The 288,358-nt window shown below is 41.4% G+C and overlaps 15 protein-coding genes and 1 long non-coding RNA gene across 21 annotated transcripts; 6 read left to right on the top strand and 10 right to left on the bottom strand.

Moving 5' to 3' along the window:
- Positions 1-7,297: 7,297 nt before the first annotated feature.
- On the bottom strand, positions 7,298-20,804 carry LOC308104078 (G-protein coupled receptor 26-like; the record flags this gene model as incomplete). Its single annotated transcript, XM_080454358.1, has 3 exons — positions 19,928-20,804; positions 16,045-16,158; positions 7,298-7,526 (listed from the first exon to the last, which is right to left on the bottom strand). Exons 1-3 carry the CDS (start codon positions 20,599-20,601, stop codon positions 7,298-7,300), a joined length of 1,017 nt encoding a protein of 338 aa, XP_080310484.1. The 5' UTR covers positions 20,602-20,804.
- Positions 20,805-45,447: 24,643 nt separating this feature from the next.
- LOC308105119 (uncharacterized protein) lies at positions 45,448-47,190 on the bottom strand (the record flags this gene model as incomplete). Its single annotated transcript, XM_080455751.1, has 1 exon — positions 45,448-47,190. The coding sequence occupies one exon, from the start codon at positions 47,188-47,190 to the stop codon at positions 45,448-45,450; it is 1,743 nt and encodes a 580-aa protein (XP_080311877.1).
- A 9,751-nt stretch (positions 47,191-56,941) lies between these two features.
- Positions 56,942-83,036, top strand: LOC308104079 (uncharacterized protein). 2 transcript variants are annotated; one of them, XM_080454359.1, is made up of 7 exons: positions 56,942-57,124; positions 58,370-58,503; positions 58,620-58,720; positions 59,255-59,400; positions 60,431-60,659; positions 61,656-61,876; positions 80,659-83,036. In XM_080454359.1, the coding sequence occupies exons 2-7, from the start codon at positions 58,376-58,378 to the stop codon at positions 80,824-80,826; spliced, it is 993 nt and encodes a 330-aa protein (XP_080310485.1). In that variant the 5' UTR covers positions 56,942-57,124; positions 58,370-58,375; the 3' UTR covers positions 80,827-83,036. The 2 variants fall into 2 exon arrangements, with proteins under 2 accessions (XP_080310485.1, XP_080310486.1); XM_080454360.1 differs by lacking the exon at positions 58,370-58,503.
- A 13,713-nt stretch (positions 83,037-96,749) lies between these two features.
- Positions 96,750-103,740, bottom strand: bub3 (BUB3 mitotic checkpoint protein). 2 transcript variants are annotated; one of them, XM_080454362.1, is made up of 7 exons: positions 103,599-103,740; positions 101,772-101,966; positions 101,432-101,501; positions 101,079-101,230; positions 100,011-100,169; positions 99,049-99,226; positions 96,750-98,454 (listed from the first exon to the last, which is right to left on the bottom strand). In XM_080454362.1, exons 2-7 carry the CDS (start codon positions 101,964-101,966, stop codon positions 98,234-98,236), a joined length of 975 nt encoding a protein of 324 aa, XP_080310488.1. In that variant the 5' UTR covers positions 103,599-103,740; the 3' UTR covers positions 96,750-98,233. The 2 variants fall into 2 exon arrangements, with proteins under 2 accessions (XP_080310488.1, XP_080310487.1); XM_080454361.1 differs by having other exon boundaries at positions 103,558-103,734.
- A 4,558-nt stretch (positions 103,741-108,298) lies between these two features.
- Positions 108,299-110,385, bottom strand: LOC308104081 (homeobox protein HMX3-B-like; the record flags this gene model as incomplete). Its single annotated transcript, XM_080454363.1, has 2 exons — positions 108,299-108,933; positions 110,088-110,385. The coding sequence occupies 2 exons, from the start codon at positions 110,383-110,385 to the stop codon at positions 108,299-108,301; spliced, it is 933 nt and encodes a 310-aa protein (XP_080310489.1).
- A 4,462-nt stretch (positions 110,386-114,847) lies between these two features.
- Positions 114,848-121,811, bottom strand: acadsb (acyl-CoA dehydrogenase short/branched chain). Its single transcript, XM_080454352.1, has 11 exons — positions 121,738-121,811; positions 120,869-121,037; positions 120,398-120,498; positions 120,067-120,273; positions 118,769-118,939; positions 117,956-118,081; positions 117,768-117,860; positions 117,551-117,640; positions 117,315-117,452; positions 117,109-117,208; positions 114,848-116,559 (listed from the first exon to the last, which is right to left on the bottom strand). Exons 1-11 carry the CDS (start codon positions 121,768-121,770, stop codon positions 116,483-116,485), a joined length of 1,305 nt encoding a protein of 434 aa, XP_080310478.1. The 5' UTR covers positions 121,771-121,811; the 3' UTR covers positions 114,848-116,482.
- Positions 121,812-123,081: 1,270 nt separating this feature from the next.
- LOC308104086 lies at positions 123,082-124,816 on the top strand. Its single transcript, XR_013934787.1, has 4 exons — positions 123,082-123,228; positions 123,447-123,536; positions 124,051-124,215; positions 124,639-124,816. It is a non-coding gene; the product is annotated as an uncharacterized lncRNA (long non-coding RNA).
- A 2,194-nt stretch (positions 124,817-127,010) lies between these two features.
- Positions 127,011-130,766, top strand: LOC308104075 (zinc finger protein Pegasus-like). Of its 2 annotated transcripts, none has more exons than XM_080454354.1 (4): positions 127,011-127,099; positions 127,791-127,950; positions 128,068-128,259; positions 128,364-130,766. In XM_080454354.1, the coding sequence occupies exons 2-4, from the start codon at positions 127,818-127,820 to the stop codon at positions 129,311-129,313; spliced, it is 1,275 nt and encodes a 424-aa protein (XP_080310480.1). In that variant the 5' UTR covers positions 127,011-127,099; positions 127,791-127,817; the 3' UTR covers positions 129,314-130,766. The 2 variants fall into 2 exon arrangements, with proteins under 2 accessions (XP_080310480.1, XP_080310479.1); XM_080454353.1 differs by having other exon boundaries at positions 128,065-128,259.
- An 832-nt stretch (positions 130,767-131,598) lies between these two features.
- Positions 131,599-135,617, bottom strand: pstk (phosphoseryl-tRNA kinase). Of its 2 annotated transcripts, none has more exons than XM_080454355.1 (6): positions 135,303-135,617; positions 134,135-134,396; positions 132,860-133,061; positions 132,609-132,684; positions 132,400-132,493; positions 131,599-131,996 (listed from the first exon to the last, which is right to left on the bottom strand). In XM_080454355.1, exons 1-6 carry the CDS (start codon positions 135,510-135,512, stop codon positions 131,788-131,790), a joined length of 1,053 nt encoding a protein of 350 aa, XP_080310481.1. In that variant the 5' UTR covers positions 135,513-135,617; the 3' UTR covers positions 131,599-131,787. The 2 variants fall into 2 exon arrangements, with proteins under 2 accessions (XP_080310481.1, XP_080310482.1); XM_080454356.1 differs by having other exon boundaries at positions 134,135-134,393.
- Positions 135,618-136,124: 507 nt separating this feature from the next.
- On the bottom strand, positions 136,125-148,134 carry adam9b (ADAM metallopeptidase domain 9b). The gene is made up of 22 exons (XM_080454343.1): positions 147,993-148,134; positions 146,870-146,967; positions 146,679-146,755; positions 146,498-146,576; positions 146,251-146,327; positions 145,008-145,200; positions 144,805-144,867; positions 144,402-144,473; positions 144,097-144,266; positions 143,798-143,888; positions 142,827-142,960; positions 142,001-142,172; positions 141,443-141,547; positions 141,084-141,279; positions 139,974-140,082; positions 139,272-139,452; positions 138,446-138,532; positions 138,236-138,341; positions 137,709-137,841; positions 137,484-137,571; positions 136,805-136,839; positions 136,125-136,667 (listed from the first exon to the last, which is right to left on the bottom strand). Exons 1-22 carry the CDS (start codon positions 148,060-148,062, stop codon positions 136,496-136,498), a joined length of 2,508 nt encoding a protein of 835 aa, XP_080310469.1. The 5' UTR covers positions 148,063-148,134; the 3' UTR covers positions 136,125-136,495.
- Positions 148,135-149,310: 1,176 nt separating this feature from the next.
- On the top strand, positions 149,311-189,077 carry LOC308104069 (poly(ADP-ribose) glycohydrolase). 2 transcript variants are annotated; one of them, XM_080454344.1, is made up of 18 exons: positions 149,311-149,745; positions 150,182-150,270; positions 150,467-150,780; positions 151,177-151,638; positions 152,470-152,592; positions 153,443-153,529; positions 153,869-153,943; positions 161,064-161,156; positions 162,752-162,906; positions 166,486-166,577; positions 166,724-166,784; positions 166,868-166,943; positions 169,366-169,513; positions 176,490-176,568; positions 176,853-176,961; positions 182,644-182,749; positions 185,065-185,193; positions 187,999-189,077. In XM_080454344.1, the coding sequence occupies exons 1-18, from the start codon at positions 149,642-149,644 to the stop codon at positions 188,154-188,156; spliced, it is 2,460 nt and encodes an 819-aa protein (XP_080310470.1). In that variant the 5' UTR covers positions 149,311-149,641; the 3' UTR covers positions 188,157-189,077. The 2 variants fall into 2 exon arrangements, with proteins under 2 accessions (XP_080310470.1, XP_080310471.1); XM_080454345.1 differs by having other exon boundaries at positions 149,727-149,745; positions 150,462-150,780.
- A 23,106-nt stretch (positions 189,078-212,183) lies between these two features.
- Positions 212,184-241,374, bottom strand: chatb (choline O-acetyltransferase b; the record flags this gene model as incomplete). The annotated part of the gene is made up of 14 exons (XM_080454349.1): positions 212,184-212,462; positions 213,771-213,908; positions 224,191-224,253; positions 224,975-225,116; positions 225,451-225,573; positions 226,173-226,301; positions 227,617-227,717; positions 228,498-228,667; positions 230,415-230,592; positions 232,591-232,768; positions 233,485-233,538; positions 236,487-236,605; positions 238,932-239,123; positions 241,330-241,374. The coding sequence occupies 14 exons, from the start codon at positions 241,372-241,374 to the stop codon at positions 212,184-212,186; spliced, it is 1,911 nt and encodes a 636-aa protein (XP_080310475.1).
- A 3,032-nt stretch (positions 241,375-244,406) lies between these two features.
- slc18a3b (solute carrier family 18 member 3b) lies at positions 244,407-245,990 on the bottom strand (the record flags this gene model as incomplete). The annotated part of the gene is made up of 1 exon (XM_080454539.1): positions 244,407-245,990. The coding sequence occupies one exon, from the start codon at positions 245,988-245,990 to the stop codon at positions 244,407-244,409; it is 1,584 nt and encodes a 527-aa protein (XP_080310665.1).
- Positions 245,991-252,620: 6,630 nt separating this feature from the next.
- rgrb (retinal G protein coupled receptor b) lies at positions 252,621-257,995 on the bottom strand (the record flags this gene model as incomplete). The annotated part of the gene is made up of 7 exons (XM_080455750.1): positions 252,621-252,764; positions 252,889-253,002; positions 254,373-254,490; positions 254,689-254,842; positions 255,161-255,282; positions 255,611-255,767; positions 257,929-257,995. 7 exons carry the CDS (start codon positions 257,993-257,995, stop codon positions 252,621-252,623), a joined length of 876 nt encoding a protein of 291 aa, XP_080311876.1.
- Positions 254,810-268,649, top strand: lrit1b (leucine-rich repeat, immunoglobulin-like and transmembrane domains 1b; the record flags this gene model as incomplete). Its single annotated transcript, XM_080455234.1, has 6 exons — positions 254,810-254,874; positions 264,311-264,395; positions 265,134-265,193; positions 266,013-266,473; positions 266,846-267,151; positions 267,649-268,649. Exons 2-6 carry the CDS (start codon positions 264,322-264,324, stop codon positions 268,647-268,649), a joined length of 1,902 nt encoding a protein of 633 aa, XP_080311360.1. The 5' UTR covers positions 254,810-254,874; positions 264,311-264,321.
- A 4,297-nt stretch (positions 268,650-272,946) lies between these two features.
- LOC308105117 (leucine-rich repeat, immunoglobulin-like domain and transmembrane domain-containing protein 2) lies at positions 272,947-275,233 on the top strand (the record flags this gene model as incomplete). The annotated part of the gene is made up of 3 exons (XM_080455749.1): positions 272,947-272,996; positions 273,187-273,968; positions 274,431-275,233. Exons 2-3 carry the CDS (start codon positions 273,200-273,202, stop codon positions 275,231-275,233), a joined length of 1,572 nt encoding a protein of 523 aa, XP_080311875.1. The 5' UTR covers positions 272,947-272,996; positions 273,187-273,199.
- Between the last annotated feature and the right edge of the window lie 13,125 nt (positions 275,234-288,358).

Here is a 288,358-nt window from a genome sequence, read left to right as displayed (position 1 = left end):
ACACACACACACACACACACACACACACACACACACACAGTCACACACACAGTCACACAGTGATTTTCCAAAACTATCGGACCCAAGTCTCATCATGGTACCTGTCGGCAGCAGGGATCTCATATGCTCCAGTTTGAGCTCCTCCAGCCCATATCTCCCATATGGGTTGCATAAGATTCCTGGAAGGAGGTGGGGCGTGCCGTGGAGGATGCTGGTGGCGGAGGATGAGTGCTGAAACCCCTGTCTGCTGGTATAGCTGTGCAAAAAAAGACACTGCAGGGAACAGCTGACCCCTGCGCCTGCATGCAGTTCAAAGGCCAGCACTTCCTTCAGAAGTCTGTCCAACCTTTGAAGTGTGTGCATGGTTGGTCTGTCTGGATATCACAGGAGCGGAGTGGCAAGAAACAGCGTTCAACCAGCTCTTAACCTCCCTCTCAACCAGCGCTGCTGAGCTGCTAAAGCAGATTAGGCTCATGGTGGGCTCGAGCAGACTTGAAGGACATCAAAGGGGACAGATCAACAAACAGAGGGAGGACGCTCTTGGGGAAAACGTTGTGTAATTATATCCTACATGGCATATTGCAAGCGTAATAATCCATATTATGTGCATGCTGCGTGCGTGCTGGCTTTTAGGCCCAAAGGAGTATTGTATTAATGTAAAAAGTAACAATGTCTGCATGTATAATAAACTTGGTCTCCTTTGCTGAAAATAGCCGATCTAGAAGCTCACAACGTGTCGTGTGCAAGTTTGTAAATCTATTTTGTCCAAATTTTTGCCTATTATCACTGAATGTGTCACATTATGACATGTCCAAAATATGGATGTTAGGGTTTATGTGGTTAACATGTTCTTTGAATGACAGCAGTGATGATATATAACTAATGAAGCACTGCCATTTGTGTGAGTAGCCTACAATGTGCATTTAAGGATACTTCTGGGCAACTTGAGGACAACATGATGAACCATGCAGGTCCACACAGCAACCACTACAATCATTCTGATTGCTTGACCATTGCTTGACCAAGCAATCAGAGAGACGGAAAACTCTGCTGAGGGGAAGAGGGAATGTTTGGTGATCAGTATGCTACTGTGGTCTGTTAATGGTGGCTGGAGAGTCATTATGCATTTACTTTCAAAGTTCTTCTTTGAAAAGTACTTTTACTTTGAAAGTGCTTGTGAAAGGTGCGCATCACGTCTTATATGGACTCAAGGACATGGAAACACGGACATAACTTTGTTAAAGGGATAGTTCTCCTCCAAAATAACTTTTTTCCCCTATCGATTAGTCACCCCATGGAGACTTGAATTCATGGATATGTTTTTGTTTTTTGTCGCATTCCTAAGCCAATATATTTGATGACCGGTAGGCAGCAGTTCCGGTATAGGAGACACAAAGAGTCTCTTTTGTGTCTCCTACCGGAACCGCTGCCTACCGGTCCGCTGGTCATCAAATCCTTGGCTTAGGAATCCGACAAAAAACAAAAAAATATCCATGAATTCAAGTCTCCATGGGGTGACTAATCGATAGAGAAAAAAAAGGCATTTTGGGGGTGAACTATCCCTTTAAGTGTGTTCTGTGCTGGAACGGCTCAAAATTGGAATCTCAAAGAGCCATAAAATATGGAATTGTCCATGTCATTTAAATGCATGAGTTGTTGGAGCTTTGTCAAGCCCTGAAGATATTTGTTGGGAGATGCTGAGGGAGAATTCACATTAACATTTCGAAAACATGTTTATCTGAGCAAAACAGTTTGTTACAGTTTGTCTCTGTGGGCAGTTCAATTTGTTGTTTTTGCTGAATGCCAACTGCCAAAAGTAGAACTTTTCTCCATCGAATGTATCCCCCATTGTTGTATGTGTCTGCTTATTTCATACTTAATAGTTTCTATATAAGCCTTTCCATGTGTCTCAAAAGAATTGTATTCTTAAACTATGGCGCATGAAATGAAAGTGTGAACCAAATCATTTGGCCATGACTTTCCTACAGGGAGTATGTGTCTCATCTTGCAATGGAAAATAGATCTGTTTAACCACTTTCATCCTGGCGTCCCTGTTTGGGCATATCAACTCATTATAGGCATTTTTCAATCTTTTCTTTCCTTTTTTTTTTTATTAAAAGAAAGACAAACAAAATCAAAGATTTTTTGAAGAATCTTTAAACGTTTTTTCAAAAATAGCAGGTTTACAAGTTCACAATGCATTACAACGTGATGCGACGTGAGCTTGTAGATCTGATATGTTTGCTATTCGTTATACGACAAAGTGGTTAAGACTTAAAGGACGACTTCACCCATTTTCAACCTATCTTCATATAATTGGTCCTCACCAATGCTTATGATAAAATGTTTTAAAAGAAACTACTCTGTCTGTGTCTCATAGGAGGGCAGTGGACACTTCAGAAACCCGCCTACCAGTGACATCATCATTTGGCTTTATTTTATTTTTCAAAAAAGATTAGAAAATATATGTTTTGATTTTTATTAACGCAAGACCAATGGCTTCCATTATAGCATGCTAACTTTCCAGAAATAGAAAGCCTGCCGTTTCTATTAGCTTGGATTCCCTATCGATGATGTCACTGGTAGACGGGTTTCTGAAATGTCCACAGCCCTCCTCTGAGACACAGACCGAGTAGACAAAAATGGTACCATTTTATCATGAGCATTAGCGAGGACCAATTATATGAAGATAGGTTGAAAATGGGTGAAGTTGTCTGTCCATTAAGTATAAAGAAATAATGAAAAGCACTCATCGTTTCTAAGAACGTGGACTTTTGTTTTGAATTCCATTCAATTCGTTGCTCCTAGTCACAAAGGGTTTATTTTTAGGGAGACTGTGACATTTGCTTTCCTCTCTGAGGTGTAGTTGTTTCACACCTGAGGGGCCGGGGTCAGTCGGCCCTGCAGGTTGAAAAACAACAACTGCTCCAGCCACACAGGTAGCATCTACAGTAAGTGATGATTAAGCCATTCGATCCGGGAACGCATCTGTGTAACTTTAGATTTTCTTTGGCTATTCAAAAATAACAGATCTACAAGCTCATAGCGCGGCACTGAGTGCCGGGTGCCGCGCTATGAGCTTGTAGATCTGCAAAAGAAAATTTAAATCATGGAAAATGTGTGCAAATCTTTGACTATATATATATATGTTTTAAAGCGAACATTTTTAACTCTGATCTGTGCTTCTGGGGGGGGGGGGGGTCCCTGGAACAACATATTTTGAGATGGGGGTCCGCGGCCAAATACATATCATTTTGGGTGTCCTTGACATTGAAAAGTTGGAGCACCACTGATATAGTAACATACTCTTAGGATTTAGAAAACATTTTAGATTATGTATTTGGCCGTGGACCCCCATCTCAAAATGCTTTGTTCCAGGGACCCCCAAAAGCAAAGATTTGAGTTACAAATTGTTCGCTTTAAAGAATATATTCAAAGAGTTGCACACAATTTTTGAGATTTTTCAAAAATAGCAGATCTACAAGCTCATAGCGTGGCACTCGGTGCCGCGCTATGAGCTTGTATATCTGCTATTTTTGAATAGCCAAAGAAACCTAAAAATGACAGAGATGTGTATCCCGTGTTGAATGGGTTAAGCCATGTCTTGTGGCCAGTGGCCCCTGAAGGGGGAATCTCCAGCCTCGGTGGTGAGAATCCGTGTTAAAAAATCACAGTCATTTGCAGCCAAGCCTTCCTAAGCCAGCCGCTGTCACAGGTTTCATTACCACCTGCATTGTGGTGTGAACCGGGGGGGAGGGAGAAAGAAATAAAGAAAAAGCTTTTCCTTTGCACAAAGCATGTCTAGAAAATACCACCTGAATGGCTGTGAAAGGCCGAAGCTCTCATTTCTCCCACCCACACTCTTCCACTTTCCATTCCACATATATTCCCTGAAACCTGAAAGGGGAAAAAGAATGGAGGTAAAAGACGTAATTATGCTTTCTCCTGTGCGTCACCATGGATACACTGCAGAGGTGAATTCTGGGCTATCAAACATAACAAACAAAATGTTTTAGGGGCTTTTATTACAGAGAGTAATAAGAAGCAGCTTTGAATGTTAAGTATTTACATATGTAGTAAAGACAACATTGGACTACTCAGATAAAAGCACAAAAACGGTCTATTTTAATCATCATCATCACCTTTCCTCCTTCATAATAATCACTCTTACAATCACCATGAGAATTACCCTCTCCATTGCTTCATCGTACCATCAGTGGGATTATGATTATCATCATTATCATCATCCTTATAATTGCCATTGTCACCCCAACTCAGTTGGAACACCATAGTCCTCATCATCGTAGCAGCATCGGCAGCAGTATCAAGCCAACCAGGTAGAATAAATAAATAATTAAACCAAAATGAAAATAAATAAATAAATCAACCTCTGTGAAGCATAAAGTCAACATCTGTAATAAAATGAGGTATATACCACTCAACAATAATCAAAGTGTAATACTGTAATGCATTAGAAGCAGCACATTCTTTAACACCTTAACAAATACAGTATTGTCATAAATTACATGTATATCAAAAGACACAAAAATACTTTAATCACATATTTGACCTAAATCTGTCTCCATTTGTGTTTTTTTTGTGTGTGTGTGTTTGTTTTAGTTTTCATATATTGTATTTGTATTCACCAACTATTGACACATTAGTAACCATATTTATCATTAATGAGAAAAATAACTCTATTCTATATCAGTGCAAAACATCAGCAAGAAATTGCCATGGTAAAGCAGAATGGGAAAAGAGAAAACAGATTCTGTTCGATGCTAATGAAGGGAAATTAATAAGGCAATGACAGGCTCTATCTACTGTAATCTCTCAACTCAATGTCTGTAAGGATTTTAATATAGATTTCTCCTCCATTTCTCCCCATTTCTATTCATCTCTGAATGAAAATGGTACAGCTATATATAACATAATTTAAGGCATTTTCTTTGTCTTGGATGGTTATACTGTACAAGTAGTACTGTGGAACTCATCCCTATAACTATAGTACAATTACATATGGGCCATGAGGATAAAAACTAATGTAAGACAGATACCATTATGTGGATTTATTATCAAGTAATGTGAATTTCAGTTTTTCGAGCACTGTGGAAATCATTATGATGCCACATTCCATGATATATAGCCTGTATTGTAGCTACTGATCCTTGCCTCACTGGGCATTAGGGTTGTGTAAATTACTTTGGCACGTTGCATGTTAAAGTAGCTCTATAAAAAATAATTGACTGCCTTGACCATTTGAATGCATTCTGTATTACCATACTATTATCCCAATGCCACTCAAGTGTGTCTAAACTGAAAACCAGGTAGGTGAGAAATGAAAATATTGGCAGATATATTCTGCATATTGATTTCTCAAGGCTTAAAAGGCTGTGAATATTCTAAACACCCACTCTATTTAAATCAACTCTTTAACAATCAAAGCCCAATCACAAAGCCCTTTGATACGGAGACACTCTCCTCTGGCACGGAAAAATGAAAGAGTAATAAAACAGAAGTGGCATGATGGCGGGTAGGATTAAACCTTGTCAATCATCAGATGCCTAGGACTTAGCTGTCTCCGAGGAATGTTTGTAAAGTACTGTACAACTAATTGAGCTAAATAAATATGTACAAAGTCTGCGTTCATTATGAGAATTAGAGTTGAGAGGCGGCATCGGAGGCTACGTCTAATTAAAAGCTGCATAATGATCAGATTATGCATAAAACTAATAACGCTACAGTAATGATAGCAAACATGTTTAGTTTTGATTGAAGTTTCCGTTGCGGGGAGCCACCTGGCTCCATTAAGCCTGATTTATAATTCATCGCACGGTGGTGGTGCGCAAGACCGCGATTCCTAATCAATGCTCCATCGTATGTAAGGTGGCACCCGCCGAAAATAGCCGATTCACAAGCTCACAACACGTCGCATCCGACACAGTCGTAAGACGAAGTATAAATCAGGCTTCATACGACAAAGTATTTAATATTAAGCATTTGTGTACATGTGGTTGCCCATGGAGGCAAAGAAGACCGCGAATGAGAACAAAATGTACATTTTTCTTTTAAAGTCAGTGTAGCCAAGATGGCGAGAAATAGAAGAGTCGTTCTTCTCGATCTGTCCTCCCTGTGGAGCAGAAGCACAAGGCGAGTGCCGTCAATTAAACTCCACTTGACCAAACAACCTGAGGGGCACACGTCACGTCAGTCAAGACAGCATGGCAGAGCTGGTTTGATGGACCATTTTTCCCATTAAAAGTGCACTGGACCAATAAGACCTTCAGCTGGACATTGAGAGCGCACACGCACACACGCACACGCACACACACACACACACACACACACACACACACACACACACACACACACACACACACACACACACACACGGCTCGTTGACGAAAGACTTTGTTCGCAAAGAATCACTTCCATGCTCCACGGTAGGCCTTGTGTAAAATAGTTGACATACCATATGAAACCGACGATAAAGTTCTGAGGCATGCTCTTCAGCAGCGAGCCTCAAATACCAGATTCTGAATTATATAATTAATGGACTGACTTCAAGTTTATATCAAGTTGGAGTTGTATGCTACTTTTCAATGCTACTTTTTCAATACATCACACTTAAACTATTTATCCGCCTTCATGAACAGTGCTCTGCGATAAAACAGCACCTGTTCCTTTTCAGATGTAGTAAGAACACACGTCGGTGCATTAAAATAACTATAGAGGTAACCACAACATAAACAGACTGCTACAAACCTGAAGAGCTACCCTAATTACAATAATGAGCTCACAAGTTTGTTGTTCTTCTATGGGTAACACCATCTGTCTCTCCAAGTGGGAGGTGAAACATAGCAGGTTTCCTGTATAACCACCTCACAACGAGTTCACTTGCACCGATCTGTTCTGCGCACGCGCCACAGACAAGCACAGTTAATATTCCTTCATGTAGGAGTCGAACAGTGCTGTCCAAATCTAGTATGAGAGTGACGACACTAGCATAGACTCCCATTGTAAGAATGGAATGCGGAAATGCTCCGTCTATCTCAATGAGGAAGTTCCAATGTTTGGAACTACAGCCCATAGCAGCCCGCTTTGCGGCGAGATCAAAGCGTGACGGAACTCTCTCTGTCTATGGGTCTGGTCCAAACAAGGTTGTCGTGGGCTTTTGTGTTGGAACAGCTCATATTTATCCCCTCCTTCGCCGGAGATACATCAGTCACACGCCCCCGTCATCATGACAGCTGCCATGTTCAACCCTCAGACCATATCCCAACCGCTGAGCGCTCTGTCACTCCACTGCCTGTATGCTGTTCCCTGGGTTCTCGTGGCCTCGTCCGGAGGCGTTCAAGGAGCTACGCTTCAGTACCCTGTTGATGATGTCGCTGCACGTCTTCCTGTACTGGTGTCGGAGCAGGGAGTACACGAAGGGGTCACACGCTGCCTTGCTGTAGGCCAAACACTTGGAGACGATTCCCCAGTGAGGGTTGATAGGCACGGACGGAAATAACTCCACGATCCTGCAGGCAAAGCAGAAAGCAGAGAGACAAAATGAAAATGCATGTAAAAGACAAGAATGCCCTGACAGTGGACATAATGTGAGAATAGGAATACTAATGCAAGTAGACTAAAAAGTTAACTAATGATCTATAGCGTTGATTTATCTTTCAAGTTAAAGGAGTAGTTCATCCAAAAAATTAATTATTTTCTATCAATTACACACCCCATGAAGCATTGAATTCATAGAGATGGTTTTGTTTTTGTCGCATTCCTAATAATGCCAATAATTTGATGACCGGCTAAAAGATGCTAATGTATGTGGTAGGAGACTCAAAGAGTGTCTTTTGAGTCTCCTAACGGAGAGACAGCCGGTCATAAAATTATTGAGAATGCGGGAAAAAAGACTATTAATTCAATGCTTCATGGGGTGTGTAATTGATAGGAAATAAGTACTTTTTTGGGTGAACTACTCCTTTAACACGTGTGATTGTTGCACCTCTTTACTTCCTTATTCCTTCACTCTTGTTTTAATTAAAGATGTCTAAGTCTATCCTCAGAGGCAAAAGTTATCAACTGGCCCCTGAAGGCATCTCAATATCTGGCCCTACAAAAATTTCTCTAGAAACAATTGACTGTGTGCTAAACATGACACTCCAAAAGCTCTCTCTCTCCACCAAAAGGCCCCGGGCTGGGGGAACCAAGAAGAGGGCTCACACAAGAATGAAAGAGCGTCTGGCGGCCGACCTCCGCTGTCAGGCACGCTTCTTCTCTCATTTTAATGGCGCAGTTCAATGTTCTGCTTCTTTGTCTGGTATTTTAATTTAAGTTCTTCCAGGGGGCAATTCATTTCTTCAACCCTTTTGTTTGCAATGATGTGTTTAATGGGCTGCTTTTGCAATTTAACTACGAATGCAGCGTGAATGTTTTAAGTGTATGCTTGAATGAATGACACTTGCATTTGTATTGCGCTTTTCCCCTTCGGTACCCTAAGCATGCACGATGTCTGAAGTGTTTTATCACCCACTCCGCTGTGTAGCAATGAAAGATAATTATTTTCTGTTTCCAGGGCTTAAAGCCACAATCCATATGTTTTATTTCCATTGTCTCCTCTCCCAACGGATAGAGGTAATTGCAACGACGTCCGAACTGCGATAAAGATGGTAGTGCGTCTGCTCCGGCGAGCTGTGTGTTTCAAATAACTTTATCGACATTGTCAACCAGTAGGCGTACTACAAGACACTACACTCTAAAAATCAAAATTTCTCAATGGGCAGGGAAGCCACTTCCAACCACTACAGATGTTCCAGTCATATTTTAATAACGTACTCTAGCATACAGATTTATGTTAAAATAAGATTTTATTCATTGAAATAAATCCTGGATTGTAGGCTATATTCAGTACATTTCACAATGTGTCCATATAGAACAACAAGTTGTATTACAATAGAATAGCAGAAGCCTTGAGATCAGCCTTGAATATGGGTAAGTAATGTGAAAAGGACATTTATTGTGTGCTGGCTGTTTTCTCAGTTTCACGATATTGTTGAGCCGTGCACCTTGAGAGTTTTGTTTAGTCTGAGTGTTGCGGGCGTTCTGCTTTGCAGCGCTTTCTCTCAATCAGTCTTGAATATAAATATGACTTGAAACCATACAATCATAAAATAGTCTTCTAATAACTTTTAATGGCACAAGAACAATCACTTTATTTTACAGGAGGTCGTTGTTATCATTATTCCATGGCAATCTAATGACGCCTATGCACTTGATACGACTTACATCTTGTTGTTGTCCTAATACGTCATGTTCATTATTGATACGAGATGCAGCTGTCTACAGTAAGGTCAACCTTATTCTTATCCTATGACGTTCTGTTCTTTCTATATCTCATAGCTTCTGGTCACGTCATGTGTCCAGCCCTATATATGCATTTCCTTGTGTGTAATAAACTTGTGAACCTGTCGCGTGATACTGCCTATCTTGTTCTCCACCGTGGAGAACAAACAGTTTAATTATACATGTTGACTACAAATGCGTGCATTCACTACAAATGCATTCAAAACAACTTTACATCAGGGGTGTAAATGCTGTGCAAACGTTGAATTTATTAACTTTTCCTTTACTAACGCAGTTCTGGCCTCAATGCTGTATGAGTTAATCATCTGAGCAATTACCTAATCGTATGAATGGAAATCAAAGTCATCATGTCACAATATTGCAATGTCAAAGTCCTGCTCAGATTATAACACATAGTTGAGAGAGCAAGCATGTTTCAATGAACCCAAGCTAAAAAAGACTGGCTTGTGAATGTATGGAAGTATAAAACAACTCATGTCTGCAGTGATGTTTGTTTAGCAACTTGAACAAACAAAAATTAAGAAAGTTGAAGGCATAAACAAAACCAGTCTGCCTTGCAGAGGACAAAGTGCTTCAACAGCTATGACAGACGGTGTGGAAACTTGAAGAGGGAAAAACAACAACATAACTGACAATAACAATTAAGCAATTCATTTGTCAGAGAACATGCAGGGTGCATCGTGCACATATTAAGGATTTTGTGTTCACCCATTGCAAGTCAATTAGAGTAGGGTTGCTGTTTTCAAACTTCTATGATTTGTTTAATCCAGCTCCAAAAACATTTTGTTTCGACTGTTACCCACTCATTTTCTGTTTCGAGATACCTTGTTTATTTGCTTCAGAACATGCCTATATGACCTGTGAGTAAGTAAAAAAACTAAATTCAATAAAAAGAACGTTAAAAAATATATATATATATATATATCTGTGTTTCGACGAGGCACCATGATTCGATTGAAAACCAGGTGTGTTTCACAGAAAATAAAAATCTAATCAAGTGGACTTCATATGGCCGGCACAACTACTGGAGGTACTTCTGTATAAATTTGGCACTGATCCAGAGGTTTGCAAGATTAGCTCCAGACACACACACACACACACACACACACACACACACACACACACACACACACACACACACACACACACACACACACACACACACACACACACACACACACACACACACACACACACACACACACACACAGACACACAGACACACAGAGAGAGAAACAGCGACCCTCTCATACACGGCTAGCCTCTTTCTTGCTGAGCCACACCGTAAAAAAAGATGCTCTGCCATGCACCTGACAATTCAATTGTTGTGAACTTCTGGCCTATTGATATCATGCTCATTCAAAAGAGTAAGTGACACCGTTAGCGGTCACTTGGCCACCGTGGAAACTGGTAAAGGCAGTTAAAAGACATCAAGTAAATGTCTTGGCCAGCTGATAAGCTCTATAAGCTCACAACGCATTGCATCATCATGACACATTATGAGCGTGTAGATATGCTATTTTCTGTGCGCAACACTGGCACACAACTTAGTATGAATACTCTTTATCCCTAATACTATGACAGGACCCCGTCTACTACTATTTATTTAAGAATATTACCATTTGTAACGTTACTATAATTCTTCTTGGAAATGGCAAGATAACACCACTTACTTTGTCTTTAGTTTACCCTCTAACTGTGAAAAATGTCCTTAGTGACTCAGCTGGAGGGCTAAAAGATAAAGATAAAGATAAAGATAAAGAATAATTACTGGTCACTCACAGACTTTTACTTTTGTCCAGGATCATTTACTATAATTTTCATAGCTGTAATACATTATAATGCATCATTGTGTGATTATAAGTCACTATAAGTGTTCATCACTTTAATTTAAGTGAAACAATAGCAAAAAATCTATGCAAGAACAAAAAATATTTCTGCCTAAGAATGTCATTACTTAAAGCACCCAATGACAACGTTATTTATAATCACACTATATTGCACCAAGCTGAGACTACCAGAGCTGCGTCCTGTCTACCCTGGTTTATGGTTCTGAATGTTGGAGAACAACAGAAAATGATCTCCACAAACTGTCAACCTTACACACCAAAAGCCTACGGAAAATACAGCGAATATTCTGGCCCAAAACCATCTCCAATCAACACCTTCTTAGCCTGTGTACCCAGGAAAACATAGCTGCCATCCTTATGAGAAGGCGGTGGAAATGGATTGGACATGTAATCCGTAGTGAGCAGGGCCACATCACTCAAACTGCCCTTCACTGGACACCAGACTGTAAACATAAGAGAGGCCGACCCAAGAACACCTGGCGTTAGGACAGTGGAGAGAGAGCTGAAGACCCTGCATCACACCTGGGGTTCTATAAAGACGCTGGCCCAGAACAGACAGGAGTGGAGATCCTTTGTTGCTGCCCTACATGTCAGCCGGCATAAAGGGCAGTAAGTAAGTAAGTAGTATATTGCAACACTGAAAATAATACATTTATATCATTATTATAAATACATTACAACTAAAGAAATTATAATACACCATGATCATTGCCCAAATGTCTGTGAGTGTCCAGCAATTTTGAAGTATTTCAATACTTGACCTTATAAGTCATTATAAAATGTTTATAATAAGCATGAGTATTTATGAGCGTTATAATCTGATCATAATGCACAGAGCTTCATAGGAAGTGTTACGTGGATATTCTACAGTGCTATTCTCAGTGTAAGTGGGTTGATTCATTGCTTAATCCAAGTTTTAGTTTGTGGTGATGAGGTTGGTCAGAAGGGCCATATGGGACTTTCTGTATCCCCCCAGTCCCCAGTCCCTATAGAATCAGTTCTGTCCTTCCTCATTTAATATCCTGAAAAGACTATCCCTTTAAACCACTGGAGCTTTAGGTTGCATCAATCCCCTTTGGACAGAAGGTAGGCAGCTGTCCACAGTGGGCACTGTCTCCTCCCTGTCTGATGTATACATTTTTTTGGCTTATGAGGCTGTTCTTCATCTGCACTGAAGCTCCCCTGCTCCCATTTCTCCGGTTGCAGCCATTTCTGCCGCAGCAGAACTTTTTCTGTCAGAAAAGAACGAGTCAGTCCCACCGGGAGAACTAGAACAAACACATCTAAGCAGTGGAGGGTGTCTAGAAAGCAACCAATTATCATTTAACACAGTACGTGACTCAGGAATAAAAGCCATATCCTTTCAGATGAAGACAATGAGGCCAACAACGAGACATACATTTATTCATGATGTGCCCAACAGTGACAAAAATTACTTGCTACATTCATCTGACTTTTATCTGCTTACTGTCTAATCAAATTAAATAAGACGCCTTCAGCGCCTTTCACACACACTCGCAGTAGACTCTAAAGTGTGAAACTAGTTGTAGTCTTGATCAACAAGACACAGTTAAAAAATCTTTATGATTATTGCAAATGAATAATGCCACCAATTACATTCCCTCCTACTTCCCTATTATAAGCCTCATTAACATAGCACTACTAGTCCTGATGTGGTGTCATGGAAGCGGTAAAATCTGTCCATTACCTTTCCTCTATCCACTCTGTGTGATTACACTGACTGCAATCAAGCTGTGTCAGCATGAAGGTCGGCTATACGCAGCCCCAGCAGCAGCCGTCACCCTCGGCTGAACGCGCATACAGTAGCCTCATACACACTCACTCACACACACAGCGCCAGAGGTTAATAAGTCAGCTCCTTCGCCACGCAGTGGAGCTTTTACTATACATGACCACACACTGTGACTCTGAAAACAGGCCAGCCAACTGGAGAGAGGCCCTACGGGGAGAGCTTTTAGTGTATTACAGTAAATCCAGTAAGAAACTGGCAAACTGCCTCCCTATTAGTGCATTGGTCAAAATGCATAACGAGTAGGATTTGTCACTTGTGGTTTGCATAAACGCCACATACAAGGTTGGACCCTCCTTCCCGGCTCAATCACAACTACTGCCCACAGGTTGATGCCAAATGAAACGCACCGATCAAAGTCGGATACGAAAATAAGGGTATAGAAGGAAGGGTCTCAGCAGATACAGACACATACACTTTCTAGTGGGTCATAAGTAATGGAAATTCTCACTCCCAACACGGCACATACTGATGCTTGGTCAGGACCCCCTTGCGTCACGGATCAACGCACTGGGTAACTCCTTAAGTGTCACTTTTAAACGTTTAGAGTAGCCTGCGTCACGTGACACATAATGCGGACCATGACACTCATCGTTGAAAACACCATCAAAGGCCTGGACCGCAGGCGTAGCGGTCCAGTCACCTAGGCTCAGTGTAGCCTGACAGCATGTCGCGGGTTCGAGGTCCGATCCCGACAGCCTTTGCTGCATGTCACTCACCACATCTCTCTCTCTTCCCATTTCCTGTCAGCCTACTGTCCTGTCAATAAAAGCCCAAAAATAAATCTTAAAAAAAAGAAAAGAAAACACCATCAATACATTGAAAACAAACACCAAATCGAATCTTAAAACAAGTCAGGGTCGCTTGGCTTGGCTTGCACTTGCTTGGCTGGCGCCTCTCTTGGGGCATGCCTCAAAGGGCTCGAGGCAGCCTTCTGCCGACACAGCGCCGTTTGAGTTGCATACCGATATATAGGCAGAGGATATTAAACGATCGCATCTGGGAATGCGAAAAGTATGTTGACCAAGCATCAATGTTATGATGACTTGTGAGTGAGAATGCTTTGGATTGAGAGGGCTTACTGTTGAGTTGTTTTTCAGGAAATTAACCTACTGGTTATAGGTTGCCTGTAATGTGTGGCATTGCTATGTGGAGTTGAATTTTTAATTCCGTGAAAAAAGAAAAAAAAACCTACTAATGACAATAGGAATGAGGCATGAGACCAAAACAAATCAAATTGTTGATATTGAATTTAAGAACGTTTTTTGTTTTATTCTTGCTGTAGAACATATATGGGCACACATGTGGCCCCCACCTTCACTTATTAGAATACTGATATTATTGATTTCAGCTGTTCCAATTCCAAATATGCAAACATGACCCGCTTTAATGACTTCAGTCTATATTAGTAGTGTAATGACTAGTATTAAAATGATATTGTCTGTGATATTTGTCCAATGTATTTGTATTTAAGTTCATTAAGTGAACGTGTAACTAAATGCATTTGAAATTAAATAAAATGGTTACTTCTAGGATTCCAATTCAAAAATAGCAAAAACGAATTCAAGATTCCATTCAAAAGTAACCTCAATTCAAAACGTGTCGCGATGCGACACATTTTGAGCTTGCAGATCTGCTATTTTTGCTACTTTTGTGTGACATACTGTACTAGAATGACTAAGTAGGGTATTAATTTACGAAAAATGTGAAAATATGGAGATAAGAGGTTTCTGCCCGACAGTATGCAACACTATGCAATGTGGCCCCCTGGAATGTATATAGTGGCCCTCTCCATCATCAAAGCTGCCCCTGCTGTAGTAATATCACTTGTGTGGCAGCTTTGGACAGTCGTCTCTCTCAGCTCAGAGATAGATTGATGGGAGGTGAGGAGCGCCAACTGACTGATTTACTCTAGATTGCGTGATTCCGATGTCGCACACCAAAACTATAGCCGATCTACAAGCTCACAACACGTCCGCATCGCGTGCGCTCGTGGATCAGCTATTTTCGGTGCGTGACAACATGCAGCGTGCGACTGAGTATGAATCAGGCTTTAACAGTGGTGCGTCTCTCGGACCAGAGGGGGGCAAAAGTGCTAATGCAGCAGCAACAGCACAGTGGCGGCATATTACTTATCACAAGGTCAGCCAATCTCATCTCTCCTCCACTCTGTACCGTGTGGAGCGAGCAAAGGGGAGGCAGAGGGGTTATGGGGTTCTAGTGTGTGTGTGTGTGTGTGTGTGTGTGTGTGTGTGTGTGTGTGTGTGTGTGTGTGTGTGTGTGTGTGTGTGTGTGTAGTGGTGGAAAAAGTACTCACATTTTAAAGTAAAAGTTAAAGTAAAAGTATCAATACTGCAATGTAGAAATACTCTGACTGTTACCCTCTCTGTTAAGTAAAAGTCAGAAATTCAGAATTTACTTGAATAAAAGTACAAAAGTATTGGTATAAAAATGTACTTGAAGTACCAAAGTAGTAAGTACTCATTATGTAGAATGTCCCATTTCACAATTTTCTGTACTTTTACTTCTACTCCACATCTCAGAGGCAAATATTATACTTTTACTCCACTACAATTATTTGAGAACTTTAGTTAGTAGTTACTTTGTAGATTTTGATTATTATTACAAAACATACATTACCCACTTCAGCCCTATATACATTTCGGCCATTTGAAAATAGCCGAGCTTGTAGATCTGCTATTTTCAAAAGCTTTTTATACATTGTATACATTTGAAAACTTGTGAAAAATACCTCAAAATTGTACTTAAGTACAGTACTTGAGTAAATGCACTTAGTTACTTAACACCACTGCGAGTGTGTGCGTGTGACGTGCGTGTGTGTGTGTGTGTGTGTTGGGGGGAGGGTTGGGGATACCAGCAACAAAAGGACTTGCCGCAGTGTGCCACTGAGGTCTCTCTTTCTCTCTCTCTCTCTCTCCCTCTCCCCCTCTCTCCCTCTCCCCCTCCCTTTCTTTCTTCCTCTCTTCCTCCCCAGAGGGCCGAGCTCTTCTCTTCTCCACTCACCTCGTGATCACGTACGGAGCAAAGCAGAGCATGAAGGTCCCAATGAAGGTACTGATCTTCCTCGTCGCCCTCTGCCGTCTCCTCTTCTGTTCCTCCAAGCAGCGCTGTCGAACACTGACAAGGCACAGCAGAAAGTACAGTACAGTACAGTACAGTACAGTACAGTGCAGTACAGTACAGTACTGTAGTGCAGTGCAGTGGTTCTCAAACTTTTTCATGTCAAGGACCCCCAAAATGATATGTATTTGGCCGCGGACCCACATCTCAAAATGTTTTGTTCCAGGGACCCCCAGAACCAAAGATTTGAGTTACAAATGTTTGCTTAAAAAATATGATATTCAAAGATTTGCACAAATATTCACGATTTTTCAGAAATAGCAGATAAGCTCATAGCGCGGCACTCGGTGCTATAAAAGGTTAAAATGATTGTGATGCTATATTAACACATTTTGCTGGGGACCCCCTGGAACCCCCTCAAGTACCCCTGGGGGTCCCCGGACCCCACTTTGAGAACCAATGCAGTACAGTACAGTACAGTACAGTACAGTACAGTACAGTACAGTACAGTACAGTACAGTACAGTAGTGGTTCACAACCTTTTCAGGTCATGACACCCAAAATAATCGTATTTGAACTGGGGACCCCCCATTTTATTTGACTCCGTTCCACAGATAAATATTGTGGCAGATCTACAAGCACAACGCCTTGCATTGCGAGGCGTTATGAGCTTGTATTATTTGACAATTTGGCTAATGTTTTATAGTAGTTTTTTGATGACTTTTGTTGCTGTAATGGTCTTTTTATTTTCGTTCTTTCTTTTTAGGTATTAAAAGGTCTTAAAAGTCCTTAAATTGTCACTTCACTGGTGGGGTCCCCACCCAGAGGTTGAGAACCACTGCAGTACAGTACAGTACAGTACAGTACAGTACAGTACAGTACAGTACAGTACAGTACAGTACAGTACAGTACAGTACAGTACAGTACAGTACAGCAGCCCTGCTGTCTTTGTGATGGGCTGGTTTTGACAGCCACAAAGATCACAGGAGACTCTGCACTCACTGTGTGTGTGTGTGTGTGTGTGTGTGTGTGTGTGTGTGTGTGTGTGTGTGTGTGTGTGTGTGTGTGTGTGTGTGTGTGTGTGTGTGTGTGTGTGTGTGTGTGTGTGTGTGTGTGTGTGTGTGTGTGTGTGTGTGTGTGTGTGTGTGTGTGTGTGTGTGGTGTGTGGGTGTTTATGTGAAAGGCTATGTGTGCTGCTGGGGGTAAATTAGGAAGGACCTGGTACAGTAGGAGCTGATTTCTGAGGTCTATACAGAACTATATTATGCTGGGTAGAATTAATGAATGCCAAATACTTTGATCTGATGAAAGCTGCCACCCACCTTCCAGGAGTACAACTTAAACCCTGCGTGTGTGTGTGTGTGTGTGTGTGTGTGTGTGTGTGTGTGTGTGTGTGTGTGTGTGTGTGTGTGTGTGTGTGTGTGTGTGTGTGTGTGTGTGTGTGTGTGTGTGTGTGTGTGTGTGTGTGTGTGCGTGAGCGAGAGAAGATGTGCATGCGTCTATCATTATTTGTGCCTGTGTATTATGTGTGCATCTGTGCATGCATACATTTGTGTGCGTGCATGCGTGCGCGTGTGTTTCTGTGAGGGAGAGAAAGAGAAGATGCGCATTCGTCTATCAATATTTGTGTCTTAGAACGTGTGTACACGCATACATTTGTGTGTGTGTGTGTGTGTGTGTGTGTGTGTGTGTGTGTGTGTGTGTGTGTGTGTGTGTGTGTGTGTGTGTGTGTGTGTGTGTGTGTGTGTGTGTGTGTGTGTGTGTGTGTGTGTGTGCATGCGTGCATGCATGCGTACATGCATGCGTGCGTGCGCGCGTGCGTACGTGTGTGCATCCATTTCAGTGTGAAAACGGTTAACCACTTAAACCCCAGCCGAAAATAGCCGATCAACAAGCTCACAACGCGACGCCACGCATCGCGTTGTGAGCTTGTCGATCTGCTATTTTCAGCAAAAGCTTTCCCCACAATAACAGAAAACAGAAAATACACTAGTAGGCCCTGAGGGACTCCACTCAACCATATGGGTTTAAGTGGTTAAAATGTCATGTCTGTATTGACTAAGTAACGTGTCACTTCATATATGTTGTGGTACGAAATTGATGGTCGACAGTTTGAGATTGAAGTATAGCTTACTTTACCAAAATGTAGAGACAAATATTGCAATGGCTTTGTTCTGTTTATATTAGAGTATAAACTCGCCAAATCCCAAATGCTTCCCAATGTAAGACATTTGCAAAATGCAAACCAACACATATTATTTTTCTCAGCAATGTTAATCTTGGTCTTTATTGAATTAGGTGTAATGTGGTAATCAGGAAGCTTTTACTGCGTGGCACAGCAGCATTTCAACAGAATCAGATTCAGGAATCCCTTTGCGAATACTGAGCATGAGTGCTATTCAAATGTCAAACATGGCACTGCATTCTGAACTGCTCAGCTGGATCCTAGAGCATTGGTTCTCAAAGTGGGGTTCGGGGACCCCCAGGGGTCCTTGGGGGGGTACCAGGGGGTCCCCAGCTAAATTAGTTAACACAGTGTCACAATAATTTTTAACCCTTTTATCCATATTTTATACTTTGGCTATTAAAAAATAGCAGATATACAAGTTCATAGCGTGGCACCGAGTGCCACTGCTATGAGCTTGTAGATCTGCTATTTTAGAAAATTGGTGAAAATATTTGAATATATATTTTTTTAAGCGAACATTTGTAACTCAAATCTTCTGCGGCCAATATCATTTTGGGGATCCTTCATCCTTGACATGAAAAAGCCTCTTTGATATTCAGAATCAGATTCAGGAATCCCTTGCGAATACTGAGCATGAGTGCTATTCAAATGTCTACACATGGTACTGCATTCTGAACTGCTCAGATGGATCCTATGGAGAGAGGGAGCAGGGGCAAAGCCTCTTTGATATTCCTAGTGAATGTTCAGGGTGATGGCATTCAATAGACTAAATGTTTGTGGTCGTTTCCTGTGAATATATTTGCCTATTGATCCGTTTTTGAGGTTTGTTGTTTACATGATTATCCATTCTGTGGTTTTATGAAGGTCTGTGGCACAGTATGCTAATTAGAACCAAACTGTAGCAGCCAGGTGTATACTTTTATTTTAGGTTATATTAACTGTATATTGTAGTTTATTGTAGAACAGAACTGTGCATGTGACATGTAATGTAGTGATGGATAGATGGATAGATGGATAGATAGATAGATAGATAGATAGATAGATAGATAGATAGATAGATAGATAGATAGATAGATAGATAGATAGATAGATAGATAGATAGATAGATAGATAGATAGATAGATAGATAGATAGATAGATCAGTGCATGGTTCTCAAAGTGAGGTCCAGGGACTATCTGGGTTCCTTGAGGATTCCAAATGGACCCTTACAGCATTGGTTCTCAAAGTGGGGTCCGGGGACTCCCTGGGGTCCTTGGGGGGGTTACCAGCAGGGGGTTCCCAGCAAAATGTGTTAATATAGCGTCACAATCATTTTAACCATATTTTATACTTTGACTATTCAAAAATAGCAGATATATAAGCTCATAGCACAGCACCAAGTGTTGCACTATGAGCTTGTAGATCTGCTATCTTTGAAAAATCCCTGGCACAAAATATTTTTGAGATGGGGGTCCGCAGCCAAATACATATCATTTTGGGGGTCCTTGACATGAAAAAGTTTGAGAACCACTGCCTTACAGGTTACGGGGGTCCTTGAACCACTGAGACGGACAGACAGACAGACAGACAGACAGACAGACAGACAGACAGACAGACAGACAATGCATTAAGAGTACTGTACATGTCAATGAGCTCACCTCGGGTGAATATCCACCAGCAGCACTAAGGTCTGCATGGTGATCACGTCTATCCTCTTACAGTGGAACCTCGCCACTTTGAGCACTTTGAGGTACGTGACGCACAGCACCACGAAAGACAGGAGAAACGTGAGGGAGTGGAAAAAGACGGTGAAGATCACGAACTGAGTCCGGCTGGTGGTTGGTTTAACGTTGGCCAGGGTGCAGGACGCGTACAGCCGGTGATAGCCGACCCAGGACAGGGCCGTGGCCACCGCGGAGAAGGACACGGAGTGCGCCCACGTGTAGCCCAGCACGAACGCCGCGTCGCGGTGGCGCATCTTGGAGTGGTAGCGCAGCGGGAACACCACGGCGATCCACCGGTCGATGCTCAGCGCCGCCATGCTCAGCATGGAGTTGGTGGACAGGAAAGTCTCCAGGAAGCCCACCACCTGGCAGAAGCCGTCCCCTCCGGGGGGCTGGCCCCGGCCCACGAGTCCCACCAGAGTCAGGGGCATGTTGGAGACGGTCAGCAACAGGTTGCAGAAGGTGAGGTTGAGGGTGAAGAGACCCGGCACCTGCCGCCTGATCTCCGCGTTGTAGAGGAAGCAGATCAGCACCAGCACGTTGGACAGCAGCGACACCACGATGATCACGACCACCAGCACGCAGAGCATCACCTCCGCAGTGTCCATCGTGTGTCCCACACACTCCCCCCCACCACCAAAAAAACTCAGTTATTCCCACTTTCCGTGCCTATACAGGCTATATCCAGTCTCTTTTTTTGCAGTTGCAAAAATGACATTATTTTAGCCGTCACATGTCGCCCGGCGTCACCATTATGTCCACGCATGATCCCCCCACGAAGATGCGCTGAAGCTGCGTGCATCCGCGCTCCTCCTCGATCTCCTCCGCCAAAGCAGCAGCCAACATGAATAATGATGTTCTGTGAGAGTTATACAACGATTCCCATGATAAGAAAGAAGTATCGGGGTGCGTGGGAGAGAGATCAGAAAGAAGTCACCTCTCTAGCCCCCCCTCAAAGTGCGCGACAAACCCCCCTCTCCTCTCCTCTGCTCTGCTATCCCGACGCTGCGTCTTGCTGTGAGATGTAAAGCCTTTGTGATGCGCTCTCTCCTCTCCACTCTGTGGGGCTGATGCTTGCTTTGTCCCGCTCCTTGTGAGAAATGTGAAGAGCATATTAATAGGAGTTAAGAAGATGGGCTTTCATTGGATTTAATAGTTGACCAGGGTGTTAAAAGACCTGCGCGCTGGACGGGGTCCCCCCCACCCCCACCCCCGAGTTTACCTATCACATTATCCGGCTGTGGCTGCTTGAAGTCCACGCTTTCATCAGAGCAAATTGGTGTCAATTACTGATGTAATGTAACACAATGCTACATTTTGAAACGAGCCTATTTCTCCAAACATTCAATTTCAACTCACCACTTAACCATGGTTATAAGACTACACTTATGGCCTATATAGGCTAGTTCAGTGGTTCTAAACCTGTGGGTCGGTACCCCCAGGGGGGTCCCCACATGATTTTTTTTTTGGGGGGGGGGTCCCCAGATGACATAGTGAAGTGACAATTTAAGGACTTTTAAGACCTTTTTAATACCTATTAAAAGAAAAGAAAAAGACCGGGTCAAAAGTCATCCACACAGAAAAACTGGTCAAACATTGGCCAAATTGTCAAATAATATAAGAAAGAGGCAAAAATTGTGAAAATAGCTGATCCACAAGGTCACAACGCCGTAGATCAGCTATTTTCACAATATTTATGTGTAGAACAGAGTCGAACTAAATGTAGCCTAATGCCTCAACTCAAATATGATTATTTTGGGGGCCCCCCAGTTCAAATATGATTATTTTGGGGGGTCCCCGTTCAAATATTATTATTGTTGGGGCCCTGAAAAGGTCTGAAAATGTTGAGAACCAATTGGCTAGTTTATAAAGTGATGACAGATGATGGAAATAATGCCACTGCTTGCATTATTTGCAAATTTACTTTTGTTTTTCTGATTGCCTGCTGGTGCTCATATACTGTCAAACTACATTTAACTGAGTGATGCTTCCTGTTCTTACTTCAAACTGTAGACAGAAGTGCTTTTCTCTTTTTCATGCAATGATGCTTGACTTGGATGTTTGCATTAGGCAGTGGTGGAAAGCAACTAATGTACTCAAGTACTGTGGGAGGTATATTTTTTACTTTACTGGAGTATTTCCAATTTTCTGTACTTTTACTTCTATTCCACTACATCTCAGAGGCAAATATTGTACTTTTACTAAACTACAATTATTTGTAAAGTTATTAGTTACTTTGTAGATTTTGATTATTATTACGAAACATACATTTGAAAGTCAATCTACAAGCCCGTTGTGAGCTTGTAGATCTGCTATTTTCAAAGCATCTATATACAATTGGAGACTGCGCGCATGCGCGACGCTACGGTGGTGTACGGTGTACAGTGTATGGTGTACTGGTCTCCGGGGTGTTGCCACATCCGTGAAACACAAGCGGACCGACCGGTGTTGCCACATCCGTGAAGAACAAGCGGACCATCATGGGCTCCGGTATTGCCAAATCACACACACATGCACACACACACACACACACACGCGCACACACGCACACGCACACGCGCACACGCACACACACACAGAGGTAGAGAGAGAGGTAGAGGTAGAGAGAGAGAGGGGTAGAGAGAGAGAGAGAGAGAGAGAGAGAGAGAGAGGGGGGGGGGGAGAATAAAGCCCAATAGAATATATTAGAATAGAGGGAGACACCAGTGTGTATACGTGCAGGTATGTGTGTGCCACCTTTTACACTGCGTCATACCACGGTGTTGCTCGCCAAAACGAACAGACCTACAAGCTTCTGGGGGGCAAGCGACACCCTTTAAATGAAGCTTAACGTACATGAATGTAAATAGCCCAAGGGACAAGGACTGACAGACACACAGACCCATATCTGTCACATCGGCAGTGGCACGTAGGTGTGGAACTCTAGAGGTTTCTAGTTTTTATACATTTGGGAACTTGTGAAATGGGACATTCTGCAAAATTAGTACTTTTACTTTCAGTACTTACGTATATTTTAATGCGAATACGTTTGTAATTTTACTTCATAATTGTCTTCATAATTGTAGTGGAGTAAAAGTACAATATTTGCCTCTGAGATGTATAGTGGAGTAGAAGTAAAAGTATTGGAAATTGGAAATACTCAAGTAAAGTACAAATACCTCAGAATTGTACTTATAAGTACAGTACTTGAGTAAATGTACTTAGTTACCTTCCACCACTGTGTGCAAGTCGGATTCTCCCCGAGTCCCCGTACGTGTCACACAGCGTCTTCTTCTGACACCGGGCATCGATCTTAATGTGTCGCTGTATGTGTGTCAGGTGATGACAGGGAGGGGGCGGTATAGCCTGATTCACTGTGAAATGCTCAGTGTTCATTTAACTGCGAGAGTTAAATGAACGCCCAGGATTTTTACTGTGTAGGGTATGATGGATGGTGGAAGTAGTGTGTGTGTGTGTAGTGTGTGTAGTGTGTGTGTGTGTGTGTGTGTGTGTGTGTGTGTGTGTGTGTGTGTGTGTGTGTGTGTGTGTGTGTGTGTGTGTGTGTGTGTGTGTGTGTGTGTGTGTGTGTGTGTGTGTGTGTGTGTGTGGGGGGCGGGTGACCGGGGGGAGTGAGTGTGTGTGGGAGGGTGACTGTGACATGAGCCATTGTTTCTGGTAACTCACATGCAGAGCTGTAGTGTAGGCTATAATTCATATTTCCTCAGTTTTAGTGCTTTTACTCAAGTAACTTTTACTTGTAACAGAGTATTTCTACATTGTGGTATTGCTACTTTTACTTATAAGTAATAGATCTGAGTACTTCTTCCACCACTGATCAGAAGAGTAGAAATTATACAATGACAAACGGAGGGCTCAACTTTTCCCCCAGGACGTAAAGGGAATCTTATACAATCTTCTTGCTTGTGTCTTCTTGCAACGTAATGTCTCTGCAGACAGTTACGACGATAAATCAAATACATTACACCAGCTCATGGGGCACATATTGTACCACACAACAATATTTGTAGTCAGGGCCAGGGGTCACCAACTGAGTATTCAAGTCAGACCCACACAATACAGTATAGCACCGGCCCATGGTCAAACACAAAGTCTGTATGGGGCACCTCTGTTTTAGTCCAAAACTACCCCCAGGTCCCCGTCAGCAAGATTTGACAACAATAGAAATATATTCATGAAAAACGTGCACTCAATATTAAAATGTGTTAATGATATATATTACGTAATCACAGTCTGACTCAGAAGGTTTTATTTGTCACTACTCATACAGTAGAAGAAATGCAGTTTTACAAAAGTGTGAGTTATTAAAAACATAGAATGCATCACAGACAGTATTAAAATTGCAACATCTATCACACTATTGAAAAAGTAAATAATATCTGGGAGGAGCGAAATATGCTACATTTCATACGGTTGTGTGTACTTATTAGATTAACTGATTGGCAAAAATAAATAGATGAATACAAAATAAAAAAAATATTCTCTTGAAGGGAGGGAGCCCAGAACTGATTGTGGGGCCTTAAACAAATGTTTACTTCATTTTCTGGATTGGGCCGAATCATTTCTGCTCAAACACAGACCCACACAATGCTGTACAAGAACCAAAGACACTATCAACATGTCAAAGACAAAGAGGTAGGCAGATGTGAGGCTACAGTACCATACAACATCTAGGCCTGTGCCTGACTAACATTAAAGGCCACCAATAATCTAAATTTGTCAGCTGTGTTCTTAAAATAGTCTAAAAGAAACAATAATAATGCAGACAGTCTTGCCTGAATATGGAGGGATGGCGTTTGGCAGGTTTGAGATTATAGATTCACAAAATATGAAAAAATGTTCACAATTAACACTAAATAATATGCATAAATGTGAAAAATATCTCGGGATTTACTTACATACATCATCTCATTCAACATTCCAAATTGTAGATCCTGTACTGGTCCAAATACCAGACTGAATGGATTAGACTCAGTCCGTAGGATAAAAAGCCTAGAGTAACTCTTATCTTTCCTATGGAAAAGATCCCATAGAACATGGATGTACTGACTGTGTGTGTGTGTATGTGTGTGTGTGTGCGTGTGCTTGTGCGTGTGCGTGTGCGCGTGTGCGCACACGTGCGTGTGTGCATGCATGTGTGAAATGTCAGCTTCTCACCCAGTTTGCTGGCGTTTATTAGTTGTAATTGGCTGGTATGTTCCTTTAAAGAAGGCACCAGGACAGCTGCAGTGGTTTTGGACAGTGGTAAGACACGAGGCGAGTAGACAGAGATGATGGTACCATCTTATAATGAGCATCAGTGCGGACCAATTATATGAAGACTAGATGTTCGGGCTTCTACGCGGGCCCTCACGAGTCCTCACACCTACATCGCACTGCCGATTCGACCAATATGTCTGAGTCATAGTGTTGGGGTCTGAGTCATAGTGTTGGGGTCTTTGTCAGAACCCGTTGTACGAACCCATTTGTCTGTGCCCATATATGGAGGTATCTGTATCTGTCAGTCCTTGTCCCTTTTATGCCCATATACGGAGATCCCTGATGTCATCAGTATATCCCCATATGTTGGAATGCCCATATATGGGCATATTGGTTCTGGACAACTGGATATCCAAACTACTCGACGGCGGGCACCGCACTGAGTTTGACATCGGTCGGTCCCATATGGGCATAGCGGTCGGATCTGTGGCATTGGACAACCGTGTCTATGTATCTGTCTGTCCTTGTCCCTTTTATGCCAATATATTATGCTGATATCATCAGTATATGCCCATATATGGAGCTGACTGATTTGTTTGCGGCTGATGCCAAGACGACACATTTAGGTTAGACAACACACTCCATATTTGGGCGTAGCTGCATTGGGAACTCCTTATGGTTCTGGTGACGACAGAGGTCCGCCCGCCCGCCGGTCCGCCCGCCCTCCCATGCCAATTTTAATATACAGTAGGATAGGATAAGGTTGAAAATGGATGTCTCTTTTAAGAGACCTTGTGGTCCATTTTAGGGATGTCAGAAATAGTATTACAAGATTCTTCCAGGCATGAATACAGGAATTATAATGTAATATTTAAAATCACAAGTAGGAAGGATATATATATATATATATATATATATATATATATATATATATATATATATATATATATGTTCTGACCACCCCCTAACATGTTGTTTTTTACCTATTTTCCCCCCCAAATCTTAAACAGAGGGGTCAGACTCCCCCCAAACCTAATCCCCCTGTAATTCGAACCACGGGCATCAGGGCTGATAGTTATTCTATTGGGTCCAGTTTTTAAACTCATTTAACACTGAGGATTTTATTGTGTACTTACTTACCGAAGCAACGAGAGGCTGCTGGACACAGACAGGCGGCCATGCCAGCTGCTGGCTATTAGTTCCAAGTGGACAGGCAGCTCTACCCTGGGCCTGGGTGAGGCTTTATCAGGGCTGGGCTATGGTCGTCGCATCTCCCACACATTATAGTGTTTCACATGAGGAAGCAATCGCCCTGCGGATAAAAGGCACACCGGAGCTACAGCTCTTCCAGTGGTGGAAAATCATTATTTGATGTAGTGTGTGTGTGTGTGTGTGCGTGCGTGTGTGTGTCTAAGCCAAAATGTTCCCATCAACTGTGAGCCTATACAACAAAGCGATCCCGATTAAGGATCATGGTGCTTTACACAGATGTGCATGGAATAATTATGCATGCTGACTTCAAAAGCAAAGAAAACATATTAACTTTATCTTAGCCTGAGCATTATGTTCATGTTAATTAATGTGAATTAGGATTGAATTTTGGTGTATAATGTGTATTATTAGGTTGAGTTCTGCACAATTGATGTCTTTCAATCCTGTCTGTACTATAACCTAGGATGTACAGAATGGTTATTCTGTCTGTTGAGTTAGTTACTGCTCATGACCACCTGCTCCCAAATGCAAAGTCAGGCAAAAGTCACTCTGGATAAGAGCGTCTGCTAAATGCCTAAATTGTGAATTATAAACCATATGTTATGCATTGGTGCACGCGTGTGTGTGTGTGTGTGAGTGTGAGTGTGAGTGTGAGTGTGAGTGTGAGTGTGAGTGTGTGTGTGTGTGTGTGTGTGTGTGTGTGTGTGCTGTATGCGTGCGTGCGTGCGTGCCGTGCGTGTGCATGTGGAGAAAGTTTAAAATATTTTCACAGGCAAAATATTTCGTATTTTAATTTATGCAATAGTCGTTATTGTCCGTTACTTTTATTCTTTTTGTTGGCTATTTCTGCTCTCAGACAGGAAACTAAGGTCATGGAGAAGAGAGCCATATGAGACATGAAATTAATTAATTTAGACCTGACATTAATCCATGGGGGAAATTCAGTTTTCAACTTCACCAAGCTGTTTTCAAACTTCCGTATAAGCTGTGTGTTGCCAAAGCGGTCAGACTTGAGCCTGGGGGGGAGGGTAGTTAGGGATTGGGTGTCCTGCTCAGGGACACCTCTACACATTGCCGGGGCTGGGAATCAAACCTGATGTTTTATAATGTTATAATTTATATCTGCAAGGTAACTAGTAACTAAAGTTTTCAAATAATTGTAGTGGAGTAAAAGTACAATATTTGCCTCTGAGATGTAGTGGAGTAGAAGTAAAAGTATAGACAATTGGAAATACTCCAGTAAAAGTACCTCAAAATTGTACTTAAGTACAGTACTTGAGTAAATTTACTCAGTTACTTTACACCACTGCCCAGAAGTATGAGGTCAGGCAAACCCCTTGGCTAAGAGTCCCCCTCCCAGATCCTCACCTTGACCTTAAAAAATCACACCCAGTGTGAAGTGGGCGGTGTGGTCATCACAGTGGTCATCATAGTGATGGAAGCTCACTTCGAAAAAAAATGGATTTTTCGAAGTGCATAATCCTATTTATAGGTTATTAATGTCATCATGTGTCTCGCTAGCCAATCACAGTGCTGAATAGAGTCAGCCAATAGAGTCAGCCAATCACAGTACAGCTAGGGGTGTACTAATGAGCCAATCACAATACAGCTAATGAGGTGTCCCAACCCCACTTATAGGGGCGGCTACACCGCCCAAAAATAAACCTATTCTACACCTAACCTAACCTTACCTTACCTAAATTAACTAGCTCTAACCTAGTGCTGGCACAGCACTATTATGCTGTGTTAGCTGACAGCTAGCATGTCATTTCCATTAGTCTCTCACTGTTTGGCGGCCAATTTAAGAGGCCTTCACACATTCACAGTCACACTCTATGCTGACGTGTGTAATGAAACTGCAGCAGTTGCTGCTACTGATGTTTGCACAAACTCCTCCACCCTATAGTCTCCACCTGCTTTGGTTCTGCTCTGCATGAATGGGTTTCAGTTGTAAATTAATCCCTATGGGGGTTAGCTAATGGCTATGCAGTGCTCCAATCGTGCATGTTTTATCATGTGCTGTGTATTTCATGGTAGCATGGAGCATCCCCAATAGTAAAACCATACTGCCAAGTCAAAATATACTAGTACTACCATAAGCAAACAATTACGCACGCACGCACTCGCGCACACACACACACACACACATACATACATACACATACACCTACACCTACACCTACACACACACACACACACACACACACACACACACACAGGTAGGCAAAAACTACCATCACTTCTTGTCATTGCTCCCGATAATGGGCTAAACACAACAATTTTTTACCTGGGACCAGTTGTCAATTTGTATGTCCAACACTTTGGTCCCAAACAACATATCTACTGGCAAGCCAGAGAGGTTTCTGTGCACCTTCATGAAATTATTCAAAGAGGATGGGCCCTACATATTTTGGTGACACCGCATGGCCTTTCATCAAGCACCACCCTTAGGCCAGAATTTCCACTTGCACAAAAGTTATCTCATAATGTCATTGGCGGATTGCCATGAAAGTTGCTAAGCGCATTCATGCTCACTGGACAATGAACCCTACTGATGTGATACTTGGTGACCAAACTACTGAGGCTAGAAGGTACTTCATAGCTTATTCTTCTTTTTATCATGGTATTCATTTTATTTTATTTTAAAGCTTTTGCTATTGTTGAAATGTGTTGATCCTTCATTGAATATACAGTATATTCAAGGAAGTGCGTCATGGTTCTAATGTCTCACAAGGTACTGTAGGTAAAACAAAGTCAAATCAGCAAAGAGAAGTCCAGCGCGCTTCAGCAAGTAGAAGGGCTTGTCGGTGCTCAACAGGGACAACTTGCATCGTGGAAAATAATAATACCTGATATGTTCGGGATGACACCATGGTACCATTTTATCATGAGCATCAGTGAGGACCAATTATATGAAGACAAGAAGATAGGTGAAGTTGTCTTGTAAGTTGTCGTTCTTGACTTGCATCGTTCCAGAGTAGGCCAGTGAACCGGTCTAGTGTTTTGAAATATCTTTTCATTATGAGAATGGCGAGCCGAAATTAGAATTCACCTAAAGGCTTTCTGCCCATGGCGTAGGTGTAGAGGTGCATGCCTTTGGTGAAACATTAATCTGTATCATTGTCGTCGTAGATTTTTCATGGCTGTTTCATCTGCAGGCAGGCACTGTGATAATCTAAAATCTGACTGCTTTGAGGAATGTTCTGTTTACTATCTGTGAGACAAGATCTTAAGACTTCAGATCTCCACTTTGAAGATAACATCTCTTGTCAGCAGATTTAACCACTACATGACTATACTGGTGGCAGTGAGAGAGAGAGAGCCAGAAGCATCCCCCCCTTTTTTCTCTCTTTTTTGTTTGTTGCTGTGACAGTGTGGGTTAGAATTTTCTGCCAGTTCTAATTCCACACTTGACTTCCCTTAGATTGGCGGGCTAGAGTCAGATTTTGAGCACAGATTTCCTGTACGTTGCTTTGGTCTCCGAATTTGACTCATTTGCCAGAGGCGTCAATTATTAAGAATATCTAAATCAGTGTGTATTTTTTCTTAATTACAGTGAAACAGAATAAGCAAAATGTGCTAAAAGTATCAGTGGTAATCTATATTAAAAAAAAGGCTGATGAGACAATTTATTGGTGGTATGGGAAGTCTGTTACACTTGTAACAACATGACTTAAAGGGATAGTTCACCCCCAAAATAAACGATTAGTCACCCCATGGACACTTGAATTCATGGATATTCTTTAGTTTTTGTCGCATTCCTAAGCCAATAATTTGATGACCGGCAGCGGGGTAGGAGACGGAACCGCTGCCTACCAGTCCGCTGGTCATCACATTATTGGCTTAGGAATGCGACAAAAACTAAAAAATATCCATGAATTCAAGTCTCCATGGGGTCACTAGTCGATAGAAAAACAAGGTTCTGTTGGGGGGAACTATCCCTTTAAATTAAGGTTTGAAAGTGGCAGGAGACTCACTCCAAAGAGGATTTTATAGGTAGAACATTTTACACTTATACAATTAGATATCTTGGGAACTGGGAACCAAATATGTTCTGACATCATCATTATAAGGTTATAATGATGATGTCAGAACATATTTGGCACTGTTGTTTGAGGCGTCCATGGTGTCATGTTCGTGTTTCCAGAGACTGAAGAATATGCAAATAGTTCAGCTGTATGGTCTTGTGGGAGATATGCCCCCCCCCCCTCAACTTGTCTTGACTAGACTGCAAGTTGTTCTTGCGTGAATACGCACAGTCCAGATAATCCAATATATCCAATCCAATATAATTATGAGAGATGCGATTACTGTATATTCACATTTAATTTTGTTGCGAGTAACCAATCCAACATTAATGTAGTGCTGTAACACTTTACGTTACGTACACCACATTAAATAAACCATGAATAAATAAATAATACGGCTCATCCAGGCTAGAGATTCATCAGCCTGTGAGGGGATAAACAGCTGTGAGGAGCTCTGGGGAGGTAGAAAGGTCTCGGAACCGGGGAACAGCGTGTTGTTGTTAAAACACGGACATCCATGCTGGCTAATGAAGATTTAACCAAAAAGCATGATATAAGCGAAATGAAACCAATAGCCTTCCATGTTTTTGTGAGAAGGAATGTTCTGAGTTCCGTTCGGAAACGCCAACAGATGTCCAAAAGCCAAAATAAATTGTATTCAGGCCAGCCCTAGGGAACACATGACCCCATGCATGCATGATTCAACAATGGGGAGTCATGCAGATGCGTGCATCATTTAAACAATGGCCTCCCAGTAAGCGACAGTGACTCGTACTGGGTGGCCCTCAGCTCTGGCAATAAATATTGGTACCCGTTGACCAAGGTCAGGGTCCAGATCTCCAGCTGGGGGTCACTGTTGTGCATAGAGCGAATTTAGAAGAGAGAATGACCAGGGTGTCTTCATCCTGAAGAATGCATGGGTTTTATCTCCTGCTTTACACAAATATATCTTTTAGCATTTCTACCATGAAATAACCATCAAAATGAAAGCTCTTTAACGTTTTTTTCCAGAACAGTGCCTTGGACTTTTTCCCACAATAAAAATAAAAACATACAGTAGTTATGTTTTCTCTATTGGGCTGGCCCTGTGGCCTATTCGGGGCCCATTAGTCTTACAGGTAAGAAGTGATCAGAAATATTAATGTAGAGAAGGAGAAGGTCTCCTGACGAAGGCGGCAGAGGCCGAAACGTTGTGTTTCGACCGCTTTACTAAATAAATAATTGTGGGAGCAATAAGACGGTGTGCAGACCTTCTCCTTCTCTACAGTGTTACCTATTTGATCCAGCACCCGTCGAAATAGCCTACTGGATGTGCGTGCACCTCTTGGACTGTTAAGCAGTGGTGGAAAAATGGTTTACTTAAGTACTGTAGAAGTATCAATACTGCAATGTAGAAATACTCTGTTACAAGTAAAAGTCCGGAATTCAACATTTACTTCAGTAAAAGTACAAAAGTATTGGTATCAAAATGTACTTAAAGGGATTGTAGGCGATTCAGAGATAAACAAAGAAAAAAAATCCAGCAGTTCGTTTCCCCGACCACCAGGGGGTGACGCACGGAGGACTTCCATAGAGTAAGGAGACTTCTAAACCGTCCATGCCGAATATAGGTTACTTTATTCGGATACAATTCGCGGAACTGCCCGCCCCTGCCGGTTCTCTGAATTTTTATTTTTAAATAGGCTCTTTCATGACAAATTGACCACATATATGAAGTTAAACAACTAAATTCTATCCAAACGCTTTTTGAAAAGTAAATTATGTGCCTCCAAAACGAAGTTTGAGAGCATTTTAAAACCGAAAGTAAAAAGTTCACACGGACACGGACGCGCACGGATGCGCACATGCGTGCGTTAATTTACGGACCGGATACCCGGATGTGTAACCTAAATAGTAGGGAAAATACGGATTTCAGAAAGAGGAGTGTTTTTCAATGCAGGAAAACACCCCAGCATCATTATATAGTGGCTGATAGAGGGGGAAAAATGCAAAATATATATATAGAGGTATTTTTCAAATTTAGGCTTAATGTTGCCTACAATCCCTTTAAAGTACCAAAAGTAGAAAGTACTCATTATGCAGAATGTCCCATTTCACAAGTTTGCAAATGTATGAAATGTATAAAAAACCTTTGAAAATAGCGGATTTACAAGCTCACAATGCATCGCCACGCATTGTGAGCTTGTAGATCGGCTATTTTCAAATGGCCGAAATGTATATAGAGCTGAGGTGGTTAATGTATGTTTTGTAATAATAATCTAAATCTACAAAGAAACTAGTAACTAAAGTTTTCAAATAATTGTAGTGGAGTAAAAGTATAATATTTGCATCTGAGGTGTAGTGGAGTAGAAGTAAAAGTACTGAATATTGGAAATACTCCAGTAAAGTACACACACACACACACACACACACACACACACACACACTAGCGCCACTAGGAGGCAGATTTTGTCCAAACCTCACGCAATTCGGTACACCTTATATCTGTAGTCACGTGATCTGACGTATCTGTCAGATTTCTCATATTTCATTCCATTTGGCTGTGATTGCCTTACAAACTTTGCACGAGTGGCTCGTTTTGCACAAAATGCCATAAATCATGAACGCAGCAATCCGGCCTGGCGGGCTGTGCTCCGAGGAGTACACTTTTATAGTCTAGCTGGCAACTTGTTTTATATATTGGCGGCCATGGCGGGTGGCTGATACATGCATATTTTCACGGTTGTATTTACTGCATATGGCATATAAAAACAAACGTAGTTTTCAACAACTGATCGAGCTGATTTTAAATGAAATTACTTCCGGTATGGATCCAGCTGTCACCTCCAGCAGATTTGAATGCTGATGGAAAAAAGGAGCACATCATGTCTGATTGCTGGCTCTTGTTAGCCCAGTTCAACATAACCGTTAATCACCGTCATAATCAAGCCTCATAAAGGTATGTGTGACAACCCTTACAGTTCCAGATACCTGTGTTTACTGGACAGTGTGACAGGTCTATAATTAGTGGTGGTGCAGTTGATGACAGACCATGTTTACGAGTGTCAGTGTGGCGCCTTGATAGAAACAAATTAAAGATGATAGCCGACACAGCTCACTGGTCAAATTACTCTTTGTCATCAATCACAGCAATTTGTCCTTTCAGTTGAAAAAGCTTTTGAGAGTACTCACCTGTTGTGTATCTTGTTTGATAAAACACTGATAAAATACCATCCATAAAGAGGTGTTGTTTTGGTCTATGAAGATATACCTTTATTGATTTCATTTGCCCAGAGGCAGCACAGCAGTTAAGAGTTACAGAGTTACAAAGTAAGGAAAGTACTGTTGTATACAGCAATACAAAGGCAAGAAAAACGATAAGAAGCCCAGTCAATACAGAACAACATTATACAATTATAGTCAACACATACTCACAGGCAGTGGTGTAAAGTAACTAAGTACATTTACTCAAGTACTGTACTTAAGTACAACTTTGTAGGCTACTTTACTGAAGTATTTCCTAATTTCAGTACTTTTACTCCACCACATCTCGGAGGCAAATATTGTACTTTTACTCCACTACAATTATTTGAAAACTTTAGTTACTAGTTACTTTGCAGATATAAATTATTACATTTTAAAACACACATTAACCACTTTCGCCCTATTTTATACCTAGGCCGATCTACAAGCTCACAACGCGACGCGTTGTGAGCTTGTAGATCGGCTATTTTCAAACATTTTAGTACTTTAAGTACATTTTGATACCAATACTTTTGTTCTTTTACTCAAGTACATTTTTAATTCCGGACTTTTACTTGTAACAGAGTACTTCTACATTGCAGTATTGATACTTTTACTTATGTAAAACATTTAAGTACTTTTTCCACCACTGCCCACTTTTGGGGTTTATTATGTTTCTAACGGAGCCTTGGTGATAAGGGATGTCTGCTCCCTAGCCAACTCTGCCTGGCCGGGCAGCCATCCACCCAAACACTGATGAACAATCTGATAGCCTGTCTTTCCACATTAGTTCTGTCGAGGTCAGGGAAACCCAGCGCAGAGCCCAAGATAGCTCACAGCAATTTGTAATCAGGCACATTGTTAATACAGACACGGCACAATGGAGTAGACCTTATATAGAGCTTTTTCATTATGGACCCAGCAGGATTTGGTATTCAAAATGATGTAATTGTTCTAATACTCCCTACTACTCCATATTCATACAAGATTCGCCTGATGGCATATGGTTCGTTGTCGGTTGTGGGCGGAGAGCAGGGTGTGGTACTCCAATTTTAGACTTGGTCACGTCCGTTTTTCCCTCTACACCTGACCTCTTCTCAGAAAATAGCCGATTTGTCAGTATCATGGTCGGTATCATGGTCAGTATCATGTCAGTATCATGGTCAGTATCATGTCAGAATCATGGTCAGTATCATGTCAGTATCATGGTCAGTATCTTGTCAGTATCATGTCAGTATCATGGGCAGTATCATGTTAGTATCATGGTCATTATCATGTCAGTATCATGGTCAGTATCATGGTCATTATCATGTCAGTATCATGTCAGTATCATGGTCGGTATCATGTCAGTATCAAAACTTTTATTTAATTTTTCATTCATGCGAGAACAATGGCTTCTATTACAGCATGCTAACTTTCCAATAATTTATTTATTTGGATTTCACTTCGATGATGTCACTGGTAGGCGGGTTTCTGAACTGTCCACAGCCCTCCTCTGAGACACAGACCGAGTATAGACACAAATCTAATGTTACCATATTAATGAGCATTAGTGAGGACCATTTATATGAAGATATGTTGAAAATGGCTGAAGTTGTGCTTTAAGTACTACAGTATCAGTTCTATGATGTTGGATATATATTGCCTGCTGACAGTTGATCCTGATAGCATGTTCATTAATATTCAGATTAGTTGAAGCTAACTGGTTGAGATCCTTATCTTAAGGCTGGGCACGATTCTGCTAATATTTGCTGTTCTTTATTATGTATATGACTCTGAAAAGGCCAGCGGCCATTACGGTTGTGCTCAAATTCATAGCAGATAAGTGATTAAAATCTGTTGAACTCTTGGTGGTATGTATGTTTCAGTGTAAGAAACAAACGACAAAAGAAAAGACAGCTGTTGTTGTGCGTATACCTTTGAAGGTGACCATCTAAATCAAACTCTGCTAACTCAAATATTTGGCTATGTGTCTTTCATCTCTTTATCTCACAGATGATTTCACAATGCTGACAGCAGATGCTCTTTGAAGTCAGCCCTACATCAAACAGTGAAACCACACACAATTTGCAATGTATTGATCTTTTTTTTTTGCTTTCACTCTGGCAAACCACATACACTTTGGAGGCTGACAGAAGGTCTTGACCCCACATCTCCATTCACCTTGTTTTTCAGCACGATGTGAATTTGAATCCCCAGCTTAATAATTTACACTTGATATCTTGCCCACCTTTGGAGTTAATGTACATCATGGCAAGTTAACTACGCAACCCAAACCTCTACTAAAGTGTCCATGCCCTTTATCATGAACTAAACTGTGTGGCAATGTCACCATTAAAGCTGACATTTTGCATATACATATTCATTGTACTCATGAGACAACAATAAAGCTGTAGTTCAGCTTACCTACACTAAGTTAGTAAACATGATTTTTTCCTCTATGGGCATCCGTAGAAAATGAATAAAATGAAGAGTGAGAGCATCTTAATACAGTATAATCCACTGCACTCTGGGAGACAGGATGACTTACCTTTCTGAGATTAACTCTCTCAGTGCCACGCCCCGAGATATCCCGAGTTTTTCCCGAGTACCCTCCGTGCCAGCACGAGAAATCCCGAGTTTTTACTTTTGACTGTGGTCGCGCTATACTGTTTATTTTTCATGATCACTTTCGCTTCCTGACTCCTTCAGACTCATTGGGTTCCGGTTTCATGACGCAGATTCCGTTTCCGGTTCTAATTTTTTTCCCGCGATCATTTTCGGCCAGAATAGGGAAAGTCACGGTTTTTCACACGGTATAAAAAGCGAACGGAGAGGTCCACGTCTACTCTCTTTGGTCTGGGTGACGATCAGTCATCGTAGTCGTGTATCGCATCGTAATTTAGCCCGATCAACGATTGTCGAAAATGTCAACATCCGGTTATGACCGGATATGACGTGAGCCTGTTTGGGAGGGGGCGAGTGAGCCAGCGAGGTCAGCAATGTGTCGATTTGTTGCTCTCTACTGGTAGAACTGTATTATGGGTTTAAAACCCCAATCAGATCATTTATTTGAATGAAAAATTACAAAATTACAAAATAAAAAAAAACGCAAATTGCTGGCACTGGGGGAGTACTTTATGAAAATACTCTTGGCACTGAAAGAGTTAAAAAAAGTATTTGAAATGTAATTTATCGATGTCACATTTTAGACGTGCACAGTTACACTCGCATTCAGTATCAACCATAGACTGTAAAAATGAATGGACAAAGTGACGCCATTGGCTTCTACAGGCCGTAAATGAAGCCGATCGTTCAGGAATTTCAAATCCGCCATCTTTCTATATCGCGTCATATCGCGTCATATCCTGCACAACCGGAAAGAATGCTATTGGTTGGGTAGCTTGTCGATCAAGAGCGGGGGCGGGGATTGAATGCTATGGGTTGTGTAGCTTGTCAATCAAATCATCCCGCCCCTCCTACAGCATACCCTACTTTATCATCAATTTTAAAATAAATGGGACCATCATTTACCAAAACGCATATGGTGATTGAAAGTAGACTTTAAACTAGCGACTGGAAGCATAGTATTTATGACAATGTTTATTAAGGTAAGAAAATCAAGTCTAAAGTTCGTCAAAAACCCACCCACTTGAATGGAGAAAAATGAACTCAAATTCATATTAACTTTTACTTCCTATATAGACTAAATTTCAAAGCAGGAAGCTGGGCTCTTGGTATCAACACACAAGGTTGAGGATGTTCATTCTTCATCGTCAGCCACACACGCAGCGCCCATTACCCAGTGCTGTCCTCTAAATCCCCAGCTCTTTGTTGAAAAGAGAATTTTCTTATCCACTGATCTATTTCAGTTGGAAGGATTAATTCTCTCTGTTTAATGTGATTTCAGGGTGATTTAATAAATCCCAAAACTACCATCAGTGAGTCCCATTCACCTGTGAGTGGCATGTTAATTAGAAACCCGTAAAGTGTAAAGAATCTGTGTGTGTGTGCGTGTGCCTGTGCAGACGCGCGTGTGTGTGTGTGGCGCGTGTGTGTGGCGCTCATGCGTGCGTGCATGCGTGCATGTGTGTGTGTGTGTGTGTGTGTGTTCTGCTCTAGGCTAATACTCAACATGGACATCGTGACTCAGTGACAAGAAGGCACTTTGGCTTCTAAAAATTAATTGAATATCAATGTGATTAAATGATAAAGTGTTTGGGGTTGTCTTTCCCCTGTTTGTGTGAAATCGTCCTGTCTGGCGGCTGCCACAGACAGCAATTAACCTCTAGTGTACCCCCTCCACGTCCAATTCTCTCTCAGTGTGAGGATATGATGCAGAAAACATATTGAGGCATTGAACAATGCATAATTGATTAGAACTGTGCATAACTGATTAGATGCTAACAGTGGTGGGAAAAGTAATTTTTTTTAAATATATTGTAATTATCAATTTATCAATTATCAATATTGCAAGTAATAGTCCGGAATTCAAAATGTACTTGAGTAAAAGTACAAAGGTATTGGTATCAAAATGTACTTAAAGTACCCAAAAGTAGAAAGTACTCATTATGCAGTCCCATTTCAAATGTATAGGCCCTACAAGGCATACAAATCTTTTGAAAATAGCAGATCTACAAGCTCACAATGCGTCGCATTGCGACGCATTGTGAGCTTGTAGATAACTAGTAACTAATAACTGAAGTTTTCAAATAATTGTAGTGCAGTAAAAGTATAATAAATAGTAAACAGTTACTTTACGCCACTGGATGTTAATGAATGCTATGCCACCTTTTTCAACATTTACCTGGGATTTTTCCCCACAGCAACCTGTCTAATGTGTGTTGACTAAAAGGAGATGTGAATTATAGTAATGTAGCAACTGTTGTGTGATGATTTTAAGAGTGAATACTCTCATCTGGGTTCAGGCAGTTGGCTCATAAAGTATGGCATCTCGAAAGTGATTACAGGATTGTGCACTTGGCGCCATCTAGTGCAATGTTACAAAAATGATAAAAGGCTCAAACGTCTTTGTGCCATATTTGTGATTCTCCATAAATGATCAACGGGCTTCTTAAAAATGTATTCAATGGTTCCTCCTTGAGGCAAAGCAAGAAGTCACACTGAGACCCACAACCACATAAAAAACAGTGAAAAAGAAGAAGAAAATTAAAGAAAAACTAATATGATATATGTGCAGTCACAAAAAAAGAGTGACCTCTTTAGAAAATGACAGTATTTAGAGTGGGAAGAAAAGTGCATTTCAAAATGATGCCTTATTCGTGATTATAGAAAATCAAGCAATGTCAAGCAAAGGTGAGTGCATTGTTATCAGCCATTTAAATACCAAAGAGGTTAGAGTGAAGTGCCCAAAGACAGAACTCCATTAATCTCTGTAACATAGGGGGAACATTGAGAATGCACCTGGGCTTGAGCCACTTTACTCCTCGTTGAGATTAATGGCTGGCACACACTGGGGGCCATTAGTGTTGAACAGCCAATGGCCCAATCTCCTCCCCACCACCGCCCCCCATGGTACCCATGCAGGGAGCCAGGGGCTCTATAACGGCTCCTCTCTCTGAATTAATGGTTTAGTTAGCACATGACAAAGGACGATTTTAATTATGAATGAGAGGAAGGCCTTTTAAACAACATTTGGTGTTAATTTAACTCGGAAAGTGGAAGAACTGACCCACAAATGTCCATTTTGACACCTTCACAGAGTCAAATTAACATTCCAGATGTTACTGCGAGCATCTCTCGAGACTGCGCCGCACAGTTAATTGTAGCTTTCCTACGACCCCACACTGGAGTAGATGGAGTGTGCCGCTGGTGTGTTATAGAATGCAGATAACAGTCCCTAGAAAGGTGTGCACACAGTAGAACGCAAATCTCTGCCTGGAGGCATGCCCTGCCTCAGGGGTTTTCAAACTTTCCTTTGCTCAAGCCACGAGCAGAAGTGCAAAGGGCTAACCCATTGTTTGCCTTTTGAAAAGGGTGAGAGGAGCCACAGCTAGCCTCCATTATTAGATTTTTTTAACAAAAAAGATTTTTAGGCTAATCGAGCCCACACAATGTAATACAGGCGTAGTAGTATAGACAGGCTATAGGAGAGAAAGCTTTGGACAGTGGACACATCGACTGGTAGTATGGCATGTTTGTTGTCATCATTAGGACAAACATGACAAGAACAATGTTGATGTGACTATTTACAGAAGAAAATGCTGTATTTGTAACAACTTTTGTGCCCCATTGACTAGTTCTGGTCCATAGCCTGGCGGGACGTGTATCCCATAGTCATAGTCTGAGGGACAATTGTTCTGTGATTATTAATTTACAAAAGTAACTGGTTGTCGTTGACCAATTTGAGCTATAGGCTCCAGCTGGCAGCGTGCACAAGAAAAGTGATGCTGATACCCTAAGTAGCTTGCGAGACTAATTGCAGGCAGGCAGACAGGCAGACAGGCAGACAGGCAGACAGACAGACAGACAGACAGACAGACAGACAGACAGACAGACAGACAGACAGACAGACAGACAGACAGACAGACGAAAACGCAATAACATCGCCTGCCTGCCGGAGCTCTTCTTCTTTCTGCTATTTCCCATAAGGGGCCGCGGATCATGTGTTTCCATACGTTCCTGTCCATTGCATCTTTGCCCGGCAGCATCTTCAGCATCCTTCTTACCCATCATTGCTCCTCCGCACTTCCAAACCATCTCAACCTCACCTCTCTGACTTTATCCCCAAACCTTCCAACCTGGGCTGTCCCTCTACAAAGTGGTCACTGCTGATCTTATCAATTTTTTAATCAGAGCCACTATTTCCAAACCGTACAGCTAGTCTCTCTAGTGTCTTACACACCTTCCCTTTCACTCTTGCTGGTACCCTTCTGTTACAAATCACTGCTGACATTAATCTCCATCTATTCCACCCTGCCTACACTGTCTTCTTCACCTCTCTTCTTGACAGTTGACCCCAATTTAAACTCCTTCAACTTCACAACCTCTACTCCCTGCATAGTAAGTGTTCCACTGTCCTCACTCTCATTCACACTCACAGTCTTACTCCTGCTGACTTTTATTCCTCTACTCTCCAGTGCATACCTCCACCTTTCCAGACTCTCTTCAACCTGGTTCCCTCCTCTCACTACATGTCACAATGTCATCCGTGAACATCATAGTCCACGGTGACTAATGGATGATCTCACCTGTCAACCTGTCCATTACCAATACGATCAAGAGAAGGGTTCACCTCCACCGTGAACCCATCCATAACCCCTATACTGCACACCTCACGCCTGTCACACTGCACATACATACATATCCTGCACTACTCTGACATACCTTTCTGCCACTCCTGACGTCCTCATTATAGATCAAATACAAAACACGCTGGAACCCGGCGCCGCAAGGCAGGAGGATTCCACCTGGAGAAGAAACACAGAGCAGGAGATGAAGGCGCAAGGGCTGTCATGGCAACAACTGGAGCGGAGGGCACAAGACCAAAGAGGAGTTTCATCGATGGCCTATGTTCCTCAGGGAATTTAAAGGCCTAAGTAAGTAAGTGACGTCCTCATGCAATACCTTCTGCCCTTCTCTATACTTCTCCATCAACACTCTCAGGGAGAACAGTGCATCTGTAGTATTCTTTCTTATATAAATCCATCCTGCTGCTCACTAACTGTCACCTGTCCTCCTAATAATAGACCATAAGATAATGACACCATTTTAAGAAAGTTGCAGAGTGGGGAGTTAAAAGCATTTAATTGCCTTTGATTGTTGTTATCTTTCTTAAGCCATTTTAAAACAGTGACATTTGTAGCTTTTGTGGCACCTTTGTGGGTGTTAGTGAAATCACTTTTGGCTCTGCGTTGTTTAGAGGCCCCTCAATATGTGATTTGGGCCAGATCGGACACTGGGTTCAGGATTTGGGCCATTTTTGATCACTTTGATCACATGACTCCAGGGAGAATGTGAACCGATTTGTGTGAGTTTTGAACAAAACCTGCTTGGCAAAATCTTCATCATCAAAAAAGAAAGTCAGAATCAAAAATCAAAAAAAGTCAGAATCAATTCACAAAAACAAGGCTTGGCAAATGGCTTCATAGCTTGGCATGAAACAAGACGATCGGGGAAAGGCTTGCTTAGGACTGGCTTGATTCCGCAGGTGATTGTTTGCAGGTGGTCTCTGGCAGACTCATACTAAAGAACTAGGTAAGGCTGTGACAACTGGACGGTGCATCAACAGGGAGAAGGCTGAGCGGGTTGCCGGCTTCAAGTTCCTGGGGGTCCAACATGACCTAGACTAGAGCCTGAACACCTCCCATCTGGTCAAGAGGGCTCAGCATCGCCTCTTCTTTCTGAGGGCCCTGAGGTGGAACCAACTTGACGTATACTTGACTTAATCCTTTTTACCCCGTCGAGGGGCATAGGCCGCGTTCACCAGAGCACTCCATCTCACTCTCTTCTAGGCTTTAGCTTCCTGCCAGCTCACTAGCTCCGATGTTCTTCAGGTCTTGGAGTGTGGAACGTCTCCAGGTGTTTCTCGGCCTACCCTGTTTCCAGGGCCTGTCTCGTGATGTTATTTGTGTCCTAAGGGTGTGGAACCAACATCCCTCCAAAAACTGTTGATCAACGGTTTTCCTGGTGCTGTACAAGACTGGTAGCCTACTCTAGTTACACTGCAGGAAAGGCCTGCAGCACAAAACAGTGCTCAGTGGCTTGTCGGCTTCCCACTCTCAAACCTGAGTGACATCCACTCTCCACAAACAGGGCTCTAACATCTCAAGACACCCCCAATAGACCCTAGTACACTCCCTTTTCACCACCGTCCCCTCAGACAGGCTTAGAACTATATGCGCACGGAAAACAGGCTGAGAAACAACTTTTTTCTCAGAGCTGTGGACAAAATGCTGAACCTATAACCCCCTCACCATCACCACCTGCACCAAAATAAAAACTAAACTAGCAAACCCGCTTTAAAAATGAATTAAAACTAATTGCAATTGATGAAGATAAACTAATGGAAAATTCAAAACTATAATAACCTTAGTCCAAATGTAATATAAAACAAGAAAAAATAAAAGTTATGACCAGAAAGACATAACAAAATCCAGGGTAGGTTTGAAAAGTGCAAAAGGCCATTCATTCAATGGGCTAGATTCACCAGCGTGTTGTCGGCTTGCCCCTTCTTCAGGGTGTGACACGCGTTGATGTATTTTAATGAATCTAGCCCATTGAATTAAAGGCCTTTTGTACTTACTAGTGCCTGGACCTGGATTTTAATGTCTTTCTTGTCATAACCTTTTCTTGAATATTATTACCTTCCATAAGCACTGGTGGTTTGAGAGAATTACTGTAGGTATTTTACTGTAAATTTTCAAGGTGTTTTATTTTATTTGACTAAATGATTTATTGGAAAGAAATGAAAAGAGTGGGGGATACAAGCTATGGCTTATTATTATTAATAGTCGTAGTAGTGGTAGTATTAACATATTTGTACATATCTTTCAAAAGGATAAGCTCGAGAGCTTATTTCCGTTGTGGTCCTTTGAGAGTGTGGCGTGTGTGGGGGGGGGGGGGGGGTATCACAATTTACAATGTAAAAGACAACTAAAATAACAAAAACAACATGGGTACCTGCTAAAACTAAACTAGGATTATATGGAGGACTTAAAGTTAACAATAGAACTAATTGACATGAGGCTTGTAGTAGGTTGGCTAATTGTAATAGTAGTAGCAGCAGTTTGTTTATTTTATTTTATTTCATTTCATTTTATTTTTGTGTAGTTTAGGTGATTAGTTTAGATTAGATTAGATTATTTGCCCAATATAAAAGCAAGTACTGTATAAAATTAAGAAACCATAATTACAGTGCAGAAAAGGAAGGAAGCTGCGTAGGCTTGTTCAGAGTGCTTTCCTCGTTGAAATTCAATAAAAATATATCCAGAAACAAAACAATCTTTTGCGAGAACAAAATAAGCATCGACACAGAACAACATGAAAATAAAAGAAAAATAACAGCAGTAGCAGTCGTACTACAGTAACATTATTTAAATATTATCATTAAATACAGGATAAATGTAACCCACAAGGCAGCAGGAAGAGAGGAAGACCCTAGAACCATCTGACGAAGCACAGAGCAGATGAAGGTAGAAGGGGCTGTCGTATCAACAAGTGGACGAGATGGCATAAGCCCAGAGAGGATGGAGTTTCATCAGGGACTTACAGGCCTCAGTAAGTACAGGATAGATTCAATCAGATCACTGAGTCTGTTTGTCAACATCGGATCTGGGGATGACTGGGCAAGACCTGGCCGGTTGAGTGTCTAAAGACCTAGCCGGTTTCCCCGGAAAAGATCGCTCTTCTCTTTGCAGATGAGTAAGGCTGGAAACGAGGCTAGGATGACCAAGGGTACAAATGTATCCTTATTGGGTATCTTATATTAACACTGAGGATTCTACAGTGTATACTGGGGTCCCAGAGATAAACGATCGTATCAAATTGGGGGTCTGCGGCCTAATGCATTTCAAACTGGAGGTCCTTGAAATTAAAAAGGTTGAGAATAACCGATTCAAATACAGTTTACGCATGTAATGTCAATATTGTAATTTACTGTAATAACTGTGACTAGGGTTGTGTACGTAGTAAGAGCTCGGAGTTCCTCTGTTAGGAAACAATAAAATAAAAGTAAAAAAATGTGGACGTGTTAAATAAAACTAGATAGGTACTGTGTTCCTGGTGTGTGGGTGGCAGATGTAGAATCATTCATGACCCGGGTGTATTGGCCTAAAATAAAATGATGTCTTAAGAGTTAAATATTTCAAGAAGTATAAAATATTCCAATGAAATTCAAAAAGTCCCAAAAGGACACAAACATGTTTGAAGTTTGAACAAAGCTTCTAGGTGAGAGTATGGCAGGGCTAGCGCGTGCCAAAGTTTTGAGGACTAAATTAGAAAACGTAAAAAATAAATAAATAATGAAAATGGATTGATTGGTTAGTTGGATGATTGGTTGGATTGGTTGATTGATTGTTTTTATTGACAAAAATGCATATACATGACCATATATTTGAACATATCTGTCAAAGGATAAAACACAAAGCTAATTTCCATTGCGGTCCTTTGAGTGCAAATGAAATGCATGTGTAAACTGAGTGTTGGGGTAGCAGAGACATACATAAAAATAAAATCAAAATAATTTCAACATGCTAGACAAGTAAAATAGCAAAGAGCAACATGGGTACTGGGAATGGAACCTGATACAACTCAACTCATTGATAGTTTGGTCCAGTTGCTATTCTGACTTGAAGTCAGTTTACAATTTACAAGTTACACCTAAGGCATTTAACAGACGTTCTTATCCAGAACGACTTACGAATCAGATTAAATAGCATGAACCCTAGTGAACAAATGACAGGTTGAATAGTCACATAGGTAGAGTGCAAATAAACAATATAGTCCTTCAAAGAACCTAGGATGCCAGTTAAACATCAAACCTAGCATCTGTCTAAAATAACATGCATCTAAATAATTCCTAAAAATTCCTAAATAACATAACTGAGCTCTCTCAAAAGATCAAGCCCATTAATAAAATAAAACAAGGAAGGACTAAATAAAAACCTAATACATTATAAAACCCTATAAAAAGAGTCAATTTAAAATACACAGGGGTGTGTTTCGCCAAGCTGGCGTATAGTGGCAATCCTGGCTGTTGTCAGCGGGAGGCACAGGGACGAGGGGCTTTTTCAGTCTGCATCTCTGAATCCTCAGAGGCTCTTCCTTGCTGGAGCTTGTGCTGGACGACGAGTCCAGTTAGATGGTCCATCGGCGGGTGTCTCCGGCCAAGACCCCCAAGGGCTCCTTTTCCATCATGACTGGCTGGAGCTGGCCGACGGCGTGGGCCTGCATCCAGGCGTGCTCGTAGATCTGCTCCAGCGTGGGCCGGTCCGAAGGCCGCAGGGACAGGCACCACTTGATCAACTGCTCGCACTCGGGGGAAAGCCTCTTTCTGAAGTAGAGGCGTCCCGTGAGGATCTCCTTTTCCTGTTCGAAAGGGATCGCCCCGCACACCATGGCGTACAGCAGCAAACCTAGCGACCACACCGTCGCTGAGCGGCCATGGTATCTATGGGAGCGGATCCACTCGGGAGGGCTGTACAACGGTGGACCACCGTTGACATCGGTGTAGACCGTGTCTTTGAGAAAGGACCCTGAACCAAAGTCGATCAGCTTGAGCTCCCCAGTGCGGAGGTCTAGCAGGAGATTCTCGTCCTTGATGTCTCTGTGCAGCACGCCACAGGCGTAGCAGTGCCGGACCGCCTCCAGCACCTGGCGGAAGAAGTTCCGGGCCATCTCCTCTTCCAGGGAGCCCTTCTCGATGATGAAGTCTAACAGGTTCTTGGCTAGCTCTGGGCGCTCCATGACGATAAGCCAGCCGTCTGCCTGCTGGTAGTAGTCCAGCAGGCGGATGACCGAGCAGTATGCTCCACTGCTCACTTTTTTCAGGAGCACGATTTCCAGAGGCACCATGGAGCCGTTGATCGTGCCCCAGCTCTCCACACATTGCTTGGTGATGTGTTTCACTGCAACAAGCGCACAGTCAGCTATCCTGCTGCCTGCATATACCATGCTGAATCGCCCGATGCCAATCACAGAGCCCACCTGGTAAACCTTCTCGAATGGCTCCTTCTCCACCATGACTGGCTGCTGGCCAACGACGAGGGCCCGCATCCAGGCGTGTTCGAATATCTGCTCCAGCGTGGGCCGGTCCGATGGCCGCGGAGACAGGCACCACTTGACCAACTGCTGGCACTCGGGAGAAATCCTCTTTCTGAAGAAGAGGTTTCCTGCCAGGATGTCCTCGTCCTGTTCGAAAGGGATTTCCCCACACACCATGGAGTACAGCAGCACGCCTAGTGACCATATCGTCGCTGAGCGACCGTGGTATCTACGGAAGCGGATCCACTCGGGCGGGCTGTACAATCGTGTACCGCTGACGTCAGTGTAGACCGTGTTCTTGAGAATCGATCCCGAACCAAAGTCGATCAGCTTGAGCTCCCCAGTGCGGAGGTCTAGTAGCAGGTTTGCGTCCTTGATGTCTCTGTGCAGCACGCCACAGGCGTAGCAGTGCCGGATCGCCTCCAGCACCTGGCGGAAGAAGTTCCGTGCCATCTCCTCTTCCAGGGAGCCCTTCTCGATGATGAAATCTAACAGGTTCTTGGCTAGCTCTGGGCGCTCCATGATGATAAGCCAACCATCCGGCTGCTCATAATAGTCCAGCAGTCGGATGACCCCACTGAACGACGTTCCGCCCATTTTCTTCAGAAGCAGGATCTCCAGAGGCACCATGGAGCCCTTGATTGTTCCCCAATTTTCCACCCTTTCCATGGCAATGTGTTTCACCGCGACCAGTGCACTGTCAGCTATCCTGCTGCCTGCATATATGGTGCCGAAGCGTCCGCAGCCGATCACCGAGCCCACCTGGTAAACCTTCTCAAATGGCTCCTTTTCCGCCATGACTGGCTGGAGCGCAAGGTTCACCGGTAATTGGGCCATAATTTCAGAGTCTCTCACTCTGTTCCGTTGCTGTATATCTCCCTGTATCTCGCTTGTAAGTCTGGTCTGACTCTGGCATGTTGGGTCAGGCGGGCATACAGCGGTTTTAAGAATGGCTGAGTGAGCTATGGACTGACGTCCATTCACAACGCAAACCGTTGCCGCACCACGCCCATTTGCGCCGGTGTGTGAATTTTCCACTGTATTGCCCACGGCTTGCTGGTATCACTGTGGGGAGAATGAATGATCTCAGACATACAAAACAACCTTAAATTTAAAAAACCACAACACAGGTTCCCTCCAGCTGAGAACGACTAAGCAAAACAAAACCAATCAATTGTGCAGCCTCTTGGGCCAGAAATGGACTGGTCATGAGGTGGACAACACCCATGTGGGTCAAGGCTACTGGGCTACTACGTACCATGTTTTGGGGGTCTACCGCATCGTATTATTGCACAATAAATCAGCAAGTGTTCACTTTTTGAGCTGCTAAACGGACTAATACAAGCTGAAAATATGGACTTGTTCACCAAGATTTACAACTGAACAATTTGATGTCAGTCAAGACACACACACACACACACACACACACACACACACACACACACACACACACACACACACACACACACACACACACACACACACACACACACACACACACACACACACACACACACACACACACACACACACACACACACACACACACACACACACACACACACACACACACACACACACACAGATTATTAGGTAGCCTGTATTTCTAGATATTCTCCTTTTGTATGTTGTCTTGTGGTCACCTGACAGTCTGAGCCTGCACGTGACAGTGTTACTGCTGCTTGACCACTGCCTGTACACGAAAGGTCAAATGTAAATAATGGCTCGCTGACTGACCATACCTATAGCTTTACAGCCTTAGATCCATCTGTCCATCTGCCAATTCTGTAACAATATCCAAGTGGGGATCAACACCTGCATGCAACAGACCTCCTCTGATTTGTCCTATAGTTACAGGTGGCAGCAGAAGGATTAGTGGCAAACAATGTCCCAGTTAACGAGCAAGATACAAACCTGTCACTATTATTGCAGGAATTAATAGGCCTCGAGTCTAAATTGAACTCTGAGAGTGTACAAATGTCCATTATTTATCACTCGCATGTACTGTAAAGGGCTTTCTTTCAATACAATATATGTGTGAAACAACAAGACAGAGAAAGCTCAAATAACCATTTTCACCACCTTGTTGCCCGTATACTGTAGCTTTTCATTGATTCCGTTATGTGCAAAACTGCACTGTGTCGTCATTATTCAGGTGCAGCCGAATCTTGATGCAGCTTTTAAGCTGAGCCTGCTTTCAAAGTGAGCTTGAATATTTCTCATTCCTGTGGCTGTAATGAGTGACGCAGCTTGACAGACACACAAAGCAGCAACAAGTGCTCACCTTGGATTTGAACTGACCTGTCTTTTGGCACAGGCCATTAGGCAGAGCCAGAGCCTTAAACCAAAACCCTACAGTATATCATGGGGCCCTCTGTTTCGGTCATTAACTACCCCCAAGCTCTGGCGAGGATGATTTGACACCAATAGGAATCTATTACGATTTACGAAAAGGTAGCATGCAATATTAAAATGTAGCACAATATTAAAATGGTAGAACAGACAGACACAGTATTACAACTTTATATGTGACACAACCACTTAAACCCTAGTATGTACTGTACAGTAGGCTACTTAGTTGGCCAGTGTCCCCCAGAGCTCTATAGGCTACTACTGTAGGTCTGTTCCTTTTTTCTGTAATACTAATAACCACCGAAAATAGCAGATCTAGCCGATTGGCTGTTTTTGTCTGGCCAGGCCCTACCGTTAAATCACATATCTTCATGTCTTTCAGGTTACAGCAGGCGTGTGAGCAGGGCAGACTACTTCCAGGAACATCCATGTCTGCCATAATGTCAACGCAATGACTGTCAGAACAGTCAGTTGCTCATTATGTCCAGCAGAGGGCAGGAGAGACAGTTAGGCCATTGAGCATCACCTGAAACCCAAGGAGCACCTCTTAAAGAGAGTCACTTGCAATCAGAAAGCCTCCATTTAATTACAACACACAGGAAATTACCGGGTGAATGGGTCAGGTGCTGATAAGAGGCTGAGTCCTGGGGATGACAGCTCCTGAAACCCGAGCTAGGCCCGTCTCCAAAGCGGACTTATCACAAAAGGCCCCCGTCTGGAAGCCCGACAATCTGATTGTACTGTCAACCAGATTCATAATTAATATATTTATCAAATTAATCACTGAAAAAGGCCCTTTGCCTGCTGAACAGTGGGCAGATTCATTGGCCACGGGCTCTGCTTACCCCTAATAACAGTGCTGTCAATGTAATAAGCCCCAAAGCGGAGCTGATGCCCCACAGCCCATGACAGACAAATTGCTCCTCTGTGTAGAAATGATATGGGGAATTTAGAGAGGGAAAGAAAGAAAAAATGTCAGTGTTTGGTGACAACCACAATTGTACCCTTGTCTCAAATTGTGCGTATGGAGTTGGACAAACATGAAAGGGTCATTTTTTGTTTTTACACGGCACCCATGAAAGGGTTAAGATTCTTCCTTTTTATGTATTTCTTTTTTTTTTGTATTATTTCAATCTGCAGTGTTTCTATGTTGTTGAACTGAGAACAATATTGTAATGTAGAACAGAATGTAGATGTTTTCTCAACTACACAATGGAATAATTATATTTTTTAGCCAAATCAGCACAAATAATAGTCAAAGTTACTAATAGTTGCCAAACAGTAGCCTTATTACAGTCAACGTAATAAATGTTTTAAAGCAATCCACATTTTCGCTGAATATTTCTCCTATTATGTCATGGAATAGGGATGCTAGGGTTCATGTGGTTAAAAGGTATATAACCTAGGCCTGGACCGCTGGCGTAGCAGTCCAGGCACCTAGGCTCAATGTAGCCTGACAGCGCATCGTGAGTTCGACTCCCGAATCCCGACGGCCTTTGCTGCATGTCACTCCCCTTCTCTCTCCCCATTTCCTGTCAGCCTACTTTCCTGTCAAATGAAGGCTTAAAAGCCCAAATAAAAACAAAAAAAGGTGTAGCCTACTGTGTTGAACATACCACTAAAGAGCTACACTGCACCTTTCCACAGTGCCCTTTGAGACCAGCCTAGTTCAAACACACACAAGGGCAGGCTATATCATGCATCCCTAAAGCAGCTATAGGCCACCTCTCTCAGGCCCCTAAAATAGAAGGGGTGGGGGGGGAGGTGGGGAACTCTGCACTGCCTACCTGTTGGAGCGTTTGACAAGGTGCCCATTCATAGACTATACCCCCACCTCTTGCAGCTGAACTGTTCCTTCTCCCTCGGGCACAGAATGAGCAATTCTTTAATCTGAGAGAATGTACAACAAGGCCCCCCCCGCCTGAGCTACCCAGCCGGTCTGTAAAGCTCCATGGGGGTCTAACATGACCCGGAGGAACAAAAACACAGCCTGAACTCGACCCTGCTCAAGTCGAGTGCATTTCCTGCTTTTGGCTGTTTCGCTATACAAAGACCAGCTGGAACAGGCCGTTTCGTTTTCTCTGTCGATTGGGAGTCGGTGGCTATTTATGTCCACCAAAGCAGCAAGGTTCCGTGTATAGGCCTAGTTCAAGGGGCCCCCTGTACCTCATTTTCTTACCTTTTATTGGCTTTTGACATTGAGCATGTCCTATTCTTCCCAGTGTGTGCCTCCAATTCTCCTAAGGGGCATGGTCTACTACTCTATGACTTGTCTGTTACTTGGGGTACAAAACATGAATTATACACTGTGGTCCATTTAGACCGCACCTGTTCATCATTTGTCCCCTATTCTCCCCCCATGGCATTCTCTGGGTCACTTTCATGTCATACAGACACCCCCTGACCAGTGGTGACTTCTCTAGACTCCATGAATGCATGTAAGTTAACGTTTATCGGATTTGATACTGACTTTTGACTGGCTTAACATTTGGTCAAACTACTGCATTCAATCAAATCTGGATAATAAAATATTCTGGATTATACATGTCCTTTAATGATAGAAATACTATGCATTTCCAGGTCGAAACTCGGCCTCTGTCAGTCCTTTATGAATGTAGATGTTTATGGAAATTCATAATGTATTTTAGTATTTGGGTCTCGAGCTGAAAAGGTTTGGGAACCCCTGTCCTATAGAGCAATGTTTTAATGAAAGGATTCACAATTTACAAAAAGGTACATGGTTCAGACAACATGAAATCCAAAATGTTACAATATCAGCACCTCCATATGTCTGTTTCAGGTTTTCAAGAGGGTGGTCCATCATTCAATTAATGACATTTCACCCCTCGTGCAATGAAGCTAATTAGACACTGGACACATATGGTTCAATTTGTGACACTAATGAGGATCTTTGAAAAGCTGCCATGCTGAAGGAAAGGGGACCCTCCTTTTGTCTACTAGATCACCATCTGGGCCCTCGAGAGGCGTAAAATGGACCATAATCATTGGTCATCATCCCAGGTCATCAGAAACGGATTCTGGAGCTGTAATTGCATGATAAATATCTTTATTACACATATACCACCTCTCCCTGCAGTGCCTAGGTGATGGGAGATAATAGATAGAGAAAATGGCCATGCAAGAGGGTTTTAATCCAATCCTGTGTTCCCTAAAAATATATATAGCATATGCCTGTCAAAGTGTATAAGGCATTAAAGGCAAGGGGATCTACAAGCTCACAAGTCACAACACGATGAGTTGAACCGTCTATACTTTTGCTAAAGAGATTTGGTGTAGAGGGAATTAAGGAGCGAATCAAGTATAGACCCATGGAGTTCCTTGGGCTTGATGTATGATTGATATCATGCATGCTTTCTGCCTGAAAGGAGATGCTATTTGTCTTTTTAGTACTGGATATCACAATAAAATGTTTTGGCTGATATGGGCCTCTAGGTGGCAACATCTCCTTTGCATGTTTACAATTCTAATTTATTCAACTTCTTGTAGTCATGAAATAAAATATAACAAGGCAATAAAAAAAACGTCTTGGATGTTGTTGTTTTTTGTATTCAATATAAGATACTCATGACATTTGTTTTTACATTTTTTTTGTGGTAGTTGCTCAATGCCAGCAGTTTCTGTAAGCACAAATAAGGATAATTCTGAACAACTTAAAAACAGCACTAACTTCTTATTTTGTCATACTAGTGACAAAAGTCAAGTCATTCATATAATATTGCCCATTTACATCAAGAATCCCATAATTCAACTAGGGAAAAACAGACTGCTCATCTGGTTTTGTGGCATATCTGAGGTTTATTGGAACTTAAATAGGCTAGTAGTACATTGAGAAAAGAGCTTCCACACTCTCAGATCTGTGCAAAGGTAATTGTAAGCTTTTGGTCAGAGCATTCCTGCAAGGTTTTATGCCTGAAAGCTTATAATAACCCATTTAGACTTGAGGCCGATTATAAAAGCGCCTTCTAAATCCTGACCTAAGTTTAAAAAAAAAGAAATCTGAGTGAGAGAATAATCGCAGAATTACCACCACAGGCAATGTAGGTTACCTAGTCCCAACTTTATGCTCTCTGTCAGTATAGTTTTTATACTTTCAGTAGTAGTGACGACTGGATAGAAACGAATAAGATGCTATAAGAATATCCCAAAACATGGTTTACATGAATGCAAACAAAGTACTGGATCAGCCTGAATCATATGGCATGTTATATATAGCCTGAGAACGGTAAGGGAATTATTTTTGCATTAAGATGATGTATAGGGAATACTCTTGAATAACTTAAATCCTTCTTCATTCTTCAACATGTACCGTACATCTGATTGTTTATAATATAATGTCATTTCAATCCCCAGTTGACACATAGTAAAATCCTCAGTGTTCATGAATCCAACTGTAACTCTGAGAGTGTACAAATGGAACCAAATGGGTCCAGTTGGTTCAATTAGAAGTGCATTCTCAGAATTAAATCAACGCTGAGGATTTTGCAGCCTGGTTCACACATGCAGCACTGAGTGCGCCAGTCCACATCAAACAACTTAGTACAAGGGCTCTCTCTGTAATTGTCAACTATTACAGATGGGCTCAGTACTATTCTCACACATAATGAAACGCCACCAAGGCCTCTCACTCATGGTCAGTTATAATTGAACAATTAAACTTTAGCATACAAATTACCTCTTCATATGGCATAACTAATTAATGAGGCAGGGCCAGTCACAATTAGCCACTTAAGCCCCATTTTAAAAAATTGCTAAAATATCCGATCTACTGGCTGTGTGGCACTTGTACAGTAGATCTTTGTGAGCTTATAGAGCTTGTAGAAGAATATTCTAACGTAAAATAACCTTTCTTTTGTGTTAGATTTGTTGCCCAAAATAGGGGACACCAGTTGAAAGTGGTAGGCCCTTCAGCTTCAGTGCCTGATACCAAAACTGCTTTCCACACACTTTCACAGTAAATATTTAAGCCTGCAGGGTTTAATATCAGAAAGCTGATAGTGTTCTGTTTTGAGAATCATTTAGAATTCAGCATGTTTACATGCATGGTGTTGTGTCACATTATTTGGTACAGTGATTTGATTTGTTTCTGCTTCTGTCTGCAGTCTCTTGTGGTAACAAAGCCTTTTTTTCAGGTGAAATTGTGCTAATTATACAGAGGATTGAGACCCAGGATGGAAGACCATTTATTTCAGGTCAGCCAGCTGCAACCCCATTTCAAACAGATTGGACATGATTTAAATCACGCCCGTTTGATTGGGGCAGTTAAGCTCTTTATGCCCTTCACTGTAAAATGGATAATTCTTTCTGATATGAATAGATAGACGATGATCTCCAGAGAGCATATGGCGAATGTCTCACATCAATAATTCAAAGGAAACGAGCAAAAATTTGTGAGCACAACATCAGTGATGTCGTGAGGTCATTACTTCTGCAAATGAGAATCGTGATTTGAGGGATTGAAGATATAAATATAAATGTAAAAAAAAAAAGAGAAGCTTTTCTGTGTAATTGTGGACAGCAGGGAAAAGAAGTGCGAGTCAAATCTGCAACTGAGCCAATCAAATGGCTATGGGAAACTGACCCGGAACAGGAAATGTTTACACCACCTTCTGGAAAAGTGAACTACAGTGGACCTTTATGCAGAGTATAGATGGGTTTCCGCGCGACGTCATCACAGAGCAGAGTGTGCAATCTGCGCATGCGGGAGGTAGAACGACCCGGAAGTGCCATTCACTCTATTGTTATTTTCGGGATTTAGATAGGCATAATGCTGCTATTATAGGCATAATAGGCATAATGCTGCTATTATATACAGACAGATCCAACTTCCGACAAATCATTTTTATTGAGTAAAGAAGATATTACAAACTGCATCATTTAATCTACTTTCATTAAACCCGGTGAAGACCATTTATTTTATCAATGTACAATGGCCAGAGCTGCTGCGGGTAATAGCGCCCTCTACAGGCTCTTCCCTCCACTGCGCGCGCATCATCCTCTCATGTTTACAAACGGGAAACCCATCTATATCAGCAGCCACACACACACACACACACAAAAATGTGTGTGGGGAGAAATTAATTGGCATAATGACATGAATTGGGGCAAAAAAAGTTTCTAAAAAAGCATCAACAAAAAACTTTGCATCAGAAGTTCAGAACCAAACAACTATATACTGAGTTTGCAGCCAAACTCTTCCACCAATACCCACTAAGCCCCCCCCCCCCCCCCACCACCAAACTAATGCAATTAAAGCCATGGAAAGGACAGTCATAGAAATCTTTGATATTAAAGTCCACTGAAAAGGCCAAACTAGGAGCAAGGATCAAATTTCATATAAACGCGGCTCTGTTCTAATGCGAGTCATTTGCAAGTTCCAATACAAGATGATTTCATGTGTTGATATGTCGAGCCAAGAGATGAAAACGATTGCAGCTGTATCACGGGGTGATTGTAGACCATATTACATTTCACAAAGAAGCTTTCGTTCACGAGTTCCTGTGGCAGTTCAGCCAATATCGCCGCGGCTTTAATTTGATATCTATTTATTTGACTCCATTGTTGGGGTTTTATTGAGGTTGTGCCTGCTTTTATCTGTCCCATCTAAACCAGAAGTGAAGGTCAGAAGCACCAGAGTGTCTCTGTTTATTGGCTTTCATTGAGCCCGCGTGCGCTGATTTGACTATCTGCTCATGATATTAAGCTCTTTCATAGCATTTTGTGTTATCCGGATATTGTTTATCGCTACATTGAGATATTCACTGTGTATTTACTGTGGAATTAAATATTCTTCATACACTTTTCTAATATCCTCCCTGCAGGCCCAGAGCGAGGTGCATGTTATCCTGTTGGTTGCACAGGCAAATTATACAGACTATCTGCAAACAGAGAAACATACACAACAAATACACTACATTTTTCATTAGAGCTTTCCCTAGCAAATGCAAGGAAAGGCACTATTCAATCATTTTGTGTCTCCCATAGGGGGAAAAGGCCTTTCATCTTTATTATTGTGGTTTAGAAATAGGACACTTCATGTTTTAAGGGCCAATATAAATTATTTAATGGGAATCAGGAAGATTATTCATTGCTACATGCTATATTGAATTTAACAGTATAGCTCAGCATTCAAACCCTGTAGTCCTGATCTACAGTACAGTGTTACAGAATGTACTGTAGATTGATTATCACAAAATCATTATTTCCTTGCCATTTACTACTGTGAGAAGACTGGGAAGATTATCCTGCTGCAGCTTTGTCTGTGATGACATTTATTGTTATGATACATTTGCTGATAGACTTGCATCCTGCCACAGTGATTGTTATGCCTGCCTGTACTTACATAATACATTTAGACAACTTTTTAACCCTGCCTGTTTCAGTGCCAGCCAGCAACGTGAATTAAATGATGTTTGTTCCCACTTAATAGAACCTTATGTCCTGCCAAATTACGGGGGATAATGAGTTTAGCTCGGAGATCAGTCATGTGGAATTGGGCTAATAATATCTGGAAGCGAAAGATAATATGACTGCTTGCATCATGGTAGATGCGCTAGGACTACAGTACAGCACATGATCAGACAGACCACCTGTAAATAACATTAAATGCAGTGGTGTAAAGTACATTTACTCAAGTACTGTAAGTACATTTGTTAGGTATTTTTTACTTTAATGGAGTATTTCCAATTTTCAGTACTTTTAGTTCTACTCCACTACATCTCAGAGGCAAATATTTTATTTCTACAATTATTTGAAAACTTTAGTTACTAGTTACTTTGTAGATTTTGATTATTATTACAAAACATACATTAACCACTTCAGTCCTATAAGTCAGCTTGTAGATCTGCTATTTTAAAAAGATATTTTTTACATTTTATACATTTGAAAACTTGTGACATTCTGCATAATGAGTACTTTCTACTTTTGGTACATTAAGTACATTTTGGTACCAATACTTTTGTACTTCTAGCCAAGTAATTTTTTTATTCCGAACTTATACTGTAACAGAGTGTTTCTACATTGCAGCATTCATACTTTTTACTTAATTACTTAAGTAAAACATGTGAGTACTTTTTTCCCACCACTGATATATTTGCCAAATAGATTCAGCTGGTACTTACTGGCACGGTGACGTCACGTGACGTCACTTTTCCGTGGGAGAAATCTGATGCTCCACGTGGTCTGTTGTTTACTTCTTCCAGGAGGGGGAGGGGCACAAGCTGACCCGAAAATAGTGGAATTGTGAAACAGCGTTCCTGGTTAGAGTTACAGTACACATTAAGCTCATCATCCTGGAAAATAACAATAATATAATCTCTAAGAACCGCATCTGGGCGACAGGGACCATGTCAAAGTGCTGATCACCTCTCGTCTCGTCTCGTTTTTACAAGAAGAACTCGATGTATGTATAATGTTTTCTTTGTTCTAAAAGCCTGTTTTTTACCCCGTTGTACGGCGGTGTCGCTTGCCGAAAAGTGCAGATCTTTAGAGTTAACAACATGTCGAGCTTGTAGATCTTTAGTTTTCGGCCAGTGACAGCATTGTTTGTGAGATGGAGGATATATGAAACACGAAAGCTTTAATACTGCGAGTTTGACACGCAGCGACGCAGGGTTGATGTTGTTGTTGCGCCCTCTCTGCTGGGATGGTATATAAGTACTCAAATGTTTTTACTTAAATAAAAATATCAATACTGCAATGTAGAAATACCCTGTTACAAGTCCGGAATTCAAAATGTACTCGAGTAAAGTACAAAAGTATGTACTTAAAGTACCAAAAGTATTAAGTACTCATTATGCAGAATGTCTAATTTCACAGGTTTTCACATTTATAAAGTGTATACAAATCTTTAGAAAATATTTTCAAATTGCCAAAATGTATACAGAGCTGAAGTGGTTAATGTATGTTTTGTAATAATAATCAAAATCTATAAAGTAACTAGTAACTGAAGTTGTCAAACAATTGTAGTGGCTTAAAAGTATAATATTTGCCTCTGAGGTGTAGTGGAGTAGAAGTAAAAGTACTGACATTTGGAAATACTCCAGTAAAGTAAAAGTACCTCAACATTGTACTTAAGTACAGTACTTGAGTAAATGTACATAGTTACTTTACACCACTAGGTCAGCAGCTTCATGTAGCAGCCTGTCTTCAAAACACATAGTCAACCAAAGCAACTTCACACTAACAAAAGAAGCAAACAACACAATGCCATTGACCTATGACCATGCTTGATACTGCATTGTCTCGTGGGTGTAGCTTTGATTGATTGATATATAGATTTACTGATAACTGATTGAAGTTTTTTATACAAAAATGCAAACATGAACATATATTTGTACATAGCTGTCAAAAGGATAAAACAAAAAAAAGCTGAATAGCTTATTGTGGTCCAGAGTATCTGTGTGTAAACATGTCTGTGTGCCACATGTTATTGGGAGAGCGGTAGCAGAAAAATAAACTCAACAATAATAATAAATACATTCAATTCATACCAATTTCCAACGCACTGGCATATCCTTTGAGGTAACTGACTTGTGGACTTTTTGACTTAATTGACACTTAATGTAACTCAGAATCAAGCCTTTAACAAACATGTTTGCCATCACCTTGCCCCTTACTACTTTGTTTCTTGTTGCTCCAAATATAGCCTAGAATGCTCGAACAGCTTGGAAGCCGGCTTGCCCAGTTTCATTCAGGCTCAGGGGCCCAGCAAATATCCCAAGGACAAAGCCCGCAGCCTGCACAAACACTAGGCCTACATGACTTTATGAAATATGTCAGGTATGTCGGCAGAAGAGGGGGGTCTGTTGTGAATAAAGACAACCTTCGTTCTAACCCTGTTTCAGAACTTTTGTTTGGTGTTTTTTTTTCATGTGTTGCTTGTATGTACATTCAAGGCAATTCACCGGGGTGAAAAAGGAAAATGTTTTCCGCAGCCTGCGCATTCCCAACCAGCTTCAACCAGCCAAAGATGACATCTGTGTCGTTATCCTCACAGGTTGGTGTCAGAAAATGACATGGACATACTTCAGGTCAATAACCTTGACTATTATTAACACCTATGGTTCAGGGTGTCCTGACTACATACAGTGTACCTCCTCTTTTCTGTCTTTCTCCACTATGCTGTCCAATAAATCTGAAATCCATTAATCACTTAAAGGGATAGTTTACCCCCAAAATGACTTATTTTCTATTGATTACTCATCCCATGGAGACTTGAATTCATGGATGGAGTTTTTGTCGCATTCCTAAGCCAATAATTTGATGACCAGAGGACTGGTAGGCAGCGGTGCCGGTAGGAGACACAAAGGAGACTCTTTGTGTCTCCTACCGGAACCGCTGCCCTTTAAGCCCTGTATACTTACAAATAGCAAAAAGCTGTTTTACAAGCTCATAATGCATCACGATGCGACACATTGTGAGCTTGTAGATCATGACATGTTAAACGTTATCTTCACGGTAAAACTGAGGGCACAGACATGGAACAGTTTGGATTCCTCCATAACCTGTCTGTCTGTCTATTTTCCCGAAGGCCAGGGTGTGTTCTGCATAGACGCCAAGCCCTGGCAAGGCAGAGTGTCTGCACAAGGACACAGCTGGCATGTGGAGCACAGAGAACAGGACCAAACCTTCAACACTTCCATCGAGCAGGTGGAGGACCCTCTCAAAGCCATCACGGTAAAAATGACACATTTTGCTCAAAGTTTAAGAAACGGCATTCGAAAAACCCCTCGAAAACAAACTGTTTGTTTCCAAGGTTGTTGCAAAGTGCAGTCAGTGGTTTTTCATCAGATTTGCATCTGGCCGTGCTAAAGATGTCGAGTTGCGCCGAGTATTTTGTATGGAAATAACATTAAACAAACACGGCAGTGAGGCTCGCCAGCCTTTCCAAAATGGGGCCTCTTGAATTAAACAGCTATTATTATGTTAACACAGTCAGAAAGTAAAGTAGGCAGGTGCCTAAACGCAGCTGTTAACCGTATGTGCCCCGAGTCTGTTAGGAGTCACACATTTCCATCACTATAGATCATGAATTTAGCACAAGGCCAGCAGTTTGGCAGAATTGACTGATAGAAAGGCTCAGCTCCATTCTATTATGATTGACATTATTCTGAGTACAGATAATGTCTGTATAACTTGAGAACGGAGTAAATGGACACCTTGACCTGACCTGTACCAAGGTACAGGTCAGGCCAGAGAAATCAGCCAAATACTGAGGAGAATACACCACACATTCTAGCATCCATCCATCCATCCATCTATCTTTATCGGGAGTCGGGTTGGAGGAGGTAGCCGTTCCAGCGCATATGCTTATCTAATCATTTAAAGATAAGGCCAATGTTTCAACAAAAAGCTGCCTTCATCTTATTATTTACATTATTCATCCACCTCTCATCCACCTGAACCTATCGCAGCTGATTTTGAAATCTGATTTGAAAAGTAAACTGCTTTTTGGTCCTCATCCCACTGACAGGTTTACACTGAATAACACATAGTTTGACTAGAACAAGTGGAACATTGTCTTTGAAACCTTTGTTGTTCATGAAAAAAGAATACATATCAGTTAAGTTCTACGGCTCACACAACCTTTAAGTGTTTTGTCTGATTTATACTTAGGTTGCACACCGCTGTGAGCTTGTAGATTGGCTTTTTTCGGTGTGCGACACCGGCATGCAACAAAGTACGAATCACCTGTCTCCCCCTCCAGACCAAGACGGCTGACCTGTGTCAGCATCTGAAGAGGAATGGCGTGGCGGTACGCCAGAACCTCTTCTTCCCCAGGGTCATCTTCCTCTCGCCAGAGTGTGAGCTCGACGACGAGCTGAAGAAGAGGAGGGAGCTGGTCTCCCACGGCCAGATAGACGCTTTCCTCGCCTCTTTCAGGGAAGGCTACGTAGCCTGGATGTCGGATGCAGTCACGCCTTCCTGGCTGTCTGGTGAGTGGATTCACCTTTTATGTGTTTTCAGGAATGTTGTAATATTATCTAGATCTGCAGTAATGTTAAAAGGACCATACCAGCATGAATACATGTCATTGTCTATTCACAGCTTCAACCATATACTGTATCGTACATATACAGTAGACCATTTTCCCATGAATTGCTTTATTTTTAGATTGTGTGTTTCTTCACCTCAAACTTGCCTGAATAATTGCGTCAGTTAGACATCATTGCACATTTAATAAGTGAAATGACCTTTCAAATCAATCTGCACTTTATTGACACGAATGCATGCGTGAACATTTGTACATAATCTGTCCAAAGGATAAAACACAAATGAACAGAATTCCTCACATCAATCAAAGCACAATAAGTGGGTCTCAAAGTGGGGGTCTGGGGTCCTTGGGGCGGTTCCAGGGGGTCCCCAACGAGAGAATGTATAAGAATGACTGTTCAGATCATAGGTTTCATTCTCTCCACAGTTGAAGAAGTCTGTACTAAATCTAATCTATAATAAAAAAAAATCTTATGAGGGTCCCTGGTGCAAAATCATTTCAAATGAGCGGCCATGACCTGATAAGTATAAATGTGGATGAAAATGTTTGAGAACCACTGCTTTAAAAAGACAGTAGTAAACCGTGAGTCGCGACTCGTGGTCAGACCACCGGTATGGTCTTTTAACCCATTAAGACCTGAGGCCGATTCCACAAATGCCTCCTAAATCAGTAGTTCTCAAAAATAAATCATAAATAGCAGATGTACAAGCTCGCAGCTTGTAGATCTGCTATTTTTGAAAAGCCAACGCTAAAATCTAAAATGACACATGATGCTTTCCCGGTACAAGAAGATCTTCATCTTGTGGATAAAGTGAAGATGATGTACAGTTACAGTCCAACATAATCTATGATCGGTCCATATAATGTCACGATCAGCGTATAACGTGTGATGCATGGGAATACTTAGTGTGCCCTGATGGATATCGTCCCATGGCAGGTCATCTGTCGTACAGGCAGATGGAGGCGGTGCGGGACCTCCTGAGGAGGGTGGGGACGTGGGATCTGGTGAAGCTGCATGGCGGGGAGCAGCTGAAGGGAGACTACCAAAGCTGCCAGTTCGTCGCTCTCAACCGCCAGGAGACGGACACGCTGGAGTTCTCCAGGGTCAAGGCCCTGTCCTCCGACACGCTGTGGGCCCTGCTGGGCCACGCCCCTCAGGTTAGTTCACGTGACGTGAAGAGCTAAATCAGGCTGATCATGTATGTTGTACATCGATCGATGGTGACCAACACACTGGCACCCGGGATGCGTTCTAACTTGACACGTGAACTTAACCCATTGAAACCGGGAAACCGTCCGTGTCGTTTTAGATTTTAAACAGCTTAGCTGTTGTTTTATACTTTGGCTATTCAAAAATAGCAGATTTACAAGCTCATAGCTCACTTCGTGCCGCGCTATGAGCTTGTAGATCTGCTATTTTTGAAAAATCGTGAAAATGTGTGCAAATCTTTTGATTATATATTATTTTAAAGCGAATTTTTTTTAACAAGAATCTTTGCTTCTGGGGGTCCCTGGAACAAAGTATTTTGAGATAGGGGTCCACGGCCAGATACAAATACGTTTGGGGGTCCTTGACAGGAAAAGGTTTGAGCACCACTGATATAGCAACATAAGTCTTTCAGAAAACTGTTAGGATTTAGAAGACATTTTTAGAATCGGGTCCTCATGTCTTAATGGGTTAAGCCAAAATATAACAAAAATGGCCAATCAGCAAGCTCACAGCGTTTTGTGTCGATAACGATATGCCCAAAACAGGGACAAGAGGTTAAGGGGTAGCATGTGGCAATAATTGTTGTATTGCAGCATCACTGGAGGAACAAAAAAAGCCTGATTTACATTTCCTCTGAACACCAGCAGGTGGCAGTAGTGCTGTAAGTTTTGGGAAATTCACTTCCATGAAATGGAATTTGAGTCCCACTGAATTTAGTGCCATCATTTACCACCCTTGTTACAGGCATCGACCCATCCCCAAATCATTCACAGTTTATTGTTAGACGAGTGTTGTCTTCTTTACCTCTCCGGATTTTCCTGATGCATTAATACTGACTTTTACTACAAGGTCTTCAGTTGTGTAACTGTGTGTTCAAATCAAGTATAAATACTCGAGATCTAGAACGTGGTACTGTACATGAGGAGTGGTAGCTCAGTGAGGAAATAACGTCTGACACCAAGTCTAACCAAATACAAGACTTAGTGATATGAAGTTTAATTTATTTCATCTGGTAAATCTTTGGTCAAATATTTGTGATCATGGATGATCAAATTTTAGATTTTTGTGTTGGCTATTCAAAAATAGCAGATGTACAAGCTCACAGCGCATCACTTTGTGCCGCGCTGCGAGCTTGTACATCTGCTATTTTTGAACATTTTGGAAAAATCTTGAAAGTGTGAGAACTACTGATTTAGAAGGAATTTGTAGAATCGGCCTCACTTCTTAATGGGTTACTATCACAGAGAAGCAGAATGAGACTCCGTTGGCCTCGCAGTGCCTGCTTCAGATCACTTCCATTAATATTTGCACGCTGAGCATGAATTGCTCCCTTGGCCCTCCAAGCCGCCAGTTTCTTATTGAGGTAAGTATTCCAATGCGGTCGCAAGACGCTCGTTATCTGCATTCATCGGGCCGATTGAATGAATTGAATGGGCAGGTAATTGCACATAAGCGCTGTCTAAAAGCAGCATTTGCACCCATTCACTTTTTTATTTATTTAATTGGCCCGTGTTTGGGATTTAGAGTGGGCTGTTTTTAGTGCAAGGTAATTAATTGGCGAACAAGATGGTGCTGGATGTTTCCTCTCCAGGTGCCAGTAGACCAAATCTGATTTGACACTGTGTGGCGGTGATTATCAGCGGTTTTATTGATGCACCTGAAAATGAAGCACTAATTATTACGTGTATGGACAATAACGCTTGCCCCAATGCTCAGTTTTTGTGAAAATGTGTCAAGAAGCATTCAAATGTGACGAGGAAAACAAGACCGTCACTTCGTGTCGTGCTATGAGCTTGTAGATTTACAATTTTTGAAAAATCTTGAACATTTTGTGCAAATCTTTGAATATATATTTTTAGAAGCGAACATTTTTTACTCAAATCATTGCTTCTGGGGGTCCCTGGAACAACACATTTTGAGATGGGGGTCCGCGGCCAAACACATAATCATTTTGTGGGTCCATGACATGAAAAAGTTTGAGCACCACTGATATAGAAACATGCGTTTTTCAGAAAACTGTCAGGATTTAGAAAACATGTTTAGAATCGCCCTCAGGTCTTAATGGGTTAAACTAGTAGACTAACCACTAGTCAGGGGTGTGAGATAACAGGCTTTTTCTCAGCTTCTTGATTTGAGGTTTAACAACATTCCAACCTTCTACTTAACTCAGATTTCAATGTATATCTGCACTTATATAATCTGTAAAAAAAAGAAATCTGGAAAATGACCGTGCCATACTTGCAGCACATTCTATCAGACAATGTCCCAAATGTGTTGGCGCGTTGTTTCCCCTGCTGCTTTACGGTGCAGATTCGGATTGACTGCCGCTCACATTTGTCTTCTTCTTGCAAAAAACGAAGGTAGACGTAGACAGAGGTCAGACTCCTTAACGCCGCAGTGGGAATTACCCAACCACAGCATCCATTACAGATGAACACCCAGGCACCCACCCTCAGAGCCTCCTCACCTAAACGTTAAGCCTAGCTGGTGCTCCCCTTGCATACTCCACACAGGCTCCAGTGCACCCATCCACCCACCCACCCACCCGCCTGCCTGCCTGGCCCCCCGACACTCCACTGTCGTCGTCCCCTCCAGCTGCCCGTATATTCGATCCGTGACCCCAACATCATTAAGTCATTAAGACAGTCTCCAAGCGGGGCCCTGGACTTGGCCCAAGGGGACACGTTGGGGCTTCAACCAAATATATTATTCTCAAAGAAATATGTTTGTAAATGGAGGCAGTGTAGCCTTCTAACGTGGAGCGAGAAACGCTTCTCCTCATATTTCACAGATAAATGAAATTGAACTCATGGCGCAATTTCATTTCTCTGTGTAACTGTTCCATGAATTCAATGTTTTGTACCTCTCAGCTCATCTCCACTAGCGATGCGTTGTGAGCTTGGGACACTGTAGGTTTAAAGGAGTAGTTATTTTCTATCAATTACACACCCGATGAAGCATTGAATTCATGGAGATTTTTTTGTTTTTGTTGCATTCCTAAGTCAATCATTTGATGACCGGCGGTCTCCCTGGTAGGAGACTCCCAAGAGTCTCCATTGAGTCTCCTACCGGTCTCAATGCTTCATGGGGTGTGTAATTGATAGAAAATTTGGAGTTTTTTTGGGTGAACTATCCCTTTAAAGTTGTTAAACCGTTGTGGAGATTGATAATTAGCAGGAAAGAATGAAGGAAGCACTTAATTTCCATTAGGCTATTGGATTTGTAATAACCAACAATTTGTATATATTTTTTTACATCCCTTAAGACTCGTCTAGTCGTTCCGTCTTGGTAAAAGAATAGCTCTTAGCCAGTGTGTATAGCAGCTGCTTGGGGAAAGCGTGATGGTGTGAGAGGAAACCTGATCGCTCCCCAGGCACATTTTCAGAGCCTAGAAATAAGGCATGCCTTTGATTTGTTGAGTTGTAAACACACAGTGCAAGAAGAGCTGTGATATGACCTACAGTTTTCACTCGGGGGCATCTGTTTGGATGCAAGGAATGGGCACCACCAACCAGATTGTGTGCACAAAGCCCACCACCACGCAGGCCATAAAGTGTGTTTTTCTGTGGGCTTTTCGTTCAATTACTCTGTGGAGAGAGTGGGAGGTCTGGTCGTGTCCCCAAAGTGGAGAATGATTGAGTAGAGTGGCTGTAATTTATTAATTATGGGACTATATTCTTAGACCGCGGTGCCCGGCTTCATTCAATTTGTATGGATCGAGAGAGGGAGGGAGAGGGAGGGGTGAAGAACGGAAAGGGAGTTCATTTCACTTATGTTGCTTATCTAAATTTCCCCCGTTAGTAACCTCTTTCACAGAACCATAGGGCTGGGCAATATATATCGATATTATATCGATGTTGTAATATGAGATCAGATATTATCTGGGATTTTGGATATCATAATATTGTGATATGGCATGAGTGTTAATCACCTATTTTATACTTTCTGAATCTTTCCAAATTGTTCAGAAATAATAGAGGAAATGGGTGATTACAAGCTCACAACGTGTCGCATCTCAGACACTTTCCTTTTCTTTCAATTTGTATGATTCCTGTCCCGTCTAAATGTGGGGGTGGTGGTGATGCTGAAACAGAACCCTGTAATAAAACAGTCTTCTGAATCACAGTCGACCCAGCGGGTGTTCCTAATTGCATATTTGAGAAGCAGCAGTTTGAGTTCCTTTGGCCGTAAGCTGACCATACCGCTCAGCTGATTCATGGAGGCAAAGCCACCAGTCGGGGGGCGGGGGGGGGGAGGCTAATAATTCATCTACAAGATCTCTCTAAGGAATAGATAACAGGTATTGGTACAAATAATCACACCCTTGTTGCCAGAGAACTTTTTGTCTCGATCGGAAATTTCTATTTGAAAAACGTTGATTCGATTAAAGTATTTGAGATCATTTAACTTACAAACAAGTAACTTTTTGAGAGATTTTTTTATTAAAGCTGCCCTATGTAACGTTCCTCTTCTACCCCGGATTTGAACCCTGTTTCCTGCGCAAGTGCTGACATTTTTACCATTGAGCTAATGCTTGCTCAGGGGATAAATTGAATCTTGACTATCAGGTCAAAATTCGTGTCAGATCCTGTGTCTAGGTGAGACGTGACCTTTGACACGATCTAAATGTCTCAGTAGAAGAGAGCAGGGAGACAAAAGACAACCACCCCAATTGTATAAGTAATATTGTATTAACATACTCTACCATTCAGATTGGACAAAATCACATTTTATTGATAAAAAAATAGTTTTTAGTGCCGCTTTAAGTAAACTTCATTCAAAGAACCTTTAACTTTAATTTTACAAGGCACAAGCAAATATGTAAATATTGTCGTGTAATCGGGTCCTGTTATGAAATATGAAGTCTAAATTACTAATACCATTCATTATAATCCCTTGAAGGATTGTCAGGTGAGACTGCATGGCAGAGGGCCAAAAGGTTGAAGACAAAAGTCACTAAACTGGGTTGATAGGCTTGGCTGATTGTTCCTGCCAGCTGCAATTGATGTAATCAGTAAAATACACACATGAACTGAACATCACTTTATTTAACCACTTAAGCCCTATTACAAAATGTTCAAAACTACACATCGACCGCATAATTGTTGATTACGGATGTTGTCAAAAAGTCAAACTATGGCAGAATCTATCGGCCAGACCGATTATAATATGGCAGTGGTTCTCAACCAGTGGTCCGGGGACCCAGGGGCGTAGCACCAAATTCTGGGCCCTGGGGACAAAGATTCACTGTGGGCCCCCATATGATTTTTTTCTTTAAAAAAGAACAAAAAAATACTTTTTTTTTCTTTTTTTTTCTTTTTCTGGGGGGGCCCTAGTAACTCAGTCCCACTTACACCCCCCCTGTGACGCCCCTGCGGGGACCCCAGCTAAATGATCGAGAGTTGGTAACCAAATGGACCATTATAGATCTTTAACTCTTGAGAGTGTAAAATGAAACCAGTGTGAGAGGCTAAATCTCATCAAATGGTGGTCCGTGGCTCAAATGCCGAATAAATAATGGACCTTGATATGAAAAGGAACCACTGTAATATGGTATATTTACCTTGTTGCCAGGGATGCATCAAAGTCTCTGTGACCGACTGGGCAACAGGTTCCACACAGATTTAGCTAATTGAACTCTTCTTTTCGCTGACATTCCTCACCGTACTGCTTGGCTCTCTCCCAGGACGCATGTGTCAGAGGCCCCGTAATGGACAGGGTGGTGCGCGCCGCGCGCTCGGTGCTTAGAGCGCTGAAAAGGCACAGAGGAGCCACATCAAGCGCTTTGTGCTGTTAATGAATGGAGGCACACAAAAGGACAGGAGCTGGCTATTTGCAGAGCCTCTGAAGCCTGCTGTCTAAATGGATAATATTGGCAGCCGGTGTGGCTTGTGTTGGTTACTGTGTGTGTGTGTGCGTGTGCGCGTGCGCGTGCACGTGCACGTGCACGTGCACGTGCGCGCGCACGTGTGTGTGTGTGCGATGCGTGCATGTGTGTGTGTGGGGGGGTAGCCATTTTGAGAAATATCTTGAGTAATACCCATGACTTCTTCAATATGAATGAGTGATTGCTGATGAAAAATAAATGATATATAGACTTATAAATCCATCATAGTGATCAGTATAAAAAAAGTGGAAAAAACAACAATCAGGCTTTTGTTTTGTTCTCATCATGTTTTTTATGAATTGAATGTCCCAGCCAAAAGACGGCGTATAGAGATTAATGTCCCTTCAATTCACTGAACGTCTGTGGACTTGCTTGAGTTTACTTTGGAAACAGTAACACACATCTCTGGTGACGTGATGGGTGATCAACAGCTAAATATTTATGTTACAGATTCAGACTGCAACTCCTGAGTGTCAATTTAACTATAAATGTTTGTAAGGACACACCGGGGGGGGGGCGTTTGTGTGCGATTAATTCGCCTGAAAATATCGTTGCTGTCGTGTGGAAAGAAACCTTATACTGTATGTCCAAAACTGTTCTTTTTCAGGAAATGGAAAAAGGAACCCGTGTTCAATATTTATAAAGATCCACAGACAGACGTAACCACTTTCACTTTCAACAATAGCAGATATGGCAGATCTACAAGCGCACACCCGTTGTGAGCTTGTGGATCGGTTATTTTTGCTACTTTTGTATTACACTGTAGTATGACGAAGTAGGGCATTCATTTGCGGGAAAAAAAACAACTGTTGAAATATGGATTTAGAAGGTTTCTGCAACAATATGTTCATGAGTGTTCATGAGTATATTCACGCAGAAACTGAACTATTAATGTGGCGATAAAGCAACATAGTTTTTTATTAGGAACAAGGTTTATTTTTCTGAACTTCCGTACCGCGAATAAAGGCCTGTATGAATATTTGCCGGTGAATATTTCTCATCAAACTAATAATTTGGTGATGCCTCATTCATACAGGTTGATGCTTTTATTCGGGTGAAAAAATGATTTTGATAATAAATTCACTTTATTCATCACACAATAATTCACGTTCTGTGTAGATGTACTCATGACACAAACAGCAGTTTAAATTAATGTGAATTAAGCGCACTAAATAAACGCTCTTGGTGTGTGTAAGGACCTCTGGAGTGTAAGAACCGATCCATATGGTTCCATTTCTACACTCTCACTTAGATTAACACTCATTTATAGTGTACATTTAATTGTTTTCACTCAGCGCTTGTCGCTCTATACCTGTTTTGTGGGGGAAAGTTTTGTTTTGTACAATTCCCATGAACAAAGGAGAGTTGCAGGCATTTCTCAACAGATGAGAAAAGTGTGACGAAATTACCACTCTTTTCAGATTTCTGTAATTGCAATATAGCTCTTGAAGGGAAACTGGTATTGGAAATAATTTGCACCAGAGTGTGTGTAGGAAGCTACAGGGAAAAGCTAGCAATGCAATTACACAGCAGATGAGTGCTGCAGGACCACAAGTGTCTGTAATGAACTAGTTAAGACACCGGCGTACAAGCACTTGTACAGTGGCATGCATTGATGAAAGCAGCCTTGTAATATGTGTAATAGGTGTGATTAAACTTAGCAAATCTAATTTTTTCCACTCGCACGCTAAGCCACTGTGAAGTGTCCCACAAAGAGTTTCTGCGTTGGACGATTTGAAGATGACTCAATGTATTTTCTCGAAATTCACCCACCGGATCGCCATGCCTGGCATTCTAGAGGGTTTTTCAAGCACTCTTTTGTTAATTTAGTTAAACATCAACACATAGAGGTCATGTTTTACGCATTCATATTTAATACAAAGGGCGGGAATGAGCATATTGGCATTTGTAATGGAGACTGAGTTTCAATAAATTTGAATACATGTTTAAAAATGCTGTCAAACATTAATTCACATTATGAAACGTCTGTCAGAATGTGGTAAATCCATAGTGCGTTTAGACACTTCTTTTAATAGTTAATTATATGAAAGGCTATTCGATTCTGACAGTTATTCAGATATGCACACGAGCACATTTATTGCGGTACTTAATGCACTGCACTCGTACTAGGTAAAGAACTAGTACACTAGTACGCTAGGCACATGCATACTGTATGCTGTGGCATACTTTGTGTGAAGCTTATGGCACAGTATGTATGTGCATCATTTGTGTGGTTGTCCTTATTCAGCGTATCCTTGTTAGAGCACAGGCTTTTCTCACATAATTTATATGGTCCCAATTGTGAAGCAATTAACCCATTAAGACCTGAGGCTGATTCTACAACTGCCCTCTGAATCAGTAGCTCTCACGCTTTCAAGATTTTTCAAAAATGTTCAAAAATAGCAGATGTACAAGCTTCGTGCCACGCAGTGAGCTTGTATATCTGCTTTTTTTTAATAGCCAGTGCTAAAATCTAGAAGGACACAGTTGCTTTCCCGGTTTTAATGGGTTAAAATGTGTTAAATTGATTTAGTTACAATAAAAGTTAGCCTGTGATACCTGGCATAATTTCTAGTTTATGGTCATCAAACCTAATGAAGTGGTACTGTAGTAGTCTAACTGTTATCTGGCCTTGATATTTTTTTGGTTTCTGGTATAGATAAAATGTTTACATGGTTAAAGTAAACGCTGTCTCTTAAAAATATAATATCTAATAATTTGAATACACTACTAAGTACCATTAAGTATTAGATGTAGCCTAATTTATTGATTTTAGTTTTTGGTTTATCGTCCAGAACATTAATTACTCATATATAAATTAAAGCTTTCTTTCTAAGATAATGACTATTTGCTCTGGGCGCTTCAGGATATTACAGTGAAAACCATATCTGTATGTTGTAAGATATGATCAATTGGGAAGGCATGAATACTGGAGAGCAGTGAGTGGAGCAGAGCCTCTTAATTACCGTTTCAAAAGCTATTCTGCTTAATTGAGGAGACCAGAGCTGCATGGGGAAGCGGACAGAACAGTATGGTGGTCGGTCATATGCATTATGCAGATGCAGTCAAATCCTGAGTGTTCATTTAACTCTGAGAATATCCAAATGTAAGCAAATGTGCTTACATTTGTATCCTCTGAGTAAACTCTAAGAGTTAAATGAATGAATGATTGATTTCACAGTGTAGTCACTGACCACCTGGTCATTTGTGCATGACAAGTTCTCAGTTCCTAAACTAATCTCATTACACAGTGCAATTTATTGATATACTATGTGTACAGTATGTATGTCTGTGCGATATTTATCCAATTATTTACTCAATTATTATTCTAATTGAGTTGGTGGGTATTGTGTCCATATGCACGCCTATATGAGCAAAAAGAAAGCACTAGAATGTATCGCTGTGTGGCTCTGTTCAAGCCACCAGGGTTAACCCATTCAATCCGGGAACGCGTCCGTGTCACTTTAGATTTCTTTGGCTATTCGAAAATAGCAGATATACAAGCTCATAGTGTGGCACCAAGTGCCGCACTATGAGCTTGTAGATCTGCTATTTTTGAGAATTTGTGAAAATGTGTGCACATCTTTGTGTATATATATATATTTTACTTTAACTCAAATCTTTGCTTCTGGGGGGTCCCTGGAACAAATGATTTAGAGATGGGGGTCCGTGGCCAAATACATATCATTTTGGGTGGTCCTTGACATGAAAACGTTTGAGAACCACTGATATTATAGCAACATACGTTTCTTTTTTTAATTTTTTTATAGGATTTAGAAGACATTTGTAGAATCCCCAGAAGCAAAGATTTGAGTTACAAATGTTCGCTTTTAAAAAAAAAATATATATATATATATATAGTCAAACTAAAGATTTGTGCACATGTTCACGATTTCCCCCCCAAAATAGCAAAATAAATCTAAAAATAACACACAGATGCGTTCCCGGTCTTAATGGGTTAACGCACAGCACACTGCATATCCCGACAGCGGGCTGCTGTCATGTGTATACAGTCAGTATGTAGCAGGTACAGTGCAGTATATATAATTGACGGCCCTGCCATCTGTTACAGTTATGTGAAATTACAGATAAACTAGTTAGCAGACACTTTGGCCCATTGTCCGTTGTTTTGATAATCACCCTTAATAACGGGCGGCATCAATATGGTCTTTTAAACCTGATTTGGGAGCTAATGGAGTCAGATGGGGGCAGTCAGTGTATGCTCTGGGGGTAATGTCATTAGACATGTTTGTGAAGGGCAAATTAAATCAGTCATAGATCGTGGCCCCTCAAGTCAGCCAGACGACCAGACCTATTGAAGAGAAAAAGCGGGGGATTCATATTTTAACCTCTCACAGAAAATGCACTTATGTGGCTGGAAATAAAGTCAGATGCTGGGTGAATGGATGTAAATGGCTATTGCTGGGACTCTAATGGCTTCCTGTTAGCTGAGGCAGGTTGTAAGCAACAGGCAGAGCTATTCAGAAGTTAACCAGCCAGTTCTTTCTTCGTTTTTTTTTTCTGGTCGTAGCTTTGAGCAAATGTGGTTACCGAGCTAGACCGTGATGTCACCGACTAAATATTAACTTTGTCATCTCACCGGATGACCAGTGCGTAGACTCATAGAATGCGTTGTAATGGGTGATTCTTGAATTGACACTCTCTGAATTAACCACTTTCAACCTTGCGTCCCTATTTTGGCCATTATAGGCAAAATTATAGGTAAATTAAATCTCTCCATTTGAGACCCCACAGGTAGAAAGGATGAGGACACCACCGGTCCCCTTTATGGAGTAAAGATTGCCATCAGCCATTTGTACACTCTATTTTTCTTTAAGGGGAGTGAGCTGTCATCTAGCCCTAACCCTGATCATTTAGGGTTTAAATGGTGAAAGGGATAGTTCACCCAAAAATGTACTTTTATTCTATCGATTATCATCAAATTATTGGCTTCGACAATTCGACAAAAACTAAAAAATATCCATGAATTCAAGTCTCCATGGGGTGACTAATGGATAGAAAAAAGGTCATTTTGGGGGTGAACTATCCCTTTAATACCAAAATGAAGATATTATACACTTTGCTGTGTTGCAGGTTAATATTTATCCGCTGTGCCAAAACCGCACAACATCTACCCAATTATCATTATACATCGAGATGACATGACACAAATTCATGTCTTTCTTTTTCTTTTCTTTTTTTCACAACCAACCGCTTCTGGTCCCGTTATGCGCTCGACTTGTCGGCAACGGTGTGCTGTGCCGTGCTGCGCTACCGGAGGCATGTTATTCAGGTGTTCCTTCCTTCTGCATCTGTGTCTTGATGAGACACGGCGAGGGGGGGGGGGGAACAAAGAGCTCGCCGTCTTTCTTGAGGCCGGTGTGGCGTTACGCTCACTCCGAGTTCACCTGAAATACTGCACCCATGGCTCCAGGTAACAGCCCCCAATGACTGATACCCCTGCTCGTGTTCTTTAAGTTTATCAGCAGAAAGAATCTGAACTTTGTGAATGGCAACACACACAGGCGGTGACACGTCCTAATACGCAGTTAAACTGAACTTATGCTTAGCTGTGCGCCGGTGTCGCGCACCAGAATTAGCCGATCTACAAGCCCACAACCACATTGCGACGCGACATGTTATGAGCTTATAAGTAGGCTATTTTCCGGTGCGCAACACCGGCGGCGTATATCAACAAGTTACAACGTTCCAGACATTATTCACGGCTCGTCAGACCTGTCAGACATTTTAATTAGTCAGTCCTATAAATAATCGGAGAGGACTAATTTCTGTTTAGAGATAAACATAAAAGCGGATACACCGATACAATCTAAAATGCATGTCACAGGGTAACTGATATACCTTGTGATGTTTTATGAGAATCCTTGTGTTAACCCTTTTAGACCGAGAATGCATCTGTTTAATTTTTAGATTTCTTTGGCTATTCAAAAATAGCAGATATACAAGCTCATAGCGCGGCACCGAGTGTCACACTACGAGCTTGTACTGTATGTAGATCTCCTATTTCTTCTTTTCAAGCGAACATTTTTTACTCAAATTGAACCACTGATGCCTATAGAAACATATGTTCTTTAAAAAAAAAACTGTTAGGATTTAGAAGACATTTGTAGAATCCCCAAAAGCAAAGATTTGAGTACAAATATTCATATATTCAAAGATTTGCAAAAATGAGCTTGTATATCTGCTATTTTTGAATAGCCCAAAGTATAAAATAATGGTTAAAGTGGTTAAAATCTAAAATGACAGCTGCTTTTCCCGGTCTTAATGGGTTAATGTGTCTCTTCAGATATGAATGCGGCGATATCAAACTGGGGGGTTTGTGATGGTGAATTTCTGCCATTCGAGACTCTGCAGGTAGAAAAGACGAGAGTGCACTGGTCCCCCATTTGTGGGGTGTAAAGATTGCCAGCAGCCATTTGTAAGAGGTGTTTCTCTTTTTCTTTTCTTTTTTTGTCTTTTTAAATGGGAGTGAGCTGTCATCTTTGGTTAAAATAGGTCAAAAGGTGAAGAGTGAACCAGCAGCAGGATTTATGACTATTAGCAGACGGTAAATAAGAGGAAAGAGCTCGGTGTTCTTGTGAAATGTGAGGAGTGATGTCATTCAGACAGCTCCCCTGACACAGAAAGTGAGAACAGGGGGAACAGGGGTAGACATGGTTAGGTGAGCTCTGAGGCCTTTGTCTGACTCCCACCCTTAGCCCAAGGGTCCTGTCCTCCCCCCAAACACACATAATATATACATGTACATGCACACTTAGTTACCAGGATCTGTCTGTGCTTGAACAGATGATTTTGAGACCTGCGGACAATACTCATAGACATTGTTTCGGTTAAATGTAGGGCTACGTCTTATCTGCCTGGTAGGCAGCTGATTGCACTTGAGATTAAGTTAACAATAAGGTGCCTGAACTTCATATAAAAGTTCCTGTGTCATTTAACTCTGAGAGTGAACAAATGTTACATTTGTACACTAACTCAGAGAGTATACAAATGGATAAAATAACAGGATTTTACTGTGTATAACATAATCAACTATTACTTTTAAGAAGTATGCAGAATGAGAACAAAAGTGCGAAAGTGAAAAAAGTGCTGGAAACACATCAAACAGCATCTCAGATGTACACGATGAAAAGTATGTGCTTTCTCCTGATGCCTTTTTAGTTAGACTGCAGCCAAAGACAATTCCCCACATTAGGTAGAAAGTGCTACTCATGTTATCTCAGGCTTGTCCCGTTGTTCAGCTATACATTTTACAGGATGTAGCAGGCAATCCTCTCCCAATAAAGGCCTTTACACAGCAGGGGGGTGGGGGCAAATAAATGATACAAAACTGCAAAACTATTGATGCCTCATTCATACAGGTTGATGCCTTTATTTGCATTGCGGAAGCTCAGAAAAATCGCTAAAGGTAATCGTGAACCCTGATCTTTGTTTCTGCGCTATAAGTGACTGGGGCTGGGGCGGCACCTGTCAGCCGGGAGTGTTGAACAGGAGGAGTAGGACGGAGGCACTATGTGCTCCCGGTGGGGGCTCCTCACTGGCCGGTGAGCCAGTAGGGCACAATAGCAGTGGCAACCCAGAAATGTGTGGGGAGGGTTAATTGGCATAACGACGTCAAAACGGCTCCTCTAAATCAGTGGTTCTCAAACTGTTTTAAGTCAAGGACCCCCAAATTGATGTGTATTTGGCCGCGGACCCCCATCTGAAAAGATTTTGTTCCATACAAGATTTGTGGTGGTAAAAATTTATAAAAATATTCAAACATTTTCAAAAACTGACAAGATTTTTTTTTAAATAGCTTATGTATAGGCCTATAGAAACCTGGGGGTCCCGGCACCCCACTTTGAGAACCCCTGTATTAGACCACGGACCACCATAACTCTGAGAGAGTACAAATGGATCAAATGGACCCGTAAGGGTCCATTTGGTTCCATTTGTACACTCTCAGAGTTACAGCCACATAAGGGTCCATTTGGTTCCTAACTATCCATCATTTATCTGGGGACCCCCTGGAACCCCCTCAAGGACCCCTGGGGGTTCCCGGACCCCACTTTGAGAAGCACTGCTCTAAATCAAATAATAAAATAAAAAAATCACACCCAGTGTGAAGTGGGCGGTGTCTTGCTAGCTAATCACAATACTGAATGGAGTCAACCAATCATGTACAAAAAATAAATACATTTATTGAAACACTCTTTATGATGGAAGAAACCATAACTTTAAAAAAACAAATGTATGTTTTTTTTAAAGTTATGGTTTCTTATATAGGGCTATGCACATGTGTCATGTGACACTGGCCAATCACAGTCCTGAATAGACTGTGATTGGCCAATCACGGTGCAGGGTTAGGCGGGGTACATTTTTGGCCAATCACAGCGCAGGATTTGTTGTACAAATATCCAAACCTCACTTATAGGGGCGGTTTCACCGCCCAAAAATCGGGGGGATTAATGGACCTCTACATGCATCACAGTGTACTGTATGTTCCAGAAGCACATATCCTATGATCATGATGTATGCCTGTAACTGCTTTACTTCACCTTGCTGCTCGGTTGTAGATTGGATACAGATCACCCCCCCCACCCATCCTCATACACGAGTTAATCCCTCAGACACTTGAGACAAGTGTCTAGGATTTACATGCAGTGACATCTCCCATTAGCTGACACACTGTCTCCTTGGTCCTCTGTGAGGAAGAGCTGGCAGGCAGCAGGTAGACTGGACCACACGGGAATTGCCCTGCAGCCCCGCTTTGATTTGATGCCAAAGACACAGACACGCACCCTTCCTGTGTGTGTGTGTGTGTGTGTACTCAGGCCTTTTGGAGGGGAGGAGGGTCTGATGTAATGGTATAGCAGAAAAACCCTCACCTCTTACTGTAAAATCACACTACATTGTTATGGTTTTCTTGTCGTGCATTATCTCTGGATTCTGAAGTTGGAACTCTTCTGTATTACCTTCAATCTTGTCGGAGGTATTTTGAGCAGAAATATTGCTCTGGCCATTCCAACAACAAACTGATGATTGAATTGTCTAGAATTACTCCAGTTTTGACAGTTTTTTGAGTATTATTCAAGATCCGCCAAAATACATTTTAGTCGACTACATCAACTGTAGATTTAGTCAACTAAAATCAGATATTTAGTAGACTAAAACTAGACAAAAACTAAAACATTTCAGATGAAAACATGACTAAAACTAAATGGAATTTTATTCGAAAGACTATGACTAAAACTAAATCAAAATTTGCTGTCAAAATCAACACTGCTAGCAATAGGTTGTGTTTATGAATGGTCATTAGAGAGAGATTTCAGAGGCGTTTGTACCGCCTGGAAGTTGGCTCTTCCCAATCTATTTCTGCTTTTCACTCGCATCACTGCTGACAGAATTAACTTGAACCTGGGCTGAATGCGGAACGTCTGAGCAACGTCTGACCAATCACAGTAGCCGAACGGTAGTTCGGAGGCACCGAACACCCAAAATCAGTTCTGAGACCGCCCACCCCAACCTCTGAATGATGTCATATAGAAGTCTGTAGCCAACAGAACAGATCTCTTCTGTTGGGCTGTAGAGGAAAAAAAAAGTTTAGCCAAACCGATATATCAGTCGGGCCGATATATCCGCCATTATGTGACTTTTTTTTTTTACAGTATCTGCAATTATGCAGCTAATGTGTCCCGATTATTATCCAATTTCAATCTGGTGTCCCTATTTTGGGCATGTCATTATAGGTGAAATGTGTGAGCTTTTAGATCGACTATTTTTTGACTAGGGCTTAAAGGAGTAGTTCACCCAAAAATGACTTAACTTCTATCAATTACACACCCCATGAAGCCTTGAATTCATGGAGATTTTTTGGGGTTTTGTCACATCAAGCCAATCATTTGATGACGGGGTGGCTGGTCAGTAGGAGACTCTTGGAGACGCTTTGGTCATCAAATTATTGGCTCAGGAATGTGCCAAAAACAAAAAAATCTCCATGAATTCAAGGCTTCATGGGGTGTGTAATTTATAGAAAATAAGTCATTTTTGGGGTGAACTATTCCTTTTAAGTGGTTAAATAAAGTTCAGTTTGTTTATTTTGTATCTATCAAAAATATATTTTTGTTTATTTTTATTTATTTCCTTTTGCTTATGAAGTTAAATGTTTTCAAACTGATATAAAGATTTTGCACTTTTTGATTAACGATTGGTCAAAACATCGGTAATCTGTGGTTTAGGACTCTCCGAAATCAGGATCGGACCAAAAAATCTGGCACACGCCCCATGACTGAGTAAATATAGTGACACCCCACGACTGAATAAATATTAAATTAACCTTTTTGCAGCTGTGAGCTTTTTAATTCTTCTAGAATCTCGAATAGACCACCGTTAATTATTTCATGTAAGGTTGTCACAGACGTAACGCACTTTAACACTCCATCAAAATGGCCCATTATGTCTGAGCCTGACGGGGGGAAACCTTAACTACATTTAGACACGCCGGTAATTGAACCACATGCTTTTAAAAAAAAAGAATGGCTCACTGCGTCTCTTGTTTGGCTGCATTTACAGGGCATAACGGAATATCACGGCGCCTTTTCAGCCGTTCCCATTTTCTTTCACTTCAGCATTAGGCAATTTTTCAATTATCATTTTTTCTTTCATCTCTGGCTCTCCGTAACGCCTGGGCCTTTTAGTTAATGGCAGCGACAGTTGGAGCCCCAGTGTATCGGCCCCTGTCCATTTTGTGGGTCATTGTGGATGCCCAATAGGCCTTTTATTACTGCAACATCAAAAGGCAGATAAGCATCAGGAGTTGGGGGAGAGGGGGGGGGGGCACCCTATGCTAGATTCATTCCCTCTTCCCTTTGTCTGCTATTGAACATGATCATTTTAATAGTGAAGAGGTTGGTGGGCTCCGGGGGGCTGATGGGAAGTGCTAACACCCCCAGAGGTCCTATGAATATGAGCCAAGTTGATAACACAACTCCAACACGCCGCGGTGTGCCCTCAGCACCTGCACACACTCACTGTTCACCTAATTATCTAACCAACAAAGGCCCGCCGCAATTTCAGACACGCATCCGCGTGTCATTTACTTTAGATATTACGCTGCTTTAAAAAACGGGCAGATCGAAGAAGAAGACAAACTCAAACACACACAATTGTGGCTTACAGTATACAGTAAGTTGGCTGAAAGCCATGTGGCTTGTGTTACAATAGTGTCAGACACTTCAGAGTGAATTAGTGTCTATTAATTTGGGGCTTGCATAAAGAAATACATTTTTGACACAGTGGCAGACAGGCAGGTACTGTGGGATGAAAATGAGCCCAAAACAGCCCCCAACAGCCCCCAAAACTGCTGTTAAATCAGCCGATTAAATGAAATAAAATAGAATAAAAGATTCAATCACTAAGGTAGTAGGCACAGGATAATGGCGTCATAATGGCTGATTTTACACTTGGTTGCATGCTGAAAATAGCCGATCTACAAGCTCACAACGCGTTGCGCCGCGACGCGTTGTGAGCTTGTAAATCTGCTATTTTCAGAGCTCAACACTCGAGCGCAACCAAACATAAAATGACTTGTCTTTTAGTTCTCTTCTCCACTAGTCCCTCCCTAACATTTTAGTCTAGTTTTTATTTGTTGACAAAATTGTCAATATATTTGGTCTGTTTTAGTCATCATAGCTTAGTTTTTATTTCGTTTTTATTTTGTTTTCGTCAGTGAAAAAAGTTAGTCGCCAAAACAGATTCGCCATAGTTTTAGTCGACTAAATCAACCCTGATTGCTAGAAAGGGCAAACCATCTGTTGTTCATCAGACAGCAGTGCTGGCTGTAGCGTACACTGACTGAAGCTACTTGAGCGCGTCGCTACAAACAGCACGAGCCGTGGTGGGCGCCTGGGCGGGGTCTTCGTTCCAGAATACAGAAATGTTCTGTGGCGGTATGAATTCACATTTGCCTGTCAGACGTCAGTTCGGTTCGGGGAGCCTGTTCGGAAGTGCTGTTCGGAATGTTCACAGACAGACAGACATACACACACACACACAGACAGACGGACAGGGTGCAAAACATAGTCTTTCAGAAACATCCCAGGTGTCACATATTTAAAAAAAAACGGAATTGCTTGGCACTAATGTACGACGCCTCAGTACATTGTACATACACACATGTTTTTAATGTTAGTTCAACCATACAAGAGCACAATAGCCAGGTCCAAATCGGTACAGTGTGTGTGGTACATTCAGTGAAAGAGAACCAGTGGTGGAAAGTAATTAAGTACATTTACTAGAGTATTGTACTTTATACTTTCACTTTAGTTGAGTATTTACATCTCAGAGACAAATATTTTCCTTTTAGTATTTGACAGCTTTATTAACTTTTTACGTTGCAGATTTAGATTACTATAAAAACATAATATTAACTGATATATTATAGCAACACTTTTTACCTGAGTGAAAATACAGGATATTTACTTGTAAACAGAGTATTTCTACATTGTGGTATTGCTACTTTTACTTCCGTAAAGAAAATCAGTATAGAACTAATTTAGTGCCCTCACAACCATTGTGCTCAGGTACTCTCATCTAAAGAGCCGGAGAAGACGTGACAGCTTGTAAACGTAGAGGTGAAAGGTGAAGGCCACGAGTGTCTGCCGAGGTCTAGACGGAGGTCAGAAGGTCTCAGTCAGGGTCAGGACCCTAGCGAACCCTGGTGAACCTCACCTTACCCGGGGAATCCAAGCTGAGATGACCCTGTAAAACCGGGGTGTAGGGGGGCGTTGAGGTGGTCATTCATTGTCTGTTCTTCTCCTTCTTCCCATCTCCCATCTGCAGGTAACGGTAAAGATGTTCAAGCGTGGAGCTCAGGGCTGGTTGAGCAAACCCCTGAACGCCACCACCACCATCCCGTCCAACACCCAGGTGATTTTCAGGATCTGTGGCGAGGACGCCGATGCCAAAATACCAGCCAGCAACATCCACAGCATCACGCTCAGCATATGACCCCCTGCAACAATGGTGAAGGGAGGGTATGGCCCCACTTGCGATGCATATAGTATAATCCTCAGTGTACAAGCGTACAAATGGAACTAAATGGAACCATAAGGGTCCATTTGGTTCCATTTGTATCCTTTCTGTGTTAATATAACTCTTGAGTTAAATTAATCTATTAAGGATTTATTAACTCCAAGTTGTCTATTAACTCTGAGTTAAATTAACACACAGATTTTACTGTGTAAGGTATGGAATTGTTGTTGATTACAGGCTCACAAGTGCGTCTTGTCAAAATCATACAACAAGCCAAATTCCTTATTCGGTTTATTATTGATACTTAAAATGCAATTACATTTTATTACGAGTGCCTTTTACACTGTGTCGTGTTTGTTTATTGTTTATCATACATTATGCAATTCTGCAATTTTAGGGAAAATAAACATCCCTTAATTCACCTACCGGCCGGTCACACTCTGACAATATTATGTTAATGAGGATTGGCTCAGACAATTAGCCTGATTAGCTTTCTCTTGTTTTGAATTGCTAGGGCTGGCCCACACTTTACCCCAGACATTAATTATCCATTACGTCGGCTGATTGTGTCAAAGTGGTTCACGTTTGAAGTGCATAATGTGTTAATAGTGGCAGTTAAAAACGGGCGGCCTCTCGCGCAATGAGGGCTATGCAACGTATCACCTCTATTGGTTTAATGGGGAGTAATTTAGAATCTGTTTAGACGGTGCAACTGTGTAAGGTGCTTTATTAATATACTCTACCCCAGAGAGGGGATGATAACATATTCAAGAGTTCCCACCCAGCCTCAGCCACGAGCAGCATTCATTTCTGTGGCTGTGAGTTCCCATTGATTTATACTTAAGCCATTGTCATGCACCGGAAATAACCGCTCTACAAGCTCACAACGCGTCACAGCGCGACACGCTGTGAGCTTGTAGGTCGCTATGTTTGGTGCACGACACGATCCGCAAACCAAGTATAAATCACCCTTTACTTCCCATCAGTTACCCAACCCGTAGCGCTGCGCTAACAGCTAGCAATTCTATTTACTGTGCCTGGTAGTGGCCAAAATGAAGTTATTTTCCATCAAGATATCAGTGCCTTTGGCTAATTTGATAGAAAAGGGCAAGCTCGCTCTGTTTGGACGGTATCTTGTGTGCATGGCATCTCTCTACCTGAAACAGCATTACACAGTACTCAAAGCTCTTCACTTCTTAAAAAAAAAATGACTGCTTTATGATTAGCCTCAGGGTGCAAATCTTTGACAGTTGTAAAAACAGCACTGCCCACCTTTTTTTTCTTTTTTGCATTTGTAGGTTTAATATTATTTTAGTGTGACTGGTTGTTCTGAGAGGGTTCATGCTCTCGCTATACTTCTCTTTTTAAGTACTTGGGATTGTTTTTGTTTGTTTGTTTTTTACCACTTTCAACCTAGAGCCCCTGTTTTGGGCATGTCATTATAGACAGATTTCACACATTTTCTTCTGACACATTTGCTAAAATGTTCACATTTATTCACAAATGTTCACACATTTTTTTAAATAGCAGAGCTTGTAGATCAGCAATTTCTGACACTCGTACAATGAAGTATAAAATAGGGTTAAGTGGTTAAACCTATTTTAGGGTGAATGGGGTGCATTTGGGCTTCTTTGTATGACCTATGCAACTGTTATATCATGTGTGTCTACTCTATAACTGTATCATTTCATAAATAATCCTGAGTTTTAATTTTACTCTGCGAGTTAAATTAACACTGTGTAGTGATGAGTTCTCCCCACTCAGAACTGAATTGTTCTCAGGAAATAAAGCCAGATTTATACTTAGTTGTGTGCCGGTGTAGAGCACCGAAAATAGCATAGGCTACCCAAGCTTACAACGTGTCGCACTGCGATGCATTGAAAGCTTGTACATTATGCTATTTTCAATGTCTGACACCCGCACACAACTATATACCGTAACTCAAGCTTTAGAGCCCTGTGCTCAACATCATTTTGATAAACTGACAATACTAGCATCCTATATTATAAGATGGTCCAGGATTCATTTATATAGAACTCTTCAGGGAAACTTTTCTTAAAGCAATGGATGCATGCTGGTTTTTATTCTAATACTGTAACATTATTCATTGGTTGATGTGTCAAATGTTTAAAAGCACTTTCAATATAAACTTAAGAAGCATGATTGACACATTTGACGTTACGTTTTTAAAGTGTATAATGTAACCAAATATTTATCTGTTTACATCTATTTGTACTTGGTGATAGAAGAAATAAAATTAATTTAGTGAAACATTGTGTTGTTTTATTATTATTTGAGTATGGCACTGTGCAGTTTTGTAGACTGTCAATCCCCATGTATTTATTTTTTTAAGTTTTACACTACAGTTGTCCTCAGTGTTAAAGTTTTACACTACACAGTTGTCCTCAGTGTTAAAGCTGCAATCCGTAGGTTTCATGTCCTACACAGGATTCAAACCACCCAGGTCTCCCATGTGGATGCCCAGACTCCTACTGTTCATCCAAGAGGAAGGTCCTGCTTTCCAAGGGGATATATTGCACTTGTGAGTTTCAATTTGTCAACCAGATATCCAGGGTCTGACTAGCCAGCTCCAACCACCCTTATGTGCTAGTTACAGTACATTTCATTTACATATTCGACCATACAGATTGGTTAAGATAACATTTAATTCATTAAAGCTTTAATGTAACTCTACAGAACGTACAAATGCATACCAAATGGACGGCTCTTATTTGGTTACATTTGTACACTCTACGAGTTAAATTAACACTGGCTTCGACTGTGTACGTCACTTATCTCCACTCCACATTATGTGACTATAGGTCTCCATGGCCAAGATGAGCTGTTAACAGTGAACCACTTCCACGACAACAGGGCTTCTTCAAAGCCTCGGCCAGGAGATGGTGCACGTCCATCAGCGGCTCACCGTGGCTCTTTGAAAAGCACGCAAGCATGATGTTTCAAGAATGGTCAAGGAGCTGGGATTAGGGACGGATGGCTGGCCACGGGGACAAAGGGGACTCTTGTCAGGTAGGGTGGCCGGCCCCGCTCTTGGGAGGGGATGCCAGGAGGGCGGAAATCAACATGGAGATCAGACCAGAACACAGTGCGACAAGCTAACAAGGTAAACCGATCTGACTCGGAATTCCTGAGGAAGCTGGATCAATGAGGGTTCTGTTGAAAGGGAAATCCTAGCGGATATTGGGTCTCTCTGTGAACCCTTTAGTCGAATACACGGCTATCACTTAGAGACGCGTAGTTGTCTATTGCAGTGGTTCTCACATTTTCCATGTCGAGGACCCCCAAATTGATACGTATTTGGCCGCAGACCCCCTTCTGAAAAGATTTTGCCTGCGGGGACCCCCTATAAGAGAGCTTACGACACGTCGCAAGCTTGTAGATTGGCAATTTTTTAATAGCTGAAAAATAAAATAGGGTGTAATTGTTTAAAGTGGAAACCCTGGAACCACCTCAAGGACCCCTGGGGGTTCCCAGACCCCACTTTGAGAGCCAGTGGTCTTTGGTAATAAATACAGTACGTATGTATGCATGTGATGATAATACACTTCTAATAAACTATAGTGAAACCTATCAACGATGGATGATTCACTTCAAGGCAGTTTTGAGGTCAGCTGTCAATACTTTAATACGGATGAACATGAGGAAGGCAGACTTGGTGACCTATTTGTTCAGTAAGTTGGAAAAACCAAAGGTCTTGACCCTGTGGTAAGAACAGGTGTCCGTCCCTGACCTCTGGCCACGGAGATGGTCATTGAGCACTCGTCCCTAGGGGGTTTCTGTCCAGGTGAATGGTTTGACCTTTCCTTTGGAACGGACACTTGAACTGCAGGGTAAAAACGGACAGAAAGACCCCTCTAATATGACACACGGAACAAGCTGCTCTGTAGGTCACACAGATAATAGTATAGAACTACTGTTGAAGCCCCCCACCCCCCCGCCCCCTTCACTGTAGTGCTCAACCACTTTCAAACTGGCGTCCGTATTTTGGGCATGTCATTATAGGTGCAAACATTTTAGCAGATCGACAAGCTTGCGACGCATTGTGAGCTTTGTTGATTGGCTATTTTCGTCATGTGAAACTGTCATATGATACGACAAAGTATAAAATATGCTACATTTACCTCACTATGACTCACCTTATACTTGACGTCACATTACTACTGGCAATTTTCCTGCTCATTGTCTCCGCCAGGCCGAAAGGCATGGCGAGAGAGTATGTTTTACCCCCTGTCCGTCCGTCCGTGTGTGTGTGTGTCCGTCCGTCTGTGAACAGCTAATCTCCGGCACCGTTGGCTTGATCGCAGCGAAACTGTGCACACACACTCCTGGATGCCAATTCAGAACCTCTGCCCCAAATTTTTCACATGGGCCTGTTATAGCGCCACCAGGAGGCCGCTTTTTGCAAAACCCATTTTTTGACAGTACTCCTACAGATTTGTCCAAACGTCACGCAAATCGGTACACAGTATCTCTATAGTCATTAAACAAAACCGTTTTTTCAGATTTTTCATATTCCATCCTGATTGGCTCAAAATGGCTTCCAAAGTTTGCAGTTCTCTGTGTTGAACAAAATGCCTCAAATCATGAACACAGCATGCAATTTCCGTGAAATTTTGCACGTATATTCCCATTAGGCCGAGGAAGAAATGCCACTTCAAAATTTTCAAATCAGCCTCATGGTGGCGCTATAACAGGCCAATTCGTGTTTTTACCCGTAACTGCACCCATCTGTTTACAACTTTGTATGCGCACTCCCAACAGGTCAAGGAAAAAACTTTGCCCTGCTTTTTCCACATCTGCATTTTATAGCGCCACCAGGAGGCCGACTTATGTAAAACACATTTTTGGATATTACTCCTTCAGATTGTATCCAAATTTAACATACATCGTTACACATGATCTCTATAGTCATGAGATCAACACTGATCTGTTTGATTGTCCGATTGCCGTGAAACTTTGCGCGCACATTCACACTACGTTGAGGAACAGATGCCACCCTTTCAACATTGCCCTATTATAGCGCCACCAGGAGGCCGATTTTTACAAAACTTGATTCATCACGCAAACCGGTACACATTATCTCTATAGTCAAGTGATCAAGACGGATCCGTCCGATTTTTCACATTCCATCCTGATTGGCAAATTCAGAACATGCTGGTCCACACTCACCTACCTGACCTGGCGGAGACCTGTGCTCCGAGGAGCACTTTTTCTAGTTTCATATGGTATGAAGTTCAGCTTGCTGAGACTTTAAATGACTACCGTCAGTAATTCAACACTATGAACTTTATTGCATGGCTATTTTTTGTCAGTTATGTTGTCGTTGTGCTTTAATGTATTTTAAAACACTGATGTCTAGCCAAAGACTATTGATCTATGAACATTCAAACGCTTGTGACTTAATATAACTGCACAGTGATCTTTAGACAACATTTACTCAATAATTCGGGTAATTTCAGTAACGTTTCACTGACTTTGGAGAAAATGTAAACAAACTCAAAAGTCTAAAAATGAAGGCATTAAAATGAAAATATCTGTTCATGTATGATATATAGCTGAAGCTATATGAATAGACAATGACCAGTAGGGTCCTTTATGTGTTGGTATAAACCAGATTATGGGGTGAGGATGTGACACAATGTGAATCCCAATCTTCTGTAGTTGTTTTACCATCGTCAGTAAAGGTTGTGACCAGTCAACATGCTGAAGTAAACCTGTTCCACCTGAAGGACCCTAGACATTAAATTGTGTTGTTCTGAGTGTCCAATGGCAACAACCCTACATTATATGATGTGTTCAAGTGGGGAAACATAATGTGCACTGGAGGAGTTGAGGAAAGACTTCTGCTGTGATTGTGTCGCCACATAAACACAACGTGACCCCTGGAGTTACCAAAACACTCTGTCACTACAGTATACTCATTTCCGGTACTCAGCTCTGCTGGAAAGTGGAGATTGCTTTGCATCCAATATAGTCTCAATGGGCCTGTCTCGATAGGCCTGTTTATTGTTCACATGACCTGTAAAGTATTTTCAGAACCTCTTCTGGAAAGAAGAGCTTGCCCTGTAATTAAAATGAATATTCTATACTGTAAGCACTAGGGCAAAATCAAATATCAATATTTTTGACCAAATACCTCTATCAATATTGTTTATTGTTTTGTGATCTTTTTTTAAATGTCAGAAATAGCAAAAATAGCAGATTTACAAGCTCACAACCTTGTGAGCTGGAAGATTGGCTATTTTCACTGTTTCTGAAAATGTGTGTAAGTTTAAAATAGGAAGTGAGTAAATGGTGAAATAGGGTTTCTATACGCAGTACGCACTATATTCTGTAATTATATAAACGTTACGGTGCAAATTATATTGTTTGGTACATTTAACAAAACTGAGGGAAGGTACTGTCTGAAGTTTCACATCAAATTAAAAGTAACTTCCGCTCATTTGGCACACCAGACCGTTGTGCACTGCCCTAATTCGGGAACGATGCAAGTCGGGAACAAAAATGACAGTTGTCTTTGACTGATTAGAAAAATATTTGTCAGTGTGCACAAGGAATATGACACTGATTAGCCTAGTAGTCTGCAAGCTTAGCTGCAGACAGACGCACAGGGCCGAATGCGTCATCTTGTGGAGATATTAAATATGCAAAGTATTGGAACATGGAAGTGTGCCCACTTTAATGCAGCGCTTAGCTATCATATGCTATTTATTTATTTTTCTTACTTGACTACATTTTGAGACATTGGTGGCATCTTTTAAGAAAAACGATTGTAATATTTAAAAATCTTGAGAACACATTCAATGGGTGCAGGTTTCACAGTAATAGTTTAGTGTGCTGTGCAGACGCAGAATGAACTCTTTAACCTTGATGGTGAAACACACGCGAGGGTCTGTAAAGAATGGCCGGCTCTTCCACCTCCTTCTCTAAAGCACCATACTGTACTTGTGAAAAATCTGCGGGACAACAAAAGACAGTAAGTGAATGAAGCAAAGCTTGGTAGCCAATTACTGTAGACACCCTTGGTGTGTGTGTGTGTGTGTGTGTGTGTGTGTGTGTGTGTGTGTGTGTGTGTGTGTGTGTGTGTGTGTGTGTGTGTGTGTGTGTGTGTGTGTGTGTGTGTGTGTGTGTGTGTGTGTGTGTGTGTGTGTGTGTGCGCACGCACGCTTCACACAAACAGCCTTTTCTCTCTTTGTCCCTTACTGTTGAGAGAGACATTAGCCAGGATGGAGAGGAGGAGAGTGTTCACCGTTCACTTTCTGCCTCTTGTTGGAGACCTCTCTTATGGCTTCTCTCACAATGCTCTGGAAGAAAAAAATTGATTTCTATAACGTCATTCTCTATCTTATTTCTAACGCTGTACAGGCTACAGAGGATGTCCTTTATTACGTGTGTGTGTGTGTGTGTGTGTGTGTGTGTGTGTGTGTGTGTGTGTGTGTGTGTGTGTGTGTGTGTGTGTGTGTGTGTGTGTGTGTGTGTGTGTGTGTGTGTGTGTGTGTGTGTGTGTGTGTTTACATTATGTATGTGTGCAATTTGCAAACAGGTGATAAACTATTCCATCCACCACAGAGTGGTGGCGTACTTGTTGACGTGCTCGGCTGCTCGCCAAGGGCACTCGCTCACCTATGGGCTCGTTCAAGGCCTCGCTGTCGGCACGCCTGTCTTGTAGTCAAGTGATGAAAAGTCTTGACTACAAGTGCCTTCGACTTGAGTGACCACGACTGTCTTCCTTGGCCTATTGCACAAAAGGTATGGCGCGGATAGTTTAGCAGTTTGCAAGATTAGCTGCATGTGGACTCATGCACTCACAGACTCACACACACAAGGACAGGGGGGGAAATGTACTCTCCGCCCGCAGCCTTCACGGCATGCAGATAATTATGAAAGTACACATCTCACAATTAAACTATTTTTTGCCAAAATATGATGCCGATGAATAGTGAGATTCTGAAAATTCTAGTGGTGCTAACTAAAAGAAGGATGTTCTGATCATAACCAGGGTCAAAATGACTTCTATCTATTATCAGATAGAAAGGAAATTGTTCGCATGGCCTCTTGTCTGAGCAGCCATTGGATGCTTCATCAAGTCTCAACCTAGCTGTTTATCCGTTTCTGTGTTGTTTGTGGCCAAACCAATTTCAAATCTGTGATTTATATTCCAGAAGCAACCTGCCACAACGTGCTGTGTTTTCCTCACTGGCCATGCTTATTTATCTCAGTAGTTCTACTGAGAGAACTGGGGTTCCCCGCCAACAGAGTACTGTATATATGGGTAAATGTGTTGCCTCTCTGACAGCTATTTGCAAGGTTAATGCGTCGGATAACAACATCCATCTTTCAAACAGTTTCATTAGCCCTGTCCTCTGACCCATTACACATAATGTTGTCAAATGTGACAGGCGTCAGATTATTGGGAGGTATGATGATCAATAGATAAACAAGAGTGCTCCTGGCGCAGCTGTAGCATAAACCTCCATCCAGCATTCTGCTGCCTGTCACAAATCTGAAAACGAATGGACCGGCCTGAGGCAAGAGTCATCAATAATAATAGAGAGTGTGGATGATGATGAATTAGAGGCGGGCTTCGGTGGAGGCTGTGTGGAGTGTCGGTGCATTGCCATGCCGCACACAGAACCACCGCTAGATTCATATACATTGATCGCTGTTTTCACATTAGTTTACTTAATCTGCATTTGAATCAATGGGACAACACTCCCGTTCCACACCATTGAATTCAGAAATGTTAATAGTATCCAATAATCAAAATCTGTTTATGAAATGTATGTCTCTTTGTGTCATTGATTTTTGTTCTGTCCTGGCCGGTAATGTATGTTAGTTCAGTCACTAATCACTCAGACAAAAAGCTGTTAGACAAATGTGTTTTAGAATCAATAACATAGATTTTATGCTTCTTAACCACAGTTTTAAGTTTAAATGCGCGTGAAAATAAGTCCAGTTATTAACCTTACCTTAAAGAATTATCATTGAGCTATTGCTTGTTATTTTAAAGGTGAAGTGGTTTGCCAACAAAATGATAAATGGTTCAATGAAACATTATGCTGGTAATAGGTTGTTGCTTTGTTATTGCACAAACAAAGCAACAAATAACATTAAGTTCTCTCCAGTATCATTTTACTCATTCAGTTAAGGGAGAGATTCCCTTGCACCCTACTGAAACTACTACACCCTACTGAAACTAAATTGTTGTCATGGTTCTCAAACAAAATGATCATTAAACCATGCTGGTGATAGGTTATTGCTTTGTTATTAAACAATAACAGCCATAAATAACGCTTAATTCTTCCTGGTGTCCTTTTACTCATGCAGTTTATAGTGAGAGATTCCCCCTGCACATTCAGGAGTCACACAATCCACCATGAAACCTACATTTTTGCCATAGTTCTCAAACAATGTGGTGCACCTCTGTGATCATCCGTTTGTTCAATCTGTGTAATATTACACAACACTGGGAAAGCTAATCGCGGTGAACAGCTTCAAGCTGCTTCACTTGTGTCACAAATGTCACTTAAGACCCATGAGATCACCTCGGCCCATAACCCGTCCCACAATGGTGTCGGTGTAAGTCTTCCTTTACCATCATGGGATAACGGTGTCTTGACCTAAATGTCGGCATGAGCAAGCCGGAGATACCCAGAAAAGATTGACGAAATGGACCGTGTGAATCAAGAAATGAGCAGACGGATGTCGGGAAAACGGCAGGGATCGCGATCTGTGACGCACCAACGCTCTTGTGCCGTCTTAACCCCCCGGCCGTAAATCTGCAAGGATATTGCGCACGTTTATCGTTCACACATGCAACAATGGGACACCAACTCTTTAATAGCCAGAGAATAGTTTGCTTTAAATGTTATACTTCAGGGGATTTTGCCAATAATTACTTATAAAGCTGTTTGAAACGGATACGAGTCGGTTAAAACTCGCCCGCGGTCACACGGAGGCGCGCAAGGTAACTTGAGCCTCAAAGATGTGGCGCATTAGTTCTGCTAAGCTAACCGTGAATGCTAATTGCAGGAAGGATAAACTGTAACCCTTGCCCTGTGGCCATGAACCCATTAAATAACAGAGCGTTTCATAGGCATGGAAGGCACACAAAGAGGCTCCCCTGAAAAGACCTGCAATCCGATTTCGGTTTAAACGGGGATAACAAGTAACTGTTTTCTGCCGTCCCCCATGGGACCCAACCCCCCCACCCATTTCTGACATTGGATGACAGTATATAGAAACTGGCTGTCACTCTGAAGTTGACCGCAGATTGCTCATACAATGCAACAGGTTCTGTTTTCCAATGGAATTTGTTGTCTGGGGCGTGGGCCTGGCCCTCTGTTCTCACAGAGAGCCTTGACAGGTGTCTCTCTATAGAACGTGTATCAGTTATAGTTTAAGTACTTGTGGTTTCACCCCTTGAGGAAGTATAATGACCCAGTCAGTTTGAAATGACATGCTATTCATGGGAATGCTGTTTCTGATGAGTGTAGCCAGTGGCGCTTATAGCCTACCGTGCAAAAACGATTAACTCTTAAAAAGTGGTGTAAAGTAACTCAGTGCATTTACTCAAGTACTGTACTTAAGTTAAATTTTTAGGTACTTTTACTTTATTCGAGTATTTCCAATTGTCTATACTTTTACTCCACTACATCTCAAAGGCAAACATTATACTTTTACTCCACTGCATTTGAAAACTTTAGTTACTAGTTACTTTGAAGATTTTGATTATTATTACACATTACAAAACATACATTACCCACTTCAGACCTATATACTGTACATTGATACTTGCTACTCTGCTATTGCAGATCTGCTATTGATACTTTTACTTGAGTAAAACACTTTTTCCACCACTGCTCTTAAAACACTTCAAACTGATCTGCAGTTTGCCTGTCAAAGAGTATGCTTAAATAACAATCAGACGTAATAAGGCTGAATAAAGCTTGTCTCTGTGACTGGACTCATTTCTTATCTGGCTGAACAAAATGACATCCATGAGAGTTACATTTACATTTAGCCCCCTTTCATTCTGTTCATGTAGCAGCTTTTATTCAATTCATGTTGCCTCTAGTTATAAAAAACATCCTAAAATTTGGCACCAATGCACTGACTGCCCCTGTCCATTCATTAGTGTGACAGATGACATGAAGAGTAATTGGAAAGCCACAACTTTCATTCAAACACTGTTTCAATGTACTTCTGAACTCAAATATTTGCAGAAATGAGCAATGCTCAAAATCATTTTAGTGGTTTTAAGGCAAACTAAATAAATGTATTAACCACTGCTCTGCTCGGTCTATCTTAGCAATACTAGGCGATTGCAATGATCTAGAAGGAAACTTTGCAATGCCTTTCCTATTCCCAGTCAAGATCAGTCATTTGCACATCTGATCCAAGTACCATCCATGTACTATGTAATATCATGAAGATATTAATCATCATTCTCAATCCATAATATAAGCATATTGTGGTGAATTTGCTTTGATCTCACTATGTTTTTTTGCAAGCCTCATTCTGGCAGCGCATATTACAGGACCTAATTGTTAATACCCCCACTCACCCACCCCCCTCCACCTGCACCCCAGAGGAGCTAATGTGTAGGACCTCCAGCCCAAACTCAGTGACCCCCCCTGTCAGATGCCGTTGATGCTGTGATTTACTACCACAGGTCCCAGGTGTACTTGCCCTTGGACTCGAGCTCCATGTGCTGCCTGCCTGCGAGGAGATGGATGGCTGGATGAATGTGTGAAACCTAACAGTGGCTTGTATGGCCCTGAGCCCTGCCGTCTAATTAAGCTGTAATGTAACTACAATGCTCTTGAGGAGATGTTGTCTCACCCACCAAATGTTTTTAAAAGCAGCCCCGGGGCTGGGGCGGCTTTAGAGTGAGTTACTGTGGCCGGGCCCAGGCCACAGCCAGGGCCGATGGGGGGAGGCTCAGGTTACCCTCCCTAGCCGGGGTGTGCAGGCTGCAGGACGCCAAGACTTCATCCTATCTGTACGCATTTCCGTCTTTGTCCCAATAGTGGCTGTCCTGAAATAGCCCTGTTTTTAGGGGGGGGCGGGGGTGTCACTAGATATATTTAAATAAAATCTGTCCGCAGTCAGTAAAAATGTTAAAATGTTGAAAGTGCCTATTTGACATAGCTACTACTTATTTCCATTCCCTAGCTGATGGTTATTATAAATTATATCAAATAACACAGTTGGAAATGACCTCATGATTATTACTAAGGATGGCAATGTCAGTTGCTTGGTCCATCTAACACGTTGGTCCCAAACAAGATATCTCAAAGACTACTGGCTGGATTGCCATGGAATTTGCTGTGCACCTTAAAATTGCATAGCATGTTATAACTATTAATTGTATAACATGTAACAAAGGCAAACATGAACATTTAGGTGAAGTTGTCAATACAGTAGAACATTTTTCACATTAGTCACATTTTTGCTTGAAACGTCACTAAACCGATTGTTTATAATCATTTAAACGGATACATTTTCTGTCAATGGATTAATCTTGTCACTCTAGTCTACTGTATGAGCTGTGAGGTACCCTCTGCGCCCTTTGTGGGTATTACTGTTAGGACCTGTCCTGACTTCTGTCCACATATAAATCTATACAATGCTTTTGTATTGTGGAATTATTTGATTGCATCCTTTGTAATTAGGACTGTGACTGTTAAAGCAAACTAACTTTAAATCATACATAAAAGAAAAATCACACCCAGTGTGAAGTGGGCGGTGTGGTCATCACAGTGGTCATCATAGTGATGGAAGCTCACTTCCCCAAAAAATTGATTTTTGGAAGTGCATAATCCTATTTATAGGTTATTAATGTCATCATGTGTCTCGCTAGCCAATCACAGTGCTGAATAGAGTCAGCCAATAGAGTCAGCCAATCACAGTACAGCTAACTGGGCCAGCTGGGCCAATCACAGTGCAGGAAACTAATACTAATGAGGTGTCCCAACCAAGCCCCCAGAACCCAGTGGTTTCACTGAAGCCAATTGAACATGCTGGCCATTCATGGTAGTGCAGGCGCGTGCAGGCCTGGGGCTTCAACACATGAACGAGGAAACGGTTTCGACCAATGGGCTCGACTCACGAGCATGCGCACGAGCTTGCGCACGGGGCTGCGCGCTTCTGTGACGCAAAACGCGTCACTGTGACGCAAAACGCGTCACAGAAGTGACGCGTTTGGAGCCCCAAATAGGCCTCGCCCACCAAATTTCCAACCCGGAAGAAGGGTTCAAACAGGCCCATGCGCTGGGTGAGCAACTCAATGCAAGTGGATGGGAGGAGAATTCGGGTGCCCTCTCTATTATTTTTAACTCTATGGTCCCAACCCCACTTATAGGGGCGGCTACACCGCCCAAAAACCTACCTCCTCTATTCCCTACAATAGAGATGAGATCATTTCACAAAGAGATGATTGGAAGGGGGAGCACAGCACCATGTACAATATCTTAACATGAATCGAAAGGCTTTTGTTGTGTTTTGGTGCCATGGTAAAACAGTCATTGTATATTTTGTTTTGTATTATAGAATGTCTCATTTATTATAACCTCCTCATTCTAAATGATAGAAATAGCAATTCACTGCAACAGAACAAAGGTGTTGCCGCAATTGGCTCCCTACAGCCAACGTGGCACTGAAACAGAAGCGAGGCTACAATATAGAAACGTTGTCAATATTTACTGATGGATCATGTGATTTCCCCATTTCCACGTGGCCCATGCGAGATAGTATCATTGGCCTGATATAATATTAGAAAGCAAGTCTTGAGAGATAAGGTGTCTGTTGAAGGTCATGCGTCCCCCTCCTGAGTGATCATAAGAGCCTTTTGTGGTTGGGTTAAATGTACATGACAGGCTGTTGGGAGCACAATCGCCCCTTTTTAATTGTCATGTAATGGTTTCATGTAGAGCCAAACTGTCTGCAACACTTCAGTGGTTTGGAAACCAGAGCCCGGCCACACGACCACCAGATGTGGTTAACTGCAAAAAGGCTAAAAGGAAAGAAGACAAGTGGGAGAACAAGCCGTGGTGTGCTGGGAGGATGCACACTGATGGCTGATGCTCAATTTATGGTGTCGCTCGCTGAAAATAGCCGATCTACAAGCTCACAACGTGCCACGATGCGACACGTCGTTAGCTTCTAGATCGGCTAAATTCGGCGAGCAACTCCGAATCAGGCTTGAGTGGTTTTGTCTGTAGCACTGCACTCAACTACAAGCCTCCGTTCCTTAGAAAACCTGAATGAAGAACTTTTTCCAATAGTTTTATTACAAATGTGTTCACTAGTCAACTATTGCCATTCGTTTTGGCTGCGTTGAAAAGGAAACTGCCAATGTTCTAATCATCAAAATGTATTGCATCTTACAAATTGGGCCGCAAGATTACGTGTACTGCAAAACAGCTACACAGTCCCAGGGATGAAAACCTTAACGGTTCTAATGCTCACTCAGGGAAGTCAATTTTCCAATTTAGTGGAAGCCAAAGATGACAGGAAACAAGGTAATTTACTGTGGCCTCCACAACAAACCCTGGCCTTACTCTGGCGCATGAGCAGTAATTGCCTTCCAAAACTGAATGCCATTTCATATTAAGCTGCAGTCAGAATCCCAATGACAAAGACTGACTCATTATCAGCAATCATGGGAATTAGTTGCATCATTTAACCAAGCGAACAAATCATTTCCAGGATACTGCTGGAGGCAGATAGACCTATTAGGAAAAATTGTAGTTCTTAAATAGAATAATTGACGTCTCCATCTTCTCCTGCTTTTGCTGAAGGGCATTATAAATTGCATTTGCTGCCATAGAAAATGTGAACTGAGAAAAAAAAGCACTACTTAAGTCCTCTGCAAGGCACTGCTCCGTTTCATTCATGCAGCGCAGGGCTGAAATAAAAGGGTCTGCTTTTTGTCAACTCTGTCACCAAGGTAACAACAAATCACTGGACACTGGATGTGGTAAATTCACTCAGAATATTGCACCTGATCCTAAGGCTGCTTGAAGTGAACTTAAACCTTGTATACTTTGTTGATTAACGTACCCCAGGTGTCTAGAATTGGTCCTCTCCATTTTTCTCTCTACACCACATTTTTTGAGCCAAAAATAGCCCATCTACAAGCTCACAATGCAACATGCTGTAAGCTGGTAGAAAGGCTATTTTCGCCAAATGTTCGCCTATACAGTATTATGACATGGCATACTGTAGTATACATCTGCTGCTATGCTCACGTCTCACGCACCATTATATCTCACCTCAGGTACTGTGTAAATATGTAGATAATTTGTTTTTCTTTGATTGATCTCTCTCCCCCCCCCCCTTTTCTCTATGGAAATAACAAAAACGATAGAACTTGCACAAAAACGAATTTCGCGAAAACGAATTTCTTACTTCTGTAAACCTGTGATGTGACAATAATGCTGATTCTGATTCATGGCAAGAAAACGGAAAATTCAGCGCTAAGTCCGGATCTCCCGCACAGTGTGGTCAGGTGGGTCATTCAGTTTAGTGCTTTTATGGTTTTGCTCCTGGCACTATAGCAGAAGTTACTTAAGGCTGTAGCCCTGTGATGTCTATCAACACAGGAGGTCACTGTCTGGGGGCAAGTGGAGCCCTCGGCAAGACCATTAGATCATCACTTTCCCTCAACACCTCATCAGAGAGAAGAACCTCGCTCGTCTCAACACATTCCTCAAATCTCACAGCTTTTGGGGAGCAATTGTGTGAGTGTGTGCACCTAACAAATTATGGTCTTAGAAAGGAGTTCATGCAGTACATTGGACTTGTCAATGTCACTTTTATGTCAATGTCAAGTAAAAAACTAAATACAAAAACAAAATACAAATGAATAAAACTTGTCACATCCAACCATATTTTATTATATCAACAAGCATCTTAATAAAAGTCAAAGTAAAATGGCTGCAGCAATATACAATCGGCAACAATCCATGTCTGCCAAGTATTTTCCAAACCACAGTGATAGAAAAAGAAAACGGACAAATATATTTCACAGAGCAGGATTGAACAGAGGTGAACAGAAGTGAAAAAGTCAAATATTAATTACAAAACAGTAGAAAAACACATACTGTTTAATAGGAAAAGATGAAAATGTCAAAGAAACAATTGGTTAACAGTACACTGGATGCCAGCAGATATTTTAAGTGTTATAAACTTCAATATGCCACATTTTATGAGGGCATACGCAGAGGAAACCATTCCAAGGTAGACTTGGGTTGACCTGTGGACGAGAAACACGAGAATCGAGTTCCAAATCAACCCATGGATGTAGCTGAACCAATGTGGTGGAGACAAGTGATACTCCATTAACGGCCAAGGGTTTCATTGTGATATTTCTTTCTGAGGTCAAATGAAAGCTGAGGGAAACCACCCATCATGATAAAAATCAATAAAGCTGGGTGAAACAGACCAATATGGACCCAATAGCCCTTGACTGGCCATTGCCCACGGATGGAAAACAGAACAGATTACAGTCAGAGAATATGGCTTGTGGGCTCAATTTTGATGTTTACTCTATGAATGAAGGACTTGAAACTTGGTTAAGCCTAGTAAAAATCCAAGCGGGTTCAGGGAGCTGTCTATTATGTTTTTACAATTGCTTTGGAAAACTGTCTTAAGTGATGTCAGGGCTTCTGGGAGAGTCCTAGACTATCTACCAAAGATCTTTACCAGTATGCCTGCGAAACACAGGATAATTGTGTCTTGAGGACTGTTGCTTTAAACCACTTAAATCCTATATACATCGTTAACCGGGGTCCCCCATGGGTCTGTACTTGGGCCCCCCTCCTCTTTTCCCTCTAAAACAGATCTCTTCACCGAAAAGAGCACATCTACAAGCTCACAACAGACGTTGTGAGCTTGTAGAACTGCTATTTTTGCCAATGCCCAGAACAGGGTTGCTAGGGTTCAAGTGGTTTAAGAAACAAAGAATAAAGAAAATCAAAATCAAAGACTACAATTAAGTGAGTGCTGGCCATTATCATTAATTTGGTTTATTAGTACAATTGTGGGGATACAAATACTGTATTCTGGCATATTGAAGTTCAATATTAAACATTTCTAGTCACCAATTTGTAACATGGGTTTCTGATTCACCATGGATTTACCACAACCCCATCGATATACAAACTGATAATACTGGGATTTACTCAACCTCTCATCTGTCTGTCAACTGTCGGATATTGAAAAAGTGGAAAAGAGAGATATGGATCAGCACGAGCCGCAGCTGTGCATGCTCCATGTAACCACGCCTGCTCGCAAATTCAGCAGCGACCCACGGTGCTGTCTGTGTGGCGCAGGGGGGACCGCGGACTCAGAGGACTCACTTGGGCTTGGTCTCGGCATCCGTGACCTGGCGAATGAAGATGGCGTCCTCCGGGTGGCTGATGTCTCCCTCCTCGTGCATGTAGGAGGCGGCGATGGCGAGCATGGTGCCGTCGTTGCTGAACGCCAGCGAGGCGATGCTCGTCGGGTAGCGGTGGAACTGACACAGGCGCTTCTTGTTGAACGGGTCCCAGATGTTGACGAAGCCATCCGAGCCACCTGGTGGAAGGAGAGGCTTCAAGGTCAACTTCAAATGCTATTTTCCCCGTGTGCGTTCTTTCAGATTAGAATCTATAATAATAACAGAGTGCTCCTCACAAAACCTTGGTAGTTATAATCCCGTCAAGTCACGGGACAGTAAACAATAAATAGGTTCAGACAGGAAAGGTTCTCAGCCAAACAATTTTACATTACGACTATAACCCGACCGATATATCGGTTTTCGCCAAATCTTTGGTGACATCGGTATCGGATTATGCAGCCGATGTCTCCCGGTTTTTCAAAAATAGCAGATCTACAAGCTCACATGTGTTGCAATGTGACATTGTGTGCTTGTAATGATGAATAGGACTTAAGTGGTTAAATAAAATAAAGATAATTTTTTTATTATATTGAATCAAGATTTTGTACTTATAAAAGGTCAAAATTCAAAAAACATTGATAATAGGGTGGTCTAGGACACTCCAAAATCAGGATCAGACCCAAAAATCTGGAATCGGTCAGCCTCTAATTATGATAGAGAATTTTTAATTGATTTTTTTTCCCCAGGAAGAGCCTGAATCATAAAGTGTTGCTGAGATGAGAAAGGCGTACCTGTGGCAAACGTGTTATGAACGCTGTGGAATGAGATGGCATTAACGGGGTAGACTTGCTCGATTCCGTTCTCCTTCAGCCTGTGGCATTTAAAGGCGTACTTCTTCTTCTGCACCTCCTGGCTCGGGTCCAGGTACTCCACAGCCACGCGGCCTTCGATTGAACTCAAGACGTATCCCTGGAGCAAAGACACAGAGTCTGATGTTGCAATTTGACCTTTTCACTGGTACTGGATTTTGTACCGTCAACTTGATATCCTGTAATTTGTTCATTATTTGCCGTTTTAACCCATTCAATCCGGGAACACATCTGTGTCACTTTAGATTTCTTTGGCTATTCAAAAATAGCCGATATACAAGCTTGTCGATATTGTAGATACATTGACTGCCAAAGCTGCCAATTTTGAAAAATCTTGAAAATGTGTGCAAATCTTTGAATATATATATTTTTAACGCATACATGTGTAACTAAAATCTTTGCTTCAGGGGGGTCCCTGGAACAAAATATTTTTAGATGGGGGGTCCGCGGCCTAATACATATCGAAAAATGTCTAAATCCTGAAAGTTTGTTGATCAGTGGTGCTCCAACTTTTCCATGTCAAGGACCCCCAAAATGATATGTATTTGGCCACGAATACGCATCTCAAAATATGTTGTCAGGGACCCCCAGAAGATCAGAGTTAAAAATGTTCGCTTTAAAACATATATATTCAAAGATTTGCACAAATCTTCCACGATTTAAAAAAAATATCTACAAAAAATAATCTACAAGCTCATAGTGCGGCACTCGGTGCCATGCTATGAGCTTGTATATCTGCTATTTTTGAACAGCCAAAGAAATCATAAAATGACAGATGCGTTCTGGGTTAAGACCAAGAGCAATCCGTTTCATGCGCTAGATGTTTATTCAGGTCTTAACATGTGAATTTGGTCAACTGAGCTGATCCGGAGCAAACGGTTTACCTGTTTGTTGGGGAAGGCTCTGATGCAGCGCGTCTGATATTTCAGACTGGACTCTCTTCTTTGCTGTACGTAACCCATGTTCCTCAGGTCCCAGACCAGGACTCTCCTGCCAGCCGTGCCAACGATCAGCCTGTCTCCAGCCACGGCGAGTGTATACACCTTTCACACAGACAGAACAGAAATGCGTGAAGGAAAGTCAAAAGATGAAGGAAAGGGTTTCTTGGTTTACCGCTTGAAGAATTACCCTGGCATCCCTATTCCCGGGGCTAACGTTCTGTGAAAATAGCAGATCTACAAGCTCACAACGTGATACGTTGTGAGCTTATAGATATGCTAGTTTCAGCAAAGATTTTTTACTATGCAGCGAAACAGGAGGAATCCTTGGGAACTAAATATAGGTTTTAAGTGGTTAAAAAAAACAAAGCAATGTACAAAATATCTTAATCTAAACATTGAGCGCTTAAACTCTTAGGGAGGAACCCTATAGCACACTCCAGTTAGATTATTTTACGTGTTGTTCTAGTAGTTTTTAAAACGAAATAGTACAACACGTTTTTGTTAGCTTTGCACATGGACAATGCGCCAACAGATCTGAGTTCAGTATCTTAACAAACTAAGTCTGCAACTAAGAACAATTCTGACACTAAAATTAATTTGGCAGTCAATGTATTTGTTGTTGTTGTTTTTTTACCGTTATCTATTGGCTTATACATGTTGCATTGAATTGTTTACACCTCACTGTCCATGTTTTCCCTCAACATTTAATGTTTTCTCTGTTCAATTTGTAATCCCCTCCCAAGAGGTACATTTCCTCTTGCCAGGCAATCGTGAATCATAACTGGCTCTTCTGGTTAAACAAAATCAAATCACATCGTGACAAACCCGATCTGTGATAGATTCTTGTAACTACAAAAATAATCACTACTTAAAATATATTTAACCAGTTATTATTTCTCAAAAAATAATCACTACTTAAAATATATTTACCCAGTTATTATTTCTCAAAAATGTAGTTTCTTGTCATACGTGGTCAGCAAAAGATATATCCCCGGATAAGATGTACACTACCTTTTCAGGCTGTGAAAATGTGCCAGCATTGCAGGGCGTCCTTGGATCCCACATCCGAACTGACCTGTCCCAACTCCCAGTTACCATGACATTGACCTCGGGGCAGTACTCCACACAGCGAATCGGGGCGTCGTGTGTTCCAACTACTGTATCTATTTGGTGAAAATATGAAACAAGTCACATACAACGAAGTCAGGCCTTTAGCTAGTAGACTCACATCATTACTGGTTATTTGTTCAATGACACTAAATGTGTCTGGAGAAAGAAAGGGCTTGCTAACAGAGTTAGGTACATGCCTTTTATTTTATTCCAATCTACATGAACCTTGACCCAGGTTGATGTGGCAGACTTACCTTGATCCGTGTTCAAATCATGCATTTTTAACTGTGAATCTAAACCACCGCTCCAAGCATGTGACGGATCCTGCAAACAGAAAGTGATATTTACATGAACTTAAAGGGATAGTTCACCAAAAAAAATCGATTAGTCACCCCATGGTGACTTGAATTCATGGATATTTTTTAGTTTTTGTCACATTCCTAAGCCAATAATTTTATAACCAGCGGACCGGTAGGCAGTGGTTCCGCTAGGAGACACAAAGGAGACTCTTTGTATCCCTTTAACTACATCAACATGCATCGATATTATGCTCTAAAACAGTATCTTATCGCATAGTGCTGTTTTGCAGCTTACATAAAAAGCACAGTCGAGGACGGGGGCGGTGTGCTGGTACTTCATCCTCATCGTGTTGCTGCCAACATCGAAAAGACGGACGGTGGAATCCCAGGAGGAAACCAGTAGGAACTGGGCTGTGCTGGGGCTGAACTTAACCGCTGAGATGCCATCCTCCGGGCTTTGGTTCAGCTTGTACTCGTTTGAGCCCGTCATCTGCAGAAGTTCAGATAACACAAAGGACTGAGATTATGACCAGACATGATTCATGCAGTTGCACTCCATTGAAGGTCGTTTTACTAGACACAACTACGGCGTTGTTGTGGCAGACAACACAGATTTAACTTTCACATATATCTGAAATCAGTTACAAAAATAGAAACACACACTGCGCTATGTAACAATTTTTCATGAATAAAATTTAATTTAGTCCAATCTGTATGGTAAGAGTCAATACAATATAACTTATACAATTGAGGTTGTATTTTGTCTCCCTGCTCTTCTATTGAAACATTTCGATTGTGTCAAAGATCATGTCTCACCGACACAGGATCTGACATGAATTTTGACCTGATGGTCAAGATTAAATGTATCCCCTGAGCAAGCAGGCAGGCTTAGGGGTCATCAATATGTCCGTGTGTCCGTGGCAAAGACTTGCCTTGTCCGTCGCTAATTTTGGATTTTCTGTTTTACACACCATTATAATGTTCTTATTTTGATCATAAGACCCAATTACTGAACGTCAGACTCCAGGTTTTCTTCAGAACATGTATGACACTGATTTACTATGACAATATGTATGACACATTAGGAGTCTGCCCGTACAGTGGTTCTCAAACTTTTTATTATCAAGAACCCCCATAACTCTGAGAGTGTACAAATGGGCCAGTATGGGTCCATTTGGTTCCATTTGTACACTCTCAGAGTGACAGACCTATTATGGTCATTCAAGGCTATCTCTTTATGTGTTTCTGGTAATATTATTGTCTGCTCATTTTGTATGTCTGTGGCAAAAGTGTAATTTTTACAAAAATGCCCACCACAAGCCAACATGGAGATGGCCCCTGGGCAGGCTCTATTAGCTCAATGGTTCAAATCCGGGGTAGAAGAGGAAAGTTACATAGTGCAGCTTTAATGAAACAAACGCAGCTTCTCTTACATTAACTACCTTAACAAGTTTCATGATTGAATGAGTAACAATGACAATGACACAGTAATGAAAGACAGTTCCTTTGTTACTTGAGCATGATGAAGCATCATCTCAGCAGATTACTTCACAGTAACAGTACATGTGAGGCATTTGCCCTTCTTAATCCATCGACCTGATATTATAATTACACAGTAATATCAGATTGGTTTTGGTTATATTGGTATAACCAAATGGACCCTTATGGATCCCTCTGGGTCCATTTGTACATCCTATGTACACATGTTTATATTATGTTATTAATGAATAGAATACATAGGACCTAAATGGAATGTTAGTCCACTAGGACTTGTTTGTGTAAATCCTTTTAGACCAAGTGTACGATTGTACTCGTGCTGTTTGCATTTCTGTCTGATAGATTATTCAATCAATACAAAAGCAACAAACACACTGTCTTGTTTCGGTTACACTCAGCACATAGACACTGTGTTGTTTCGGTTACACTCAGCACATAGACACTGTGTTGTTTCGGTTACACTCAGCACATAGACACTGTGTTGTTTCGGTTACACTCAGCACATAGACGGAGCCACACGCTCCCGCCGTCGCTTTGCTAACGTTAGCTTGTTACTGATGAATGGATGAGAGACTGTTACTTACGTTACTACTCATTATCCTGACCTTTGACCAGTTATACTGACCGTTTTATGTTCGTGTCCTACCGACTCAACTCTCCGGTGTGTGATAACAGAGGCTATTGCGGTTATATTTCATATAAAAGTGATATTAGCCCCTGGCTAAGCTAACTGCTAGCACACACACACAACCACCAACCACTGCAATGTGTTAACGCCAGTGTTGCCAGGTTTCGCGAGAGAAACAAGCAACCGGGTCTAGGAAAACAAGCCTTGACATGCAAATGTTTGAGAACCGCTGGTTTAAAGAACATTTAGGAAACAAGCCCAAATAAGCAACTACACTTTAGAAACAATCCCCAAAAACTGCTACTGCCAATATTTACAAGCCACTTTACAGGAAAAAAACAAGCCCGTGGTCGCTTATAATATGCGAACCTGGCAACCCCGGTTGCGGCCGGTGCTCAGGTAGCTTCTGATTGGTTCAAACGAATTCATCGAGAGCCCGCTGGATGCTTCGATTGGCTGGACTTTCATGACGTCAACACACTTCCGGCCATAGTAGATCACGTGTTAAGGGCTTTCGTCACCTCACGCACGCGCGTGCACACACGCGCGCGCGCGCGCACACACACACACACACACACACACACACACACACACACACACACACACACACACACACACACACACACACACGTCTCTCACACACACACACACACACACACACACACACACACACACACACACACACACACACACACACACACACACACACACGCTTACTGAGCTATCAATATGGATACAGGATAGGTGGGCACTAGAGACATCTGGGCACCTCAATGTAAAATTGGCTATTTTGTCCAAAATATTAAAACATTTAATATTTGAAAAATGGTGTTAAAGGGTAAGACCACTTTGGTAGAGGTTTGGGTTGTGTAGTTACCTTGCCATGATGTAACTCCAAAGGTGGGCAAGAAATAAAAAATAATTGCTCCATTGATTAGAAATTGATAATTCAAAATATGCTCCATTGACTTACATTGTACGGTAAAACAGCTCTCAAAGTCACTCTTTTAGCACATAAATGAACCCAAACATAGCTGATTCAGACAATATATAACATCACCAAACCCAGTACTGTTTGTTTTTTTTATAAAAATGTCAACTTCCTGTTGATTTTACTATTTGAAGATCTGGATCCGGATCCGCGGATCCAGTCCAGGTTTTCTACTTATTAAAAATGGCAAAATCTACAGGAAGTTGACATTTTTATAAAAAAAAAAAACAGTACTGGGTTTGGTGATGTTATATATTGTCTGAATCAGCTATGTTTGGGTTCATTTATGTGCTAAAAGAGTGACTTTGAGAGCTGTTTTACCGTACAATGTAAGTCAATGAGGAGCATATTTTGAATGATCAATTTCTAATCAATGGAGCAATTATTTTTGATTTCTTGCCCACCTTTGGAGTTACATAATGGCAAGGTAACTACACAACCCAAACCTCTACCAAAGTGGTCTTGCCCTTTAAGTAATGTAAAGTAGGCTATACATGATGTGAACATGCAGGTACCTTCAGACTTAAATGTATCCTTCAACTTCTTGTTTTGTAACTATTTGTAACAATTGTAGAAATATTAGACCTTAATTGTCGAATGTTTAAGCATGTTCTAATCATGTATACTTTACTTTACTTAAAAACATTTTCCAAATCTTTTATTTTTTACCATTTTGGACAAAATTGCCAATTTTACATTGAGGTGCCCAGATGTCCCTAGTGCCCACCTATCCTGTCAATATTATTAGATTTTCCTTCCGTGTGTTTTTCTGATATTTTCATATAGGCTATTAGGCCACAGATTACACATTGCCTATAATGTTCATAGTGTATGGGTGGATACAAATCTCTGGAACTCTGCTGGAGGGATCATGGAACACCTAAAATATTCCCTCATTTGTCATTTCCCTCACTCACCATGGTGGTGGTGGGGAGCGCTCTAAAATCTCCATTCAGTTGGGTTGAGATCTGTTCTGATGACTATAGCATATGACTCACATCATTGTCATATATACTCATCAAACCCTTCAGTGACCCTGCCCTGTGGATGGGGGCATTGTCAACCTGGAAGAGACATGACTAAAAATGTTTAATCACTGGTGATTATTCAGAATAAGTTGGTGTTGATTTGCAGTGACCCATCCGTTTAAAGGTATTGGACCCAAACCATGCCATGCAGGATCACAGCATTTCAGAGTACTGGACCCCCTCACCGAAGGGGTCAATAATTCAGGCCTGTATACTGTTCTCTTGGTGTACATGCACTCGTATGTTTTTTTGTTTTGTTCTTTTTTGCACTGCAACCAACATCCATAGTTGTTTACATTGGTTATCAAAGTGGGGTCCAGGTACCACCAGGGGTCCTTGGAGGGGTTCTAGGACTATTCGCTGCGAGCTTGTACATCTGCTATTTTTGACATTTTTAAAGAAACTGGCACAGTCTGATCATGTACTGTACTACATTGACATTCACCTGAGGAGAATTGTTCTTCAGTTTTACCTTAACCTTGGTGATTGAATGTATAGCTAGGCTTGCAATCACAATTTCTAGCCCTATTTATGTATTTCCCATATAGATATAAATGCACATTTAGTCACTGTTCCTTGACCTTGAGACACTTGCTAGTTCAGCAGTCTTTCTTGACTGAAGCTCCATGTCCCAGTAATGAACCCTTTTTCCATTCTTATAAAAATGTGATCAATTAATCTAACCCTAATTGCTTAATTGTTTAATGCGTGCACCTGCTGGATGCATTGATTTGTTTCTCCTTTAATGTGCGTGTGTGTGTGTGTGTGTGTGTGTGTGTGTGTGTGTGTGTGTGTGTGTGTGTGTGTGTGTGTGTGTGTGTGTGTGTGTGTGTGTGTGTGTGTGTGTGTGTGTGTGTGTGTGTGTGTGTGCGCGCGTCTGTCTGTCTGTCTGTCTTTCAGGAAAACCTCACATATTACATTTTTTGAAGACTATTCTTAATAATGTTATGAAATGCTTTTGAAGCTAACTTATTTTACGTCTAAAACCCCATAGTAATGTATGTAATGCTATGGCTAGTTATTTATGGAATATTATGTTTATTTTTCATTAATTTCAAAAGTCATCACAATTACAAGGAATGCTGCTATAGCCTTCCCCCTGAGACAGTGACAGTATAAAATGGAACCACTTTAAAGTAGAACATGATACACCTTACCATAGGCCTACAAGGTCCACAGTCTATTCTTCCAAATGCTTCAAATGAATTGTAGGGGATCATCTTTCAAAAAAATATGCCCAGTGTTAACAAGCGATAATTTATTAATCGAGTCAATTAGGCTATTAAAGTCGGTTATAATCTATAAATTAGGCTATTAAAGTCGGTTGTAATCTATAACTCGCAGCATGATTTAGTAGGCCTAAAAATATCGGCAAATTTAGACCTATTAAGAGTTCCTTTCCAAACGCAATCCGAGCCAAAAATGCCTACTCAAAATGTCTAATCAATATTTAAAAATAGTGATAATTCCAATCCCCCAAAATGGTTATAGCAAATGTCTTTGATAGTACATTTTACAAATTAGTTTAATTCCAGGCAATTCTTTAAATAATATTTTCACATATAGGCTATCCCTTCAAGAAATGTTTTTTTGTTGTTTATTCTTGGTGAGTGACCAGATTTCACGATTTACAGACTTGCTTTAACAATTATAATAATAAAAATAAATGACATAATAGTAATACAAATTAAAATACAACAATGCAGGCTGTTATTTGGCTTTTATGGCTTGAAAATTACGTGAGCAAAAACGAAGTGAAAGGGCTTAACCTTTTCAGGGATTTGAAAGAGTACGATTGTCTTCTGTTATATAGCAAATAAGGACTATATGTTCTTGGTGAGGAGTGGACAATGGTCGACAAACTCTTACTGTGAAGCGAACAGTAGCTATTGCACAATATTGTAAAATATCAAAATATTAAATCCCACATTAAAATTGCAAACACATACACAGTATCTGTAAAATATACATTGACAGTAGCCTAAAAACCCTGTTCAGAACAAATCGATTGGCCTATGTTTCTGTTTAAAAACATAAAGGCCCATATTTAAGTGGCATGTTTTCACCATGAAATAATAATAATAATAATAATAATAATAATAATAATAATAATAATAATAATAATAATAATAATAATAATCCAAATGTGTTATTTAATTAGGCTATACGAAACTTGCCAATGCAAATCGCTCTCCTCTCAATTAAAAACAACAAATATATGGTGAATAATTAAAACGACAGTCTTTTAAACGGATACAGGATAGGTGGGCACTATAGGGACATCTGGGCACCTCGATGTAAAATTGGCTATTTTGTCCAAAATGTTAAAAAATAAAAGTAAAGTATACATGATGTGAACATGCACGTTAGGCCTACATCATAATAATAATAGTAATGTAAAGGTACATCATTATCAGACTTAAAGTTATCCTTCAACGTCTTGTTTATGCCCCAAAATGACGGATATACCGTTTTTGTAGCAATTTGTAGAAATTATAGAAATATTAGACCTTAATTGTCGAATGTTAAGCATAAAGCATGTTCTAATCGTGTATACTTTACTTAAGACCATTTTTTAAATATTTAATTTTTTAACATTTTGGACAAAATAGCCAATTTTACATCAAGGTGCCCAGATGTCCTAGTGCCCACCTATCCTGTTACCGGTGGGCACTATACTAGGGTCTCAGCAACGGGACCGACGTTACAAGGGGGTGATGGTGAGAATAGTACATGTGGTGTGGGAACGACAAGAGGGACTGTCCGGCGGGCGAGCTCCCCGTGGAGCCTCCAGTGTCTCCATGGCTCTCGTGGTACAGTATGGGGACGCGCACTATCCTCTGCGCCGCGGCGTGGCTCAGGTTGGCCGCCTCCAGCTCGGCGGCCAGCTGCCTCTTCCACTTGTTCCTGCGGTTCTGGAACCAGATCTTCACCTGAGTCTCCGTCAGGTGCAGAGAGGCCGCCAGGCCGGCCCTCTCCGAGCTGCTCAGGTAGCGCTTCATGTCGAACGTGGACTCCAGCTGGAACACCTGGCTCCGGGAGAACACGGTGCGCGTCTTCTTTTTCCGACACGACGCGGCTTTCTTGCTGTCCGAGCTCTCCGAGTCCATTTTTCTCCAGTCGTCTCCTCCTCCGGACGACTTCGGCTCCCCGTCCGCGTCGCTCTCCTCCAGCACGATGTCGTCGATGCTTTTGCTGTCATCGTCCTCCTTCTCGTCCTGGTGGCTGTTGTTGCCCTTAATTGGGAAGTCTGGTGATTGTCTCTCTGTGAGCGGTGATGTAATGTCTCTCAAGCTGATGGCCTTCTCAGACACTACAAGAAACACAGAGTTGCAAATAGGCCTACGATTTATTTTTAAATCTATACAGTGTAGCCTATAGGCCAGACATCTTTATTTTTCATAAAAGACAAATTGCAGGAGCAAAGCAAATGACATGTCAAACAACATGCAGTATCACAATACGATGGACATTCTCCTATTATAGCCTAATTTCATAATAGACTACATTTTACATTTTAATTTAGTCTAGGTAATTAATGATCATGTGCAGTGAAATACTTTCAAGTATCAACAGAAAACAAAAGGGTATAGAATGTCAGTAGGCTAAAACTAAAAGCAATATGTTTTCTTTTTTATCATTGTTCACAAATCGTGTTATTATCATCATTACAGAACTGAAGAATCAAAGCTAGCCTGCAGTCCACACCTGCTTTCAAAGTGATTTTAATTAATAAGATTTAGAAGGAAAAAAAACTTTGTTTTCATTAAGTTAAAGAAAACAAGTCTCTGAACACTTGCTCGAGTTTGAATATTTTTATAAATAATTTACCGTGACATTTAGAATAGCGGAACAACTGACCCATATAGATGGGAACAAACAACTTCCCCAACGGGGTTGGTTGTTCCAGTGCGTTCACCATTTTTAAAGTGAAATTATGGCTTTTTATGGTTGAGATTTAATTAAAGAAACACGACCAGCAGTTCACAGACAGATCCAAGTTATTACCTTTACGTTTTTGTCATAATTGAGCAAGTGTTTATTTAGTAATCGATTAAAAAAGCTAAAAGGGTCACAACCTACCCCACCCTCCCCTAAAAGTATACGCTACAGTAGCCCATTGGTTCTCAAAGTGGGGTCCGGGGACCCCCAGGGGACCAAAATAATAAAGCGTCAGAATCATTTAAACCCGTTTATCCATATTTCATACTTTGGCTATTCAAAAATAGAAGATCTACAAGCGCATAGCGCAGCACCATGCTATGAGCTTGTAGATCATGCTATTTTTGAAAAATCTTGAAAATGTGTGCAAATCTTTAAATCCCTTTTAAAAGGAGAACATTTTTAACACAAATCTTTGCTTCTGGGGGTCCCTGGCACAACTTATTTTCAGGTAAGGGTCCGCGGCCAAATACATATCAATTTGGGGGTCCTTATAATTGGCACTGCAAAGTTTGAGAACCATACCTGCAGTCCTCAGCTGTCCCGCAGTGCCCAACGTGTAGGGATACCACCAGGTAGACGCTCGCTCCAAATACTGCGCCGATAGTCCAACTCTCTGGGACGGGAACTCGAACCGAGGGAAAGAGAGGTCACCCAGCCGAGAGAAGAAGCCCCCTTCAAACACCCCTCTGGACGAGGAGAGGAAGGCTTTAGGCTTGATGCTCGGCTTGTTGTCAAAGTTCAGCAGGTTCTTGATGGAGAACGGTGAGTCTTTCGCAGGCGGCTGACAGGTCTCCTCTTGCGCATCGCTAGAGTCTGCCATCACCGTTATAGCCGTTTAATGTCCAGTATGAATCACCATGAAAAAACAATACACTTTTGCAACCTTTAAAAAAATGTATCTGAAAAAAATCAAAACAAAAATCAAAAATTTCCAAAGAAAATCCCCCCCAAAAATCCACTTTCTTCCAAAAAATCGGATCTTTCTTGATAAGTTATTGCCTCGCTTTATACTGCGTTTGTTTGGAAAACGACCGACCGTTAGGGCAGAAAAAGATCATCAAACCCCCCCGTGATGCTGCATCCAGATATAGTGAGCTCGCAGTGAAAACACGAAGCTCATCAATGCGCCAAACTTGCGCTGCAGGACAGTAATGATGAGATAAAAATGTCATCCAAGTTAAATGCGCCCAGTCTCTGCGATTGGACAGATATACAATGATGGCAAATGGGATCTGAGATGAAACAGGGAGCGGACCAGAAGAAGGGAGGGGACAGGACGAGAATAGACTCCAAAGCAGTGGTGTAAAGTAACTAAGTACATTTACTCGAGTACTGTACTTATAAGTACGATTTTGAGGTACTTTTACTTTACTGGGGTATTTCCGATTTTCTGTATTTTTACTTCTACTCCACTACATCTCAGAGGCAAATATTGTAGCCTACTTTTATTTTACAACTTTATTAGTTTCTTTATTTGATTATTATTGCAAAATATACATTAACTATAGGCTACTTCAGCGCTATACATGTCGGCCAATTTGAATTCCGGACTTTTTACTTGTAACAGAGTAGCCTATTCTACATGATTGCAGTATTGATACTTTTACTTAAGTAAAACATGTGAGTACTTTTTCCACCACTGCTCCAAAGAAAAAGAGTCCACCCAGGCTCCATCCATCATCCAATTAGATTAAAGAAGCAAATGGCCCAATGTTTTAGCCATGAATGCTTACCATCACCTGTCATTTAAGTGACTAAATGCTCTATTTAGATCTGAGAACACCTCGATATGTGCATGCATGGCGCACACTACGCAAATTGCACGCACGTTTTACGCACGCACGTCTACTAAGCTATTTAGGAACACAGGTGCACGCGCGCACACCAACAGACGCACTATTAGGCAAATTCCATATAGTGGGGTTTGCTCATTCAAACAGCATTTTTATATCATGTTCTTGTATTGTATTTTCTTGTAACTTTCAGGATTTGGTCAGAATTACAGAAATGCTGTAATTTTAGGATAGATGAGAAATCAATAATTGACTCTCTCCTTGTCCATCATTGTGACCTGCAGAGGATCAACCCGTCATTAAAGTAGTCATTCTCACAGTTTATTTCAGTTAGGATAAGATAAGATAAACCATTATTGATCCCCGGAGGGAAATTCAGGTGTCAGAGCAGCAACAGTATATGAAACACAGGTAGCCTCAGAGGTGGAAAAAGTACTCAAATGTTTTACTTACTAAGTAAAAGTATCAATACTGCAATTTAGAATACTCTGTTACAAGTAAAAGTCGGGAGTTAAAAATGTACTTGAGTAAAAGTACAAAAGTATTGGAATAAAAATGTACTTAAAATACCAAAAGTAGAAAGTACTCATTATGCAGAATGTCCCATTTGACAAGTTTTAAAAAAAATCTTTGGAAAATAGCAGACCTACAAGTACACAATGCGTCAATGTACCTATAGTTACTTTCCACCACTGGGTATAGCCTACAGGTATTAAGAGCAAAAACAAAACAAAGAATGATAGTGTAATGAATGATAAAATAACATAAAATAATGAGCTGTCTTGAGTTCCAACTTTGTCACTTCATCCAAGAAAGATGTGCAATAATGCATTGTATAGCCTACATTTCACTTGCACTATGGCACTCATTCACTTGAATGTGTACTATATAGGCCTATAATGTGATTATTATGGAAGTGCCACAGGCAGACATCAAATTGATTGCTTGTCATTGTCATAAATATACTGTATGAGTTTGTGATTGTGATAAAGGTCCGTCAAATCAGCTTCAAACAAAAGCCTACAAAACCTACACATGCAGGCAACATTCCCATCATCCAATGAGGTTGCTGCTTGCCTTGTATAATGATCTGTAAAAAAATCAAACAATATTGTATTTGTAGGCTACACAATAGATTACATTAATGTCTTTTTTATGTGGGGTCAGATACTTCCAAGTCGACCATCCACCCATGGCCCAAAATTGCATTGTAAAATGCCAAACACCAGAGGATTTTTTTTTACATTCTAAAATGTGAGGTATAAGGTGGTTACATCATGCAAGGTGTCATATTCACCAGCTCAAACACAAGCATGCAGAGAGGTAAATATCAAATGATATAAGAGGAGAGTATACAGTACACTGGATTTGTGAATTGTCCCATACGCACAGTGCATGTGTTGAGTGGGCCATGACGGATGTCTGGCTGACAGTCATCAATACAGTCACATTAGCGTCTGTCATCAGCATGGGTCAGTGATAAAGAGGCACCCCCCTCGACCTTATTTTTCACTCCATGTTTCTCTCTGGGGTATATGAACATGTCATATTTAATTAAAAAAAGAAAAATAAGGTTTGTCTTGGGTCAAAATGAACATACAAAGCACAAAACGGTGCTCTCTAAATCAGTGGTTCTCAAACATTTTTAATTTCAAGGACCCCCATAACTCCGAGAGTGTACAAATGGACCCTTACGGGTCCATTTGGCTCCATTTGCACACTCTCAGAGTTACAGACCTGTATACAGGAACCATTTGGAACCCCCTCAAGGAACCATGGCAGTCCCTGGACCCCACTTTGAGAACCGCACTGCTCTAAATGCCATCTGTTTTAGGGAAAGAGACAGAGAGAACCCTGTTATTTAATTAGACGACCCAGACATATGCATACAGCTAATCAAACAAATTGGATTTGCTCAAACTAAACACGGATGCAATCTGTCCTTTGAGCTCGCTCCGATCTCAAGGACAACACTCTGTTTTTGTGAAAAGCTACTTGAATCCCTGCGTAATTAGAGGTCTCATTGCCTGTGTTAAAGATGGGGGCGGTGAAGGGGGCTGGTTGAGCTGTGTTTGCGGATGTAAAGTGTAATCCAGATAATAACACTTCCATCAAAGGCTGAAATGACGTTCATTAGACCCAAAAAAAATGCAAAGTGGAACAGTAACAACGCAAGGTCAGTGACTCAGACGGGGGAAAATTTGCATAGCCTTTCTGTTTTGGTGTAACATGGTTCACATAAGTCAATATATGTTATATCGTTGGATCACGAGTATACACGTGTGGCATGATGAGATCTTAAAGTTGTTATCGTGTTTACGGTGTATTACCTGAGGCCTTATACATCTGAACTACTGATATCTTAACCTAACACCCGGTACGTACATTATAGCTGGAGGGTGCTGATGAGACTGTAATTCATCACAAGGCTGACTTCAGAGCAGCTCTGTACCTCATAATAGGCCACCGTTCTTCTCTTGTACTTGGGAGCCAGGAGCTATACTGAGACAGAAACCCATCATGTTAAATTTTTGGTTCTGCAGATGTGACATCTGTCCCTCTCAGGTGGTACCGTGACCCCGGATCCATCAACCAGAGTGGTCCGGAGCGGGAGGGCAGGACAGCACCTAGCACAGTTTAGGGGGGGAAGCATTTTCCTCTTTTCAACCTGGTGTCCCTATGGCATACCATTATAGCAAACATTCTCAAAATTCTGAAAAACGAACAATTTTCACTATAATGTAAAAGCTTAAGATTGAATTTTCAAGCCAATAAGATTTACTTTGTCTCCCATAGGAGAAATGTGTCATGGAGTCAAAGACTAACATGCCCAAGATAGGGATGCCGGTGTTAAAGTGTTTAATCTAACTATTGTCACACGTGTATTTTTACTGTTGTGTATATACACAGAATCATGGGTTGGAATGGGCCACTTCACCATTATTTGTCACCTGTTCATCCCACTGTCAGTCTGTTTGCCGTCCCAGCTACTTGAGGTTCCCATGTTTCCATCCCCATTATTTTGTTATGAAGTACTGTCAGTGATTAATGGCTTTCTAGTTGTTGAACAGGTACCCTTACAATACAAGTTTTTAACAAGAGTGATAGCTGATACAGGCCCCTGTGTAGTTAGTCACTGTCAATGTCTGGTGCAGAACAATAGACCTGGTTTTAGATAGACAACACATATAGGCAATGGAAATCTAATTAGCCTTATCTCACTGACAAATTGCCACTTGGATAATTAATTATTTAAAGGCAGGTCGCTCCCATATTAGAGACGGGCATAATTAAACTGATATAAAATAACATTAGCAGTGACAGGCTATTAGAAGATGTGGTAATTTACTACTCTTTAAAACAGGAGCTGTCATAACCTTCACCTCTTGGGCTGTCCATCAAGAGCATGCTGCCACCTAGTGGTGGAACATAAAAACACCAGCCGTTATGTAGGTGATGAATTGTGAAAGGAAGAAAATACTGCATGAATATATTATATCAGACATTTATTATTATTATTTCCAAGGTTCTCTTTAGGTAATTCTAAAGATTATTTTAATCCTAATCCAAAAATGATTGACATAAAAGGTTCTTAACAGATTAATACTGTTCACAGAAATCACTAAGTGCCATTTTGAAATGAGACATCAGACAGAAAGCAAACGTGTTACAAAGGAAACATACACACAATTAGATTAGATTAGTATCAGCTGATAAAAGTCTTGAGGAATTCAAAGCATAAAACTTAACTATGTTGAGACACTGCAAAGGCACTGACATAATATAGCAAAAATCCCAATCAATACAGTATATCTGAAAACATCATTCCCATACCGAAATATGTGTGGATCTGTAAAAACAAAACAAACAGTAACAGTAACATTGGAGTTCTAATTGGAGAAGAGGTTTCTGGGAAAGACACTAAGCATTAAAGCTACAATCCGGGATGAAACATTATTGGTTATTATGTTTCACTGCAAATGCAATGGACATAAAACGTAGGGACTGTAGCTTTAAAGGGCAGCACCGTTAGTATTGGTATACATCTGAAATACTCTGAATGTGTGTTATTAGCTGGTAAATGTAACATAAGAACTACACACTGAATAACAACCCAATATTTAACAGATGAGATTCTGACCCCATGTGTCTAATCAGCAGTCCAAATGACTGAAGAAAGGCTCATTCATACTGTGTCGCACAACAAAAATAACGTTTTTTTTTTCAGTTGAAAATATGTCTGGATACGGCCGTTTCTAGAATCTAAGGCCTCTAGCTTCAAGGCGGTAAACTGCCACATGCGGCCAATAACAACCCAGTTATCTCAGAGTCCCGTACAGGTGGCAATAGAATCTGCAGAGATTCCAAAGTAATGTGACACACTGACGGGCGACCTATACCAGGCTTTTCAAAGCGTGCGTATGCGTGGAATTTACTGCGTGCGTACAGCGCGTTTGGAAAGATTCAATTGATAGCAATGATACCGGCTACACCAGGCGAGCGGGTAAGCGAGCCCAGCATACGCAGGCTTTAAAATAGGACTGGATTTATAAGTGCGTGTGTGCGTATGCGGGGCTCGCGTGCGTCACGCGCACATTCTCTGGTGTGTGCCGGCCGTAAACCGTGGACGTGGAGGAGGCGTTCCTGACAGCAATATTCAATATTCCGTTGACAAGTTTGACAAATAACAGCCAAATATAACCGTCAAACAATTACCAATATTACGTCCCTCTTCCCTTTTATTTGGAGAACCATAGACTGGATAGGGTGCACAGACCAAAAATAAAAGATGAACATTAACCACTTCAAAAAACAATACAACAATACACTTAAAATGTGTTAAAATAGCCGATCTACAAGTAATCTACAACTTCCAGGTCTGCTATTTTTTCAACATTTCCCCCCGATATTGACATGCCCAAAATAGGGACGCCAGGTTGAAAGTGGTTAACGCCCTCAAACTAGAGGCCAATATCGTGTTGTACAACAGTCATTCACCAAAAGAAAGGACGTCTACAGCAATGCATGTCACACAATATACTCCCCACTAAAGTCCCCAGGTAAAATAAACGGAGTGTCACACGGAGAGGAGTGCAAACCCATGAGGATCCAGCCAAGCTGTGTTCAGTAGTCATACTCCTTATCAATGAACTTGGCCATGGTGGATAGCTGGACGTTTGTTGTGCCTTCATAAATGGTGCCTGAAAAGAACAAAGACATGGAAACAAAAATAAGCATTGGGATCACATCCGTGGTATGATAAAAGACAGATTCCAAGGGCACATTCAAATTCCACAGGGAAATACACGGATATGTCACTTTCAATATGGGGACAAAGGGGCACAACTATCTTATTATGTAAGTCAATCTGCCAGTTAGGCAGCAGGAAGAATGAAGAGCGAAAGTGGAATTGACGAAAGGAAAAGTGTCATTCTGTCTGTAGTGCTACTTTGGGTCTGTGGTGGTAAATGACTCTCTCGCTCTCCCTCCCTCTCTCTCTTTCTTTCTTTTAGCACGTCAAGGTCAGACAAGGGAATTCCTGACGGATCAGATTACTTGGCCTCCTGGGCAGCACCGCCACTGTTATCGCCCCTTCTCTCTGCTCCGCGCTAACAATTGTAGTTTGACCTTCCTCCTCCCCACATGAAATATGCACTGTTCATGTTGCCAGGTCTAATACTTAAGCTTTAGCTGCGGCCAGGTAAGCCACCCTTAATATAACAAACAGACAGAGGTAATGAGCCACTCACCGATTTTACAGTCTCTGTAGTATTTCTCTATGGGGTAGTCTTTGGTGAAGCCCACCCCACCCATCCACTCGATGCATTTTGATGTGGTTAGAGTTGCAACCTGAATAAAAATGGAACAGTAGATATTGAAAGTATACACGCACAAAATCAAATGCACAAGACAAACCCTGATTAAGTCACCTTTGCATTGAACTGCACCAGCTCACCTCTGCGGAGAAGTATTTAGCCATGCAGGCCTCCTTGATGAAAGGTCTACCGGCCTCCTTCAGACGCGCAGCATTGTAGGTCAGCAACCTAGCGGCTTCAATCTGGGTTGCCACGTGGGCTATCTGGTGCTGCATGCCCTGAAATACACAGCAAACAAATTACGAAATTAAGTCGTGCTGAAAGATATTAGCAAAACTATGGAATCATATGAGTCATGTGACTTTTGAGGCTGTACCTGAAAGTCAAAGATCCGCTTGCCAAACTGCACCCTCTGTCTGGTGTAAGGAATCGTGTTGTCAAAACAGCCTTGTGCCAAGCCCACCATCTGTGACAATTTGACAGAAATGTTAGTGGAGCTTAAATATATTCTCTACGTTCACGTCACATCGCAATCCTTTTTACTAGTTCTATTTGCCAAATGTGAAAAGAGAGGAGTTTGGGGGGGGGTTTACCTGAGCCGCAATTCCAATCCTTCCTTCATTCAACATTCCGATGGCATACTTATATCCCTGGCCAATCTTGCCCAAGATGTTCTTCTCAGGGACCTACAACAAGAGAACAAGTTAGAAATAAGAACATGATGCCATTCCCTCACAGGGGACAAGTCCAAAGAAGACGGATGTACTGTATTTGACTTCACCTTGACATTGTCCAAGTTGAGAGGGCAGGTGGAAGAGGCACGCAAACCCAACTTGTTCTCCTTCTTGCCGATCTCAAGGCCCTCTGTTTCTCTGTCTACAACGAAACAGGTGATTCCTCTATATCCCTGTCAAACAGAAAAGTTAGTTAGTCTGTATGTCATTATCATAGGACCAGACATTTGCTGCTAGGAATTTCCTCACAGCATAACGAAAAGGAGTTTGTAATAAACATGGTGATCAGATCAAAAGAGAAAAAATAATAACACTACCTCATTCTGGAGTGAAATTATTATTGTATGTGAGTGAGTGAGTGAATTTCATTTGTCTCATTTTGTATTATGCCAATTAACCCCATATAGTCATTGTCACTGTCAACTCCTACTGTTGGTCACGTGGGAGAGCGTAGACAAACATAATGTCTCTTCTGAAACACATAGAGTTGCCAGCTTTAACTTTTCACCTGACATTGAGGAGTTTCACCGGGAGAGCGTTGCACATGCAGAGGAACATGTCGTCCTTCCCAGCTGAAAAGGTGCCCCGACTAAGAGTTGCTAGTGCAGTGACAAAGAATGCCCTGCCCTGTCGGCTTTCCATCTGCAGACAGAGCCAATTGTGTTTGGCCAAGCCAGAGGCACCGCAGAGGAATGAAACCCTAGTCTTCACGGTGGTGGGCAGGCACTTTACATCTGTATCACCCAGACGTATCCCCATCATTGTGCATTGTTATCTAAATACATTTGTACACCACGGCTAGATCTGCAACGCTTTGTACAGTAGTAGAACACAGGGTATGGTGAGAGAATGTAACTCACTGCGGAGGGGTCTACATTGGCCATCACAAGGAACAATCCAGCATGTTCTGCATTACTTATCCACATCTTAGTTCCATTGATGACGTAATAGTCCTTGTGTTTTTCTGCACGTGTTTTCAAAGCAAAGGCATCGCTCCCCGACTCGGCCTCTGACAGGCAGAAGCTACCAACCTGTGGGACATGAAAACAATATGAATTATGCACAGTTTTATCAATTTATAAATATATTATTATCAATATCAATCACTGACTAATCACATTATAATGCAGCTTATTCATTGACCATCCATTACATTTTTAAATTAGAGCTAAATATCTTCTCTAGTTTCCTAAACTAAACATATTTACTGGTTTTAGTAAAAAAATCACACCCAGTGTGAAGAGAGTGGTGCCTTTCATGAGTTCATTTCATTAGTTACTTTTTACAGACTTTGATGACTTCAATGTATTTTTACTCATTTTAAGTACTTTAAAATGTTTGTACAGATTTGTACATGTTTTTACTCATTTTAACATCTTTTAAGTATTTTTATGCATTTTAAGTATTTTTACTCATTTAAAGTATTTTTACTCAGTTTAGGAACTTTAAAGTATCTTTACTAATATTTAAGTATTTTTACTAATTTTAAGTATTTTTACTCATTTTAAGTATTTTACTCAAAAGTGTGTGTGTGTGTGTGTACTGTACTGTACTGTACGGTCTGTACTGTACTGTACCTGTACTGTACTGTACCTCTAACTGTACTGTACTGTACTGTACTGTACTGTACTGTACAGTACTGTACTGTACTGTACAGTACAGTACTGTACTGTACTGTCTGTACTGTACTGTACTGTACTGTACGGTCTGTACTGTACTGTACTGTACGGTCTGTACTGTACTGTACGGTCTGTACTGTACTGTACTGTACTGTACCTCTACCTGTACCTGTACTGTACTGTACTGTACTGTACTGTACTGTTCGTACTGTACTGTACTGTAAGTACTGTACTGTACGGTCTGTACTGTACTGTACCTGTACGGTCTGTACTGTACTGTACCTGTACCGTACGGTACTGTACTGTACTGTACCTGTACCTGTGTGGTTGCATCTTTGTGTTGCAATCAGCCGCAGCTGTTGAGGCTGTGCTCAAACATACAGAGAGGCCGTGCTCATACGGACACACAGACGGACGGACACACAGACGGACGGACACACAGACGGACACACAGACACGGTCAAATGTAGGAGTGGTTGGCACCACTCAAAAAAAAATTACATTCAGGCCAGTGAAAGGCATCACATAAAATGACTCACCGTGTCAGTGGACAGACGGGTGAGGTACTCTTCTTTCTGTGCTGGGGTCCCGAGGTTGGCTACCAGTGTGTTGATCAGAGTGTTCTGGATGTCACACAGAACAGCCACAGAGGCGTCCACCTTTGCCAGTTCCTCAATGACCAGGATGGACGAAAAGAACGTAGAGCCAGTGCCACCATATTCCGGGTCAATCTCGATGCCCATGAGCTGGGAAAGGTTTAAATAAATACAACATGAGAATCACTGATACTAGAAAAAACAATCAGACTGGTGTTTTAGAATGACGTCTGCTTTCACAAATGCACAAAAATTAAATAAAGAAATCACGTACGCCCTGTTCAAAAAGGGATTTGATCACTTCATCGTCCATGTGTGAGGCCTCGTCCATCCTTGACACAAATGGGGCAATGCGCTCTTGAGCATACTTCTTCACTGTAAAAAAGAAAGATATCTATCAAGTTTAATGGATGTATTTTCAGAACTACTAAATGGTCTGGCAAATGATCTGCTTTTCCATAGCAACTTCATCCAAAGTACCTTGGAATATGCCTTACAGAATAAATCATTGATTTATTCTTTCATTCACACAATGGCAAAGGCAACCATGCCAGGCTAAAACCTGCTCATTGGGAGCAGGTTAGTGTAAAGTATTGTAGAGAAATGTCTTGCTCTAGATTCTAGAAGATACTTTGACATGAAGCCAAGAGGAGCCGGTGATGAAACCGGGAACCTTCCGGGTTCCAAGACGGAAGCCCCACAGGAACCTCCTGAGTCCTGGTCCACTGCTGCCCATATATCTCACCTGCATCCCTCATCATGGCTTCCTCCTCAGAATAGGTCTGCAGCGGAGGGAAGGGCAACCCAAACCCAGCAGCATCTGGATCCGTTGACACATCTGGGGCAGATGCTGAAGACCTGCTCCGTAGACCAACCTGACATGACCCCCATGGTCGAGAGATCTGTCTACCAACCTAAAATAATATTAATGACAGATATTAGTTGTAATGCTAGACTTAAGTACTGGACTCAGTGAACAGTACCAGCTCAACTACCATTTGAATCAATTACGGGACCACTTCACCCATTTTCATCTTCATATAATTGGTCCTCACTAATGCTCATTATAATGTGGTACTATTTTTTATCTACTCTGTCTAAAGTCTCAGAGGAGGGCTCTGGACAGTTCAGTAACCTCAAACCTGCCTACCAGTCTGACATCATCATGGAAAATCGAAGCTATAATAGCTTATAATGAGCACCAGTTATTAGTGAGGACCAATTATACGAAGATAGGTTGAAAATGGGTAAAGTGGTCCTTTAAGTACTTAAAAGTACTGCCTATTTTCATCCATATTTTTCAGTATCTAGAATGACTAATTGGAAATGCAAATAATGTATTATAAGTGCATATAAGTGTATCATTTTGATCTAATCTGTAGCCTTGATACAACACCGTCTAAGGTTAATCTAATGCATTAAGTAATAACGTTACGTGATAGCACCAGACAGGTTGCGTAACTGTTACAAAAGTGAAGGCGTTGTTTAGACACTGTGCCAAGACTCTATTATTACTGCAGGGAGAACACGATGTTATAGCTTTAAATTGGCTAGTATGCATTAAAAAGACTGTCCAACTATCATGTCGCTTCACGATATATTTTTTCCTCTCACCTTCGAGAAAACCCTGGTCAACGGGGCAGCCATGATTCCCAATGTTTACATACGGGTCACAACAACGGTGTGTGTGTGTGCACCGTTTAAACGGAACCGGGTGCAACAAGGTGGGGGGCAAATAAAACGGTGTTGCATCACAAATGGTGACCTGTCGAATACTGCACACTGCACACGATACACTGAATACCTGTAGGAGGCGCTGTTTTGCAATTTCGTAAATTGTCTCGTCTCCACCAATCTGGGAACCCATCGTCAAATAAAACGGAAAAACAGCGCCCTCTGCTGTGCTCTGTTCCTGCCTAACCAGATGACCAAAGAAGAAGCAATAACGCCTTGCTAGGGGGTCATGACCTTGGATGGGCAACATGTCATCATAATAGACATTGTAGGAGCCAAATGAGGATTGTATTTGTGCACTGGATAGGATTATTGATGTGATTGACAAAGGCACCGCATTGGCACATTGTTGATGGGTGTGTCTCTGTGGGTGGGCCTCAGCAACTATAAATAGTGGCTCTCACCTGCTCACCTTCATGAGTTGGTTTGCCCATTGGAGGCAGGGTGAGCTGGGAGAGCTATATTTTTGTTGACCGCATCTGTATTATTGGTTACTGCTCACTGTTTAATTTATTCGATTTCTTGGCACATATTTATTACATTTATTTATTGTAACTTGTAATGATTGGTGCACTGAACTTCAAAGTAAAACATTTTAAACTTGAGCATTCGTTTGGAATTGAATCTTTTAATGCGCGTCATACAGTTTTAAATCTCCCAGGCTTAGCCTGCTGGCTGATCATTTATAGGGAATGTTATCAACCGCAACAGACATAATAGTGTCTGGAGCAGGGAAGGTACAAAGCACTGATGAAAGCCTGGAACAGAAGACATGCAGTTGTGAACCAGTGCAGTGCAGACCATGTCCCACCTGCTAGAATGTACTGATGCTGCCAGAAATAAACACCCAGTGAGAACCTTTGGAGCTGAGAAAAGTTCTCACGTGGTCTCCTCAAGTCTGCTGTGGAGACTGATGAGTCAAGATAGAAAGGTTACAATAGCACAGCACAGCATAGTCATTGTAGTTCCTCATGACAGATAAAGGAGATTGAGAAATATTTTCACTTGTGACTACTTATACCTTGTGACAAGAAATGAAACTTCCTTAAGTTCCATTTTTTGACGTACATCAAGACGTCGTGACGTACATCAAGACCCAGACTCATAGTTCAATTATTAGACAAAAAGCAAGGGCAGGACAGCATACAGTCAATCTGCGTGGACAAAAACGGAGAGATTTGCAGTGTTTTTTTTTCATACACATAGAAAACATGGCAGAGGAAATAGGCCTATATCATAACTTGAATGAGGTCAGAGGAGATCATTTTAGTTTCATTAAAGCTAAATCTAACTATGAAGATGACATAGTATATGCCAACCTGGAAGATACTGAACTTGAAACGAGGGGCAAAGTTGAGCACGATTTTTCAGGTAGGTAAAACTACACACCAATTATAGATTACTGTGGCACCTTGCTCTTCTGCAGGTGTTAAAATGGAATGGTCTATCAAAGAGAAGAGAAACCAAGCAACACCTCCTGTTTTCTTTTTAAACATCTTGCATTCTTGGTGATTATGCGTTCATATTTTGTCACCAGACCATTTTCTAGTCCAAATATGTGAATCGTCCCTTATGATAATGTGATTCAGGTTGTGGCCAGAGGTCTAGAACTGCTGCAGTGTGTCTGGGGGTGCTATGCTTTCTCCTGTTGGCTGTCATCGTAGGTCTACAAGTGCACTGTGAGTATTGTACAGACACATTGACACACAAACACTAATAGTTTCTATGAGAAATGAGCGGTATATTACCAGAAACACACATAAACACAAGACCTAGACTTCATACTAGGGACTGCCATAGTGTCAATGTGCTACACAGTAAAACACATAAACTAATAATAATAATAATATTTCTGCACTGATTAAATATGTGTCCTACCTATCATGAAGAATATCTGGGGACTGGCAAGTCAGCTGACTCAGGCATCATTGTGTCATGGTCCTAGTCAATTCTGTGTTTGCGATTGCAATAATTGGGTCTTATCAGTACAGTCAGTGCTTTTATCGCACATTACATGAATAAGAACATTATAATGAAAAAACAAAACCAAATACTTCATAATTTCCCATAAACACATTTTGTCTGTGTATGGGACGATGACTCCTAGTGGTCATCCATAAGATTTAAGACGAGGTCCAAATCAAATAGGGACAGTTTGCTCCACATATTAATTCTGATATTTCCCTTTTCCAGACAGCATACTTACCGGTCATTATGATTCTGAAATACAAGGTTTGAAAACCCAAAACAACCAGTTACAAATCAGTCATGACAACCTGACGGAACAGTTCGATACCATGTATAAAAACCTGACTGCAGATAAAGAGTTGTTTGACAAGCTACGTCTCAAAGCCCCAGGTAAGAGAACACTATCTCTACACAGGCATACAAGCTACCACTATTCCTGTTTGTCTGTCTTATACATACAGTATAAATCATACATCATCAACATGTCTTTCCATCCCTTCAAAGGAGCAATACACCCATTTTCAATCTTATCTTCATATAATTGGTTCACCATTTCCGTCCATTCCCTCTGCCTCTCAGAGGTCGGTTGTGGACAGTTCAGACACTGACATTATCGCTAATGGAAACTACAGTGTTTCTCTTCCTGGGAAGTTTGCTGAAATAGAAGCCATCGTACTTGCATCAGTTAAGAAACATTTGAGTGTGAAATGAAAATAAGTTTGAAAATGGGTGAAGCGCTCCTTTAAGTTTGGACTCATTTCGTATTTTGTATCAAGCAAACCATGAATTAAATAAACAATTTACAATTTCTAGTCAACCACAATGGCTGGACGTTGTTCGGCTACAAATGGTACTTCATCAGCGCTGAGACGGAAGGCAACAGAATGAAAAGCTGGGACGACAGCAGACGCCACTGTCAGAGTCTAGGAGCTCACCTGGTGAGCATAACCAGCAGGGAGGAAAATGATTTTCTCAAAACCAATCAGATACAGAGGGCGGCCATAGCTGAGTGGTTAGTGAGCCCGCCTAGGGAACCAGCTGGCCCTGGTTGCCCCAGGTTCGATTCCAGGCTATCCCAGCATATGTGCCGATGATATGAAATTTGTCCCTGAGCAAGACTCTTAACCCCAATTGCTCACAGGTTCTCATTGGAAACAAGACCGCAAGGACTTTCATGAACGACCTGTTAAAAGGAATTATCCTATTATCCTAGCCTGGATTGGCCTGTCTGACCGACTATCTGAGGGCACATGGCGGTGGGTGGACGGGACGACCCTGCAGGGTGAAGGTTTCTGGATGACAGGGGAGCCTAACGACAGTGGCAAAGAAGACTGTGTGGAGCTCTTGGACGGAACCTGGAACGACCTGCCTTGCTCTCGGGAGCTTAACTGGATTTGTGAGATGTAGGGTTAATTAGCAGTGGTTCCCCAAACTGGGTGTCGGGATAGGGAATTATTTTGGGGGGTCCCCAGATGATTAGCATAATGTGCAACATTGATTTCTCACTCAACAGTAAACAAACCAACATACAGTATAAGTGTATTAGGGTATCTAAAGTTACAATTTAATGACTTTTAAGACCTTTTTAATACCAAATGGTCAAATATTATGTAAGAAAGAGGCAAACGTAAAAATATCCGATCTACAAGCTCACAACGCCTCACAGTGCGAGGCATTCACAATATTTATCTGTGGAACCGAGTCAAACTAAATGTTTGGGGGGTCGCGGCCTGAAAAGTTTGGGAACCCTTACATTAGTGCAAGAGGGTAGCCTACATGTTTGCATGTGCTAGAAAGGAAACTTAAACCACTGATTTTAAACCAGGTTTGGTAACAACTATATAGTTTATATATATTATTTTGCCTGTTTGCTGGTCAACTGCCCTGATTCGATTTGTGAAAAATATGTTTATGTGTTGTGCTCACTAGGACAATATATAGTCTTCAAATATCTTATCTGAAGTTATATTTTTTGTGTTATTGATTAGCACATATTATTTCATTCATAAATTCTTTTCATTCATAAACTTTTTTTTAAGTGCCTTTTTGAAAGGACCTTTAATGACCTTTACATTATTCAACTCTTTTACTCTATTCAACTAGAATAGTCTAGGGTGCAGAGGTTAGGGATTCAACTCTAGACGAGGCCTGGAGGGATGTTGGCCACTCAGCTTGTGTTAGTCAATATTTTTTTATTTAAATTGTATAATACAGGTGCATGTTGATATGTGTTGGATTTGTGTAATAATGTTTCTCATGCTCAAGCCAGTGGCAGCTATAACAGGTATACAATTTTATTGGTTTTGTTGTACCTGTGTGGCCCCTTTCTTTTCTCCTGTAAAATTAAATAAAAAGTGGTCACAAACAAATTACGTTATAATTCATACAATAATTAAACAGACAGATCATTGAAAATAACCAACCTTGATATAGGCTAATTTGCATAACAACTGTGCCAGTTTACCTGAGATTTGTGATTGGATGCCATGCTAAAAAATTACACTATAAATCAATCAGTCGTTTTCGTCCATAAAAGACGTACAGTATAAATCAGGGGTCTTCAACAGGGGGTCCTCAGAGATACTGGAGGGGGGCCGCCAAATAGCCTTTTTGTACATTAACCACTTGACCCTATAGCATCCCTATTCTGAGGGTAACATTAGCCGAAAATAGCAGATCTACAACTTAAGCTCACAACGGCTTGCGCTGCGAGCTTGTAGATCTGCTATTTTCAGCAAAGAGTTTTGGTGTAGGGGGAAAAAACATACACTGATGACAGTGCTGTCAAACAAGTCTATGAAGCCATCTATGAAATCTATGAAAAAAAATAATCAATATGCAGTGGGGGGCGGTCCCTGCTTCATCTCTCTCTCAGCTAGGGGGTCCTTGGGCTGAAAAACCTTGAAGACCCCTGGTATAAACTAAATTGTTTGATTAAAAGGAGAAACTAGGAAAACAGGAAAACAGTGGGCTCTGGAGTCACAAAAGTCGATAGGTCACCAATGGTAGTGTAACATGCAACAGGTCAGCGTTGCCATGTCCGCTTATTATAAGCGACTTTGAGCCTATATATTTACAGGGGGAAGGGCTCGCTTCTTTTGGGCATGTTTTCCTAGACCCATTTGCTTGTTTCTCTCTCAAAATCCGGCAACACTGATGTTGGTGTAACGGTTTAAACGGTCGGTAGTTAACCGGTTGCTAACGGTAATGCTAGACACTCATTTAGCCAACAGGAACAATTCTACCCTCCGTGTTTCGTGGATCCATCCTGCAGGTAAAACATGATTCTCATAAGATGGTATACATGTTATTTAAGATCTGATGTTCATAAAATAACCAATAACATTCACGCCAGCTAGCTTATAGTTCATTGTAGCTTACTGTGAGCTCTCTCTTTCAGTTGTCATCATCGCCACATCAGTAGCTAACATAACATCCTGGTCATTCTCACTGTCTCATTTATTCCAGGGGTCTTCAACGTTTTTCAGGCCACGGACCCCTTAGCTGAGAGAGATGAAGCAGGGACCCTTCTACATATTGTATAGAATTGTGTTGCAGATTAAACCTTTTCATAGATTCCATAGATGGACTTGTTTGACAGCACTATCATCACTGTTGTACAATTTTTTTTTTAAAACACATTTTATCAGACATTTAACCACTTAAAGCCTCAATACTAAACTTGACCATTGGTTCTGTACTTGGTCAGCTTTTTTCCCTCTACACACCAAACCTCTTTGCCAAAAATAGCAGATGTACAAGCTCACAAGGCGTTGTGAGCTTGTAGATTGGCCAATGTTCCCCTCAGAACCCTATCACACAAAGATTTGGAGAACCCCCTAGGGGTACCCGAACCCTTGTTGAAGACCCCGGCTTTATTCCATGCAAAGATTCTCATATTTTATTATGATAATAAGGCATTGGCTAACAAACTTCTTCACTTTGGCTTTTTTACGACCTTACAGGCAAGATTCCGCACCGAAGATTAGAAAATGGAAGATATTAAGACCGAACCTGTGGATTTTGTGAAAGAATTCCAAGAATATCTGACACAGCAAACCCAGCATGTCAACATGATCTCTGGTTCTGTCTGCGGAGAAAAAGACACAGAACCATTTCAACCAGGTGAGATATCGCATAAAACTTTAATCAGTCAATACATTTTTTTATTGTAATTTGATTGAAGTGTATTATGCATAGGCATATCTTAACACTCAGGTTTATGTGTATATTGGTTAGTAGGCAGCACCACAAAGAGTGACCAGAATGGTCTCGGCCCCCCGTCTGTTGAGGTGAGCCTGTCCCTGGAAGAAGGATCAGAGATACACATGGATGGCTTGGAAAGGACTTACGATGGAAAATATAAGTGTAGTTATTGTAATTATGCCAACAAAGGGATGGCTCGACTGATAGAGCACATCCGCATCCACACAGGTAATGTGATCCAAGCACACCTTTCTCATCTGATTCATTTTAAAATCGTATTATTGCTTCATGTGTTGCTTTCTCCTCACTAACCCCGCTTTCACACACCGTAGGAGAAAAACCCCACCGCTGCCAGTTGTGCCCGTTCGCCTCCGCTTATGAGCGCCACCTGGAAGCACACATGCGCTCGCACACCGGAGAGAAACCCTACAAGTGCGACCTGTGCGCCTTCCGCTGCAGCGACCGCAGCAATCTCTCTCACCACCGCCGGCGCCGCCACAAGCTCCTGCCGACGAGAGGGGTGCGCTCTGCGTTCTCCAACAAGAGGATGCTGAGCGTTCTGCAGAAGAGGACCACGTCCCTGGGCTTCGGCAGACGGCTCCTCCTCAACTTCAGCCCTCCCCCAATGGCGGTGCCAAAGACAGATTACCTGAACGACATCTCTCATGAGCTGCACCACCATTTGAATAACAATGAGTATAAGAGCATGGCCAAGGCCCATGACGGTGGCGGAAGTGGCAACAATGTCATCGTCAATGGCGTTGCGATCGATAACCCGCTGGACCAGCTGTCTACGATCGCCGGCCAAATGGCCGACTTGCCTCCCGAGTCTCAAACCCCTGTGTCCCCAGACAGGGTCTCCTGCAAGGAGGACGTGAAGCCCATCATCATACACCACCAGATCTCAGGCGTGCCGGTCCTTCTGTCAACAAACGGGGTGCAGACGTCGCCTCTGACTGACGAGTCCTGTCACTCAGAGCACAGGAAGTACAGCCCTGGGGCAGGGCTCGGCTTTGAACACAACACACACGCTCTCACTTCGAGTGTTTGCAACAGCCAGCCTGGCACGCCCCCCGCCTCTGCCGGCGGCAACACACCAGACCAACACCAACTGCAAAAATGCCACCACTGTGATATCCACTTCTCTGATAACATCCTCTATACCATTCACATGGGCTGCCATGGCTATGAACACGCGTTCCAGTGCAACATCTGTGGTTGCATATGCAGAGACAAGTACGACTTTGCATGCCACTTTGCTCGTGGACAACATAAAAAGTGACTCCCCACACATGGCATAGAGAGTTTTAGCTTTTCCTTAAGGGCCGTCCACACTAGCTATGATAACTATAAGGATAAATATAACGATAATGATGTGAGCATCCACACTGATGAACAATAATGTTCCATAAACATGTTGATCATGAGGCCTTGTAAATTCAGATGCATTTTGATTGCGTATCTGTGTTTCTATCGTTCATCAAATCGCTCTGAAAGTGATTGATTGAATACTTTACTTTATTAACAGTTTTCTGAGAGTAGGTGGAACAATTATACAATGATGCTAAAAGGATAACACAAAAACCCTTGTGGGCTTGTTTCCATTGTTCCTATCATGTATTCAATTCATCAAGGTCTCAATGATATTGTTCACCACTGTCGTCATTATAAATTATTTGTGGTGTGGACTCTGCCTTAAACTCGAGTTGGAAAGAGTTTTTAAATGATATATTGAGTTATATTCATAGTTGTTATTATTCTTGGTGTGGATGACCCTTTACTCTATTAGATGATTCCTTTGGTATGACATTTCAGTTTTACACTGATGACTGTAAACGTTTACAAATGTGACAGATGTGTTACGTTGCCTTATTGCAGTTCTACTTTAAGATTTTATGTTTTGATTAGGTTGGAACTTCACACTTTTTCTTTCATATCTTGAACTCCATATTGTTGTCAGGATATATTTTAATGCTTTTATTTAGGCAGGAAAAAAAATGTAGAGGCAGAAAGGTGAGGTCAGAGAGAGGGGGAAAGACATGCAACAAAGGTTTCCAGCTGGAATCAAACCAGGGACGATGACATGGGTTCGTATGCTATCCGGTCAGCTACTGGTATGTCTCAGGATATCTGATGACAAATAACATGATTTCCAAGCCAGTCTTCCAGCTTTGTTTGGGGAAGCCTAATGTGGGCCCTATCTCATCAAAATATGTGGTGTCCACTAGAGATGTACCGATACCGATACCCATTACTTGTTTATCGGTCCAAGTACCGATCCGATAACGGTGTCATAAAGAAATTAATCCAGGACAGTGGTTGTCAAAGTGGGGTCCAGGGACTCTCTGGGTTCCTTGAGCGGGTTCCAAATGGACCCTGACAGGTCTGTAAGTTATGGGGGTCCTTGAAATGTAAAGTTTTGAGAACCACTGCTCTAGGAATAAATGCAAAAAAAAAAAAAACAGTAGTGCAACATCAACTGAAGCGTTCAAAATAATTGATTACTGTAAATGACATATGTGACACAAATTAGGTGGTATGGGATTGGCATAGACTGGCATACTCACCGATACCAGCATTTTAGGCAGTATTGGCAGCTTTTCCGATACTGGAATCGGTATCGTTCGTAACAACTCTAGTTTTCACGATTAGCCTTAGTCATGCTTGCTTGCTTCTCTCTTAGTACACAGTCAAATCCTGAGTGTTAATGCAGTGGTTCTCAACCGGAGGGTTGGGACCCCACATGATTGGGGGGGGGGGGGGAGGTGCCCAGATGACAGTGAAGTGACAATTTAAGGACTTTTAAAGACCTTTTTAATACCTCAGAAAATAAAAAAGACAAAAGACCACCAACGCGAGGCGTTGTGAGCTTGTAGATCGGCCATTTTCACTATCTGTGGAACCGATTCCAACTAAATGTAATGCCTCAACTCCTACATTCCAAGTGCTCGTTAGGGTGGGGGGTCCCCAGTTCAAGTAGGAATATTTTGGGGGGGGGTCGCAGCCTGAAAAAGTTGAGAACCACTGCTTTAACAGAATGTGCAAATGGAACCAAAATGTGCCCTTGTGGGTCCATTTGTACACTCAGTTAAATGAACACTTAAGATTTTACAGTGTACATACCTCACAGGACCATGACTGGAGATGGCATGAGCCAAATAATTTATTAATACTTTGGATAATATACATTAAAAATTGTTGTCGTAAAGTGTTACCTTTCAAGTGTTTTCGAAGGATATTTAAAATATCCCCTTTATAAGCCTTGTAGCATTCATTATATTGTGGTGCCTATTTTTAAATATGAACTTATTCATAATTTGTATTTGTAGCAGATTCAGAATAAGGTAAACAATTGTCCTTTGATGAAGATGTCTTGTCTGGTGTTGTGAGTTTTAAATTACAAGTTAACATTTAGTTCTAAATTAAAAACCCTAATCAAGTGATTTTGTTGTATGCGATGATTTTGTGTACCATTGATGCCAAGAATAATTAGCATTTGATTATAATTGACATTAACCAAGCCAAGTCACAACAACCATATATTTTGTTTTTAATTGATGAAATCAATCAAACTTTATTGATGAGTCAAAAGACACAATTCCAAGTTTCAGTCAAGTGGACTGTAAGAAAACAAATATATACATCTATAATATATTATTTATGTAGTATTTGATTGGTGCAAAAGAAAGATAATATTCAGTCATCAAAAAATGTAATAAACAAAATTACTTAAATGTTACTTGAACGGCAATTCAGTCATTTTTGAAGAAATCTGTACAATATTTCATTTTTATCATGGTCAAAAACTTGAACCGCTCTTTTCACCACATGGTCAACATCAATCTCTTCTTGGGTGGCAGCTAGGTCTTCGAGGAATTGCTTCCTCATGGTGTGAAGAAATCTTGTCTTGGATTCATTCAGCTCTGTTGCCAAAGACCTCAAGCTCTCAGGTGGCACTTTATTGTCTAGAACCAGAGCAGCAAGAACAGAAGAACAGAATTTTTAAATTTCCATGCTCATCTTGAAATAAATTAAAGATAGATTATACAGTGGCCTCTACTGTTAACTGTGAAATTAAAAGTATATTGATAATATACTGTACGTATCCTTGTATTAGTTTAAAAGGAGCTTGGACGAGTTAACCAGGGTGGACTTCTTCCAGACATAAAACATTGTTTACTTGATGTTTTCTTAAATGTTGGAGACGGGGTGGATTGAGTTGTTAAAATACTCATTTTGAAAATGTACAGTACTGTATATAACATGTATTGCTTATGAGAATGCCAAATAGGTACACTGAATTTCCAGTGCTTAAAAAGATCTATTGCCCTGTCTTGAACTAAACCGAAAAGTGAAGACTGGACAGACCTCTGGCACTCTTCATGGCTTCAGAGACCAGGCGTCGACAGGCCTGGTCAGCTTGGTGAATCACACTGGTGGCACATTTCAAGCGGTCAGCCTCCTGCAAAGAAACAGAACAATGGAATGATATATTGAATCAACGCTTCTATAGTTTTAGTATTCATATTCTGCAATCACTTTCTGCATGTCTGAGGCAGGAAGTAATATACACATGCCTTTTGCTCCGTGTGGTCCTCTACTGGACTCAGTGGGTTGTTCAGCGCAAACGAGATGAACTCCATCAACTTCTGGCTGAAGGCATGTCACATACATACATGCAAATAGACAGGGAGGCAATAATTATATATCTCAAAGTTGTTCGATTTCATTTTAAAAATGCACCACAAAGCATTTCATGTTTTTGAAAGTTTTCGCCTACAGTATAATGACGACAAGCCCAAAATACCAGGATTTTGGGATGACTTACATGTCTCCTTTGGTCAAACTATCTGTGGTGTTGAGGACAATGCTGTTCTTCTCCCAATAATTCTTCTGTGGATTTGGTGACACCATACGTTCCTCCATCTCTAATATCACCTCCCTAGGTAATGGAGTGGAGCGGCTCTGGTTTCTGCTGATGCATGTCTCCACAGGACAGTGAAGATACACCTGGCAGAATCCCAGCGAATCTGCATTAAACATCCATCAAAACATCAATTTCACCCTATAGGGGAACACCATCTTATTAAAATCAGATAAAATGTGACACATCAGAGAACTTACCAGTGGTGGAAAGTAACTAAGTACATTTACTTTACTTAGGCTATTCAAAAATATTAGATCTACGACGCTTTGTGAGCTTCTGGATTGACCATAAAAAATAAAAAAAGTGGACGATTTTGAAAACTAGGAGGAAAAATTCTGGGATGAAATTCTGCATGAGTACTATTACTTTTGGTACTTTATATTTTCATGACAATAAATGTTTACTTTTACTTAAAGCTGCACAATGTAACTTTCCTCCTTGGGCTCCTGAATCTTGACCTTCAGGTCAAAATGTGTGTCAAACCAGAAACAGGATCACACACAGGATCTAAATGTCTCAACAGAAGAGCAGGGAGACAAAATACAACCACTCCAATTGTATACGTTATAGTGTATTAACATACTCTACCATACAGATTGGACAACAATACAATTTAGTCATTAAACCAAGTTACATAGTGCCGCTTTAAGTAAGATGTTGAATAGAGGAGGTCTTTTACTTGTAACACTTTTTCAAAAAAAAATATATATTTTTTTTTCTGCCTTTATTTATAATTGTAAGTGGAGATGGACAGGAAACAGGGAGAGAGAGATGGGGAGAGACAAGCAGTAAAGACTCGAGCCTGTGATGCACTGTCAGGCTACATTAGAGCCTAGGTGCCCGGACTGCCAGGCCAGCGGTCTGGGCCAACAGAGTATTTCTATATCATGGTATCGCTAGTGCTACTTTAACTTAAAGGGATACTTCACTCTCGGGCCGGGGACACATTTAAAAAAAATATTAAAAATAAATGAAAAAAGTTATGGAAAATTCATGGCCCCCTCACGCATTAGTAGGACACTCTAATGCGTGAGGGGGCCATGAATTTTCCATAACTTTTTTCATTTATTTTTAATATTTTTTTTAAATGTGTCCCCGGCCCTAAAGTGAAGTATCCCTTTAAGTTAAAAAAGAAAGAAAAGTATTCTGAACACTTCTTCCACCACTGGAACTTACGCTTTCTTGCGAGTTGGTACACTTCATATCTCATGCTTGGATAGTAGAAGTTGTCATCCAGGAGGAGAACCAGTGGTGATGGCTCGGTCTGAGAGGTGCCCACGCTGGTGCCCGTCGATGCCAGCGCAGTTTGGACGCATCGCCTCCACGCATCACGGTTTAGCGGACAAGAGGCAGGTGGCTCTGCTAACACTTGTGGGTTCTCCAAGAACTGCTCAATGCACCGAAGCACTGCCTGTCTGTACATCTTCCATTCAGTCTGCTGAAAGGAAAATGGAAAATGAGTTACTTAGGGTTGGGATCCTTTAGGATCTTAACGATTCCGCCTGTGGCCGATTCTAAAAACTCCTTCTAAATCCTACCTACGTTCTCTGAAAAACTTCTATACTGCTATACTGTATATCGTCTCTGTCTCTAAAACAACTGTAATGGTCCAATTCCTTAACGGTTCCCTTTAACGATTCCTATGTATTCCTATATAAATATACACCTCACTGGTTCTTAAAGTGAGGTCCAGGGACCCTCTGGGTTACTTGAGGGGGTTCCTTAATGGTCTGTAACTCTGAGTGTACAAATGGAACCAAATGGACCCATGGATGGGTCCATTTGGTTCCATTTGTACACTCTCAGAGTTATGGTGGCTATTGCATAGCAGACGGGAAGTCCACATGCCAATGCGTCGCGATGCGATGCATTGTGAGCTTGTAGATCTGCTATTTTCAAAATATTTTAAAACTTGTGAAATGGGACATTCTGCATAAAAGTACTTTCGGTACTTTAAGTACATTTTGATACCAATACTTTTGTACTTTTACTGAAGAAAATGTTTAATTCCAGACTTTTACTTGTAACAAGAGTATTTCTTACATTGCAGTATGATACTTTAACTAAATAAAAACTCATCTCAGCATCTCAGTCTCTGCTCAACAAAGTGTGATAATAATAATAATTAATAAACACATAAATAATGATAATAAATTATGAATAAATACATAAATAAAGGTACTGTGGTGCGGCATATCAGATATCACCATGGTTATCCTCCTCCTCCAGGACTCTAAAAGCATGCTCTGGGATCAGGTCATCTTAATGGACCACAGAGCAGCTCAGTCTCTGCTGCTCTGCACCACAGTGTGATAATAATAATAATAATAATAATCATCATCACCATATCACCATGGTTACCGTCCTCCAGGACTCTAAAAGCCTCCTGTGGGATGAGGTCATCATAATGGAGCACAGAGCAGCTCAGTCTCTGCTGCTCTGCACCACACAGTGTGCTGACCTGTGCAGCTACACTGGACTTCCCAGCAGCAGGTAAACCACACAGGACACACAGACACACCCGTGACCTCGCAATGTCTTCTTCTAAATCCATGCGGTTTCATTTATGTGTTTGAAAATGTCCGTATAGACTGACCATAGCGATATTATAAACTCTACGGACCACAGACCATAATGTTCAGTTTGTTGTCATGCTTGTTGTTTACTGGTGACTCCATATCCGCATTGCCAGCTTTGCCAGGTTTTGCGAGAGAAACAAGGAACCATGTCTATGAAAACAAGCGCAGCTTGTAGTTCTGCAACTTTACAGAAAAACAAGCCCCAAATCGCTTATAATAAGCGGACATGGCAACACTAATTCTTCCCTTTTTGGACGTTGGTTTGGATAGATTGTTGCGCATTACTGCCCCATGCAGCAGCGGATGCAGTACTACAGGGACATAGAGACCAATTTACAGTATGCACCTTCAACCTGGCGTCCTTATTTTGGGCGTGTTTTATTATGGTCTCTTTTCTTTTAAATATCCAAAAATATAAGATTTTCTTCTCCTTCAAAAATAGCCAATTTTCTTCCTTTTTCAAAAACAGCCAATCTACAAGCTCAGATACAACATGCTGTGAGCTTGAAGATTGGCTATCACACTTTTATAGTATACACAATTATTTTATAGTATAAAATAGGGCTTAATAGATAGTTCAAATTAGATCCTTAATTAATACTGTTTTATTACAATTCACAAAGTCAACAATCAAGACTTAAAATATTTTAGAAATATACAATAGCATAAAATGTACAATAGCATGTAACAATTCTCCTTAACATATAAAACATTAAATTCATGACCGGTACTGCATATTCCAGGAACAAGGATAAGCCTGCCGGCTTCACCTACTACCACCATGTTGCTACACCTTATAAAGGTACTGGCAAGAGGTTATATCACAGTGTAAAAATGCATCTCATTCAATAGACAATGTTGAGTAATACATTTCAAAAGTTCACCATGAAATTGCAACAACAACAAAAAAGAGAGGTTAAAAGAAAATGCAGCAATGTCGTCAGACGAGCACACAACATTATGGTATGTCTTTGGATGGGATGGCTCTGGGGACTCCAGGGCCCTGCGGGGGTTGAGGTGAGTGTGTACGTCTGGGGGGGACGCCAGGGCGCTGCGGAGGTTGAGGTTGGTGTGTCGTCGCAGCAGCGTTGCCTTCCACATTCCAGTAATCCAGTTCTCCATACCTTAAACTGACAGGTTGCGTGGAAATTCAGCCAAATAAAACAGTTGTGCTTGTGCACAGCAAGTATATGATTTTGTTGCGATAGCACAAGAGCAGTTACAGGTAACATCAAATAAAAAATGTAAATGATCCATCAGTTCCTACCCTGGATGTTGAGCTGAATCTAGTGGAATGTCAGGCTGAAGTCAGCAATTAAATAAAAAAAGAAAACAAAAACATAACATTTTCCGTGTTAGAAAACATATATACAATTATCACTAAGAAAAGTAGCTTATATACTACTCATGACAAAATCATTCACCTACTCCTTTACACTTGGTGTAAACTTGTGATGTGACTATAACATTTCAATGATCTATTCTAAAAGGTTAAACATATGTTTGGCTCATTAAAGTTCCTGGTTCCATTTTCCATTACATCAACCCATGAAGGAAACTCCTTCATGGGAAAAACCCCTGGCTTGTATGTTGCTGGCAAAAGACATTGTTGTTGTTGTTGCCAGTGGATCGGGACCCATCTTTGGGTCGTGGACCAAATTTTATGGGTCGCGAATAAATATAAACATTTTCTTTGTTTCCTACATTTAAAAATATATGCATATATTATTTCAAAAGTTTAAAGAAAATAAATCACAACTTTTCATCAACAACAATTCCAACATTTTTCAAAAGTATTTCATTAATACAATAAAATAATTTCCATAAATAAAATAGTAGTGAAAATAGAAAATCTGCTATTTTCACTAGTTTGGGTGCCAGGCAAATGTCTAATTTATCTTTTGGGCCTTGAGCTAAAAAGGTTGAGAACCACTGGTTTACGGTACCTTAGCAGGAGGAACTTGTATTGGTGGCTGTGTCATCGGACTGGCCTGGACATTTCCATTTGCTTGACCATTTCCGGTGTTACTTGACCTACATAAAAACAATGTACAAGATAGTTTGATATGCATACAATGATTAGATACAGTAAATACATGCTGCTAAAACAACCAAATGTGTAACAACATATTTTTTATGTTTAAAGTTGCATAATGGAGATCAAAGTTCACCTGTGACGCCTGGATTTAAGGCAAGGGTTCAGAGAATCTCTCCTGAAGACATACAGTAGTATCAATATGATGAGAACCAGGACGGGGACAATCAACAGAAAGAAGATCAGCAGGCCATTCCTAAGAGAGTGATCTGGAGTACAAAAGGTTGAAGAAGTTAAAGAAGTTAAAGAAGTAAACATTATAGTATGCCTTGCCTTACACTGTGGAGCTGCTCTAACACAAATTTCACTGCCTGCAATGTTGGTAAGCAAGACTTTTGCACACCTACATAAAACAGGTGCATCAAAGGAGACCAAATAAGGCCGATAGACGTGGAAGAAAAAGCTCCTGGGCCGCACACTATCTTTAAATGCAAAATAATCAAGGTTTGTTTTCTTCTTCCACTGCCTGCAATGTTGGCACAGCTGTATTTTAAGTGCTGTGATTATTACGCGACTAACATCTCAATAAATCAGTGATATACACCAACCAACATTAATTAATGAAGCTGGAAAATCAAATGGAAGAAAGTGATCAAAACACACCTATTTGAGCTGGACCACTGTCTATACTGCCACCTCTTCCTTGAATGTCACAGCTGGGTGGCGCCCATCCGTCATCACAGTGGCAGTGACCCTGGTCGTTACACACCTAAGGACAACACACAACCACCATGTGAGATTTGAACATTACAGAAATGTATCACTATCTGCAATTGACCTCAGGATGTGCTTGTAAAGACATATCTGCCGTACCCCCCGGCCATGGCAGGTACTCCCGGCATCACAGGGCAAGTCGGACCGCAGTAAAGAGGCATTCACGCAACTAAAGTCCATGCAAGTCTGAAAGAAAGAAAAAAAAATCTTGGTGATGCAATGGAACGCTTTGAAGACTGTCACAGAGGAGGTCATTAAAATAATTTCCCAGCCGGAACTTTACTTTAAAAAAAACAGTCACACCCTGGAACTTCTCAGGTGACATTTGTTCTTCTGCATACCAATTGTTCTTGTATGAAAACAGTTCCTCAAACCTTTAAACCACTCACTCATCATTGAGGAACTTAAATCACTTATACTGAAACAATATCCAGCACTAGTTGTTCTGATACCTATACCAGTATCGGAAAAGCTGCTTAAAATGCTGGTATCAGAGAGTATTGCCAGTCTGTGCTAATCCGATACCAAGTAATTTATCACATGATATTTCATTTACAGTCATATTTTGAATGCCGTTTTTAAAAACGTACTGTACTATTTACATTATTATTTTACTAACTTGTAGCTGCACTTTAACAATTCCATTTGTACACTCTCAGAGTTACAGACCTGTAAGGGTCAATTTGGAACCCCAAGAAACCCAGATGGTACCTGGACCCCACTTTGAGAACCAACGTCCTAGATTTGTTTAAATTACACACTTGTATCGGATCGGTACTGGGTATCGCAAGTTATGTGTATCGGTACTTCTCCATCCAGCACAGTGTTGAAAAGTATGAGTAGGGGGGCCCTGGACCACTGCAACGCTTGCACCCAGGCCCCTCACTTACTGCACATGTATGCCACAGGGTGATCTACCACCTACCTTTCCCTTAGCACAGGGGCTGCCAGGATTAACGTAGGCAGGATCCAGAGTATCAGAGCCAAGGTTGAAGTCTGCGTTCACACATTTCTCGCCGTTGATAATTGTGTTGCTGACACTGGCACCAGGAGGCGGTTCGTTGACATCCACATTAGTACACTGGATCTTCCCACACATGGCATCTCTGCGAGGAGAATAAATAACTTTGTTTCCCCACAGACAGTATTGGAATATAATGCAACAATCACAATAAAGCCTAAAAAAGGCCATTTATGCTATCCATTTGCTCACACATTCTAAATTAGTGTTCAGTCTGAAATGGATTGGCCTGGGTACAGTTAATGACAAATGAATGCATCAAAATAATGCCCTGTCAATGTGGAATTGTCAACTGCAACTGGAAGGCAGAAATGCAATAATGCTGTCTGCAACAGAGGAATGAACTGCCACCAAACTCAGCTAAAAGGCTGGCTAGTTACCTAAACATTTTAATAAACAGAATTTGTGAGGACGTGGCTTTAACAAGATGCAAAGTGATCTAGTGAGCAAGATCCTGTCCAGTTTATGCTGGACATGCCGTTAGTAATATCCCCACACAAACATATTTTCCTTTGGCCACCATAGACAATAATATCTGGTTTACATAGTAACCCCCCCCCACACACACACCGACAAAAAGCAACAACAAACGAGCAGAATACTTACTCTCCAGTGCATTTTATATATGTTCCTCGACCATCCATTCCACAGTTTCCAAACTTGTCTCCGATTAAATTTGCACGCTGGAAACAAATATCTGCTGCCTTTGTCGCACCTGCCCAAAACAGTAATATAATGTTAAGTAAAATATGGTAAAAAGGAGAAAAGAATGATCAAAATGCCATTGTACTTCCTGTAGACTTGGGGCTGACGCATACTCCAGGAGTTTGAAAACATTAACCACAGTTAGGCTGTCCAACAAACATTTGGGGGGGGGGCAAGCCCTTTAGAACAGGGTTTGTCTTAGGTCTCCATGTACCCATGTAATATGTCCGAATGTTGCACATGGATGACATTTGGTTCATTAAAATGAGGGATGAAGGAAAAATATGTATCTGGACACTAGACAACCATACTTTGAACAGAGAAAGCCAAAGCTCTTTCATAGAGCAGGAGCTCTTTCATGGTTCCAGGTCTCTAGATAGAGAGAAAAACAGCCAGTGCATTGTTTAAGGCAGGGGTTTTCAACCGATTGTGTGACACAGGGACCATCATCTTGACTGAGAACCAACCTGAGAACCACTGTGTCCACTGGGTGGGGATGTGGGCATCAGGTTTTTTCTTACCCGTTGGTGTGATTTCTGGGTGTGGTAAATTGCGCACAGCCTGTCTATGTTGGGCTATATAAATGGTGGACAGGGACAGGGACAGCATTATCTGGCTCCAGCCTAACCCTGTAAGGGTTGTCAGTGTGGAAAAACTACTCTCACAGAGATATTTAGATGCAAAAGGTAAAACGCTTCATTGCTTTTGCTGTAAGCTCTGAATTCTGCCTGACAACTCATTCTGAACTTCACAAGGGGCTGTGTTTCATACATGTGTCTCTTGACAGAGTCTGAGTACTTTTGATATTGAAACACAAGCTTCTTCAAATGACCACTGATAATGATAATGCCTTTAATTACACTGTCCTCATATCACACAAATAAAAAATTTGTGGTCTAAGTTACATTTGCAACATTTCTGGCTAATTTCACCGAATGCTCGTCTAGAATATGGACACTAGGGTTCATGTGGTTAATTATCTGTGAATCCTGAAGTGTCTGTCAAACGTACCTGGTTCAAAAAGAAATTGACACTGATAGTCATATGTCTGACAGCGGCCCTCATAACAGTATGCTGCGTTGTTTTCACAGGTAAGGCCGTCCATGATGTAAAAGTCTTCGGGGCAAAACCCGGTCTGGCCATTACAATACTCTGGCAGGTCACATGTGTTGACCGAGTCCCTGCATTGTGTTCCCGCAACTGTGAACTGAAACACAGCATGACATTCAACCGTGTTACAGGAGCCATCTTTATTACAGAGACAAGGAGGCATTTCTTTCCAAATGCATCTATTCTCTGTATTCAATAAAGTTGTAAGTAACGCATGTTCTGCCTAAAGGCAAGACATGGCTCGACAAAAACTGGCTGACCTGACAGCTATAGCAGCATTCTCCCACACCCGCACAGACAGACCCCGGGGTGAATTTGCAGGTGGACGCATCGCAGCATTTATCATCTTGGCTGGCTTTGCACTCCTGCGGGTCAGAGTAACAAAGAAAGTACTGAAATGAGTGCACTTCATATCACATCACCAAAACATGCAGACAAAGCAAGCTCCAAAAATGTTCTCATATAAATGAGCTTTTTATGAATAAATGATCATATTGTCTGGTCCTGGCCAGTGTTTAGTGTTAGCTGTAGAAGGGCAGGTCAATTGTTCCTGGGGCAGGCTGGGTACCCGTAAGGGACAGTTGCATACTGATTATCAGAAATAAAGTAAAGGGCAACTTACTATTCATTCGAATGAATTGGCTTCCCATAGCCAGTCATTCGCAGAGGCAGGAGTTAAACTGATTGCATTGCTGAACTCTAAGCAACAGAGTTTATGAACTATGAAAAATCTCTTCTCTGTGTAACATCCATATTCATTCAGTAAATCTAGTGTCCTAGCGTGTTGTTGTTGCGATATCCTCTGAGAGGTACTTTACCTCCGGTGTTCCGCAGTCACACTGCTCTCCTCTCTCCAGAAGCCCATTGCCACATTTAGCAATGCCCACTATGTCTGACCCCGTAGGCTGATTTCTCAGACACACCCCACCGCCACGAAGGATCAGCTTCGCAAAGTCACGGCCGCTGCAGACACTGAAGCTGGTGGAACCACTACGGGGGAAAACATGACACATCATCACCTCTGAACACAAACAGACCAGCCGGCCGCTGTATATACAGTACAGTAATCAAACCCTAAACAGAACATTAACTAATGCCTGAATACTCCGTCACACGATGGTGTCGCTCGTTGAACGTATCCTGTATCCTGTGAGGGTAATACTGCACTTTATACACAACTCACTTTATTACACAAATATATATTGCCCTCTAAAACGCTGCCATTTTCTTAGTGCAATAATATATATATGAGCCAAATAAAACATTTTTTTAGTCTTAGCCTTAAATAGATATACTTTTCACCTTTTGTACCTCTGTTTTTGTATTTATGCTTTCTTTATAAAAGGTATCGATCAAGCTGTAAAATCTTGTTTGCATTTCTATTGTTTATACAGTTAATACTGACAGATTACTGTGGAATTTGACAGCTGTAATCCCTTAGTACTGCACTCCCGGAACTGTCCTTCAGGCCCTTTTTTAATTCATATACTGTAGGTGTTGTCGAACATGCCATTTCATCTGAATAAGAAAGTACTTGAAGGACACTTCCGTGAGTGGTGACATTCTTCAGATTTTTATGAACTCCTCTGAGCCGTGCAACCGGTAAACAGAGTTACTTATGACTGAGTTGTGCTAAATTCATACCTGGCAGCGGGGGCCATGATACAGGCCGACCCATTACAGTTACAGCCGTCACCACTATCATGGTTCATGCCCAGGACATGGCCCATTTCATGAGCCACCACCGTAGAGATATAGACTAGATTGTCGCCACTGAACTGTAGTGAAGACAATACTGAAATTAGTACATTATATATCACATATAAACAAAACATTTATGCTACAATATAAAAGGCATTAAAGGACAATACCGACTGTTTTGTTTAGTCCATTGACTACAAATTCACTGTATACTTGACATTACTGACGACCATTTTCCAAATCATACCATTGTTTGTTTTTCAAGGAAGCCAATGGATTCCATTAATTTCAGTATGGTATGAAAATCATCCTGCAGAGACTTAAAACTTTGTTGAGATAGGAAATCCAATTATACAAAATATCATTACGTAGTTACAGATTAATTTGAAAAGTGTAGCCGAAAATAGCCCCTGGAGAAAATACTGATTTATGAACAAAAATGTAATGTCTCAATGATGTTTAGCTAACATTTACTAATTTATTTAGTTAAGTTTGGTAAATGTTTTATGACTAAGAGAAAATGCCAGTAATGGAAAAATAGTTTAGCTGTGAATAGACAATACATACAAACAAATACAAATACAATACAGACAAAACGGGCTCACATTCTGAATTCCTTTCTAGCATTGTCATGCCATTATCAAGTCTTAGCCAGCATATAAACTAAACTGAAGCATTTAAATGAAAACACGATAAAACATCTAAAGTGTTAGTGTTTTGATCCGACTGATGTTGTGTCAGTCTAATCTGTTTGAATCCTGTGTTATTCAGGTTCAGTGAGAATAACCCACACGTCTAACAGAGCTCTTCATAAATAATATAGACTGTATCAGCTTCCAAACAAAAAGATCACAGCATCGCAGCACCACAGTGTCAGATGGTGCTAAGAAGTTAAAAGGGAAGTTGAACTTTACCACGTTGATCCCTCCGGACGTAGCCACAGAGCACACGGTGCCCACAAAAGCCATACCCAGCACCCCTCCATCATAGGGTTCGGTGCGGCCGCTGGGAAACAAAATAAAAGTTGGAAAAATTGAAAGTATTACAAGACAAAGGCCACATAGATCAAATGACATTTCAAACAACAGATCACTTTTGCTTTGACAGAAATCTCTTTTGTTTAAGATTATATAATCGACGATACCATCACAGTTGTTAAGTATAACACTATAAATTAAATAGCACCGTTTTCACCAAACAATGGAGCACTTACACAATGAGTTGCCCAATATCATGTTTAATCCGTGGCAGCAGACTGGTTTTCCTCCATTTCACAAAACTGGATACCACCTCTCCTGCAGACCCGTCCACATCAAAGGGGTTGGAGTCCTTAAAAACCTCCAGGCCCACCAGCATCACTCTGATATTCAGCCGCTTGTAATACTAGAATGAACAATATTAGTGCAAACATGAGATAAAAGGTAGACATAAGACAACGGTATCATTGGGAATTTTACCTACACAACTGTAATTAAGAAGAGAAGATTCATTTATTTGAAAATGTATTTAAACTCTCACCACATCAAGTAGATTGGCCATTTCCACCATCTCTTCTCGTACTGCCGTCTCATTTCCTTTCTTATATACATACTAGGAATAGAAAAACACTGATGAGATGGAAATATGGATGCCTTGACAGTGGCCTGAAGCTTTGGACGTTGGTCATATTTTGGGCAATGTAGCTGGCCAGAAAACAGAGATAAAGTAACGCATCAATCAAAAATACACAATTTGTATTTTGTTATCCTTTACCCACTTAAGCCCCATATAATTCCTCATACTATGAATAGTGAAAAGAGCAAATCTACAAGCTCACAATGCAGATGTGTTGTGAGCTTGTAGATCTTTAAAAAAGAAAATCATATAATGACAAAATATGGACGCCAAGTTGAAAGTGGTTTAGAAAATAAAACCCTCTCACCCTCTGATTATCCACGACAAGCACCAACTCCACATAACTAGTCTGTGGCAAATTGCGTTTTTTCTGTTGAAAGAGGATAAAAAAAAATAGAGAAAAGTAAAGCGATCAGTTAAAACCTCAGCAATTTCCCAGTGCTATGACTTATACAATTAGCTGTATGTAAATGTCTGTTCAGGTGACTGTAGTATGAAGTGCAGCCTAACCCGTAGGAGTGAGGTCAGCGATTGTCCAGGTTCAAATGGTGAATGTGTCTCTGTTAATGGTGTGCCACTGGTTACGCCACAGACGAAGGGCTCTGACTCAATGTCCTTGAGGCGGTACAGAAGGTGTTCGTTGTTCTGAGACTCGGGGACTGGTTCAAGTCCATAGCTCTTATCACCAAGGAGGATCACACCCCTGCAGAGAAGCAAGTTATTTGAAAATCCAATGAAATGTAAAATTAACCCTTAATTATAAGACCCGAGTCCGTTTCTACAAATGCCTTCTAAATCCTTACAGTTTTCTGAAAAACGTATGTTGCTATATATCAGTGGTTCTCAAACTTTTTCATGTCAAGGACCCCCAAAATGATATGTATTTGGCCACCGACCCCCATCTCAAAATATTTTGTTCCAGCGACCCCCAGAAGCAAAGATTTGAGTTAAAAATGTTCGCTTTAAAAATATATATTCAAAGATTTGCACAAATTTTCACGATTTAAAAAAATAGCAGATCTACAAGCTCATAGCGCGACACAAAGTGACGCGCTATGAGCTTGTATATCTCAGTTAGCCAGGTAACTGCAGAAATAGGATCTAACATCTTATCTGAATATTGATGAATAATAAAAAAGCAATTATCAATATTCATAAGGCCTATCGATGGCACGACTTCACAGCGCATATGAACACCATGATTGTGTACATTTTGTTATACAAAGGACCACAGATCTATTTTCATCAAGCCAAATCTGGCCCAGGAATTAGTCCGATTTCAATTGTTAAGAGTTTGAAAACACTCTGGTCTAAATGGACCTGTTGTGCAAGCTTTAAGATTAGGCAATGTTAAGCATTTTTGGTGACGTTGGCGTTGCGGTTAGGCACTGTTCCAAGTTCAAAGTCTCTATAGTCCCACATGGGGAATTGGTTTTATGTTTTTCCTCACCCGACTACAAAACAAATAACAAAACATCCAGCACAAAAGTGTTGATATTGTTGCCGTTGGTATAGACTAGTTCATGGGTTTGTTGTTAGGGTAAGGATCTCGGCAGGGCCTTTATACATGCCCAGAAAGTAAATATAGTATCTTCCAAACAAGTCATGACATTTTCCAAATGAAGCAAATAACTCATGTGAGACAGTCAATGTAGTAGGGCCGGCTTTGTAGGGTGAGGCTCTGCTTAACAACGCATGGGTACCCGAGGCTATAGGCTTTGCTCAACCCTTCAAAAGAATTAGAATGACAAACCTCAGGCCAGTGCATGTGCTGAGAGCTACAAGTGAGCTCTCATATCCTTCCACTGCTCCATGATAAAAGCAATGTTCCTGAGCAAAAAAAACAAAACAATGTAGGTATGCAGATTTTAGGTAGATAAATAAATATTGATTTTGGATAGTTTGAGACAAAGCATTTAAACATACAGAATAATAGAACATTATTAGATAATTTAGTATTACTAAAATAATGTACAATTGTATTACTTTTCTTTACTTACATCTTGCCATGGATGTATGGATTTGTGGATCCCACTTATGCCATGAGAATACTGAACTAAGTTTGGGGATACGAAGTTCCTGACAAACACAAAAAACATACGTATAGCTTAAGCATGTACCTGTAGGCTATTTTCAGCATCTATTATTTACATTCAGAAAATGCTTGAAAACATAACATACGTGTTCCTTGTTAGATGGATGATGCGCCGTCTGTTGTTTATGTTAATGGCAAATGAAATGTTCTCCTTTCCATCTGTCTGAAATTATAAATATGAAAAAGAGGTATAGGGAGTAAGTTGTGTGCGCACAGTGCCACACACGCGCACAGTGCCACACACACCCACACACACACACACACACACACACAGTACCTTTTCTGAAGCACTCCTTGTCCATCTATGGATGATTTGAGGTGTAACAACTGAGTGCTTGGAAAATGTAGATGAAAACGTCTTGTCATTGAAAATTTCTGAAAAATAAAGTAACACACATTGCAATAGATTCATTTTTATATCTATTTGCTACCTGCATAGTGCTCCTCATATTAAAACAAACTTAATATTTGATTTGGCTATTAGATGTTTTTTTTTAATGTTATCAATAAGTCAATGTGAACACAACTCAACAATCACAACTTATCAGTCAGTATCAATATCCACTAATGTTGTAACCAGTTGATCAGACAAGACGGATACAGGATAGGTGGGCACTAGGGACATCTGGGCACCTCAATGTAAAATTGCCTATTTTGTCCAAAATGTAAAAATAAATAAATAGATATATAGATATAATAGAATATTTATTCACACACACACACACACACACACACACACACACACACACACACACACACACACACACACACACACACACACACACACACACACACACACACACACACACACACACACACACACACACACACACACATGAAATGGTCTTAAGTAATGTAAAGAATACATAATGTGAACACGCACAGAACATCATTATCAGACATAATTTTATCCTTCAACTTATTGTTTATGCCCCAAAATGACTGGATATACAGGTTTTGTAGCCATTTGTAGCAATTGTAGAAATATTATATTCTAATAATATTAGAATGTTTAAGCATGTTCTAATCATGTATACTTTTTATTACTTAAAACAATTGTTAAAATATAGATTTTGGACAAAATAGCCAATTTTACATCGAGGTGCCCAGATGTCCCTACTAGTGCCCACCTATCCTGTTACCGACCAGACAGGACACGTTTAACAGTGGGCGTCTTTTTGCCATTGTCTGTCAATGTGAGTGAAGCTTTTTGATAGTTTCAAAACACAAAAAGGACCAAATGTATTACAGTATGTGAGCCGTGCAAAACATGATGTAAAAACAGCTTTGAGTTCACCATGGCTTCCCACATAAACAAACAGTAAATCGAGCAGTAATTTTCCAACACGTTTTCAGATGAACACGTTCCTTCCTTCATAGAAAACAATTATATATCTCACCTTGATTGTAAACTGTTGCTATTGAGCAAAGCAAACAGGCAGCAGTGAATATTACGTGTGTTTTCACCATGATCCTTTATGTTTATGTGTCCATTTAATGGACATCAGCCACCCACGACCGTTAAGAAGCAGGATATACCTGCAAACAGGCTGGCTACCTGGTACCTGCCCAGTGTTGCCATATTTTGGAGAGAAATAAGCAACCAGGTCTAGGAAAACAAGCCCAATTGAAGAACTGAGGCCACATGAGCACTTTAAACGTCCTACAAGCTCACAACGCGACACGTTGTGAGCTTGTAGATCTGCTATTTTCAAAAACTCTCGAAATGAAACGTGGAATATTTGGAATTGTTTTTGAAACATTCTAACAACAACACAAATGCTCCCTGTGGCACAAAACGTTTATGAAAATATTTGAGAACCACTGGTTTAAAACATAATACAAAAAATTGTGGAAGTAAGCAAGTAAACGTTAGAAACCAGACCAAACCGCAACCTGCAACTACCAATTCTTACAAGCAACTTTACAAAAAAATAAGCCCAAAGTCGCTTATAATAAGCCGTCATGGCAACGCTGTACCTGCCTCTTTTCTTCCTTTTTTTTTTCTTCTCTTTTTCTTTGTTTTTTTCACAACTCAGGTGAGTCACATAGGATGTGGCCAAACAGGTAGATCGAGTATATTATATTTAATTTGACTAGTCTGGCAACATAATTTTCCATACACAAAAATGTGTCAACATACATCTAAATTTGATTGACAAGCTGGTATTTTAATCAGATTCTAATAGATTTTTTATGCATATAATGTATTTGTCTATCCTCCCAAATGTATTGTTCATTTGTTCCTAAAAATATTATATCTACACGACTGACTATCAGGATAGTAGGTTTATTGTTACCAGAGGACACAAATTATTACTATTATTAATATTTTTTAATTATATCTGTCATTTTTCCTTTAGGGAGAGGGATGAGAAAACATCGCGATACTTCGCCCTTGATGAACACACCAAGGAGCCTTATTTAAGGAAGAGACTTGCTGGACACCGGGGATGCGCCATGACGCCAGTGCGACGAATCTGCCGTGCACTATCCATAGAGTTATAATATATCTTGTCGTATAATATATATTTTCTCTATAATATATCTTGCCGTATAATATATATTTTCTCTATAATATATCGGCACTATCAGCTTGGATCTAGCTTGGAGCTGCTAGATAGAGATAATGACGTGAGTGGCCTTTCCTTAAAAACAGCATCCTTGACACACACCCGGAAATGACGTAATTCATTCACCCGGTGACGGTGTCTGTTGTGTTGGTTTGTTTTGTTTCTGAGGAATCTCATCATCGTTCTGACTGAAACCTCCTAAACAGAACTTAAAATACTGCTGTTTTAGGCTCAACGTATTGTCGAATATGTTCATTTAACAACATTTCACTTGTTAGCTTATCGCCAGCTAATTGCTGTTTAATGTAAAGTTAAACTGACAGCAGTTCAGTGAAGGACATTTAAATTTACAACAATAACTGCTAACAGTAACTATAACGTATTGAAACATTAGTCAGCACTTTAGCTTATCTTCTACACTATAGTGAAAGTATCTAGATAACGTTATCCACCTGTCCAACAACTGGTTTGTATGTATGGCTTTCAACAGTCTGGGACTCATCCAGCTGTTGAAGAAACCACTTCTGAGGTTCTGCTCTGGAAACCAGACCTCACTGTTGGTGTTGAATCCTGTTGTATTGTGAGTATGGAGTATTATTCAGTAATTTCATGTAATAGTTAGTAGTATATACCTTAACTCATAATTCTACCTTTCCTTGCCTGGGTTAAGTGGATACAGAATAGGTGGGCACTTATAGGGACATCTGGGCACCTCGATGTAAAATTGGCTATTTTGTCCAAAATGTTAAAAAAAATCATACTTGGAAAAATAGTCTTAAATAATGTAAAGTATACATGATGTGAACATGCACTGTACATCATAATCAGACTTAATCTTATCATTCAACTTATTGTTTATGCTCCAAAATGACTGGATGTACAGCTTTTGTTGCAATTGTAGAAATATTAGACCTTAATTGTGGAATGTTTGTTTATGTATGTTCTAATCATGTACACTTGACTTGATTCCCAATTATATGGTATAATTTACCCCATGAACTGTTCCCCATTTGCAGAATGACTGCATTCACAGACTTTGAGCCACTTGCGAAGAGACAAAAGTTTGAATTGGGTACCCAGAGATCTCTACCAACTTCTCTCACAGGTAACATAACTAACCAGCTCAGTAACATACAGGAGTGTCAACTCTGACGATGTGCCCAACCTACTTAAAATGCTAGATTTATTTTTCGTCTTATGTGTTTTTTTATTTTATTTTATTAAAGAAGAAAATATATACCTACCGGATGTCCTTTTATTCACAGCAAAATCACGTCTGCGTTTATGTACTCCAAGCACAGATAACCAGACAGTGGATCAAGAAAGGAGAGCAAACAACAAAGGACTGGCTGAAATGGATAAGAGGTCAAAGACTGGACAAGCAGGACTGCGTGGAGTCCGAACTACTAAGGTTTCACAACACAGACTGGGCCCCAGTCAACAGAAGTTCAAGAGTACCATTCAAAGCTGGCTGCTGAAACCCACAACACTTCTAAGCACCGTTGAAGCGTGCAGCGATTCAAACGAAGCAGAGATGATGACCGACGCAGGCGGCTCTGAAAGCACCTCAGCAGCACGTTGTCCGGACACGGAGAGCCACGTCTCTGAGTCTGAAGTAGGCCTGACACAATAATTACATAATCGCCTAATCGCAATTATTTTGCATAATCGTCATAATCATCATACTTGTTTCCATGTCAAAATGTTTTCATACATTTTCAAACATTTTCCAAAAATAGCAGAAATAGCTGATCTACAAGCTTACAAAAGCTTGTAGATCAGCTATTTGCGCATTAAAAAAAAAAGTATAGAATGAATATAAATGTGTCAGTAATTTATTTGTATTTAAATTATTTGTCATATCTGCCATGTGCTATTGGTGATTATGAAGCCTAAAAACCAAACGGAAATAAAAATTGTGTTCCAATGTTCGCCAAAAACACAATGAAATCGTTAATCGCAATTATTATGTGTGACAATTAATCGTCAACTTTTTGTAATCGTGACACAGCCCTGCTCCGAAGAGCCTGATGTCTTTAACCTGGATGAAGATACCCTGCCTCTAACGCCAACGTCACCACACGACCACGAGCAGGACGACTGGGTATCGCCATCCTCCTCCGAGGACACTCCAGGGGACAGTCAGCCATACAACACACCGCCCCGGCAAAAGCCGGAGGAGAGGTGCGGTGCAGGGGAATCAAAGCAGGGCCCTGGCAAACGCAAAATAACAGACTTCTTTCCAGGCGCCTCTTCCTCCTCCTCGACTGCTGGCAGACGCGGCGGTCCAGAGGACTCTCCAGAGGAACGAGGAGGTGGTGGAGGAGGCGTGGGAAGTCCTCCTGACTCTGATGACCGGCCAAACGCCACATGGCTGGGAACCCCCGTCAGTGAGCTTAGAAGAATGCCGGAGTGTGGCCAACCCCTACCTCGGTTGAGGGACTCTCCTGGCCAGCACACAGTCATGATAAGGGTTTGAACACTTTTTTACTCCTTATGGCACACATGGGCAACATACGGCCCGGGGGCCGGACTTGGCCCTTTGACCATCTCAATCCGGCCCGCCAAGTCCTCAAATAAAAATTAAATGACCCCCCCCCCCAAATAACGTACATTCTAAAAGGCTGCTGTATGTTAATGGTTTTGAGAAAAACATATTTAAAGGGTCTTAAAGGGTTAAGTATTTACACAATAATTGCCCCCAAAGATACATTCCTAATCTGTTTGTAGCAGTCAGGGCCAGACGGCATTGTCCCTTTATAAAACCAGTATGAATGGGATTCAGTCAGTAACTCTTTTTCAATAGCTCTCACGATCTCTTTAAATTCACCAATAGATAGTATTTGATATTACAGGTATAGAGAGAGGTATTTGTCAAGACTTTGTCCTATAATATGAACAAGCAGTACAAACATTTCCTTTCATTTTATAGTACTGTTGCAGGCAAGGATGATACCTTCACTTTTAGGAATTGTACCATTTGGACCACATTATCAAAAAAGATGTGGAAGATTTGTGAATCTAGAGATACCTAGTTTTAATGAATAAAATTGCAAAATTTGCAATATTATCAGATATTATGCACAATAAAGAAGAGATAACTTACTTTGAGAGTTGAAGAGCAGCTTGTAAACACACATACATCCTTCAGTTCCTTCAATGCTGCCTAGTACCCCCTCAATCTGATGGCATGTCACATTCAGAAATGTCTGCTTTATTCTCATACTTAATACATAATAATAATAATAATAATGCTACTTGTGCTCTTTGTTTTATTTTTGTATGGCATATTCACACTTGACAGACAGACCTTCTTAAAAATGGCAAAGTTCCAGTTCCATGTCCCAGCATGTTCCAGGATACCTGGGATGACGTTCATGTGAAGATGCCCTGTTCACTCGAGAACTTGTTTGCAGTGTTAAATGAGGTACGTTATGTTCTAATGACACTAACATTGAAAGGATAGTAGCTCACCTAACAATCCTAAAATAATTCTATGGCCTGGCCATAGTTTCCCCTGTACCTGGATAGGCCTAAAATGAGTCTTTGTCCTCCTTTATTGATTATTGCAAAATGTCACGTTGTGTCACAGAGTAGAAAGAAACGGAGTGCTGCTTTACATGAACTTGACACTCATTCATAACACATTCATAATCAAGCCTTACCTATCTACAACACATCTATTCACATTAATAAAGAATTCATAATAGTCCTATAATCAGGCCATTATCTATCTGTAACAGGTATTTTTAAACTGTGACGACATATTCATAACTGGCTGCTTGTGACGTATTCATGATGTATGTTGTGTTATGTATTCAAAACCTTTCCACCAAGCTGAAGAGGGTGATTTATACTTAATTGCCCGCCGGTGTCGCACACAAAAAATTGTAGATCTACAAGTGCACAACAAGTCGAAGTGCACGTGGCACGCAACCGAGTACAGTATATAAATCAGGCATAAGACTGAGTGCAGCCAAATATGTAGGTGTGTCCTTCAGTGTGCTAAAATGCATAAGTTATAATTGTGGCATACATGCTACGACATCATTCAGTAGGCCTTCATCTAATGAATACATCAAAACAGCTCTACATACTTATAGAAGAAAGAGATTTGTTATACATAGCCTGGTTATAGACTCATTGTGAACTCGAAGAGATTTGTCATGAATAAGTAACAGCCAGATTATGGAATGTATTATGATTGTCTGGTTAAGGTAAAGGATTACCTTTTTATTTTAATGTAAATGCAGACATTGATTATGGTGCTTTTACAGGAAACAAGTGACCTGCAAAGTCAGAGCAGATGGGAACTGATCCAGGAAACCTTGACAGAGGAATTTGCAAGCTCACAAGATGTGAAGGTAAGTTTCACCAATGTCATAATCATACGTTAAAATGTAATTACTTCAGTGTTAACTTACCTTTATTTTAATTAATTGCACTATGATGCCAACTGTGACTATTGCCTGTTGTAGCAAGATGCAGCCATAAGGTGGCACCATAATCCCAGAAACTATATGAGGAAAGATGACCCCCCCTTTTTTATTTGAGAATTCAGATATTCCCAAACTATTACTGTTTTTCTTACTATAGAGAAATATTATAATACAACTGAAAAAGAATGACTCATGTGCCTTATACATTTGATAGCAATTAGCAAATGGCAATATATTTATAAACTAAATTATTGTTTCTTACAGAACTCAATATTGAAATACAATGCTGGAAATGCCCAGAGGTGGGACTTCACAGCATTGCATTTGTACTGCAATAAGGTGAGTCCCAGATATACATGCATATACGGCATATTTTTTTATTTATTTTATTTAATTAACCTAGAAATGGAGCAGCAATCACTGGTTGAATTTCCATCTGGGGAAGAATGATTTAATTACGGCAAACATGCATGCACAGTCAGACGCACACACACATACATGAACACACATGATGAGGTTTAAGGATGTCGTCCAGACTAATGAAACATTAGGTATCCAATCATGGCACTTAGATTGCCCAGCAGAAGGTATCATAAACCAATGTTAGTGCCTCTCACAGCGCTTGGTTCAAAGACAGCGTACAGATGGCTCATTAGCCAGTGATACTGTTGTCTGCTGCAACTTGTGGCAGCCATAGCGATATGGATGCCTGATTGGACCCTGGATTAGATTCAGATTGGCATATGTGTTAAAGGAAATGCGAATCAATCAATATCATACATTTATATTCGGAAGCAGGCCTGATAGGTTCCAGTCTGCAGCTTTGCCACTGCTGCTGCCAAGAGAGGTTATAAAGAGTTATTTGGAATGTGATACATAAGTTCCAAGTCAAACGTGTTTAAACACTTTAAGCACTAAATACTTTGACATACGACGGATAGCGAACATAACCGATCCACAAGCTCACAATGGATTGCAATATGTTAGCTGCTGCTATTTTCTCTATTTTGGAAATTGGCGAAATCTTGAACAAAACAATAAAAAATCTTAATATCTTCACAAGAAAATAAAGAAATAATTGCCCATAATCATATGCCCAAAATAGGGATGCCAAATCTATGTTTATTTACTTTCTATTTATTGGAAATTTGTGTTTCTTCCAACACACAATTCTGCCAAGATTGTGGGGATAGTGTTGGGTGCATTGTTATCATCATCATATAAATGTTGACTCTTGACTTAGGATGTAGGAGTATTGGTTGTGTAGTGTGTTATACCCACATTCAATGAAAACAAACAACGTGTCTTGGAAAAACGGGCGTCTCCATTTCTCAATTCTCCACTCTGCTTCTGTAGCTGTACCTTTTGGCCTGTAGATAGATAGTGTGGTTAATCTCTGGATATCTGTATCCACTAGGAAACTCAGTTGACAGTTTGTTCCACACGAAACTGAGGAATACATTGAAATATTAACTTTGCATGAATGTCTTAGCCAAGGCAAGCGACAGTTCTAGCCTAGTATAAAGCACTGTGTGTAACCCTGCATAATTCAGCATTCATCGAGGGTCACTGTTGCTGGTGCTTGTGTATCTGTTGCCAGTCATCTTTGCATCCCTACTGTGTGTTACACTAGACTCAGACCCAAGTAGTTATTCTCTAACACTAACTAACTAGTGAAGCGTTGTAAAGGCACCCAATACACAGTGTTGACTATTCATGGAAAACCCATTCAAATGATCTGAGATACCAACACAGAACACTTGGGCAGTGTATATACTCTTTAAAATGAGTTAAAAAAACAAACAAAAAAACAGCACAGATAATAAAAGCTGTTTATTTTCCTTAGTGATGAAATGATCCAGACATGTTCCGCAGACATGACTTACATAAGCCAGTTGAGTAAGCGCTCTAGCGATTTTAGCTCTGGACATGGTGACTCTCATTATGTCCAGTCCAATTCCTTACTGACAACACCAACCCAAGTGGATGGGACTCTAAAGTCGAATAATTTGAGTATCATGGTAGAATCTTATTGAATTTAACCCATTAAGGGAAAGCATTTTTAGATTTGAGCTAATTACACTTTGGCTATTCAAAAATAGCAGATATGCAAGCTCCTAGCTTGTGGATCTGCTATTTTTGAAAAATATATAAATTTGGAGATGCTTGACATGAAAAACTTGAGAACCACTGATAACAACATACGTTTTTCAGAAAACTGGATTTAGAAGACATTTGTAGAATCGGAACCTCAGGCCTTAATGGGTTAATAGGTGAAAAGAGGCTTTTGGAACATTTGGATAATTTTCATTTTGAACGTTCTACTATTAAAGCTCTGCTTTGCCGAGAACATTTATAATGAATGACCTGCTATTGGTGAATGGTGAAGTCATTTTATTTTCAGAGCCGAGGGAAAAATTGACCCGGGTGGCGTCATGCCGTCTAGAGCGCTGTTAGTTGATTGGCCGTGGCACTGTCGCCAGCCTCTGCACCTGCCCTGTCTGGGGAACATCCATCATACCTTGTCTTGATGTGTGCTGTGTCATCTTATGTGCACAAACACATATGACACTCCCCAGGAGAACCGGAATCAACTGGTGAATGGTGATGTTGTGCCATGGGTGTTTCAATTGGAAAATCTTCCCTGAGCTTGTATGAAAAACGTCAGGCTTTAAACCCCATTTATACTTCATCGTACGACGGTGTCACATGCCAAAAATAACCGATCTACAAGCTCACAATGCGTCGCGTCCGTGGTACGTTGTGAGCTTGTAGCTGAGCAATTTTCTGCGCGCAACTCTGTCGTACGAAGGAGCATAAATTAGGCGTTATTCCCATTCAGGGGAACAGACATGTGGCAAGGTTTCACTGCATCTGGAATGGCATTGTTTTTTTCTCCCCGGTTGATTTCTCATCCGGGGAAAAGATACATGTAAAATCTGTTTCTTTTCCCAGTATGTCAAATGTTTTGCTGTCATTTTGCCAGAGAACAGTAATGGATTTTGTGTATGAGGATGACAGAGGTTGCTGCCCCTCAAACGGGAGGTGGGAGTCAAGAGAAGTAATTTAATCTTCTGCCAAAAGGTCACGTTTAGTAGCTTGTCAAGAAATGAAAATGCCTGACATTACAGTTCAGAGACTGTATTATTTCATATTTATGCTTTCAAATAAATTGCAAAGCAGTATGTATGCCATAAATCACATCGGAATGGGGGATTTAGTGACTCAAAATGAAACAAATACAAGTATTGTATTCTAATGTAAGAAATTATGAGTTGGCCTAAAATAATTGTGCACTACATTTCCTTATATCAAATATTAACTCATATATTTTATGATTTCAAAGCAAAGTCATTGACAGATAATTAAATAAACAGCTAAACTAATCTAATCCTTGACACATATATAAAAAATAAAAAATAAACCCTGGTAACATAAATGTCATCGTAGCCCGCACCACATGGTTTATTTGGGTTTTATATTGGTTCTGCACAGGTACAGACATTTCCCATTCATGAAGAACGTTTAGTGCTTTAGTGGCTTGTCCAGATGTATTCAGAGCTTGTCTAGAGCAGTGGTTTATCTCCCTAATTTGCATTAGTAGTGATGACGGTTTTCTTATGCTGTGAAGGCAAAAAGGTGATATATTGAAAACACAAGGTACAATTCCTGCACAGGTATTTAAATGACAACACTAGGTGCAGGTGGTGGCCCAGAAATTGTTGCTAAGGAAAAAGCCCCAATGTTTGCTGTGTCCTTTGTGTGTTTTGTGTGCGCTTTGTGTGTTCTTTGTGAATGCATGACTCAGCATAATTTTACACTCACCATGGTGACAACTGATGATGTGTTTCAAAAACTGAGCGCCGTACGACCAAACAAGGCCACCGGCCACGACAATATACCCTCCAAATTTCTCTAGCACCTCAAAGGCATTAAAAACAAATCTTCAGACCTCTCAAAACAAACTGATCACCTAGGACTCAACTAACCCCTGCTCATTATGCTAGGGTGGGATGGCTCAGCGTAGAGCAGTGGTTTTCAACCAGTGGTCTGGGGACCACCTGTGGTCCTTGAGGGAGTACCAGGGGGTCCCCAGCTAAATTAGTTAACATACCGTCACAATCATTTTTAACCACTTAGCTTTGGCTATTCAAAAATAGCAGATATACAAGCTCATAGCGCGGCACCAAGTGCCGCGCTATGAGCTTGTTGATCTGCTATTTTTGAAAAACCTTGAAAAAGTGTGCATATCTTTGAATATTTACATTTTTTAAAGCGAAAATTAACTTATATCTTTGCTTCTGGGGGTCCCTGGCACAAACCATTTCAAATGGTGGTCCGCGGCCAAATGTATAACAATTTAGGGGTCCTTGGCATGAAAAAGGTTGAAAACCACTGGCGTAGAGGACAGAGTACAGCAACTTGAAAAGGGACCAGGTGCCCATGTACCTGTTTGACTACTTTAAAAAAAAGTCTGTGATTCCCACGGGCACAACACCAGAGGGAGCTCCGGAGATATCATTCCCCCCAGATTCGGCACAAACATGGGGATGAATGCATTCTACTGTTAAGCCATCAAAATGTGGAATGCCCTACCAATAGCCATCAAAAAGTGTGACTCCCCACCCTCCTTCAAAACGCCATAAAAGAACACCTGTCTTCAATTTGCAACTGGACCTAGACAAGTCTTCTAGCAGCTTGCCAAAATAAATGACCCCCAATGTTTTTCTGTACATATACTTTTACTGCTCCTAGTATTGATGATCTCTTGTATGGTAATGTATGTCTTTATATGTCTGATGAATTGAATACACAGGACCACAATGGAAACAAGCCCTCAGGGCTTTTTGTGTTATCCTTTTTAGCAATACTGTATAACTGTACCTCTGTACCTTGTGCAAACTGTTGATAAAGTATTCAATCAATCAATCGATGCATGTGGTTCAGGTGGGAAGAAAACTCAAGCAAGCCTTTCCTGTGAATTTGGCACCAAAAGCAACCTTATACGTGCATATGAACTGCCCGGACGTTCATAAGGGCTGTAGTATGAGTTGTAGTAATGTTGACCCTATTGCAGTTAATCACAACCAACACTTACTGTATTTGAGAAAGTCATTTGTGGTTTAGGTCAATGCAGTATACAACAAGGAAAATTGATTTTGTTCAACCTTGCATATGAATTTGAAGCCTAGTTACAATCTCCTAGTCAACTAAACTATACAGTAAATAAACAACTACAGTATGTCAGCAAAAACAGACGTCAGAGTGGGATGAGTCTGAATGTCAGGGAAGAGGAGGGAATGAATGGCATCGAATGACAGGGCAAGCAGCCTCTCTGAATATTCATCTCTGCAGATGCACCTTATGAATAGTAGAGAAGGCCCTGACAGACAGCGTCAGATTCTGTTTGGCTCCCTTCCCCTCCGGGTCCGAGTGGCCCAGATATATTGATGGATGTGAGCGTGCAACTGTTTTGGTTTTTGAAATGGCCACTCATCCTTAGAGGCGATTGCCCGTATTGCTTTAAACACTTTCAGATTTTCATCCATATTCTGGCCATTATTGGCAAAAATATTTGCCTATCTTTAATTTTCGAAATGTGCAGATCTACAAGCTCACAACGTGTCACATTGCAACATGTTGTAGATCAGCCATTTGTGCTATTTGTCGTACGCATATAGGGGATTAAGTGGTTAACCACTTGGCGTTGGAGGGCAACTAGCAGGGAGAGTCGCTGTGGCAAGTCTGGATGTTAGCTGTGCCGGTTCCTTGCTACTGCCCCGCCCCGCCCCCACCCTGCTTGATTACTTTGTCACTTTGATGTGATGTATAGAGCCGTTTCAAGTCATACGAAGTGCTAGTTGACTTCATTTGATGCACTGTCTGCCGCTGATTTAGAAGCAGCGCTACCTCAGCCAAACCGACCATCCCCCTCCCCCCTCCCTCAACGCCCTGTCACCCAGCGTCATTCAGTGCACCCGGAGGAACAGTTTATGATGTCAAGCAGGTCATTACTTATGAGTCAGTTTAGTCAGGCCTCCTTTGCCATAATACGTCCTGGGCTAAATCGCTAGCCAAGGCTGCTCGTCCGGGGGGGGGAAACACGTTGTCCTATCTATCCCTCAAACGTGCCTGGTCATTTACATTTGCATCTCTTCCGGGAAGCCTGTTTAATCAGCTGGCATGGCCCCCGCAACCGCAACCTTGATGAAATTGTTCCGTGATTGATCATTCTGACATTTGGAGAGCCAATATGGCCGTAAATAAGGGTAGTATATATCGTCTTGTTATGAAATACAAGTCTTTTGGCAGCATCGTGAAGTCATGGTGTCATTTGTGTGCGCCGACGATATTGTTACGAATGAACTGCTCAGCTGAGGCCATGTGTTTTTATCAGTACTTAATCGTGTCCTGCATAGCGTTTGGAACGTTACCCATGGAAACCATCTTAACTGTATCATACTGTAGCTGTTTTCTAGCAGCAGCCGTTTCACTCCTACACACCTTGAACCTTATGCATGTGGGTTAAGGCTTCAATCCGGAACTTATTTGAATGACTAAACATTTATTACTGATCTATAATAGTAGAATATGTTGATTCAATATAACTAGTACATCTGCAGTGGTTGGAGGTGGTCTCCCTACTCTCCCATTGAGACATTTAGACCCCAGTGTTGCTTGTTGTAGTACTGCCTGAAGCTCATAGCACAATTTCTCCCCTGACCAAATGAGTTTGAATCCTGGGTACGACATCGAAGTTATGGATTGCGTCTTTAAATGTAAGCTGTCATCATTAAAGCAGTGGGGCTTATTGTTACATTTTTAGTTGTGTCTTGAATACGGCTTGCATCGTATCCATATCAATCTGTGGTGTGATTACTCATCTGTATGCAAAAAATGCACCTATGGTCAAATTTTGTAGCATGTTGTTAGACGTCTTGACATGAATGAAAGCTGTCTAGTTGGGCTCTCTGTTATCTAAGTCAGTGGTTCTCAAATTGAGGTCCCGGAGGGGTCCTGAGGGGATTCCAGTTAAATACTTACAGGAGCATTTCACCCATTTTCAACCGTATCTCCATACAACTGGTCCTCCCAACTAGTGATCTATTTTTGACAAATGTTGACAAATCATGACAAATGTTCTCTTAATGGGGCTCTCTGGCACAACTTCGTTTCAAAGGGGGCCGGCGCCAAATACATATCAATTTGACATCCACTGTCTTAACTAATCAGCTTAGGCAGCTAATAATGTCACAGCTGAGCTTTTCAGCAGAAAAGAAACAGTAACTCTCTCTCTCTCTCTCTCTCTCTCTCTCTCTCTCTCTCTCTCTCTCTCTCTCTCTCTCTCTCTCTCTCTCTCTCTCTCTCTCTCTCTCTCTCTCTCTCTCTCTCTCTCTCTCTCTCTCTCTCTCTCTCTCTCTCTCTCTCTCTCTCTCTCTCCCCTCCCTCTCTCCCTCAGGTCCTGGAGCCTGATGCTACAGAACATCTGCTGGGTTCGATGCTGCCAGACGTGGTGCAATTAGCACTGAGAGCCTCTGAGCTTTGTACCAAGGTAACAGTTGTCACCAGCCTGGTGGACACAGAATCATGGTCTGCTACGTAAACAGATTACAACAGCAGCTTGACCCCAGAGGTCAGGACGTGACAAATGGCAGCAGAAAAATTCTGAGGTCAAGGAGTCTTAGCTATTGGCTGTCACTTAGGAGGTGTTTTATGGTCGTGCTGGTCATCTGGTGGCAATTTGGCCTGCACATGATGAAGGAACACATCTGCAGCATGGGAACAGATCTTCTCAGATCTTCAGATCTATCAGCCATGCAGCTAATCACCTGTCAGGGAGAAAATCTACCTTGCACTCAAAACAGGATTTACCCACTTAACCCCTGCTTTGTTGTACGATGTTGCATGGTGAAAAAAAGCCACAAGCTCACAACATGTGATATGTCGTGAAGCTAGTTGAGAGCTTGTAGATGTGCTATTTTTGCCTATAATGACATGCCAAAATAGGGACAAGATTAGCTCTGCACGGGGACACACACACACACAGACACACACACAGACACACACACACACACACACACACACACACACACACACACACACACACACACACACACACACACACACACACACACACACACACACACACACATACTGACCCTCTTCTAAACAGCTAGCCTCCAGCAGAGCCACACTGGAAAAAGAAATCCCAGAATGATATTGGTTTTAAAAAGAATAAGCGAGGTGGCAATTTAACCACTTGATCTACACAAGCTCACAATGCGTCGTCAAAGAGTGACGTGTTGTGAGTTTGTAGATTTTCGGCCAAGAGATTTGGTGTAGAGGGAAAACCCCTGAGGGACCCAGGGGTCAGTGAAATATAAAGAGTTTAAGTGGCTAAATTCTCTTGTCCGCTACACTGAGCAACAGTCTACTCCAGACTGGGTTGGAAAGTTGCCGTGTTTCGTTTTATGAGTTGATTTCCGCCCCCAGGTCTGAGCGAGCTTGGCAAATATAATGAGCAGCTTGTCTTGGATCGATTTAAATGCCACTTCTAGTCCTCAGAGCCTATTGAAATGTATGGCCTGTCATTGAAGTGGAGATATGGAGATTAATAGCGGAGCAAGGCAGAATGTGTTCTCTGCAGTGCTGCACTACTGCCTTCCACAAAATTGGGAACTAACTTGCTTGCTAAATGATTTATTCATTATTGGTCAGCAGAGGAGAATTACATTTCTGTGCCAGCTCAATCTATAGTCCTTATTGTGGCGTGTACTCACTCCTCAAACAGTAATTCGTAAAACACTTTCTGCTTTTGAAATGTGACGGCCATGTAAATGTGAACTCTAGTAAATGTGAGATTGCCATATCTACTCAATACCCTTTGTGGCGCAGATCCTTTTGTCGTTATGGGATATTTTTTTATTCAGTGCCGTGCATATTTATAACCCTGCAGCTTTTTTCTAGACATATGGATCACTTGTGTGCATAGACAGGCCTTGATTGTAATTGTGATGACTGATTCGAGAAGGCTAATTGAGCACCCGAGTGGTCCTGAATTAGCAGCCTGTTTGTGTAACATAATTCGGGGAGGGGAAAACAAATCATTTTGACCTTCTACAATTGTGCCTCCCTGAACCCCTCCAGCCCATACCTCTCCTTAAAGAAGGGATGAACCACTCCGTCACCATGTCTCAGGAGCAGGTGGGGTGTCTGCTGGCCAACGCCTTCTTCTGCACCTTCCCCAGACGCAACTCCAGGAGGTCCGAGTACGCCAACTACCCAGACATCAACTTCGCCAGGTACGCGTGCAATGAAGGAACGCACTTTGTCCTCGTGTCATTACGTGACACACAGTAAAATCTTCATAATAATTGGTCCTCACTAATGTTCATGATAATATGGTACCATTTTAGCCTTTGCATAAGCCTGCAAGGTCGTCAAGTGCTACGGCAAGTGCTACGGCAAGTGCTACGGCAAGTGCTATGGGCTAAGGTGGAGTCTGAAGAGGTGAGTCTTCAGATTACGGCGGAAGATTGTGAGTGAGTCTGCAGTTCAAACTGCACTGGGGAGTTTGTTCCACAGTTTGGGAGCCAGAAGGGAGAAGAGTCTGGGACGTGTGGAGCGTTGTCCCGGATGTGTTAGGGAGAAGGGTCTGACAGCTTCCCTGTGTTAGCTGATCTGAGTGAGCGGGAGTAGAGGGGTTGTAGGGTTGGCTCAGGCTTTGAAGATACGGGGGTGCCATACCTTTTGGTTGCTGTGTAGGCCAACATCAGTGTTTTGCACTCTGTGCGAGCAGTAACTGGGAGCCAATGGAGGGAGCGGAGAAGATAAATTATCTCTTTGTTGTACCGATATAGATTAATAACACGGTAATGTGAGATATAGTACCTTCCACAACAGACAGACATAAAGCAGCGCAGTTACAAGTTACAATTGCCTTTGTTTAGAGCCACTGTGTGCAATTTTATTGTCTAATCACGTTATTGAATGCAGCGCAGACATTTCCCTAAGCCTGGAATAAACTAGAAGCACCAGTCAAAAGCCCCATGGGACTAATATATTGTCACGACGAGTGCATCGTTTAATTGATGAATTACTCCTCGACCAAGATTTTACAATTTGTCACTTCCTGATTTAGTAGAGGAGAGTTTAGTCGAGGTAAGGACTAAGGGGGACACACGAGAGAAGGTTCTGCTGGTGGAACTAAACCCAAGGCTAGCACGTGGTTCCAGAAGCACTCGTCTTAACGACAGACTTACCTCAGGGTACTTCGTACTTGATGTGTGTAGGGATGGTTTAACTCTGATGTGCCTGTTCAAAACCACTTTCAGCCTGGCATCCCTATTTTGGAGGTTTTTGATCATTCCAAAATGATCAAAAACTGTAAATTCTTTCAAAAATAGCCTGTTCTGCAAGCTCTTAATGCGTTACGACATGTTGAGTTTGTAGATTGGCTATTTTTTTAAAGAAATGTGGGTTATTTCCATATTGGAGCACAATGCACATTTCCTGATCATGCATTGGAATGGTGGAATCATACAGTAGCATTTAAATGTTTTTCTGCCCAATGACGGGCCTCGGAGAGGATCAAATTACACTCTGTTCGCTCCGTTTTTGTCGTAACGCCTTTCATGCAGGTCATTGGGTTGGAGTACTGGAGGACCAGCACTCTTGGTAATAAATCCGTAAAGGCAGCAGGATCAGTGGTCTTGTTTTGACAGATCACTGCCCAGTTGCGTCCCCCATCTCTGTTGGTATCGCAGTGTAATTACCTAAATGGAGGAGGGAATTAGATTAACATTGACTCAGATGGCTGCTCCGATAACTGAGAAGCCCATTGGCTGTTTGCCGAAGTCTGAAACCCAACATCCTTTTAGTCTACATGAACATTTGCCTTGATTGAAAAGAGAAGCATTGCTTCAGTTGCATTAAAATAAAGAGTCCCAGACGTCGTAAGGTTTTACATTTCCAGTCCATACAATCTCACCCATTTTGGTTTGTCAAGTTATTAAAATTAATGCTTGGATTATTGCACTTAAATGGGCTTATTAGAGATGGAACCATGCTGTGTTCGACGGTCTCTTTTATCCTGCTCAAAGTGGACCTTCGCAGGGATACGGTTATGGCAGCACTCACTTTGTACTTACAGGAAAAGAAATGGCAGCTTTTTAGTAATCTTTGAACTCAATTCAAATATTTATAGCTGTGATTTAGTTGTGTCCTGGTTTGGGGGGCTATTTCTTTGTTAGAAAAGTTTTCACTAGTCGTTTCAGTTTTTCCATGATTCATTTTTACTGTGAATATAAATATATGATCTTTCTTTCTTTCTTTCTTTCTTTTTTTCTTTCTGTCTTTCTCGTCTTATTTTTGTCTAATGATAAAGTACTCTGTTGTGCTCTAAATAGCACAGTTGTTACTTCAAGTCTCCGCAGCTCTGTGATGGATAAGTTGGCATTATGTAATTATGTAATAATTCTCTATTCCCCAAAGACCATATTGTGCTCCATTACTAAAAGCCTTGCTCTTGCACCAGCGGCCGCCAGCTCCCGTCAAAGACAGGTTCGCCCCGGGGACTACATGACGCAAGATTGTTTCTACCGGCCACAGTGACAGAAAAGAGAAATGGGAGCGAGAGTCGACTTAGATGAATGACTTTCCCTGGCCCTGAAGGGCTCTCAGTGCATCAAGCCTTTGTCGTCATTTCATTTCGCTCACATGAAATTTCTCTCTTGATTGTTGTGGCATTTTGAGGCGGGCAGTGGAGGAGTTCTTTCAGAGCTGGCCGGAGAGGACGGCAGTGGCCTTAATGCTGGTTAGAGCATCTACTCCACTGCACCTCACTGGTAGCAGCCTTTGTTGGGTTTTTTTCCCTCCCTTTTGGGATGACATTTTACCTCCCAGGGACCATGCTCCTTCAAAGGGACATAGGGCTTGTTAATGTGTCCCTAAGGAGGGAGCCCTGTCTCTTTTTGTGTGAGTGCTGTGAAGTGGGACATGAGTGTGACTCGGTGATGGCTTGGCCCGGGGCAACTCCATTGTTATAACAGTGGAGGAGCTCCTACATAATCGGGCAGCGAGTGAAAGGGAAGCTGAGTGAGACATAAACTAATTCACATCAAAAGTTAAAGCATGACTGAACTCACATGGCCAAAGTTGAGGCCGTGTGCCTCTGCAGCGCTGGTTACGTTGGATCTGGCCTGGCCCCCCCCCCCCCCCCTGTTTTTTGCTGTTAACCACATTAACCCCTATATCAATGTATATATTTCACCCCCCAAAGAATGGTGGAAATAACCGATATACAAGCTCACTACGTGTCACGATACAATGTGTTGTGAACTTGTAGATTGGCTATTTTAGCTATTTATTGTACGACAAAGTATATTGGACTTACTCTAAGTGGTGAAGTAGCAATTTGTTCTGCAAAACAATTTGCTGAATGCGGTTTAGATCGCATGCTGTTTAAAAAGATGTTTGATTTGATGTTTACCTGGTATCCTACTAATAGTGCTTATTACCCTGTTGTTTGTCCATGACATTTTACTCTGATTTCACACTTGTAAGTTACCTAAATGCCTGAATTGTAAATTGCAGTAAAAGAGGTGATGTTTGCACTTGCCGACAGTGTTTATCATTTTTAAATTAACGCATCAAAACCGGGGAAGCATCTGTGTTATTTGAAATATTAGCGTTGGCTATAAAAAAAATAGCAGATATGCAAGTACTTGTACATGTGCTATTTTGGAAATTTCTTTGAAAATTCTTGAACGTGTGATGAGACCTACTGATTTAGAATGCATTTGTAGAATTGGCCTCATGTCTTAATGGGTTAATGTGAAGAACAACAGAAATTAATTGACCTTTCTCCTTCTACCTTTTAGGTTGTTCGAGGCCTCTGCAAAGACGGCTTCTTCTCAGAAGATTGAGAAACTCAAAACCCTGATGTGCTATTTCAAAAGTATCACTGAGCAAAGTAGGTTCTCCTGATGCTGCAGAATTAAACTCAAAAGCTTGTGCGCTCTTTTGAAAATGGCATTATACTGTATATTTCTGTATTGTTTCAGAATTCAGGCTATAACGCTATAATGGTGTGTTTTTGTTTACCCGTTTGCTTTTCAGAGCCTACTGGTCTTGTAACATTCACAAGAAAATGTTTGGATAGACCTCCTAACTGGAAAAGGTGCAGTATTTTGACAGCGTGCAGTCAATAATGTATTATGCATCTATTCTTCTTCTTGTTTGAAATGGTTCTTTTCATTTCAGCTCACAGTCTCGGCTCACAAAGCTGCACATTACGTGTGAAGGGACCATCGAGGACGATGGCTACGGAATGCTCCAGGTAAGACCAAACATAGTGATGGACACGCACTTAATGGCGTTCGCAGAAGGCAGTGGTGTTGTGGGAACCCAGGATGATGCTTGCTGTTTTCTTGAAGGATATTCAGGGTATCCTGAAGGATGTCCTGAAGGTAGCTCAGTTGGTAGAGCACTCGCCTTTTGGTCATGGTTCAGGGTTCGATCCCGGGCACCGCCAACTCGGCGTATGAGTAGCACGGCTTGGGTGTGGCAAGTCTTGGAGCTGATGGTAGGTCTTACGTTCTACCTCAGCAATCCATCTCCCAGGGGTCTAGCGCATTGAAATAGGGATAGACTCCCGTGTTCTCGGCTGATATCGACAATAGGCCTCTCCGACTTGCTTACTTACTTACTAAAAAACAGCATATTGGGCAAGAGGAACCGCACATGCCAGGATCGCAAGTTCACAACCCTACACAGTGACTGTAAAATCCTGTGTGTTAACCATGGACCCTTAAAGGGTCTGTAACTCTGAGGTGAACAAATGGAACCAAATAGACCCATCATTTGGTTCCATTTGTACACTCTCTTTGTTAAAGTCCACCTTTTTATTATGAAGTTTCTGACTAAAACAGAGGCCGGTTATGTCTCAGCCAATCACAGACTCAGCCGACCGTCCCCTTGGGCTATGGGAAGTGGTCCCTTATCTATTGCCCTACCTTTAAAACGCAGGGTTTTACAGTTTACACTCAGAACTTCTCTCAGTATGAAAGAATCAAGATGCTAGTAACCTACTTGTTCCCCCCCTGCTGTAGACTTTTCACCCAGAATGCTTACTGCTGCTTACTGAAAGTGCCTTTGAGGGAAACGGGTGTCGTGTCTGTGGGAGTCCCTGCCGGGACCTGGGGTCACGGCCTCTGAGCCTCCGCTGCTCTCGTTGTCGGCCGCGCTGCCGTTACACTGTCACAACGGCCCCATCTCCCTTTCACTTTTTGTCCGCCTGCGGTTGCCACAAACTGACAGCTGATGTGCACACATGACCTGCTCCGGGGGGCTCCCCCCCGCCACCCACGATTGATGGACACACTGGTGGGGTGGGGGGGAGGGAGCTGACAGCCTGTCAAAGCAGACTTAGGAGGGTGGCCGCCTGTCGCCGGTTTTGAGTGACCAGTTCAGAGAGATCTGCCGGTGGACTTGCCACCGCTCTGTGGCACTCCCTCCAATTCCTTGTGCGGCGGTGATGTGGCCCCCACCACCACCACCACACCGTCCGTAGGTCACTGATCCACGACTGACAGTCCCCAGAAATGGAGATCGTATACGTTCCACTTTGCTGCTTTCGTAACAGAACGATCTGTTTACATGTCTTGCATGCAGGTTTTCTTTTGAATGCCAAACAGGCTAAAATAAGTAAATTGGGGGGGTCGTGGGGCATGCACCGAATCTAGACGTCAGACGTCTGAGTCACAGCAGCACGTAAAGGCCTCTCTCTGTCCCTTTCTGTCAGAAACGCAGAGGAAAGGGTTCGACCCCATCATGGTGTGTTTCCTCTTGTGTCCAAATTTGGCACTCAATACATTGAGTTTGACAAATGCACTGTGGGAGCTCATCTGCACTGTGGTGTACTCTATCTCTGACATTAGCACACATATAATATTACCCATGTAAAGCACAGAAGTAGTTCACTTTATTACGGTTTCACTTGTTTTCAAGGCTTGCTTACTAAATCATGTTATGCAGCTAAAAAGACTAGTAGTAAGCATATTTGTTATTTTATCCCTGTAAATTCACATTGTCAAATTGGACATGCTCTTCCGACACATTCATGTGTACTTTAATGCTGTACAATATTTGTACGTTTAGCTGTCATGAAGTATTGTTTTAAGTACTTTATTTGTCCACACTTCAATTTGTTTAACAACTTAAACCATGCATCATTGACTGGGATACCCCAGGTCCCCTCCTTTTTTTCCCCTCTACACCAAATCTTTTCGCTGAAAATAGCCGATCTACAAGCTCACAATGTGTTCATTTAATGTGCAATGCAACACGTTGCCGCACCTCATCTATAAGAGCTACTATTTTTGCAGAACAATCACCTATTATGACATGCCCGGTAACGATAAGCTAGCTAGGGTTTCATGTGGTTTAGTATCATCTAGGCCTGTCAAAATTAAGTAAGCTTGTAGATCAGCCATTTCTGCTATTTTTACACTTTTTGAAAGTATAAAATTATGGAATATGTCAGTAATTTCTTTTTATATTTAAGTAATTTGTCATATCTGCCCTGTGCAATTTTTGATTATGAAGCCTAAAAGGCTAAACAAAAATGTTTTTTTTATTCGTATGTTCCAATGTGCAATGCCAAAAACGCAATTAAATCGTTAATCGCAATTTTTTGTATGTCAACTTAAAATTTCTTATCGTGACAGCCCTAGTTGACCGTTGGTTTTGATCATGTGCAGGTGGATTTCGCTAACAAGTTTGTGGGAGGGGGCGTGACGGCCTCCGGGCTGGTCCAGGAGGAGATCCGTTTCCTGATCAACCCGGAGCTCATTGTGTCCCGCCTCTTCACCGAAGCCCTGGCCCAAAACGAGTGCCTCATCATCACAGGTCAGCACTTTGAATCACCTGCTGTTAGGTTTGGGATCCGGAACCAGGCGGAACCGGATCCAACACTGCAGAACCGGTTCCATCTCATTTGGAACCGTTTCCGGAACCTTTTTCATCACACTTCGCGTCTGCTATGCAATTACAATACCGGTCGTTCTCAAACTTTTGAATTTCAAGGACCACCATGACTGAGAGTGTACAAATGGAACCAAACAGACCTGTAGTGTAGAGGTCTGTTTGGTTCCATTTGTACACTCTCAGAGTTACAGACCTGTCAGGGTCCATTTGGAACCCTTTGTAGCAATCGTTAAAGGGAACCGTTCAGGAATCGGATCGTTAACTCATTCACTGCCTGAATTATTGCTGGCCGCGTTTGCCCACTGCCAGAGATTTTTCATTGAAAAAAAAAAAGTACTCAGGAGCCGAGATACAGAATTTTTAAGTTTTAAGTTAGCAAGGAAGTGGATGGGAGTCTAGATCTTCGAAAAATCATATCTCCTTGATATATCTCCTTGATACTGACGTAAAAGTTTTTTACGTCAGTGGCAGCATTGGTAAACGGGAATAATTACGTTTATTACGTCAGTGGCAGTGAATGAGTTAAGAAGGAATTATTAAGGAACCGGAATCGTTAAAATCCTGAAGGATCCCAACCCTACCTATTGTACACCTTTCAATTTCAAGGAACCCCCAGTTTGATATGCTATAGGCCCATGGACCCCCATTTGACATGATTTGTTTTATTTCTGGGACCCCAATCTACACTGTAAAATCCCCTGCATTCATTTAACTCTGAGTTGCAGAGGGTCCATTTGGTTTCTAACTATCAATCATTTAGCTGTAGTAGACCCCCTGGAACTGTTTGGGGGGGGGGGGGGCTTGTGAAAGTTACAGGTATGATGTGTGTGATATCAAATGTGAGCTTACCATATAATCACAGTAAGCCTTAATCATATTCCATCATATTCAAGGGCTTTTGGAGAGAAATGAGACAGACTCCATAGAGCACTGCAGAGGGGAGGTGTGTGTGTGTGTGTCTGTGTCCAGCTGATGCTCGTTGACGCTCGTTAATGTTATATATACAGTACATCGAGGCAATTATGTTTCTGCACTCATTTTCGGTTTTCGGACAAGAATTCTCCTTTTGGTCCAAAAAAACGCTGCTTATCGATTAATGCAGAGGTCTTCAACAGGGGGTCCGCGACCCCTAGGAGGTCCGTGGAGGTACTGCAGGTGGTCCGCGAAATTGTTGTTTGATTAAACAATATTTTAGTTTGAAAAAAAACTAAATGTCAAATTGTCTTTAAACATAACATGAATCCATAGCAAACAGATACATGGAGGCACAATGCACAATAACATAGTATGTTTATACATATTTTGTAGAGAATCTTTATTTTGTACACTGGGGCAGGTGCGTAGGAGCAGGCAATATAAAACACAATTGTACATAAATATACAATATATATATGGTAGCCCCCCCTACCCTACGAGTTAGGGGGTCCCTGCTCCATCTCCCCATCAGTTTGGGGGTCCCTGGCCTGAAAAGGTTGAAGACCCCTGGACTAATGAATTAATCGATCGATAAGGTTATCAACTATCAATTAATGAATTAATCGATAATTTGCATCCCTAGTTCTCTCCTCTTAGTATTTCAACTATAATCTGACAGAAGGAAAACTAGATGTTTGCTTCCAGTCGAAAACGCAGCAGGTAGCCTGTACATGGCAGACCCTGCCAATTTACCCCTGTCCTGTCCCGGCACAGCATGGAGGCGGAAGCATGCTTGTAGCAATCACCCCTTTGTGCTGTATCTGTTCCTGCTGCCCTCTACCCCATCCTGCCTTCTGATTGAATACAAGTAAGAGAGCCCCGTCAGTCAACTTGGCCTCTGTTGATTGCGGGGCTCTTCTGTTGAGTAATTACTACTCGCTGTACTCAAGTATATACAGTAGTAGTCACAACAAACACGGTGGGAAATACCTTGGGTTAAACAGTAGCTATAGCTAGACCGCAGGAAGGAACCCCCAGGGGGTTGATAGTGGTTGTCTGTTTCAGAACTGGAATTGTTTTATTTTTTATCTGTGCAGACCTGTTGTAGTTCTGAATGCCAATGGAAACTCAGTGGAGACTCGTCAAGTCAAACTGTGTAATACCCATCCTGGCTTACGAATGGGAATATAAATGAGCTAATTTAACTAATCAGAATTCACTTGTCGTTGCACTTGTCGTTTTGCCATAAATGGTTTTTGGCTTTGTTTATTTTAATTCCTTTAGATCTTGTTCTTAGCTGACCCACTGTGTAATGAAGCCGAGAGTGGGTAAGGCCAGGCTAGCTGACCCGGGCCCAGACTGTTTAAATCAATACTACAAAGAGTATTATGGCTGAGTAACTGCAAAGAATGTGGCTTCTCCCCTAAGATAGTTCCACTTAGCCCTTGATAAGGAGGTCATGTCTGAATGCATTTTTTTGCAGAGGTGTATTGAATTTGCCTCTGCAATTCCTGTGTCCTACATGGAATGAGTCTATTTACATCAGTCGTCTATGACACACCAACTAGGGAATGTTTGGTGATCTCCATATTTAGAGATAGGACACATACAGACAAACTAACAAACGGATAGACAGACAACACTTGAGATATCTGGATCTCTAGATAGAGAAGACTAGTGCAGTACCCATTGTTACTTTGTGCAGTAACCATTATCAGAGTACTTGGAGGCCAGTCTATAGATGACATCAATCATGTACAGAATGATGTCACTCCCTCGGATTCCAGTGTGTTCTTGTTTAAACTGTCATGGCGACTTGGAAGGTTTCATTTACTGAAGAAGGTTGTTTAAAAATTCTCTGAATTAATTGGAAAAGAAAATTCAACAGAACTGCATACAAGATTAATTCAATTTAAAATCTTAAATATAATAAAATATATCGGACGCCATCTAGGCTGTATAGGGTGGGTTTGATTGATGGGGACAGGGACGGTAAGTACAAATTCAGGAATTCTGGTACATGGTGCATTTATATAGCGCCTTTATCCGAAGAGCTTTACAATGTACATTACAGTCACCCGTTCACGCACACATTTACACACCGACAGCAGAGCAAACCAAAACCATGCAAGCCACCAACTTGCTCATCGGGAGGCGTTCAGTGTCTTGCTCAAGGACACTTCGACAGTAGCTCACGGGGAGCCGGGGATCCAACTGGGAACCTTCCGTTTCCAGAGCCGCCGCTCTACCTAAGCCAGGGGTGGGCAACTTTGTAGATGGTGAGGGCCACAAAATTTCCTCAATCACTCTGGGGGGCCAGGGCTGAATTTTGGTCCCAGCCCGCCCCTGTTTATCGGCACTCTCGCCAGTAGTACCCCATTACTCAAAAAGCCCATAATAGTCACATTATGTGATAAATAAGGGATATTACCGATGCAAAGTTAGTATTTTCTCTACTACTGCTCATCGTGGAGTGTCATGATACTCAAACGTGCACTGAATGTCGCGAGCAAGCTATCGTTCGTGCAGAACGACATGATGCTGGTTGCTTATTTCTTCCACAGACGCCAGGTTCTGTGGAAGAAAGCAACCAGCGTCATCAAGTTCTGCACAAACGGAAGCTCGCTCGCGACATTCAGTGCACGTTTGAGTATCATGAGAGTCCACGATGAGCAGTAGTAGAGAAAAAAATTACTTTGTATCGATTATAATAGACGATTTTCACTCTTACACGGGCTCCCATTATGCCAACGGAGAGGGTCGACAGACTGAACGACACGGGACTATCTGGAATAACTCAACGTCCCTTTCAATGATGGTGAGTGATTAGCGACACATCAAAGATAACACTTAAAATGTCCGGATCTCTCCTTTAATGATCTGGGGGCCCGTTTCAAGAGCTCATATGGGGCCCCCATATGCACCCCCCCCGAAAAAAAAAAAGGGAAACGTTTTTTTTGTTTTTTTTATTAAAAAATAATTTGTGGACTGAAGTCATAATGATGCATTTTTACTAAATTAATTAGGCTATTTGCACTTCCACCATGGACAGACTGCTAAAACAACTCACTCACATGATTCACTTGAGGTTGGGGGCCTGTTTCAATTGAAACGGGTGAAACATAGCAAAGGCCGCCACTGCACGCAAGTCGGGAACGATGCAAGTTGGGAATGTATGCCCCACGTGTTTTTGCAACCCCCGTTGTACCTGTTGTCAGAGTACTCGCTGTACTAACTAGAGTACCCTGTGCGGTACCCGTTACCACAGTACTAATAACGTTGGATATTGCAAACAATGGGTTATTTATAAACGGGCACCATTGCCCATCTCACTTCTGATTTATGCTTTGTTGCGTGTCGGTGTCGAACACTGAAAATAGCAAACCTACAAGCTCACAAGCTTAAGCTTGCAGATCTGCTATTTCCGGTGAGCGACACCGACACGCAGCCAAGTATAAGTCAGGCTTTAGAAGGAGTCACCTTCAGAGCTCTTGTCGGTCCTCTCTCTCTCTCTCTCTCTCTCTCTCTCCATCTCTCCACTCCACTTACGCCACTTAACAATATTACTGGGGCTCAGAATTAATTATAGCGGGAAGACCTGCCTGAGACCCTGCGCGGCTAATGGACTCTTCCATTCCATCATCCTTATTAAACCCTGCCCACCATTTGTAGGCTCCTCCATTCTAAAAGTCCAAGCATCAGCTGTTTTGTGTGTGTGTGTGTGTGCCCGGGTGGTAAATCATGATATTCCTCTGTGGTACGTTCTGGCGTGCGGCATGGGGGCCTAATGGATCTTACCTCCACAGTGAAATTTGCAAAAGTGCCTGGGCCTAATTGAATTCCCCTTGATTGCTACATCTCTGGCTGCCATCAGGGCGGTCAAAAGTATAAATAGTATCAAGGGGAAAGGAGATGATTCATCGATGGCGGTCCTGACCAGGAAACGTGACGCAGGCGAGCAGCACGTGTTGGGCTGGAGAGATCGTTGCCTCTACTCGGCACAAAATCCCACTTTGTACATGCAGGGATGTGGATGGTGGTCCTTTTGTGTATGCATGTTAATCTTTACACTATATTTTCTGTGGTGTGTTGGTCATGTATTTTTTTGGTTTTGTTATTATTTTAAAAGGCTAGAAACAAGGTTGTGAACAGTTTTCATTCCATGGTTTGTTGACACTCGGACTAGAGGACTTTACACGCCCATCCGAACCGAAATCCTGAGACAATACCCGAGACGCTTCGGGTCCATGTTTTATTATTGTTCTACTGGGTCCGGGTCGGGTCTGACCTAGGATCAGATTGGCAGAGCAAAATAGGTGTGGGAAAAGTTGATCTGTGCACCAGCGAGTTGCTTCAGGGTGGAGGAAAGGTGTTGTATACATCTTTTGTTGTTGTTTTTTGTTAAGGAATTTGTACTTTAAAAAACGAAAAAACGGTTGAATCTGTTACAAAAGGTTTTCTTAGTACATTTACATTCCATTTGCAGAGCCATAGGCCTACGTGATAGACCAATTTATCACCACAGGAAAATAAAACTGACTAATGGTAACTAACAGGTTGAACAGTATTTTTTCCCGGGTGTCTCTTTTCCTCCGTGAAGGCCTCTAACGCAAACCGTGACAATGACGTGGAAAATGTCCTCTTGGCCAGTTTTGCCTTGACATCACAATAATGAGCGTTATTCTCTGACCTTTTCCTCTCCTTTCAGTCAGTGTTTCTCCATAGATATCAGACTCTGTGATCAGTCATATGATTTACACATGAATGCAACGATTCTGAGCTATGCATCAGTCTTTCAGAAACACCTTGACCATGGACACCCCACTCCCAATTTGGAACTATTTATAATGGGTAGAAAGATCATTGCATTTGATGACTTGGAAAGATCCAGGCAGTCCACTTGTGAAGGTCAGATGAATACATAGAAGTAGGTGGACATTATTAGTTCCCTCTTAATAGCTGTCTTGAGAGGACTATAGGATTGCACCCTTCGGCACATGCTTTTTGGTCGGTCAGACTTTTCTCGAGATACACAGTGGCTTATAATGACTGTATGCGACTGCTGCTGAGGGCTCCAAGAAGCTCCAGTGCAAGCCAGTTGGGTTACCCACCTGCTCTGCTGTGCTACGCAATCTTATGTATAGATTTATGTGTAGGGCATTTGAGTCAGTAAATGACATCATTGCTGTCATAACTAACCCTGTTTGTAGTTCTGTCAGGGGGTTCTCCTCTAGACTGGAACCATTGGCGCACGTGTCTGTATGTTCAAAGTATTTTATTGTATTTCTTATTTATTTTTATTGTGATATGGATCTCCCTTGGGTCTGAAATAAAGATTGAATTGATTCACTCACACACACACACGCACACACACACGCGCGCACACACACACAGAGGTTTTGTAAATTTATTCAAGAATTAAGCCTAGTGTAAAGAGATGATTGTTTCAAGTAACCCTTACACATAACGTGGGCAATGATAATGGAACCATATTACTTCACAGGGTAACCATGACGTCGATAGTCATTGTCTGTCCCCTGTCACGTATGTTGAATGACTTTTGTTACCACACAGGGTACTAGAATTGCTACTTCAGTGTCTATAACGAGGCAGTGATTATGCTAGTTGGTGGAGCTGATTATTAGTAGTGGCAGCGTTCTCTGGGGACTGTCTGCCTCCCACAGGAGGAGAGCGCCTCTTAATACCTGCTGACCAAGGACCTGCAGCTGTACTAATCAGCTGCCTCATGAAGAGGCTCAACAGACAGCTGCTAATGAGCCCTAATTGAATGGGAAGGTCATTTGCGTTCCTGCTTGTTTGACTGTGTGCTGTTGTCTTTCCACCCTCCCCTAGTTTCTGTTGCATCTGCGCTCGCCCCCCAGATTAGTCATGTTTAATTAAAATTGTGTATGCTTAGATACGGGGATAATTGATTAACCTTTTTTGAATGGCAAGTGACCCCAGTCCTCTGTGTGATCAACAGGCACTCAGCAGTACAGTAAATACACAGGCTACGCTCAAAGCTACAAATGGGCCGGCAGCCATGACGACACAACGCCAAGGTACTTACTTTACCATGACAGTTTAATGGCAAAAAAATAAGAAAGTTGGGAAATCAATAATAACTTTTACTTTCCAGCGCAAGCTAAATGTTTGACTCGTTTTTCAATGTGTGTAATGGCTACATGAGAAATCCATACCTTTTGGTTCATGATTATATTTTTAAGAATAGTTTTCTCTTCAGAAGTAGTACTGTAATGTGTGGCCTTCAGTCAAAATGATCCTCTAATATATTTTTGTAATGATTTTATAGCGCAACAAAATATTCTCCTTTCACTTCTTTCAGGGATGACTGGCAGAGAAAATGCACTGAAATTGTGGCCATCGATGCACTGCGGTTCCACAACTTTCTGGAACAGTTCCACCCTGCCAGGATCATCAGAGAAATGAATAAGGTCTTTCCTTCTTTCTTTCCTTACTTCCTTACTTATTTTAAACGTTTCTTAATCACTTAAAACCTATAGTATAAACCAGGGGTCTTCAACAGTGGGTCTGGGACCCCTAGGGGGTCCTCAGAGTTACTGCAGGGGGGCCGCCAAATCTTTGTGTGATATGGATTTGTTCATCAACCCTAGAATCCCTATTCTGAGGGGAACATTAGCCGAAAATAGCAGATCTACAAGCTCACAACGCCTCGCGCGAGGCGTTGTGTGCTTGTAGATCGGTTATTTTCGGCAGAGAGTTTTGGTGTAGAGGGAAAAAATTGCTGATCAAGTACAGTACAGAGCCAACGGTCAAGTTTACTAAGTATTGAGGGTTTCAGTGGTTAAATGTCTGAAATAAACAAAAAAAACATGAATTCACACAACACTGATTGTTTATGAAGCCATCTATGAAAAGGTTTAATCTGCAACACAATTTTATACAATGTGTAGTGGGGGGGTCCCTGCTTCATCTCTCTCTCTCAGCTAAGGGGTCCTTGGGCTGAAAAACGTTGAAGACCCCTGGTATGCACAGTACTTAATTGACCAGGGTTCTGTACTTGGCCCTGTCCTTTCTTCCCTCTACTCCAAATAGCCGACCTACACGCTCACAATTGATTCATTGAATATTTTATTAGACAGAAATGTAAAAACAGCACAAATACAGTCAAACACTTTGTCTAAAAGGATAACACAAAAAAAAGTCCTTGCGGTCATGTTTCCATTGGGGTCCTAGGTATTCAATTCATCAACATGAAATGGCACAAAAACATTCAATATCATCACAATATAAGAACACTATGTACAGAGTAGAAAAACGTGTTGTGAGCTTGTAGATCTGTTATTTTTGCTGAATGTAGGGGACATCTCTGGCAGAATAGGGACACCGGGATTCATGAGGTTAATTTATCTTCTATCTGTATCATACACAGTAGAACTTTTTCTCTCGTTAGCTTAATCATCAGAAGGAAGGCGAGCAACAAGCGAGGCAAATCTTTTTTTCTCAATTTTTTTTTTTGAAGAAGGCCGATGTACACCTCAAAGGTTGGTGACAGGTGTGTAAGACAAAAAGTGCATATATTCAGAAGGGGATCTTTGATGATGATATCAAAGAAAAGGACCCGCACACTGTCAGAAAAATCGTTATTCGACGTTTCGGTCGTTAGACCTTCATCAGGAGAGACAGACAATTGTCTGTCCTGATGAAGGTCTAACGTTTTTTTGCAAGTTCCTGACGGTGTGCGGGCATCATCAGAGATCCCCTTCTGACTGGTTAAAAAAAAACTAGAGTTTCAGGTTATTGCAAGACACATTCTAGTGGCTATAAATGGCAAGCAATGCTGTAAGTGTAATATGTAATATGTTGTAGACATGAATAAGAACACTTTCTATTATTTATGGCAGTGGAAATGTGGGGGGCACAGGGTCTACCCCTGTTCTTTGATGTTGTGCTTTGATGTTGTATAATCGTGTCTCTTTTAGCAGTAGAGAAGCAGAAAGGTTTGTGCTGCAAATAATAATATGCCTCGGTTTCATTTTCTGTTCACATTGGGCTTAATAAGCAGACTTGTCGGTGTCTCGAGTCTCGACCCATTAACCCATTAAGACCTGAGGCAAATTCTAAAGATCTCTTCTTTATCCTAACAGTTTTCTGAAAAACTTATGTTGCCACATCAGTGGTGCTCGAACTTTTTCATGTCAAGGACTCCCAAAATTATATGTATTTGGCCGCGGACCCCCATCAGAAAATATTTTGTTCCAGGGACCCTCAGAAGCAAAGATTAGAGTAAAAAATATATATATACTGTGTATATTCAAAGATTTGCAAACATTTTCCGGATTTTTCAAAAATAGCAGATCTACAAGTTTGTAGTGTGGCACGAAGTAAGAATGATAGTAACAAATTATCTAACTCAAGTAGATGGCTGATGAGTAACCCTAACCCGCAACTATTAAGGACAACGACAGTGGTAAACAATATCACTTACAGAGCAATTTGATGAACGATATAAACACAGACAGACAATAAAAATCCATCTGAATTTCCAGGGTTCAACACGTCACATTTAACATTTTACGTCTTAAGAGAACGTCATTGTTTATCATTGTGGATCATTATCATTATAGTAATCTTTGTAGTTATCATTCTTGTATTGGTGTGGACGGCCCTTTACGCCTAATTTTGGGTTTCATTGAGTGCACTGTATTCATGATTTTCAGGTCCTCGAATGATTGAAATGACGCCATGATAAATCTTTCAATTTAGAGCATCACTGGACAGGGGCATACAGAATTTCTCCCAGGCTGAGATAGATATTTGTAATAGAAAATCAAGATGTTTATGTTGTCAGGTCTGCCTTTCAGAAAGCATGGAGGAGTTTGACAGCTCTGACAGCGGCGTGAGGAATGCCCCAACATGGAGATCAATCCTGTTTGGAAGATTGTTTAGCTAACTGTCATATCTGCCCTTTTGAAGGGGAGAATTTATGGGCCGGTCAGAAAGAGGATGGGCACTTAACAATTCATTTGCACTGTTTGCATCGTTTCCTCGCTGAAAATTAATCTTCTGAGTGCCCTATCAAATGTATTCTTCGTTTAATTTCTCCAGTCCTTAACCCATTCAGACCGGGAACGCATCTGTGTAACCACTTGAACCATTATTTTATACTTTTGGCTAGCATTTTTTTTTTTAATCGTGAAGATTTTGTGCAAATATTTGAATGTGGGGTCTTGTATTTTTGTATTTTTTTTAAAGCAAAAATGTTTTACTCAAATCTTTGCTTCTGGGGGATTCTACAAGTGTCTTCTAAATCCTAACAGGTTTTTTTGGGGGGAAAAAACTTATCTTGCTATAATATCAGTGGTTCTCAAACTTCTTCATGTCAAGGACCTCTCAAAATGATATGTATTTGTCCGCGGACCCCCCCATCTAAAAATATTTTGTTCCAGGGACCCCCAGAAGCAAAGATTTGAGTAAAAAATGTATATATATATATTCAAAGATTTAACGATTTAAAAACACAAATAGCAGATCTACAAGCTCATAGCGCGATGAGCTTGTAGATCTGCTATTTTTGAATAGCCAAAGAAATCTTAAAATGACACAGATCCGTTCCCGGTCTTAATGGGTTAAGTGATGTGTATTGACATGCACCAAACTGTACAGCCCACATGTCATGTTAACGGTTCCTGCGCATGCATTATTATGCCCTACAAAGTTAACCATTCGAAGGGGGATGAAACCCCTAGGCTTGATTTGGTTTGTTTTTGTCCTGAACTACTGCAGGGTGAAAACATGGCAGGCTGCATAGGGCTGACCTTATTGTACTCCATGATGTAAGCAACACGGTTTGCTGCAGCTAATCAAATTGATAAGGGGTGTGTTAGATTTAGGTATGCCAATCTGCACTGACAATAGAGCACCGAAGCCTGACTTGAAAACCAACCTCCTGTCGGTCACAGAAGTGTTTTCCCATTCTATTTAAAAAAAAAACATATTGTGATGTTTTCAGTTGTTTTTTTGGAGGGTGTGTCCAATATACCCCCACCACCTCTTCTTCACATCCTGGCTGATGGAGTTTTGGTTGGTTGTTGTTGTTGGTGTTGAATATTCTGATCTTATTTTGGAGGGACAGTGCCTTGGAGTTCCAGATGGGTCGCAGCGTGGTAAAAGCGTGTCTGGCCTTGTTGATTCTGCTTTTGATGTCATCGTCTGATCCACCATCATTGCCAAGTGTGCTCCGGAGATATGTGAAGCGTTCAGTCTCTTTGAGGTTCTCTCCCTGCAGTTGGACTGGGAGTTCCTGTTTGTTGTTTAGCCTCGTCACTTCTGTCTTCTTCACATTTATTTTTAGGCCAGTCTTTGTTGCCTCTTCGGAGAATAGTGTTAGCTTGGAGTGTGCATGTTGTTGCTGGTGAGAAAGAAGACAGACATCATCTGCAAACTCAAGGTTTTCAAGTTGTTTGGTAAAGGTCCACTGGATGCCTGTCTTACTGGCCATGGTTGTTTCATCACATCCAGAATAAGAACTGTGAAAAATAAAATAAAATAAAGTGTCAGGCGATTGTACTTATGGTAATGAAGCATCATCTGATGGAGAAGCATCACCTGATTGAGAAAATGTAGACATTTATCCAAAGTAAGAAAATAAAGGTCTACCTACAAATCGACTACAATTTTCAGGCTTAAATATGACTACCGGTACATCTGCCTCCAGCATCACTGGTGTCACACATAATTGGCGTCACTTTGTGTGTTGCATTGGATTTTTTTCTTTCTGTAGGAGAGTAGTGAGTGATGCCAATGCACAGTTGTGTCAAACTAACTAAATAATAACACACACTGGTAGCGAATGTAACAAAATCTAAGGAATGTCAGGAATGTTTTTGACGGAGCGGGACGTACCTCAGTGGGGACAGTGAATCACGTGATTTCCTAGTGTGGTTTCCAACGTTACTTCCCTGTACTGCTGCAGAATGAATTCCATTTTTCTCCAAATAGGTCCTACAGACGGTATCAAATTCAACTAAATATTTATAAACAACATAGATTCACCTACCTGACAGAATCACCTGACTTTCTATTTTATTCATTTTTTTAGGTTCTTATATGATGTGATTTAAAAATGGTCTGTGATTTTGAATGGGAAAAACACTCCCGCGACCCAGGGGATGTGGGTTTGATGTTAGGACTTAAGCACTCTGACTACTGTTTAAGCTTGCACATTGGCATACCCATGGGGCTTGGCACACCTAAATCTAACACAACCACTATTCATTTGATTAGCTGTAGCTGCGTTGCTTACTAGCCTGCAATTAATCTGCTATAGTTTTTAACCTGAACTGGAAAACAAACTACAAAATCAGCCGAGGGTTTCATCCCCCTTCAAGCCCTATTTCATTTCATTTCAGAGTTGTGAGCTTGTAGATAGATACTGTAGGCAATGTGAGCTATTTTTTGACAATTTGTCATGCGTTGTTTTAACAATTTTCCGCCTTTCATGAGTTGCATGCCCAAATGAGCGACGCCAGGTTGAAAGTAATAGTGGACTATTATAAATATGTGAAACCCACAATTATAACACCAGTTCCATTGAAATCTACTCACAATGTGTGAAGCTGCCCAACAATATACAGTAATGTTAAAAAATGTATGCTTTGCCAGGCCAACCGGGTATCTAAAACCTTTTATGTGTGCCTGTGTTTAATCATGTGGCAAGTGTTTGCCTGCAGGCAAATGGAGTTGCGTGGGTTGTGTTCAGTGTGAATATGGGGTTGAAATGTATCAAACAGTACAGCGATCCCAACACCTGAGGCAAACCTGAAACATGCTTCCCAGGACATGACATATCATCACTTCTCTACTTACTGGTACACTGTTCTGCTGTGTGTAGCTGGTGACCCGACATAATGTCACTTGACCATTTTCTACCTGGTGTCCCTATTTTGGGACAGCAGAAGTGTCATTATAGGCACTTGAACGTTTAAAAAAATGGCAGATCTACAAGCTCACATGTGTCTCATTGGGACGCGTTTATGCATATTTGAGGTGCAACAAAGTTTAAAATAGGGTGAGCTTGTGTTATGGATTATGTCTTCTAAAGAGCTCCTCTTGTCTTTTTATTTTTATTGATGAAAATGTTCTTTTTTTTGCAGGCCTTCTGTGGCTTTGCTCGCCCCGGGGAAAGAAGAGAGAATCTCTCAGCGGTGGCCACAGGGAACTGGGGCTGTGGTGTGTTCGGGGGAGACACTCGACTTAAAGGTAAGCTCGAAGGAAAGGCACCGGCTTCTATCAAAAGCACAATTCAGTCACGCTCTGCCCTGGCACTGACTGTATAGGCTGAGTGGAACACGGATGCTGGATGAATCTCACGCTCCACCTCCGACCGATCAGTGTGGCCGACCATTAGTCTTCCGCGGAATGCGTTCATTTACTTAAGGCCTATTCGTCTGCCTTCCTCTTATTGATCAACTGACAAAGTTTATATTTTTCATTAATAGCGAAATTGATCGCCTGCCCTGGCCCATCAATCTGTTCCGGCGGGCTCTGTCGGAGCCCTGTGTCACTGTCAGCGAGCAGGGTTTGTTCAGGAGGGATTTTTGCGCTATAGCCGTTCAGAGCAGCAGCTCGCATTTCTGGAGCGAGTTTTTCCCTTCGCCTCCTTCCCTATACGTCGTTGTCACTTTCCACCTGCCCAGGAGCCAGACTATTTGCAGACTCTTCTGCACACATCTATGCATGTTGGTTAATTAGTGGCAAAGTAACAGCTCTCCACTGGCAGAGTTTACCCACTGTCTCCTTAATGACGTGCCTGTGGGGAATGGGCATTTAATGCAGATGATGTTCCCCTCTATTTACCTGCTGGGACTCTAAATGGCCACCTATTCCTATTAACTGTGGAATAATCCTTGAAGAAAGGTGATTAGGGCTGCAACTATTGATTACTACCTTTTCAATTAATCCAATAATCGAGAAGCGTAACCTCCCCCGATATACTGTACACGTATATATGTATACTGTATATATATATGTGTATATTTCTTTTTTATATTTGAATAAATCGATACGTTTGGTTAACTACTTATTGCATACTTTATGTAGTGCAAGCTCACAACATGTTGCATCATGACACGTGAATTTGTAGATTTGACTATTACAGGTGTTGCAAGGTAATTATAAGACGAGCTGCAAGTGTTTAGAAGTGATAGTTCTACAAGTGTGGAACTATCAAGCTTCGCCCCTCACGTGCAGATGTTTGTTCAGCATTGCTCGTTAAAGTGCCTTTGTCCCAGGCAGCCCTCATTAATCAGCAGACTTATATCCAACCTCTTTAAATATTCAGAAGTCTCCGGGGCCAGACCCCGGCCTTCCTTTCTAATTCTGTCGCTGATCCAGTGTTCTCAGTGGGGGTGAGAGAGACCAATCCCCTGGATTATTTACCTTTAACGGGGCCACTGAGACTGGTTTCACTCCCATCTAATGTTAACACGGGCTATACTGTATGCGACCCTAAAGACCCCCACAAGCCACCTTGAGTGGTGGGTTCACACAAAGTGGGAAATTGTCTTTCGCTCGCAGGGCATACCATAAAACCACAACACATAAAAGCATAACAACAAACGCATGCAACACATGAAGCATAAAAACACACGCATGCAAGCACATAAAACAAACGACAAACCTTATGTCGTAAACGACGAACCTTAACGTAATTTATCAGGGGCAACTGATGATTGCAGTGTATAATTTAGAATAGAAAAATATTGCATTTTTTTATGTAGAATATTCAAATAATGAAGGAATGACTTTGGCTATCCTTGTGCATAAAATCCAGAGGGTTGATTTACATTTGAGAGTGTAAAAATGGCCCCTGTGAGTGTAAAAATTGGCCCACTCTTGGGGTTGAATTTGAAGCGCATGAATGAAGTGTTACTAGAAAGATTATCAAGGATAAAGCACAGTAAAGTCAGGGACTTATTTCCAAAGTGGTCCTTGTGCTGTTATCCACTTCAACCCTACAGTACCGTATTTTCCGCACTATAAGGTGCATCTGAGTATAAGGCGCACCTTCAATAAATGTATTATTTTCATATATAGGGCGCACCGCATTATAAGGCGCATCCGCACTATAAGGCGCACTGACGGTGCGGCTTATAGTGCGGAAACCAAGGGAACCAATATTGATACATATATAAGGCGCATCGGATTATAAGGCGCATCCGCACTATAAGGCGCACTGACGGTGCACCTTATAGTGCGGAAAATACGGTATATACTTTGTTGACAGGAGTCTCCCAGGGGTCTTTTTCTAAAAGCTCTACAAGCTCACAAACCGTTGCAGCACTACACATTTTGCCTATTACGATATCCCCAGAATAGGGAAGATATAATTGAATAATGAATAAATAACAAATATTCAGTTGAATCTGTATAGGTTTATGTATAGTAGTAGATACAGTATGTTGTCATGATTCCCATGATTCATTGGACCCCTCACAGTCTACGGAGACAGTGTTTTTGTGTCAAATCCCCGGAGTGCCGTTGTTTTAACACGCATAGGGCTTCTGTCCCCACAGCTCTGCTCCAGATGCTAGCAGCTGCTGAGGCAGGACGAGATGTGGCCTATTTCACCTTTGGTGACAGCGACCTCATGACAGACGTCCACAAGTTGCACTCGTTCCTCACCCAGAGGTACATCAGTGTCGGTAAGTCAAGCAGTCCCTCTGCCAGCTCCTGTGAGTTGTGCTGTTTTGTGTTTTAGTTTTTTTTGTTTTTCACTTACAAATTGGATGGATGTGATTATTTTTTTCCTTATTACATAATTATGGTTTCCTATCTTGCTGGTTCTGATACGTGATGTTTTGCTAGCTCAGTTCATCACCTTCCTACTCATGAGCAAGGAATTCTCTGAGCTTCTCTCTAAAATGTTCCTGATAACACTTTGATTGTAAATTCTGGCCATTCTAACATTTACATTCATATATATACACTCTGTCTGATGCAAAGAAATGTTGCAGGCTCTTAACTCACTGAGTGCCAGAATTATTTCTGGCTATTTCTGGCCAGTGCGATTTTTATTTATTTTTTTAAGTAAAAAAAAAGTGCTTTGGAAGCGAGATACAGCATTTTTCAGTTATAAGTAAACAAGGAGTGGATGGAGCTGCAAATCAGATAATGATATCTTGGGTTCTGAACAATTTTTTTTTAAATTTAATTTATTTTATTATTTTTTTTCAAAAACATGTGAAACACGTGATTGGCACGTTGCACCATAGCGGTGAAACACGTGAATGGCACTCAATGAGTTAAGGTAGCTTGTCGGTGCGGTGGAGTGTTGGAAAGCGTTGACCAAAATCTGCTGTTGTATGGGCGGTGGGTACACTGTGTCGGGTCACAAGTTGTAGGGAAGCGTTGACCGTCGGATGTTGAAAAAGACATCGCGCCATAGGCTATTTTTAGCACCATAGTAGCCGTCTGTCGGTGTCGGCTCTCAGGTGCATTCAGAAACCTTTTTCACACCTTCCAACCAACTGATCTCTCGACTTCATTGGACTGTCAGACTGGCAGTGCCAGTCTGTAGGAATCTGTAGTAGTCTGTTTGGTGGAGAGCTACCTTTTAGACCTCACATGTTTATCCTTATCCCCTTACCTTAACCAGGGCTTTGTATTTCACCCCCACACCATCTTCCACTCGAATGCTCACTGCATACACACCAATAAGATGCACAACCCTGTGAAGTCCTGTAGTATTCTTTAATCTGTATGGGAATTTGCACGATATTTATATATTTTGTATGTACTTTTTTTTTTTGAGTGAAAAACATTTTGAATGGTGATTATTACTATGAATCAATCACAATATACTTAACCTGACATTACTGCCGTCCATTTTCTAAAGCATCATAGTTTGTTTGGTGTAGTTTGAATGGTGCTTCCATTTATTTCAGTATTTTATGAAAATCAATTTGCAGAGACTTGCAGAGACCCTAGCGTACCTATTCTGGGTATCTCATAATGGGTGACATGCTTACAACAATGCACGTTAACTTACGACACATTTTAAGCTTCGCCTTATGGGCTATTTTCAGCAAAATATAGGTTTAGACAGAGGGTAGAAAAGAAGGGGATCAAGTATAGACCCCTGGGGGACCCTGGTCAACGAAGCATCAAAGCCTTTTGTTCTTCGTAATGTATATCCGTATATCTTATGGTATTATCTTATGGTATTCTCCGAACATCCAAATAAAGCAAATTGAGGGTCAATAATGGTATCTTTTTTATAGACTAGAAAACCATTCAAATATCTTAGACCAGAAATCATGTAAAAGACAAAAAAGAGACAAAAAAGATTTGTTAAAGTGCCCTCTTCTATTTTGCATCCATCACGGATAAGTTATAGGATAGATTCTGTAACTTTGTCTTGGAATAGTGCATTCTGTGCATAACTTTATATTGTATTAGTTGGTACCTGGCATTAATGGAACATGTATGTATTCTTAACAAACCCTCCTTCCAGACTTCATCACTCATCTCCATTCCTAGTTCAGAAACCCATGCTTCTTTCAAACGGTTGGTAGATACAGGACAGGAGTAATAAAAAGAGAAACAAAACAAGGGATCATTTGCTTAGAGTCAGGGGGAAGATGTAGGAGCTTATTGAAAGCGTTACTCTCTGGTATATTTTAAATTTGTGGGATATTCTCCCTGACGTAATGTCTAATTTGAAGATGACGAAAGTAATGTGATTGGGGTAGGTCAAGCTTTTCTTTATATAAATATATAAGTCATTAACAGTGGAAAGTCCTTTGGCCGCCCTTTCAGTGAATATTCCGTCTCTGATGGTGGAAATGATGTGTTTTTACAGATAGGGGTGTAGGTAGACGCATCAGTCAATTTGAGGGCAGATTTTATCTGTTTCAAAATCTTCAGAGTTTTTTACAATAAAATCATCCCCAGCCATTTTGCCTGGGGACTGTATTCTGGAAAAGAGCATGGGCGAAAGAGAAGATTTAGTTACAGCTGTTAATTCCATATCAAGCCATTTGATTTTTCCTGGGAATCCCTACTGCCGGTAGGTTAGGGCCCTGGCATTGCTATTTCCCAGTAATAGTGTCTGAACACGGGTAGATTAAATCCATGTCAGTGGGTTTTTGAAAATGAGTTTTTGATATCCGGCTAGCCTTGTATCCCCATGCATTTCAAGGAGTAGATTGATTTGAAAAGACAGGGCTACATTTGGCCAACTTTGTGTCTGCTATTACAACATTACTGAACATACAAAGTCTAAAAATTAAGCCCTTACCGAAAAAAAACCATCTATGTTTGTGTGCGATATGTGGTCAAAGGTGTGTGTATAGACAATGGCGTAGGTATGGTCTTTAACCGGACGACATAACTCGACTTGAACAGCTTCTCATGGAAGAGGTCTTCTCCACACTCAATGCTCTTGCCATGACACTGCCCTGTTGAATGTCCAGCTGACCAATTTGTTCTCCTGGCTTCTGTCATAGGGGACGTTCATGATCTCCTGGGGCGGTACTACAGCTCTGTGTGTAAGGACTGCTTCGGCCGGAGGCCTGATGTCAGCCTCTACGCCTTCATCTACCAGGAGGTCAGCTCCTCCTCCCCGGCGTCCCGCGGTTCAGACGGGGGCTCATCCAAACTGTAGTGTCCCCGCTGACCAACCATTAAGGTCAGATTGCCTGTAGCCTCGATGAGTCACTGTGCCTGACCTTCCCGAAGACATGCAGCACTGTAACAGATAATGCCTGATTAGGTGCGTGCAGGTGTGACACGCAACTGAGTATATTTGCAAAAGCATTCTCTTTCTGCCTTTCCAATAAAATACAATTAAAATCTTTTTTTTCTTCTTTTTTTTCTGTCCTCACATGAACACTGAATTTAAAATGGTGGACGTATCAAACGCCATTTAATCTATTCACTCACAGCTCAAAATGGAAACCTATGAGGCATGCGTATCATCGACAGGAACAGCAAACAGAATTCCAGGCGATAATAAGCTGTGTCTGGCGCTGGGGTAAAAGCTGCTGTTTATTTTGCTACGGCTGCTGCTAATACTACTCCGATGGATTGAGCTTCGATACGACACAATTGCGATTTTTAATGGTGAAGCAAAGGTTGCCATCCATCTTCTGAGTTTGTCATGTTGCCTTTTTTTTTCATTCTTTTTTTTTTACACCCACACATTTCCAGCCTAATTGAATTGGCTGTCAGAAATCAAGTTAAAGGAAAAAACCAAACCAATAGAATAGGCTTGGCAAAGCGTGGTGCAGTCCTCAGGAAAGACACTTGATTTAAAGAGCAGCCCAGCTCTTAGGGAAATAGGCTTTTAGCCTCTGTAGGTATTGGCAATAACACTGTAGCTCAGATATTGGCTGCATGCCATATACCTTTTTGCGGTGTGCTTTGCTAGATCCTGTCCCTCTTTAAAAATGATTTCCAGGGTTTTTCTTTCTTTCTTCAAGGTGGAACTCCGCTTTTGTTGTTGTTTGTATAATTAAAATTGAAAACAGCTGAGAATGTGGCTGCTTGATAATTGTTTTGATAAATAAAATTTGAAGTAAATGAATCGCTGCATAAAATGTTTCATCAATTTAACTTAATATCTGGTTTGTATGTGACTTAGCCCGTATCAAAGCAGTTGATTTGTGTTGCATTCATTCAAATGTCACGAGCGTCTTCTGTCCCATGGACGTTGTACTGTAAGTGTATGGCAGTCCCCATGCAGTCTTGCCATTTATCTTCCCCCAAGCTATTGCTTCGCCCTTTCACTCATGGTTTAATAAGGTCATACCTTTTATATAAACTGTACATGACACCTCATTAAGTAAAGTGTGGATCAGAGAAGATCCAGTCACACGCGAGAGTCAGGCGCTGGGGCTCCTACTGTATGTGATTTCCCTGGCTCATCTTTATCTGGAGCGAACGCCTATGCCACACGACTGTACCCGACAGTAATCCTGGCATCCCTATTTTGGGCATGTTGTTACAGTATAGACGAAAATGCTCAAAATTAGTGTAGGCTCATTATGCTTAATATATACACGAAAATAGCCGATCTACAAGCTCCCAGTACATCGCAATGCAACACATGAGATTTTAGATCAGATATTCTCAGTGATTTGGTGTAGAGGGGGAAAAAGGACGATGCCAAGGGTGGCCCCTTTGGTGGACAACAAAATATTTAGGGTTTAAGTAGTTCAAAAGGTACAGAATCAGCTATTGACATTGATTTGTGTATTCCCTGTAACTAATCGATGCCAAACTTTGTATGCGCGGCTGCTAGCGCCTGCTAGAAGTACAGAAGTACCTCCACTATATGTTTTTACACATACAGTATGTTTTATACTTTTTGAAATGTTTAACTACATTTTTTTAATTGAAGTCAATGGGGTTCTGATTAAGCTGAAGCCTTGCCCAAATTTTGAGTCATACATCATAGATACGTCATAGACTATTAACGTCACAGGCTCTGAGCCCGAGATCCACATGATTATTCATGTTGGGTTACAGTATAGTTTCGCGTAGCCAGACGATTGGAATTTGGTGACACATGCCTTGTGAGCTTGTAGATCTGCTATTTCCCCCAATTTTTGGAAGTGGTTAAGTGTGTCTGTGGGTTTTATAAATATTGAACCAATGAAAAGTATTAACAAGAGCTTGTGACTAAATAACATTTGAATTAAATAATCAATCAATCCATCCATTGGAACACAGGTTGTTTTTTCCATTTCCTGAAAAGTTAATGGGTTTTGGGCAAGGTTTCTGCCCAACAGCGACAAGATGCAGTGTACTAGTGTTTACGGATTTTCCTAAATGCGTGATTTGATATTTATTATATATATATTTATTTATTTATTTGAATGTCATTAAAAGAAAATAATATGCGAAAATAATAAACACGTGATTTTCAGTGAAATGTGTCGAGGATAAAAATAAAACAAAGTCAAAGACTTATTTCCATTTTGGTCTTGGGTTTTTCAGGAAGTTGCAAACTGGGTATATTCAGTTAAATCCCCATGGTGCAGATGATTGAATGCGTCTCGGGGAGCCTGTAAATGGATGACTAGAGGTGGAGTGTTGCATTCTCTGCCTCCACAGAGCCGGGGCCGGGTAGGGGGTCACTCTTTGTAGCCTGCTGATTTCAAACAAGCCTTTGGTGGCCCCCCCTCCATAGAAACACAGGGGTATCGGATTGTTCCCCGATGCACTGAACCTCACGTGTATCATTGACCTTTTTTTTTGACCTACCTGTTCCGACCATCTGCCATCAAGTTATGAAGCTAATGGTTTTGATGTTAGATGTTTATTGTAGTGGTGCAACGGTTAATTGAACTAATCAATTCAATCAATTATTAAAAACCAATTTTTATAAAATATTAGATTTTCTTTTTACTTTTAAAAATGGCGACACGTGACTGGTATTGTGATTTTTGTCTGACACCGTTGTATGACACATAAAACGGCATAATACATAAGTGATTTATCAGAATTGTATAGTCGATTATTAAGAAAGATATCCACAATGATTCATTGTTATGTTAAAAACAAACAAAAAATGCTTTTCAATTATTCAATTAATCAAAAATGTATCGAATAATCGCTAAGAAAACAATCGATAATTGCAGCCCTACTTCATTGATTTATGGCTGAACAGGATTTTCGATGCCGGTGTACATGTGTTGGTTTCAAATGGTGATGTCTTCTTACTTTGTTGATTATGCTACCACATGGAAATGGATATTTCTCTAACAAAACTGCATTTGACTTAAGTCACTGGTTTATGTTTAATTTAACCTGGAGCTGTTCAGACTTACCAAAGGGAGGGAGGGCTTTGGGTATTGATGAGGGGGAAAAGGTCCCGGCGATACATTTCACCAATTAATCCTTTTTGAACTTGTGTGAACATGATAAAATGGAAATGTACAGTACCTAATGTGCATTTACATATTGTATGATGTCTTGTATTGTCCCTCATCGCATACATGTTGGATGGACCCTGGAGTACCATAAACTAGTTTATTATTGGATTCTCTTTGAAGTAGTAAAAATTACACCCAATCATTTCTTCCTCTTTTGGCAATGCTGTTAACCCCAAAGTTCAGATCTAACACTGCCGGATATTGTATTATGAATGGACAAGCCTATTAATATGTATTTTGAACTAATTTGCATCATGTTTACAGTGTTTTTGATCATTAGTGCTAAGTCTCTGTAATTTAGTGTATGGGGCCATGCAAAGGCCTCTTGGCCTGAGATAAAAGGCACTATGAGTTAAATATTGATATGTTTAATCAAACCCTGAGAACTGCTCAGAATAGTTGGGACTGAAGACGTACAGTGAGACAGAAATAGGATTTGTTGTCATGAGTCCTGTTTAGTTATTCATACATTGTCCTCTCCATGATGTGAAAGTATATAATTATGCGCACACGACGCACATACAGATTACATGCAGAGCTCTCATGATGTATTGATATCACGAGAGGTTAACAAAAATACAAAGATTTATATTTAGATTCCGTTCACATATCAAAATCATCATATGAACTAGAAAAAGTGCTCCTCGGAGCACAAGTCTCCGTGATTGAGGCATTTGGTTCCAAAAATGTGGTTTGCTAAATTAGACCTGCTGGTGGCACTATAACAGGCCAATGTGAAAAGGAGGGCATTTCTTACTGTGTACCGATTCGCGTGTTTTTTGGACAAAACCTGTAGGAGTAATATTAAAAAATGGGGTTTGCAAAAGTCGGCCTCATGGTGGCACTAAGACAGGTGGATCTGAAGGAGCAGAGGTTCTGCCGTGGCATCCAGGGAGTGTGTGTGCGCAGTTTCACAGCGACCGGGCCAACGGTGGCAGAGATTAGCTGGTCACATACTGGTCATATATTGTTTTTATTTGATTACACTGGTTTTTCTCTTTTTGTTTACTTAATTGATTATACATGTGTGCATGCTGTAGGTATCTTACAGTATGAGTCATATCTGCAATGAGAAATGTGTTTTTCTATTTGTTAAATACTTTTTGGTATTTGGTAAATACTGAAGTGACTCAAAAAAAGACATTTTAGACGGCTTGCTCCAATATACAGGTGACAGTATTCCTTTCTACACTAATTAACCACTTAAACCCTTTATACTTATTTTACCCCCAAGGGTGTACTCGGCCCCCTCCTTTTTTCTCGCTACACTAAATATCTTTGTGGAAAAAAGCCTATCAACAAGCTAACAATGTTTCACAGTGTGTCATGTGCGACACGTGAGCTTCTGCCATCTTCTATTCTGCTATTTTCACGGAATATTCGCTATTTTCACGGAATATTAGGCCCCAGAATAGGGACACTAGTGTTCATGTGGTTACAATATGCAGTATTCATTCAATGGGATTCATTAAGAGATGGTGGTTTGGCAAGCTGCCAGCACAGGTGCATCTTTTTTCTTCTTTTCTTTTTTTTTTGCTACAGAAGGTGTTGTACTGGAGCAGGACATAATTAGACCGCTTAACGCATTCAAACCTGGAACGCATCTACAAATGTCTTCTAAATCCTAACAGTTTTCAGTGGTTCTCAAACTGTTTCATGTCAAGGACCCCCCAAAATGATATGCATTTGGTCGCGGACCCCCATCTCAAAACATTTTGTTCCAGGGACCCCCAGAATAACAGATTTGAGTTACATATGTTCGCTTAAAAATATATATATATATTCAAAGATTTGCACATCATGATTAAAAAAAAAAAGCAGATCTACAAGCTCAAAGCACGGCACTCGGTGCCACGCTATGAGCTTGTATATCTGCTATTTTTGAATAGCCAAAGTATAAAATAATGGCTATAGCTCAAATCTAAAATGACACAGATGTGTTCCCGAATTGAATGGCTTAAGCATTGCTTCTCAACCTTTCCAGTGCAGTCGCACCATGGGACTTCAAAGTGTTTGTAAATGTCATCCTTAAAGCTTAAAGCTTGGTGTGAGTGGGGCAAAAAGAAGATCTGTGAGGAGAGGTGCAAATAGCACTGCATTTTCCGGTGAGTTTAGCTGAACTTTTAACCAAATGGCACACTTCGAGAACCACTGGTCCAGATCAAGATTTTTCTGTACTCTCTCTGTCTGTCTCTGTATCTCTGGCCCCACAAAAGCAGACCAATCACAGCGCAGCTCACACTGCCGCGTGCACACAGCGAACCACAAGATCATGTTGTTGGCACATCATTAGTGATGTGGAGGCGTGTGTGTAAGATATTAGCTTCTGCATTTCACTTCACGTCAAAGGGATGAAGTGAGACGACTGAAAAATGTTTCCAATTTACATTTGCTTTTATAAGTAGGGAAGCCAGTTAGCCAGATAACTTTTATTTAACCCCTTCAATCCGGGAACGCATACTGTGTCACTAATTTATTTTTTTGCTATTATTTTATACTTTGGGCTATTCAACATTTGCAGATATACAAGCTCATAGCGTGGCACCGAGTGCCGCACTACAAGCTTGTAGATCTGCTTGTAGATCTGCTATTTTGCTAAATTTATGCAAATCTTTGAATACTGTATATATATATATTTTTTATGCGATTCTACAATTTTTTTTTTTAAACGTATGTTGCTATATATCAGTGGTTCTCAAACTTTTTCATGTCAAGGACCACCCAAAATTATATGTATTTGGCCGCGGACCCCCATCTCAAAATATTTTGTTCCAAGGATCCCCGGAACAAAGATTTTATTTAAAAATGTATATATATATAAAGATTTGCACACATTTTCACGATTATTTTTTCAAAAATGGCAGATCTACAAGCTCATAGCGCAGAACTCGGTGGCCGCGCTATGAGCTTTGTGGTCTTAATGGATTAAATTAGCCAACTGGATGGATGAGCAGGGATTGAATACCGAGGGCTTGTGTGGCTGACATTTTGTGCAATAAGAGTACAATTATTAATGAATGATGATGATTTCATTTTTAAAGGTAAATTCACGTTGGCACAAGTAGCATGCGTAACATGCATAGTGGCATGCATAGCCTACTACTGTATGTGACACTCAAACTGCTCATCCGTTACGAGGATGTTGTGACATTGTACATGTCTTGGATCCTCTGTAGTATAGGCCCATCCTCAACTCAATGGAGCTACTGTATCGCCATTAGCGCATTTGAACTCGACGTGACCTAAATGTTCCACCATTTCCTCTCGTGCCCATTGTGGCGCCTGCCTCAGCAGCGGCAGACTTGCTTACCGTTTCATGGTAATTGGTCTCTCCTCCACGGGATCTGCTGAGATGCTTCCCAGACCAAAGGCACTTCCTTCACCACCACTGAATCCTGCTTGCGTTGTCTCTTATTTTTGGTCTGAATAGCCTGCAGTAAAACGAACTCCTTACTATTGAGTCCTTCAGTGGGAGTATAGGGTGGAAGAAGAAGGTGAGGAATCGGAATTGAACAGCAATTCTTTTCATTAGTGACAGCCTTCTTGTGGCCATTTATAGTTCGAGCGTTTCCCCCCCGCGATTGATCCAAAAGAAAAAAAATCAATGTTTATGTGATCGCTGGACCTTTTAAACAAACTGACTGCATGCGCTCGCTCCATGAGGTCAAGGATTGAGTGAGTGAAGTATGTTTTTTTCCCTGCTAGTCCTGCTATCAGATTGCCTATCTATCACTGGGGCATCATGTAATTGATACTGACTCAGGTGGAATGAAATGTGGTAGCAGGTCAGTTTTTTCCCCTTTTTAACAGAGGAGGCCTTAAACCTAACATAACGTCGCTGACGGGCAGAAATCTTGTATCTTTCTTGTATGTTGTATGTTTTTCCGTAATCACTCTATTTTTATACTTTGTCGTAAGACATTGTCGCACAAAAGTAGCAAAAATAGCGTTTCTACAAGCCCAACATGATGTGGCATTGTGACACTTGAGCTTGTATGCAATTTTTGTTGTAGGGACACCAGGTTCAACGTGTTTTAAGTCTTATCTATGGTTTTTAAAATGTTTAACCAATGAAAAGTATTGACAAGAGCTTCTGACTAAACTACATTGGATCCATTGGAACCGCAGGTAATTTTTTCTGTTTCGCGAAGCGAAAAAGCGTCTTTTAATTATTCGGAACGAGTCCGAATTTTGCGTATATTCGCATATTCGCCGGTGTGTAAGGACCTTAACGGTTTCGGACATACAAGGTTTCCGCCCTACAGTGATGATATACTCACCAGAGAGAAAAGGGAGGTCTTTAGGTCATTATAAACCAACTATAGAGGGACATTAACCCATTAAGACCCATTTTTCATACTCTTTCAAGATTATAAAAAAATGTACAAAAATAGCAGATGTACAAGCTCGCAGCGTGGCACGAAGTGACGCGCTGTGAGCTTGTAGATCTGCTATTTTTTTGAATAGCCAACGCTAAAATCTAAAATGACGCAGATGGTTTCTTGGTTTTAATGGGTTACGGTAAGGGCACTTCTCTAGAAGGACGCAGGGAAGATGCCATATTTTTTTTATTCATTTAGAATAATTTGAAGAAAAACAACACATTTCTCATTTTGCCGAATAAATAAATAAAACTCACGGCTATGTTTGGTATTTTTGCTGATGCTTGAGAAAATGTTGCCGAATGAGCAATCTATGTTTGGCACGTGGGAACATAAATGACCTTCATTAGAGTACCTGTACATGTGAATAGAGGAATTGTCACAAGAACAGTTGCTGACCATTAATTATTGCACAAATTGGTCATCAACATTCACATTTAAGAATTGATTGCAACATTTAACCAGACATTGATGATTCTCGATGTCACACATTTATCTGGCCAAAATGCACATTGGGGTTTTTACATTTTCCAGTATATGGCTGAATTTATTTAGCTTTCCAGTATTTACCTATTTGGAACAGGGAGCACCTCTCCGGGCCTTTAATTGCACACGTGTTGCTCCTTCTACCCATAACACCATCTGTTCCTGGTCCACACACAAGACCCATCATCTTTCCACAAACAGAAAAATAGATTCTCCTCCTTGGCAGGGATTTCAAAGTGCCATAAGCATGATTTTTTTTAAACATAAGGAATATGGTTTTCAGCTATTAAGACATGTATTAAAGTACATTTATTAGTGGGTCACGAAGGGCCACAAGGGAGAATCTAAAGTACAATCCTGAGTGTTCATTTAACTCTGAAAGCATGCAAATGGAACCGAATGGTTCCATTTGCATGCTTTAAGAGTTAAATGAACACTCAGGATTTGACGGTGTTGTGTGTGCAGATGTTGGCAGTATATGTTGACGATCCTGTGATACTGTATGTTGGTCATGTTGCCACGTCAGGCAGATGTTTCTCTGTGGTTTGAGGTGCCACGGACAGATGTTTCGCTCACATTTCAAAGGAGACATCATCATTCTCAGGATAATGATTAGATCCCAACACATGGCAAGTAGTTGTTGATTTGGGGGGAAAAAACTACAAAAGTTCAGTGAATACATTGCTGAGTGTCAACTTCCAGTGATTTTTAATATAGAGATTTTTAATACTGTGTGTGTGTGTGTGTGTGTGTGTGTGTGTGTGTGTGTGTGTGTGTGTGTGTGTGTGTGTGTGTGTGTGTGTGTGTGTGTGTGTGGTGTGTGTGTGTGTGTGTGTGTGTGTGTGTGTCAAAAGTTACCATGTGCAAGTATAGTAGAATTTGAGAAATGGACATTGTGAGGGCAATATTCCAGAACAGAAATGGTTATTTGTGGTTAAAAATGTATATTTTTAGAGTTGGGTTTACAAGATTTAGGTTGGGTTTATGATTAGGATTGGGCATTTAGAGGTTAGGGTTGGAGTTATGCCTGATTATACTTAGTTGCACGACGGTATCACACACCAAAAATGGCACATCTACAAGCTCACAGTGTATGGATATACAGTAGTGCGCGTTGTCAGCTTGTGGATTGGCATTTTTCAGTGCGCAGCATTGGCACACAACTGTGTGTGTGTGTGTGTGTGTGTGTGTGTGTGTGTGTGTGTGTGTGTGTGTGTGTGTGTGTGTGTGTGTGTGTGTGTGTGTGTGTGTGTGTGTGTGTGTGTGTGTGTGTGTGTGTGTCCATCCTAGAGCAGAGAGCTGTCTGTGTGACTCCAGTGCTTATCAGAGTAGCGTTGGCAGAGTGGACCCCCAGGCTGTCGGGTTGCACAGTGCTCGTTATGGAGCTGTCACTGTGAGGGTGGCAGCGGACCACGCCACCGTCCCCCAGTGCACTTCCTGTGTGTGTGTGAGTGTGAGGGGGGGTGAATGTAAAGGAACGTTAAGTCTAGTTCAGACCAAAGATTTGCGATACTTCTGTGATACGACGGTCTTACTCGCCAAAAATAGCCTCTCTACAAACTCACAGTGCGTCACGGATGCGATGTGCGTGAGCTCGTACATTGAATTGCACGTTGAATTAGTTACTTAGTTAGCCTTCTTGTTGAAATGTGCTATACACATAAAATTGCCTTGCCTTACCACTAAGATGTTGTTTAGACTACCGTATGCATATAATGTACTTGTTTTGAGTCTTTGAGTTTTTTTTTGTTAACCCCTTACATTTTTTGGAGTTGAATTTACAGTAGCTTGAATGAGGAGTATGATTCAGACTCCACTGAGGCCGCGTGGTGCGATCGGCGTTTCCACGGTTCAAAACGTACCCCCTGCCTGGCCTCCCCTGCTGAATATTAATCGTATCTCCTCTGTGAAAGCCCTCCAGTCTTACAGCAGAGACATCTCCTTTAATCAAAACATAAATGAGACATGTAAAAATGATTGCACGAAGTGTCCCGTGAACTCTGGGGGATTGATGACTTCTAATTGAGATGAGAAATGCATAGATGGAGCCTTTTATCTTCTGCACTCCCAACATCTTAATTCTTATGATCAAGTACTTAATTTGTCGTTACAAGGAGACATGGGTGTTCCTCACTGAGGAGTAGAACTGATTTGGTGTCAGTGACTGTGGAAACATTAACACAGTGTACTTAAGACCAGGATCTTTGTATCGGTTTGCTGACAGCAAATCCAATTCCGAAGTCTGTTTGCAGTGTTTAGTCTTTTTGCTGAATAATCAGTGTTTACACTCATTTTAGAAAGTTGTGATAATCATATCAGCAATGCACTCACGCAAAAGTTTGTGTCAGTTAATTCCAGTCAGCTTGTCAGGATGGGTTACAGGGGAATGCTACCAGTTTAGCAAGGACACAGGGGAATGACCCAAATGAAGATGACACAGGCAGAGCAGGTGGAGGTGCAGTTCAAGGTTTAATCAACAAACAGGAGGTATTAAGCAGACCCATGTAAAGAGACTGCAATGGGAGATCATGGAGCCTCTCAACAGTTCCCCGGAAGTTGGCAGCAAACACTAGCAGCACAGTACAGATACAGCAGAACAGATGTTTAGGGAATTGTTATTGTCTCCGCCAGGCCGAAAGGCATGGCGAGAGAGTATGTTTTACCCTTCGTCCGTCCGTGTGTGTGTGTGTTTGTGTCCGTGTGTGTGTCCGTGTGTCCTGTCCGTGTGTTACCAGCTAATCTCTGGCACTGTTGGCCTGGTCGCTGCGAAACTGTGCACACACACTCCCTGGATGCCAATTCAGAACCTCTGCCTAAAATGTTTCACATGGGCCTGTTATAGCGCCACCTGGAGGCCGATCTGTGCAAAACCCATTTTTTAACATTACTCCTACAGATTTTATCCAAACGTCATGCAAATCGGTACACAGTATCTCTATAGTCATGTGATCAACACGGATCTGTACGATTTCCCATATTCCATCCTCATTGGCTAAGGTTTGCTTCCAAAATTTGCAGGATTGGTCAGTTTTGAACAAAATGCCTCAAATCATGAACGCAGCTTGCGATTTCCGTGAAAATTCACAAACACATTCCCACTAGGCCAAGGAAGAAATTTCACCCTTTTTCACATTGGCCTGTTATAGCGCCACCAGCAGGTCTAATTAAGCAAAACAAATTTTTGGAACAAAATGCCTCAAATCATGAATGCAGTGTCCGATTGCTGTGAACGACCTAAGAATAAATGGCACCCTTTTCACATTGGCCTATTATAGCGCCACCAGGAGGCCACAATAACGTACCTGACCTGGCGGAGACCTGTGCTCGCACTTTTTCTAGTTTAATATTATCATCTGACATGTCATTTAACATGCAACTCTGAGGTCTACATGAATCGATGAAGCATATCGGGACTTCCGTTTTCGCCACGTTACAGAACGATGAGGGCAGGCAAGGTTCAAAACTAGGCAAGCAGTCCATCACAAACATACAAATAAAAAATTGGGAGCAAGCAGGTATCCAAAATTCAAAGCCACAGGTCACTCCGGTAGCCAGAACCCAGAATAAGAACGCCGAAGCACAGACCGGACTCAGGCCAACTAAAACACAGAATGTATTGAGTGAGGCTAGAGAGACGACACATGAGATGCACAGCTAAGGTAACGGCTTACAATCTGGAAGCGAAGACAGGGAACAGGATGTGGCTGCAGGGTTGATGAGAAAGAGTGGATGCAGGTGTGGAGATGGGTGTGGCAGCAAGGTGATGGAGAACGAAGTGACACGTGGTGTAAACAAAAGCAGATGGAGGACAAAGGCTGTGTCATGTATACTGCATATACAATACAAAATGGCATAATCACTATATAGTGAGTGCGGAGTGATTTCAGACACTGCCAAAGAAGACAAGAAACGGCTGACCATCACAACACCCAGGGAGAAATACAGGGAAAGCAAACTAAAACCACGATAATAACGTGGCAGGAGCGGAGGGACAGATGCAGATTGTGGCACAGCTCATGGGACCTCAAAATGCTATATGGTCTCTGTCTCCCTGTTGAGTAATTGTAAAACACGAAGACAACGCCTATTTGTTGTGCCACTCGGAGCTGTCTCGTGGGCTACTTCTCCTGACAAGTTGGCTTCGAAGGGCCATAAAGTGGCACCCGGCCATCCCTCAGGACTGTCCTATATTCCATATGAACCAGTGGATGAAGTGACAGGCTTATTTACACCAGGACACATATCCCCCAGACACTGCCATCGCTCCTGGCGCCACGCCGCGCTGGCACCCAAACATATTTCACCGACAAACTGGAAAGAGATGGAGAGAAAGTTGAGAAGGATAGAATGCCAATATCAATTTACCAGTCAGTTAGAGTTAAATTAACACTCGAGATTGAACTGTGTACAAATAAAGAGGATTAGGCCTTTTTTTTTACCTCCTGCTGTTCAATTATCCCACAACCTCATAAAAACCCGATGTTCTGTCCCAGAGGAGGGATATCACTGAGCCCCTCGCAGCAGTTAAATCTGATTTAGGACGGACCCCATCCACTGTGGTGGAGATTCACTCATAGGACCCACTCCGTCACCAGCCAGCACACTCCCCAGCTGCCTATTAAAGACGGTCCCATTACTTTAACAGCTCCTTCCTGCCATACCGTGTGCCACCTTCATCTGCCGTCACAGCCCCCTGGAAGTAAATAAACACAATCCAGCTCCACACTTTTACAGAAAGCAGCCTAGGCTGCAAAAGAAAAACACCAAATATTGCTTTCTTGCTGCATGGGCCATTGATTTTCTGATGCACCGATCGTAGATCTCATGATATCTCTGTTATAATTAAGCTTATTATGGAGGGAGGTGCCTAGTGGACTGTGCAGGGTAATGTGTGCAGATTACTCTAATCACCCATGCAGTGGTTTTTGTTTTATTTCTTAATTTTAAAGTTGCAGTCCGGAACTTAGTGAATAAAATTATATTTTGACCAATCTGTATGGTAGAGTATGGTAATACAATATGTACATATATAGGCTATAACTATAGGAATATAACCAGTACAGCCTTAGCTGAATCGGAAGAGAGGCTGTCTGGGAATCAAGGTCCCTGCTTCACCCAGTGTCCCTGAGCGATAAACTTAACACCTAACCACTCCCTGGGTGCTGCATGATTTATATAATGATTATTAGGATGGATAAAAGCAAAACATTTCACATATGTGCAAATGTACAGTGATACCTGGGTGTATGGAGCAGTACAGCCTCTGGGGGCTAAATTGAAAAAGTTGAGGCATGAGGTTATTACTGGAACTTAAGTGACACTGTGTTTGAAGGATTAGTCATTTTTGTAGTTGACATACAGATGGCCTAACAGCAGCTGAGTTGGTCTGTATAGTTATTACAGTTATTTACCAACATATTGCATTTGATCTAGTATTCCCAATAACTGCTTTGCCCCTATTTGTCATATTACCGGCAGAGAACCAATCCACGCATTCCATCTTTTCAGGTGCTTTTTTTTTTTTGATGTTTAGATGGTTCTTTGACCTGAGGTCAAAGAAGCATCTAAACATCAAATAAAAAACCCAGGAAGTATAAAAAATAAAACATAAACATGACCCAGAACTTAAAAGAGTTGACACATTAATGCCTTATGCCTGACTGCATGGTGCACAACTAAGTATAAATCAGGCTTATATGCCTCAACATCCTCCATTTCATTTTCCCTGCTCCTGCTCGGATCACAGGCAACAAAAAAACCACGCCAACAACAACAAAATAGGTTTTTGTCACTTCCGTCGATGCACACGGGCCAAGCGATTGAACACATCGGCGTCGTCCCATCTGTCGGTGGCGCGGGCTTCCTTCTTAATGGATCATTGTAATTGGCCAAGTCAAGGAAGCGAGCACACTGCTCCGTGGTGGTGGTGTAGTTACTGTGGGGGGAACCGGAGATTGATGGGAGACACTGGCAGCTGTGGGGGCTTGGTGGTGGTTGGATGCTGCGGTGCTGCCTCTTCCTGTGGGCGCCCACGTCAGTCCCCCTTCTCCTCCACCCAGCAATCCTCCTCCGCTCCACGGGGACCTACGCTGCTGCTGCTGGGTCAAATGACCACCTGGGAGTTAAGCGCGTAATGAAGCGCAGCCTTTTAACTCCTCTCTTCCTCGGCCCACCGTGGGCTTCCCTCGTGCCAACAGCCCTCCTCCATCTCACATCTGGCCCGTGGCGCTGCATAGGGGTGGGACAGATATCTCTGTGGCAACTCGGGGAGCGAGGGAATTGCCTTATTTGGTTGTGTGGCCCGATACCGCGCTGCCGTCTCACATGACCAGAGTGACAGAGTCTACATGCGTTGGAAACTCGTGCATTCTTATTTGCCCCCAATGACAATCGGGCTATTAGTGGTACGGTGCCGAGATGTCCTTCGGAACTCATGGCCAGTTCACAGTGTCTACGCCTTCTTTCTGTGATGGGATCTCCCCCCCCCCCTCTCCCCTCTCTCTCTCTCTCTCTCTCTCTCTCTCTCTCTCTCTAGCTCGCTTTCTCTCTCTGCTGTCACCAGTGATGGAGGAAGTAGGCCTACTCGCATTTTGTACTTAATTTGGCTGCCAAAGACGCATATCTGCGTTCTATTTAATTTCTCGCCTGGCTGCCAAGATCTGCGTTCTATTTAAAAAAAATAATATAAATATAATTTTTTTTTTTTCTTTTTCTTTTTTTTCTTTTTTTTAGACCCAAAGACCAAGGAGATATGATATATCAAAGATTTAAACTCCTATCCACTTCATTGTTAACTTAAAACTTAAAAAATCTGTATCTCGGCTCCTGAGAATTTTTTTTTTCAATGTAAAATCTCTGGCAGTCTACAGCAAAAAATCTGAAATAATTCTGGCAGGAAATGAGTTGTTAAGTATCAGTACCCTATTGCTGAAATAGTCTGTTACAGTTACAAGTTCAGGTATTCAAGTACAAAAAGTACAAAAGTTTTGGTGTCAAAATATACTTAAAGTAAAAGTACTGCAAGAAGACTCCATTTCACAAGTCTTCAAATGTATACAAATCTTTTGAAAATAGCAGATCTACAACGTTGTGAGCTTGTAGATTGGCTATTTTCCAGTAAAAGTATTACTCCAGTAAAGTAAAAAAAAACAATAACTCAAAATTGTACTTGTACAGTAGTACTTGAGTTGAGTATATGTACTTAGTTACTTTCCACCACTGGCTGTCACCTTAGATCCATTCATAATATGACACTTACACAACCACTCTCTCTCTGAGCTGCTCTTGTACTGTGGGCTGCGCAGGCAGCTGAGACTTTGTTACTCCGATCTGGGGAGAACATTTAAATGATTGCCCCCCCCCCTCCATTATTCTTTGGTGGAATGGACGATCCTGGTCTTTCAGACGATGGCCTGGCATGACCATGTACCTTCCAGGGTCTCAACTCGCATCTCGTCACAAGCTGTCTCTTTCTGGGAATCTTTCTTTCCTCTGTGTCTTGCCCCCCCCCCCGTCCCTGTTCATATCTTTTGAGCCATTAAAGAAGTGGATGGATGTGTACGTGTGCACGGGTGTCTAGAGTGAGCAGGCATTGATGGGAGTGTTCACACTGTCCGCCTGAAGAAAAGGTGCTTTTTCTGCTGAGAAACCGTACGGGGCATACAGTATAAACTCCAGACCAGTAGTTCTCAAACTCTTTATTAAATATTCCAAATGTGTCACATTTCTTTCAAGATGTTTGTGAGCTTCAAGCTTTGATTGATTGATTGATTGAATACTTTATTTAGAAGTTTGCAGAGAAAAAAGCACATGGAAGTACAGTTCACAATACAAGGTCAACTAAATAGGATTGAAAAAGCCCAGAAAAGCCTACTGGCTTGTTTCAATTGGGGTCCTCACGTACTCAATTCATGGAGACACTAAATGACAGATAGATATACACTACTATGCAGAACATCATATAAACATTTTAAAGGTAAGAAAAACTAAAAAATATGTACAGTAAACAGTTCGAGGGGGGGGGGGGGGCTCACGATATGTTGCATCGCGGTACGTCGTGCACTTATAGATCGGCTATTTTTTAAAAGCCAATTCATTATAGGGTAAAAGCTATATAGACACATTTTCCTGGGGACGCCCTGGAACCCCCTCAAGGACCTCCTGGTACACTTTGAGAACCACTGGTTTGGATGAAGCTCGTTTTGAAGCTTTCTTCAGGCTTAAGGAAGGGGGCAATTTGTAGACCTGTTGTGGATTGTCGGGCCAGCCGTCTCAAGACACTATCGTGATTGGTCAGCTGATAACGTCATTCCTCAAAAAAGTTAAAAGTATTCTCAACTCCTGAAAGCGCTCCGCTCTGCACTTGCTCACTGATGAGAACCGGCCACCTTATGCGTTATGTCGTCCCCTTTTGGTCATTTCTCGAAGGTTTCCATGTAAAAAGGCAGTGGCTTTCTGTTTTTAAAGGACAGTGTGAACATGCCTTGACGAGGATACTCCCTTGAGCTGCTCAGTGTGGTGATGATGATGATGATGATGATGATTATTCCAATGATGAAATTGAGGATTATCGACCCATCAGCCATTCTCATTAGAGCCCCCCAGCACTCCCTTGATTCAGTATAACTCTCAGTCCTAGCTTTCTCATCCCTGCTATTCCCTTATAGATGCTCTAACATGGGCGAACCACTCAAATTAGCCCAGGCCATTCAATGAGTGTCTCTCAACGCTAACAGCTCGCGTCTCAGCGCCCAGGAATAAATCATTCCTCTGAGCAGGAGCCATGGCAGTCCGGACTGTATACATTCGCCAGCCGAGATTTACGCCACACTTCGAAGCACGGCCCGGCAATCCGGACCCACTCCCACCCTGTCACCTTCAAATTGGTTATTGATCTTCGGATCGCAAAATGAATCACATGTTGCCAACACTGTTTAGATGCTAGGTTCGCAGTTAGCGCGGCTGGCGTTGTAGCTGATAACGCAGTCTGGAGGATGGATTATTGTTTAGGGATGGTGAGAAAAGAAAAACCGCGGAGGCCACGTGGAGGGTAATGGGAAAAGAAATGAGATTTAAGACTATACCTGGATATGAATACTAGGTGTCATCCTGTCGTCCGACTCAGCCTCATTACCTCGCGTCAAAACCAGCTGGAGAGAGTGTGGTGACAGTCGCTGGCGTGAAGCGCTTGAAGTTAGCCACTCGGCTGCAAGGAGCTCCGGGAAATAGAGCTGCACTCCACAGCAATCTTTGTTTTGATATTGTTTTCATTAGAGGGTGCACAAACATATGTTTATTCATGTGCAGAGATTAACTGCGGTGTCCATGATTATTAATATTGGACTGCAGGGCTTTAGAGTATATAAATATAATGTGCCATAAATGTGTGTTGGTTTTTCTGTTTTGGTAAAAATAGCCTATTAGGCTATTTCTATTTAAAAGATGGCCCAAACTGGTGCCCTGAGTTGAGTTTGCAAAAATTTTAGTTGTCATCATAGAAACAATTGCCCCCCAGAAGCTTTTCAGTTACTTTGTGGAATTTATACTTAGCATATTGAGATTTTAGCAGTGAGAGCTATACTGTCATGTCAGTATGAGAACTTTTATCTTTAGTGGTTTTTATAAATGGAATTGGATCAGTGGAAATACCATGTCTCATCTCTTGGCATATGCTCTACTTTATATTGAGCTATTAGTTAATGGGGCTTCAATTCTTGCCCAATTAGGCGCCAGGGTGGTGTGTGGAGTGTACCTTCTTTCCTTGGAGAGCTTTCCACATAAATGGCAGAGGGGTCATTATCAGAATCCCTTTGTGAGGGAAAACAGACAGCTATACAGTCTGCCGTAATTGAAGGTTTTTAAGAATGACAGTCACTGGTAAGCTGTGGTATTGTCTTTTATTTTCTTGTTAAATGTCAGCGAGTGAATACCTGAAATGCAAGACTATTTGGGCATTGTTTCGTTGTTACATTTTGGAGGGAAAATGTCAAACTCTGTTCCAGTCCCAGAAAAGTTGGACTGCCACATCACTAGCAGGTTCTGAATGACATAAATACTTTATTAAAGTCGAGAACATAATCGGATGGCAAGCTCCATTTGGCTAATTGGCTGTTGATGGATAACTCATAGCTGTTATTTTGTGTTCCATGAGCAAATGTTCAATTATGGAGGTTGATTGCAAACACAAGGTAATTAGTGATTTCTAACTATGAGGCTGCACAAGGAGTGTGGAGGACTAGTCTAGTTTCCATTTCTCCATGAATCATGTCTATTGCTTGACTATTATCGGTCCGGAGCTCATGTACCACGCATAATCTTTTTTATTTAATTAAGATTTTGTTTTGGGCATTTCACCTTTTTTTGTGACAGAGACAGTGATCAGAGAGACAGGAAAGGTAGGAGGGAGAGCGGGCTCAGGTTGGATTCAAACCAGGGGCCAGCTGTGGGAAGGACTGTTTCCTCATTTATGTGCTCTTGCCTCTTACCAGGTGAGCCACCCCATGGTCATCATTTTAAATCGAAAGTGACTGCTGAATTAAGTTTGGGACCTGTCATGGTGGTGGGTAGAGACTAAACAACATTGATCAGACAACAGTCCACATTTAGCAGCATCTAGCAGTGTACATTTCCCATCCTACCAACTATTATGCACGTTCTTAACCACTATTTTATACTCGTCATACGATGGTGTCATGTGGCGAACTAGCCGATCTACAATGTTGTAGATCTGCTATTGTTGCTATTTTGTGAACTTTTTTGAAAAGCAGTTGCTGCTTTCTTTTGTCGTTTGTGTTTCTTCTGCACTGTAATTGTATTATTGTTTTATTCTTTTTTTACTTCACTTTTCATTTACATTTGTTCTTTTGTCATCATGCTGGTCGATCAGTGAAACAGCACTGTCTGTGTGGGTGTGGCAGGAAGGGGGAGAAGATAAGAACGCTCACAGCACGATATGCCTGATTAGATTAGCTCTGTCCTGATGGAGACGCCCGTGACAGACAGTTAGACTGGATCAAGAGTTTCCTGCCTAGTGCCAGGGGTTTGTGCCATATGTTTAATACAGAAGGTGTTACAATGAATTGAACGGTTGTGTTTATGACCCTGTGGGGAGTCCTTGGGGTAGCTTGCACATAAGCTGAGAGCAGTTAGTGTTCTGCGAGCCAGACTGGGGTATTTCCCATTGCGTTTCTCTCCTGCATTGAATTGTAAGTTTTGTCTACTTACTCAAGTAAAATCACTCATACTTTGAAATCTGAATTCTTGTCTTGCCTCATTGTGTATCTATGTACAGTATTTGAGCACCCACTACAGATTCTTGAATTGACGAACAGTGTCTTATGGTGGTCTGTTGATCCTTTTGACTCCTGGCCCTCCCCTCCCCCAACCGCAACCTCCCCTGGCTAGTCGATAGCAGGCAGCAGGTGAGCCTCTCTCCCTTGTCTACTGCGTGGCAGACACTTATCGGTGCTAATGTTCTCACATCATCCATCTCCAGGTGGGCTTCCGTAATTGATCTCAAACTCGCGGCTTGTTGCTCACCGCTCCTCCCTCAGTGCTGCTCACATGCCAGTCACTTTTTTTTGTTTTACAGCAGTCTGAAAGTCTGCTGTCTACACAACGCCCTAATCAGAGCAGCATTTGGAGGCTACTTTCTCTCTGTGTGAAGACAGAGAGAGCAATGTTTTATTCTATCTATAATTTATGTAATAATATTTATTCATTCTAGTAGGGCTCTATCCTTAACTGTACATTAATTTCTTATTTTTTTGTTTGTTATAATTCACACTTGCTTTGGCAATATACATTTTAATACTGTATGTTTCCCATGCCAATAAAACCCATTTGAATTTAATTTGATTTAAATTGAGAGAGAGAGGCAGAGAGAGAATGCCCATACCCACAGCTCTAGTTTCCAAACCAAACTTGGCACAACACACCGTTCAGGTGTCTGCACTCTGCCATGAGAATAGTCACACCAGGGGTCACGTTATTTTAACTGTGATAGTGGACATATTTGTATACTATCAGGGTTACAAATGGATGAATTAACACTGTTTTCGGTCGCACAAATAACAACAAAAACACTGTTTATTTTCTTTCATCCATTTTATTTCTGGACGATGGGATTCTTTTGTCATTGTTCTCCATTACATTACACATGTAACACATTACTTTTCACACATAAGTTCAAATAGCCAGTATCTTATTGGTCACGGGGACAAAAATACAACGATAGCCTAACAAATAAACATTTGTTCTAATTTAAGCATGACAGGCTGATTTCACTGAACGTTCACTGATTATCATATAAACTTCATACAGAAAAATCTCCCCTCCGTTAATACTGAAGACAGAAACATTAATTATTATTTTATTTTGACCATTGAAGAGATACGTGAAACAAACTGGCTAGAACAAGAGAGAGTAAGGGAAAAGCTAATACAAAACACATTATCTTATATTTCCCTCGCCACACAAAGACAAATGGACGACAGACAAACTGACTTGCACTCACAAATTCAGGCCAAACCGCATGGAAACTGTCATAGATTACTATATCTGGAAGCAATAATATAAGTTTTTAATTGCATAAATCATGTTTTAAGGCAGCTTAGTAATTGAATATACCCTTTAAACTCTTTAACTTACTGTATTTACTTCTCAGCATGTCAATAAATACTATAATAAATAGACTTTTATTGGTATTCTTATAGATTTTAAGTGCACCGAACGTGCATACTCTGCACATAAATTATCTTTGTGTATGTAAAAATAATTAATTCAATAAATATGATTAAAGTGTGTCATAGTGTCTGTGTGTTTATAATAATCTGAACAGCAAATCACCTCATATTGGCACTCTTCATGTAGAGTTTCAACCTGTAGACCCAAATGTTAACACAAAGCACCACGGTTTCACACACAGAACAATACACAATGTGTAATGTAAAGCAAAACATTCGTAACCTCATTTATACATTACACACATTTTGGACATCTGACATCGTTTAACCTTATATTTGACCGAAGAGCATGCAGGGAACTGTATAAAGCCTGATTTATACTTATTAAATATGCCGGCGTCTTCTTGCACTGACAATAGCAGACCTACAAGCTCACCAGTGGTGTAAAGTAACTAAGTACATTTACTCAAGTTCTGTTCTTAAGTAACAATTTTGAGGTATTTTTCTTTACTTTATTGGAGTATCTCCAGTTTTCAATACTTTTACTTCTACTCCACTACATCTCAGAGGCACTACAATTATTTGAAAACTTTAGTTACTAAATGAGTTACTTGTAGATTTTGATTATTATTACAAAACATACATTAACAACCCTATTTCGTCCATTTGAAAATAGCCGGTAGATCTGCTATTTTTGGTGCGTGACAGAACGCTTAACCACGCATAAACCAGGCATAAGTACACAGACCTTCACCGAGGACATTACGTTATAATATCAAAAATAGCTATTTGATCCGACATGAAATGCATGTCTATGAATGCTTTGCATTTGGCATGGATTGCACGTATACCCAGTACTATATTAGCTTTATATTATTGCACAAGTACCCATACTGTACATAAATAAAAATATCAGCACCCTTATTCTACCTCTAAGTGTGGTAATATACAGTAATGCACTAAAACATGTGATTATTACACAGTGGTTTGCCTCACACAGTGCCCACTATGTCTTGCTTATAAGGTAGCATGTTTTTTTTTTACACACAAACTATTGTGTTACAAAGAGAACACTGAAATGCACATTTCCCTTCTTTTTCACTAACTTCGTGATATCTATATTTTAAAGTGCCTCGTCATTCAAATTTTATACTTACTGTAAAGGAAAACCTCTTTGGCCACCTAATAATGTCAATGTAGTTCAAAAATATACATATATACTCTAGCAATACAACAAAAATGACAACACAATGTAATTACACAATCCCATAGATCCAGTCTACACCACCATAATGGCACACACAGGGTTATACAGAATGGCCGTGATTACCACAGAGCCACTAATACCATCTAATTACATATGTTTGAATGATAAATCTGACTAGTAGATGCTTTATTTGCAGACTTTGTTGTGTCTAATACACTACGCTACTCTATGAATGTCCACTAGGGGGGCGATGACACCAAGACACGTCGCTATAAACGCACCGGCAGCAAAACTATTGTTTACCAAAGGTATTACGCGGCTAGCACGCGTTACGATGGGAACCCATCAAAAAAAAGCTTTGCTTACGCGCTTTATTGTGCGCCGAGGTTTGTACGCGACTGTTCACGGCTGGACGTCTGGTCAATGCGTTTCAATGAGGAGAAAACTCGCAGAAAAACCTTATTTTTGCGCCCGGAGCGGAAAAAAATCTTCTCGTGCGTGAGCTTATGCTTGCGCACCCGGTGGGTTTCGAGCGTTAAGGCCTTTGCAGACAGGGTCCAATTTTTAGCACGAAAAAAAATATATATATCATTTTTAAAACGAACACATGGTTCTCTATGAGCTGCACCAAATCCGATGCGTTTTAAATCATGCGGCAAACGGAAAAAACAATCTCTGTCTGCAAAGGCCTTTGCTCTCTTACGCCACACCACGTTTTTCTAGCGGTTTTTAGATGAGCATTAAAAGTGAAAATATTGTGAAATGTTCTGGGCAAGGCACGGAGTCGCCCCGCTGGTCACAGTGCTTTGTTAACTATAAGAGCCAACTACAGCGGTACTGCTGGCAGCAAAAAAAAAAGAAAAGAAAAAAACGCTTTCTGTGGACACAACTGCTGTTGCCAAAACTTTTTCTGAATGGTCTGCGCCTGTAGCGACGTGTCTCGGTGTGATCACCCCCTTACAGAGGAGTTCTCCATCACATCAGTACTAAAAAAGCAGGCATGGCTTCAGTTTCCTAGGAGTATTAGCAGGGCAGTTAGCTACTGTACCGCTTCTAGCAGAACCAGTGCTTGACCTCAGATCACCCTGACCTCTACAATACAATAACCTCTAACGTTGAAAACCTTTGCAGTTTTTTTCCAACAAGTACATTGAACGACATATAAATAAACAACAATATGTTAATTTGTTTTATGTACATAGTTGCTTATGATTTTTTAAGGCTTCCGATTTGGGTCCATATAGGCTATGAGTGTTTTAAAACGAGCACGTAAGATTGCACGAACAACACAGAAACATACAGTAATTAATTTCTGCACAGTAAAATCCTGAATGTTAACTTAACGCTTTCAGAGTTAATCACTTTAACCTGGTGTGCCTATTTTGAGCATGTCGGATGTGAAAATAGCAGATCTACAAGCTCATGCGATGCGACACATTTTGTATAAAATAGGGCTAAAGTGATTAAATTAACCACTTAAGCCCTATTTCAAATGTAGTCATATGATGATATAACAAAAAAAAAAATCACACCCAGTGTGAAGTGGGCGGTGTGGTCATCACAGTGGTCATCATAGTGATGGAAGCTCACTTCCAAAAAAGAATGTTTTTTGGAAGTGCATAATCCTATTTATAGGTTATTAATGTCATCATGTGTCTCGCTAGCCAATCACAGTGCTGAATAGAGTCAGCCAATAGAGTCAGCCAATCACAGTACAGGAAAGTGGGCCAAGTGGGCCAATCACAGTGCAGGAAACTAATACTAATGAGGTGTCCCAACCCCACTTATAGGGGCGGCTACACCGTCCAAAAAATAGCCTTTCTACAAGCTTGTAGGGAGCCTATTTTTGCTATTTCAAAAACAAATTGTCAATTTTTGTATACATTTTTGGGGATATAATGACATGCCCAAAATGGGGACGCGAGAGTGCAAAGTGCTTAACACTCACAGATATTGTCACGTATGAGTGCACTGTCCTTTCCTCTCAGAATGACGTTACTTCCCTGCTCTGAGAGGCTGGCTGGCTCCCTGGTTGCTGCTGCTACCAGCCGGCTTGGCGGCGGTCGTCGCTGCACTGCTCCTATTGCACAGATCCCTGATCTCCACCAGGCCCTCCTCCAGGGCCTTGACGAACACGGCCGAGCACGTCTCCGTGCTCTCCCGGAAGCTGGACACGCAGAAGAGGATGTGGTCCGCCTGCGGGTTGTAGCACGCCCCGTAGCCGTTGGTCACCACGGGGCCGTAGCAGCAGAACATCTCCACCGAGGTGGGGACCTGGAGAAGGGTGTGGGGGCAGAAGCCACATGGAGTCATTGGGTTTCAGTTAGATCGGCCTGTCTGGGACTCTCCTAAATCAGGATTGGCATCGGACCCAGAAATCTGGCATCGGTCGGGCAGATTTTTCAGCCTATCGTGGCAAGGACCGGATATAACATTTTTTAAATGTGTTTTTTTCTTTCTGGCAGGTCTTAAATGGCAAATAGAAAGTAATCGGTCCTGTCCAGCAATGAAAATTGAATGCACTTCCCCTTATTTAATTAAATCATATTGTAATGCAACAAATGGCTGTTGCCATAGAATACATTGGAGATGAATGGACCAGAGCTTACTTGGCTGGTAGAGAGAATGAACTGGTTACTGGCCAGATACTGTATGTATGGAATACTGTGTTGTCGACCAAGGCCCATTAAGCCCCCCCCCATTAAGCATTTTATGCTTTATTTAGAAGATTGTAGAGAGAAACCAAGGGCAGAGATAGGGGAGACATGACAGCAATTGGATTCAAACTCGGGTCCTCACTTCATAAGCAGCATAATGGTCACTGCCCTAACTGGCTGTGCCACCAAGCACCCCTTAGGCTTAGTGTAATGGCATAGAGCTTATTGTTTGAGCGTATTGCTTACGCAAAGGGATTGGCCAGATACAATGTCCTTACAGATAAAGCACAGGAAACCTACTCTGCTCTGAGCCCAGTTGATTGTAAGACATACTCATAGGTCAAAGCTGCAGTGCTTAAAGTGCATGAACGTGTTCTAGAACTTGTTCTGTCAGCGTTTTCGTCAGCGGAAAGCGTGAAAGACGGCTGAATTAGAGTTGATTGCACAATTTAAACACTGTGCATGACACAGCTTGATGTACAAGCTATATAATACCCCCTGGACATGACACTAGTAGGCTATGTTGGAGGGACTTACCCCCAATCCAACCCTTGATGCTGATTGCCAAGTGGGGAGGCCTTGGGTCCCATTCCTATAGTCTTTGGTATGACTCGGCCGGGGATTAAAGTCTCCCAGTCTCAGGGCGGACACTCTAACCACAAGGCCGCTATATTGTGGGTGGTCCGTGTGCTTCTTTAATTTGCTTGTGTTTTGTCCATTTGCAGCTCATTTCTGATATGTTTGTGTTGTAAAATTGATGCATTTTGGGCTCTCTCGGCCACCGTAGCCTTTAAAGAGAATAAAGCTCACTCATGGTAGAGATCATAATTTACCTAAGAATGGTCCTTATTTAATGGCATGACATTTTAACACAATAAGATGCATTGTGCCGTAATAAACTGAAAATGAATAGACCACAGCTTACTTGACTGGTAGAGAGGATGAAATGGTTGCTGGCCACATACGTCTCATCACAAAATATATCTGGTTTCTCCATTTTGAATTCCTTGGCGATCTCCCGAAGCCCAAGTAGATGATTGTCAATCGCCATCCCTGTAATAGCCTGAAAACAAAGGATTTTTTATTTATTTTCCAAAGACACTTTCTACAGAAGCAATGGAAACTAGAAAAAGTGCTCCTCGGAGCACAAGTCTCCGCCAGGTCAGGTAGATTATTGTGGCCTCCTGGTGGCGCTATAATAGGCCAATGTGAAAAGGGTGCCATTTATTCTTAGGCCTTGCACAACAATCGGACACTGCATTCATGATTTGAGGCATTTTGTTCGAAAATTTTGGTTTGCTAAATTAGACCTGCTGGTGGCGCTATAACAGGCCAATGTGAAAAGGGTGGCATTTCTTCCTCGGCCTAGTGGGAATGTGTGTGCAAAATTTCACGGAAATCGCCCACTGCGTTCATGATTTGAGGAATTTTGTTCAAAAGGGACCTATCCAGAAAACTTTGGAAGCCAATGTTAGCCATGTAGGATGGAATAATATGAAATATCGTACACATCCATCTTGATCACATGACTATAGAGATACTGTGTACCGATTTGCGTGATTTCTGGACAGAATCCGAAGGAGTAAGAGCAAAAAAATTGTTTTACAAAACTCAGCCTCCTGGTGGCGCTCTAAAAGGCATATGTGAAAAATGCAGGGAAAAGGTTTTTCCTTGGCCTCTAGGGAGTGTGCGTGCAAAGTTTCACGCAGATCGGTGCAGTTATAGCTAAAAACGTGAATTGGCCTGTTATAGCGCCACCATGAGGCTGATGTGAACGTTTTCAAGTGCCAAGTCTTCCTGGGCCAAGTGGGAATCTCTGTGGAAAATTTCACGGAAATCGCATGCTGCGTTCATGATTTGAGGCATTTTGTTCAAAATGAACCAATCCTGCATACTTTGGAAGGCAATTTTAGCCAATCAGGATGGAATATGGAAAATGAGACAGATCCGTGTTGATCACATGGCTATAGAGATACTGTGTACGGACGGACAGACGGACAGGGGGCAAAACATACTCTCTCGTGATGCCTTTCGGCCTGGCGGAGACAATAAGGTGCAAATAAGTAATCCAATTCTGACATTTAGAATTCATTTCTGATATTGTTTTGACCATTAACACTGCCAATCACGTAGATCTACGCGAACCTATTTAAAGCCGCCACGTGCCAATCGCGTAGATCTACTACGTGAACCTAAAAAATATATATATATTTTATTTCCTAATTTGACCCAAAGACCAAGGAGATAAGATTGTTCAAAGATCTAGACTCCTATCCACTTCCTTGTTAACTTAAAACTTAAAAATTCTGTATCTCGGCTCCTGAGTACTTTTTTTTTTCCAATGAAAAACTCTGGCACTGGCTAAAAAAATATGAAAATACCTCTTAAGGATCATCTTGTCATTGAAATATCAATATCAATGTCATAATTTAATAACCCGATTACAATTTATTTATTTATTTTTCATAATCATTATTTATAACAAAAGACATGTATATGAGAAATATAACAATTATAAACATCCCCCTTTAATTTTTAATTGGGTCTTGGAATTAGCAAATAAGACTATGTAGGAATAAAAGTGAGTAAAAGTAAAACCATAACAACTTCACTCAAAGTGCACCATATGTGTGCTGAGTGATTCTGAGTGATTGTGTTAGTTAGTTAGTTAGTATCATGGTCAGTATCATGTCAGTATCATGGTCAGTATCATGGTCAGTATCATGGTCAGTATCATGATCAGTATCATGATCAGTATCATGGTCAGTATCATGGTCAGTATCATGGTGAGTATCATGTCAGTATCATGTTAGTATAATGGTCAGTAGTATCATGTCAGTAGCATGGTCAGTAGTATCATGGTCAGTATCATGTCAGTAGCATGGTCAGTAGTATCATGGTCAGTATCATGTCAGTAGCATGGTCAGTAGTATCATGGTCAGTATCATGTCAGTAGCATGGTCAGTAGTATCATAGTCAGTATCATGTCAGTAGCATGGTCAGTAGTAACATGGCCTTGCCATGTCAGTATCATGGCATGGCAAGGGGCATGGCATTGCATGGCATGTGGCAGGGCATGGCAGGGCATGTTCTTTCCAAAAAAGGAGGTGAACTGATTTTTAAGGACTTCTAGAGCTCATTCCAAGCAGATGAAGCACTGACAGTCTGAGCATAAGGCATAATAACCGTGCGCGTCAGGAAGTCACTTGAGAGGGTCTGGTAGGGACTAGGGTTCTGATCCAACATAGAACAAATATAAGGGGGGAGCATTCACATGTAAAGCATTATGTCTATGATCAGACACATGGCAACTAAAAATAGTGTAAGGAGTAAAGCTATCGTACCTGCCCAAAATCAACTTGTATATGTCCACCACAGTTAACTGTTCCAAGTAACCATTTAGAATATTTATTAATAGTACACATCTTTTGTAAATTAGTTTATCTACGTATTCAAAGTCATGAAGTGACTTTGGGTAGTAAAAGTGCTATATAAAGCTGAGATGTTATTATTCTGAGAGGTGTTAGAAGCTGCATGTTACTGAGGCAATAGCCATGACTGAACAGTAGCATGGCATAGCAAGGGGCATGGCATTGCATGGCGTGTGGCAGGGCATGGCAGGGCATGTGATATGGCATGGCATGTGGCAGGGCATGGCATGAAATGGCTTGAGGCATGCCATGCCACATGCTGTGCCATACCATGCCATATGCCATGTGGCATGTGAAATGGCCACATGCCACATGCCCTGGCACATGCCATGCCAAATACTAACATGACACTAACATGATACTGAGTACTGACCACTAATACTGATACTAACATGATACTGAGTACTGACCACTAATACTGATACTAACATGATACTGGCCATGATATTCACATTATACAAACATGATACTGACATGATACTAACATGACACATGCCAGGGCATGCCATGCCATGCCACTTGCCATGTTATTTCACATGCCATGCCATGCCACACTATACCACATGCCATGCAATGCCACACCATACCACATGCCATGCCACACCACATGCCATGCCACATGCCGTTAGCCTGGCGTAGACAGACTATATCACTGCGTGGATATGAGTCTGGTGCTTCCATGAGGAAGTTTTTTTCCCCAAGGGGCGGGATCAAAACAATGGCCCTCGACGCAATTGGTTAGACCTACAATCAACTACCAATTACAGTCTCCCATATTCGAATACTGGGTCCTGATTGGTCACACAGGTCTTCTGGAGCAGGACATGGATTCTCTATGGAGCGGTGCCAGACCCAAATCGCAGAGTGCAATTTTGTTTTTCACTTGCAGATTCGTCTGGTCCCAGGCTAACATGCCGTGCCATGCCATGACTAACACGATACTGATGTGATAATGACCATAATACTGACCATGATACTGACCATGATAATGACCATGACCATGATACTGACCATGATGCTGACCATGATACTGACCATGATACTGACCATGATACTGACCATGATAATGACCATGATGCTGACCATGATGCTGACCATGATACTGACCATGATACTGACCATGATACTGACCATGATAATGACCATGACCATGATACTGACCATGATAATGACCATGATAATGACCATGATAATGACCATGATACTGACCATGATACTGACCATGATACTGACCATGATAATGACCATGATAATGACCAGGATACTGACCAGGATACTGACCATGATACTGACCAGTATACTAACATAATGATACTGACCATGATACTAACATGACACTAACATGATACTGACCATGATACTAACATGATACTGACCATGATACTACTGACCATGAAACTAACATGATGCTGACCATGAAACCGATGAACAAACAAACAGCCGATATCTGTATTTGGCAACAGCAGATATCAGCTGTTTGTCACGAATAAAAAAGCGTGGAGCATTCAAAAGTAAGTTGCGAGCCCCCGCTTTGTTTTCATGATTCTGTTCTTACAGTTTGGCTCAGCACCAAGAGACAGAGGATGTAAATTATTTTTTCTTTGAACTTACATGATACTGACCATGACACTGACATGACACTGACCATGATACTAACATGATCAAAATCACTCAGCACAGAGCACACATATGGTGCACTTTGAGAGAAATTATTTTGTGTTATGATTTTATTTGTATATCACTTTTATTCCTACATAGTCTTATTTGCTAATTTCAACAGTCGATTAAAATAAAAGTTAAAGGGGGTGTTTATAATTAGTTATATTTCTCATGTGCATGTCTTATGTTATAAATAAAACCAATGATTAAACAAAAAGTGACAGTTAAGAAATAAATCGTATTCGGGTTATTGAATAATGACACTGAAATTGATATTTCAATGACAAGATGATCCTTAATGGTCAAAACAATATCAGAAATGAATTCTAAATGTCAGAATTAGTTAGATTAGACTTATTGCACCTGTTTTACTCCGAACAATGGCCAGGTTATGGCCAAGGTCTTCGGAATAGCAAAATGACCTTGACCATGACCTTTCTAGGTCAAAATCACCCAAAACGGTCATGACGATATCAGAAATAAATTCCACACACCCCAATTAGTCGGAATGGAGGTATTACATGTGTTTATACACTCAAAAACAAAGAAGTTGGATTTTCATCATAGCCGATGGCGGCCATATTTGATTTGGCCATTGCGCCATTCGTGGCACTATGGCGGACAAGCACCTCTGTGATTATTCATGTCTAGGGACCCACTGACTCAATTCAAGTGAGAAATTCCCCCAACACCAAATTGCGAACAGGTCTACAGGCCAGGTACTGGATTAATAGGGCTTAAGTGATTAATGTATGTTTTGAAATAATAACCTAAATGTTCAAAGTAACTAAGTAAAGCTGTCAAATAATAGTGGAGGGAAAAAAATAAAATATTTGGCACTAAGTTGTAGTGGAGTAGAAGTATAAAGTATTAAAAATGGAAATATTTAAGAAAAGTAAAAGCACCTAAAAAATGTACTTAAGTACAGTACTTGAGTAAATGTACCTAGTTACTTTCCACAACCCCCTGAATTAGTTCTAAAGTGCACCGTCAGACCAGTTGTGCTTCAGAACATTGTTTACTGTTTATTAAGGATCCCTATTAGTCTACACCGTAGTGGAGACTATTCTTCCTGGGGTCCAGGCAGAAAAAAAAATACAAATCATAAAATGCAGTACAGCATGGTCAATGTTAGTGAAATAAACACAACATTTGAGACGGCAGTTTACATTAAAAGTATAATAAGAATATTTAAAAAAAAATGGTTTGTCTGTCTGAGAATACCAACCAAACCACATCTTCTAGTGGTGTATTTGAAACAGTTATTATTCAGGGAGTATCCATTGAGTACGAATGCTCTTATAAGGCACAAAAAACAACAACATTTATTTATGACTCGGAGCAACAGTACAACCAGTCATCTACAAGAAAATTTACTTTGATTCATTGTTTGATTCAATGAGAATGATCCAGGGCTTTCAAGCGTGTGAAGTTTGCGGTTATTATTGTAATTATTATTATTTGTGTTAGTTTATGAACCAAAGTTATAAATGAAGAGGTAAACGCCTGCATATGTAGAATAATCCATTATTATGATGTAACGGTGAAGTTTGTATTTACATGTTAACTGCACATGTGGCCTTCTAGTAGAATTTATATATTTACTATCTTATTTTCAGAGGGATATTTAGTCATAATAGGTACACATATATATAAAATATAAAGGCCACAGCTCTGACCTGTGGTGTTGGGGTCCACAGCGGGGGACTTGCATGTGTCACATGAGAGTCACATGAGAGTGTTGATTGATTAGGTCAGATGAGGAGCTGGTGGATAGTGGCTACTGTTATAGAACAGTTCTAAAGCCTTTGTTTACACATTTAAGACAATACACAAGTCACATGATTAACCAACAGAAGGTTACACCCACATGGGTAGACCAAACCCATATAAACAGAGAGAAAACTCACTAACAGGAAAAAGTGTTCTAAGCAGGCATCAGTGTTACTAGTTACCAGGGTGTTATTGCTGCGTTCGTCATTTTCCATTGCGAGCTCCGAGGGATTGACGGTAAGAATTGAGAACGTGTTTACACGACGATAAATGTATATATTTCTGATTTGTACATTTCATGTCAGTAATTTGTCGTTGTGTTGTTGTTTGTTTCCTTTTCTATGTTTATAACTTACTGGTCTAAAACTGTTAGTGTTTGTTTGTATCGTGTGTTAGTATAATAAAACCATCAAAGACACGGTTCTGAGTTGTGTAACTCAAATACCCTTTACATCTATTGCATAGCAAGTGTGAATGATAGATAATTGTACAATCGATACTCATAATGTTATCGTTGTTTTGTCTTCTAGTATTCGGTGTAACAGCCTCAGAGAACATTCCAGATCAGGGAGCGGCAGGGAGCAGCAGAGTAAATGGCTTCCCGTTTCACTGTTCCGAAAGAGGAGCTGACCTGTCCCGTGTGTTGTGACATCTTTAAACATCCCGTTGTGCCGTCCTGTGGCCACAGCTTCTGCAAAGACTGTCTGCAAAAATGGTGGACGGAAAGACCAACAAAGAAATGTCCTGTCTGTCAGAGAAGCTGCTCCAGGGATCATCTTCTTACAAATATTATTGTGAAGGACCTGTGTGAGAACCTCTTGGAGGAGAAAGGCCAGAGCTCCTTGTCGGTGAGCTCTGAGATCCTCTGCACCGAACACGGTGAGAAGCTCAAGCTCTTCTGTCTGGACGACCAACAGCCGATGTGTGTCGTGTGTCGCAATTCAGAGGAACACGCCGGACACAAGTTCTTACCCGTGGACGAAGCGTCTGGACTTTGCAAACAGAAGGTCCAGGAATCACTGGAGGCTTTAGGGAAAGAAAGACAGAAATTTGATTTTAATAAAGTTAAAACAGATTACGACGAAATAGGAAATCACATCAAGGTTCAGGCCAGGAACACAGAGATGCAGATTAAGGAACAGTTTCAGAATCTTCGTCGGTTCCTACAGGTGGAAGAGGAGGCCAGGATCGCCGCTCTGCGGGAGGAAGATGCTCAGAAGAGTCAGGAGATGAAGGAGAGGATTGAGGGTCTGAGCAGAGAAATGGAAACCCCCTCCAATGCAGTCCAAGCTGCTGAGGACCAGCTAGCTGAGAGCCGACGACCACGTCTCATTCCTGCAGAACTACAAGACCACGATGGAGGGGGTCCAGCTCACCCTGAGGACCCACCGCCGGTCTCAGGAGCGCTGATAGACGAGGCCAAACACCTGAAGAACCTGACCTTCAGAGTCTGGGACAAGATGAAGGACATTGTCTCCTACACTCCTGTCATCCTGGACCCCAACACTGCTAGTCCTGATCTCATGGTGTCTGATGATCTGACCAGTGTGAGAAGTGGAGAGAAACAGCAGCTTCCTGACAACCCAGAGAGGTTTGACTGCTTTTCGCGTGTCCTGGGTTCTGAGGGCTTTAACTCAGGGTCTCACAGCTGGGATGTTGAGGTTGGAGACAATAAAAGCTGGCAAGTAGGTGTGTGTGCGGAGTCTTACCAGAGGAAGGGACACAAAGGGAGTGGAGACTGCTTTATACAGTTCTATGGGGGTAAATACAGAGCAGTCTCCTCATCAGGGCCTGATGATGATCTGTCAGTGAATCAGGAACCCCGGAGGATCAGAGTCCAGCTGGACTGGGACAGAGGACAGCTGTCCTTCTCTGATCCTGATTCTAACACACACCTACACACCTTCAGACACACTTACACTGACAGACTGTTTCCATACATTTTGACTGTTGATGATGATGGTCCGTCTCTGAAGATGTTACCAGGGAAGATCTGTGTCACTCTGGAAAACCACAGTTAGAACATCTGGCGTCCTATAAGAAACCTACAGAATATATTGATCTGGTATTGATTAAGGGCTAATATTTTATGGCAGGTCATTAATTATTATTATAAATTGATTGCAGTGATTATTTAATTCATATATCATTCAGTTTCAAATGACTTTGGTATTATAGACAGATAGACATGTAATTATATTGGTATAATGGTGACATGTTTATGATTATTACTGATAACATGTTTTATATTGTAGTGTTTGTCATTTATGGATCAGGTTTGAATTCTATAGTTTCTATGTGACAGTGATGATGTCTGTTGATGTATTTGTTCTTATTAAAGATGATGAGAGTAAAGTGAGTCAGACGTGTTTGTAACAGTCAGCATTCAGCAGATCATACACTAGAAGATTTTTAAGTATAAGTACTCAATCAACCCCAGTAGTTGAGTAAAAAAAAACTACTGCTGGTCAAATATTAATAGTAAAAGTTACTCTGTCAAATGAATACTTGAGGTAAAGTATCGGAGTGCACAAAAACCTAAAGTCCTTTTAAAAATACTTAAAGGACGACTTCACCCATTTAAGATGGTTATGGTTCAACTCTGTTATGATGCTGTTACAAGATGTGATTTCATTGTTTTATTGATGTGGTTTATAGAGCTAATTACACTGGGGGGGGGGGGGGTTGGGAGGAGTCCTAACAGAGGTGTAAAGTAACTAAGTACATTTACTCAAGTACAGTACTTTGAGGTATTTTCTACTTTCTTCAGTATTTACAATTTTCAATACTTTTACTTCTACTCCACTAAATCTCAGAGGAAAATATTGTACTTTTACTCCACTACAATTATTTGAAAACTTTAGTTACTTGTTACTTTGTAGATTTTGATTATTATTACAAAACATACATTACCCACTTCAACCCTATAAATATATTTCGGCCATTTGAAAATAGCAGAACTACGAGCCACAATGCGTTGCATTGCGACACATTGTGAGCTTGTGAATCTGCTATTTTCAAAATATTTTTAATACATTTTGAACTTTGTAAAATGGGACATTTTGCACAATGAGTACTTTTACTTTTGGTACTTTAAGTATATTTTGATGCCGATACTTTTGTACTTTTACTCAAGTACATTTTGAATCAATAATTTTGAGAACAAATCATAAAATGCAGTGCAACCTGGTCAATATTAGTGAAATAAACACAATATTAGAGAATACAATTTAAACTAGAAAAAGTGCTCCTCGGAGCACAAGTCTCCGCCAGGTCAGGTAGATTATTGTGGCCTCCTGGTGGCGCTATAATAGGCCAATGTGAAAAGGGTGCCATTTCTTCTTAGGCCTTGCACGACAATCGGACACTGCATTCATGATTTGAGGCATTTTGTTCAAAAAATTTGGTTTGCTAAATTAGACCTGCTGGTGGCGCTATAACAGGCCAATGTGAAAAGGGTGGCATTTCTTCCTCGGCCTAGTGGGAATGTGCGTGCAAAATTTCACGGAATTCGCACACTGCGTTCATGATTTGAAGAATTTTGTTCAAAAGGGACCCATCCTGCAAACTTTGGAAGACAATGTTTAATAGCCAAGTAGGATAGAATATGAAATATCGTACACATCCATCTTGATCACATGACTATAGAGATACTGTGTACCGATTTGCGTGATTTCTGGACAGAATCCGAAGGAGTAAGAGCAAAAAAAAATTGTTTTACAAAACTCAGCCTCCTGGTGGCGCTCTAAAAGGCATATGTGAAAAATGCAGGGCAAAGGTTTTTCCTTGGCCTCTAGGGAGTGTGCGTGCAAAGTTTGACGCAGATCGGTGCAGTTATAGCTAAAAACGTGAATTGGCCTGTTATAGCGCCACCATGAGGCTGATGTGAACGTTTTCAAGTGGCATTTCTTCCTGGGCCAAGTGGGAATCTTTGTGGACGATTTGAGGCATTTTGTTCCAAATGAACCCATCCTGCATACTTTGGAAGACAATTTTAGCCAATCAGGATGGAATATGGAAAATCAGGACGGATCCGTGTTGATCACATGGCTATTAGATACTGTATACTTAGATACTGTGTACCGATTTGCGTGTTTTTGGGGCAAAATCTGTAGGAGTAATAGCAAAAAATGTGTTGCGCAAAAGTCGGCCTCATGGTGGCGCTATGACAGGCTGATCTGAAAAATGTGGGGCAGAGGTTCTGCTGTGGCATCCAGGGAGTGTGTGTGGGCAGTTTCACAGCGACAGGGCCAACGGTGGCGGAGATTAGCTGCTCGCAGACAGAAGGACGGACGGACGGACACACACAAGGACGGACAGGGGGCAAAACATACTCTCTCGGCCTGGCGGAGACAATAAAGGACGTTGGGCCTGCTATAACCCTGCTATCCTCGTAGCCAAAGATTTCCATGCATTTGCATTCATTGCTGCTATAGCATTCTGGCTTAGCAAATAGAAAAAGCGTTCATTGTTAATACTTACTGCGATCGTGAAACTTGTCTGGGCATTGATTGCATCCCACAGTTTTTTCATTTTTTCTGAATCCTGCAATAGGGAGTGAGAAACAATTAACCACATAAGCCTTATCTGCAAGCTCACAACGCGTCTCAATGGGACGCGTTGCAAGAAACGTTTCACATTGTACATGGAGAGGCAGTCCCTATCCCCAATGGTATTCCCACCACCAACTTATCTGATTGTGTCACCTCATCCCTGACCCCCAAAGCACTCACAATCATACGTGAACCAGACCACCCACACTCCACCAGCACTTTACCCCCCTTCCTTCTGGTCGTATGGTATAGACTAAACATGTGCAGAAAGGCCTATTTTAGCAGCTTTGTTTCCCACAGCCACACAAGCTCTAAATAAGTAACCAGTCTGATGTGTAGAGTGTCAATCCATGATTGTGTCTCTCTTGTGTGACCCTGTAAGTGTTTCTGTAAATCCAGTAGTTTGTATAATTGTCTTATGTGTGTGCACCTACTGTGGAAAATCATGTCTTCCTTGAGGACAAATAAACGATCGATCTGTCTTTCTGTCTGTCTGTCTGTCTCTGACAGTCTGTCTATGGGCATGCCGTTTGCAGATGCTTTATCTGCTGAGAGTTCATCCGTTTTCGGAGAGGGGTGGTTAGCATTGACTTTGTCTTGAGGGGAGGAGACCGGTCGCACCTGTTCCGTTCTGTTTAAGCAGACAATGATGAACAGTGATATATGCGAACGGTCCAGTAATTGGGGGGACTTAAGTGTGAAAAATGACTCACGGTGAGAGTGGCTTTCTCATCTGTCATTGCCTTCACAAAGGCCAGCGCCTCGGGAGTCGCAGAACGGATGTTGTCCACCCGCCCCTGCTGGAAACGCCGGATGGAGGCGCTCTCGTAAGTGGACACAAGCCTTCTATTGCACCTGAGCACACATCACAAATCATTTCCAGTGGCATTTCTTTCCTCGATGAGCGATGTAAAAACTTGAAATTGGCAGTGGCACCAGTGGCATTTTAACCACTTAAAATCGATATACTTTGTTGACCGGAATTCCCCAGGGGTTTATACTTGTTCCCTTCCTTTTTCCCCCTCTACACCACATGTACAATTTCAAAGCACAGCCCCATGCCGTGCGAGGTTTGGTGAGAACATTAGGGGGGAAAGCAGGAGGAACAATTTACTGGAGGGGAACTTTTATCGTACAAGGTGTTCATTCCGTTTGTACGGACAGTCTGCAGAGGCTGTGAAGGCTGTACCTGTAGAATGCAAGTTGTAGGGCAACTTGCATGTACGCGTCTGGACTCATCTTCTGCTTTTTGATGAATTCTTTTCCATAGACTTTGAATTTGTGTACATCCATATCAAGATTTCGCACCAGCCTGGAGGAAGAAAAGATGTTAATTGTCTCTGTAAAGACTTTGGTTAGTGTATGTCTTTCCACTGGTGTCTGCAGAGACACATCATGCTATGTAGCAGTGTTAATTTTGTCGTCTAATACTATGACAAAAATGTTCGTCAACTACCTTTTTTCACTGACAAAACCTAAATAAAAACAAAACAAAATCTAAGCTATGATGACTAAAACTAAGACTAAATATATTGACAATTTCGTCAACAAATAAAAACTAGAGGGACTAGTGGAGAAGTGATCCAGTAGAACTAAAAGACAAGTAATTTTATGTTTGGTAGCACTCTGAAAAGCTCAAAACGCGTCGCACTGTGACGCGTTGTGAGTGATTTTCAGCATGCAACCAAATGTAAAATCAGGCATTACGACGCCATCAAGGCCTGCTAAAATATATTTTTGTCGACAAAATCAACTGTAGATTTAGTCGACTAAAATCTTATGATACATTTAGTAGACTAAAACTAGTCTAAAACTAAAAATGTTCAGATGACTAAAATAGGACTAAACTAAATCAAAATTTGCTGTCAAAATTAACACTGCTATGTAGTGGTTGTAACATGTTATTCCTGCCTCTGGAGTCTGTCGGCGGAGGCTGCCAGCAACCCTTGGATGTGGGGGTTACACTTCCAGCGCAGTCTTCGTGGCGGAGTAAGCTCTGTCATATTTGATGACCTCGCCATCTTAGAGGGGCTCCCTGTCCTGTTTTTTATGATAATAAACAACATACAGATGCAATTGTTGTACAGTTAACATTTTCAACTGCTGTAACCCCTCTACCCTCCCATACCCCTTGGTGTTACATTAAGTAACACCAAGGGGTGTCACCTAATGTTCACAACACTGAAGTTACCCAAAGTTTATTGAAAAGAAAAGTGCTCTCTGCTCTCACTGCTCCAAAACCAAATTGGCATCAATGGTCCGATTTCAGAGAGCTCTGGTTTTGACATCACAATGTGTTCTGATATTAGTTAAGGGGGCAACTGTCCCATCACATCTACCTTTATTTAATGTTGGCCCCTGGCATGTTAGGTGAGCCAATCACATGTAATATATCTCCAAAGTAATTGGTTGAAACAGGTTAGATGGTTAGAAGGACATGATCGCTGTCCATGGTGCTGAACTCAGGTTGTGCGTGTGCATGTGCTGCCTTGCACTATTGTGCTGTGCAGACAGGTGTGGATTCTAGGGTTATTTTGTTTCGCATTGTTTGTCCGTTTTAACTAAACTACATTAAATTAAAACAAAATCTACATAGCATTTAATGAACTCATATGGCCTACGTACGTGTTTTGCAATGATATCGCAAATGCTTTGAATTTGTGTGAGAAAATGGTAGTAAGGCTTGTAACCTTGTGTGTTTGTTTGTCGTAAAGTGAAGTAATCTCCATCGGTTACTTAGCACCATAATACAACAGTATAGTTGTGCTTTTCTGAACCTGTCTTGTCCACCGCGCACAGGACTGTACCATAACGGTTGGGGGGTTACGGGCGGGGTTGGGGGATGGTAATAGCTATTTCACTTACACACATAGAGGCGCCACAATTTCTACAAATGTCACTGTTTATTGCAGATAAATATTTTCTCCACCAAATTATCTACAAATGATCTTGTGACTCATGTGACAATGACCATCAAACAGGGTTTTGATATTCCATACTGTTTTCCTGTAATGAATAACTCTTGAATGTAACGTCCAATCAACCCCAAAGTACTTGTTGAGGGGCATAATAGATCGCACCTCCAAGTTTATTGTTATAGAACATCAACTGCCTCTTAAATTCAGCTGTCCCTGAGTTTACAGAAACATCTGGAGTGTTAGTTTAACGCGATTAGATTAACCATCTGGATTTAGTTGTGTGTGACCGTGAAATAATAGTGTGAGTTGTTGCTATGGCATAGACTTAACTCAGAGAGTGTACAAATGGGACTTTACAGTGTATTTGTCTTAACTGGTACATAATATACAACTAGTGTATAGAGTGTTTGACATATAATAATGTAGGTTCTGCTTACATGTACTTCATCAGATACTCTGAGCACTGGACCAGCACTATTCCCTCGAACGCAGAATGCTCGCACACCACTCCACATATCCCGTCCATTCCTACGACAAACTGAGAGAAGGCATCGGGTCATGTGATGGAACAAGGCTTCATACCGGTTATACCAGTGGTTCTCAACCTTTTCAGGCCGCGACCCCCCAAAATAATCATATTTGACATGGGGACCCCCCACCCTGACAAGCACTTGGAATTGTAGGAGTTGACGCATTCCATTTTTCACATGTAAAAAGTGTGAAGATTGCAGATCTACATGCTCACAACTCCTTGCAAGGCGAGGCGCTGTAAGCACGTAGATCCGCTATTTTCACAATTTGTGCCTCTTTCTTAGGTAATATTTGACAATTCGGCCAATGTTTGACAATATTTTGTGGTATAGTTTGTTGATTACCTTTGACGCAATGAAAAAAAAATCAGAGATGTTAAAGGGATACTTCACTCTCGGGCCGGGGACACATTTAAAAAAAATATTAAAAATAAATGAAAAAGGTTATGGAAAATTCATGGCCCCCTCACGCATTAGTAGGACACTCTAATGCGTGAGGGGGCCATGAATTTTCCATAACTTTTTTCATTTATTTTTAATATTTTTTTTAAATGTGTCCCCGGCCCGAGAGTGAAGTATCCCTTTAAAAAGGTCTTAAAAGTCCTTAAATTGTCACTTTAGAAATGTGCAGATAGCCTTTATTATGTTGCTTTGTTTACTGTTGAGGGAGAAAACAATCTTGCACATTAAGCTAATCATCTGGGGACCCACAGATTGAGAACCACTGGATTATACCGTTGTATTACGTGAGGATTGTAATGTCACTGGCGTATGCCCTATAATAGTACCTGCATTGGCTTGTCATACCAGCGGTTAGCCCCGTTCTTCTCGTGGCCCCCTCCGTGGAGCATCAGCAGGGCCCGGTTGGTGTCGTTGGGCTCCGTTCCGCTAGGTTCATCAAGACATACCACACACAGACAGTTCTCTATCAGCGCCAGAGACTCCTTGTTGATTGGATCTGCATGGACGAAGGAGACTTGTTTAGCTCACTTAACGGCTTTCATCCTGTCATCCCTGTTTTGGACATGACATTATAGGCGAATATTTTTTCGCCTTGCAACACCATTGTATAAGTATACCACTTCAGTGGTCAAATTTCAGCCTATAGGTCCATGCTGTGACGAGTAAACCCTCTGATAATGTGTCGACGAATATTTAACATCATAGTATTGATATAGTTGATGCCTCATTCATAGTTGATTATTTTATTTGTGGTGAAAAATTGACCTCGTTCTGGATGAAAATCGCGTTGCTTTATCACCACATAATATTTGTGTTCTGTGTGGATGTACTCATGACACATGCACCAATTCTGAAACAAACAAAAAAAGTAGGATTCATCCTCTGGGGAAACATGAATGCGCTATTTATATATTCGCGTCATTTTACCTTGTTACTTTAACATGTTTGAGATCTTTATTCCACATTAGCTCCTTGGGGTACTTGTTTGTTTGTATGTATGTTGTATGTTTCTGTGTGTCTCTGTTATACAATTCTGGAAAAAAAAGTAGGATTCATCCTCTGGGGGAACATGAATGCGCTCTGCAAGTGTCATTGCATTCTGCTCTTTCCATTTCAAAATATATTGTGTGGCCTAAATGTGGTGCTAGAAGAAATGCCATGGATTCACTCAAATCTGAAGGATTCATCTTCTAGGCATGTGCAACATCTTACAATTGAGTGGTATAAATAGTGTGTTGCTTGAGGTCGGACCTTTCATGAGGACGTCTCTGGCTTGTGCCCATTCACTTCTGCCATCGGCAGTCAGGAGACCGAAACAATGTGCTCTTTGGTGCAAGGGTGACAAAATGAATAGCAAAAAAACTAAAAGGCGACCAAGGCACTCTTGTGGAAATTATTAAAAAGCCTTTATTATGAATTGGCTACTGCATGGCCAGGTTAAAAGCACCGACTCTTTATGAAGCCTTTTGCCGCAACTTGTCTGTGTTTATAACCTTGCCGTGCTGTAGTCAATTTATAATAAGGGCATATTCATATTTTCCACAAGAGTGCCTTGGTCGCCTTTTTTTCTATTTTTTTTTCTTTTTTGCATTGTTATGATCTGTTCTAAGATTATCGGAGTGAAAGAAAGAGACCTTCAAGGTTTCTTTATTGTTACATCCTGTGTACAGGTACATAAGAGTAACAAGATCTGAGTTCAATCTCTGACCTGAACTGACCTGAGTTCCCAAAAATCCTCTGGAAAGCAAGCATTTTGGCTCCTCCGTCGCCATCAGGGAGTCATTGTTTACCCATTTGTAAAACCAACTGCCATTCTAAATCATTCATCCCCTCTGCAATACATTTTAAATGCTTTATTGTTGTTGTTTTTTACATTTATATTTATATATTCGCATCATTTTACCTTGTTACTTTAACATGTTTGAGATCATTATTCAACATTAGCTCCTTGGGGTACTTGTTTGTTTGTATGTATGTTGTATGTTTCTGTGTGTCTCTGTTATACAATTCTGAAACAAAAAAAAAAGTAGGATTCATCCTCTGGGGGAACATGAATGCGCTCTGCAAGTGTCATTGCATTCTGCTCTTTCCATTTCAAAATATATTGTGTGGCCTAAATGTGGTGCCAGAAGAAATGCCATGGATTCAGTAAAATCTGAAGGATTCATCTTCTAGGCAGGGAGCATGCATGTGCAACATCTTACAATTGAGTGGTATAAATAGTGTGTTGTTTGAGGTCGGACCTTTCATGAGGACGTCTCTGGCTTGTGCCCATTCAGTTCTGCCATCGGCAGTCAGGAGACCGAAAGGAGGAAGTCTTTCCTCAGCGCTGTCTGCCATTTTCACAATTTTCTCCAGTTGGGACAAAACATCCATCTCATTGAGAGGCTTATTCTTCGTGGCTACGTCCAATACAAAGAACTAAGGAGGAAAGCGGATTACAATGAATATTTTAACTGTTACACGATCATTAAATCATGTGTCATTTGGAAGATACCACATAGACAATGTCCAGCTGTGTCCTTGTTTGTTAATTAGCTCCCTCGTGCCTTTAGATATGTGTTAATTGCCGCATTAGCACACTGGTTTGCGGCACACTAGCCTAGATATGTCAGCCATTGGCTAGATATCAATGGTGAACTAAAACTTGGCTCTCCTGTTCTGATCAATTAAACATGAAGACTCCAGGGGGCTCTCAGAAAAAGTGACAGCTTAACCACTTGATATAGCATTGTGTGTTGTCTAACCTCAATGTGTCGTCATGGCATCAGGCGCAAACAAATCAGTCAGCTCCACGGAGCTCCATACACTGATGACACCAGGGATCTCCAAAGGAACAAGGACTAACAGATACAGAGATCTGAATATATGGGCATATCTGTTGGATCTGCGTGTGCGACGTAGGTGTCCAAACTCTAGATGTGAGGGCCACATAGCGGCCCGAACTCTAGATGTGAGGGCCGCTTGCGGCCCGAACCTGTAGTTTACATAAACAAGTCCTCCAGTGCCAGCTTTTATTTTTTGTCCACCATAATGGGTTCCAACTAGAATATTTATAGTTTTACTTAATGACTCTTCTACTCACTTAACCACCAAACCCTATACTTTGCTGACCGGAGTCCCCCATGGGTCTTTACCAGGCCTCCTCCCTCTCTACACTAAATATCTTCAAAGTTCACAGCGCACACTGTTGTGAGGCATTGTGAGCTTGTATATCGGCTATTTTTGCCAAATGTTCGCCCCCCAGAAACGGGACGCTTGGGGTCATGTGGTTAATAACTAATGGTAATGTCTCAAATCCTCTGTTATCAAGCCAGAAAGATATGATGCCCAGAAAGGACAATAGAGAATTCACCTTAATTCACCTTCTAAGGAAACAAAATATTTTTTTCATCCTTTGTCATTTTTATCAATCTCTTATTGAGAGTCATCTCCAACTTTCTCTTATCTGCTTGTTTGACAGCCTTCTGGTAAAACACATTAACAGCCTGAACAACATCGTCAAGATTACAGAGTCAATATCCAAACAACGTGCTCTTTGGTGCAAGGGTGTCAAAATGAATAGCAAGAGAACAAAAAGGCACTCTTGTGGAAATTATTAAAAAGCCTTTATTATTAATTGGCTACTGCATGGCACGGTTAAAAGCACCGACTCTTTATGAAGCCTTTTGCCGCAACTCGTCTGTAGTCAATTTATAATAAGGGCATATTCATATTTTCCACAAGAGTGCCTTGTTCGCCTGTTTTCTTATTTTTTTCACCTTTTTTTCATTGTTATGATCTGTTCTAAGATTATCGGAGTGAAAGAAAGAGACCTTCAAGGTTTCTTTATTGTTATATCCTGTGTACAGGCACATAAGAGTAACAAGATGAGTTCAAATTCTGACCTGACTTGACCTGTGTTCCCAACAATCCTCTGGAAAGCAAGCATTTTGGCTCCTCCAGGACATGTTTTGGCAGGTGAATTTCCTCGCCATCAGGGAGTCCTTGTTTACCCATTTGTAAATCCAACTGCCATTCTAAATCATTCATCCCCTCTGCAATAACTTTTAAATGCTTTATTGTTTTTTTTTATTATATATTTGCATCATTTTAGCTTGTTACATTAACATGTTTGAGATCATTATTCCACATTAGCTCCTTGGGGCACTTGTTTGTATGTATGTTGTATGTTTCTGTGTGTCTCTGTTATAAAACAGCTCGAGACGAATTGCCCCTAGTGGGATTAATCAAGTTGTTAGAATTGAATTGAATTGAATTGAATTGAATTGAATTGAATTGAATTGAATTGAATCGAGGGCTGACTTTGAATACCAACCCTGCAGGCTGCAGATGAAAATGAACATAATTTGTTCTAAGTGTGCCTTTATGGACCAGCCATTCTATATGAATAGGTTCCCCGGTGATCAGTGAGCTGACCTGGTTCTTGCGTGCCACAATAATGTGTTCTGGTTCAGAGGCTTGGTTCACCCGGACGTTGAGAATATCCCTCCTTTGGTCTGGATAGCGGTAGCAGGTGAAGAGGCGCTCGTACTGCTCCATGCACATGGGTGTCCCAGCTAGCTGCCCCCGGGCATAGTCCACTGGCAACTCCCTCCTTGTGGTAGACAAGTTAAAGGTACAATACATAACCTTTTTTTTCTGTGTGAATAAAATGTTATTTTGACCTATCTGTATGGTAGAGTATGTTAAGTTAACCCACTGTCTTCTAAATCCTAATCCTTCTCTGAAAAACTTATGTTGCTATATCAGTGCTCAAACTTTTTCATGTCAAGAACAACCAAAATTATATGTATTTGGTCGGGGAACCCCATCTCAAAATATTTTGTTCCAGGGACACCCAGAAGCAAAGATTTGAGTAAAAAATGTTTGCTTTAGATTTGCACAAATTTTCAAGAGTTTTCAAAAATCAAAAAGCTCATAGTGTGGCACGAAGGGACGCGCTATGAGCTTGTATATCCGCTATTTTTGAATAGCCAAAGTATAAAGAACCAATGTGCTATATATATAACAAAAATCTAAAATGACACAGATGTTTTCCCGGTTTTAACGGGTTAAAGGTACAATCCATAACCTTTTTTTTCCTGTGTGAATAAAATGTTATTTTGACCGATCTGTATGGTAGACTATGTTAATACAATATAACTAACACAACTGTGGTCGTTGTATTACTACCTGCTCTTCTATTGAGACATACAAGTTGTGGCGAATTGCACCTTGGTGCATCCGGCTTTGTCAAGTGGTTGACAAGTGGTATTGCATGAAGCGCGCAATGCAATCAATCTTTTACATCTCTGTGCATGATGAACTTACGCATCAATGAGAGCCTTGTATTCCAACACTCCTATGACGAGGTGAGCAGCAAATCTGAAATGATTGAAAAGGACAAGGAGAGGAGAAGTCACATTGTTACAACACTTGAACTCTTCAGACTCCTTTTGTATATGAATGTACTCATTTAAACTGTAAACTATTGATTGACACGTTCTCTTCTTGGAGTGGAGCAGTGGTAATCACAGAGGCACAGTGGGAAATTACAAGGATGAAAGGAGCGAGCTGTTCTGTGAGCATATGACTAAAGTACTGTGTGTGTGTGTGTGTGTGTGTGTGTGTGTGTGTGTGTGTGTGTGTGTGTGTGTGTGTGTGTGTGTGTGTGTGTGTGTGTGTGTGTGTGTGTGTGTGTGTGTGTGTGTGTGCATGCGTGTGTGCGTTTATGAGCGTGCGCGAGGGGTGCTTGTGTAGATAGAAAAAAGAACTAAGTGTCCTGTCAGATCTCGTGCTGTGTGTCATTTGTCTCGCTGTTATTACGTTCAAACCCCGGATCAAAGCAAAGGTTGGGGCCTCGCCGCAGCCACGCCTCCTAAAAACGCCTGACTAGCAGTCTCAGCGGAGAGCTTGGTCCTGTCACTCTCAATCTAATAAGTGGCTCTGTCAGTATATTTACCAGCTGCTCAGGGTGCTCTGGAAATATTCACTTAGTGCGCCGCGAGCTGACAAAACCTAATGGCGAGTTACAGGCACAGACTGGCTGCGGTAGTGTCTGGCGGGCCGTGGCTCATTTAATAACAGGCAGAGATTTAAGCCCATACTGTACATGACGTTGACAGTCACTGATACGCTGCATGTTTGTAAATAATCTGATCTTAATCTGGGTCCATGCTTCCCCAAAGGAGCATAAAGCTCTCAGCAGCTACAGAATTTATAGGATATATAAAGGCAGCGTGCTTGTGCATATTTTGTATTGAAGACGGTTAGAGCAGTGTTCTCCAAACAACGTCGCAGCCTGTTTTATAAAAATAATATACATGTATAGTATAGCATATACTATACTGTGTGTGTGTGTGTGTGTGTGTGTGTGTGTGTGTGTGTGTGTGTGTGTGTGTGTGTGTGTGTGTGTGTGTGTGTGTGTGTGTGTGTGTGTGTGTGTGTGTGTGTGTGTGTGTGTGTGTGTGTGTGTTGTGAGCTTGTAGATATGCTATTTTCATAATTTTTTAAGTGGTTAAAGCGGCACCATGTAAGCTTTTTAAATGAAGACATTTAGACATTTAGATCGTGTCGAAGGTCACGTCTCACCTAGACACAGGATCTGACACGAAATTTGACCTGATGGTCAAGATTCAATTTATCCCCTGAGCAAGCAGGCAGGCTCTATTAGCTCAATGGTAAACATGTCAGCACTTGCACAGGAAACCAGGTTCAAATCCGGGATGCAGCGGTAACTCTATCATGTAGCCCAGCTCCTCATATCAAAACTTGACTACTGTAACCCTCTCCTTACTGGCCTCTCCGCATGTGCACTTAAGCCTCTCCAAATGATCCAGAATGCCACAGCACGCTTGGTCTTCAACCAGCCAAAGTTTTCACATGTCTCCCCCTTCTCCGCTCCCTCCCATATCTCCAAAGCCTGATCCAACCCTACAGCCGCTCCCGCTCACTCAGATCAGCTAACACAGGGACGCTGCCAGAACCTTCCCTAAAACATTCCGGGACAACGCCCCACACGTCCAAGACCCTTCTCCCTTCTGGCTACCAAGCTGTGGAATGAACTCCCCATTGCAATTAGAACTGCAGACCCACTCCCATCTTTCACCGTAATCTGAAGACTCATCTCTTCAGACTCCACCTTATGCCGTAGCACTTGCCCTAGCCTCGACGGCCTTGCAGGCTTATGCAAAGGCTAAAATGTAATTTAGATGTTATGTAGACAGATGCCAGGTTGTTGACCCGGCATCCTATAGTGTGTATAGTTTCAATGTACAAATTACTGTTTTTTTTGGGATATTCTACTGTTAGACTGATGATAGGTTCTTGGTTTACCTATGATCCTAGATTACTATTTCTATGCATGTTATGTATAACCTTGTGTTGTCCTTGCTTATTGTAAATCGCTCTGGATTAAGAGTGTCTGCTAAATGCCTAAATGTAATAGAAGAGGAAAGTTACATAGTGCACCATCCTCTAACCCTGGGTTAGAGGATGGTGTATGCACATAGTTTTGACCTGGAATCAACAGCTTTTAGGCCTGTAACGTGTGCCGTTTGGTGGATGCTTTTCTCCAGACCCAGTTAGTACAGTATAGCGTGAGTAGTGAGTGTGTAGGGCTACGTGTTTAGCCTGAGTGGCTCCAGTGGGTCTCTTGAAGCCCCTCTCTACCTATGGAGTTGCTACTGTAACTCATTCTAATTAGATTCTGGAAAATGGCCTCCTCCTTATAGCATCCTCATTAGAGTCTCTGGTGCATGGTAGGTAGAGAAACGATCAGTCTTGTGTGTCTCATAACCAGAGGTGGTATAGCCAAAACCTGTACTCAAGTAACAGTATTGTTACTTTAAAATAACGATGACTCTGAATGATTGAATGATTGCCGAATGAAGTAAAAGTACTGAGTTACTTCATGTAATCTGATTTATTGTTTAAATAGTATGAAAAAGAAATATAAATTTATAAATGCTTGTCCAATAGAAATGAACAAAATTGGCTGACTTATCTCTGAGCGAATTAAATAAATAGAACATGTATTCAATAAGAAATGGGTAAAAAGGTATGTTGAATTTAAACTACTCTTAGTAAATGTAACTAATAACTACCCACCTCTGCTCATGAGGCCCCACACTCTTCACCCATTAAAGCAAGAGGGTGAGTTGCAGCCGTATACTTTATGGGGTAATGATTGATTGATTGATTGAATACTTTATTAACAGTTTGCAAACAGTAGTGCAAGTACAATTACGATAGCAATGCTAAAAGGATAACGCAAAAAAGCCTTGATGGCTTGTTTCTATTGTGGTCCTGTATACCGAATGCAGGACACATACCTGATTGCGTCTTTCTCGGCTCTGAAGGTTTGTTTGGGAAAAACCATGACAGGACTGGAGTTGACTGGCAGCGCCAGTCTGTTGTTCAAATACATATCCTCAAGCCAGTAGTCATACACCTGAGACAGACAGGGGGAATACACAGTATAAGTACGCCCTAACTCATACTATGTCTTAACAACAAATAATGGGGAAATAGCTGATCCACAGGCTCACAACGCGTCGCATCTTGACATATTTTGAGCTTGTAGATCTACTATTTTCAAGTTTTTGTGCAATTTCCTTTTGTACAATTTAATGTACATTTTTGCCTAAAGGGACCGCAGGTTGAAAGTGGTTAATTAAGTTGTGAAAGTGGTGTTTGTTGAATGAACGCTCTGGGTTTTTAGTATGTGGTGGCTTTGTTTAACTTTTTGGGATTCAACTTTCTGTCTTTGAGAGATGAGACCCGCTGTACGGGCGATGGGGTGAAAAGTCATTACAGTGTATTGTGGCGTGGCGAAAAGGGTGGTGGGTGAGAGTTGATGGGAGCGTGGGAGAGTGATGGATATCGGTGTAGCTGTAGGAACCGTGGACTGACTGATCACCCCAAGGAATGGCGATAGAATGAAGCAACAAAACCTCAAGGACGAGGCTCTCAATTGATCTGTTTTTTATGGCATGGCTCTGAAAGAGACTATAAGCCGTCAGTGAGAGGGTCTGTCTGTGTGTCTGTCTGGGGCTAATCGCGGAAACCGCTGGACCGATCAAGGCCAAAGGTATCCCACAAGAGTCAAGCCATCTACAGTATAAGGAAGTGAATGGCGGTCGTATCAGGCTGAAACCCATGCCCAAATATGGAGTATACGTCATAGACAACTGTGGTCATAGACTGGCCACATGAAGTCAGAGATCCACATATCGTTGTGTTGTGTTGTGATGTGATATGAGCATAATCTATTCTATGTCTGTGTTACAATGGTAGACTCTACTATTGTCAAAAGACCGGCAAAATATTGAAACAAAGGCTGCTGAAGAACAGGTAAAACAGTGAAACGTGTCAGCAGCACCCGCTGGTGAAGCGACAAAAGAGTCCTGGGGGGCACCAGAACAGGTTGTAGCACTGGGCACCACGAAGGGTTAATCCGGCCCTGTATATGTGAATGGTAACTTCTCACTTTTGTATGGGATGAAGCATGTATACGGTACACCACAAAATCCTGAGTGTTAATTGTAAACATGGACCCATATAGGTATTTTGCAGTGTAGAATCTGAAGAGGATTGGGTTAAATGTTTTCGTATGATACACACATGCCTCTCTATGGCGGCTCCAGCATGTCTGTCTGTCCTCATTTATCATCTGCTGAGGTATGTCTGTCTCTGGCAGACTTCACCACAGATAGTTAACCACATGAACCCTATAGTGTCCCTATTCTGGGGGTGAACATCGGGTAAAAATAGCAGATCTACAAGACAGTCGGTGAAGTTTGTTAACAGTTCCTCATTTTGCTGGGTCCGGGGACCCCCAGGGGTCCTTGAGGGTATTCCAGGGAGTCCCTGGACCCCACTTTGAGAACCACTGAACTAGGTTTATAGGGTTTAAGAAGAGGTTAAACCAGTTTTACATCCACTGAGATTCGCCATTCTTCAGCACCTATAACCGTAAGGACTCATATCAGTTGATATATCAGTTATACACACATCTTAAAGGGAAGCCCTATAGTGTAGCAGTTAGAGCATACACCTTTCAAGTGGATGATGGGGGGTTGCCTGGGATCGACGTCAATAAGGGTTTGCGTTTGCAACATGTTTCTAACGCCAAATCGTGTGTGAAGCCTGTCCTGGACAGGCATCTCTGGACGTAAAAACAGATGACACACCTTATACACTGTATTAGGGACACTAAATATACACACGTGCATGCACTAATGAAGAGTCCAAGTTCTTTTGTTACACAAAGTGGCCTCGAATTCCTGTTTTCCCTTGTACCATGTTGTAATTTTCAGCATATTTTTATATTTGTTTTGACTTTTTCCACTAATTAGTCTCTGGTGTCGGTTTAGGACAAGTAGTATTGCTCTTTAGTGCAATCTCTCCCCTGGCCAAGTGGGGATCGCCCTCTTGTATGAGCGTTAGAAATTGGTTTCTCAGGCGGGAGACTATAGGGTACGAATCCGGAGAAAGACATCGTAGCTGTCAGGTGGAAACCTTGTATGTCCAAACCTGTTCCTTTTGTATTATCATTTTAAAAACATTCAAAAATAGAGAAAATAGCCGATCCCCAAGCTCACGACACATTGTGAGCTGGTAGATCTGCTATTTTCACTACTTTTGTACAACAACAACATAAGAGTTTAGGCTTGTATGTCTAAGCTCAATTTAAACTCCCATCTCGCGGCGGTATTGCATGCTGACAACAATAACTGATCTTCAAGCTAACGATGAGTTAATCAGGCATTAATTACCCAGTTGGTCGTCTTGTCCCTTTTCTCCAGAAGCCTCTTCTGTAAAGCTTCCCCGAGTCCCCCGGGGGCCCCGAACCTCTCCACTATGGCCTTGGTTTTGGTGAACTGCTCCTCCTTCACCAGGTGTTGGACACATTTCAGATACGTGTCCAACGTCTGTTTCAGCGGTGGCACCGGGACCTTGGGCAAGACCTGGGATTATAATAAATAAAAAACAAAAAAACACAGGATGTGAAGCAGGGATGGATTAAGACTCAAGGAGGCCCCTGCGGGACAATTATCTTTTTAGGGCCCCAACCCCACCGGACCCCGCATGCACGCTAAACTAGAACGGGCAGTCGGTTGTGCACGCAAGCACACTACTCGAGTTGTAAGGTATTACAGTGTACGACAAGAAAACACCTGTAGTCATGTTATCTATCATACAGGAGTCTATATATAATCTACATATTTATTTGCATGTAAAAAAGAAAAGGCTACTTGTCAGCTCTGTTAGTCACATGGTTATAGGAGGGAAGTTGTACAGCAGGCTGAGGGGCCTATGCATTAACCTGTACTTAAACATATATAACATTTTTGATGGGCCCTGCTTGTGGCCAGTGGTGTTTTGGTCGCTACATGGGACACCACAGCGTTCCACTGGTAAATTTTCACCCCCTATTCACTAGCCATGTACCCAAATGGTTACTTTGCATAACAGGTTTACCGGTGGCGGTGAGCGTGCGCGCGCGTGTATGTGATGTCATTAAAATACCGTTCCCCTGGGGAAAAAAAATCACCATTACACCACTGTTTGTGGCACAGGGTCCCCTGGTATAGTCAAAGGTTCCTGGGCACTGGCCCCATTGGCCCGCTCTATAATCCATCCATGATGTGAAGTGTTTCCCATGTTTCTTATTGTTTATTCCATCGGCTAGTTAAATCAATGTCAACCCTTTTCATTTCAAGAACCCCCAGTTTGATACGCATTATTATAGGTTACAGTCATATTTGATAAAAGGTTTATCTCTGGGACTCCGATCTACACTTTAAACTCTTCAGTGTTAATTTATCGTATGAATGGAACAAAGTTGCCCCTTTTGGTTCCTAACTATCAGTAATTTAGCTGGGGACCCCACATTGAGGACCACTGTAGACGACCAACGTTGTAATTTCACCGCAAATTGTTTATTTAATGCTGGTATCATTAATACCAGCATTAATAATTAATCATTCAGAAGAACTGTTTGTGAATAAATCCTAGTCTTGTAGTAACCTACAGTACATGAAAATATTCTTCTGTTGAAGGAAAGAAAATACAAATTCTCCTGTTCCCGGGCTGTTAATTGACCAGTATGAAATCTAGTTGTGGATTTACAGTATGTGTAATTCACTCTATGAAGATCTTTTCATACAACTGTCCAACTTTTTTTAATCAATTTATTACAATTTGCATTAAGATATTGCCTCGTAAAGTGGTTGTAAATTATTTTGACTTATACAGCATACTGTATATAGGCCCATCAGTCATCTCTGTTGGTCAGTATGCAACAGACATGTGATGTGCACACAGTTGTGAGCAGCATCCAGCCAACATCAGGCGCTCAGCTCCAGTCTCCAGATGATGCCAAGTGCAATCATAGTAAAATAGCCTAATAATAATAACGATGACTAACTGTCTGATGTCCTTTATATGACCCATCAAGGTAGCAAAGCAATTATGTTATTGTAGGCTAAAATGATTTAAGAAGAAAGCTGAGTTTACATGCATACATTGATTCTTGTATAGATTCCTGAGAAGGATGAGTTCTCAACAGCTATGAAATTATCAAATCAGGTTCAACTTGATTTATTTTGTGTCACAGACTGTGACGTTGTTTAATTGCGCAATTCCCCTTCCATTGCAGTTTGATCTATGGCTATGATACTCCTCAAAAAAGTGAAATACTTTAACCAGTGGTAGAAAAAGTACTCAAATGTTTTACTTAAGTAAAAGTATCAATACTCCAATGTAGAAATACTCTGTTATAAGTAAAAGTCCGGTAATAAAAATGTACTTGAGTAAAATTACAAAAGTATTAGGCTAATTGGCATCAAAATACTCACTGTATGTAGGCTATACGTACCAAGAGTAAAAAGTAGGCTACTCATTATGTTAAGCATTGTGAGCTTGGGTATTTTCAAATAGCCAAAGCTTAAATAATGGTTCATGTATGTTTTGCAATAGTAATTCAAATCTCACATCACATTTCTTTTTGCCTCTGAGAAATAGTGGAGAAGTAAAAGTAGGCTGTTGAAAATTGCAAATACTCAAGTAAAGTAATAGTAGCCTATACCTCAAAATTGTACTTAAGTAGCCTACAGTACTTGAGTAAATGTAATTAGTTAGTTTCCACCACTGACTTTGACTTTCACATACTTCGCTGTCCCGGCCCTTCGACGGCTGTCTGTCCAGGATGGGCATTGTTGTGGACCAGGTGCACTGAGCGGAAAGTAACGTGGAGGAAACCGAAGTTCAGCCTTTTCAACAAGATAATGTTGAAGCCTTTGAAATAGAATAAAACAAATAATCATTATAAAACTATAGGCTATCGGAATAGGTAAATCCATGTCATACAATAGGCAGATAAACATGCCATGCAATTACATTTAAATGCATGACTGGTTTTCATCATCATGGCATTGTTGCGCACCACGCTCACGCACAATTTGGAGGGCTGAACAGCATGAGGAATCTTAAAGGAGTAGTTCACCCAAAAAAGAAAACTTATATTCTATCAATTACACACCCCATGAAACCCCCCATGAGATTGTTTAGTTTTTGTCGCATTCCTAAGCCAATAATTTGATGACCGTTGGCGTCTCCGGTGCTACTGAGTCTCATCTCATCAACTTATAATATTGGCTCAGGAATGCGAGAACAAAAAAAAAGAAAATCTCCATGAATTCAAGGCGTCATGGGGTGTGTAATTGATTTAAAAAAATCTATCTTTGTTTTGGGTGAACTACTCCTTTAATTAATTGCTTACCTGAACAGTGAAGATCTTTACAACTCAAGAGGTCAAAGAAGGGATGTTATAAAGAAATCACATCTTGTCCCATGGAGGTCCACGCTGCGATGTCCCACCTAACTCCTCTTATGAGCAAAGGAATGCATTATGATCATCCACGCCGGAACATACTGTAAAAGCCTCGGCTTTAAACGAGCACTTTGGAGAAGAGATGCTGAAGGTGTTTGTCTCCTCCATCCAGCCCCTTGAGGCAACAAACTCCTCCCATCGCCATCCAATTCGTGGAACATATTATTTGACAGCTTGCTTTATTTCCCTGCCCACCTTTGACAGACCAAAAGGACAGATCTAATCTTGTGGTGTTCTTCTGGTGGCAGCAACTCTGTCTGTCTGACCGACTGGAAGTTTAGTTTAGAGCCATTCTTTCTGGAATTAATCAGACGTTTTGTTTCGATATGAAGACAACTATATGCAGATTAAATAACGACTTTATTTCTCAACAACTCTGTCGGTGCAATTAGGCCAGTGGGTTCCCAAACTTTTTAGCTCAAGACCAAAAAGTCTCCCGGGACCCAAAATAGCAGATCGACTACAACACATCCATGCATCTTGTTGTTCGCTTGTAGATCTGCTATTTTCACTAGTTCTAAAAAGTATGTTTTTCCCTCTAATTCCCCTCTCTATTATGGAATTCTTTTGAATTTCAAATTGGGATTTTTTTTTTAAATCTTTTGAAATAATAATAATTAAAAAAGGAAATAAAGGGGTATTCATTCGCCACCCATAAAATGTATCCGCGACCCACATACGGGTCCCGACCCACAGTTTGGGAAACAGTGAATAACTCGTGCCTTTTACGCACACAAGCAGAGCCAGAGCGCACGCGAGTAAAGCTGTTTATAATGAGGCAGACAACACAGACACACTGTGGCCTATATATACTGTCTAATACACTTATATACTGTCCAATACACTTATATACTGTATACTGTCTCTAATAAACGTTTTAATTGTGAGATCTTAATCGGGAGATCTCAAGAAAGTTATAGGCTTGGCTTGTCCGTCTTCTTCAAACTGCCACTCATCTGCTACATGTTTTTAGCCACATTATAGTGTCTGAAACTCCCTTTCACCTCCATGTAGGCCTATGCATGTTCATCCACATGTTCATGTGTGTGTGCTACGTGCATGCGTGCGTGGTGCGTGTGTGCATGCACGCATGTATGTTGTGGTTTCTCCGCAGCAGTCTCATCAAAATAGAATACTTGTCTATTCTCTAAATCTGTAGGTTATATGTGTGTGTGTATATCGTGGTTACTAATACAGTGGGATTTTTTTTTTTTTTTTTTTTACCGTGTTCACAAACTCTCAGATGTATAAAACCTGCTGATAATAGCCTATTTATTACAATGCTGGCAATTTAGCCTGTACATATTCAACAATTGTATAGGCCAAAGGGTAAAGACAAATCCACACCCTTTTTCATTGCATATTTGATATTTGTAATTGTAATTTGTACAATTGAACTTGTAATTGAGAAGGAAAACCACCATCATCACTCGGATCAAATCAGAGGTTTATTAAAACAATTGTTCATGGATAGAGTGACTTCATTACGTTTCACAACAAAATCTTTGAACTGACAAAAGCACCCACGCACGCATGTATACACGCACACACAATATGCAGAGATTCACGAGTACTTTAATGATTTACAATGTAAATATCCACATATGTACAAAACTCATTTGATATATGATACATTTCATCTCAAAACGACAAAAATAAAATAACCAGGCCAATCTGTTACAAGATTTAAAAAAAATCAGGTAATATAAAACAAAAATAAAATCAAGATCAAGCCGTTAATATAAGTAAAATAAAATCGTATAGACTATACAAATATAGGCTTTTGTGGAAACTGTGCTGTTGATCATAGTTGGTCCCGTATTTATATTTTCAATATAATCTTGTAAGTACATTTACCTATTTATAACTTCTTACAATACTCTGATACACACAATGATAAACCTCTCACAACGTTCATGACAAACGTGACATATAGACTAATAACACAATGAAATTACAATCAATCAAACAAACAAACAAACAAAAAACTTTGGGAAGGGGCCACACAATCATGATTTGGCGATTGGGTGTTTAATATTGCACACACTTACATGTTGAAAACGACTAGACCCTTTTCTACTATTTAACCCATTAAAACCAGGAATAAAGCAATCTGTGTCAATTTAGATTTTGTGCGTTGGCTATTCAAAAATAGCAGATCTACAAGCTCACAGCACGTCACTTCGTGCCGTGCTGCGAGCTTGTACATCTTTTTTTTTTTTTGAAAAATCTTGAAAGTGTGAGGTCGAACTACTAGGTTTGGAACGCATTTGTAATTTAGAATCGACCTCAGGTTCTTAGTGGGTTAAAAACGGAATGTGTTGTGGATTGGAATAATGAATCAATGTCAGAGAGGTCAAGTGACCTCTGGCCCGGACGATTCCTCCGACAGGGACAGTTGTGCTCTGAAGGCCTCGACCCGGCCGTTCTCGTCGACCGGCAGGATGCAGTTCCCCGCGGAGCTGCTGTAGCCCTTCTTCTTACCTCTCCTCTCCTCCATCCTGATGGTGTCGTACAGCCCCTGTGGAGCCTCGTCCAACAGGTTGTCCCTCTCCGAGTGGGACGGCTTCATTTGGCACACGTTGCGCAGCAGCAGCAGGGCCGGCGCGTAAAGCACGTTGACCAGACCCATGCCCAGGTTGAGCTGCACGAAGCCCATGTTGTGCACGATCTGGCCGGCCACGATGGGACCCGCGGCGTACGCCAGGGAGTAGGAGATGTCGGCGATGGCGTACACGCTGCCGTACACGGAGACGTGGCGCACGTCCACCAGGAAGGCGAGCGTCGGCAGCAGGGCGGTGTCGACGAGCGCGATGCCGAAGCAGATGCCGCACAGCGGCGCGATGAGCTGGCCGAACGTCTTGCACGCGGGCACCGTGCAGGAGCTGGCCCCGATGATGACCATGCCCAGGGCCCCGTAGAACCACTGCAGCTCCGGGTGCTTCGCCGCCATTTTCACGGTTATGTACACGCCTAGGACGTGCGGGAAGAAGGCCGGGAGCCAGGTGAGCCCCATCTCCCACTTGGTGGAGTGCATGTTTTTCTCCATGTAGTTGGCGATGGTGGGCTCCAGGAAGGCCAGGGGGATGTTGCACACCGTCAGAGCCCCGGCCACCACGACGATGTACGGGTCGACCATTAGCCTGTATATCGGGGTTCCCACCGGCATGTTCTCTCTAGTCCTGTTGGAGAACGGCTTGATCACGGTCAGCACCAGAATGCCGTCGGCCAGGCATATGAGGGCGAGCACGATGAACGGCACCCGCTTGCCCGCGAACTCGTACAGGATCCCCCCGAAGGGGGGTGCCACCAGGCTGCCGAAGGAGATGAACGCCAGCGCGATGCCCAGGGCTCTGCTTCTCTCCGACTCCTCCGTGTATTTGTCGGCTATCATGGCGATTCCAGAGGTGTCGGCGAAAGCCGACCCCAGACCCTGTAAACTTCTGGCGACGAAAAGCGTCGCGTAGTTCTCCGCGAAAGCGAATATGCAGGTGGACACGAACATGACGGTTAGTCCTATTAAAAGTGGAATGTCATATCCAACGCGGTCTATAAAAGTTCCCGACAGCGGGTTGACCAAAAGCTGTATGATAGCCTTTGACGCGAAAAGTACTCCTATTTGGACGTCTAAATTGTCCTTGTTGCTTTTAGCTTGGTTTGTGCTGTTGTTGATTGAAGAATTAGCATGCAGGACTAAGTGGACGTGCTCTGCCTGCTCGCTCTCCAGATCGGCGAGATAATCTGGAATAATTGGCACGATTACCATGTAGAGCATATTGTCAAGGAGAAGAGCCACGCAAACGATCACTAAGATAATGCGTCTTTGCTGGTGAGGATCCTTCATCTTGGTGCCAAATTGTTTAGTTCTTTCTCCCATCTCGGACAGTTTCACGGCTGCTGACTTGGCCAGCCCGGAGGATCCCCCTTCAGAATTCATCATGTGTGCTTTTTTTTGGGTAAACGTTTGCGATCGATGCAAAGCTGCAATTGTGCTGTCCCGTCTAACAACTGTTCTTTCAGAACCACAGACTGAAATGCATTGTCTTCTATGTGATGGTTCTCCCGTCTCTTCACCTCGTCAGAGCGCAAGAACAGCCGCGATGGAACTTTTCCTCCGTTTGAGGGGCTGCTTCATCGGTGGTAGATTCTCTCTAAAGGCTCAACTTGTCGTCGCTTCATTCATTGCTGTTGTTGTCTCATGGTCTGGAGAGAATTAACTTAAGTCCCGTGGTGAAATGGTAGACTTTCTGCTGCAGACTGTGGCTTTCTTTGGGCTGCTAATCCTGCATTGAAAAGTTAGTTTTGAGCGATTTTGCGAGCGGCTCGGTGCACTCAGGACACCCCGGGTCCGTGGTTCCATGCAGTGCTCATATCTCCTGTCACCTGCGGGACGCTTTGCTTTCAGCTCTGAGACCGCGGGTGGCTTCGTTGCCATTGGAGCGCATTAACTCGCAGGTTTCGTGGTGTTTTTTGTGGTCCTTTTTTTTTTTCTTTTTCCACCGAGGGACTGTGTCTTGTGACGCACCACCAGCTTGCCCCCAAGTGGATCCTTTGCCAGTTGCGTCCCTTATGCTAATTTTCCAAACAAGGCAACCCCTTTAACCAATAAGAGCGTGTGAGCATCACCACAATATCTTCTTCTTCACGCCCTCCTATACCAGCGTTCACCGACTGACTCTTGACTTTTAAAAAGGCAAACTTATTATGCTTTGCACTTGCTTATATCGTGCGTGTTCAAGTATCCTGGTGGTCTGTGCATTGGTTCTAAAACTTAAGATTTCAAGGACCCCCCCTTAACTCTGACAGTATACAAATGGAACCAAATGGACCCGTTAGACTTGTAAGGGTCAATTTAGAACCCCCTAAAAGAACCCTGAGAGTCCCTGGACCCCACTTTGAGGACCACTGGTCTAGTGATTATGATGTGGACATTTTAGGGGTAGCAGACTAGCAGTGTCTAGATAGTGCAGGCTTCGTGTCGAGGTGTCCCTAAAAAGACCCCGTGCGCAATCACTACAAATACCACTTATTTAAACAGCCTATACCCCCTTTATTTAAATGGTTAGAAATTTGTGAAGCTGTTCACTTTTTATTGCCTATCCTTTGTACTTAGTTTATTTTCACAATCCCACGCAATGTTTGGCAAAAAATATACAATCATGTGAAATGGATCTTGTGTCGCGATCCTCATAACGTCGTAGCTCCAGTGTGGATCTTGACTTAATGGTACCAGGCTGTGACATCAGTCATTCTACGTCGCACGCACGCACGCACGCATGCATGCAAGCAAGCACATGCGCAACTGAGTTTGAATTCACATTCAGCACCACGAAGCGGTGGACAGCTCCTGCTGAGAGACTCGAGGCTCATTTACACTCCGTAGTACGACGGTGTCGCTTGCCCCCCCAAAAAAATAACAGATCTAAAAGGTATCAATGCATTGTTAGCTTGTAGATCTGTTCCTTTTACCAAGCAACCCCCTCAGGCAATAGAGAATAAATGAAGCACATTCCGCACAATGGTTTCTACCTCAGCAATGAAACGAAAAGGTGGTAAAAAGAAAAGAAAAACACAAGCTGTTGCATATCAGTAAACTTGTGTATGCTGTTCAACACTATCAACTCTACAGCTAATGTGCAACGTCTCCAAAGTTTGGAGTGGCCCACTACTGTATGCTTTCAGTTTGCAGTGGTGGGAAAAGTAGGCTACTACATGTTTTTTTACTTATAGAGTATCAATACTGGAATGTAGAAATACTCTGTTACTTACAAGTAAAAGTCCAGTAATCAACATTTACTTGAGTAAAAGTACAAAGGTATTGGCATCAAAATATACTTAAAGTACCAAAAGTAAAAGTACTGAATGTCCCGTTTCACAAGGTATCATATAAAATGTATTAACATATTTTGAAAAAAGCTGATTTTGTGACGCGTTGTGAGCTTGTAGATCGGCTCTATTCAAATAGCCAAAGTTTAAATAGGGCTGAAGTGGTTTGGAGTCCAAACGCAGAACTGACAGCTCGAGAGGCCTCTTTTATTTATAACACAAGGTTGTGGTGACATCTTGTGTTGAAACCCTGCAAATACACCCTGCCACCGTTAAGCTCTCTCCGGGGCTTGATGGTGTGCAGGGTTGCCAGATCTGCTTATCATAATCTCCCCGCAAGATTTTATTTGAAAATAGCCGATCTACAAGCTCACAACGCGTCGCATCGCGACGTGTTGTGAGCTTGTAGATCGGCTATTTTCAAATAGCTGATGTATATGTTAAAGTGCTCATGTGGCCCATAGTCGCTTCTTTTGGGCTGGTTTTCCTAGACCTGGTTGCTTGTTTCTCTCACAGAATCAGGCAACACTGATGGTGTGGGTCGTCAAACTGCCAGTGGTGGAAAGTAACTCATTTACTCAAGTACTGAGTACTTAATTACAATTTTGAGGTAGTTTAACCAATTTTCAATACTTTTATTTCTACTCCACTACATCTCAGGCAAATATTGTACATTTACTCCATTACAATATTTTTAATATAATAATAATTACGACATTATCATCAACAATATACCGAGATGCATGTGCTTGAATTGGATACACGCAACCAAGATGAGTCACTTTCAGCACCACGCCACGGTGGAGAGCTCCCGCTGAGAGTTGTCCCTTTTGCTTTCGTTTGAGTTCAGTAGACAGTAGGGTAAAGTAAGTAGTCCTAAGTACATTTACTTAGGTACAGTTTTAGGTACATTTACTTTACTCGAGTGTATTTCAACAACTTTAATTAGTTGCTTTGCAGATTTTGATTATTAATAAAACATGCAATAACCACAATAACTGTATACTTCGGATACTCGAAAATAGACGATCTACAAGCTCAGGTATTAGATCTCTCTGCTATTTTAGAACAAAGTCTGTCAAATTGTGAAAACGTTTAGTAGCCTACTTTTACTTTGGTACTAAGTAGGCTATATTTTGATGGCAATACTTTTGCACTTTTACTCAAATTTTGAATAGGCTACAGGCCTTAAACTTGTAACAGAGTATATCTATATTGTGGTATTGCTACTTTTAACAAACATGCCTTTGTAATTTGAAGTTATTGTGTAGCTACACGTTTTGTGCTCATAATTTGTTGTTATGGCCAGAATGAGCCTGATTAAAATCAGTGGTGTAAAGTAACTAAGTACATTTACTCAAGTACTGTATACTTAAGTAATTTTTGACTTTACTGGAGTATTTCCAATTTCAGTACTTTTACTTCTCCACTGCATCTCACAGGTAAATATTATACTTTTACTCCACTACAATTATTTGAAAACTTTAGTTATTAGTTACTTTGTAATTACAAAACATACCCACTTCAGCCCTATACATTTCGGCCATTTGAAAATAGCAGACTTTTACTTGTAACAGAGTGTTTCTACATTGCAGTATTGATACTTTTACTTAAGTAAAGATTTTGAGTAGGTTTTCCACCACTGCTTAAAATAAACCTCTGTGTGCATCCATGTGAGACTGCAGCACGTGTCTATGCTGATTTACAGGATTGAATTGAGATGACAGATGTCTTTATTTGTGTTTGTGACCAGTGTTGGAAGAAGTACTCACATGTTTTACTTATGGTAAAAGTATCAATACTGCAATGTAGATATAGGCCTACTCTGTACAAGTAGAAGTCTTGTATTCAAAATGTACTTGAGTAAAAGTACAAAAGTATCGGCATCAACATACTGTATACGTAAAGTACCACAAGTAAAAGTACTCATTGTGCAGAATGTACCATTTCACAAGTTCAAAATGTATAAAGAAATCTTTTGAAAATAGCCGATCTACAATCTCACAATGAGTCGCACCGCAAAGCATTGTGAGCTTGTAGATCTGCTATTTTCAAATGGCCGAAATATATACAGGGCTGAAGTGGTTAGTGTGTTTTGTAATAATAATCAAAATCTACAAAGTAACTAGTAACTAAAGTTTTCATATAATTGTAGTGGAGTAAAAGTATAATATTTTCCTCTGAGATGTAGTGGAGTAAAAGTACAATAATTATCTTCCTCTGTGATGTAGTGGGGTAGAAGTAAGAGTATTGACAATTGTAAATGCTGAAGAAAGTAAAAAAATAACTCAAAATTGTACTTAAGTACAGTACTTGAGTAGGCTACATGTACTTAGTTACTTTACACCACTGTTTGTGACCATGCAGCAGATGCAGCAGATGCAGAATTTCATAATGTAGCCTATTAATACTGCATCCATGTGCATTGGGACTTTATGTACAGTCAGAATCACTTTAACTTCCCCTTGTGTTTGGCAAACTAAATCCTGACTCAGCAAAAAGAACATGGACATACTAAATGTAAAGCTGTGTGTGCGTGTCTATTGAGCAGTTTTTTTTTACTTCAGCTCACTGCTAATGTCATCCTTTCTATCAACAGCCGTTGTAATTTAATTAGACCACTTGTCTAGTCCACACACGCAGCATTCTGTAGTTTGTATGAGGCCATTCTTAGTCTGAAGTCTGTGTTAATCTGTCAGATTGGACAGCAGAGGCTCAGCATGCCCCTGGGAACGCACCAGAAACTAGAGGAAATGAATGAACTACTTCAGTCCTGTTTAACACTACAGCATGTGGCAGTACAGAATTGGTGTTAACCTAGCTACTTAAGTTTTTTTTTATATATCTGCTAATATGAATGCAACATAGAATTACAGAGACAGTGATTCTACAGGTGCAGCTTGGACACCTCGATGTGAAATTGACTATTTTTTTTTCTCAAAAAGATTAAAATATGCTTTTGAAAATCTTTCGATTCCTTTTCTTTTTCTTTTTTTTTGTGTGTGGAAAATAGAGTAGACGTTAAAAATGACCCAGAAGTGAAATATCCCTTGATGTAAATTGAAATCCCTTAAATTGATGTAAAAAATTATGTGTGCATATAATCATTATAGTATGCACTTGGTCATGATGCTGGAGTTCAAGGGTTAACATTGTTATGTCACTCCTCTGGAATGACATAACAAGAAGCAAGTGCTGACTCCCTGATCAGGACAAGCTGATGGAGACAGTCAGAGGATTTCAACCGTTCTCATTGACTCCAGAGTGCAGTCACACAAGGGTTACTGTGACACAGACTTAAGAGCCTTAAGGCTCTCTCTCTCTTTCTCTCTCTCTCTTTCTCTCTCGCTCTCTCTCTCACACACACACACAGGATTACACAGGAGTTCACAGTATAGCACAGACGTCACAGTGCAGGACCTAATAGGTTTTATTCTGCTTTATTCTGCTATGTATAGTCTAATTCAAACCAGAGCTAAATCAAAAAAAGGGAAATGCTCGCACTTTACTGCAGGTATATATTTGTATAGGTATATATATGTTTGTACTGTACCTCATTGTCTCTCCCAAGCAAAAAAGATAATCTATTAAAATGCTTAAGCCTGATTTATACTTTACATTAGAGATTCCTTTTCAGCAAGTGACGAGGTCATATGACAAAGTATAAATTAGGCTTTTGTAAAGATCCGAGAAAACTGATGAACGGGCAACCCGTAATGAATGTACCTGCCACTTGCAGAAATTAGGGTGGTAATTTTTTGCAGTGGTCACGGCTATTCAAAGATTGCAGCTATTCAAAGAAAAGAGAAACAGTCAAGGTAAATCAAAGAATGGGAACACAGAGTCATTTATTGCAAGTGGTCAACATGGGCAAAATGAACATCAGTGCACATCCGTGCATTGGAAAGCATGGGGTAATTGCTCTTACAGCACATGACATGTTGAAGTCAAACTCTGATGCATATGCATTGTAGTTCATCAAACACCTTGTGGTTGAAACACGTGCAATGTGTTATGTAGGCAGCGGGCTGCCATGTACTGTATGTGTCACAATGTTCGTGTCAGAATTGTCTGGTCTAATGTTCTGAAGTCAGTTACATATTTATACAGGTGTTAATGAATCCTAGCCACCCTATTCTGGGGTGAACAATCAACGGAAATGGCAGATTTACAAGCTCACAATGCGACGCATTGTGAGCTTGTAGATCGGCTAGGTTTGGTGTAGAGGATAAAAAGGAGGGGGCCAAGGATATAGCCTTGGGGGACCTCGGTCAACAAGGTATTAAGTGGTTAATGGAGATGCTGAATGTGTTCGTAGGTATTCCACCACGCTCTGACCGCCTGGTGCGTTGTCCAAGGCATCTATCAACATTTATATGAGGAAAGGGTCACACTCAAAAAAAGTCCATTTGCTTAGTTGAATAGTTCATATGACATATCATCACAAAATATTTCCAACCGTCCGGCCTTCATCAGTGTGTACGAGTGATAATATTCATCATTTGTACACACTGATGAAGGCAATGTAATTTTGTATTAAACTATTGAACTAAGCAAATTGACTTTTCTGAGTGCGACCCGTTCCTTATATAAATACAGGTGTTAATGGACCATCTCTCCAAGGTCGTCTGAATAAGACTTGCCCCGATAACACCGTACCAAAAAACTATTCTTCCAATGTGGAACCTATTGCAATATGAGTGCATAGTTATTTTTTTAGCGAGAACGTCATAAGAGATTCCTTTTATCTTCCTTTTAACTTAATCACTGTTTCAACGATCTTCTGTCCGGTAAGGAAATTCCACAACCCTGGCCGGTAGAACTCATTTCCAAAGGAGTAGAGAAGAGCATTGAAGATGGGGTTCGTCTTTGCAAGAACTGGCAGCACCTAGGGGGAACAGAAACATGCGTTTGCAAATTTCTGCCTTCGTTTGATCTCAATACCAACTGATGTAATGTGATTTCCCTTCCTTTCCCTGTACATTACAGAATCTCCAAACGGAGTATCTTACCATTCTTAGCTTTGGAGATATGAACGTGACGTTTTCAAAGCAAGCGTAGACGCACAGGAGGATGTAGGGACCCCAGCACATCAACACAACCCTCAGAGGCAAGCTGGTGTTGAACTGGAATAAAGTTCAAGGTAAAGTTTCACTTTACAGTATAGTAGATATTGCAAATTTAACAGCAGGGAGCATTAATAACACACATGTATACATATTTATTGTCTCCGCCAGGCCGAAAGGCATGGCGAGAGAGTATGTTTTGCCCCCTGTCCGTCCGTCCGTGTGTGTGTGTGTGTGTCCGTCCGTCCGTCATTCTGTCTGTGTACAGCTAATCTCCGGCACCGTTGGCTTGCTCGCAGTGAAACTGTGCACACACACTCCCTGGATGCCACAGTAGAACCTCTGCCCCAAATTTTTCACATGGGCCTTTTATAGCGCCACCAGGAGGCCAATTTGTGCAAAACATATTTTTTGACAGTACTCCTACAGATTGTGTCCAAAAATCCCGTAAATCGGTACACAGTATCTCTATAGTCATTAAACAAAACTGGTCTTTCAGATTTTTCATATACCATCCTGAATGGCTAAAAATGGCTTCCAAAGTTTGCAGGAGTGCTCCGTTTTGAACAAAATGCCTCAAATCATGAAGACAGCATGCAATTTCCTTGAAATTTTGCACGCATATTCCCACTATGCAGAGGAAGAAATGCCACTTGAAAATGTTCAAATCAGCCTCATGGTGGCGCTATAACAGGCCCATTCGTGTTTTTACCTATAACTGCACCGATCTGTGTAAAACTTTGTAAGCGCACTCCCTAGAGGTCAAGGAAAAACCATTGCCCTGCATTCTTCACATCTGCCTTTTAGAGCGCCACCAGGAGGCCAACTTATTAACACATTTCTGTATATTACTCCTTCCGATTTGATCCAAATTTCACGCAAATCGGTACACATGATCTGTATAGTCATGTGATCAAGACGGATGTGTTTGATTTTTCACATTCCATCCTGATTGGCTAAGATTGACATCTAAAGTTTGCAGTAGTGGCTTGTTTTGAACAAAATGCCGCAAATCATGAATGCAGCATCCGATTGCGGTCAAACTTTGCACGCACATTCACACTATGTTGAGGAGCAAATGCCACCCTTTTAACATTGGCCTGTTATAGCGCCACCAGCAGGTCTAATTTAGCAAAACAAGTTTTTTGAACAAAATGCCTCAAATCATGAATGCAGTGTCCGATTGCCGTGCAAGGCCTAAGAAGAAATGGCACCCTTTTCACATTGGCCTATTATAGCGCCACCAGGAGGCCACAATAACCTACCTGACCTGGCGGAGACCTGTGCTCCGAGGAGCACTTTTTCTAGTTTATTTATGTATTTACTTTCTTACTTAGAAGGTACTCTTTGTTCGCAGAGTGTCGGGATTACAACCTCAATTTATGCAATACTGCATTTGAATGTAAACCAGTGAAATACTGTATAGTTACCCTGTAGTTATGTATCTTCTTAAAGTGCAGGAAGATGGCTTCATAAGAGGTCACCAGAGTGATGACAGGGAACAGCAGGTAGACTACCACCAGACTTGTCAGGTAGTTTGTGTAGTTGCTGTGGATTACATGTAAACACATGTGTCTCAGTTGTATTCTGATCAAATCAACACGTTTTACTCAGTCATCTGCAGGCCTATTAGCACTGGGATGCGTGGCATTTTCATTGAGTAAAATAAAATACTGCTCAAGATTTGGATCTGGATTTGGCTATGTACCACCATGTACCACATGGTTATTTGACTATGTACCACACCTGTCATTTTTAGTGTAGTCCAGTGTGCAGCAGACCTTCATGGGCTCAAAGTCATAAACACCATATCCATAGAGAGGAAGAGCAGCCCAGAAGATGGACAGACCCCAGATGACGGCACTCATGAAGATAGCTGTGCTCCAGAAGAACTTCTGTCCTACAGGAGGATGTCAACATGAAGAGCATGAGGTGGTTTAATACATGTGTGTGTTAGTCTATTTGTGTACAATTTTGTGAGGGTCGTCCAGGCAATAAGTTAACCATTTAAGCCTTATTTCAAAAACAGAATAAAGCTCACAATACGTTGCATTGCTACGTGTTGTGAGCTTGCAAATCGGCTATCTTTGAATTTATTTGATATTTTTTTACTGTCAAAAATCTGAATTTTTACTTGTCACCTATGATGACATGCCCAAAATAGGGAAGGCAGGTTGGAAGTGTTTAAGCAGGCATTGTTATACAATGGTACACTCACTGGTACAATACTGGTGGTATCTATCCCAGGCAACCATAGCCATGAAACTGATGGAGGCCAGGATTGAAATCATTCCCTGGAAGCCATGCATTCTGCACCCGTCCTGGCCCCATGGCCAACCTCTGGACAGGACATGGGTAAACATTTCATGAATATCAAATGTATAAATATTGAATCAAGCTAATTAAAACCTGTCTGGGGTGCATACAAATTCCAGAGTTTATGTCATTACAAACTAAGTGACATAACCCTTTAATGTTATTGTTACAGTACTCTGCCACAACAGTATGCTGAAATTGGTTAAAATAACTGCATCTAACAACCTAGCTTAGAGCTAATTGTACTGATTGATTTCACTGGCAAAATAATGGGCCTTCTATAAATCATAATAAATGTCAATACTGAAACTTTCATCCCTGTGAGAAGTTGTGTTAACATTAGAGGAGATACCTGAGATAGCTGGCATAAGCAGCTGCCAGGCCATTTATGGTCAGACTCATGTCAGCCAGAGCCAGGTTGAACACTAAGAAGTTATTGGGCGTTCGCAGTTCCTTCACCCGGAGGAAAGCCAATACTGTTGCCACATTGAGGAAGAATCCTAGCACACCTGAAAAACGATAACAAAACAAAACTTTAAAAACAATCTCCAAATGATGTACAAATGAAACATACTGTGTTCTTCTCACGTTAAAGCACAAGAACATTATTTAAATGTCACTTCTGTCCATAGAAAAGTTTTGTTATGCTGATGTAGTAATTCTATTCTCATTCTAATGACTTCATTGTCTCTTATTACCGTAGCTTTATCACTATTGTTGTGTTGATGTTGTACAGTATTGCGGACATTACCACACTTGCATTTCGCTGCTTGTACCTGTATGTATGAGTAGTGACAACATGGAGTCTAAATTTCTCAAGGCAGGTAGAACACATCCATTAAAATAAGTCCCAGATTATAATGTTATTTCTTCAGCTTCACGTGTGTTTTAGAGCGCCCTCTCATAGCACATTCTAAGCCCCCTGTTCATGAGTCACATGGACAGTGTCACCAACAAAGAAGTGTCTGTATAGTTCAGACATGTGGCAATTCCCTCTATCAATTGGGAGAGGGAGACAATGGATGTAAAACCTTTCGGTTTGTAGGCTACTTTAAAAAACTTTTGCAGCATTTAAAATGCGGACATCGGAAACTTTTATTAAATTAAGCCTAACTGAAACAGTACATGATTAAGGAAATACATCCAATCCTGCTGTGGCTGGGTTACAATCAACCCATTAATGTTGAATCAACTGGGCCTTTAAGGTAGTAATTTTCATTGATTGATTCATTGACTTTGTTATTGATGAATAATCATGCACAAACAATTGTACGCTACAGCCAAAAGGATAACACACAAAGCTATAAGCTTATTTCCATGGTGGTACTATTGATGCAAGTGTATATAGCCTAAATAAATACAATAAAAAAGCAGTAGCCTATTATAAAATAAATATAAAATACATTGTCTCCTATGATCAAACATAATACATTGAATCTTAAACTGGCCCATTTTATCTGACAATGAACGTGAGTAGATGTAACTATGAACATATTTATCCTAGCCTATACGTTTAATCCACTGTAATTTCAGAACAGATGTTTATGTAAGTACTATACAACTTTGAGGTATTTTTTACTTTACTGGAGTACTTCCAATTTTCAATACTTTATACCTCTACTCCACTACATCTCTGAGGAATATATTGTACTTTTACTATTTGAAAACTTTACTAGTAACCTTTTAGCTCACAAGTTGTGGCTTGTAGATCTGCTATTTTCAAAAGATTTATACATTTTGAAAAGACATTCTGCATAATGAGTACTTTTACTTTTTGTACTTATTTATATTTTGATGCCAACACCTTTGTACATTTACAAAAGTAAATTCTGAATACCAGACTTTTACTTGTAACAGAGTATTTCTACATTGTGGTATTGATACTTTTATTCAAGTAAAAATTTTGAGTAGTTCTTCCACTTCCACCACTGTTTGTTAGCAAAAATACTAAACTATCAGCTAACTGGCTTGGTAGATTTAATATTATATAGCTAATAGAATGCTATTGTGTCCTAGTTATTATATTTATATTAAATAGCCTACAGTAAGTGTGTGTCCATCATTTCAGAATATTTTCGATTGCTGAGGATAGGACACCTGCCCAATTTCCTTGTGTCCGATTTGTTAAAAAATAATGTCAGCATTAGATGATTTCCACTAAACTTCGCAGCAAATCTTTGCCTCAAATGTAGTCTACCCTAAAAGTTTGCCACTGTATCATCACCTTGAGCCTAGGGATGCAAAATAACATGCAAACATTGAACCTGATGCCATAGGTTATGCTATAAACCAGCAATCTGAAAATATTCTGAAATGATGGACACACACTTACAGTAGGCTATTTAATATAGGCCTAAATATAATAACTAAGACATAATAGCTTTCTATTAGCTATATCATATTTAATCTGCCAAGCCAGTTAGCTGTTGGATAGTTTAATATTTTGGGCTGTGGAGCCTATAACCATTACAGGCCCCTCAGCATCAATTTACATTTTTGCATTTCTGTTTCTTCCAAAACTTCCATTATGGAATCTATCCAAAACCACAAATTCAAACACAAGATGAGTTTAGAGTGAAATGCGCCTTTAACCCATACACTCCATCAGGCATCGGGTAAATTAAGTTAGTGTTTGACTGCGGAGGTCGGGTTCCCTAGTAGCCTACTTACCTCCAAGTAAGAGAGCTGTGCCGAATGCAAACATATCAAATTCTTCGAATCCCTCCGGTAATGCCATTTTTGCCAGATTTGAGGGTCCACCAAAAAAGAAGTCCTTGTGTTGTTTGACAGAGTGCCACGGATTGCTATACTATAGACCCCTTTATAAAGGCTCTTTCACGTGAAAAAGTATAAAGACACTAATCTTTGTAAACCCTTTGAAATCCGGCAAAGAATGCACTGAGATCTTATACTTTTCTCCCCACAGTTTCACAGGGCTCACTTGCACCAAAGGTTTGCGCATTTGCTGCGCTGTGGTCTTTTGCAGACAGAAAAGGGCAGATTGCTGAAGTGACACTGCTAAAACAAATGGGTTCTATTAGGTTGTAAGAAATTCAGAACATAGGCCCATACTGTAATAATATAGTAATACATGTTCAAACTAATGTATGTATGTATGTAACAAACTAACTACTATGAAGCATCATGTGTCATTTTACATTTGAACCACTTTAACTATATTTAATTTTGGCAGACATACAAGCTCATAACGCGCCACTTCGTGTCACGCTATGAGCTTGTAGATCTGCTATTTTTGAAAAAGCTTGAAAATGTGTGCAAATCGTTGAATATATGTATTTTCTTTTATAGCGAACATTTTTTAATCAAATCTTTGCTTCTGGGGGTCCCTGGAACAAAACAATTTGAGATGGGGGGGCCCGTGGCCAAATAGCTTACATATAATTTTGGGGATCATTGACATGAAAAAGTTTGAGAACCACTGACATAGAAACATCAGTTTTTCAGAACACATTTAGTATTTGGAAAAATGAACGCAGAATTCTTGTCTGAGGACATAACATTATCTAAGGCAGGGGTTCAGGTTATGTGACATATCATTATCTAAGGCAGGGGGTTCAGGTTATGTGGGAGCCAGTGGAAGCTGAGCTCCCATAACGAGGGTCTGAGCTAGCCTGGTAAACCCCCCCTCTACTTCCATGGAACATACTGTGTGACGGGCACTAATACATTATTATAACAACCCTTATTTAATCACAATTAATCTACTTGATAACAAGTGTGTGTGTGTGTGTGTGTGTGTGTGTGTGTGTGTGTGTGTGTGTGTGTGTGTGTGTGTGTGTGTGTGTGTGTGTGTGTGTGTGTGTGTGTGTGTGTGTGTGTGTGTGTGTGTGTGTGTGTGTGTGTGTGTGTGTGTGTGTGTGTGTGTGTGTGTGTGTGTGAAAGTGGTGTACCACACCGCATAATGAGCAGTGAGTGAAGTCTCTCTCTCTCTCTCCTTCTCACTCACTCACACACACATACGCATGCACACACACATGCACTGGTGTTTCTGAGAACCATCTGACCGTGGTTCTGAGGAGAACGCACACATCTCTGTGTGTTCAGGAGATTGTATGCATCCGTTCCGTGATTGGCCAAACCAAACTGTCGGTTTCACTGATTGGCGGAGCGTCACTTCACATCATGTTTGTGCCCCATAGCCAATATAAGTGACAGTGAATGGAATGGAACAGAAAGTAGGCAAAAGCCATAATATGGAAGAATGTGAGAGGAGGATAATGAAGGTATCTTTATCAAATTAAAATAAAAGTGGGTGAGAACAGAAAGTACGGTGTGGGAAGTAGGAGAGAGGAGGTCATGTATGATGACCATGTATTCCCGACTTGCATCGGTAGGCCCAGCCCAAGGGGCACTGGTCTAGTTTATTTAAGAACTGGCCTGCCTTTTGTAGAGGCACAGTAAGTAATGTTCTTTTTTCTTGAGAACAAAGGGAGTTTACCAGCGTAATACGGCTAGTCCGGTGCGTCACAGGAGCAGGGACAACAGATGCAGAAGAGATCGACACAGTTTAAGCCTTTTATTCAGGTGCAAGTACAAGAAGAAACGACTGACGTTTCGATCTTGCGATCTTCCTCAGATTTTCTTCTTTACAATCATAATAATGTAGAACCTAAAAAAGAACCCTTAAGGAAGGTGACATTTGACTCTTACGCCAGCCTGAACCTTTTAAAAAGTAACATTTGGCCAGATTCTGATTGCATCACTAATCTCCACTCAGATTAGCTCCCACTCACTCATTAGCTATGAGGTAATGATGTGTCACAATAGCCCTTTCTCAAGCTGTCCTAGCCCAGACAGCACATGTAGTTAAAACAATCTATCCACTTGTATGCCTCCCTTATTTCAAATAAACAAGCTGTTGACAACAATGACATTTAAAATAATAATTTATTCTAGTTGAAAGTGAAAGCTGTAAAATCATGCATGTAGGCCTATGTTAAAATGTTTTTCCTCTGGCACTTGTGTGACAAATTACACACATGTTATAAAAAAATATTTCCAGAGATGACATTGGGATAACAATGGCTTAGGAGGTAGAGCAGCCATCCCAGTTCGATCCCTGACTCCTCCTGTCTTCAGATTGTGTCGTGTCATTGAGCAAGGCCCTGAACCAGGGGTGTCAGACTAATTTCGGAGTGAGGGCCACATTGGGCGAAAGGTGACTTGATGAGGGCCACGACCAGTTGCAGACCTGCATGCGCGCTGGCACACGTTCACTTACACAGCTGTCACTGGCTTTGTTTTCCAACCTGTTGTCTCAGTCAGTGCCATAACTATATCACTTTACAAATTTTGTTTATACAAGACGTTTGGTATGAGGTGAAATAAACTCTCCAGCGTAGTCATAAAAGGTAGTATGTTTTTACTTTTGGGGGCCGCATTGGACCTCTTTGGGGGCCGCATTTGGCCCCCAAAACGTGAGTTTGACGCTGTGAGCAGCTAAGGCTTAGCTGCTCACAATGAGCAGCCTTGCATGGTTGCCTCCACCGTCGGTGTGTGAATGTGTGTATTTAGTGCTTTGGAAAAGGCGTTATAGAAACGCAGACCGTTTACTACAAGCGCCTTGCCGGAGCCGACAGTGCATTGTAACATTGTAAGGAATGTATGTGAACTTTGGCCAGGGTGCTGCTTTCTCAATGCAAACGATCCATAAAGAATTCTGTTAATCTCACTGTACCAGCTGAGCATGTTGAAATAAAAACAGCTCTGAGCCAACACATCGCCTCATAATATATAGCAGTTTAATGATAAATTATTACAATCATGTGTTTATTTCTATCAATCGCACACCACCATCTTTCTAAAGACATTTTGACAATAACATCCCCACCAACAAAAAGATAAAGTCTGGTATAATTGCCATTTGTTTGTATTTATTTGTAAACTATTGATCACAGAAATCCAGTACTTTGAATTATACAGGAATTTGACTGTTGCAAAATGCTTATGTCACAAAAGTCATTAAACTCATAGCTGATACTGAAAGACTATAGCTATTATTCATCTGTTTTAACACATTTTTGTGTACTCTGTGATGCTTATGGAATCCTTAATCCACAGGTTTACCACGTTTCTTTTGTCACATGTTTCATTAGCACATCATAATCTGCTGATTTCGCAATAAAACCTAAGCTACCATAGAAATGGCTCACAAGTAGCCTACTATATAGGCTTGGGGGGACAAAAACAGGAACAGTTTTCCTTGTTTTAGTCCCAAGCAGACCTTCTGCGTTTAGTTTTGAGGCTTAAAAAAAGAAGAAGAAAACTGTTGTGAAACCAAGAGAACGTATATTTTTTTCAACGATGTTTCAAAGTGTTCAGAACAGATAAAAGGAATAATAACAAAACATTGGCATATTCGACTCTGACCCTCGACTAAAAGGGGTATTTCAGGAATGACCTCTCGTGGTAATTGGGTTAAAATCATTCATTCACATTTACCTCATAGTCTAAACCAATACCAGCCCAGACCACCTCACCACCACCTATTCCTGATGGCAATCGCTGTTGTGGTAGTTGTTGTAGTCAATGTCATATAACTTACCATTGTAACAGTTTTAAACATCCTCACACAGGCAAAATTATCCCTATCAAAGGAATGATATCATGTAACACTAAATCAGTTTATCTTATCACTTGCTCTTGCAGTAAGGCAAATGTTGGAAAGACAAGCAGAGAATTAAAAACTAGCATTGCTCACAGCCTTACACTGAAGCACTATAGGTGTAAAAATATGAATTATCCTGTGGTAGCACATTTTGTAGAATTTAACCCAAGATATATTGGTATTGAGACGGTTTTACTCCCCCCTAAAGGAGGTAATCTGGATATTTTACTTTCCAATGAAAGGAACAGTATTGGATCCATGCCTTGTCTCCTATCATGGACTGAATGACTTGAAGTGTTTTCATACTTTGTTGGATGTATGTATTGTTATTTATTAAGTTAATTTAGAACTGATGTTGCAACTCTCTATATATCCATTCAAATTATTCTTTTGTTAAGTATGATTTTTCATTTTTCATTTGATTAACTTATTGTCTGTACACTTTTTTACACGGTTGATTGTTATCTCCACCCTAACAGACATGATGGGATTATCTGATCCCAGTCAGGCGGGTCACTGTTGGTGTAGCCTATATAAGCAGTGGTGTAAAGTAACTAAGTACATTTACTCAAGTACTGTACTTACGTACAACTTTGAGGTATTTCTTTTTACTTTACTGGTGTATTTCCAATTTTCAATACTTTTACTTCTTCTCTACTACTAGATTTTTAATATTATTAGAAAACCACCCTATATACAATTTGGCTATTTGAAAATAGCCGATCTACAAGCTCACAACGCTTCACTTTGTGACGCGTTGATCAGTGTTGATCACACTGCCATTTGTTGATCCAACAGGTCAAAACGTTGATCAAATAAATCACTGCATACAGTAGAGCAGGGGTTCTCAAACTTTTTTGGCCCAGGTACCCCTTGGAGGGGAGAAATCTTTCCAGGTGCCCCCTCATCCTCGCAACACCGATAAGCATATGCTTACAACCACATGTGTACATTTAGATGCCATTGGAACTATTCGTATAAAAAACATTTCAATCAAAAATCATTCAGACCCATTTCATAGTCATAAACAGAAACCCCTACTACAATATGAATCATGTGCCAATAGTCATTTTATTCAAATTGCTTGTGTGCAAAACCTGACAGCACACTTTTCAAGTAACTGATCTTAATGGTTCAGACTTAAGAAAATGAACACAATAGTCCTAATAAATTTAAAATGACCAGTCTAAATGTGACTTTTAGTAGGTGCTTCAATTTCAAAATAATAAACTTATTGTTAGGGATGTTCGATATTGACTTTTTTGCCAATATCCGATATTCCGATATTGTCCAACTCTTAATTTCCAATCACAATATCAACCGATACCGATATATAAGGTATCTTTTCACCGAAAGTCAACTAATTGTCAAGTAACAACATCACATATCTAATCAAATAAAATAGCTATAATATCAATATAACATCTAATACGTAATACATCTAATATAATACAGTGATGTTGTTAGGTTTTCAATGAAATTAGTTGCGGGACTAACTGGTGGTCATTTGAATGAGTCCCACTAATCTTAGATTAGATGTAGGCCTATTTGACAGTGCAGAAGCATAATTGCTTGGATGCCTATAACATTAACGAGCGTGAACGAGCGTCAGCTGGAGACAAACACACCTGCCATCTGCAGTGCTCTAATTTGAAAGTGAAGTCTGTCTCATTTCTCTGCAAAATCCATTGAATACGATGGAATATGATTAAGGATTACTTAGCCATGGTTCACATGACGCTTGTCATGGTGCCGAGTCCCCCTGGTCTAAAGTTGTGTTCGATTTTTTCACATTGCCATCTCTCACATAAACATAAACGTTCAGATTTCAAATGTAAAGTGCTTACCACCGAGCCACGGATGTTACAAGGCGATGCGGACCGCCATGAGTACTCGTATCTCCCGTATTGTTAAATAAAAAGCATTTTAATCCCATCGCCGGCCATTTTCTCCAAATTGTCTCCGATACTTTCAACCATGCGACACTAATGGTTGGGAGGTGTATTGCACTCTGATACATTACAAAACCAAAATTTAAAAAAAAAGAAAATGGCCGGCGATGGGATTAAAATGCTTTTTATTGAACAATACGGGAGATACGGGTACTCATCGTTGTCCGCATCGCCTTGTAACATCCGTGGCTCGGTGGTAAGCACTTTATATTTGAAATCGGAACGTTTATGTTTATGTGAGAGATGGCAATGTGAAAAAATCGAACACAACTTTAGACCAGGGGGACTCGGCACCATGACTGTCATGGTATGACAGTCATGTTTCAGGGCTAAGGATTACTATGATTATGGTAAACTCACATTTCACATCACACACACTATACAGTAAGAACTCCTGTAACTTTCACTAGCACCCCCCCCCCCCCAATTAAACAAATGATTTAAAAAAATGAAAATGTGATTTTTTTCGCAGACCCCCTGGCTATGCGTCGCGGACCCCACTTTGAGAACCGTGGCAGTAGAGGTCTATGGAGCAAGAGTGTGCAACTTCAAAAACAGTGAGTGGTCTAATCTACCCTCACGCACGCGCGCGCGCAAGCGCGCGCACGCACACACACACACACACACACACACACACACACACACACACACACACACACACACACACACACACACACACACACACACACACACACACACACACACACACACACACACACACACACATTTCTGCCTTGCAGATGCTCTCTGCTCCCATCTAGTGGTCAATGGTGCAAATTCAATTTAAGTTGTATCTCATAAATGTGTCCAATATGCAACATGCATGCAAAATGAACTTGGGCTCTAAACTGAAGGCTATAATTTTCATACATTAGATTAGCCTATAGTCTTTTTTATTTGAACGTTTACATATCTTGTGCTTGTAACAAACAGATTGTGAGAAATCAATTAACTGTTCAAAAGTGTTTCATTGATAATGACGAAAATGAAAATCTATTCAGCCTATCAGCTTCCAGGAAGCAATAATCGTGTGAATGAAAATAACCCATGAGTCCCTCTGCACTAATCCCCTGCCTATCCTTTATCTCAGGATCCTCCACGGTCAGAGTATAGTAGAGCTCTGAGCTGCACACTCTGATGCATCTGATGTTCCACTGAACGCAATAGCAGTGGATTAGGTTATCTGTAGGGTTAGTTTGATAGTGTAGTAGTATACCTTGGGCAAGAGAAAAAATGAATAGAACACTTACTGTTGTTTTTTGTTTGGCATTGCTTTGCCTTCCGAGGCCGTGCAGTTCATGTCCAGTACAGTGTACCTGCTATTTCCACAAATTAAACGACGGATCCAAGGCAAGGTAAGAAATGAACTGATTATTGTTTTAATATATATATTTTTGTATTATTGTTTCTTGTCAGACATTCCTGTGTTAATTTGGACATTCTGTTTATTGTAGTGTATATACACATTGAAATTCAGGGCAGCTCTCTTCAATCACCATGCCTCCTAGGGGATTAACTTGCAGTCTCCCTTTAATCTCCTTTGCTTGTTACTGTAGTAAAAGTATACTAGTTTTTCCCTCCTGAAATGTACAGTATCTGGTGCTGAAATAAATCAACAGGTTCAATTTTTTTCTTTTTCTTTTTTATACATAATTATATTTTTTATGGGGACCTACCCCATATTTTTTTTTAAATGTGCTTGTTGTAAATATGCAGTAAGTGATTTTAATTTGTTAAAACAAATGTAAATAGCTATTATTGTTTTAGCAATCACTGATATAGTGTTTGTTCAGTAACAGGGGTCTCCCTGTCTCTCCAGCTTTTTAGTAAACAGAGAATGCATTTTCAGGTCAGGAGGATACCAAGGATTAACAAGTGAAACTGGAAGTGATGACACGACAAAATGAGCAGATTAAATTGAAACTGGAACACATAAAAAACTGAAGCTGATAAATGGGATTGGGTGAAATTGGCAACCCACCTGAAAATGTATTTCTGTTTATTAAAGAGATTGAGAGACAGCTATTGAACAAACACTTATAGCAATGATTACTATCTGAATATAGAGCTTCAACCTTTTCACAAAACCTTTTTGTTTTAAACCAAACAAATTAATTTACACTACCTTTAAATATAGATAATGTCTTCTTTACTTTTTTTTTCTCCCATTCTAGGAGTGTGCTTTGCAATGATCCAGAGATCACTGTGGTCCCTCCAAACTTTCCTACGGACACATCAAAACTACGCATTGAGAAGACGGCAATCACCAGGATTTTAAGCGACAACTTCCACAACCTAAACGACTTGGAGTTTTTGTGGATGTCTTTCAACTCGCTGAATTCGTTGAACGCGGGCAGTTTCCGAGGTTTGCGCAGTTTGGATGAGCTGAGGCTGGAGGGCAACTCCCTTACGTCCTTTCCCTGGGAATCTCTGCCTGACATGCCTAATCTGAGGCTCCTTGACCTGCACAACAATAAGATCACCGCCATCCCCGCCGAAGCAATCGCTTATACCAAGAACATCACCTATCTGGACTTATCAAGCAATGCTCTGACAACTGTCCCCTCGGAAGTCCTCACAACGTGGCTGAGTGTGAAGCCGCCCCAGGACACAGATTCATCCAAACTAATTCTCGGTAAAGCCTGAGTTATACTTGGTTTGTGCATCGTGATTCGCACCAGAAATAGCCGATCTACACACTCACATTGCGTCACAGCCTTGAGTCTCAAGTGCGACATAATAGTTCTTTTTAAGCCGCCTTGCACATAGCCAGTGTGTTATGTAATGTAGGCTATGACACGTTGACACCATCAGCATTTAGAATGGGGATTAGTCTTATTATAGTAATTGCATCCAATCTATAGACTTGGCACACCATCTATTTTGACCTATAGCCATCGGTGCTTGTTTTTGCTTGCTCACACCTTATTTGGGACATTAAGGCGGGTCATTGTATTTTCCCTTAACATAAATGACACTTGTCCCGCATGCTTGGTGTCCCCTGCAGGTCTCCATGACAATCCGTGGCTGTGTGACTGCAGGCTGTACGATCTGGTCCAGTTCCAGAAGTCCCCCTCGTCCTCTGTAGCTCTCATTGACACCAGGCTGAGGTGTGCGGACCCAGAGAGCCTCTCCGGGGAGCTCTTCACACAAGTTGAGCTGCAGAGGTGCCAGGGGCCCCGTGTCCACACTGCCGTGGCCCGCGTGCGGAGCTCCTTGGGCAACAATGTTCTCCTGCGCTGCGGCACCGTTGGAGTCCCCATTCCGGAGCTCTCTTGGTCCCGTGCTGATGGCAAGAAAATGAACGGCACTGGTGAGTTAGTTTAAACCCATTAAGACCTGAGGCCGATTCTACAAATGTCTTCTAAATCAGTTTTCTGAAAAAAATCTATGTTGCTATATCAGTGGTGCTCAAACATTTTCAGGTCAAGGAACCCCCAAAATTGTATTGTATTTGGCCGCGGACCCCCATCTCAAAATATTTTGTTCCAGGGCTGGGACCCTCCCAGAAGCGAAGATTTGAGTTAAACATTTTCGCTTTAAAAGATATATTCAAAGATTTGCACAAATGTTTGAGATTTTTCAAAAATAGCAGATCTATATCTTCTATTTTTGAATAGCCATAGTATAAAATAATGGTTAAAGTGGTTAAAATCTGTGAGACAGAAGCTTTCCCGGTGTGAATGGGTTAAACCCATTCCAGACAGGCATGGCTGTTTGACTGTGAATAGATCAATATGTTTATTGTTCAATATGTTCATCATTCATGGACCATTTCTCTGACCCCATTCTTATTTTTCTGGTTTGCAGTTCAGGAAGAGATTTCAAAGGAGGGGATAATTTGGTCGATCCTCAGCGTGCCCGCTGTCTCCTACCATGACTCTGGGAAATATGTGTGCAAAGCCACAAACCTTGTTGGAATGGCAGACGGCGTGATTTCCTTGGTCATTACAGAGGAGATGGGTGGCACGGCCAGGAGACCCAGGGGAAAGAAAGCTGGTGCCATTGGAAGGGCAGCATACCAAGAAAAACCCCTTGGCAGATTTGTACCTCCACCAACCACCGCTGCTGCCCAGCCCATCATCAAACCGCTCAACCGCAATGGTGTTTCTGACGATGGGAAGACTGGCATGCCTAAAATGGCGGCGCAGAAAGACGCTCCCAGCAACATTGCGGCCAATGCCTCGTCCTTACAGGCGGTTCCCGAGAGAAGGATAGTGCGATCCGTGAAGGTGATCGGTGACACTGACCACACCGTCTCTCTAAACTGGCGTGCCCCTGCGGCCAAAAACACCACAGATTTCAGTGTCCTATATGCCGTATTTGGTGAAAGGGACATGCGGCGGATCGTCGTGGAAGCAGGAAAGAACCGGATCACCATCGACGGCCTCGTGCCGAAGACAAAGTACATCGCCTGCGTCTGCGTCAAGGGCCTCGTCCCGAGAAAGGAGCAGTGTGTGATTTTCTCCACAGACGAGGCGGCCAGTGCCAGCGGCACCCAGAAGCTCATCAACGTGGTGGTGATAACCGTGGCGTGCGTAATCGCCGTCCCGCTGACACTGATTGTCTGCTGCGGGGCCTTAAAGAAACGCTGCCAAAAGCTGCTGGGGAAGCAGCCCAAAGACATCCAGGAGGACTCCTACGTCACGTTTGAAACCCTTACCCCAGGGGCCAAAGGCAAAGGCGGGGAGGGGGAGTTTATCGCTAGAATGCATCAATCTGAATCCAACAGGCTGCTCTCTGGGAGGTCGAGCGTGGACTCAGAGGCCACGTGCCGGACAGAGGGGCCCCCAAGCGAATACTTCTGCTGATACCAAATGTATGCCTCAGCTATTAGAGGGTGCACTTTGATTTGCTTTTTGTATGGTTTCTGTGGTGTCAGAGGCTAAAACTACTGTGCTCAGAAGACTTAACGCAGACTTAACCACTTGACCACTTCAATCATTTTGAAAATAGCTGATCTAAAAGCTCACAACACATCGCAGCGTTGTGAGCTTGTAGATTGGCCTTTTTAATTACAACATTTTTTTATTTTTTTATTTTTATATTCCTGTAATGACATGCCCAAAATTGGGATGTCAGGTTTAAAGGAGTTCTATCAATTACACACTCCATTTTAGTTTTTGTTGCATTCCTGAGCCAATAATTTGATGACCGGTCAATAGGAGACTCAGTAGGAGACTCTTACCTACCAGAGACTCAAATTATTGGCTTAGGAATGCGACAAAAACAATTGTAATTGATAGAAAATAAGTCATTTTTTGGGTGAACTACTCCTTTAAAGTCGTTAATGAACATGCATAACAACTCTGTTAGGCTCAGGCGTATGAAGTTCATATTATCTGTTAATGTCCAGCCTAGTGGGAATACATGCCGCCTTTTTGATGTGGTGAACTGTAAGAAAAGGGAAATGTACCTGTATGCAGTATGTAATATCATTTAAAACAGTTTCTTTTCAAAGAAAACGCTATTGTATTTGTCATGCACTTTCAAAAAGGGGCATCGTGCAAAGGGATACTTTCTGAAATGTTGTCCTTAAGCTGTCTAAAAATCCATCTTAGGCAAAGAAAGAGTCCTCCTGAGATGCATCCTATAAGCAAGCATGCTGTCACAATCTTTCATTACATGAATATTTGTAGAAAAGATGAGGCAGCAATTTTATCTTTAGTATATTTTTGTCTCCGCCAGGACGGACAGCCAAAGGCCGGAGACTATGTTTTCGCTCTGTGTGTGTCCGCGTGTGTGTCTGTGAACAGATAATCTCCGGCACCTCTTGACCGATCGGTCTGAAACTTTACACGCACAGTCCGCGTGTGTGTGTCTGTGAACAGATAATCTCCGGCACCTCTTGACCAATCGGTGTGAAACTTTACACACACAGTCCCAGTAGTAGGCCAAGGAAGAACCTCTGCCCCAAATCTTTTAAATCGGCCTCATGGTGTCGCTATAACAGGGCCCTTCTCTTTTGGCCTATAACTCTTGAAACGTATACAGGTCTTAGAGTCAAACTTCTTTTCCCCCTAGGTTCCTTGGATCATGACTTAACTCCCTATGTAGGCCACAACCATTTCCACATGACAAGACGTTTCATATTCCTTCCAAACTGGGTAGGCCAACCGGCCTGGCGGAGACCTCCGCTCAGAGGAGCGCACTTTTCTTGTCTTTGTAATATCGCTGTATAAAAGCATCTCATATACAGTATCTTAATGTGCCAGGTTTATTGTTGGACTCAAATCCTAAAATACTATATATTTTATAATGTGTATATATATTTATAATCCAAGATATATTTGTGATTGTATGAATGTATGAAAAATAAATATTTTTGTATATTATGTGTGGCAGTAAATGCAGGTCTTTCTCTACATACATCTATAGACACTGTTGGAATTGAACATTGATCTTTAAACTGGGCAATTCTTCACACAAAATAAAGAGAAAACATACTTGAAAATGCATAATATTATGAACATAAACATCTTTATGAATAGAAAATATTCCCACACAGACCAATGCATTTTAAATGCATTGGTCAATGGGCTCTGTGCATAAATGTAGTCCCAGGTTTCCAGAAGGTGACATATCCGTTTCCTGTTCCAGTTCTGTATCCCATTGCTCCGTTTGATGGGCTCAGCAGCAGATTTGAACTAGAAACACACATGACACCTTCATGTGTTTCTGTTAGATCACTGGTACTCAACCTTTTTCATTTCAGTTTAACTCTGAGAGTGTACACATGTATGTAACAAAATGGACCCGTAAGAGTCCATTTGGTTCCATGTGTAAACTCTCAGAGTTACAGACCTATAAGGGTCCATTTGACTATTTAGCTGAGGACCCCTGGAAAGCCCTTATAGGGGTCCTCATACCCCACGTTGAGAAACAGTGTGTTAAATAACAGACCTAATACACATTTAGAGTGAAGAGTATATAGGTCAGTGACAAAATGTGGTTGGCAACATGACAGATATAAAGAAAACGCTCTTAAAACCTTATTTTAAAGGCATGCGTCAAGGAGTGATGGAGACAGAGATACAAGAAAAGAAAAGGGTGATACCGAGGCAATCTCAGTAAACCAGTAAATGGTTAACTAATGGACCAAGTAGTGGTCTTCTTCAGGGAGAAGGCAGTTACCTGCCGAAACGTTGGTTTGTTTACTCTGCGTCCTATAATAAAATATTGGCACTTTGGCTACCAGTGTGTGCGGCCACCTTCTTGTTCCTCGAAGACCACTATTTAGTTTATTCTGCCGCTAGCCGACACCACCATAAGGACTTTGGTGTGCGTAGCATTCTCGTACACAGTATTTAACGAATGGACCAACCAAGGTTGGGTGTATTAGCGTAGTCCTCAATTGGCTCTGAGACTGTTAACAAATGAGCTGTGATCTGACTATCTGACTGGACTAAACCCCAACAAGCCTGTCTGAGAGTTGGAGATACCACAGCCATAAGCCTCCATGGCCATTAGCCTGATTTATACTTCATTGTACGAAGGTGTCGCACACTGAACATATCAGATGCACAAGCTCACAACGCGGATGTACAGTAACGCTTGTAAATCGGTGACAGATTTTTTTGCAGTCTATCTTAAATTCTGTTTATTTAACCACTTGTGGGGGGCACTGGAAGCAATATTTTTTAAAGGGGGACACTGAGGTGTTTTTGGGTGGGGCGGCAGTTTAGTTTAATATATTTGAGTGTGCATTTTCTTCATTTCATGCAGTCATGATACTGACCATGATACTGACCATGATACTGACATGATACTGACCATGATACTAACACGACACTCACTGCGATACTGACATGATACTGACTGTGATACTGACCATGATACTAACATGATACTGACCATGATACTAACATGATACTCACTGTGATACTGACATGATACTGACTGTGATACTGACCATGATACTGACATGATACTGACCATGATACTGACCATGATACTGACCATGATACTGACATGATACTGACTGTGATACTGACCATGATACTGACCATGATACTGACATGATACTGACCATGATACTGACCATGATACTCACTGTGATACTGACATGATACTGACTGTGATACTGACCATGATACTGACTGTGATACTGACCATGATACTGACATGATACTGATACTGACATGATACTGACCATGATACTGACCATGATACTGACCATGATACTGAAATGATACTGACCATGATACTGACCATGATACTCACTGTGATACTGACATGATACTGACTGTGATACTGACCATGATACTGACTGTGATACTGACCATGATACTGACATGATACTGACCATGATACTGACCAGTATCATGTACATACGATACTATACTATGACATACAAAACTACTACACTACACTACACTACACTACACTACACTACACTGTACTACACTATACTATTTTACACTATTTTATACTATATTATGTTACTAAAAAGTCTGTAAAATAATAAAATAAGTCATACAATACGATAAGTAATAGTGAAGTATGACTAAAGAAAGTTACACTATATTGTTGAACAAAAGGGGAATCATATACTGTTATTAAAAAAAGTTATGCACAGCTTCATCATCAGAATTGCTTTTTAAAAAGTCATAATATGCTATAATGTCTTTTCTTTTTTTATGCGGTCACGATATAAAAAAATTGTATGTCATAAAACAAAAGCTATAAGTATACTGGAAAGTAACAAAGAAATTGCATTACACTTCAAAATAACATTTAATGTATTTATTAATGACCACGTCATTTTACTGCTGACTGGATGAATGGACTGGAGGAATTAATGCAGCAGAGCATTTGCGTTTTTACACATCAATAATTCCAACAGTAGTCATAACACAAAGTGGTGCATTGCTAAAAATAGACACTTCCTTCCTATAAGTCTCACATGTCACTTGGTGTCCTTAAGAACTGCGTCAGGGAAGATTAGGGTAGATAATAGGCTTTATTCTATATACCTGAACGCAGAGGTATGTCCTGTTCGACAAGGCCTACTTCACTTATGTCTCCAGGAATATGGCCAACTTTTGTGTTGCTACATTGTCACATTACATTATCGTTTTGGCCTTATTCCAGCTTATAACTCCTGGATCATCAACGTGTCTGACTGGCTGCTCCTGCTCAAATGAGAACTTCGGAAGGTAAGCCCTAAATCTATTACAGTATGTACCAAGTTAAAGAACTTATGGAATAACCACGGCCTTAAGTGTCTCTCTAAACCTAATTGATTAACTTGCCTGCACGAATGTTTTATCAATCTAAAGAAATAATATGACCTTGTTTTATCTGAACATTCATCTAAAAGCATGACATGTTGTCCTTATGTTCTAGGTCCTTACTTTGTATGGAAACCACCCTGGGGAGTATCCCAGCAAACATCTCAAATAATTTCACTAAAATTCGAATAGAAAATTCACACCTCACTGAATTACCCCATGGATCTTTCTCTAAAATGAGTGCCTTGGAGTCTCTGTGGCTCAATTTCAACAACATCACCCTAATGAATATCAAAAGCCTGGAGGGTTTGGGGAATCTCACTGAATTAAGGATGCAGGGAAATAAATTAAGTTCAGTGCCATGGACAGCGTTCCAGGACACGCCAAAACTAAAGATTTTAGATCTGAAGCACAATCGCCTAGACGCGCTCCCAGAACACGCTCTGAGACATCTATCTAGTCTGACCTACTTAGATTTATCCTTCAATGAGCTCAGTGTCATATCAAAGGACGTCTTCGTTAATTGGCCCCTTTACCAGACGGCAACGAAAACATGGGGGAAAGAGGGAATAGTCTCCAATGTTGTCTTGGCACTGCATGACAACCCGTGGCTCTGTGATTGCCGCCTCAAAGGGTTTGTCGAATTTATCCGGACAGTCAGCCCTCCTATAATCCTGATGAACTCCTATTTGACTTGCTCGGGTCCCGGTTCCAAAGCAGGGAAGTTCTTCCATGAGGTCCAGCTGAAAACGTGCATGAAGCCAGAGGCCTCTGCCCCGCAGACAAACATCACTTCATCTCTGGGAGCAAACATAACGCTCACATGTTTAGTCAAGGCCAGGCCTGACCCCACCATTCAATGGATGTACAGTCTGAAGATTATAAGAGGATTTGCTGGTAAGATTATTATTATTTATAAACTTTACCATCCATTAAACTGCCACCGTCCCGTGAGGGTAGCACTTACCATGATATTATCTACAACCTGTGGGCTGCATGTGTTTGTGAGCATCTGTCTGTGAAAACATTTAGAAACAATAGTCTCCGACTGACTTTTTGTGCTTTCTAAGCACAAATTGTTGCCTGCCTCAATTGTGCCAGACATAGAAATCTGACACGTGTGCATGGATTATGTACCAAAGTACAGCCACGGTGACAATAGCGTTGATTCGCTTTCTTTCATCCCTATTGTATACTTCAGCTGTTCAAAATGTGATGTGATGTGAGCTTGTAGATCTTTTTATTTGTGGAAAAAGTTCGCTTAGAATAGCTCGCCCAGAATAGGGACGCCAGGGTTAATGTGGTTAATGCATTATTGTGACAGTGTTTTTCCGCATTTCGTGTGACATCTCCCTTCAGTCACTGAGACACGCGTGGATGATGAGACCATCAGCTCCCAGCTGACCATCCCCTCGCTCCACCTGGCGGACCGGGGCTTGTACACCTGCACAGCCAACAACTTCATCGGCAACTCCTCAATCACCATCATGGTCAACGTGGGGCCCTTCAATTCCTCTGGCCCCATGCCCCCGCCGTTCCCGATGCTGCCGGACGACGAGAACGTCCACATCGAGATCCGCATCGCCAAGCAGACGGTCTACGGCATCACCCTGGAGTGGTACGCGGTGACGCGGGACCCCGCCGAGACCTGGTACACCGTGCACTTTGGCAAGTACGACTCGCCCAAGAAGGACATGGTCTACATCGGCCCCGGCATCAACAGCTACTCCGTCGCCGACCTGTTGCCTCTCACCAAATACGAGGTGTGCGTGGCTCTCAAGAGCCGGCCGCCCCGCGAAGGCCAGTGCATCGTGTTCGTGACGGGCAGCGACGTCAGCGAGATGGAGCAAAGGGAGAGGCTCATTCACATCGTAGTGATCGTGTGTGCCATGGTGCTGGCGGTGCCGGCCGGCATCTACGCCTGCACCACCGAGGTCAAGTTCGACTGCGTGGAACGCTGCGCGGACCTGTGGAAGAGGCGCAGGCGGCACCGCGAAGAGGACGACCCGCAGCCGTCCGAGAGACAAGGGACCTTCGACAGCCTGCAGGCCGCCAGCTCTGAGAGCCTGTGTGTAGGAGGTGGAGAGTCGGTGGAGGTGCAGACGCTGACACGGCGGGTGGAGGACAGAAGCAAAGGAGGCAGTGCAGCTGGGTTGTATTAGCTTCAGTGTAAAAAAGAAGCGACAGAAGGAACTGTTCAACAGTCTTAAAGGAACACCACCGTTTCAGCCTTATCTCCATATTGATTGATTGATTGAATACTTTATTAGTCAAAGATGTAAACAGCACGTGGTACAGTCAGACATTAAGGCTAAAAGGATAACACAAAAAAATCCTGGGGAATTGTTATGTATTCAATTAATCAACATAGCATAAGAAATAACACAATAATACAGTACATGTCATCAACAAATACAAAACACTAGATCTACAAGCTCACAATGTGTCGCATCGCGACGCATTGTGAGCTTGTAGATCGGCTATACAAAGGAGCAAAAGGAAAAACTGCGGCAGTGAATGACACCTCCTTTCTATGGGAAATTGCATTTATCTCCCCTTGTGGTCTCCTGATAGATGATTTTTCAGGCCAAGTTTTGAAATAGACCAGTGATTTACATCTCTATAAAATGCGGTCACTAATGCTCACTATTATGATGCTACCATTTCTGTCTAGTCACTCTGTCACTGAGAGGTAGGGGTTTATACTATCAGTCACTAATGCTCAGTATAGGATGCTACCATTTCTGTCTATTCACTCAGAAGTAGCGGTTTCAAACTAGATTACTAACGTTTTCTTTTGTTTTTATTGATGCAACAACTAATGTTCCAGTCAGGCTGTGCAGTAGATTCCATTAGCTTGAAATCCCGGCTGATGATGTCATCGGCAGGTACAGTACATTCTGCCTCTGGGACAGAGTGAGTAGACATAATGGTACAGTCCCTACTGAGGAGGATTAGTGAAGACCCATATATGCGGATAAGTTTGAAAAAAAGGTGAAGTGTTCCTTTAAGTGAAAGTGTGTGTGGTGTTTATGAAGACTGAAATGCCTTAGTTTCTTCCTTATTGTCATATCAGGGACAGTTTGTTAAATATCTGAGGGAATGTGTTACAAGAAGCCAAATGTTTGTTGTAAAATGTATTGATACTTCTTTTTTTTTCTCTTGATGTTTTGATAATGAATGTGAGGTGATGCACTCACAAATCCAAAATGAATTGATTACGTAATGCTTTCATACCATGTGACTTACTCTCCAGGTGTAAAATGTTGTGCACAGACAGTTCATTTAAGGAAATCTTATAGCAGCGAAAAGGGGTTCATTCCACCATTTTCATTCTGAACAGGGATTCATTTAGTTCTTACAGATTCGGTATCTTGTAAGGAGTGTGTGGAATGATATGGATTAAGGGGGGGATAAAGATGAATGCTGAGACAGAAACTCCAATTTTTCAGCACAATCACTCAGAGGATTTGTTACATAAGCGTGCGTTTATACATGCTAAGGAGATTAGAGTGCTTTCCTATCTGAATCCTGTCTTAACCAGAGAGCAGGCCATGATATTTCCATTTAAATGTTGCTTTCCAGCAAACTGTATTGATCATAATGTGGATGAGAGAAATACATATTATGTTGCACTTTAATGCATCTTTCTCTTTTTTAACTGACACTTTTTATAGGATATAGAATACAACTACAAAAGTACACTCCTTGTAGCGCAGGTCTCCACCAGGCAGGGTTGCCTACCCATGTCCTGCAAACTTTGGAAGGCAGTCATAGCCAATTGGAATGGAATCTGGAAAATCTGAGTGATACATTTTGTTCAAATGACCCCAGAGATAATGTGTACTAATTTGTGTGAGTTTTGGACCAAATCTGTAGTTTGAGTATTGAGTAGTAGCAAAAAGTGTTTTGAAGAAAACGTGAAATTGCAAAAAATATAGTATGGCCCAAATGGGAGGAATTGTGTCATGATCCAAGGAATCCAGGGAGATTTGGATTGTACATTCCATGGTTCAAGAGTTTTAGGCCAAAACAAAAAATGGGCTGTTACTGTAGCACCACCATGAGGCTAATTAGAATAATTCCTTGGCCTACTGGGAGTGTGTGTGCAAAGATTTATGGCAATTGAACTCATGATTTGTGGCATTTGTGCAAACTGGGCCCCTCCAACAACATTTTAAAGGTAATCGTAGCTAATCGGAATGGAATTAGAACAATTTGACAGATACTTCTTGATCACGTGACCACAGAGATATCATTTACCAATTTGTTTGGGGGAAAAAAAGTATTAGCAAAAGTGTATTTTGAAGCAAACACAAAATAGCGGAAAATCTCGTCAGGGGTAATTGGCCGTGGCCTACTGTATTCATTCAACCTTTATTCGAAATTCTCGGAGAGATCATTGAGGGAGACCCTCATTTACAAAAATACCGAGATGACACAATGTATGTTGTGTGATGCGTCATGATCCAATGTTTTTTTAATTATACAACCTATGGTTCACGAGTTATAGGCAAAAATGTGAAGTGACCTGTTATATATAGTGCTACCATTGGGCCGATTTTAAACATTTGTGGCAGAGGTTCCTCCTTGGCCTACTGGGAGTGTGTGTGCAAAGTTTCACCCCAGGTCTCTCATATCACAGGCAGCAGCATATCTATGGACAGCAGCACTAACCAGTTGGCTAAATGGTGAGGCCCACTACTATCCAGAACGGTTCGTCGTTATACATGTTAAACTTATACCAAGCTCGTGGACACGATGTAATTGGGGAGCCAGGTGTCAATCAACTGTAGTCAACCTACCAGGTTCTAAGAGGGGGTTGGACTAAAAGAGGAGGAAGTCTGAGAGTGTGAGAAACTGGTGAAAACAGTGATCTGGCAAATGTTGTCACCTGATTAAGAAGAGCCAGACATCAGTGAGGATATCAGCATGTAACCCTGTTAAAAACAAGAAGGTTAGTGTATTTGGACTGGAGCTGGGTTTTCACTCAGTATTTCTACCATAACCAGCTGACATTAATAACTACAAGGTGGGCTGTGGTGGCTGGTCAACTAACACTAGCCTGTAGGAGAAGCAGTGGTGGAAAAAGTACTCACATGTTTTACTTAAGTGAAAGTATTAATACTGCAATGTAGAAATTACAAGTCAAAGTCTGGTATTCAGAATTTACTTGAGTAAAAGTACAAAAGTATTGGTATCAAAATGTACTTAAAGTACCAAAAGTAGAGAGTACTAATTTTGCATAATGTCCCATATCACAAGTTTTCAAATGCATAACAACGCGACGCATTGTGAGCTTGTAGATCTGCTGTTTTCAAATGGTCGAAATGTATTCACCTGTTTCCTAGGCTGTGTGTTTTCCACTTCCTGTCACGATTTCATTGGATATCATTGGATCAAATCGACAGGAAGTGGAAAACACACAGCCTAGGAAACAGGTGAATATAGGGCTGAAGGTTAATGTATGTTTTGTAATAATAATCAAAATCTACAAAGTAACTAGTAACTAAAGTTTTCAATGAATTGTAATGGAGTAAAGTATAATATTTGGCACAACTGTGCTTGTTACACTATATTTATTAGCCATCCATGGATAATATCAATTTGGAATAAGGTCATATAAATGGGATTAACAGAAGGTGTGCGCGATCACGTGGTGGTCGTTATCTGTAGCTGCACTGTTCAACTGCTTTAGTAAATCTGAGACTCCTTCCACTCCTTCACTCATCTCTCCATCACAGCTTATTGCTCTCAGGAGAGCCTGTTCCCTTGTCATCAGCCTGCCATCAGTTGCGCCCAGTCAAGGGGTCAAGAAGACACCTACTCAAGGATAACTTTTCTTAGTGTGTAACTGACTCCTCCTGTCCATTGTCTAATATGACTTTACATGGAGTTGGTACAATGTATGTTCAGGAGGAGGACTACGCCTTCAAACAATGAGATTGTTACTAACCTTGCCCCTCACACTACTCCCATGATCTATTCCATTCCTAGCTCACCTCCTAGGTTAAAAGCTTGATGGATCACCATGGTAACCGAGCCAACTCCTCCCTCGACTTATCTGCCATGGTAACCGACCATAGCTCCACCTTTTGCCACTCACAGTGGCACCGATGCCATGGTAACTAATCGCTCTCCGCCCTGAACTCCACCCCTTCTACCATAGGCGTGGAGTATTTAGACCTGCCAGGTCCGCACGCCACTCGTGCATTGTTCTTCGCACCCCTCCCTCCCTACCCTTCTTCTGTACTCTCCGATCTGTCCTAGTCTTCAGGTTCCAGACGGGGGTCTCGAGTGATGGTGTGTCCACAGATTACTGCCAAGACGGACGCCTATCTCTTCAGACTCCAAGCCAAATACTCAGGGTCTCCACCCCCCTGGAGCCACATGGTTATGCCTTCCCTCTCAGGGCTTCGCGCGCCCTTCCTCCCCCCTCAGGGCTTCACCCTTCCTCCCCCCCTCAGGGCTTCACCCTTCCTCCCCCCCTCAGGGCTTCGCCCTTCCCTCCCCCCAGGGCTGCGCCCTCCCAACCACTCAGGGCCCTGCCCTTGTTCCCTCCTCAGGGCTACGCCCTTTGTCCCACCTACTCATTCTCCCCTGCGCCACCATCATCCTCACTCCTCCCCTTCCTCACTCCCTTCAGCTCACCTCATCCTAGTCATCCATACACCATCCTCACACCTTACATCCTTCACTTACCCTCCTCACTTAATAATTTGTGCCCCTTCATCTTCACTCCTACATCCTCACCCCTACCTCCCTTCCTCCCCACCCTCCTTCCCTCCATCATCTAATCCATGCATAACCAATCCCTTTTCCTGACAGGTCCATCTCCTTCTTTTCTAAATAAAGAACGTTGAACGATGTTTGGTTTGAAGGCGTGGTCTGTACAAGTGAATGTTGAAATGGAAATGAGTGGGAATGTTAATGTGTTTTTTATGCTTATTATATTATATTATTATAAATGATATGACCTCATACAAATGTAAATGTATTATTAATTAAGGGCGGCTGTGGCTCAGGAGGTAGAGCAGGTCGTCCAATGATCCGTGGGTCGGCGGTTCGAATCCCGGCTCCTCCTGACCACATTTCGAAGTGTCCCTGGGCAAGACACTGAACCCTACATTGCCTCCAATGATTCGGTCGGCGCTCGCTTGCCACCATTGGTGTGTGAATGTGGGAAAAGTGGGGACGCTGGCGTCGACTGTTCGCCGCTCCACCTCCCAATGTCCCCCACCTGTATGAATGAATGAACCATTGTAAAGCGCTTTGAGCACTTGGAAAAGCGCTATAAAAATGCAATTCATTATTATTAACAGGAGCAGTTGGGGGTTGGGTGTCTTGCTCAGGGACACCTTTAAAGGAGAAATCCGGACATTTTAAGTGTTATCTTTGATGTGTCGTTACTCACCTACCGACGTAGAAAGTGGCGTTGTTTTTTTCCAGCGATTCCCCTGTCGTCATTTTTTCGACCCCCTCCGTTGGCATAATGGGAGCGCGTGGCTAAGGGAAATTCATCTATTATAACCGATGCAAAGTTATTTTTTTCTCTACTACTAAAATGTCCGGATTTCTCCTTTAAATTACAATAACCCTGTGTGTCTGCTTTAGTGAGCTGATAAAGCTAATTAATTAGTACAACTTTTGCTGGGAAGGGTTCTTTCAGACATAACCCCCCACTTTTAACTATCAGGAAACAGGGGAGGGACGCAGTCCCCCGATGGTCCTCCGTGTACGTTGATGGCATGGGAAGGCAACCGATCTAGATCAAGATAAACCATCGACCTCCATTATAAATCTCTGAACTTTTAAAGGAGTACAATTCTAAAACTATTTCACATTTCAAAGATTCCTTTTCAGGCAAACATGTCCACAGTAAGGGCGCGCTCCCACCAAGAGTTGGCTGGCCGCTGTTAAACGCAGGTTGTGCGCGGCCACAGTTTTTTGCAGCCAGCGGATTCAAAAAAACGCTGCGACGCACCTGTCACTCACATTCAAGACCGTCCCCGTAGCCCGCACCGCCTGCTGCCTTGAGCACCATGGTGCTTCCTGAATCTTGGGACGGTCCGCCTTCAACTCACCCGATTGGACAGAGGGAGAAAATCGGCTCCTGCCTCCAGCAGTTTTATGCTTAGTCGCGGAGAGCAGATAAACGCAAGATCTGCGCGACAAGCGGAAAAATCTGCTCTTGCGTGAATCCACGCATTTACATTGACAATGCATTGGCAGATTCTGCCCCAGAGGTAAAATAAAAGTGCGGTGGGAGCGCGCCCTTAGATGAACATTTTAAAGTATGAATGGGGTTACTAGCAGTTAGTATGTAGGATTAGTAGCCTGTACTCGTTTCCCTTTAAATGTCCATTGCCGCATTGACAATGCATTGGGCGCTTAAAGTTAAATATCTCCCAAACTACAAATGATTTCAAAGAAAAAATCTCAAGCATGCATGTCCACAGTAAGGTGGAAATTTTGAACTGTGAATGGAGTTTCTAGGTGAAAGTGTTTTTTTGAGGTCCCAAATTCGTCCATCGACCTCCATTATAAATCTCTGAACTTTTAAAGGAGTACAATTCTAAAACTATTTCACATTTCAAAGATTCCTTTTCAGGCAAACATGTCCACAGTAAGATGAACATTTTAAAGCATGAATGGGGTTACTAGCAGTAAGTATGTAGGATTAGTAGCCTGTACTCGTTTCCCTTTAAATGTCCATTGCCGCATTGACAATGCATTGGGCGCTTAAAGTTAAATATCTCCCAAACTACAAATGATTTCAAAGAAAAAATCTCAAGCATGCATGTCCATAGTAAGGTGGAATCTTTGAACTGTGAATGGAGTTTCTAGGTGAAAGTGTTTTTTTGAGGTCCCAAATTCGTCCATCGACCTCCATTATAAATCTCTGAACTTTTAAAGGAGTACAATTCTAAAACTATTTCACATTTCAAAGATTCCTTTTCAGGCAAACATGTCCACAGTAAGATGAACATTTTAAAGTATGAATGGGGTTACTAGCAGTAAGTATGTAGGATTAGTAGCCTGTACTCGTTTCCCTTTAAATGTCCATTGCCGCATTGACAATGCATTGGGTGCTTAAAGTTAAATATCTCCCAAACTACAAATGATTTCAAAGAAAAAATCTCAAGCATGCATGTCCATAGTAAGGTGGAATCTTTGAACTGTGAATGGAGTTTCTAGGTGAAAGTGTGTTTTTGAGGTCCCAAATTCGTCCATCGACCTCCATTATAAATCTCTGAACTTTTAAAGGAGTACAATTCTAAAACTATTTCACATTTCAAAGATTCCTTTTCAGGCAAACATGTCCACAGTAAGATGAACATTTTAAAGTATGTATGGGGTTACTAGCAGTAAGTATGTAGGATTAGTAACCTGTACTCGTTTCCCTTTAAATGTCCATTGCCGCATTGACAATGCATTGGGCGCTTAAAGTTAAATATCTCCCAAACTACAAATGATTTCAAAGAAAAAATCTCAAGCATGCATGTCCACAGTAAGGTGGAATTTTTGAACTGTGAATGGAGTTTCTAGGTGAAAGTGTTTTTTTGAGGTCCCAAATTCGTCCATCGACCTCCATTATAAATCTCTGAACTTTTAAAGGAGTACAATTCTAAAACTATTTCACATTTCAAAGATTCCTTTTCAGGCAAACATGTCCACAGTAAGATGAACATTTTAAAGTATGAATGGGGTTACTAGCAGTAAGTATGTAGGATTAGTAGCCTGTACTCGTTTCCTTTTAAATGTCCATTGCCGCATTGACAATGCATTGGGCGCTTAAAGTTAAATATCTCCCAAACTTCAAATGATTTCAAAGAAAAAATCTCAAGCATGCATGTCCACAGTAAGGTGGAATTTTTGAACTGTGAATGGAGTTTCTAGGTGAAAGTGTTTTTTTGAGGTCCCAAATTCGTCCATCGACCTCCATTATAAATCTCTGAACTTTTAAAGGAGTACAATTCTAAAACTATTTCACATTTCAAAGATTCCTTTTCAGGCAAACATGTCCACAGTAAGATGAACATTTTAAAGCATGAATGGGGTTACTAGCAGTAAGTATGTAGGATTAGTAGCCTGTACTCGTTTCCCTTTAAATGTCCATTGCCGCATTGACAATGCATTGGGCGCTTAAAGTTAAATATCTCCCAAACTTCAAATGATTTCAAAGAAAAAATCTCAAGCATGCATGTCCACAGTAAGGTGGAATTTTTGAACTGTGAATGGAGTTTCTAGGTGAAAGTGTTTTTTTTAGGTCCCAAATTCGTCCATCGACCTCCATTATAAATCTCTGAACTTTTAAAGGAGTACAATTCTAAAACTATTTCACATTTCAAAGATTCCTTTTCAGGCAAACATGTCCACAGTAAGATGAACATTTTAAAGTATGAATGGGGTTACTAGCAGTAAGTATGTAGGATTAGTAGCCTGTACTCGTTTCCCTTTAAATGTCCATTGCCGCATTGACAATGCATTGGGCGCTTAAAGTTAAATATCTCCCAAACTACAAATGATTTCAAAGAAAAAATCTCAAGCATGCATGTCCACAGTAAGGTGGAATTTTTGAACTTTGAATGGAGTTTCTAGGTGAAAGTGTTTTTTTGAGGTCCCAAATTCGTCCATAGACCTCCATTATAAATCTCTGAACTTTTAAAGGAGTACAATTCTAAAACTATTTAACATATCAAAGATTCCTTTTCAGGCAAACATGTCCACAGTAAGATGAACATTTTAAAGTTTGAATGGGGTTTCTCGGGGTAAGTATGTAGGACTAGTTGAATGTCCCCCTCTCAGGTATACAGCGATACAGCAATACAGCAATACAGCAGAAGGACAAGACTCAGAGTCCAGAGATGGCAACAATGATCACTTCAAATGCATTTCTGTAAAACTCTAGCTGGGAAGAGTTCTTTCAGACACAACCCCCCACCTTTAACTATCAGGAAACAGGGGAGGGACGCAGTCCCCCGTGTATGATGGCATTGTACTTGAACCGGCAAACTGTCTTTAGCAGAGGCAACCGATCAAGCGCACCACACCACTGCACCAACGCACCTTTGGGCCCACAGTAAGTGTCTTCTAGTGCTTTTGACTTGCTTTTTTGTATTTTGGCTTTGAAAATTTCAAAGTTCTACAACATTGAAATATGGGACAACTGGGATTTGAACATGGAACCTCTGTGCTGCAAGTGTGATCACTATGCCACTAGACCATCTCTCACTGGCTCCAGGTAGATGTTTCTTAGTACTGTTGAAGTGTCCTTTTATATGTCAGCCTTCAGTCAGTTAGTAAAGGTGAAAAGCAATGAACCATAGAAGGACTGGGATTGGAACATGGCATTTCCATGCTGAGAGTCTGATCTTTAGACCACTACACCATCTCTCAGCCACTCCCATCATATGTCTGTTTGTAGTGTTGAAGTGCTCTTTTGTATGTTAGCCTTCAGTTAGTAAAGTAATGAAAGACTGGGATTTGAACTTGGAACCTCTGTACTGGGAGTCGGATCACTAAGCCACCAGGCTATCTCTCACTGATTCACAATATATGTCTCTTAGTAGTCTTGGAGCGCTCTTTTGTATGTTAGCCTACAGTTAGTAAAGTTGAGATGCGATGAACTATTGAAGGACTGGGATTTGAACATAGAATATCTGTGCTAAGAGTCTGGTCACTTGACCTCTACACCAACTCCAAGTCACCAAGTCTTTTCGTACTGTTGAAGCGTTCTTTTGTGTTAGCCTTCAGTTAGTAAAGTTGAAAAGTAATGAACAATAGAAATACTGGGATTCGAAGATGGAACCTCTGTACTGGGAGTCGGATCACTAGCTCAGTAGGGCATCTCTCACTGATACATAGCAAGTGTCTCTTAGTACTGTTGAAGCGTTCTTTAGTATGTTAGCCTTCAGTTAGATAAAGTTGAAAAGCAAGGAACTATAGGAGGACTGGGATTTGACCTTGGAATGTCTGTGCTGGTAGTCTGATTAATAGACCACTACACCATCACTGAGTCACTCTCAGCAGATGCCCTTAGGGCGTAGTCACACCAAAACATGGTTGGCCTCTGTTAAACTCAGGTTGTGCGCGGCCAGAGTTTCTTGCAGCCAGCACATTCTAAAGAAACGGAGTGACCCACCTGTCACTCACTTTCAAGATCATGAATCCACGCATTTGCATTGACAAAGCATTGGCATTGCCCTAAGGTGGAATTTTTAAATTGTGAATCAAGTTTATAGGTTAAAGTCTGAAGGAACAGTGAGGTGCCAAAGTTCAGATGTAAGTTTTAAAAGTTAAATATCTCAGAAACTACAAAACATTTCAAAGTAAAATGTTCAAGCATTTGTGTCTACAGTAAGCTGAATTATAAAAAGGTGTGAACGGAGTTTCTAGGTGAAAGTTTTTTTTTGAGGTGCCAAAATCTTCCATTGACCTCCATTATAATTTTCTGAACATTTAAAGCTGTATATTTCTAAGACTATAAAACATTTCAAAGATTCATGTTCAGGCAAACATGGCTATTCAGTAGGCAATCAACTATGATGTCAAGGCACTCTTACCACTGCACTCTGGTTCTGGCCTTGCTGGTTTGTCAGTATAGTTGGTCAGCTGGTCACCCAGTCAGGCTAAGCTGGATTCTGCTGGTCAAGCTGGTCGGCCAGCTGGCTGGCTGGAATGACCAGCAAAGCCAAGCAGGGAAACTGGGCTTTGCTGGTCAGTCCAAAAGAACACCTCAAAGCACTAGGAGACGACTTCTATACATTAAACATGTGTGATAGTGTAGCGGACTAATGCTCAAACTCTCAGCACCAGGTTTCCATGTTTCCAAGTCCCAGACCTACGGTAGTTGATTATGAAATTGCTGTGAATTTGTTAACATAAAAAAACTACTGAGTCATTGACTGAGTAAGGGCGCGCTCCCACCAAGAGTTGGCTGGCCGCTGTTAAACGCAGGTTGTGCGCGGCCACAGTTTTTTGCAGCCAGCGGATTCTAAAAAACGGGAGTGTCGCGCCTGTCACTCACTTTCAGGAGCCTCCCCGTAGCCCGCACTGCCTACTGCCTTGAGCACCATGTTGCTTCCTGAGTCTTGAGACAGTCCGCCTTTCCAGGGAGAAAATCGGCTCCTGCCTCCAGCAGTTTTCTGCTTAGTCGCGGAGAGCAGATAAACGCAAGGTCTGCGCGACTAGCGGAAAAATCTGCTCTTGCGTGAATCAACGCATTTGCATTGACAATGCATTGGCAGATTCTGCAAACAGCGGCCAGCCAACTCTTGGTGGGAGCGCGCCCAAATGGTGTAGTAATACTCAGTCTTTCAGCAGAGAGTTTCCATTGTCAAGTTTTGCAGCTAAACTACAAAAAAAAAACTCAAGAGCATTCAAAGGCAAAAGCAGGGTCGAGCAGGAAAGTTACATAATGAAGCTTTAAATGCTAGAGTATTTCAACTTCACTAACTGAAGGCTAACACAAAATAACACTAGAGTACGAAGAGACATGATGTGAATGGTTGAGAGATGGTGTAGTGGTCTAAAGATCAGACTCTCCACATTGAGATTCCATGTTCATATCCCAGTTCTTCTTTGGTTCATTGCTTTTCAACTTTACTAACTGAAGGCTGACATATAAACACTTCAAGAGTACTAAGAGACATCTGCTAAAAAACAGTAAGAGATGGTGTAATGGGATAGTGATCAGACTCTCAGCACAGAGGTTCAATGTTCAAATCCCGGTCGTCCCATATTTCAATGTTGTAGAACTTTGAAATTTTCAAGGCCAAAATACAAAAAAGAAAGTCAAAAGCACAAAGAGACATGTGAGGGGAGTGGCTGAGAGATGGTGTAGTGGTCTGAAGGTCGGACTCTCGGCACAGAGGTTCCATGTTCAAATCCCAATCGTCCCATACTTCAAAGTTATAGCACTTTGAGATTTTCAAGGCCAAAATACAAAAAAGCAAGTCAAAAGCACTAAGAAACATGTTGAGGGAGTGGCTGAGAGATGGGGTAATGGTCTAAAGGTTGGATTCTCAGCACAGCGGTTCCATGTTCAAATCCCAGTTGTCCCATACTTCAAAGTTGTAGTACTTTGAAGTTTTCAAGGCCAAAATACAAAAAAGCAAGTCAAAAGCACTAAGACACATGTGAAGGCTGTGGCTGAGAGATGGTGTAGTGGTCTGAAGGTTGGACTCTCGACACAGAGCTTTCATGTTCAAATCCCAGTCGTCCCATACTTCAAAGTTGCAGTACTTTGAAATTTTCAAGGCCAAAATACAAATAAGCAACTCAAAAGCACTAAGAGACATATTAAGGGAATGGCTGGGAAATGGGGTAGTGGTCTAAAGGTTGGACTCTCAGCACTGTGGTTCCAAGTTCAAAACCCAGTCATCCCATACTTCAAAGTTGTAGTCCTTTGAAGTTTTCAAGACCAAAATACAAAAAAGCAAGTCAAAGTCACGAAGAGACACCTGCTGAGGGCCCAAAGGTGCGTTGGCGCAGTGGTGTGGTGTGCTTGATCGGTTGCCTCTGCTACAGACAGTTCGTAGGTTCAAGTCCCATGCCATCAACGTACTGGAGGACCATCGGGGGGACTGCGTCCCTCCCCTGTTTCCTGATAGTTAAAGGTGGGGGGTTATGTCTGAAAGACCTCTGCCCAGCTAAGGTTTTACAGAAAGACACTTTCCGTGCTCTTGGTGTTTTCAGTGCTCTTCCACCAGATGGCCCTGCTCGCAAACCAGCGATACCATACGAGTCCTTCAGAGGCATCAAGCAAAACCATTTGATCCCAAAAAGACGCCCTGCTGAGCTTCTACGGAGGGGGTTGGAGTGTAATCAGCCCAATGACTTCACGAGACCTAAAATTTCTTTCCGTAAAACCTTAGCTGGGCAGAGTTCTTTCAGACATAACACCCCACCTTTAACTATTCGGAAACAGGGGAGGGACGCAGTCCCCCCGATGGTCCTCCAGTACGTTGATGGCATGGGACTTGAACCTGCGAACTGTCTGTAGCAGAGGCAACCGATCAAGCACACCACACCACTGCGCCAACGCACCTTTGGGCCCTCAGCAAGTGTCTCTTCGTGCTTTTGACTTGCTTTTTTGTTTGGCCTTGAAAATTTCAAAGAACTACAACTTTTAAGTATGGAATGACTGGGCCTTGAACATGGAACCTCTGGGCTGAGAGTGCAACCTTTAGACCACTACCCCATCTCTCAGCCACTCCTATCACATGCCTCTTCGTGCTTTTGAATTGCTTTTTTGTATTTTGGCCTTAAAATGTTCAAAGCAG

The sequence above is a fragment of the Gymnoscopelus braueri genome (assembly GCF_963280865.1).
Source record: "Gymnoscopelus braueri genome assembly, chromosome: 17".
In the NCBI taxonomy this organism is placed as follows: domain Eukaryota; kingdom Metazoa; phylum Chordata; class Actinopteri; order Myctophiformes; family Myctophidae; genus Gymnoscopelus; species Gymnoscopelus braueri.
The sequence above is the reverse complement of the archived record's forward strand: the minus strand, read 5'-3'. Positions and strand labels throughout refer to the sequence as shown.

What these genes read in the sequence shown, in the direction of transcription:
- LOC308104079 (XM_080454359.1), top strand. Translation starts at nt 58,376, where the DNA reads ATGCTCGAACAGCTTGGAAGCCGGCTTGCCCAGTTTCATTCAGGCTCA. An exon ending in CTGTGTCGTTATCCTCACAG is followed by an intron (nt 58,721 to 59,254) that starts GTTGGTGTCAGA and finishes ATTTTCCCGAAG; the next exon opens with GCCAGGGTGTGTTCTGCATA. An exon ending in CACGCCTTCCTGGCTGTCTG is followed by an intron (nt 60,660 to 61,655) that starts GTGAGTGGATTC and finishes GTCCCATGGCAG; the next exon opens with GTCATCTGTCGTACAGGCAG.
- bub3 (XM_080454361.1), bottom strand. An exon ending in TCCTCGACTGTGCTTTTTAT is followed by an intron (nt 101,502 to 101,771) that starts GTAAGCTGCAAA and finishes TTCTGTTTGCAG; the next exon opens with GATCCGTCACATGCTTGGAG. An exon ending in GAGCCTTCCCCAACAAACAG is followed by an intron (nt 99,227 to 100,010) that starts GTAAACCGTTTG and finishes TCTTTGCTCCAG; the next exon opens with GGATACGTCTTGAGTTCAAT.
- acadsb (XM_080454352.1), bottom strand. Translation starts at nt 121,770, where the DNA reads ATGGCTGCCCCGTTGACCAGGGTTTTCTCGAAG. An exon ending in CCAATGTAGACCCCTCCGCA is followed by an intron (nt 118,082 to 118,768) that starts GTGAGTTACATT and finishes TCTGTTTGACAG; the next exon opens with GGATATAGAGGAATCACCTG. An exon ending in GGATTGGAATTGCGGCTCAG is followed by an intron (nt 117,641 to 117,767) that starts GTAAACCCCCCC and finishes AAATTGTCACAG; the next exon opens with ATGGTGGGCTTGGCACAAGG.
- LOC308104075 (XM_080454353.1), top strand. Translation starts at nt 127,818, where the DNA reads ATGGAAGATATTAAGACCGAACCTGTGGATTTTGTGAAAGAATTCCAA. An exon ending in CACAGAACCATTTCAACCAG is followed by an intron (nt 127,951 to 128,064) that starts GTGAGATATCGC and finishes TATATTGGTTAG; the next exon opens with TAGGCAGCACCACAAAGAGT. An exon ending in GCACATCCGCATCCACACAG is followed by an intron (nt 128,260 to 128,363) that starts GTAATGTGATCC and finishes CACACACCGTAG; the next exon opens with GAGAAAAACCCCACCGCTGC.
- pstk (XM_080454355.1), bottom strand. Translation starts at nt 135,512, where the DNA reads ATGGATTTAGAAGAAGACATTGCGAGGTCACGGGTGTGTCTGTGTGTC. An exon ending in AGTTTGACCAAAGGAGACAT is followed by an intron (nt 132,685 to 132,859) that starts GTAAGTCATCCC and finishes ACATGCCTTCAG; the next exon opens with CCAGAAGTTGATGGAGTTCA. An exon ending in AGGACCACACGGAGCAAAAG is followed by an intron (nt 132,494 to 132,608) that starts GCATGTGTATAT and finishes GTTTCTTTGCAG; the next exon opens with GAGGCTGACCGCTTGAAATG.
- adam9b (XM_080454343.1), bottom strand. Translation starts at nt 148,062, where the DNA reads ATGGTGAAAACACACGTAATATTCACTGCTGCCTGTTTGCTTTGCTCA. An exon ending in AGCACATGCACTGGCCTGAG is followed by an intron (nt 145,201 to 146,250) that starts GTTTGTCATTCT and finishes GCTTCTCTGCAG; the next exon opens with GGGTGTGATCCTCCTTGGTG. An exon ending in TGGCCAATCTACTTGATGTG is followed by an intron (nt 144,267 to 144,401) that starts GTGAGAGTTTAA and finishes TGTTCATTCTAG; the next exon opens with TATTACAAGCGGCTGAATAT.
- LOC308104069 (XM_080454344.1), top strand. Translation starts at nt 149,642, where the DNA reads ATGGCTTTCAACAGTCTGGGACTCATCCAGCTGTTGAAGAAACCACTT. An exon ending in AGCACACAGTCATGATAAGG is followed by an intron (nt 151,639 to 152,469) that starts GTTTGAACACTT and finishes CACACTTGACAG; the next exon opens with ACAGACCTTCTTAAAAATGG. An exon ending in AGACCTCCTAACTGGAAAAG is followed by an intron (nt 166,785 to 166,867) that starts GTGCAGTATTTT and finishes TTTTCATTTCAG; the next exon opens with CTCACAGTCTCGGCTCACAA.